The sequence below is a fragment of the Serinus canaria genome, chromosome 8, assembly GCF_022539315.1.
Source record: "Serinus canaria isolate serCan28SL12 chromosome 8, serCan2020, whole genome shotgun sequence".
Taxonomy (NCBI): domain Eukaryota; kingdom Metazoa; phylum Chordata; class Aves; order Passeriformes; family Fringillidae; genus Serinus; species Serinus canaria.
In genome coordinates, this window is record NC_066322.1 from 1 (window position 1) to 284,738 (window position 284,738).

The 284,738-nt window shown below is 43.8% G+C and overlaps 12 protein-coding genes and 1 non-coding gene across 19 annotated transcripts; 3 read left to right on the plus strand and 10 right to left on the minus strand.

Moving 5' to 3' along the window:
- Positions 1-5,409: 5,409 nt before the first annotated feature.
- Positions 5,410-7,913, minus strand: LOC127059849 (translation initiation factor IF-2-like). Of its 2 annotated transcripts, none has more exons than XM_050977427.1 (3): positions 7,318-7,913; positions 6,382-6,576; positions 5,410-5,968 (listed from the first exon to the last, which is right to left on the minus strand). In XM_050977427.1, the coding sequence occupies exons 1-2, from the start codon at positions 7,778-7,780 to the stop codon at positions 6,518-6,520; spliced, it is 522 nt and encodes a 173-aa protein (XP_050833384.1). In that variant the 5' UTR covers positions 7,781-7,913; the 3' UTR covers positions 5,410-5,968; positions 6,382-6,517. The 2 variants fall into 2 exon arrangements, with proteins under 2 accessions (XP_050833384.1, XP_050833383.1); XM_050977426.1 differs by having other exon boundaries at positions 5,457-5,973; positions 7,318-7,912.
- Positions 7,914-10,463: 2,550 nt separating this feature from the next.
- LOC108961820 (CCR4-NOT transcription complex subunit 3-like) lies at positions 10,464-16,956 on the minus strand. The gene is made up of 3 exons (XM_050977237.1): positions 15,796-16,956; positions 11,897-14,958; positions 10,464-11,292 (listed from the first exon to the last, which is right to left on the minus strand). Exons 2-3 carry the CDS (start codon positions 11,907-11,909, stop codon positions 10,607-10,609), a joined length of 699 nt encoding a protein of 232 aa, XP_050833194.1. The 5' UTR covers positions 11,910-14,958; positions 15,796-16,956; the 3' UTR covers positions 10,464-10,606.
- A 148-nt stretch (positions 16,957-17,104) lies between these two features.
- On the minus strand, positions 17,105-21,701 carry NAA20 (N-alpha-acetyltransferase 20, NatB catalytic subunit). Its single transcript, XM_009088811.4, has 6 exons — positions 21,534-21,701; positions 21,370-21,394; positions 21,185-21,275; positions 19,897-20,032; positions 18,810-18,955; positions 17,105-17,431 (listed from the first exon to the last, which is right to left on the minus strand). Exons 1-6 carry the CDS (start codon positions 21,584-21,586, stop codon positions 17,346-17,348), a joined length of 537 nt encoding a protein of 178 aa, XP_009087059.1. The 5' UTR covers positions 21,587-21,701; the 3' UTR covers positions 17,105-17,345.
- A 1,754-nt stretch (positions 21,702-23,455) lies between these two features.
- On the minus strand, positions 23,456-34,218 carry RABGGTB (Rab geranylgeranyltransferase subunit beta). Its single transcript, XM_009088810.4, has 9 exons — positions 33,950-34,218; positions 33,375-33,482; positions 32,185-32,382; positions 29,890-29,995; positions 28,402-28,454; positions 28,164-28,274; positions 27,281-27,406; positions 26,347-26,496; positions 23,456-24,424 (listed from the first exon to the last, which is right to left on the minus strand). Exons 1-9 carry the CDS (start codon positions 33,950-33,952, stop codon positions 24,284-24,286), a joined length of 996 nt encoding a protein of 331 aa, XP_009087058.1. The 5' UTR covers positions 33,953-34,218; the 3' UTR covers positions 23,456-24,283.
- LOC115483935 (small nucleolar RNA SNORD45) lies at positions 33,133-33,215 on the minus strand. The gene has a single exon (XR_003944686.1). It is a non-coding gene; the product is annotated as a small nucleolar RNA SNORD45 (small nucleolar RNA).
- A 1,912-nt stretch (positions 34,219-36,130) lies between the features above and the next one.
- Positions 36,131-49,507, minus strand: ACADM (acyl-CoA dehydrogenase medium chain). 2 transcript variants are annotated; one of them, XM_009088809.4, is made up of 12 exons: positions 49,350-49,507; positions 47,558-47,657; positions 46,659-46,756; positions 46,468-46,537; positions 44,400-44,500; positions 44,232-44,312; positions 43,275-43,405; positions 42,080-42,188; positions 41,109-41,249; positions 40,934-41,029; positions 40,010-40,258; positions 36,131-36,430 (listed from the first exon to the last, which is right to left on the minus strand). In XM_009088809.4, the coding sequence occupies exons 1-12, from the start codon at positions 49,371-49,373 to the stop codon at positions 36,359-36,361; spliced, it is 1,272 nt and encodes a 423-aa protein (XP_009087057.1). In that variant the 5' UTR covers positions 49,374-49,507; the 3' UTR covers positions 36,131-36,358. The 2 variants fall into 2 exon arrangements, with proteins under 2 accessions (XP_009087057.1, XP_030082553.1); XM_030226693.2 differs by lacking the exon at positions 36,131-36,430 and adding an exon at positions 36,513-36,954.
- An 11,220-nt stretch (positions 49,508-60,727) lies between these two features.
- SLC44A5 (solute carrier family 44 member 5) lies at positions 60,728-129,665 on the plus strand. Its single transcript, XM_009088808.4, has 22 exons — positions 60,728-60,913; positions 90,384-90,432; positions 91,880-91,953; positions 93,976-94,060; positions 98,005-98,089; positions 100,473-100,601; positions 101,364-101,424; positions 103,033-103,156; positions 104,037-104,120; positions 106,700-106,812; positions 107,248-107,379; positions 110,132-110,231; positions 113,321-113,413; positions 114,340-114,427; positions 116,056-116,318; positions 117,384-117,478; positions 117,855-117,958; positions 119,198-119,271; positions 121,127-121,197; positions 122,280-122,368; positions 122,999-123,083; positions 124,684-129,665. The coding sequence occupies exons 1-22, from the start codon at positions 60,877-60,879 to the stop codon at positions 124,794-124,796; spliced, it is 2,148 nt and encodes a 715-aa protein (XP_009087056.1). The 5' UTR covers positions 60,728-60,876; the 3' UTR covers positions 124,797-129,665.
- A 5,910-nt stretch (positions 129,666-135,575) lies between these two features.
- LHX8 (LIM homeobox 8) lies at positions 135,576-146,015 on the minus strand. The gene is made up of 8 exons (XM_009088806.3): positions 145,935-146,015; positions 145,580-145,738; positions 142,716-142,837; positions 141,099-141,319; positions 140,403-140,506; positions 137,785-137,880; positions 136,533-136,716; positions 135,576-135,819 (listed from the first exon to the last, which is right to left on the minus strand). Exons 1-8 carry the CDS (start codon positions 146,013-146,015, stop codon positions 135,743-135,745), a joined length of 1,044 nt encoding a protein of 347 aa, XP_009087054.1. The 3' UTR covers positions 135,576-135,742.
- A 52,745-nt stretch (positions 146,016-198,760) lies between these two features.
- TYW3 (tRNA-yW synthesizing protein 3 homolog) lies at positions 198,761-202,003 on the minus strand. Its single transcript, XM_030226740.2, has 6 exons — positions 201,845-202,003; positions 201,220-201,300; positions 200,412-200,510; positions 199,585-199,656; positions 199,193-199,326; positions 198,761-199,005 (listed from the first exon to the last, which is right to left on the minus strand). Exons 1-6 carry the CDS (start codon positions 202,001-202,003, stop codon positions 198,801-198,803), a joined length of 750 nt encoding a protein of 249 aa, XP_030082600.1. The 3' UTR covers positions 198,761-198,800.
- Positions 202,004-202,047: 44 nt separating this feature from the next.
- On the plus strand, positions 202,048-210,133 carry CRYZ (crystallin zeta). Of its 5 annotated transcripts, none has more exons than XM_030226801.2 (9): positions 202,048-202,123; positions 202,720-202,847; positions 203,171-203,323; positions 204,532-204,695; positions 205,315-205,366; positions 206,486-206,635; positions 207,032-207,133; positions 207,284-207,379; positions 207,641-210,133. In XM_030226801.2, the coding sequence occupies exons 2-9, from the start codon at positions 202,737-202,739 to the stop codon at positions 207,800-207,802; spliced, it is 990 nt and encodes a 329-aa protein (XP_030082661.2). In that variant the 5' UTR covers positions 202,048-202,123; positions 202,720-202,736; the 3' UTR covers positions 207,803-210,133. The 5 variants fall into 5 exon arrangements, with proteins under 5 accessions (XP_030082661.2, XP_030082658.2, XP_018768115.2 ...); XM_030226798.2 differs by having other exon boundaries at positions 202,055-202,123; positions 202,723-202,847; XM_018912570.3 differs by lacking the exon at positions 202,048-202,123 and adding an exon at positions 202,217-202,336.
- Positions 210,134-210,879: 746 nt separating this feature from the next.
- Positions 210,880-233,221, plus strand: ERICH3 (glutamate rich 3). The gene is given in 19 exon segments (XM_050977693.1): positions 210,880-210,951; positions 213,979-214,072; positions 214,665-214,790; positions 215,400-215,471; positions 217,195-217,314; positions 217,995-218,072; positions 218,539-218,578; positions 218,581-218,687; positions 220,327-220,539; positions 221,195-221,369; positions 222,123-222,318; positions 224,516-224,955; positions 227,497-227,721; positions 229,037-229,504; positions 229,786-229,932; positions 230,692-230,862; positions 231,216-232,856; positions 232,859-233,171; positions 233,173-233,221. Coding segments are annotated over 19 exon segments (4,695 nt in total). The 5' UTR covers positions 210,880-210,931.
- A 4,546-nt stretch (positions 233,222-237,767) lies between these two features.
- On the minus strand, positions 237,768-265,217 carry TNNI3K (TNNI3 interacting kinase; the record flags this gene model as incomplete). The annotated part of the gene is made up of 24 exons (XM_050977502.1): positions 237,768-238,077; positions 238,190-238,269; positions 239,850-240,019; positions 240,231-240,290; positions 241,819-241,928; positions 242,875-243,007; positions 244,175-244,227; positions 244,386-244,438; positions 248,304-248,408; positions 248,747-248,941; positions 249,055-249,112; positions 249,201-249,293; positions 250,284-250,340; positions 250,728-250,814; positions 251,338-251,487; positions 252,062-252,156; positions 253,670-253,774; positions 253,863-254,007; positions 256,430-256,568; positions 256,870-256,968; positions 261,386-261,496; positions 261,988-262,085; positions 263,624-263,709; positions 265,030-265,217. Coding segments are annotated over 24 exons (2,541 nt in total), but the record flags the coding sequence as incomplete, so codon positions are not given.
- Positions 265,218-270,024: 4,807 nt separating this feature from the next.
- On the minus strand, positions 270,025-274,256 carry FPGT (fucose-1-phosphate guanylyltransferase). The gene is made up of 4 exons (XM_030226546.2): positions 274,080-274,256; positions 273,658-273,825; positions 272,720-272,812; positions 270,025-271,964 (listed from the first exon to the last, which is right to left on the minus strand). The coding sequence occupies exons 1-4, from the start codon at positions 274,147-274,149 to the stop codon at positions 270,502-270,504; spliced, it is 1,794 nt and encodes a 597-aa protein (XP_030082406.2). The 5' UTR covers positions 274,150-274,256; the 3' UTR covers positions 270,025-270,501.
- Positions 274,257-284,738: the final 10,482 nt, after the last annotated feature.

A 284,738-nucleotide genomic window follows, 5' to 3' on the forward strand; every position in this document is an offset into this window, starting at 1 on the left:
CTTTAATGTCTCTCTGAGAGATGTTGAATAAACCCCTCCCCCTGAGTTTGTACACAGTAATAAAATACTGATTTTTGTGACCAAACAAGACAGGCCTGTGTGAGAACGGCTCAGGAGGCTTTCAGGGCTCACGGTGGTGAGGAGGGAGCACAGAAGAATGTTAAAGATGAGTGTCAGTCCCCTCAGTTACTGCCCCTATGTAGCCAATTTTTTTTTGCTAAGAGCCATACCAGTTTTTTCCCTTTGTTTCCGAGTTTCCAAGTCACCCTGCAATTCGTAACCTGCACCAACCTGACATGGGTAAGTGACATATCCGCTCCTGTGCTCCAAGCCACGTGTCCCCGATGTAAATGGAAATCAGGAATACAGAAACAGCTGTGGAAGGAAGGTGAGAGAAACATCAGAACAGATATTTTTCTATTTCTCCACAGTATTACCAAGCCAGGTAATACTCAGGACCTCCAGGACTAGGCTTTAAAAGAGTTCCCTAACTCTTTTCCCAGCTGGAAAAGGTGGAGTGGCTTTGCCCATGCAAAGGCAAAGATCCTGCTCTCAAGAAGGAACAAACCAGTTTCCTGTTCAATAAAGCAGTTTGAAATCTGACCTGTCAGACTCTCTCACTGACCAGCAGTAGGGATCAGCATCCAGGCCCATGTGGACTTGTGTTTTGCAGGCTATTTTCCCTCTTGGAATTACATTTCTTTCACACCTTTTGTTCTGTTTTAGTCCTTGAAGGGGAAGTTTCTTAGAGGGAGTGTTGTAGTGTAAGAAAACCTCCCAGTGTGACCACGCTCCCTCCGTGATGCTCACACTGGCAACGTTCCCAATCCACAACCACGGACAACAACCTGTGGAAGCTGTAGAGAGTGTGCAGTGTTCCAAGCTGGGAGAACAGCCCACCAACTGAAGATGGCCTTTGCTCTGAGGAAATATGTAGTAAATATACTACCCAATAACTTTTCTTTCTTTCTTTCTTTCTTCCTTCCTTCCTTCCTGTCCTCCTTCCTTCCTGTTCTCCTTCCTTCCTGTCCTCCTTCCTTCCTTTCTTTCTTCAATTTTTCCTTTCCTTCTTTTCTTTCCTCCTTCCTTCCTTTCTTCTTTCAGTTCTTCCTTTCCCTCTTTTCTTTCCTCCTTCCTTCAAGTTTTCTTTTCCCTCTTTTCTTTCCTTTTTCAATTCTTTCTTTCCTTCTTTTCTTTCCTCCTTCAACTCTTCCTTTCCTTCTTTTCTTTCCTCCTTCCTTCAATTTTTCCTTTCCTTCTTTTCTTTCCTCCTTCAATTCTACCTTTCCTTCTTTTCTTTCCTCCTTCCTTCCTTCCTTCCTTCCTTTCTTTCTTTCCTTCTTTCTGTCCCTGTAGTTCTAACTTTATTTTCCTTTTTAGCTTTAGAATAAAAAAGCAGCAGTAGAAAATTTCAGGCTACATGGGATTAAAAAACCCCCAAATTATGATGATTTAAAGAAAACTTTTTACTGCCTGGGAGCCTGAAATTTTCTACTGCTGCAGCAGATATAACACTTTTATTCCTTTTAGTATATACTTTATAGGGCCCCAGTTACTGCTCCATCTCTCAGTAATGAATAGCAATATCCATTAACCACAGCACCAGTACTCCCATCTACATTACCAGTCAAATAATGACACACCTAAGAGGTAACTGCATCACGATTATGTAATTGCATAAACCGGCAATCCATCACCACAGCTCTCAGTCACCACCAAGCGCACCCCTCACCAAAACCTCGTGGCCGGCAGTGCGTCCCGCCCCGGACCCGTCTCGTGCGAGCCCGCACAGCGCCCCCTGCCGTTTGCCCCGGCGCACTACAGGCACAGCGCCCCCTGCCGTCTGCCCCGGCGCGCTACAGGCACAGCGCCCCCTGCCGTCCGACTGGGCACACTGCCAAGAAAGCACAGCCCGATGACGTCACCTCGTCGACACGGCGCCCCGCCCCGACCACGCCTCCAGCGCCTTGGGAAGGATTCCAAGGCGTAGCCGAACTGACGGCTGCCTGATCAAAATGCCCACACCAACACCGCGGCCTAGAAACAATTTCCCGCAACGCTGCCCGCGCCAGGCGAACCGGAATGCCATCACCGCCGCCGGCGACCCGCGGAAGGCACGGAAAAGCGCCACAAACCGAAAAAAGACTCGGCCCCGAAAGCCGCCATCTTTGTCCGGTGTCACGTGACGCGGGTGGCCGTCGCCATATTGTACGGAACCCCGTTATGGTCAAGCCACCGCCTATTTGTACGGTACCCCGTAACCACCCGAGCCCCGCCATCTTGTACGGAACAACGTGACGCGATAGGCCGTCGCCATATTGTACGGCGCCGATTGCCGGCCAGGGAGCCGCCATCTTGTGGGGCCCACCCTGATGGCCAATGCGCCACCGACTTGTACGAAACCACATGACGGCCCGTGCGCCGCTGTCTTGTGCGGCACCGAGTGATGGTCAGGGCGCCGCCGTCTTGTACGGTCGTAAGGTTCTTCTGGTCTCGCCGTGGTTCGGCTGAGCTCGTTCGATTCGGCCGAAGGCGGCGTCGTTCGGTTCTGCTCAATTAAACTCAGCTAAATTCGACTTGGTTCGCCTCTTCGTCTAAATTCGTCTTGTTTCGGCTCTTTGGTTAAACTCGTTCATATTCGGCTCTTCGTCTAAACACGGCTAATGTCGTATACACTCGGCTATTATCGGCTCTTCGTCTAAATTCGGCTATTTTCGGCTTGTTTCTGGTCTTCGGCTAAACTCGGATATTTTCGCCTTGTTTCGGCTCTTCGCCTAAACTCGGTTATTTTCGCCTTGTTTCGGTTCTTCGGCTAAAGTCGGCTACTTTCGTAAACACTCGGCTGTTTTCGGCTCCTCGGCTAAACTCGGCTATTTTCGGCTACACTCGGCTATCATCGGGTCTTCGGCTAAACTCGGCTATTTTCGACTATTATCGGAAGTCATCGGCTTTCCGGCTATTTCCGGCTATTCCCGGCTATTAAGTCGGCTCTTTTCGGCTACAGTCGTCTACATTCGGCACTTCGGAAGAATACGTTACGGCTCGGCTCCCCCAGGCGGGAAAGCGAGTGAGAGGACCCCTGCTGAGAGAGGCGTTTACACAGATGCCTGTCAGAAACTCGCCAAAATACGCCCGCTCGCGGCGCCGCACGGCCCACTGCCCGTGTCCGCGGCACTTGAAACGCCACAGAAAATTCCGTCGGAGCCGGGCCGGCGTCGTGGTGCTGCGCAGGCTATCCGGTTAGACAGACCGCGGGCCTTATTTTTCCCGCCCTTTTTGCCGCCACCTTGAGAAGGTCAAGCCGGTCCGCGACATCCGCGACACGCCACTCCTAACATGGCGGCCGCCCGGCTGCCTGCCCGTGCAGGGCTGCAGTACCGCTCTCTGCCCACAAGGTGGCAGCACCGCCGCCCACCCCAGCCGGGGGCAGCCGCGCGCCTCGGGGCCGCGGGCGGGGAAGGCGGCGAAAGAGAACGGGGGCGGCCCCGCCAAAACTCCTCTGAAATAAATGCCAAAAAACAAGCCGGAAGGCCAAAAAAAAAAAAAAACAACCCTGTCTCTAACCCAACAGGATCAAGAAAATTCCCCAGAAATTCATTTAAAATAAACTAAATATTTAAAAAATATTTTTTAAATTTATATTCACATTTTTATTTAGAATGAATATTGATGTATAATGTTTAGTTATACGTTTTTATTTATAAATAAATTTATAGTCTATATTACATCTTTTCCTGCTACTTAGATTTCTTTATATATTTTTATACATATTTTTATGTATTTTCATATATTGATTATATATTTCTGTGTTAGGATTTTTACTTCTGTAACACTTATAGTATTTTAAATAAATCCTCTGCTTCTACCCAAATAAAAGCTAAAAAGAACCCCTTTAATTTCAACTGTATTTGAATTTCTTTTAAATTATATTTTCATATTTATATTTATAATTTATCTTGCTTTATCATCTTATTTATATTCCATATTACATCTCTTCATATTACTTACATATATTTATAGTTATAATTAAATTTATACTCAGTTTTGTAATATATCTTTATATATTTATATATTTAGATTTACATTTCTATAATACATATATTTTTTAAAATAAAAGCCCTACCTCTAACCAAATAAAAACCAAAGACACCTCTTTATTTGAACCATATTTAAAAAAGAAGAAATAATTTTACTTCTCACGATTCTATTCACATTTAAATTTATAATTTTTTTATTATTAGACATTATATATATGAGAGAATATTTTTAATATAATAATATATATTATTTTAATATCAGATATTTCTATCACTAATATTTATTTAAATTAAATATTTATAGGTATCAGTATATATATGATATATTTTTATATTTTAATTTCTATTTTTATATTATTTATATTTATATTATATAAAAAACTCCAACATATAAGCTAATAATAACCAAAAAATCCTCAATTTAATTTAACTATATTTAAATATTTTTATATTTACAATGTATATTTACATCTTTGCATTTAAATAGATTATAATTTCTATACAACAATACACTGTACATATTATAGTTTTGTATATTTATCTATTTGTTTTCTTTATTTATGTGTACCACTTTAATTTAATATTTATTTTTAAATTTATATTTATTCTATTTTTATCAGTATAGTAAAGCATACAAATTCACTTACCTGACACATCAGAACCACAACAATCCTGTGCCTTGGTCAGCACCGGCACGCAGAGCGCGCTCGTCCCGTCGCAGCAGATCCAAACAAAACCTATTTCTATCACCAAAGATCCCACGACCCAAATATAATAGCAAATAAACCTAACTGTAAATAAATTTAGAAATCCCACTATAACTAGCCCAAAACCTCCATACATTCCAATCCTAAACATCCTCCTAAACCAATATCTCCAAAACCAAATAAACTCAATTACACATAGAAAATGAAACTGCTAACAAAAACAAAAACCCATAACAAAAATCAAACCAACTCACTCAACTCAAAACTGCAACTGACCCCAAACACTACTACAAAAAGCCCCCAAAGCTCCACCTTTATGCTAACACACAAATAACCAATAATCTATAAAAGTTATCCTATAATTTAAAAAAAACTACTTAAAAGCATAATATTAAAAAATCAGAACTATTAAAATATTAAAAAATACCACTACTCAAATTTTAAAAAATGTTCCCTATAAAAACCCACCATAAAAATGCCCCTGTCCTCATAGATAAAACTAAAAAAACCCATCGTATCAGAAATGAATCAGAACTTAGGAACACTAAGACCATAACAATCATGAACTACACCATATCCCCTATCGTACACCAACTACAAACAGCATAAAACAATACAATCAATTATTAAAAACCACCTTAAAACCACTTCATTTAAAAGCAATTCAAAAATTAAAAAGTGCATTTTACAAAAGCCATCTAATAAATTAACACCCAAAACACCAGCAGACAAGCTAGCCCTAACAAATCTCTATGTTTATACATACCACAGAAAAAACCAAAATCCCAACAATATGTATCAGATGTCTATTAAAGAAACCTACTGAAATTAATCCTACCTCAAAGATAAACCAACCCATCCATAGAGTTAGCTTCACTCAAAAAACAAATTACACAGAGTTCATAATACCAAGAAATAAACCAACACATCATATAACACTAACAAATATAATATTGAAGGAAATAAAATACACATATTTTTTGCTTTTTTTAAAATTTTCTTTTATTAGCTAGAACAAAAGATTTTGCCAGGACTGTAACAATAATTTTTTCTGCTTCTTCTCCTCCTTCCTCTTCTTCTGAAACATCCCATGTCATTCCCAAACTTCTTACAACCTCTGAGTTTCAATCCAAGCAAAAAGCAAAACTCGTGCACTTGTGTGTTGGGTGCTCCTGCCGCATTCTCCACTGCACCCCACATCTTCTTACACTTTCAGTCTTCACGCTGTCCTGCCGGGATGAGTTTCACAGATTAATTGGCACAAGTTAAGAGAGGATTTCCCTCCCTCCCTCCCTCCCTCCGTATCCAGGTGCTGTGTTTGAGCCAGAGGGGTCAAGGCTGTTCAGAACCATAGGATCCTTTAGGTTGGAAAAGCCTTCTAAGGTCACTGAGCCCAGCTGTTGCCCCAGCACTGCCAAGCCCCTCCCAAATCAGGTCCCTAAACACCACATCTGGACATCCTTTAAATGTCTCCAGGGATGGGGGCTTCCCTGGGCAGCCTGCTCCTAGGCCTGACCACCCTTTCAGTGAAGAAATTTTTCCTCAAATCCAACCTAAGCCTCCCCTGCTGCAACTTGAGGCCATTTCCTTTTGTCATGTCGCTTCTTACTTGGGAGATCTCGGTACTTAAACCTTACCTGCTTGAATCCCTAGGAGGTCTCTGGCTTGGCTGGATGAGAGGAGAAACACTCCCAGCACAGGAAGGGGAGCTCAGGAGGTCCCACACCAAGGCAGGGGGAGCAGCAGTCCTCACAAGAGCTCACACATCAGTTCTCAGTCCTTGGCTCTGCTTTTCCTCCCAGGCAGATCTCTGCAGAGTGCTTCAAAATCGGCTGTTTGGAAGAGGGGGGAAAAAACGGTTAGCCAAGGTTTTTATCCAGCCTTATCAGATGTCTCTGCCTGCTTTGCATCTTCCCGACTTCCTTCTGCCAAGAAAACAGCTTCTTGGGGGAAGCTGGACTTCTAGGGGGAACTTTCATGTAATACTTGAAAAGGAGCTCCAGAAAAGCACCTCATTTTTAAAGACTCGGCCGAGAAGACAGAAAATTGCTGCTTCTCCATCCCCACTGCCTGCAGAGCTGGCAGGCATCAGGCCAGCTCTGCTCCTCCTTCAAGTTGTTCCCAAACCTGCTGGAAGAACTGAAGGCTACTTTGGTGTTCCATTGCTCTCATTTTCCCGAAAAAAGACTTTTCAGTGCTGCCATCCCTCCATGGGAAGGGCCTTTCTGTCTCACACACTCGGTGACATGAGGCTGCACGAAGCTGCAGCAGCCTCTGCTCCAGGTGGGAAGGGCTTTCTTCCTCCTCTGGCACCTGGCTGGCACAGGTTTCTCAGAGATGCTGGGGCTGCCCCGTGCCTGGAAGTGTTCAAGGCCCATTGCTGCTCTGGGATGAGGCTCTGAGCAAGCTGCTCTAGGGAAAAATGTCCCTGCCCATGGCAGCAGGCTTGGAATGAAGTGATCTTTGGAGTCCCTTCCAACCTGAATTATTCTATGATTCTGTGAATTCAAAAAACCTGAGGAGTAAATCTGTAAAAGTCACCAAATACATAAAAGCATTGATCCAATACTCACCAGCCCATCCGGCGGAGGTCAGAGCTCTCTGCCCACCGAGGACAGGGCAAGCAGCAGGGACCTTTCTCCCACTCTCCGGCACGGAGCTGTGAAGGCAGAGAGAAGTTCCCAGAGATGGAGCCGGAGGGACGGGACGGGCGCCTGGCCCGACCTTCCAAAGGCGGCGGCCGAAAGGGCGGGGAGCGCCCGGAGCCCGCTCCGCCTCCTGCGCCGCCTGCACACCGCCCGGCGCTGCCCCGCCGGGATTTTCCGGCACGCCGTCGCTTCCACCGCCTGGAGAGGGGCGCGCCGGGGCTCGGGGGGTGCAGCCCTGTTCCGACTCCGCTCGCCCGGCCCTGCCCACTGCCCCCGGCGCGCTGCGAACGCGCCTCCGCCGCCCGCCGAAACCGGCCCCGTCCCTCCGCGTCGTTTTTCTCAGCCACCGGGTCCCTTCGCGCTCCCGAATCCCTTTCTCCCCTCCCATCAATTTAAGGACAACGCCCCACCCGCCGCTCGCTCCCGCCCCTCGCCCTTCCCTCCCTCAGCAGCCGTCCTTCCCCCGCTCCCCGGCACCCGGCGGCGACGGGCAGGGCAGAGGCTCGGGGGGCTGCAGTACCGCTCTTTGTCCACAAGGTGGCAGACTTACGGGGCACCTCGATTTACCCGCCCTTTATGCCGCCACCTTGAGAAGGTCAAGCGAGTCCGCGACACGGCGCTCCCAACATGGCGACCAAACGAGGCCCTCGCCCCCCCCGACAGACTGAGGCGTTTACACAGATGCCTGAAAATAACTCTCCAAATTACAAGCGCCCCCGCCTTTTCAGAGCCAACAGCGCGTGTCCGCGGTGCTTGAAACGCTACAAAAAATCCCCCCAGGGGCGTGCCAGCGTCGGGGTGCGGTGCAGGCAGTCTGGTTAGACATACCGCGTGGTCTTAATCTTCCCGCCTTTTTTGCCGCCATGTTGAGAAGGTCAGAAAAAGTCCGCGACATTCCCGACTCGCCACTCCCATTATGGCCTCTAAAAAGGACCCCCCCCATGCACGGAGAGGCGTTTACACAGATGCCTGTCAGAAATCCATGAAAATGCGCCTGCCTGAGGCACCGCTGAGCCCACCGCCAGCGTCCAAGGCACTTTAAACGCCACAGAAAATCCCGTAGAAGCAGCATTTGCGTCACAGTGTAGTACAGGCATTTGAGTTAGACGGATCGCAGGGTCCTAATTTTCCCGCCCTTTTTGTTCCGCCATTTTGAGAAGGTCAGCGAGAGTCCGCGACATTCCCGACTCGCCACTCCCAACATGGCCACCAAAGAGGACCCCGGCAGAGAGAGGCGTTTACACAGATGCCTGTCAGAAATCCATGAAAATACGGCCACTTGAGGCGCCGCTGAGTTCACCGCCTGCGTCCGAGGCGCTTGAAACGCCACAGAAATTCCCGTGAAATCCGCGTCGTTTTCAGGTGCGGTGCAGGCAACTCGGTTAGACGGACCTCAGGGGCCTTAATATTCCCGCCCTTTTGTCCGCCGTTTTGAGAAGGTCAGTGAAAGTCCGCGACATTCCCGACTCGCCACTCCCAACATGGCCGCTGAAGTGGACCCCCGACAGAGAGAGTCGTTTACGCAGATGCCTGTCCAAAATCCATTAAATAGGCCCGTCCGAGGCGCCTCTTAGCTCACAACTTTCGTCCGAGGAGCTTGAAACGCCACAGAAAATCCCGGAGGAGCAGTGCCGCCGTCGGGGTGCTATGCAGGCAATCCGGTTAGACAGATCGCGGGGCCCTAATTTCCCGCTTTGTTTTTCGCCATTTTGAGAAGGTCAGAGAAAGTCCGCGACATCCGCGACATGCCACTCCCCACATGGCGCCTGCGGGGATGCCTGCCCTTGCAGGGCTGCAGTACCGCGCTCTGCCCACAAGGCGGCAGCACCGCCGCCCGCCCCAGCCGGGGGCAGCCGCGCGCCTCGGGGCTGCGGGCAGGGAAAGCGGCGAAAGAGAACGGGGGCGGCCCCCGCCAAAACTCCTCTGAAATAAATGCCAAAAATAATGGAAGAAAAAAACCAAAAAAACCCTCGTCTCTAACACCTAAAGAACCAAAATAAACACGCCTTTCTTTTTAACAACATTTAAATATATTTTATATTTTTTTTCAAATTTATGTTTATTTTTATATTTATAATGTATATTGGTGCATAATTTGATTTATAATCTATATGAGATCTAGTCCTATTTCTATATTGATATTTCTATTTGTATACATATCTTTATACATCGGTTATATATTTAATATTTAGATTTATATTTCTATAATGCTTATATTATTTAAAATGAAACCCCTCCTCTACCCAAATAAAAGCCAAAAAAGAACCCCTTTCTTTTAAACAGTATTTAATTTTTTTAATTTATATTTTTCATATTTATATTCACATCTTAAATGTATAGTGATGTATAGTGTAATTTTTATTCCATATTACATCTCTTCCTATTATTTATATTTATTAATATTTTGTAATTTTATATATTGATTTTATATTTCTATATTTATAACGATATAAAAATAACATATATATTCATATTTTTAAAATAAAACCCTTGCCTCTAACCAAATAAAAACCAAAAAAAGCTCTTTCTTTTAAACTATATTTAAATATTTTCATACTTTAATTTTTCATTTTCTTTTATAGTTTGTATCGGTTTATTACAGTAATAACATATATAATACACATCATAACGTAATAATATAATTTATTATTTATATTTTATATCATATGTACTGCTAATACTTACAATATTTTAAAAGTATAGTTTTATATATGTATTTGTGTATTTATGATATATTTCATGCTTAGATATCTACCTTTATTATATTTATACTTTTATAATAAAAGCTCTGCCGGTTGCCATATAAAAACAAAAAATACCTTTATTTTAAACTATATTTTAATATTTTGAGATTTATATTTTTGATATTTAAATTCTTAAGTGGTTGTATACTATATTATAATATATTCACTATTATTTATTACTACATTATATTATAATATATTCAGTGTTATAATATATGTGCCATATTTAGATATGTAATATATATTACTATATATATTACATGATATATATAGTATAATTTGTATTATGTATTGTATCGATTTCTATTATTTTGTATTTATTTATATTTATACTCATCGCATATATTTATATTTATTTATATACAATATTTTTCAACCCTTCCATTTAAATTAGAACGCAGGGATTCCCTGTCACCCCTGTGATACCCCTAACAGTCTGGAAAAGGCAGGTTTTCCTTCAATCGACACCCTTAAAACCACAAGTGAAGGCAGATCCCCCCCAGTTCAAACGCAGACAATAAAAGAAAAGGAGCTGCTTCCCTCTCCTCAATTTCTTTTGTCGTCATAGGCTCCATTTTTATTGCCCTCTGGGCTTTATTCTCCGGCACCCCGAGCCCCGCGGCTGCGGGGGAAAGAAGGAAATGGGGGGCGGGAGGAGAGGAGGGATGGCAGGGAATGGGAAAGGGCAGGGAGGGAGGTCGGGCTGTGGAAGAAAGCGGGAGGGGAAGAGAAAGGCTGGGAGGTAGGGGCAGGCGGGGAATCCTCCCAGAGCGCCGGCTCCGTCCCGAGCCCGCCCCGGCCCCGTCCCGAGCCCGCCCCGGCTCCGTCCCGAGCCCGCCCCGGCTCCGTCCCGAGCCCGCCCCGGCTCCGTCCCGAGCCCGCCCCGGCTCCGTCCCGAGCCCGCCCCGGCCCCCCGCCCTGCCCCGAAATTCTGCGCTCGGCGGAGCTCGGCTATTATCGGCTGCTTTCGGCTGCATTCGACTCTTCAGCGGAGTTCGGCTCGGAGCCGCTCTCTCCGTTCGGCGGAGCTCGGTTGCTTTCGGCTGAACTCGGAGCCGCTCTCTCCGTTCGGCGGAGCTCGGTTCCTTTCGGCTGACCTCGGAGCCGCTCGCTCCGTTCGGCTCAGCTCGGCGCGGCTCCCTATAGAAGCCTAAACCTAAAGAAAAAGTTATGCTTCTGTTTCAACAAAAAACAAAGCACAGGAGATTCCTACTCACTGTGTCAAATTTATTTAAAACACAACAAAAAACCCCACGATGAACAATTCCGCAACTAAAACGAAATATATAAGTAACATTAAAACCACACATCCAAAAACAGTGTTTATTGGTCACCAATCCTAAAAATCCATTTTCTACATACCGTGTTAGCGTACCTCTTAATACCTAACTTTATTCCTCACAAACTTTAAATTGTAAATCAAAACATCCTATACATAACAAACTCTTAAAATACAATTTATGCACTCTTACACAAATTACAGTTAAAACACACAATTAAAATTACTAAAGTCATTACCAAAAAATACTTGTATAATATTTAGTTACAAAATAAACCAAAGACCACAAAACCACAAAGAAATTACTTCAAAGTGTAAAAAATTGTAATTTAAAACAATTAACACAACTAAGACTCAACATAGTAATACATAAAAAAACCCCAAACATAATCACTTGAACACAAATTGCAGCAGAAATTGAGACCTGCGCAATAACAACTGCTTTCATCCAGGGGAATGGATGCTCACCTTGCCCACTTACCTTGGCTCCTCATATCCGGCTTTACTTCCTAGAAATAAAGGCAAAGAGCAATGCTGTAAACACACAGTCACCATTGATGCTTCCCCTGCAAAGGCACATGGTGACTGATCCTTTGAGCACCTCAGCACCGTGTGACTTTACCTGGCCTAAAGGGGCCACCTCTTGCACATCCCCACCACCAAAGCTGCTGCTCAAAAAGCCCTCCCAGCACCTCGCTTTCATCCCCTCTGTGTGTCACAGCCCTCCACTTATCTCTTGGACGTCCGGGGATGAGAATCCACATCTGGAGCCAAGAAAGGCCACCTTGCCCACTGGGAATTTCCCGCAGTCACTGGCCGTGGTCCCTTGGTCAGCTACAATCAGGAACACCAAACATCACTGCACCATCTTAGCTGCACGGCGGCCAAAGCCCAACAAGTCTGCTCCTCACCCTTCTCCTAAACGCCCGGCTCCTTGGGCCGCACGCTACAGCCACGCTCGGAGGCCGACACTTGCAGAGCTGAGCTCTTTGCCCTGGTATTGCCACTGAACCAACTAACCACGGCCTCAGTCAGGGCTGTGAGCATCCCTGGTCGTGGACTATGGGCATTCCTGGGTGGGCTGAGGTGGGAATTCCCTGGTTATCCCTGGGGGGATTACCTGTGGACCCTAACCCTGCACTATTGCACCCTGCTTAACATTGCAGTTACTGCGGGCACCTGTGGGGGGTTCTGGCACTTTCCTGCATTGGAGGTGCTGTTCAGGGTATGGGTTAGGGGTGGGGTGAGGGCTGGCACACCTGTACTCTACCTTATGTCCTAACCTGTATCCCTTATATTCGCTGTGTGCTCTCTATCCCTTTAGATGTTCGCCACTAAAGTCCCTCTCTGTCACTGTCAAGCCCACCTGCCATTGGTTCCTTTGTTCCCAGCCTCTCATTTACTATTTCAGGCCCCTGGTATCTGCCTACCACCCTCGAGCCCCGGCTTTGCTGTTCAAGATGCCCCCCCTGCCTCTCAGCTGCTCAGGTGGTGTTTAAGGTAAGGGCTAGGGGAGGCATGAGGACTAGTGTACCTCTTCTCTACCTGATAGCCCGCCCAACAATCTTGAGACACTGTTAGAGACTGTGCCTCTTTTGGCCTCAATGCCAAGAGCCCCATTCTCAGCATTATAAGTTTTTTTCCATTTTCATTCGGAGTCTCAGCCCCGCAGTCCACTTTCCAGCTGCACAGTGATTTCTGCTCGATCCCTAGAGGTGCCATCACAGACCTTGGCAATCTCCTACCATCAGCGCGGCTTTCTGGCGCAAGGCTGCAGCTCCCTTTTGCGCTTGACACAACCTATTTTATTTTCACCGCAGCAAGGTCCGACAGTGATTTCGGTGGAAGAACGCCAGGGTCCTTGTGCCAGCCCTATGGTTCCAATGGCGTGTTCAGCCCCGATGCCAGATAGGCAATGATGAGTCCAGACCCAGTGATTTCAGCCCTTTCAGCTGTTGACCCACAAGCTTTATTTCACTGCCAGCGCTCTTCTTCCAGCTGCAGATGCAGGATTCTCCAGCTTCAAAGGGCAGCATCTTGGCTTTGGCTCCAGCTCTGCAAGACTTGAGCTCCGGCCCGAGGGTCTCTAAGCCCACCCCGGCATCAATATGCCAGCCCCCCCGTGATTTCAGGTCCCACCCAACAATCTTGAGACACTGTGCCAGGCCCTGCATAAGTTCACCTTGATGGCCACAGCCCCATTCACAGGTCTAGTATCTTTTCTATTTTCAGTCCAAGTCCCAGCCCCAGAATGATTTTGACTCCATCCCAGGAAGTGCCATCACAGGCCCAGGCAATATCCTGGCATCAATGGGGTTTTCAGGTGAGAGGTTGCACCCCCTTTTCCTCTCCACACAACCTATTTCTGCTTTTACTACGTCTTGGGCCCCCAGTGATTTTGGTGCAAGAAGACTATGGTTTCTGTGCCAGCCCTATGGCTCCTACGCTGTGTTCAGCCCCGATCCCAGACACGCCCTGATTTCATCTCTCGCCCAGGAATCCCCAGGCAGTGTTACATACCCTGCCTCTTTTCACCTTAATGCCATGAGCTCCATTGTCAGCCTTATAGGTTCTTTTCCATTTTCATGCAAAGTCACAGCACCGCAGTCCCCTTCCCAGCCCCACAGTGATTTCCGCTAGATCTCTTGAGGCGTAGTAGGGCAGCAGGTAGTATCCTGCCATAGATGGGGTATTTAGGCACAAGGTTGTAGCCCCCTTTTCTGTTCCACACACCCTATTCTATTTTCAGTTACAACACCCAACACCAGCATCGATATAACAGGCATACATTAAGCTTAGCACATAAATCCTACATTCTCCATGTCAGACCTACAATTTCCATCCCCTGCGCAGTCTCAATCTCAACCCCACAGTTCCCCTTTCCCAGACCCAGTGATTTCAGCTGTTGACCCACAAGCTTTATTTCACTGCCAGCTCTCTCCTTCTATCTCCAGCTGCGCCAGGCAACTCTGTTCCGGGTTGAGACAACTGAGTTTTGGATTTGGATGCATTTGTGAGGTTTTACCTCCAGGTCCAGAAACACCATTCTCACCCCATTCTGGCAGACGTTATTGTATTTCCAGCTTTTTCATTTTGCGTCCTAATATATTATTACTCTCCAGATCTACCGCGAGTATCCCTTTGAGCAGTGACTGATGCTGCAGCACTGCAGCCCCCACCCTGACCCCAGCGATTTCAGCTCCAGTCCCACAAGCTTTATTTCACTGCCAGCTCTTCTGTTCTACTTCCTCCTCAACATCTTCCCATCAGTGCCATATAATGCTATTTGTGCTCCTCAGGGCAGGATCTTTGTTTTAGCTCTATCTCTGTACGGTTTGAGCTCAGATCACAGCCCTTACAATAATTTCAGCTCCGACCATGGAGTTCACCTCCCAGCTCCACGTTCCCTATCCCAGCCCCACAGTTTTACCCCAAACCCTACCATATTTCTGTCTCCTCCAGCTCTGCTGCTTCAGCTCCAGCTCCTCCGCTTCCTACTGCCTGCAGCTAAAAGCTGCTTCTGCTTCTCACTTCAGCTTGGGGCTGTTGATAAGGTCACAATCAGTTACTGCCATCATTTCAATGTCTCTAGAAGCTGTCCCACCCAGCCTAATGGGATCCAAACTTTGGGGACACTTGAGGTCTGAAGCCCAACATCTACCCTCCCCCTCACCCCAGGCCTCAGCTTGGACCTGCACAAAGACCCCCTCACCTCCCCCCAAGCAGCTCCAGGGGCTGGGAATAGCCACTGGGCTCCTGCTTCCCCATCCCAAAAGGCACCCTTAGGCTGCTTCTTGGGCCCTCGAACTCTCTGAGCCCCCACACACTCAGCCTGGGGCAGGGTCTGGGAACCCTCAGGCATGTCCTGCAGGCCCTGCGCAGCCCCGTGCCCTTCTCCGGTGGCATTTATCTAGCCCCAGCATTTCAACCGTTCCACATTGTTTTGAGCCTGACTCATGCCAAAGTCCTTATTTCACATCCTGGGGCTTTATGTCCCCACTGATCTCACAACTGGTGTTTCAGCCCCAGTCTCACAACCCTTATTGAGTTAACCAGATATCTAGTAAAGAAAATAAATCAAACAAAAAAATGTAATAAAACGAGCAAAAGAATAAAATAACACAATAAAGACATCATTATTACAAGACGTAAAAACAAAATAAAGTAATAAAAATGCAAAAAGCCAGCTTTATTCCCGGTATTCTGAACATTATTTTAAACCAGAAACTGCGAAACGGCTACTTCCCGGCCCCCAGTAAAAGTAGCCGGTCCCCCCTGCGCCACTCCAGGCCCCACACCAGCCGCCGGCTACTCGAGCCGCGCAGGGCGCGGACACCGCCAGCCCCCAGATGCTGCCGCAGGCGCCGCGTCTGTGCTCACCTGCGCTCCCCGGAACACCTGCCGCAGGGGTCCCGTCCTGGCGCGGCGCAGCGCAGCCACACGGATCGCGCATCCGCTGATCCCTTCACTACCAGCGTCACCACCAAACTGATGCCTGTACCGCCCCCCTCGCACGCTATTTATCCCCCAGGGCCGGGTAGCCAGCCAATCACAACCCGAGGCAGCTCCGGCCCACCAATCCTAGCCCGCCCATTCCCGCCGCGCGCGGCTCCGCAACCCGCCCCGCAGTCCCCCACAAGACCTGCTCGCGCCGCCGCCGTTGCAGGGGCCGAGTCCGCCCGCTCCCCGCCGTCTGCCCGTTTCCCTGGGAGAAATCCCGGCCAGGCCTGAACGGGAAGCTCCTGCCCGCCCTTCTCGGCCCCATCAGCGCCTGCCGAGGCTGTAGCAGCGCGGACACAGCTCCGCCGGCTCCCAAAGCGGCGGCGGCGGGAGAGGCGCCTCAGGCGTACGGGGGAGCACGCCTGAGGCGTACGGGAGGCTGAGGGGCCGGGCCGCAACTGAGCGGGCTGTGATTGGCGGGACCGCGCCCGGATTGAAAGGGCGGCTGTGATTGGACAGGGCGGAGAAAGACGGGCCGGGATTGGCAGGCTTGGGAGCCGTGAGGCTGCGGCCCATAGGAGCGCGGGGTGGAGCCCGGGCTGCACTTTGGTAGCGCAGATTCCATTTTGACAACATTGCATTCTTTTGGGTTTGGGAATCAGGATCACATAAGCGATCTGAAAATTGGTATTTTTCAGTTTGATATTTTGAAATGGGGTCATTTTGATATTTTGGAACTTGATATTCTGGTATTTAAAATGGAATTATTTTGATGTTTTGGAAGTTGGTATTCTAGTGTTTTGAAAGTGATATTTTGATATTTCTGAACTTGCTGTTCTGGTATTCTGAAATTGGGTTACTTTTGTATTTTGGGACTTGGGTTATGTTAAAATTCTGGTATTTTAATTTGTGTGATTTTGAAACCTGGTTTTCTTTGGTATTTTGGAATTTGGTTTGGGTTTTGAACAAAAATACACCTAGGGTTGTATTTTGGAACCTAGTTTTTTGTAGGGGGAGTTTTTGGTATTTTTGTACCTGAGCTTCTAGTATTTTTGTAACCTGGGGTGGGTTTTTTTAGCAACCTGTGATTGGCAGGGGTTTGGGCATCCTAGAAGTGTCCTGGCTTCATTTGCCTTCTTCCACCATAATTAACCTGGCATGGGAACTGTTAAATCACAGACTATACAATGAGATGCTGCCTGAAACAGAAATAAATTTTAGCTGCCACAAGAAAACCAAGAAAAGACCATACAGGGAGTAATTCCATTTTAATAGTCTCCAACTCTCCAACATGTGAAAGGAAAAACTGGGTAAGTGTGGCAGTATACAGGCATTACCAAAAGAAGCAGCCTTAGTCAGCTTCTCAACATTGCTTTTAAGTATTTTATGGGAAAAACATTTGGCCTAAAACTTCCTATGCGTAAGTTGTTGGGCGTTACAGAAGATGGAACCTGACCCTTGGTAAATTGCATGAGAACAACAGCTTAAAGTTACTCAATGTCTTCTGGTCTCACAGGATGAGGTAGAGGTATAACTGATTTCTTCTCTGTATCTCTGGAAAGAGCTTTTCTCATATCTATAGTAACAGGAAAAAATGTTATTATAGTAATGCAGTCCTTGTACAAAGCCATATTAAGTGAATTCTCCATTAAAATAAGATAATTTTTAATCAAGAAAATTTTCCAGAATCATAAGACTACCTCAAGTTTGAAAGGACCCATAAGGGTGCAACTCCCTGCTCTGTTCCACACAGTACTATTAAAATGATACCGTGTGATTAGGAGCATTGTGGAGATATTCCTTGAACTCTGATGGGCTTGGTTTCATGACCCTTTCCCTGGAGAGATCATTGCAGTTACCAACCAAACTCTCAGTGAAGAGCCTTCTAACACCCACTCTGAACATTCCCTGACACAGCTTTGCTCCATCTCCTCATGTCCTGTCACTGGTCACCAGAGGGAGGAGATCAACACCCCTCTCTGAAGTCCTTGGAAGTTATAGACTGTGAAAGGGGCATGCATGAGCTTTCTCTTCTCCAAGTGGCACAAACTCATGGACATCAGCTGTTCTTCCTAAATCTTGCTCTTGAGACCTCTCACCATATTGGTTGCTGTCCTCAGGACACACTGCTGTCCTTAATGTTGCTCCTGTTGTCCTTAAAATTGCAATTTTAAGGACAACAGTGTGTCCTTGACACACTGTTGTCCTTAAAATTGCTAATGGCAATGATATCAACTGATATAAAACACTGCATGAAACTCAGCCAAATAGAAAGGAAATGACAAGCTAAAGAGACAAATATATGACTAAAGTCACATGTGGCAATGGTAAGTGTCTGTCTGAGCCCTTGTATTTCACAGCACTCCTACGTATCAAATAAACAGTGCAAGAACAGAAATGATACACAGCCTCACCATGTAACCCTTTGGGAGGATAATTTTAAAAAGGACCTAGAAAGAGGAAGCACTTGGTAGTTCACTTTTGTTAAAATAATTAAAATTAACATACTTCAATTTTCATGTTCCTTCCCTTTTAAATTGAAAATGTTACCCACTTCTTTGCCATTGCTGAATGCTGACAATTGTTAATTTATACATAGACATCTGAGAAAAACAAAGTTTCAAGTCCCTGTTCCGGGATGAAAAGAACAAAGCACTGACATTCCTTCTCATTTATTCTTGTTCTGTGTTTGATTTTGCCAGAGATGCTACAAAATGTGTAAGTGGCAAGATTAAGTTTTGTAACTGATATAATCTTAATTAGGAAAAGTTACAAAAATACAAAAATCCCATTAATCAGCAACTATCTGAAATTGTTTCATATAATTGTTTCAAATTGTTTCATGGTTTTTTTATAGGTTTCATATAAAAAAATAGAAAGAGTCTTACAAACAATTCCAGCAACTTTCAACATGAGAATAGTTCCGTTCAATTTGAGACCAAACAAGAACTTACCATAAGCATCTTCATCTGGTTCCCCACTGCTAGCTGAGTAGTACTCTAAGACTGTCCGGTACACACTGTAGCCTAGTTGCTTATACATATTTACAGCAACCTGATTTGATACTCTCACAAAGAGATCGACAAAAAATCCACCCTTTCTTTAGCAGGAGAGGAAAAGAAACAAACAAAGCCACATTAAGGAATAGTAGGTAAATGTATTTCTAAATAACACCCCATAAATTGTAATGAAATACAAACAAGTCCAATGTAGTATACTAATTAAACATCTTTCCCAATGTATTAACAAATACACTTGTTTACCAAGGGAAAATTCAATCACAGACAAGGATTTAATTTTATTTTTATCACATGGCAATTTTTCACCAGTCAGTGGGTTCAGAAATTTGATCCGAAAGAACAAGACAAGTTAAATGCCCCCATAGGCCTAAATCCAATTTAAAAAGTATCCACATTTTAGACTGCTTGGATTAGGAGAAGTGGAATCAGTCACAAAATTCAGTTGCCTAACAGGAGATGACAGACCCTTAATTCCACACGGCAAGTTTTTCAAAGCATCATACTACTTTCCAGTCTTACCAACCATAGTGGGGTTGCCCTACTATAATCAGTTAAGGACATTTCTCCATGGGTTCATCTGACACGAAATTAAATTTTCTCAGGTACAAGTAACCAAGCACGGGATGGCAAGTAAACTAATATAATCTCTGCAGTACAAAATTTGTTCAGGATTGTGCCTGAGGGCATTGCACAAAGCCCGCAGTAACTAAACAAGTATGTTGGAGTTCCTACAGGAAACAGTGCTGACTCTGTCAAGGAATGTTCTTTTATACACTATCTCTACTGGAATTCAGGCTATGTCCTCCTCTCCTCTGGCAAGTTAGCTTTCAGAGAAACCCTGAGATTTTAAACTGCTAAGCAACTTTCATAACTCTTTTTCTCCAACTATAAGGAATTTCAGAAAATCAGAACACCACGTAAAGCAAAATTCTGCCACGTAAAACAGGGACAGGTTGCTGTAGAAATACTACTTTTAAATGTTACTTTAAAAGATGAATTTAAAGATAGCCATACTACTCACTTTTCTGAAATTTCTTCCAGGAGCTCCATCAATTTAGCAGCCAAACCCAGACGTCGAAATTCTGGTGCAACAGAGAGAGCAGTAACGTGTCCATGCCATTCTTCTCTAGCCACAGAGCCTTCGGCTTTGCCCATGACTGTGAACATACAAAGCATCAGCGCAGCAGCACCTTTGGAGTAATGCACTGCCTGCAGCCAGACAACTTCACAAGAGGAATAAGCCATGGATAAACACACGATACAATGGTTGTGTCTAAAACAGGGATGTCTACCTTTTCACTCTATGATTCAGCAGCCACTAAAAATGTCATTTTACTCAAATACTACAGCAGTTTCTTGACTAGTGTAAAAAAACACCAAACAAGTTTGCAGATTCCTTCCTTGAGGTGACTTCTAAATGCAAATTTTAAGCAATTCTCACAAGTCTCACTGAACCAAAATTTAAAATCTGACTGAAATAAAGGAGGAACAGAGGACTAGAAACCCGAAACTACCATCCCAGCAACTATCTGAGACTTTTGGAGATTATGAGGGAATATAGCTTGGGAAGCTTTGCCAGTCTGGCAATAGAAAGCTAAGGCCCTGCAAACACAATGTGTTTAAGGAGGAAAAAAAAAAAATGGAGGTGGGGATGGTGTTTTGGGGGGGCTTTTTTCTAGTTTCTCTCCTTTCAATCCAATGTTAGTTTATTAATGAACATTCACACTTCCACCCTGTGCTTTTCACAGATGACACAGGCACTGTTAATAAGCAACAAGTGTGGTGGATACAGAGAAATGTTCTATATAGCACACATACTTTCAGCTTAATATGTCAAATACTTTTAGTTCCTAGGTCCCTGCAAAAACCATTACTCTGCCCCACCCCATCTCCTAGCAGTTCTCTTTGGCATGATTTCTGAAAAACACAAATATTCCACAGCAAATTAGCAAATGACATCCAGGCCCAGAGCTTTCCCTTACAGGGCAATGCAAAACGCAAGCCCCGCACTTTTACTGACGGTGGGTAGGGACTGAATCTTCCAGATTACAGAAATACCCATTCACCAAATACGGGTGGATGTTACCACAGCCAAGGCTCCTCGCTGCGCTAGGAACATCAAACTAGAAGCTATGGTAATGAGTCCTGCATAATACCCTAAGACATTTAAGAAACGAGAAGATGAAACGCAAGGTTCCTCTTCCATGTTGGTTATTTGGTCAACGCGAAGAGTAAGAAAAACTCCCGCGTTATAATCCCCGGAAGAGGCAACGAAGGGAGACGTTACCGCCGGGACACCCGGCACTCACTGTAACCCATCAGCTCCCCGCCGGGAGCCTCGGCGACGATGAAATACTCGGGCCAGTGGGCGAGGTACTGCAAGTAGAAGGGAATCCCGTACTGGGCGCTTGGTTAAGGAGCAACTGCGACGGTCACGGCTGCGCCGCCCGCGGCCGACCCCAAGCCCCTGCCCCTGCCCCTGGGGGAAGGATACGGTCTCGGTCAGCGGATCTAGATTGCTGTGGGGGAAGAGAGTGCGGCGCTCAGCACGGGCCCGGGCCCGGGCCCGCCCGGCCGGCGGGGGGCCGCGAGGACCCCGCGGGGTGGGGAAGAGCGCAGGGGCTCGGGGGCAGGAAGAGGGGACAGCCCGGCGCTCACATGTTGTTGAATCGGAAGAGGTCGTCGCAGGTGAAGGCGCGGAGCGTTGTCATGATGATGGTGATCACGACGCAGACGCCGAGCGTGACGGTGAGGACGCTGCCCCGGAAACGCTCGCGCGCCCAAGGGCCACTTCCGCCACGGAAAGGCGGCAGACGGGGCGGCCCCGCCCCCTGCGCAGCCTTGCCCCGCCCCGCAGAAGCGGCCCGGCCCGGCCCGCACCTGAGACCTGCCGCCGCAGGCCGTGCTGAGAAGGGGCCGGGCTGCGTAGCGGGCGGCCGCGGGATCTCTGACCGAGAGCAGCGGGCGGGCGGCTGGCACGGCTGAACTGGCCCGTAGTGGCGTGGGACACGGTGGGGCGGGGCCCAGCGGGGACGCAGTAGCAGGAGTGCTCTGAGCTTGTGCAGCTCCACCCCGAGCACTCACAGGCTACACGTAACACGGCGACTCCGTATCATACGCAGGAAAAACAACTCTGCTTCTGGAAAGGTACCGCCGGAGGAGGTCGGACACACACTGGAAATGCAATATCGGATGCTGCTGCCATCAGCAGTAAGTGTCTCTTAATGATTTGCAAAAAAACAGGGCTGGAGGTCATGCCAGCCAACACTGACCTCTTCCACAAAAATACTGTCCTCAGTAGTGGACTATACTTCACTCACCTGTTGCACAGCATCTCCTGTGGCACCCAAAAAAACAAAGAAACAAGATGTCCACTACTCCCATAAGCATTCACCTACTCCACATGGCCTGCTGTGCCATTCCTCTCGCTTCCGTTCAAATGCTGAGCTATTTCTGAAGAAAGTTACCATGGCAAGGGACCAAGATCACTAGTTATTCTGAAGAAATATTTGCCCAAAAGTTGGAGGCTATACTGAGGGTTTGATTTTTGTCCTTGAAAATTCTGCATGAGATGCAGTGAATGGAGTTTGGGTACATGTTTTGGGACAATGAAAGAGGCCTTTCTTGACCTCAAATTTGGAATCAGGAAATGCTGACAAGGCTACTCCAGACAGAGCACAGCCTGTCAGACTCGAAATCTGTCAGATTTCTGATAATTTAAGGGTCAGCATTTTGGTAGGAGAAAGTTGATTCAAGGTCTGTAGTTGTGGTGCAGTGGTGATGTGGGATTTCAGTTGCTAGATGCAGGAAGAGAGTACCCTTTTCAGGATGGTGGTGGATGTGTGAGGGGGTATATGAAACCTGGGAGAAGAACAGATGATTTTAAGGCTGGTTCTTGATCCTTTGAATTGTTAGGAAATGTACAGCTTTATAGCCCTCTTCCACTTGAGGCACTCTTTTACTGCAGAACTACAAGAATGATATAATGACACACCCTAAAGAATAGAAAAAGCTCAACCGCTCACCTGACTGCTGTGACTTAAGGCACTCTCTCCAGCCAAATTGGGCTTTGGGCTGCTTTACTGTACTCAAGATAAAGCCTTTGCTTCTGACGTGCTACAAAAGGCACTAAAAAGTGCAAAAAGGCACTTTTGTTAACTGTGTCTGAACTTGGTTCAAAAGCTGGTCATGGCTAGAGTAATCTTTACTGTTAAAGTAGTCTTTACTGTCAAATTAATTCCCAATATTGTAGCCTAAGGCAATATTTTCTACTCAGTGAGTTTGGATTTTTATTTTAAATTACTATACATCAATATACAATTCTGCTAGTATGCAAACTGTGCAGGCCAAATCTTGGGTGGCTATCTCTGCTGAATGAAGTACAGGTGAAACAACTTTAGGCCTTACTTAAATGTAAGTGCAGAGATTATCAAAGATTTCCTCCCCTTCCCAATTACTTTTTACTGAATATTACAAGTGGAATATCATTCAGTCTCAGCTAGGATGTGTGGAATGTAAATTAAGAGGCAATTTTAGCACTTCTATGAAGACAAAGAGGATTTCACCCTTCAGTGAACAAGTATTTTCCACAGCTAATTTTATTTCCAATTGCACCAAAATCAAGTGTTGACAATTAGTGTCTTAAAAGCTACAGAAGCAGGATTTCAACCCAGCAAGAGATTTAGAATCAACTCTATGTTCAATTACAAATCATCATCCAACAGGGACCTTCTCTAGAATGTTTAATGTTAGCAAGGTTCACTCTACATACTCAAGGTGTGCTGTATCTCAAGTATCAGTGGAATTTTGTCTAAGGGACTTATCAATAAATGAAGACTTTTGTATATTTAAAAGAACCATAATTATGGTATTACTGGTATCAATTACTGTGAGAAGAAGCAGCTGTGAACAGGAATAATTAAATATGTAAGTGTGTGGTTTTAAGTGCATGCCTTGGGTAGGATTTTATTGGTTTATTTGGTTTAGGGTTTTTTTTTAAGTGCTTTGCATGATCCACCATCAAAAGAGGCCTGTGCTAGCATGAAGACCACTGCTAGCATGATTGATATTACAGGAATAGAAGAGTTTAGCATTCACACAGTCAAGCTCTGATTTGAATATTATTAAAAAAAACCCAAAAAACCAAGGCCCATACATTTAGATACAGAATTGAAATGTTTCTACACATCTTAGAATACAACCAAATAACATGTTACACTCAGATTATGAGAACCAGCCTGTCCTGAAACAATTTACAAAGTGACAAAGTCCACAGCAAAGCTATTGCTTTGCTTCCATAATGTAAACACATCTGAAAGAAGAATATGCTGACAGTTTCACAGATGAGATTATAAATCAGTAAAAACAAAAAGCAATTGGTCATACAAAGCTTTTGTCTTTCACGAGGCTTAGCTTACAAGCTCAGGCTGTACGTTTATTCTTCGAAGGACATCTTCTGGCATACAAAAGACAGGATTGACGGCCTTAATTTGTTCTTCTCCTAATAAAGATAGTCCAGCAATACCAAATAAGGTGTGAAATGGATCCACCTGGAAGAAAAAAAGAAAGCTTGTGTCTGTTTCCAAGAGTCAACTGGTTTTTCACTTGTATGGAACGAAATTTTTATTTGCCAGCAAGAGAACAAGAAATCTCCATGGCTTCTCTAGGGAAGACAATACAACTGAATAAATTTTCATTTCTGCTAACATGTTGACAGGCAAGAAATTTCCATAGCAGGCATTTACAATACTATGATTTACTCAGGCATGCTTGTCAGTTATCTGCTGCTAAGACGATTTTTAACTCTGAGTTAGACAGAAAGCACTCACATTTGTCTATTAGCATGCAATATCACAGGGTGGTAGAAGCAAAGAAAATTAACATTTTAAAACTAAACCAGACCATCTACAGGTACCACTTCCATAAATTCACCATTTGTTCTTCAGAAACATCACAATGTTCTTTATTGGTTCCAAATGCAGAGCGGAGCTGTAAAACCTTGAGAGGGAAGCAGCAACCTATTTTGCTAGAAAACATCCCAGAACTATAAATATAAACACCCCCCCCCCCCCCCCGCAAAAAAAACCTCTACTCCTAAACCACAGGACCACCACCCCCTCTCTCCCCTACTAAACAAACAAATGAAAAAACAACCCAAACACCAAATACCCCAAAATAACAAGGTCTGTTAGGACTGAGTTTCTGCAGGAATAAAGCAAAAACCTGGGAGTCAACATTTCTACAGGAGTAGAAATTTCTACACTTCAGCAATCGAAGACAGGTAATATTAAATGACTGCTAATGTAACATAGAAAAGCTGTCCCAAAGGTGCTCTCCTTAGTTATAGAGAAAAGGCTCTTCAGAGCTGCTCTTCCAAGAAGATACAAATATTTCATTACTCAAAGACAGAAAAGCATTTAGACTTCAAGTTCTAGGCTTTTCTTCAAGAATTCTGAAAAGGGAAAAGGTCTTCCTGTAAGCTTCTTACAAATACAAAACTCTTCCTATTTTAAGAACACAAGAACACTTTCCAAATGACAGATTGGAGTTAACAGATTTCTCCCCCAACTCGGAATAAAATAAATGCTTGCCAAAAAAAAAAAAAAAAAAAATTACTTTATTTTTTAATGCATTTGTGGAGAAGGGAGCAGACATGGGCAGCTGCAATAAAAACAGCTAATACCTTTCCAGACCATTAACAAATAAGCCAAGTGTTCAAAAGGAATGAAGTCTCACAATACTTTTTATTTTATGTGTCCAGCACTCCTGAAAGATAAAAACTTTATTTGCCATTTCACTGGGACAGTATCAATTACTTCCACTTGATACCAAAGAGAACAGACTGGCTAAATTGTAACTGCTTTCTCAACAATCAAAAATTCCATAGCACCAGCCCCTTGAAGATGTTATCACAAAAACTTCTTCCTCCCTCAGCTATACAAATGTCAGCTATAAGATTTATTCAGTGGCTGGGCTAGCAAAGAATGAAAGTTAGTGTATAGGGATTCTTAATAAAAGCTTTTTATTTAATTTGATCAGACAAAACCACCAAGAGAGCTGAAGACCATTTAACCTACACCAAACTTTAGCTTGCAGATAATTTCACAAAACAAAGTAACAAACCCAAAGAACCCACACATGCATCGGAAAACCCACCACCAATCAGAGGGTTTTTACACAACCGTTCTCCAAATGGTCTTGTGAGAAATGGTTTGTGTTGCATGTGTTATGGGGGACCAAACCAGATTTTGTAAGGAATGGCAACTGACTTCACTGGGGGTTACATGTGTGTTATAAAGAATGTGCTCCCCAAGTACACCTTCAACGGCAATTCTACGCTACTCTTCCTTCAGAGTAAACTACAGGCTCCACAAAACCCACCTAGACCATGAGCTGAGTTACACCCAAACAAAAGTTGATATTTCCAGTTGAAATTTTCATGTGTATTTTATTTAGAAAAAATATCACTTACCATATCTCCTGGTCTGTCAGCAAATCCTCCAGTCTCCTCATCCTGGCACGCCAAAATAAAGCGGCGCAGTTTCTCTCTGTCAATCCACTGTATCCTACCAATCATCTTCAAAGAAGCTAGCACCCACCACGAGTAACATACATCAGGTAACTGGCAACCAGAGAGGCAGATAAAGTATTTGCCTGGGTTTTAAACATAATGTTGTAAATTTTACTGGTAATTCTGCACACTATTAGGTGTGCTATCATAATACTCTTGCGGAGACACAACACTTAAGAATGTCTTTGGAGTAAAAGAATTTCTTGACAGAGTCTCTTTTCAGCAGACTTCTGTTTTCAGGAAAGGAAACTATCTTTTCACACTTCTTCAAGAAACAAGACCACAAGAATGCGATTTTTAAAGACTTCACTTTCTGTGAGAGGCTGAAAAACCACAGCACTTCTTTCAAGAGGAAATACAGAGAAGTTAATATCAACTATTTGTATTTTGGGGGCAAGGTGGGAAGCAAGGGAATCTGTTGGTTATCTATTTGCCAGAGATTATTCTAGGTTACACAAATCTCTAGTGTGATGTGGAACACTATGACACTCAGGATTTACATCCAGCAGAACAGTAATTTTTATACAAATCCTTTAGAAAAGATCATTCCCCAAGTCAGAAAATATTAAAGACCCAGTTTAACAGGATAATGGTTCAAGTGGTCAGCAAGACATCCTTCAGCATGTGTACTTTGCTATACTGAGGACTCAAACGAAGCATAGGTAAGGACTGCATGACAGGTGTTAGTAACAAAATAAAGAATCAGGATGAAGGCCTGACTTCTCTGAAAAGTTTCCTGAATGTTTTATAGAAGTCATGATATTTTGCAGTAGTTCAGCTTCAGAAAAAGCAATCTCTATTGAGGATTGAACAAAGAAAAGAAGCCACACAATACCTTCTCTGGTCGTCCGTTGAGACCTCCAGAAGGTAACTGACGTTCACAAAGCCACCAACCCAGCAAGTCAACATTTACTTGATGCAACTGGTCTGTTATAGCCAGAAATCCTGTGCAACAATAGATCTAAAATTACAGACATAAATTTTTTGTGTATTAAATAACTAAATATAGTTTAGCAGACTAAATGCAGGAAGATCTCAAAGCAACGATATAGTCATATAAACAATGCAAAATAAGCTCACACACATTTCAACTTTTAGTTTCAAAGACTTTTCCTTCAGAAAACCACGTTATTGTTATAGTTCCTTTTGTAAAAAAGAACCAGTAGCACACTCTGTAATATTTCACTAATATAAGACAGTTATGCAAGGTTTGGAACGTAATCCTAGGAGAGCTGAGAGAGACATATAATTTTATTTTCAAAACACAGACTCTCAAGCCAGAGTAGTCAAACTGACTTCTGCAGGCTGGATATGCCCTTTACAAAAATTTTGCATCCAGTCTATTGTTTGTTCCTGTACCTGCCTTTTACCCTAACGCTTGCAAACAGTAAACAAAACACCAAATGAACTCCCTAACAGAAACAGGCTAACTCAGATCATGCTAGCAATTTCAAAATCACTATGCAAAGACTCAAATACAAGTCCTAAAAGCTGTTCCATTACTGTCTTTTTTCCTACCTAAACTCTCAAGTCTTAACTCACCTTCCCAGATTAGGTTATGTATCCATTCATTTATTTTAACTAAGATACTAGAATCAGACATTTGGGTAACAAGAGGTACATCCATTGTCATTGCTGATACATGTTGTAAAGAAACATTTATAGGCAGTATGTGATGCTTGCTAATTTAAAGTATTTCCATATAAAGAGAAACTCACCTGTCCTGCATGTGATTCGGAACCTGGTCTACAACCAAATCCTCCATCAAAGTTCATACAGGACAAAACGAATTCTACTGCTTTTCCCACATCAATAGCATCCAGCTTTCCCTGCAAGTCAGAAAATAACTAATGCACTTTATCTTCTATCAAGCTGATCTTCTGCAGAAACTTCAGCAGTACCAAAGAGCAGTACCAAATGATTCTCTACTTGTGCAAATGATGGTTTAGGACTTACCAAAAGTGCAAGAGTTGCTGCAGCACAGAAAGAGAACCTTGTATCTATTTCTCCTATAATGTGGGGGATAAGGAATGAAATCAAATTATTTTTTCAACAAACATACATTTAAATCACTACTGAAAATACTAAACAAAATGCTAAAATCCTAGCTTCTACATGAAAAAACAAAAATTAGGAAAAAAAAAATCCCCCCATACAATTTAATTTTCCAGCTTACTAATTATTTCCCCACTAATTTAGCAAATATACATTACTGTTTAAGTCATCTGTATGTTTTACTGTGCATAAAAATCAACAACTCATTTAGAGCTGGACAGCTATATATCCAAATCAATTCAGCTAGTAGTAATTTACAAACAATTGTTTAGCTTTAGAGGTTGTCTGTAGTGCTCTACAGACAGTTGCAGCGCAATGGAAATAATGCAAAAATAATCAGACAGCTCTTGCTTTGCCTTAAATCCAGGCGGAAGTAGAAGCCATTTCTTGTTTTAGGGGAAATCTCATTAAAGTTACAGGGCTTCTTTTGCATATTTGTACCTGGAAGAAAAACCTAAGCTCCTCTATACCTATAACAGAATAATTGCTCAAGTCCAATATAACTTTTGTAGCACAAACTCCAGGCAATTAATACTTGAAGTAACAATTTAAAATTTAACTGAGCTGCAAAGATTCTGTTTCTCGGTCGAACTTTTGCCAGACTTCTGTTCTTAAGAAATTCACAAGCTGAAACACATAAACCAAACATCTCCTTCTCCATCCTACATTAGGGACCACACTCCCTCAGCTGTGCCTCTTGGAATACTTCAACAAAAAGGGCGCAGCAAACTATGAACCAATTTAGCACACAGCATATCATTTACCTTTACAGTAGCATACATATACTGCTAAGATCTCAGTTGCTGAATTTTATCTGAACAAGCATGATATGCAATAGATTTTCTTAAAATTTAGGTCTTCCGTAGTCATAAATACCTTGAGAGTGACTAAATATTTATGCCACAGCTTAAATATGCTGTATTTGTTCATAAAGAACTTATATGCAGAAACAAAATCAGAATTAAGAGAAGTTCATGAGTACAAACCCAGTTCTTCTCACTCCTACAAAATGAAAAAATCCTTTCATATTTAACATGGATATAGGTCATTACTAACTACCATCAAATAGCAAGTATAAAATGTTCCTTTATGAAACAGTGTATCTAGTATTTCAAAGTACTATTAAGTTAAAATTGCCCAAAGTTTTCTTTCAAGACCTTTATTCTTTCAAGACACTTTATTCTTAATACAAGAATGGAACTGAAGTTGAGAATATTTATGAAAGGAATGAAACATAATTCTGTCCTTCACAAACTCTTCTTTTTCAGGACTCAGAAAATAAAAGTGTTCATATATAGTACATATACAAAAAGACCATCCAAGGAAACTTAGGTTTACAGACTTACACAAGTCAACCTAGACACTACATTTAAAAGATTTAAAAATTACCCCATTCGTCTCCAGCAAATGATCCATCTTCTTTCTGCAAGCTCTGTATATATTCAACAATTTTATTTACATCAACTACATGGAGACTATCATATAAAATTAGAATCTGGGAGGGGAAAAAAAGGACACAGTAACAATCAAAGAGGAGCAAAAAATTTAAAAATTTATTTCTTAACAAAAAAAAAATCATGGATTTATAAAAGACTTGATCTTGACTTAATTAACTCTGAATACTATTTGGTAAGGTTTATTAAACTATTTTCCCACTTTAGTAGTAAATCTCTGCACTGTAGATTTTCTAAGACCTTTACGACATTCTCAAAGGGAGATACAAACAATTCAAACTGAACTCTTTCGTGCTTTGATACTTTCCAGTGTGGAGGTCTCCTTTTAAAAGCACAACCAGGTTTGTTTATTTTATGTTAGCAATATGTAGAACAGAGATTTGATTATGGTCAATATTGTAATGGGACAATGACACCTTAGATGTACCAATTTGTAGTTTTGCACTGCGACTACCTGGATATGTGAATGTTAAGTTTACTAACTCCACTTACAGTGCAAACTTGTCAACAATTACTCATTTCAAATTATAAGATTTTTATTTACATTAAAATTTTAAATATAACAAATAGAACCAAAATGCAATAATTTAAGTATGAACAATATGATTATACACCAACTGTACAGTGAATATATTCTGGAAGAAAAATAAAGGTTTTAGTAGGGAATACAATTTTCCAAACCACCGCTGATTTAAATCAGCAAATCTATATGACACAATATCATGTGAAAACAACAGTACTGTTCCTTGCAAATCAGTAAAGACAGTAAATAAGCATTTATTATACATCACAAAATGGAAAAAACACTGCTGAAACAAAGCAATATTATAGTAGCAATTTGAAAAACACTGGACACTATGACTTTAAATCTAGTTAGCTGGAATCTTTCAATTGTTACATAAAACTGAAGTCAAATAAAATATAAGTCTTACAGAAAATTACAAAATAAAGAACCTACAACTCCAACAGAAAATACGTAACCACAACATGCACCCTAAATGCAAACCTGAACAAATTACTATTAACTGTGATTACAAGAACATATGATGTGACCCTTAAAACATCCTGTATAGGTAGACAGGACTAAACGGTGTTTGCTCACTAAGACCATGCACACTCATTAAGTTATGCTGTTTGAGTTTACCACAAAAACTTTACATCAGCGTTTGTGAACACTTTTTCAGTTTGGACAGCTACAGCTCAATTCAGTTAACATGAAAATATCTCCTAGTAATATCAAGCACATATTTAAGAATTAACATATCTAATATGTAAGGTAACAACCTCAAATTGTACCTCCTTATACTGAATTGGAATTTGTGAAAGGAGCTGGATTGGACAGTTTGGAAAAGTTCAGACATCACAGCCTGGAAAAACTTTATAGTGTCCTGGTTCTCACAACGTATTCGGAGTAATTCTAGTGCTTAAGTGCTAATAATGATTACCCTTAGAGCATCCTGTCCTACCTAAGGAGTTCAAACCCAATATCTTAAATCCAGCCTAGTTTCTGCCTAGAAAGGAATGCCATACTGGGTTTTTTTGTAATGCCATTAAAATACTTCATCCATAAGACTGAATGAGAGACACACCCTGCAAGCAATCAAGCTAATTGTTCAGAAGTGTTTGAGCCTTTTCAGTACTTTTTCACACAATGGCTTACATCGGCAGAGCAAACCAAAACAAAAACCAGAACAAAATAAAGGCATGAGCAATAGTGAGAAAATAAGTCTATAATGGAGATAGTTGCAGTGAAAAAGTAAGAGTGAGAGTTACTTATGAGGGGGAGCATATGCACCAAATAAATTAAATGTTCAACAGACTAGTACAATTTTTAAATTACACACCCCCAAAAAACTCATATAAAAATAAAAAAAAATTGCTCTTGTTCTGGTCATACTTATCTGTCACCTCAACGTACGCTAAGAAGAATTTATAAAATCAAAAATTATCTATAAAATGTTCCAGTAAAACCTGTAGCTAAGGAGTATTCCAAGATAACTTACAAAACTGGCAACAATGCAGTAACCATTAATTAACCATTAAAGCATTCCTAATATGACAATTTTTATAAAAGTGATACATCTAAATCCTACAGTTTTGTCCATTAGATTATTTTTTTATTAAGATACTGAAATCATTTTTGTCATGGGCCTCCAACAGTAACTGGTTCATAAAATCATCAAAATATTATTCACAAACACTTTTTCTAAAATAACCCTCCTACATTTACCTGGACAGCACTGAGGGTATACAGAAGATGAGGATCATGACCTATGCTGGCACTTATTCCACCACACTCATGTTGACAGGATTTGATGAATGACAGAATTTCTTCTTTGTTCATTCGGTGCAGCTGCCCCATGAGATCCATTGCTGTCAGTCCCCAGTACACACCACTCATCCTCAAATACTCCGACATGCAGTATTCCTAAACAGTGCATTATTTTAGTTCTTGATCAGATAAGCACACCATCAATGGAGGGTAATGAAAACATGTTAGTTAAGTTTCACAAATAGCTTCTAGTTAGCCAACCATTTTTCCAACCATTTAGCAACTACACATCAGCCACTCACAGATATTCTGTACATCGTGCACATGTGTATATACACATACATATGGGAAAATGCACATGTAGATACCAACACGTACTACATTCCCTTCCTTCCTGTATTTTTCTAGTTCAAACCATCAAGCTCAATGTCAAATTAGCCACAGACAAATAGCTGTGCACCAGTTCACTTCAGATCACTTATTATCTTGAGATTCAAAGAAGCCCTCAAACTGCCACCCCAACTAGTCTCAAAAAATAACAAGTCTATTTCCAAGTGCCAAAATTCTCACAATTTAAAGTAGCACTAGGGAGTGAAATTTCATAATGAATTCTCTTATATTGATTACATCACCTGCACTACATAAACATTATTTTTTACATGCACTACAACTGAAAGCAACAGTGCTTGGCATGCTCTTGTGAACAGTAAAGGTAATCGCAACTTTTCTTCACGTATGCAGTTATTGATAACTTTTACCTGCTGGAAGTGGAATCCCATTGTTGCAGACTACATCCAACCACTTATGACTGTAAAATTGATATAAGTGGTCCCATCAAAAGAGTAACATGCAAATGCAACTGTGCTTGTGCATTCTAGTGGATGAAGAAGCTAGTAGCTTGTTTCTCAGGTCTCAGAGTAATTCTAGAGCTAAAATGATAATCTTCAAATTTATAGTCAGATAATACATGCCAAAACTCATCACAGACCTAGAGACATTAGCAAGGGCACCTTTATTTTATACTTTGGACTGCAGGGTAAAAAACAATTAGCTTTTTAACATGCATCTAACCTTAAACTCTGAGCTAATAAATAAAGGTTATTACTGTTAACAAAACCACAGCTGTACCGTAACAAACTGATACCTACATAATCATCTTTCTTCGTTCCATATGAAGCTATATAGTCCGCATGTTTTTCTGAAAGCAATGTGCTTGGGGCATCGGGTTTAATTATAACATCCTTTTGCGGTGTCCCCTGTAAAAAGCACCAATAAGACAGTTGCAATGTCAGGTCAAAACGTTTTAGCAACTTGGTATAAAACAGCCAACACCACTGACTATGGCTCTGGGAAAAAACATCTCTCTAGCTACTTTGAGCTTAGGTCAGGTTGCGCATCTCAAGCCATCACTATTCAGCCTGGCTAAACCCTTACGCAGCAAAGGCTACGAACCGAAATTTGCAATAAAGCTAAGAAATAACACCGACTCGCCAAGAATAACCAGAAGTGCCGGACGCAGGAACCCTCCCGAGCCCGGCCGTGCCGCCCCGCGGCCCCGGCCCAGCCCGCGTGCTCCCGGGGCCGCCGGAGAGGCGAGCGCCACTCCCGCCCCCCGAGCGGACCCAGCGCGACTCGAGTCTCTCCAAGGCCGATACAGCCTTGCGCTAGAAAACAAAGCGTTCCCGCAGGCGAGACGCGCCGCAACACCGACCGCCGCACCCACCATGTTCTCCGCACGCACAGGAAGAGGCAAAGCGGAAGGCGGTGGCCGACCGGGCCTCGTCGTGCCCGCCCGGCCCCGCCCACCGGCGGCTGCGCAGAACCGAGCGGCGCTGGCACCCCGGGTCCGCGGGCCTACGCTGTGCCCTTCAGGGGACCGGCGGCCGCTGAGGTCTTCTCCCTTGCCGCAGATAAAGTCTGCTCTGAAGCAGGTAGTAAATTTAAAGTACACTAACTCCAGCTGTGAACTTTCTTGCGTCACAGCAACTAAGACAGCGTTTAGAAATAACTTCGGTTTCCTTCCACAGCTCTATGAAAGAGCAAATCCAAGAATTTAGTCGCAGGTAAAATGGGTAAAGATAACTGTCCTTTTGCTCAAAACCGCCTTTCTTGCTTCCTAATTAAAACTGCCTTGGGCGATTCTGTTCATGATTACTAACTCTTGATTCCCCCTGAACTATACCAGGCAGGAACATCAAAGAAGTAGTAGTATGTATAATGTTGCATAGGAGACTCAAAAATAAGGTCTTGCATACGTCAAATACTTACCAAAGAGGTTGCTTTATGACTCTTCCTAGAGGAAAGTCAGTAATTTATAGAGACTAAATGCTTGTTTTAAAGAACTGGTTTTCCAGGTAGCTTACCCAAGAAATAAGCTTGTACCTGATGATAGTAGTAGTACCGTCCAGTAAATTCAGATGAAACATGAAAGAGACCAGACACAGACAAGGACATTTTGGAATGAAATTGGAAACTACGTAATAGAATTTTTGAGGTTTGAAGATACCTCTTGAAATCATGGAGCACAACCCACCTACACCAAGCAGGCTTAGCTAGAGCAGGTTATTCAGGACCACTATCTGTTGATTTTGAGTGTCAAATGGAGACTCCACCACCTCTGCCAGCATATGACATCCCTCACAATAAAAAAATAAGTTGTGTTCCAGTGGAATGTCATGTATTTTAATTCATCCCCATTGCCTCTTGTCCTGTTAATGGGTACTATGAGGCTGGCTACCTCCTCTTCATTACATCCCATCAAGTATTATGGCACATAGATAAAATTACCTGAGCTTTCTCTTGTCCAGGCTAAAAAGTTAGCCTCTTCTCACATGACAGATGCTTCAGGTCCTTAATATTTTTGCTAGACTCCCTCCTTTAAGTCCCCATCTTTCTTATACAGGGAAGCCTAGAACTGGATGCAGTACAGCCTCACGTATCCAGTAATTTGTCCAAGAACTCCAGGGAATGTGTATTCTGCCAGCATTGCCAAGAAAGGTCTATCCAAGGTTAAAAAAAAAATCTCCTAATTCCTTCTTCTTGACTGTTCTTGCTGCAAGCATAGTTAAGTATATACATTGATGGAAAGGAATAATAGGTTTATATATACAAGAAAGACATTAAGCTATTAGACAGCATCCAAAGGAAAGCAATGAAGATGGTGAAGGGCCTTGTGGGGAAGCTGTATGAGGAGCAGCAGAGGTCACTTCGTTTGTTCAACTTGAAGAAGAGTCAGAGGGGAGACTAATCACAGTCTACAACTCCTTTGTGAGGGGAAGAGGGGCAGACATTGATCTCATCTCTCTGGTGCTCAGTGAGTGACAGAACCTGAAGGAATGGTTGGAGCTGAGTCAGGAGGTTTAGGTTTGGTATTACGTGAAGGCTTTTTCCCCAGAGGATGGTCAGGCACTGAACAGGCTCGCGAGGGCAGTGGTCACAGCTCCAAGGCTGCCAGAACTCAAGCATCATTTGAACCATGCTCTTGGGCACAGAGTGGGATTTTTGTGCAGGGCCAGGAGTTGGACTTGTGGGCCCCTCTCAACTCTGCATACTTTATGATTCTGTGTTTAAATATACTGGATTTTAAATAAAAAAAATATTGTAAGTCATGGTTAAGGGAAAGCTACACATTCTCACTTGAAGTGATTCATCTTCATTTAATATGTACATGCTTCAGATTGTAAAGGCCAGACTCTGACTAGTATATAAATCCCCAGCACAGACGCACACAGACAATAGCAATGCAGGCCTTCCTGCTACTCAACTGGAATGGCTGTTCAGCTGCTTGGGGCAAGAGCATAGAGAAACTGAAATACAGCTATTAACGTACTTCAGAAATAGTATTTTGGGTTAGTTGTCCAATGAAAGAGATATGACAAGCAAAATTAATACAAAACAACCACACTTCTCTTAAAAATATTTTATTGAAATGCAGCATTGACTGTCAAAAATAACACTCTGATTATCTTATTTTATACTGAAAACAGAATCAGTGCTTAATAATGAATGGAATAAAAATATTTTGAAGGAATTTCTTTTATCTCTTTTTAATTCTCTTGAGAAACACACTAAAATCTTCTTCCATAAGAACACAGAATACTACAGCAGCACCAGACACACTTTATACATTTCTTTAAGCCTTAAATTTGCCAACATGTTCTCGAGCTATGATCATCCTTTGAATTTGAGCAGTTCCCTCATAAATCTGAAAAGAAGAATTGCAATAATGTTACTGGGTGATTTTTAAAAAGGTTTTAACAGGTATACACTTGTAAACCTCCGTGGCACTAATCCAGTGTGGATTAGGATGTGCAGGAAGATAAGAAAACAGAGAAAATTCCAGTGTGCTGGAGTAATTACAGTGGGCTAAATTAAATGCAAATCATACAAGATACTGAGAAAGTCTTGTTTTCTCAGGTGCTATCGAAAGTCAGTAGGGCTCTCATGAAAATAGGTGACAACATTCCTTTTATTTAAGGAAGAAAAAACATTATTTAGATTTTTCAAAGTAGGAGCTAAAATCATGGGTAGAGGGGAAGAGATGACTTGTCCTTAGTGTTTTCTTTAACTAGCCTTTCAAGGTCATACCATATGTTGTCTTTGATCCATTTTTTTCCATTGCTTCTTGTTAATTAGTACTCCCTCTCACACAGTTTTGTTTGTGGTTTCCTTTATTCTTGCATTTTCTTCTAGAAACAGCCTGCATCATCCCTCTCTTCTGTTTGTTTGCTGGCAGCAAAGTCAAAAATAGACAAAAAAGCACCTGTGAAGTTCTAATGCCAAAGGAGGACGTATGCTCCACAGGCATACTGCAGTGTAATGCAAGGGCTGAGGCAACATAATCTAGAGGTTTTAATGTTTCAGCTCCCAGTTCTGCCAGAACTTGGTTTGGCATAATGCTGGAAATCATGCAAATTCACTTCTAGGAATAATCTTTCCAGGAACCTTAAAGAGTATTTTAAAAATAAGAATGCTATAACCTGTGTTCACATTAGTGTTCTGGTTCAGAATGAGCTGTTGATTCCCAAGGTGGATTCTCTGCTGCTGCTTACCCCATGTTGATCCAGTCCACAGAGCAGACTGTGTTTTTTGAGTACTAGGTGGCTTCTGAAACCAACTGAAATGGAAGCTCTGCTTTCTCTCTATACTAAACATTCACCAATCCCTAGAGAAGCCATGACAGTACAGGCCTACACCTGGACCTAACAGTTGGATACCTGTCAGCGACATACATTCCAAGGGACCAAACAGGCTTGCTAAGAACTCAGCCTGCTCAAACTGCTCCTACTGCAGCTGTTCCTGCAGTCTACCAAACTGCTCCTATTGCACTAAATTTGCACTTGCTGATGAACACAGCCATGGAAATCAATCAAAGATATGACAACTCACAATCTCATTAGGTAATTACAGGAAAGGTTTTGGTTTATAAGGTGATGGAAATAGTTTCAAGACTCTCTGACAATTAAAGAAAGGAAGTTTTCCAAATTTAAGAGTTTCCAAGCCTAAGAGTTTCTACCAAAGTAGCCAAGATTTCTAGCTGGACAAAACTAGGGCACAGTACGGACATGTAAAACTGTTATCAGTAAACACAATAAAAGGATTGTGTATACCAAAAAAGATCAAACATATGAAAGATAATTTGAAAAATCAAGTTTTTCTGCATGCAACGTATAGCCAAAAGTATATACCATCTGGAACTGAGCAGTAACACAGCAAAGCGCAGTGAAGTGTAAGATATAATCAAGAGACATGGACAAAATAAATGCAAGACAAAACCCTTTCCTGAATTCTTTTGGGGATGAAATGGAACTGACAGTCATCAAAAATTTAATACTAAATCTGATTAATTACAAAACCAAGCCTACTTAGCCATGCATTTGGATCACTGTAATGAAAAAACTACGTAATAATGGAATTTTGTCAAGTCAATCTCAATCAATCTGAGTTTCAACCCTCACACCATCATTCTCTAAAAAAGCATGCAATCTGACATGAAAAAAAATCCCAGTCATAAATTTCAATTAGTGATTAATTTCCTCACTCACAGAAGTGAATTTAGTTATAGGCACCTTTAGATTCCAACATAGGAGTTATCTTTTCTTAAACTGAGAAAAATTAATTCTTGGCTAGCGGCAATAATAGTTTGCATTTTGAAGTCAGCTGTAAGACAAATATTAACTGCCTAGAATCTTGGATTGACAGCTGTTATAGCTAACAATCATTAGAGGTCATGGTCTATGTGCATTTCTTGATATCATCTACATTGGTGTGTTTTATCTAGTCACGATTAGTGTTAGATGTCAATGAAGATTACTGGTTTTGCTGAATGAAATTAAAATATTCTTGCAGAATGAAGAACTGCAGCATAGTATATGCCAATATACTAATTACAACATGACATGGAATAATTTCTCGACAGTAACACTGCAGTAAAAAACCTGGGGATTGCAGCGAACTATGGGCTAAATATGAGTACATAAGGGTCTCGTTAAAAAAACTGGATAATCACTCTAGGTTGTGTCACACTTCTTTGATAAAACACATGCAAGGTAATCATTTTACATGTCATAGTACCAGCTAGGATAGGGTTAATAGTTTTTCTAGTAGCTGGTCCAGTGCTGTGTTTTGTGAGAAGTGTTGGTAACACATTCATGTTTCAGTTCTTGCTCTATAGTGCTTACTGCAAACCCAGGACTTTCACCTGCCAGTGAGGAGGTGCACAAAAAGCTAGAAGGGAGCATGGCCAGGAGTGCTGACCTGGAATGGCCAAAGCGGCATTTCATGCCATAGAGAGTCACACCCAGTATATAAACTTAGGGGAGTTGACCAGGAGGGTGAGGATTGCTATGGGTGGATGGGGTGGGCATTGGTCACTAGGTGGTGAACAACCGTATTGTGCATCACTTGTTCTTCCTGGGTTCTATTCCTATCTGCCCCTCTCTTTTATTATTAAAAGTTATTTTATTTCAATTATTAAACTTAATAATAATAAATTTATTTAAATTATTCTCAATGCATGAGATTTACCTTTTTTTTTTTCAAATTTTCTCCACCATCCCTCAGGAGCAGGGAGAAGAGAGTGAGCAGCTTCCTTGTGTGGCAACTTAGTTGCCAGCTGGGTTTAAATTACAACACCACTGTACTCAATACTGTTGATACCTCAGCCCCAGGATTCTATGCAGCTTATAATACCAAAGTTTCAAACAGAAAGTTTAATGGAAAAGTAAAACAAAAACCCGAACCAAACAAAATACACCTCTTCCCTCATAAGTCGTTGGGGTAAGAAACTGCTTTAGTGTTCAGACTAAGAAGACAGCTGAACTATAAGCAGACATCAGTCCAGGACACAGATGGTCAAAAGTTTTGCATCTCTGGAGCTTTTCAAGAATGATATAATATGTAAACTACTTCTACTTACAGTATACCAAAGCAAGCATTGGTATTTTGATCTTTTCCCCTAAGAGTTCAAAAATTTCAAAACTGACAATCCAAGAATTGCAAAGAGTTACCACATTAGGAAGAAAAAAAAAATCCCAAAACCCACACAATATAATTTATTTCTCTTACATGGTTTCAGCTTTCATCAAGTGCAATGACTTTAGTATGAAGTAATTGCCTGATTTGAAATAATTGCCTGATTTGAATCTCTGTTTCTTTACATGGAAGGATTACTGCTTTAATTCTAAAATGATTTTTTTAATATGTGTACATCATGATTTGAAGTAAGTAGCCATTACTTTATTCTGTATAAAATCTAGGCATTATCACTTTCTCTTTTACTTACCTGGTAAATTTTAGCATCTCTCATTAGTTTTTCTACAGGATATTCAGTATTAAATCCATTTCCTCCAAAAATCTGTACTGCATCTGTAGCTACTTGGTTTGCAATGTCACCAGCAAATGCCTTTGCAATGGAAGCATAGTAGGTATTCCTGCGACCGGCATCAACTTCCCATGCAGCTCTCTGGTAAGCCATCCTCGCGAGTTCAACTTTCATTGCCATTTCAGCAAGCAAGAAAGACACTGCTTGGTGCTATGATGAAATAAACTAGGTTAATATTGCCTGCTTAAAATTCTATGACATGCAGGAAAGATAAAATCTCCTTAATGAAGTGATTTTTTTCAAAAAACTCAGTAAGTCGTACGAGAGGTTATACAGAACACGCATCATGCTCTCATATATGTATATTGAATATACTCTAAGTTTTCGATTTCCAAATCCATTTAGTCATAGGGATTAAATACTGATGAAACAACAGTTGAAGTTGTTCTTTCCTATTTGTTGGTATTTATCTTGTTGTTATTCATATTTTTTCAGAACCGGTAAGCAGCATGATGGGCAATGTATTCTAATACTATATATCTTGTTCCACATACTTCAGATATTTTCTTCTTTCCTGAAAATCCCTCTCTATTAGTGCTGAAGAACTTAAGTATGCCAAGTTGGTATTTAAGTTCTGAGCTTTGGGGCAGAGTTTTCTTTCTGCTTTTCCTACTATCATTGATAAATTACCAAAACCTCTTGAAGTTACCATGTAGCTAAGTTTACTTACAGTGCAACCTATATACTTGAAAACCACCAAATGCCTGAGGTATAATATAAAAACTAAGGAAATATAAATATCAAGTAATAACCTTGAAAAATCAGTAGCAGTACATCTGGTGTGAAAACATAAGCTTTAATACATTATCTGCCCCCCACACTTACTTCAACAATTGGTTTCCCAAAGGTTTTTCTCTCCAAAGCGTATCTAGTAGCTTCATCAAGGGCTCTTTTTGCTAATCCAACAGCACCAGCTGCTACCTAAATTTAATACAGGCCAGAATAAAATATCAGAAATTCCTGCTATATTTTATAGCCTATTTTTTTTCCTGATACTTACGGGTGGTCTGGTCTTATCAAAAGCTCCCATTGCGATTTTAAAGCCAGCTCCCTCAGCTATCAATACATTTTCTTTTGGGACTCTCACATCTTCAAAGACAATGCCTCTTGTATCTGAGCAGCGTTGACCCATATTCATTTCCTGAAATGGGAAATTTACAGATGTGCTACTAATTTGGATTATTCAAAGGTACATTGTTTTCATTTTTTTGTTGACTCAAAGCATAGTTTTTCTTCCCCAAAACATCTAATCTAAAAATTACCACATGCAAGACAAATACTAGTTTTTTATTTGCAGGCCAGCATGCCCTTAACTTGTCTAAGCTGGGCAGCTTACTTTCTCCTTACATGAAATTAGTTCTGTAATCAGTCTTGTGTTCTTCTAGTTCAACTATCCTTGAAATGCAAGTAGAAAAAGAAAATAATCTAATATGCAGGAAGTAAATAAATAAATGAGCTTTTCAAGTTTTCAGATTTCTTGCATAATGCTCCACATTCAGTTTTACCTACTATTAAAAATAGTAATTTTGTAAAGAGAGAAGTAGCATCAGTATCTCTAAGGCCTCTTCTTTGACCAGCACTAGCTAAAATTAAAACTCACTATGTATGTATTTGCGGTCAAAAATATCCAGCTTGCTTCTTATTTTTTCAAGGCATACTACTTCTCATATGTTGGCAGGTGCCAATATAGTCATTCTCAAAGACTCTTTTCAGATGTTCAAAGTAGTCATCTTACTTTAGACCATTCTGAATAATTCCTTTTCTGAATTAATAGCTTTAAAATTGTGTTTCACGCATAGTTTCTCTATGTTGTGAAAAAGAAAAGATAAGCATACAAGCATACGTAAGTACATAAGCATATGAAACTGTTCAGTTGTGTAACAGTCTTTTTTTACTGGTACATTTGTTTTATTGTTGATTTAGAACTGAACAACAATTCCTGTCTTGTCGAACAAGAAATACGGTCTTCACCTTTCTTCCAATTTGTATCCCTGGGCTATCTGCTTCCACAATGAATCCAGTAAAGGCTTTGCTTGCAGGAGCTTTTGGATCTGGATTTGTACGTGCTAGCAAAAAATACCTAGTGTAAAACAAAGTAGATGGATGCAGTTTATCTTCACAATTAGCAAGATATATTTATCTAGCACTTTAAACATTTTTATGTGCATTTCTACCATATAAGAAATTCTGTCTGTGAGTTAACAGCCTTTCTTTCTTGCCCATCCTGAAAATAAAATGAGAGGGAGCAAGAGAGTAGAAATTTCAAAGATTCAATATTTCATAAAGTTACTCAGATCAACATGCAAATATTCCCTACCTTTTCCATGTATTGTAAGTCTTTATGATATTAACAGCTTCCCAAATAGTACAAAAGAAACCTGTTCATAGCATGTACATAAAAATTAATGCTTAGGACATAATTTCTTGGACGTAAAAGTTATAACCTGATTTCAAAGATCTTGATTTTATTTTTCTAAGTGTAAGTTGTAAATAAGTATTTCTCTTAAAAATTAAACAGCTGCAAATCAATTCTATGGTATTCAGTAAGGTCAAAAGACATCTGATAGATTGTCTTTCGTGGGTCTGCCTTCAACAAGAAAATAACTAGAAAATTCCATTTTTGGGTAAGTGTATAAAGTTTCTTCCACTTGAATTCAGGGAAGTTTCTGTGTTGTGAATCAGCGTGATGTAAGACATGATTTAAGAGGTTTACATTGTAAAAACACACTCCAGACATCACAAGCCATATCTGCAATCTTTGCCTGACAAATGGAAAATGTCTTCTTTTCAGAAAATAAAAAGTAACACTGCAGTCTAAAAGCATTTCTAGCTTCACTAGAAGTCAGAGGTGTTTCTAGTAGAATCACATTAAATTTTGATAGCCAAAAGATTCAAGAGGCTATTATTGAATGTGGAGTCATAATGTCATCACTCATTTTTCCTTTTAAGCTTTGCATAGCACTCAAGATTGAATTTGTATACACTATCCTGATAGCTATCCTCATAAACTGGGCAGAGATTAAAATGTACTCTGCTGAAACACAGAGAACATTCACATTTGTTTCTGAAAGATAGGTTTTTAAAGGATTGGTCTTTAAAGAATTTAACTGAGGTTGGAGAGGTGGAGTAAAGCCACAGCATAGAACTATGACGCCAGTTAACATACCAGTTTGCTTTCCCCCCATTTGTGATCCACATCTTCTGACCGTTAATAACATATTCATCTCCTTTCTTCTCAGCCTTTGTTTTTATACCAGCCACATCAGAGCCTGCTCCAGGCTCTGTTACACAGTAAGCCTAAAAAAATTAAGATACAAAATCTTGCGGAATAAAAGTTCTATCTTTAGTCAACTACAAATTCATGCAGAATATGTGCATCAAACTAGTTGTCGAAGGTTTAAGTGAACTGCATGGTAATATCCAAACACCAAATAAACAAAACTCCCCAGTAAAACCCCAAAACAACCCTACACGTGGGCCCCTCCCCACTGCAAACAGCTGGCTGGGTAAGGGTTAATTTTCTTTATAAATCCATAATAATACATAAAATTGGCTTTTAATCAAACAGAAACATTCTGTAATCCTTAAGTTACTACTTCCAGGATTCAAAAATTCTGATGTGAAAGCTGAGGATCTTTAAAGTCTGAAAATAGGAGCACTGAGTCCTTCAATTTAGGAGGCTTTGTTGCAAATTTACATACATTGCACACAAATCTTTACTTCTTTCTACGTAACAAGTACTGTTTATGTAATATTTGAGATCACAAATAGAGTGTCATTCCCATCCAAGCTGAGGGTCTCTTTACATAAACCTTGTATTTTTCTTAAACATCTACAACCCTCCCTGAAAGGGAAAAAAACCCCCTATTTTTTTGGTAAATGACTTAGAATGGGTCATTTAATAATTTAATAATCTTCTGTTTACTTACTGGATGTATTTCATTAGGTATTTACTACCTTTCAGTAATTGTCACTGTTTACATATAAATCAAACAGGGCTAAGTTGTGAGTACATATACGTGTTCATCAGAAAAAAAATCGCAAAAAAAGGAGTAAAAAACAAAAAGGAGTAATACAATTAATGTGGTTTAGAAACATTCTGCAGTATAGCAGTTATACTTACACACATTATTGGTTCTTCTGTCATTCTTCCTAAGTATTTTTTCTGCTGCTGCTCATTTCCTGCAATGATAACTGGCATTTGCTGAAAAAAAATTATTTAGACTGTTGATGCGGCTCTTTCAAGGGCAGAGATTATAGTTTAAGGGATGTAAAAAAAGACAGAACTTACCCCTAGGGAGTTTGCTTCAATGGCGGTTTGAACCCCTGTACATCCGTAAGCTAACTCCTCTGTAATAAGACACGTTTCAAAACTGCCAAGGCCAAGGCCACCTATGGTTGAAGTATTTATGTTACTCAAGGGGGTTTAAATTATAATGTATTAATATTAATGATTTACACAACATACTTATGAAAGTGTATTATTCCACATACAATTGATTGTGTACTGTGTTTGGTTAGGCATTCTCATGCAAGCTTTTTAAATAAATCTTCATCAGAAGAGTAACACGTGATTTGAAAATGTGTCATGTGTCCAGAGTTATTGTTTGATTAATATGGGACAACTTGCACAAAGTGGCAAGAACGTACCACTCACATTTTATTACTTCTGTACATTCAAGAATTAAGAGTTCCTAGGAAGCAGAGAAAGGGCCCCTAAGCCAAAAGCATTTGGGAACAAAAAAAGTGCCCATATTAGTAGACAACCAACGCAGTAATTTGTTTCTGACAGAAGCCAACACTGTGGGAAACTGGCCAACACCACATACAAGTACAATAACAACCACCTCAAAAATATTTTCCTGAACTTTCAGGTGACTTCCTCAGTCAAAGAAATAATTCTCTTTGGTATCTTTGTTATGCCAACCCCTGACAGACATCTGTTATATGAGTTTATCCAGTGTCTCTTTGAATCTATGTCAAATTTTAGCACCTATATCCTACAGGGGCAGTAAGTTGCAAATTAACTCCACACTGCATGCAAAACCATCTCCTTTCACTTATTTTCAATCTAGCATCTGCTGACATAATTTGATACTTTCTAGTTATATTGAAAGGGACCATGAACCATCAATCCCTTTTCACACTCTCCCATGACACTGACATTTTCCCTATAGAGTTTACATCTCACAAAGAAGATAAAACTTCTATATTCTTTGTCATCCTTTTAGAAACCTTCTCCATTTCCCTAATACTCTCCTGAGATGGAAGGAACTGACTATATATTGAGTTAAAGAGGCAAGTGCAATTTGCATTCAGGAGGCAGCATAATTATGCCTTCTTTTTAATTCATTCCCTTAAGAGTCTCTCTTGACCTTAGATTTTACAGTTTTGACCACTTCTGAGCATTATGCTCATGTTCACAGGATCCAAAGATACCTCTTCTGAGAGGCAGTATCTAGTGCACAGCATACCTTTCCTCTGTGAAGATCAGATTGATTCTTGCCCTTCACATGTGCATCATTTTTTCTTTCTGGAATCACATTGCCATTTTAATTCTCACTCTCTTCTGTGACCTTTTCCTGCAACTCTCTGAACCAGATCATCTTTTCTATGCCAAATAACTTGGTATTATCAGCAAGTTATTTGGCATAGAAATATGCCAAATAACTTGCTGATAATACCAAGTCTATCACCTCTATCACCTTTGCATTTATGCCCTTCTCCATTTATTGACAGACACCCCAAGTAGCACAAGACCTAGCAAGGCTGTGCTGCTAATTTTGCCAGTATGAAACCTGATGATTTTTAAAACTTATTTTGGAGTTCAGGCATTCTCTATCCCCTGCTCACACACTTATTAGCTACTTCAGAGAACTTCAATGATTTTATGAGGCATGAGTTCCTTTCACTAAAACCCTTCTCTAACATATCATGTTTGTCTGTATCACTCATACATCTTATGAGTCAGGACTCTGCTAAATCTAAACTGGAAAACTGTCCTTCTGGGATAAACTCCTAAATTGCTCCAGCCTGTGTCAGAGACTAGAACAAAACATGACCTTCTAATTTCTCTACCTAATCAACTGACACTGCACCAGGGGAACATTAAGCAGCCGTAATCACGGTAGAAAAACTTGGTCATAAATTACTAAACCATAATCTACTTAATTTGTCTCCTGATTACACCCACACCTAGTACCACACTTGTATTTGTCAACCTGCCTACTGATTAAATTTAGATTATTCAAGTATGCAACTATTAATGCGACAGTACAGAATCCATAATTTCACACAGGAATCTCATCTAATGTCTTTTTGTTGTTTCATTTTACAGATTAAAAAGAATGTTTACTTACCACAGCTTTCTGGTATGTGACAGTTCATAAGACCAAGCTCCCAAGCTCGCTTTATAAGTGGAACAGGATACTGAAACAGACATGGTAAAATCCCCTTGTGATTCATCACAATCAAAACTTTAAATTTAATGCAGGTTAAGATAAAAGTCTGTTTTTCCCCAGTTTTTCCCTTACACCATGGTAGAATTTACCTCTCCAGTTTTGTCATATTGTGCAGCAACAGGAATAATTTCTTCCACAGCAAATTTACGAGCAGTAGCTTGAAACTCTTTCTGTTCATCAGAAAGTTCTATTTTAAAAAAGGAAGAGAAAAAGATCATAAATCCTCTGCTGTCTTATTTTGCCAATTGTCAAGACTACGATAAAAAAGAAAACAAGAGCATCCTTCCAGGATAACCCAAGCCACCACTATTTGGGGCTCTCCAGGAAGCAAAAATGTTTAGGTTCCTCTTCCTCCTGGGAGAAAACTTCCATTGTTCTCTGATCAACCCCTACATGAACTTACATCTGGTGAAAGTATCCACAAAATATTGAAAACGAAGCAGAGAGGACTGTGTAACATAAAATGTATTACCAAAAGAAATAAGAAGAATGCTGCGCTAATTGAAAGCATAAAAATAGAGGTTGCCCAAAGATCCTGACTCTTCAATTTCAAACATCTAGCTCTGATCCTCTAACTCTGCCTGTGTGTATATATATATATATTATATGTAATATGCCAAGGTGAAGATAAATTTCTTTTTTTACATTTCTTGATAACCAAGTTCAACTATGACTACATTTAGGTAGTGTAACATTGAAAACAGCAATATGAGGTAAGTATTCAAAGCTAAAACACTCTGGGAATTAAAAAAACCCCTTATCATAGACATGAGCTAAAAAAAGAGAAAGTCTTAAGAACACCACAAACATATCTGCCTTGCCTCAGTTAGGAAAAAGTTACTTTGTTTTTCAAACTATTTTTTTACTAGAAATATATTTAGAACAAACACCTTAATTTTAAAATCATGGTGAACTAGGATATGATTTCTTTTTAACTCTGCAATTTGCCCATTATTGTTACATTTCTTTCAAAAACTGTACTACTTACCAAAGCTAAAGCCAGCTCCAGGTTTGCCTACATGTAAGTTTTGAGCAGGTTTACTACAATAGGACCTCCATCCATGCCCTGTGATGGTTTGAAGCATTTGCTAGAGAGGAAAAGAACATGAGGTGTAAGATCTTTACAGCTCAAGCTGTCGTCTTAAACCACGACACAAGCCTCCTAAAGCTACTAACATATCTGCAGCACAACTTTAGACTCCCTCTCTAGAAACCATGTCACATCAAGTAAAATACAATTACTCCTGTAATAAAAGAAATACTGGCTACATTGTGTTTTCCTCCCTTGGCAAGCAGAACTTACATGAACTGACACCTCTGCCAGGAATCTCAGGCTTTAACAGGACCAAGGACGAGTGAAGTGCTGCATGCACTTTTAAGTATTGTGCAATTGAGTATTTAAAAATTATTAAACATAATTAAAATTTATGTTCACAGAGACACAACAACATATATTTCTTTCATTTATACACACGCGCATCAAACTTCATTTTCTGGCCCTCTAGTGAATATCCTATTACTCAATGCTTACCTACATGCAGATTTAGCAAGATTTTAAAAACAACCTACATGTTAGCCAATTTATCAGAATATTTTATAATGTCCTACACTTATCTCTGCTTTCTTTTAATAAGCTGCTGACACTTGGTGATTATTATTGTCCTCCAACAGGAGAGACAACAGACTATATGAAGTTTATTTTTCCTCCTAATACTTACCACAAATCCATTCTTTTTCATTGTAAATACTTTCCCTGCTTTTTCAAGTTTAGAGCCCCAAATATTGTTGCTACAGGTATTTTCATAATGTCTTAATACTGTGCAAAAACATGTCTGAATTTGTTTTAAGGGGTTGGTTTACTCTCTTCAAGAACTCTGAATCTCTGGAATGTTTGAAAATTAGTGAAAAATATGAAATTGGATAATTTTTTAGGATGACCCAAATCAATATGGCAAAACCAAATTTGCCTGAACACTAAGGAAAGGCTTCTTGATTTTCTTCTGTGAAAATGTAGACTTCTTTTTTTTTTAATTGTGATCAGAGCAGTCACTTACTTCCTAGCATTAAAAAAAAACCCCGAATTATTGATAGTAATGCAAAAAAAAAAATCACAGAAATTTTACTGGGAACTCTAGAAGACAAGGACATTACAGAAAGTTACACAGCTGGGGAGGCAACAAGGTACCTTCAAAAGTTATAGGAGATAAACTGTGCTCTTAGTAATAATACTATATGATAGACAGTTATAACATGGCACAAGAAGCATGATGAATACTGCCAATAATAGGTATCAACACTAAAATACCCTGAACTGTAATTCCGGTGTTTTGAAGCCGTCTCCACCGTTACATGGAGACATTTAACAGACGCACTTGGCACGACGCGGCCTTTGCCACCTGAGGAACCCCAGGGCTGCGCAGTACCTCCACCGAGGAACATTAAATGGCAATACCCATTCCAACCGTGAGGATTACGGCCATAAACTCGGGTGGTACTGCGAGACAGGAAAGCGGCACAGCGGGTGGATTCCAGCCCCGCCGGCTCTCCACACCGGGGCAGCCGCCACGCCCGCAGCTGTCCCGACAGTCACGGCGGGAGGAACGCGGGCTGGCCCTGCCTCTTCCGCCCTTCGCCCTCTGCGATCCCGCGGCCCTTCCCCGCCGCCCGGGCGTCCCCGGCCGCTAGCACCGGCAGCGCCTCGGTTCGGTCCGGTCCGTCCCGTGCCGTGCCTCTCCCTGGGTCTTGCGTCCCCCGAGCGTTCACCCGCCCCGGCCGCTCACCCGCGTTGTCCTCAGCGCAGCCATCTCGGCGGGAGAGGCCGGCAGCCGCAGCAGCTTCGGCGGGGCGGTGCCACGAGGGCCGGCCCTTGGATCGAGGCGCTGGGGAAGCACTGGACTCGACCGCCCCGCCCCGCCCCGCCCCGCCTTGCTCTGCTCTTACGAGGAGAGCCTCCGGCGAGTTCCTATTCCTCCGCTCGCTCGTGGGAGGAGCGCCGCGCCCCCTGACCGGCCCGTCCTGCCTGTTGGCCCGAACACGGACAGTGTCATTGACCCGAGTTGGGCCCTTTCGCTGCCTGTTTGCTGAGTGTCCTAGGCTGGCTCCAATCATTTACATCATTCACCTGTTAGCAGAAAAGCAGTTTTACTGTAATTTGTGCCTCAAGGAATCATAAACTCATGTTTCAGAGGTGTGCCAGGAGCCAGCGAGTGGCTGGGCCTGGTGCACGGGAGTTCTGTCAACTGTGTTGATAGTTACATAAAATGTGTTTCTAAATGCTCTTAATTTCAGTTATATTTTAAAGGAAAAGCAATGCTTTTGGAAATTATCTGATGAATAAAATATATGGTTTTGAATAATACTGTTTCACTGATTCACAGCAGTGTTATTTAGGAGTTTATTAAAACAAGGATTCCAAGAAAAATGGCAGCCATTGATTTCTCTGTGAATTCCTTATTTGGTGTGAAATTTCAACAAAATTAACAAAATTAAGTATTTTTCTGGAAACTGGATTTTTAATAACATTTTATTTTGCATAATAATACAAAATAGTATACAACAAATATTTTTGTGTCATTATTGCCTTTTTATATTTGCTTCTTAGTTGCTTGTTTTGTTTCTGACAGTTGACAGCATTGATTTTGTGGTTAATATCAAAGAAACAGTTTGATAGAAAACTAGCCATATAAAAGTTATTTACAGACATATTTATCAACTGTCTGAAAGGAGATGATTGTAATGTTTTACAGACTTCATATTGTTGTGATTGCAGGTGATTGCCTAAGGGAGGCACGTGGGCAGCTTTGATTCAGTGTTTAGGCTGCTGCTTTTTCACTGTAATAACAGGAGATTTTTTTTTTCCCTGTACTTTAAGGGCAATGGAGTAAAAGACATAAGCATAATTTAAAACTCTGTGTTGTTTAAGTATTTTTGAAGATTCTGCATGTTCCTGTTTCAAGTACACCATGCCTTTGGAATGTAAAGCTGCAGTGGGGCTTTAAAAAGCCATCATGCAAAGTCTGCATTTTGTGTTCCATTTTATATAGGGTTCTCTTCCATAGATCATGGTTCTGAATGTAGTGAGGGAATTTCATTACTGAGCAGTCCATTTTCTGCCTATATATTATTTAGCTATTTGTGTGGTTTGTGTGTACACAATATCTTTGTATTCCTCAGTTTATTTCTCATTGCAACACTATATTGTGATGGTATATAAGGAAATATGCTAATCTCATTTGAAAGCTTTAAAGTTTTAATTTTTGATTTGTGGCATGGATTATACTGTTCATATTCTAAGACGGCACATAACAAAATCTAAAGATGCATAGAGGTGTTCAAATGTATGTATAAAAAGTTGATGTTGTATGTAATACATCCTGTCATATGTAGCAAGCAAGTTCACCTGACTGATCATGGTTAAACACCTGTAAGAATGCTATATACTAAACATAGTTGCTAGCTGCAGGAAGTGGTTCAAATCCTACAGTGATCAGAAATGAAACATTATTTCTAGATGCTTTTGAGATTTAGAGATTTTCGAGATGCTTTAGGATCCATAGACCTTTAGTAGTGAATAAGGTCTTTTTTTGAGGTGAAGAGACAGCTTTGAATGGGGTTGAGGATATCCCTAAGGCAGGGAGATTGCATACGTCAGTACATTGAGGGAACGTTGACATCAGGAAGTAATGCAAAACAATGCTATTTGGTTTATGCAGTGAAATGTTGTATTCAAGACCTCAAGAACATTTTGCAGTGTTTTTAAATCCAAATTGACTGAGTGTTCCCTAGTAGGGGATTGGAACACTTTGGGAGCACTCCTAGACCATGTCTTTGAGTAAATTTCATCCAAAAATCATTCCATATGCTCTGAGATCTCTGTGAATCAAGTAAGACACCGTAAGTAGGGACAATTTGGAAACTCCATTCTAAACTACACTCCTCACCTGAACTGCTCGTGTAGACAGAGACTGAGAAGGTTGTTGTCTGAAACTGTCAAATTGAAGAAATTGAGTGGGAATACACCATAACATTTGATGTTGTCCTGGTTTGCCTTACACTAGAAGCGTCTTTGCATGTGAAATTTGCTACTTGCTTCTTAAGACAGATGTCTACTTCCTGGAAGCAAGCTTCTGTAGTAAAAAGCTCCTAACCATCTGTGATCTTCTTCAGGGTTGTAGACCTTAAAGAACAGAAATTGTTCCAGAAAAAGGAAGGAAAGAGTGCACAGAGTCAAGACAAAGATATTCCAGGACATTTCCACTAAATAACAGAAACAAGTAGGTTAAGGTTCTAAAATCAGTTGCTCACTATGCAGCTTTCACTGATAAAGCAATACCCTTGCTTACCTTCCTTCTCTCCTTCGAATTGTTTTTTTGCTACCTCTTTTCACATCTCCTTGGGTAAACGAATGAGAATTCCTTTGGCAATATGTTGTCAACATAGTTTTTCCAAGGTGAATCTGGAGGAGAAAATTCAAAACCCAGATGGTCCATTTCTACTAAGTGCTTGGGATTAGAGGGGTATGAAGGATGGCAAGGTTATTGTCAAAGCCTGAAATAGTAGAACTTTGAGGTTCAAACTTATTTACATAAGGAATGAGAATAGATAAAAATTTCCATGAGGTGTGGTTAGATTTTTTTGCCTGTCTTTCTGAAGCAGGAAATACAGCATCTGCCTTTCATTTTTCAAACGCTTAATACTGTGTCATATTTCCTAATTAATATTCCTCTGATAACTTTTACTACAGTAAGAATTATATACTGCACAGTATGTTGCTTTATTAACCTAGAATACTCTCTTATATATTAACCAGCAGAATGCTGGTTCAGCCTATTGCTGAAATGCATAACTTAGCATTTCAGTAAGTAAATGTAAACACAGTGTTTACAGTAAACACAGTGAGATTATTACATTACCAACTATTGCTCATTGTCATGGTTTAGGAATGGTATTCCCCAATATATTGCTGATGCTGAGAGTCTCCAAACTATGCTCGCTCATTCCTTCTTCCCCTCCTCCTGTAGCAGGCTGAAGAGAAGAATTCAGCATCTGTTTCGTAGAAGGGTATTCAGGGCAATAAATCCAATGATAAAACATGGAGGGAGACACATTCTTACAGGACCAAGCTAAATGGATTACATGCACAAGATTTGACACTGCTTAGTCATAATCTGAGTTTGTACAGTCAGTTAATTACCTGATCTCTGAATTTCATTTCTGCAAATTACATATTTTTCCATGCTCCTCCACTAAACATATAAAAGTATAAATTGTATTCTGTAATGTTAGATTAGGTTGTTTTGTAACGTTGCAGTTTAGGAATGGTACTCCCTGATTTAGAGCTCCCTCTATGACTCTTCAAATCACTCTCACTCCCACTAGGGCAGGCTGGAGAGGAGAACTGGAGACACAAAAGGTCATGAGTTGAGATAAGACCAATTTACTGGAAACAGCAATGGGATATGAAAAAAATACCAGTAACTGTAACAATAATAATAAAAGTATGCAAAAGAGAGAGAGTGATTCATATGGAAAATGTCATTAATCCTGACTACTCCAACCAGAAGCAGCCCCTTCCTCCCAACCCAATGGTGAGGTGGTAAAGAATAACCTCTGGGTCCTGGCCATGTGCCTCCTGGCCACTGCAAAAATTAACCTGGTCCTGGCCAGAACCAGGATGCTTATCCATTAAAGTTAGCAACTGTATTCTAGGCTGAAGTGTTATTTTTTATAAATTAGTCATTATTACTAACTAGTAATAATGACTAATAATTAAATGTTAGTAATTAGAAATTAGAAATTAGTAATTACTAATTTTAAGTGTTTTACAGGTTTGGAATTTTTTTAATTGTTAACAACAAACAGGATTTTACCATTTGTTAATGAACTTTTGCTTTAGAAATGGAAAGCAAGTGAAATTTCCTGCAGTGATTTATATATTAAGAGTTATTGAAGTTACTACACAAAACAAACATAATAAAATTTAGTGTGTAGGTCCTGAATTCATGATCTCTAAAGTAGAATAATTTTTGATGTAGTGCAATGCAACAAGCATGGCAACTTCTTCTTCATAGAATTATGACCTGTTTTGCTTTTCTTTGATCTCTGATACAAGAGTAACTTAAAACATCTTAAGCCAAGCATTTTTTTTTCTAAATTTCTGTCACAAGCTCTTGTGAATTTTTTAGTTTGTCTTGAGTTGTTTTGGGATTTAGTTGGGGGGCCCAGGGTGTGTGGTTAGGGTTTTTTTCCTAGATTTTTCATGGTTTTTAAAACAATAAATTTATTGGGAAAAAAAAAAAAAAGGAAAGCATCTCTGTAGAAAACTCTGAATTATCTAAAATCAAGATAATGTGGTACTTGAATTGAAGTATTTTCAAGTATATTTTTAGATTGTTTAATTCTGGGTATCAAAAACAGTACTTAATGTCAAATTTTCAATCTCATTTAATCACAAACTCATAGCTGGTCTAAGTCTTGGAAGTTTTTTATTTAGCTACTATTTGTAAACACACCAAATATTTTTCCTTAATGTCATTAAACCACACTGAGTTACACTTATGTGACTATTAAACATGAACTGTAAGGAAAGAGAAGGGACAGATGTACAGAGCTTGAGAAAAAATAAAAAAACAATCAGTGGCATCCTGTAATAATTTTGCTCTCTATTGACTTTTTGAAGAAAAAGAAAGACAGTAGAAGCCTGAGAAGATCATTTTTGAACCATGCCTTAATGTAAAAATCACCTGTCCTAATTTTTTTAAAGTATGGTGAGACTTTTTCAGGACTAACTGCTTTAAGAAACAAGTGCTTAGTTAGCCAAGCATGGCTTTTGCTTGCATGAAATATGAAAACAAGTTGATCATTAAGAAAGAGAGGCAGACCTAGCCATGTGTAAAGGAAGTACCTAGGACATTTTTCCACTAAACATGCTGCACCTGGCACTTTAGTAGCCTAAAAATCTTCAAGATATATTGTATGGTACATTTCTCCTTGTAGAATCAGGTATTAATAAAAGTCCAGTTGTAATGAACATCCCTCTCACAAATGAATTTAACACTTGTAGGTTAGAGCCCAGAACAGTGAAGCTACAACTCTGCCAGCCCAAGCTGACTGAAGTTGAGGTACCACATAAGCACGACTGTGACACTATGGTGGGTGGGATTTTAATAAACATTTATATTGTAAAACTCTATTTGTGGCTCTGCAAGACCATAACAATGCTAACATTTAATAGTATACAAGAACCTAACCATGTAAATGTGTATTGATACAATGTAGACACTAATTTTATAGTAAAACATGCAGACTTATTTTTAGTAAGTGCAGCAAATGACAAAACACCAAGCAAAACATGCCTTAAATCACAAGAGTTCAGTTTCTGTAACAGCTGACAGAACTTATGCCTGCGTAATACAGACAGAATTCAATAATGATTTTAGCTCTTTCTTGTTGAATTGTATAAGGTAGAGTTTAGAAACCCTAGCTGAGATATAGTCCTATTGAGGCACATGCAGTGCAAAACGAAAGAAGGGGAGACATCTTGGGTTGGAGATTCTGGAAGAAGAATACTGGGATTGAGAATATGAGCACAAGAAGGTGGCAATTGAGATTTTCATCTGACATTCATGTGACGAACAATAAGCCCCTTTACAACATGAATAGCTGAAGCTCATTTTTCCATGGAAGTAACAAGACTTGTACTAGGTCAGACCAAAGATCCATTTGGCATAGTATCCAGTTTATGGTAGTGCAACAAAGAATAGTCAGGAAATGGTTACAAGTCATTTACCAAAAACGTAGTGATTTTATAAATTTTTTTTCTAAATTTTTTCTACCCTCCAAAATTTTTTCAATTTGTAAGTTTCCTGAGCTGGAGGTGATGCCTTTGTGTTTAATAATGCTTCATAGATGTCTCTTCCATTACCTTGACTGGTTGCTTTTTGAATATGTTGGGAACCACAGCTTAGTTTCTACAGTATGAAGAACCACTTCAGGTTGCTTCCTTTTAATCAGACATCTGATAATTTAATTTGTGGTCCCCACTACTTGAAATCAAACAGGCACATTCAAACATAACATCTCTGAGGCAGTCATCCTCTTTGGGTCTAAGATTTGATTTTAAAGAAGTGTTGATATCCAAATAGCAATTTCTTTTCCAAGCTGAATAATCATCTTTGAGTACTTTCTGCAATGTCTTAGCTTTGTGTCAAAGAATCAGAATCATAAAGTCGCTCATGTTCTTGGAAAAAGATAAGAGTATAACTTCTGTGGTCTTTTTGAGTGATTTTCGGTTACGCTTTTTAAAAATTCCTCTGAACACCAAAGTGAAAATTTTCATGTATTATCTATGATAACAGGATGTGGGATGTAATGGTCAACTCAAAGCTCATCTTTGCAGGTACTTATTTCTCTGCATTCCCATGACAATGCCATTTTACATTTTATTTGTCCTGAGCTTATCTGAAATCCTTTCAGCCCCATAACTATTGGCATCATTTTTCCTACTTCAGTATTCCTCTCCTTTTTTAAATCTTTGATGAGTATCTGGAACAAGAGTCCCAACATACAAGCCTTTGAGAATCTATGGGTGACCCCACCAATTAAAAAAATTTTTCATAAGGTTATGTGGAGGGAAAATGTGTGCTTCTTTAAGGATATCTGGTCATGAACCTTTCCAGTGCAGAAATGGAGGAAGCCATAAACAAGAACATGAAAGGCCTGACTGACAAATGGAAGGGAGTCCGGGATGCCACACAAATCAGTCGTACTAACTGATGAGGAATGTTTATTTCAGTACGATTATCTGATCGAAGGTCTTGTCAAGTGAGATAACAAGAAAAGGTGGAAAGCCATAAACAAAATATGGAGACATACACTTGACAGTCAAAGATAACAGTGACAAAGACAAGAAACAAACTGTCTCTCAAAAAACTGGGACTTCGCACCTGATAGGATGCAAACGTGAGGATCCGTAATGTTGGAAATGGATCTGTGGAGCTATTCAAACTAATGAATGAATGTGCAGGGGAAGTGCATCTGGAGGAACAGAGGAGAAAATAAAGAATGGACCATTAAATGGACCAGTCAATGTTAAAAAGGGCAGTAGGTACCCTTGTTTGATTGAGCTCAATCTCACTCTCCCATGTGTATATGTGTTGTAAGGATAAAGTGGCAACTACTGAGGGTCCTCCATGAGTGGATTTGGTACCAAGGTTACATTTGGGAATGTAAGATGCCCGCTGGTGCTGCTGGTGTTGGGGAGGTCTCATTATCTGCTACTGGAGTGGTTGGAGGTCTTAGCTGCCAGCTGCTGAGGTGGGTATAGTGAGTGTGTGTCCTGAGAATTTTCTACTGGGAGGGGCTGTTGTGGGTGAGGTGAGTGAGGGGTTCAGCACCAGTAGCTGGAGCGTGACCACATCACAGCTTATGTGTGGTGCTGGATGCTGAGGGTGCCATTATCTTCTCCATAGTGGGTGTGTGTTTCTCATTTCCTGGCAAACTTCAAGCTGGACTTGCCAACGAGTAGGAGATATCAGGTCATCAGACAGGCAGGGATCCATCCTGTCATCCATGGCAACCTATGAGTGTGGAGTGCCTGTGGGATATGTGAGTGCAATATATTTGCAGCAAGCATCAAGCTGAACCAGCCTGGAAATAGGCACTCCTGAGGTAGGTAAGGAGGCTGGGATCTGGCCAGGAGTACGGGGTGAATGTGCTTGAACATCCAGGGATTTTGTGCCTGCACTAGTGACCTTTTGTGTCTGCCAGCCCAGGAGGAGGAGAGGACATGGCTCGAGCTGAGGGTGAGTCCTGCGTGTAGGTGCTGTTGAAGACTGTGCACCACAAACAGGAAGGCAGCAGCAGCAGTTTTTAGATCTTCTCCAGGAAGAACTTCTGCAGCCACGTCACACTGCCTGCCAGGGACCCTGCATGCCCGGGCACCAGCATGGGCTGCAATGGCAGGGCAGGACAGGAAGGGTCCTGGTGCTGCAAGAAATTATAGACCATTCTGACTCCCTTTAACAATTTTCAGCCATAGAAGAACTTTTCCCTCTATGGTAGCTTATTTTATTTAAAACTTTTTTCATGAGGAGCCTTGTGGAATGTTTTCAGAAATCCAAATAACTTGAAAACCAGTTGTATGCCCTCATTTTCATGTCTTCTGGCTCATTGGGAAGCCTTCAGTAGTTCTCTGAGCCTTGACTTCTCTTTACAAAAATTATAGTTTTCCAGTATATCACAAAAATCTGTCTGCATTATATCTGTCTGCACTACTGTAGTTTTCAGTATTTGCAACATTCGGAGGAAAGGTCAGCAGTTTTATGGATTTTCATTGGAAGTATTTTCAAAAAATTTTGAAAATGCTTATCACCTTCAAGTCTATATGTACATAGAAGACTTCAGGAAAATATCCTATAAACTCTACATATTCTTTTCCTCCTCTTGGCCTTTAGACAAAAGATTCTTTTTGCATCCTTTTTTGCAAATTAATGGTCAGACTCTTTTTTGGCCTGCCTTACTGTTCTTTCACACTTACCATGCCAAATTTTTTTATCCTTTATAATTTACTCACTTGAACACAATTGTTCCCTATTTTGATAGGTTATAGAACTACAGGTATATTACACCTTGTTTGTAGCTACTGCCCTTTTCATTCTATCTAGTCCTGGTGATTTCCTTCTGCCATATCTCAGGCCCTTCAAAGAAATGTTCATATACAAAGATGATGTGCTCTGTCTCAAAGTGGTCTCCTTACATAGCCTTCTATCTATCTGAATAGCTGTCTTGTAGTTTTTAGCACTATTCTAACATTTTGTATGCTTTTTAGCTTTTTAGCAAGTTTTCCCTTTTATTTTAGAGAATTTTTAAGTTGTTCCTTGGTTCTGGTAGTCAAAACCAAGTAAAAAGTTACTTCTCCTGGAAAATATAAATACTAAATTATATAAACTGTATAGTATAGACACAATATAGACATTGTATAAGCTCTGTATTATATATGTTTTATATATATATATATATATATATAAAATATGTGATATTTATGTATCTTAAATATTTATAGCCTGTATTACCTACCTATAGCCTGTAGGTAATACAGGCTATACTACCTGTATTACCTATGTTTTTTATTGTTGAGATTCCAATATTCATTCTTGAAGGTAGGCTATTGCTGTGGTTTGACACAGCCCAAGGCCATGCCAAACCAATACAGCTATATATAGATACATTCCCCTGCAGAAGGGGAACAGAAGAACACTGAAGAATAATAACTGAAGCTTCCTCAAGCATGCTACTTAAGCTCTGACTATCAAATCTGGTCATGCCCTGCTACCTTTAGGTTGCCATGCCTTATCAGAATGAGCCAGAAGACATTAATACACTTCCTTCCTTCTTACAAAGCTGTCCTATGCCGCATTTCTCATGTTTGACTCAGTCTTCGATACAAGAAGATCTTTCTTTTGCAGGTGAGATTGTCTGAATAGTTTTCCTAGTCAACATCACTGAGACGAAATAAGAATTTCTTCTTACCAAAGTACATCAACCCTTTTCCACATCAGGTGTTTATTTGAGGTCCATTTCCTGGAACAGACAGGCATCTTAGGTAGTTAGGCTAGGTAAGTGGCCTTAGTGGATAGGGAGACAAGGTTAAGAAGGAGCTCTCATTAAATTCGTAGACCACGAGCAGTGCACAGAATCATAAACCTCTGCCCAGGTTTATGATCATAAATCAGAATCATAAACCTCTGCCCACTCTGATAAGGTGGGATGACTGAAGGAAACAAGTACTCATTTGAAAATATAATACTTAAAAGTATAAATTCTTACAATTCTGTATATGGGGAGGGGGGAGGTGGAGTGATTCCCCCCAGTATTTCCACTACTAGCAGACAAAACTACATACGTGAAATTCACTAATTATTGGAGTGATTGGCCTGAACTGAGACCACTAGGAGGATGGATAAGGTCGTAAATATGCCTGATTTAGTTTTCTTGCATCTAGCCAAGGCAGCTACCTCTACAAGACCTGATGAAGCACAGACCATGTATGTAAGAGGCACGTACCCTCACTAATGCACAGATGATTTGTTTACATCTCCATTGAGCAGAGCAACAACTTCCATGATCTATGAACATTAATTTACTCATCAGTAAATGAGCCATGTGCTTTTGAGGTCTTAAGCCAATTTTTGAAAGGATACCTTTATTTGCAAGCCTTAGAAAGTAACTTTTCCTCCAAAGCTTATGTCTGAAAATACTAGTAAAGGCTGAGAGTTGCACTTATGTAATTTCAAAATGTTTTGTCTTATAAAATACTCTGTGTCTTGGACTTAGTGACAACATATAATAACATCATGACATCTGTGTATAGTGGGCTTTTGCTGTAGTGATGATTTCTGATGTCACAGCTGTAAAAGAATCTCAGCAATCATACTAATTGCTCGTAAGTGGCCTTTGTCCAATTCAGATAAAACGCATGGAGGAGGATGACAACTGAAGGAAAGTTTATGACCAGAAAACGGTATTTCTCAGTATTGAGGGTGTTTTTTGACTGAATCATGACAATGCCCCAAACCAGGACCAACACACTTCCCCCGTCGGGGACAGACGGACGGCTGTCAGTGAGCACGTAAGAACGCTTCGCCCTCCTCCAGCCCCCGGTAGCCCGTGCCGGTTGCTGGGCACGAGACCGCTGCCCGAGGGCGGCCCGGCAGGCCCGGCGCTCAGCACGGGCGGCACGGACAGCTCCGCCAAGGGAGGCGCTTCCCGGCGGGGCCCGGCCGGGCGGCGAGCGGCTCCAGGGCCGGCCGGCCGCTTCCCACCAGCGACAACACCTCCGGGCTCTGCGCAAGGCACGGGCACAGACACCCGGCTGCGGTCAGCGGTGGTTGGTGCGGGAGGATGGAAACCGCCCTGCCAGGTACGGCCCGCCGGGTCCGGCCCCGCTCTTCCCGGATGCCGAAGTTGCCTCCGGGCCCACGCGAAGTTGGCGACGCGCGAACCGTCCCCGCATCCCTGGCCGGCCCTCGGCGCGGCCGCTCCGCCCGCACCCCCCCTCCTCGCGACCCGGGCACCGGCACCGCCCCCGCGGGTCGGCGCAGGCGTCGCCGCGGAGCCGGCGGGACGGGAGGGTGGGCGTGGGGTGCGGGTGGTGCTGCGGGCGGCCGCGGCTGAGCGGAGCCGGAGGCTGCTCGGCCGCCGCCGCCTCTCATGCCTTCACGGCAACAAAGAACGCGCTGAGCGGCGGGGGAAGGCGCCGGGCCCCTGGCTGTGCCCCGGCAGCGCCGGCGCGGAGGGCACCGAGAGACGATGGCGAGGAAGAGCGAAGCCTCCGCACATCTCTACGGTGAGCGCGGGGCACGGCGGGGCGAGCGCCGGTGCTGGGGTGGGGGCGGTCGGCGCCTGTCCTGCCCTCCGGCCTGTTTACAGCGTAGATCCGCCCGGCCGAACAGCGGCGGCCAGAGGCAGACGGAGTTTGTGTCCCTTGGCGAATGTGGGGGCGCGGTGGCCGCAGGGTCCCCCGTGTCGGCGATAGACCCCGGGACGCCGGAGCGCCTGGCTCGGCCTGGAGCAAAGCGGGACGATCGGTTCAGGGAAAGAGCCGGTGGGCGCAGAGATGGGGGCGGGCAGACCTGGAGCTTCCGCCGCCGCCCTCGCCGCGGGAGCAGGTGCGTTGTGGCCGCTTTGTCCGCGTTCTGGGGCAGAGAGAGGGGCCGGGCGGCAGGTGCACACGCCGGGCCGAGCCGAGTGTGCCCGGAGCCGACTCGAGTGTGGGATGCCTGAAGCGTTGTGCGGGGCCGGGGGCCGTGGGGTGCCCGGAGCGGTGTGCGGGGGCGGAGCCCGTTAAGCGGCGGTACCTGTGGGCTGCCGGTGTTCGCGGCGCGTGCAGCGGGAGCTTCCCGCTGGTCCTGCTGACCGGCTCCGCGGGAAGGTCACCGGGGGCACAACTTCTGGGTGTTTGGGTTCTGCTTTAATTGCTCTTTGGAAGGCGATGTATTTGCGATGGGGGACACGGGGATTGCAAAGCTGTTTAGCTGGTTTGAAGGTGCTGCTGCAAAGCTGATTTCCTCTTCGAATGTGCGCGATATTTCCGTGGCAAAACAAACGTGCAGAATGAGCAAGCCCCCTTAGGACTGGTCTGCTGCTCCAGGAGCCCCGAAGGCCTCCAACAATGAGCTGAGTTACGCAAAAGCATAAACGTGGCTTGGTAAAGCAGCCTTTGCCTCGGTACCACAGGCATACTGGTTTACACCTTGGAAAAATCTGTTTTTTAATTTACTGCCATGGTGCGAACCTTGATCTGACTAAACGAAAATCCATGGCTTGGCTTCCTTTGAGAAGGGAAATGGGGGGGGGAAATAGCCTTTAGGGAGGGAAGAGAAGCCACAAAGCTAAGGTGAAATAAAAATTGGTGAGTCTGAAATAATTTAACTTCGGAGAGAACCTTTTTCTACACCTATGGAATTCAAATGGTTTTGCAGATTACTGCAGAGAGAGTGTAGGCCTAGGATCATAGATACTCAGCACTGATGGCAGAAAGAGTGGAAGTATTATTCTAGAAGAAGAGCAAGAACACAGTATTCAGGAAGGGAAAAATAGCTTTCAAACAGAGTTCAATAAGTACTATATTTGCTTTCTCATTTGCTGTTTGTAAGCAAGAACCCTCTAGTAAATTCATGTTGAATGATACCAAGTGTTTTACTGTCATAATACAGTAATCTTTTAAACTTCATATTGGAAGCATGTTACATGGGTAAGAAAGGGTGAATCTTTTTATTCACCATTAGGGAGGAAGGCAACATTCTGAAGAATTGTAGAATTTTTGCTATTTGAGATGTTTCATCAGTGGGTTTACTTCCTTTTAGCTCATTTACATGTATGGGTATTAATAGTGGTAATGTTTATTGTGTTACTACATTTGCAGAAATCCTGAGCAATTACTCTGGTCTTGTGTTGGGAAGCAAGGTTCTTTCCCTTATTAGATCCTATAAACAATTTCCTGTAGCAGTGAACTGCAGTTCAGTTTTACCTTACAAAGGGACACTGAAGGCCAAAGGGATGATGACATCTTTAACAAAAACTTTTATTCCTATTTTAAGAAACATTGAGAAGGCCCAAGTTATTATTTCCAACTCCAATTCATCTAGCTTTTTAATAGCTGTGTTTTTAGATCTTCTCTAGGAAGAACTACTTACCTGTGATTTTTTTGCCATTAATGGATGCAACCAAAACTTGAGTTAATAATTGTGATTTCCTAGTTACTGCTGTGAAGTGATCATGTTAGGTTTCTCCTAAGAAGAATTCTATTTTTTATGTTTCAAAGCTGGGGAAGTTCTGTTTCACTTGGGACAGCTTTTGAGGAACTGTGACACTATCAAGATGTTATTCTGGTCACTTGGCCTGCATTTACCGTTCTTAATTTCCTCCAGTTATGTATGTGTACCACTCAGGAAGGGCATCCTCAAACTGAGGAAAATTGGCTATTTAGCCACAGCAGTGTCATACTGTGTGGAAGCTATTGGCTGTGACACTACTGCAGATAAAGCTTCCCTAGCTACTCCTGGTAAATCCTTGTGCATGTGTATGTAATTCATTTTGCCTTCTGAGGTTCAAATTTCATACCAGTGGGGTAGGTTCATATCAAAAATGAAACTCAATTTAACACGTTATTAATATTTTAATTAATATACTCAGAAGTGTTGGAAGTAGTGAAGTGCAGATTCAGATGGCTTATAATTTTCTTTTCTGACATAAGTTTGGTCCACTTCATCTAGGCTTTGTTGTGCATGTTTTAGGTGGGATAAATCATTTACTCTTTGAGTAGATCTGCTGAACCTAGTTACAGAGTTTCAGACATACCTGATTTTGCCAGCATCCTAGTTTTACATTAAATGATTCACTGTGGAATAAACTTGGGAGGCTGGGCAGAATTTTAAGATTTTAAAAACTTCATAATATGTTCCCTGTTGTCTTTTACTGCAGACAGGTCTTTTTAAGTGAAAACTTTCTTTCTCAGCATGCTTCTTACTTTTTTGTCTGGTTCTGTGGTAATGTCCTCCACACCATCCTTGTCCCAAGAGTTACAGTCACTAGTTCCGTATCCATGTGAGAACCAGTAATGAGTGGTGTTCGTATTGAAACCAGTGCTATTCAGTATGTACCTCAACAAAATAAATGAGGTCAAGTGCACTCTCAGCACAGCTGCAGATGACACCAGGGTGAGTGGTTCAGTTGATACACTAAAAGGAAGGGATGCCATTAGGGGGAGGGGGGGGCATGACAAGCTTGAGGATCTGCAAGCTGCTTGAAGTCAAGCAAGGCCGAGTGCAAGGTCCTATGCCTGGGTCAGGGGATTCCCGTTATCAGCACAAGCTGGGGGATGAATGATTTGAGGGCAATGCTGCAGAAGAAGGACTTAGGATACTTCTGGATGAAAAATTTGCTGTGGACTGGCAATGTGCACTTTCAACCCAGAAAGCCAGTTGTGTCCTGGGATGCATGAAAAGAAGTGGTACACCAGGTTGAGGGAGGTAATTCTGCCCCTCTACTCCGCTCTGGTGAGACACCACCTTCAGACCCTGAAGGTACTTCATCTGTCTCCAGCATTCCAAACACAAGCAAGGCAGGGATCTTGGAGCAGGTCCATAGGAGGCCCACAAAGATGGTTAACAGGCTGGAGCACCTCTCCTATGAGGCAAGGTCAAAAGAGTTGAGATTGTGCAACTTTTTGATATGTATAAAGGGGGTTTGTGAGAAAGATGGAGAAAGATTTTATTATACCTTTTTAAACCCCTCTTTTTTTGGTTGTTTTTTTTTTCCCCTTTTTGTTTCCCCCAAGATTTCTATTGACAGGACAAGGGGCAATGGTTGTTAACTGAAAGAGGATTTTGGTTGGATGTCAGGAAGAAATTTTTTATTCCAACGGTGATTAGATGCTGAAACAGGTTGCCTAGAGAAGCTGTGGCTGCACCATCACTGGAAGTGACCAAGTCCAGGTTGAAAGAGACTCTGAGTAACCTAGTCAAGTGGAAGGTGTCCATTCCCATGACATAAGGTTGAAATGAGATGAGCTTTAAGGTCTCTTCCAACCCAAACCATTTTGTGATTCTGTGAAAACATGAAAAGCACTCCATACCAGAGATGGTTTGGTCAGGAAGTGAATAGGCAATCAAACTGGTAGGATTTAGGTAATACAACTTTTCCTCACCTAGTGGCCTAGCACTTTTTTGTATTTCTTGAGCCAAATTAATTACTGCATTTTTAAGTCCGATTAAGATTCTAGAGTATCTGAAAGTATCCAGGTCCTACATTTGTTATCCTTTAGCACTTGTGTGTTGTACATCTTTTAGCTTATTGACTTAAGCTGAGCCATTCTTGGTAGTAAGGTATTGGCTCAGCCATGAACAAGGATAATACAATCAGAACACCTATAATCAAGGAGATTAATGGAACTGTTATGCATAGTTATACTCTATTGAGTGGGTTATGTATAACAGTCACTGGACATTATCTAGAAAGAGTTTAATAAGCTAGGCTTCTTGTTGACTAATTAAACTTGGTTATATTTTTTAACTAGCAGGATACTAATACATAGTTGAGGGTAAATTCTCTCTACTACCATCCCAGGCTTGTATAGTGTATTATCATCCAATCTTGCATCTCTGCTTCTTAAAGTCTTTCCTGTTCTACTAGGCCTGTATTTCCCTACACTGCGTCCTTATATTAGAGTCATAAATATCTCATTCTGCACAGGTTAATTAGTTGTTACTGTTATGTAATAAGCAAAAATAAAATAAATTTGCCATAATCATCTGGTCAGAAGAAAAAATGCTGTTAAACACACAGAAATGTGGAGATGATTTAGTAAATTTGGTAACTGATCTTCACTTGGATATGAGAATGCTCTGCATTCACTCCTGAAGTGCAAAGGCACGTCACATTCACAGTTGCTTAACTGTGTTTGTTTGAGTTTCCTGTTACTAGTATCTGGCTCAGAGGCAGTCAGATTTACAAAATCTGTTAATGTGGTTCCTTAGCATCTGGATATTATGTCAGGGAGTCTGACATAATAGTATTGTCTAATAGTCTAATAAAATAATACAGAAGCATCTAGGGATAGTGTTAATTATGTTAACTTAGGACTAGTAAAGCACATAAACGTAAGAGCTTTCCTGTGAGGTTAGGAGCAAGGTGTGTTTTATGGAATAATACTCCAATTTGTTTAATACAGGGAAGATAAATACCCAAATTTGTTAACAACCTTACTTTGTTACAGTGAAGGTAAGGAAAATGTGATGGCCGTGCACTGTACAACATAGAAGTGAACCTGGATGTTTAGATTTCCATATGTGAAACTTGTACTGAATAATTTGGGACTTTGAAGAAGGTGTTTCAGTCAGAGGTTGAGGAAACAGTGAAGAAGTACCCAAGAAATCCTAGAAGGAGACTAACAGAAAGCCTTTCAAAGTTCTTTTCAACTTTATTTTCTGTGAGCACTTACTTGGGAGCTGTTGTGATACACAGGACTCAAAGTCCATGAAGATGGTGTGGGAAAGTGGTGACAAGTCTAATAAGTAACTGGGTGGAGGGGGAAGTTTATGATAAACCTGTATTTTATTTTTGCTAGGATGACAGGAAATAAATGCCTGGTGACTGTTAGAGTTAAGTGGATGTCTTTGATATATAAATATTCTTAGGCAACATATCCCAACAGTGACTGAGTATAATTTTGTACAAAAGACTTCTGCAACTTAAACTTTATATGAATGCTTCTGGTTTTTTTTCCCTTTTCATATTGTCAGTCTAAATTTGTTGGTTGGTACCAAGCTTTTATGATACTGGAATTCCAGTCTCTGGAATTCACTTCTCTCCAGGTATAGATATAAATAGCTTCCTACCTGCCATTCCAAATAATAGAGCTGCAATCCATATGAAGCATCAAGAGTTTTTATCACATTAATCTGCTGCGGCACTTTGCAGCAGCTGGGATGCTATAAGCACCCAGAAATAAAAGTAGCAAGAAGGGAATCTCTCTCTTGTGGGATAATCCCACAGAGTCTACTACTGGTGTAGAAATTCGGTGCTGTCCACATGCCAATACAAATTATAGGCAAGTTTTCATGGGCAAGTTTTCATGGGATAGGATACATCTGACTGTTCCTTCTAACTAAGGGATATTTGCTTTTTTCCAGCCTCATTCCACATAAATTAAATCATCCTTTCCCTCCTAGATTGTGCTGAAGAGAGCTGCACAAGTGACTGTACTCTTTGAAGGTACTGTGTTGAGCAGTCACTTTGAAGTCAAAGGTCTTCTGTATTACTAAAACCTGGAATGATGCCTTTGATTGACCTCTGACATCTGCAAGAAAAAGAAGTTTTGCCTAAACTGATCCTCTCCATAAAGAGGACCACTTAAGGTTCCCAAAAGGTGTTTGGTGGGTTACTTCTTCAGCAGGAAGTCCCATGCTTGTACCCCCTTTAAACCAACAGATATCTGTTAAAATAGATTATTTAGTGTGTACTTCTGATGTGGTAAGAGTGGGAACGCATTTGTACTTTAGGAGTATGTTTCACCAGAAAGAGGAGCTCTAACATGACTGGGCTGGGATACCACATAATTACCTCTTCTGTACAGCTGATTGTATATAGAAGAAAGTGATTATCTATTGCATGCAGATCATCTAGACTTGTACAAGCTGATGTGCTTGAAATTTGGTAGCTGAGTAAGTGTCCTTTATAATCAGTGTACTTTGAAATAAATTAATATGTGGAATAATAACTCTGGTATTTTTACATAAGATTTTTTAGTGGATATTACATTAAAATTAACTGGTTTTTTTCATCATTGATATTTTTCTATAAGAATCATAATTTCTTGGATATGATCAGGTTGCTAAAAACTAGCTAAGTGCAGCAAAATACGGTATTTATTTTTAGATTCCCTCTGCCCCCCCCCCCCGCAGAATGATAAATAATTCCTATGCCGTGTTGTTTATTCTATCAGACAAAAGGCAATAAGCTGTATCTGTGAATGCGCCTTTTTGTTGGTTTCAGTACAATGCAATATCTGTGCTAGCATCTAAGCAACTGCTATAAACAGGGAAGTGATCTGCACTGTGACCAATACTCTTGAACTCTTATAATATTTACCCCCATAAGTAATTTAAAGGTTTGTGTAGGATTTGTGAGATAGTACAGTTCTTTCACACATGTATGTGTGTGTGTATTTAAGTAAATATGTATATAATATGTACATATATATTGCTAACAGATTTATTATAACTAGGAATACATAATTTCATTTGGAAAGCAAGCAACATAATGTTACATTGTATTGTATTTGTAGTTATGAAGTTCATGCAGAGCAGATCCTTTCTAATTTATGCTGCTAGGCTTTTCACAAATGACTAAGTGTTGTGGCAAGAGCCATGTAACACCAGTCCACAAACTTGAGGTTAGCCACCATTTTGGTTTGAAGGAAAACAACCATCTTGGCAGCTGTCTGGAAGCTTATTTTGGAATTGTAGAGAGGATAATAAAGAGAGGTCAGCTACTGGGAACTTGGCTTTTTTTTCCAATCCTTTTATAATGAAAGGTTTTCCTTTCAATTGAGGGAATCAAAAATCTGTAGGTTGTGAATGAGTGGTTTGGGATAATGACAAGCAGAATAGGAAGACAAATCAGCAAAAGTTTCTTAACAAAGTGAAAGTAACCCCAAATCAAGTGAATCTTGATTTGGGATTACTTTCCGTAACTCCACTTTCCGTAAGTGGAGACGGAAAACAAATTAACAAGTGCACTAGAATTCTGAGCCAATGACAATCGATGAAGTTGTATAATGCACCTGGAAATGTGGCTCTGCAAGCAGAAAAAAATAAATCCCCCAACTGCCAAGAAATTTTTTCCAAGACTCTTCCCTGTTATGTACACTGTAGCCACTGCCAGAATAAGATATCTGAGAAATCCTACAAATGTTGTTTATTTATGTTTTGTCTCCCTGAAAAGTATAAGAAAAATACAGTAAGAAAGGATGGGATGGTAAAAGAACAGTGTGGGGAAGTGTTTCTTTTTCCCACAAAGTGATTCTTGAAGGATGTGGATGGTCAATTAATGTGTTTTTGGTCACCTGTTTTTTGACTTGTTTTAAGCTGTTGGGTCAGTTCAGTTAGTGGGATCAGTTAATGATAATACTGCATTCATCGTGGGAATTAAAGTTCGTTAGACTTGACTAGTCCTAATGGACATGTGCTAAAATGTGTTGTCTCTAACCATTGTCTGTCATACTTTGAGGCAAAGTACCATAGTTTTATGTCTGTTGCAAAGATTATCTTTAAAAGGCATCCTGCAGTGAATTTGCTTTAAAGTATTGAATTTGCCTGTGTTGATTTTGCCTTTAAAATAATAAGTTGTAGTTGCCCAACCACATGAGGGCAGCTGAATGGCAGTGGTCCTTAATACAGACTGCTCTGCATTTGGAAAGATTCTCTTGTTTTATGGGTAACATTCTGCTTGTAGCCTGCATAATAAATGAAACTGAAAGAGGACGTTGGTTCTGTTGTCACTGTGTGACCCCAAGAGCCTTTCTGGAGCACTTGTGGAAGGGTAGGACTGTAGTCTGTATAGCTGTGCCTTTTTTGACCTTTCAAACAAGCTTGCACTGTCTTGGCCTGTCTGCTCATCCTCTCACCCAGATGTGATGAGCACTTGCAAACCCTTGGGATAGTTGGGCACTATCTTAAAACATGTTTTCCTGATGTTAGAGCATTTTAACTTTGATATCAGTCATGCTTAGTGTAATAAAGGACAAAGCCATATGTGTTTGCTTTCCCTTGCTATGGTCTTGTACATGATTTCCACTTACAGGGAGGTAAGTGGAATAAGTTGGGATTGGTTTACTTTTCACCCATGTCCTTACCTTTACTTTTTCAAAGGCAGATGAAAACTAAATATTTGATTAGAAGATTAAATTATGTACTTATGTTTTTGTGGGCTATGTTTATATTTGATGACAGCTACGTATATTATGTTGTCTTTCTCTGCTGCCTTGGTTGCACTACAGAAGCTGTCATAAGTTATGTTGTGGTTACTCACAGCTTCCTCCTGACCATTTGACACAATCCCTCAACCAAATGCTGCTAATGTTACTAATGCAGATGGTTCTAAATAATTGTGAGGTTGCATCCTTCCAAGGGCAAATAAAGTTTATGCAAATTATTAGTATAGATGTCAAGTTCTTTACTATAGCTGTTGTCATTACAGGCGTCAATGTTGATGGCATCTAGGCATCTGGCGTCTGGAGTATCTGCTTTGTCTTTCATTATTGTCTTTCTCTCTTGTTCTATCAATCTGTCTTCTTGTTACAAAATACAGTTTTAGTTTATTGCATGCTTCTTCATTGTTGTCCTCTGTTTTAAAGGAATTTTATGGTTTTCCTATTCTCACTCTGTTGGTTTCAATGCTACATCAAAATAAATATGAACAAAAAGCAAGGAATCTGAAGCTTTTTTTCTGTGTTATATTTGCAGTGTATTTCACCATTGAAACTTCTTTTTTAAAGGTAATTGCAGATTGCCAAAATATAATCTTATTTAGAACACAAGGTTTCTCTCAGGAGGAGTTTGTACTTGACTTGCAGCTGTGAATCCTCTGTAATGCATGACGGACCCCTGAAGGAAACCTGCCATTTTCTTTGGCAACACCTCAGTAGTGATAAACATTGATCAAGAAGTTGTTGGAGGTGATTTTGTTCATTTGTTTTGCAGCTTTCATAGAACTAGGTAGAAAGTAGTTTGCAGCAGATTTTCTGTACAGCTGAAAGTTGTTTGCAAATCTTTTCCAAATCTTCTGCTGATTTAACATGCTGAATCTGTAATAAAAGAAATATCTTGGCCATAAGAATATCTTCCATGGGAACTATTGAGAAAGAAGAATGTTGCCGTGTACTATCACATTAGAAAAAGATAAGGAAATGTTTATTGGGTAAAGGAAGCCTCTTATTTGCTTGCTTTTAATACTTGTGTGTTGCTCAAGATGGGAGACTTGCAGAATGTGTGAGGAGTTGTTCATGCTTCAGGACCATTTCCCAGTAGTGCTCAACGCAATTGAAAATGTAATTGTATTGATATTGTGACAAAATGTCAGAGTATCCCAGAAATAACAGTTCTTAATGCCTAATGCAAGCTCTGGTTGGCTTGATGTATTTATTCCTCGTGATGCACTGTGCCAAACAACTGAAACACTTCTATTCTGGGAATACCAGTAGGATGGAATGTGCACTGTTGTTTTTGTTTGAATTCTCTTGTGGGTGGGAAGTATTTGAAGAGTGGGGGGCCAATCCATTTCCATATTTTTCTTTTTTCCTTAAGTCTGAATGATGGCTTTTATATGTTCTGTGAAGACACATAGCTGCTTCAGTGTTCCAGCACAAGTTGCTTAACAAAGTAGGGCTTAGCAGGGTAGGTATCCAAATCACAGTGAGGGAAACAAGGACTTATTTTATGTCTTGGCATAAAATAATCAGGAAACACATAGTTAAAAGTGTTTTGCAAGACTATAGAGTCACTGGCAAAGTGATTTAATTTTCACATTTTTAGGACAGTAATCCACAACTCAAGCATTTTCTTACTTCTTTTCCTAGCTTGTAGTGAAACAGGAAGAGAGACTGGGGATAATTATTGGTATGTCAAAAAAAAGCCTGGGATTGAAAAGCGTTGGCTTCTATCCTTAGAATAGAATGAGAATTTGGAACAGCTTCTGGCATGCGAGACTAGAAAGTCAGTCTTCTGTGTCCTAGTATTCCCAACTTGTCCCATTTAATCTATATTAATTCTTTCAGTTTTTATAGAAGCTTTGCTTAGATTTAGTGATTGAGATCTCTTACAAAAGGTACTCCAAGAAAAAAAACTATATGTTAACCTTCATTTTGTCTATTAGTAATAGGAAAATACATGTTTGTGTTTCAGGTAATTTTCTTTTGGTCAAGTTCCTTATTGCATTTCCTAAAACATTCAGGACATATATGTACTGTCATCTCACTCTGCATTTTACCAGTACATGCTCATTATCTTTAGGGTTCTGTCTTTGTTGTTAGCATTCAGGAATAATTTCATTAGTGTATTATCCAGAAATCAAGATCAAGTAATAACTTACTGTAACTATAAAATTCTCATTTATGCAAAGTTTACTACATAGTTTACGGTTATTGTTTGACTTAAATGGATTCAATGGATGGGAGTGTACTGTTAACTAGAAAATTTTTAGGTACATTAAAAGAATTTATTGCTGATGGTTAAGATTCAAGAAACAATGCTTTGTAAGTCATAATATTAATTGTATCTTGAAAACATGCTAGGATTTGAGCTTCTTTCAGTTCACACTTCTTAATTACAAAATTTCTGTGCATTAGATTCAAAATTTTGATTCAGAAATTTATTTTTTGAATAGTTTATTCAATTTTGCAGCTGTCAGGATAACCAAAGTCCCATTTCAACTCAATGCTTTTAGATTGCCTACTAAATACAACTTGTGGTGGACCTGTCTTCAGTGAAGGACATATGGATAATTTGCTGCTGTTCCTGTATACCCGATCAGTCTTATAAACTCTCCTGCACTTATGCTACAGATTGTTCTTCAGTTTACTCTATCATCTTGTTCCTGTTTCCCTTGCTTACCTGATTGTTTCCATTTCCACTTGCTTTCTGTTTTATTTTTTTTCATTACTTCATTTTTTCCCCTCCAGAGGATTTTTTATTCTACTTAATCATTAATCAAGCCCCATTAATCACAGTTTAGATGGATATCTGATATTGTGCCTTTTAAGCTGAAGAACAAATATTGCTGATGCTGCATTGACAGGGAAGGAAGTCTGGGAAGTCAAAAACATTAGCATTCTAAAACATTTGATCAGCCCTGTTTTAATACCCAACCAACCAAAAAGCCAGCGCCAAACAAAAAGCCCCCACAATCCTGCCATCCTGGAAGTAGAACTTATTAAAAAAAAGAAACACTGCTATTGCACATATAGAGCACATATTTTCTTAGCAATAATATGTTTGGTTTTGGTGACTGGGGAGTCTGAATAAGCAAACATTCAGAAGAGCTCTACTGCTGTAAAAATCTCAACAGAGAGGTTCCTGCATGAGGATGCTCTGGCTAAGAGGCCAAGGAAAATCCTGAATAAGTTGGTTTTGATTTTTTTGGTTTTGTTTGTTTGTTTGGGTTTTTGTGTAGTGTTTTGTTTGTTTGCTTTGTTTTGCTTTTTTCTGAGAGCTCTTTAACATAAAATTAGTACTCTGAGACTGGAAACCAGGCTTCTCCCACCAGTCAAGTGTATCTGTCAACCAGACCTGTTTTCCTCTTGGCTTACTGACAGTGATCTTAACTTTTAAATTACCGTCCGTGTGGTTTGCTTATAACATGTCTACTTATTTTCACTTTTTTTATGCCCCTAGTTCAGTTTATAGATCACTCTCTTCACTTTAGACAAGACCAAACTGGGTTACTAGAGTAAAGAAAACCTTCCAGAAAATAGTAAAAGGGCAGTCAAAAAACTTCTGATACTTTGGCATCAATTTCTGTGACATGAGGTCTTCTGCTTAAAGCATGAGAAATTCAAAATTTCTTGCTATTTTTAATGGATATGTTTGCAGCTTTTCTTGGAATTATGTAGTAATTGCCGCACAAATTTAGGTTGGTCTTTGAGAACCCCATCTGTCTTAAAAAAAAAAAAAAAAGAGAAGATACAATTTAGAAGCAGTAGAGAAAGATGGAGTTTCTGAACCATTATTTCAGACTAGTTCAAGTCTTGTTCAACTTACAGGAAAGACTTAACCTGGGCCCTTTCCTGTGGAACCCATACAGATACCTGTCTTTAATTGAGCAAGTTTAAAAAGATTTGCAAGATTTAGAGTCTCAGCTTTCAAATTCATAATGCTGAATTATACACAGGAAAGGAATGTATATTGTGTATTTTTCTTCTTGTAACATAAAGTCTATTTTTTGACGTTTCCTTTTATTAATCTCTCTGTCAACACAGGGTTGTTTCTACAAAACATCTCTCCTTTTTAAAATTAGTTTCTAGTTAGCTTGGAATGTTGATGTCACTCTTCACAGTTATTTTCTGTGACAGGCTTAAAACAGGTTGATTCTTGGCTGGAAGAATGTTTTAGGAGACGTGAAGAGCTGGTTATGTTTTAATGGGTGATGGTGCAGTGTGAATGACATCATTTCAGAGGACACTAGACAAATGCTACTGCTCACTGAGATATTTAATTAGTGCTATGTATTCAGGTATAGAAACCTGATTTAGTATGCAGCAGTCCCTTTATTTGATTGGTCTTTATGTGCCTTCTAACATGGCCTTTTGATTTTGGACCAGCTCTTCACATTAAAAATGTATAAAACATTTTTATCTGTAAGAGTGAACAGAATGGAAATGACACTCAGGAGCAGTCTTTTTTCATATATGGCAGCAGAGTGGTAATAAAAATATGGTAAGGAAGAGAAGGGAGAATAAATTTGGATTCAGGATGGAGAATTACTTAAGAATGTGAACTAGGAAATGAGGGTTGAAGGACATTGACAGAACAGAAGGAAACAGATTACAGGACCTGGAACCTTGGAGGTTACAGATAATGGAAATAGCACTTACGAATCCTTGAACATGTTCTACTTATTTTTTAGCCAGAAGAATTATGAAGGGATTGCTCTCTTAGCAGAACAGTCACTTCTGCTCAACTAGAAAGGATATATGTAGCTTGCTAGCTAAATATAGGTGACAAAAAGTGTTATTATGCAGTAATATGTGGACACATGTTACCTTGGGTTGTTAAAATCTTGCATTTTAGAGTCACAGTGAAAAAAATCCTTCCAATCAAAATTTAAAATCTATGTATGTGTATGCTCACAGACCACACATATAAAATAAACAGTAGGTAAAAAAAAATTGTGGCAAAATTGCTAGTTAATAGTTTGGGGTGTTTTAGCTTCTCCGGCGATTTGGAATATTTAGTGAATGCTGATAATAAATTCACATATTTTCCATTTATACATAATATAGTACAGCTATAATGTCTTTCTCCTCACTTTCCTTCTTTAAAGAGATGGGTGGATTAACAGAACATAGGAAAAAGTAGGGTACAAGCATGCACTGTGAAATCTTCCCTCTACACACTGACACTTTGGTTTTGCAATACCTTTTGTTTCCATCAACCAGAGGTTCATCAGAATGAATACTGTGGTGTGGTATTTCCTTGGAGAAGGCAAATTCAGGCTGCAGACCATAACATTCTGTTGATGTTCAATTCCCTCGAGGTCTCAGGAGATGAGATTGAGTGTCCTTGGTAATGCCTTCTGTAGGCATTATGTACATAAGTTTAAGCACAGTATCTGAAGGCTGTAAAAAGAGTGCTGTGACCTGTGCTGGCTCCAGGTACATGTGTCCTGAGGGCATTTGCTTAGAATACCATTGGGAAAGACAAAGTAGAATTCTTCATGGCATCAAGAGCAGAATTACTAGCCATGGAAACCTTACTGCTATAAATTCCATGTAGCAAAGCATGTTAGCAGCACCTTCATAGCTGAATGTTAAGCTTACCACCTCTTTGGTATCTGTGTACTAGCAACTGGCTTCACATTGTGCAGAAAAGTGTAAGTAACTTGGTTGTTAATGTGTACCACTTCAAAAATTGCAGTTTTAATGGGCACATGTAACAACATCAGCAATAATAACAATGTATTAGTTGTTTATTAGTAGTATACTGTTTCATGACTGCTCTTTTCAGTGCCAGATGACCCTAAGAAAAAAGCCCTGTAGTTGATTCAGCAATAAAACTGTAATGCTAAAAGCTCAAATTTCAAAATTTATTTTGCTTCCAGTTCCCAGGATTTCAGTTTTCACAGGATATGGCAATCTTATCACATATAAGAGCAGAAACTAATTTCCAGTTATTATTTACATGATTATCAATATTTACCAAATATAAGACATCAATTTCTAGGAATGAGTGGGAGATAAACCAGAGATTAACTTCTAGGCATCTGGGCCTAATATTAAGCATTTTTAGCTGAGAAAATAGTACCAGAACTTCCAGCCAGCAAGTTCTAGTATAATTTTGATTTTATTGCTTACTGTTATTCTCAAGATGTTAAGGTACATCTGCAGTGCATAAAGCTGAGTCTAGGACTGTAAAATGCTTGGGTTTTGTAAGACTTTGTGACTTTCTGTAAGGAGGTGAGACTTGTTCTACTTCTGAGACTGGGAAGGAATTTTCTGATCTTTCATCAGAGTAAACCAAATTCTTATTCATATGGCTTCCATCTTCTCATATTTTTTCACAACTCTCTTAAAAACTTTTTTGGTGTTGCTAAGATTAATATGTATTCTGAGAATCCCCCCCAAATCCCCCAAATCTTATTTTGCCTCCTACTTTGGTCTGGTTTTGATTTGTCTGAGATCTTTCTTCTACACAAGTTACTTGTCAGTCTGTTAAATATTCATGTGTTAAACATTCACATTAAATGTTTGTATCTACAGTGGGCTGCGATTCTCTCCTTCCTTCCTTCCTTCCTCTCCCTCCAGCAGCTGGAGTACACTTTTCATGTCGTTTATGTGTAATGAGTGTGTTGTATTCTGGAGCTGCTGCGAAGTCTGTAAGAATATCTCCTCCCTCTTAGAAAACAGTGAGGGTCCAATTCAGCATCTGTATTTAACCAAATGCCCAGTTTTTGGATCATGAACACTTGTTAAGATGCAAGGAAGCCCATGGCCCGTTCCTATATTGAAGCAGATGCTGGGCTGGGTTATCACTGAGTACTCTTTCTTTTGAACAATAAGAAGCGTTTCCAGAAGATTTTATCTTTTGTGGTCATGTCTTTGTTAATTCTACATATAGCTGATACACATCTAATGATTCATATATATGGGCTTTAGTTCTATAATAATTTCAGTCTAGACTGAGCATTCAGGACTGTTTATTTATGCCACTGTGTCTGTGGATTTACATCTAGGATTATACTTTTCAGTTGTTTTGTTCTAAATTGATCCACCAACAGCAATAGAAGACAAGTTCCAAATTAGGTTTAGGTTACCCATCACAAAATGGAAAATCTTCAAACGAGTTATAATAAACCTAATCTTATACAATGAGCATATCGTGTATTTTTCTATTGAAATTGAGGGGGAATCTGAGCCAGTTCTGTGCTTTAGACACTAACTTGACACCTGCTTCTGCAAGAAATGGGTTGTTTCCCAGAAAGACTTTTCTCATAATGCACGGTGCTTGGTGTAGTAGTATCACAAGTCAGTCTGTGTACAGGTTTAGGAGTCACTGTGTATCAGTTTTTACAGATATCTAGCTAATTTGAAATTTTCCAGACTTTGTCCTCTTACTTCCAAAATTATTCAAACAGATTTCAGATCACCATTCAATTAATAATTTCGTTTTTGTAACACCTAATAATGAAATGTATGGAGACATTGTTTTCATTAATGTGTAACAATCTCTCATTAATTGTGTATGTTGGAAATGCCAAGAAGTTCTTTGAGGAATAAAAACCTGTAATTATAGTGGATTATTTATTTGCTAACACTCCTAGGAATTGAACCTGGCTCAAAGGATGCACACCAACTTAGCATAATATGTTGTTCCTTTAGAAGCCTATAGAAACAGAAAACATCAGTAGTCACAGTCCTCTTCTTTTGTCTGAGAACACAGTAGGCTTTGTGTAAAGTCAAGCTTTTGATTCCAGAGTATTTTCTTTTATGAAGACAAAATAGAGAATACAGTAAAAGTCAGTTTTTATTAATAAGTGAAAAAACTTGGAATAAAGGGTGAATTCTGACCCTTTCTAAGCAACTGTATTTGCTCAATATATTATTAAATTGCATCTGCCTGTATTATAATTTAGAGAATATATTCACTGTTACAGACACAGAGCCACTGTTAACACAACTAAGACTACAGAGCACATCCTACAGTAAGTGGCAGAAGTCTCAGAAATGAAGGCAAAATAAATGAAAATGTGCCTGCCTGTTAAAATACTGAATTTAGTTAACATAGCCTTACAAACTCTTAATTGTCACTGCATCTCTAATGGTTCAGGAACAACCAGGGAGAGCTGATGCTTTGTTCATTGTACCAGACTATGCTGTACAGAAAGACAGGCGTTCATAATAATAATGCATTTTATGTACAATGTTAAATAAACATAAATTTTAACCTGTTAAAGAAGCAATAGTCATGACTCACCAAATCCCCATCTGAATGGTTTTATTTCTGTATTCTAATATCATACTAAATACTAGTAACCAAGTGTAAAAGTTGGTCACACATTTGGGCAGTGGGACTTTCAGTGAAATTGTGGTTGCTTGCTTCAAAGAATGCCCTTTGTAAAGGCAAAATAAGACATTTTCAAGCTTTTGAAATGCCTTGAACTATCAACATGTCATATGTTAAATTGTGCAGCTTTATGTAGGGTAATTTATCAGACGCTGCTCTGCAGACATGATCCATTGGTATTCAGTAATGATTGGGTAAAAGAGCCCTTCAGCTGTTGTGGACAATATTCTTTTGAGGGAAAATCTTTTACTAATGTCAAATGTGCTTGGACTTTTGTACATTGTTCTTTAATAAAAATTAATTAGTCACTCTCCATGTAACCATCCTGCTGCCAGATCAAGGTTCGCCTTGGGAGCTGGGCCACCAGCGCCGGGGTTGGGTTGGCAGGCAGGGCCCGTTGTACGGTGCTCCGCGGCGCCAGCAGGTCCCAGCGAGCCCGGGGCTGCTCCAGCCTGCGGCCGGCAGGCAGAGCTGACGCTGGGCCGGTGCTGCGGGCAGAGCAGTCAGAGGCCGCGTGGGCTGAGTAGGGTCAGACGGCTCCGTGGCGTCGGGCCGGAGCGCGAAGCGGCCTGGGCTGTGCATGGCGAGGGCACGGCCGAGCTGCGGCTCGGGGATCAGGCCTGGCTGAGGCCCCCTCCCGGCGCTGCTCCGGAGCTTCTCCAGGACGGCTGACGGAGGGCGTCCCGTGGCCGTGCTGAACTCAGGCCTGGGGCAGAGCAGAGAGCTCACAGGACTTGGCATTCGCGCTTCTCTCGCTCAGATGTGCACCAAAAAGGGATGTCTGAGGCATAGACCTGAACTAGGGCAGAAAGTGTCTTGCTTTGCTTCCGGTTTTTCAGTCTCTCTAAGCAAATTAATAGTTTTACTTCAGATATGGAATGCGAGGACAATGGTGGCGACATCCACAGAAAATGTGTTGCAACAGCTTGTCATACAATAATGGCATCCAGGGACTTGTTAAAGAAACTGATTAAAATTTTAGTAATTCTCCAAGCTATATAGGGATATTTTCTGGGTGGTTTTCTGTCTTCTCTAGTAATCAGCCATCATAGCTGGGTGCGGCTCCCATGCCAGATTCTCATAGGCCACAGGGCGAAGAGTTTCTGAAAGCTGTGCATTTAATCATAGAGACAATTTTCCCAGAGACTTTGTGCTACTTTGTAAGACCATACTTCATAAATTTGTGGCCCCCTTTCCCTCAGAATAAACGACTGTGGGAGTGGATATTTGTATATTCTATTGAAAAACAAAGGGTGAGAGATAGCAGTTTGCCTTGAGTGAATCAGTATGTCTGGCTTATAATTTAAAAAAAAAATAATTTCTTATAGTTATATTTAATAGCAGAAGTTTATGTATATACTTCTTTTACAGAATACTCTCATTTAATTTTTCTAGTTTTGAACTGGCCTATTCTAGAAAGCTCTTATTCTAATGCTTCTACTTCAATAGAAGGAAAAACAAAATTTGTAATGCCACTTCCAGTATTCTATTTGCATATAAAAGAAATTTTAAATTTGCAACGTAGGTTTTAAATGGAAAGTTCTAAATAGGTTGTAATAGTTGTTTTCTGGTAAATACTTCTTGGTATAAAAATCAATAGGAAGTAAAAGACAATTTAAAGTTATTTGGTTTTAGTTCTTAATGGAAAATAGTGACAAATCTATTAATTGTCTGCATTTTGGAGTAATTAATCGTGTAGGACCTAGAATCCATCTTATAGAAAATTATAATAATTATCAAAGGTCCATGAGATGTAAACTTTATGTGGAATTTGATCCTTGTGCTAAAGGTTTAGTAATAAATTTTGTTAGTCCCAAAAATGAATTGTGAAAGGCTATTAATAGTCTGTTTTACCCTTAACAATAAGTCATAACTTGTTCTGGAGCAAAAGGTTATGTTATTTATTTTACACCTTCCATTTGATTTCGGTACCAGACTTATTTAATTTTGTATTAGTAGTGATGGGGATTTTGTTGTTGTTTAATGAAAAACCAGAAGACAAGCTAGAGGACTGAGCAATGACCAACCATATGAATTTTGACAGGGGCAAGTGCCAGTTTCTGCATCTGGAATGGGCAACCCTGGATGTAGAGACAGACTGGGGAATGAGATGCTGGAAAGCAATGCTGTGGAAAGCAGCCTGGGATGCTGGTTGACAGAAAGTTGAAGTATGAGTAGTGGTGCTCTGGAGCCAGGGGGCCCAACTGTGCCTGGGGCACATCAGGCCCAGCATCACCCGCTGAGCAAGGGAAGGGATTGTACCACTCTGCTCTGCACCTGGTTGGCTTCACCTTGAGTATTGTATGTTTTGGTCACCACAATATGAGAAAGAAATGAAGCTCTTAGAGAGCATCCAAAGAAGGGCATCAGAAATGGCGAAGGGCCTTGAGGGGAAGCAGTATGAAGGGCTGCTGAAGTCACTTGGTCTGTTCAGCCTGGAGGAGAGTGAGGGGAGATTTCATTGCAGTCTACAAGTTCCTCGTGCAGGGAGGAGGAGGGGCAGACACTGATCTCTTCTCTCTGCTACCCAGTGACAGGACCTGAAGGAATGACCTGAAGTTGTCTTAGGGGAGATTTAGGGTGGCTATTAGGAAAAGATTCACAGCACCAAGCCTGACAGAGTTCAAGAAACATTTGGACAATACTCTTGGGCACGTGATATGACTCTTGGGGATGGTGCTATGTGGAGCGTTGGACTAGATGATCCTTGAGGGTCCCTTTCAACTCAATACATTCTATAATTGTGTAAAAATTATGTTCAAATTCCTATGTTTACCTGCAGAAATACTGTTCCTCTTAAAATTGGGGTCCCAATTGTAAAAGTGAATTTGCCAGTTTCTGAATGTGCTCAACAGGCACTTCCTTCTGAAGTGGAAGTGTCATATATCCATACTATGTCAGTAACAGGATAGCGCACACCAGGCAGAGAGTCCCCGGGACATGAAGAACCGTAAGGGGAAATAAAACAGAGGTAATTATCTTTAAAATTTGGATGCCTGACAATTCATTGTCTTCAAGAGACAAGCTGCATTTTTAAATGTTTAAAAAGGCTGTGCAGGAAGGAGGGGTGAGAAAGGATAGAACCTTATCTTAGCATTCTGAGAATTGTGTCAGTAATACTGACTGACAAATTTTAGAATTATGGAACAACTTGAGACATGTGATAGCTATGTTAATTTTATTTTGGACATTTCACTAACATTTTGCATTAGGATTTTGATATCTAGCTTTCCAAAAAAAAAGCCAGCTCATTAAACAAATACAGGCAACTGTTGACCATTCTTGGTTTAATACACAGCTATTAGAAAAGGCCTTGGTATACAGAGAAAGACACATCTTCAAAATTATGCATTGTGGTCAAGACTCTGATTACTGCAGTTTCAACGTGGCTTTTGTGAATTAGACACTAGTTTATTCATAAGGTTGTGAGTCTGACCGTTCTCATGCTTCCAAAGTAATTGAATGCATTTGTACAAATAAAATAGTGGCATATAGATGGTGTACGCAAAGTCCAGAATAATCCAGCTCTTGTTTTGTCCACCTGGCATTTTTATATCTAAAAAACCATGTATAGTTGATCTTCTTTTCCCAGTAGCGACAGTGCTGTGTTGTCATTATAAATGGTAGATGCTGAAGTTAACACCCTCCCTCTGAGATTATAAAAGTGCTATTTTAATGATTTATAGAAAAGGTCTTGGTACGGTATCTGTATGCAGCATTTTACTGCATAAGAATAACTAGAAAAGGTTACAATGATATGTCATGGTATAAAGCATTTGGGATTAGAGTCTCTGCTTGGAGAAAATATCATTAACTGTCATCTGTCATTCTAGATCAGCTGGAATAAAGCAGACTAAAACCAGAAAAGTGGCATTTTCTGATCCTTGGTAGAAAGCATCTGATTATTTCAAAAACTCCTTTTTCTGGTTAAAGCTTTGTCAAGGCTGTATTTTAGGTGCTGTTTTTTCTAAAGCATGAGAGTGTGTTCCAAGGTCAAGAGCCCTTTCTAGCTGGATTAATACATCAAAGCATGGGGAAAGGGAAATATTTGACAAAACAGTTGCATCAAACATAACTAACAGACAGAACTTGCTTTGTTCTAGAGTTCACCCAGTCTCCTGGGCTCAGCCTCACTTTGAAAAAAATGTCCTGCAGAATAGTTGAGTTTGCAGAGAAGTACTCTTCCCACACATCATATAATTTCAGAAGTATCTTAGTAGCTGTGTCTTTGCTTGGATATTCCATGAAACTTGTTGCTGCATTTGACGCAGAATAAGATTAAGAAATGGAAGGTGGGAAAAAACCCCCAGACAATTTCAGCTCCAAAGAAGAATTTGGGGGAACAGCTAATAAGCACATTGAAACTGTAATGAAGCACTGTATGTGACCCAAACTGCTGGGAATATTTTGTTTGTTGTTCAGAGAACTGTAAAAGTTCCACTAGCTATTGGTGGTTTTGATTACATGGCAGAATTGCAGTTCATTGATAATTTGCTTGTAATACATTAACTGTATACATTTTCAGTCCCCTTTCTGAGGGTAATTGTTTGACAACTGGTATGCTTCAATACCAGCCTAATGGCCTGTGCTGTCACTAATATTAGGAGAACATTAGATATGGACCTTTGACATGAGATTATATCATGCTGGTGATATTTTTTCTAATGTTAAGTGAACATGGACAGCATGTTAATTGTACAGTCACCATCAGGAAAAAATATTGCACAATCTTTGGACTGATAGTCATATGGGAGTATGATGTGTTGTTGTTCACTTTGTCTTGTGGCTATGACATGGAATACATCATACTTTTTCAGCTATATGGCTAATTAGGAGACTGCAATGATAATAATTTTATTCCTAGAGTTTGATTTAGTGCTTGGTTTTTGAACCACAGTAGAATGACAGTCAGCCTTCTCCACTGAACAGTCACTGACCTCGGGATTCCTGGCCAATTCTCTTTATGCTGTGCACATGCCCTGGACTTCTTGGGAAATGAAGGAATCTGAATGATGGGTAAAACTGAATAGTACATAGTAGTTTGGTCTGCTTGAAACCTTAAACCCTTGCCTTTCACTGTGTTGTGTTTTTTACCCCCTCTTCCTTTATTCGGGTCTTTGATAAGACTCGCAGCAGTGGCACTTGGTTTGTGAGCAGCGCTGAATGCCCTCAGCTTCACTGTAAGTCAGCAACAGTCACTTTTGAAATTTGGACTAAGTGTGGGTGGAAACTGATTTGCAGGTTGAGATCTCTGTCTTTGCAGCTTTGTAAAGAAAAGGACACCTAAGTGATGAGGTCATCATCTACCACTCCTCTTCCCTCTTCACCCTTCCATTTTTTGCAAGTCATGAGTCAGTATCAGTAGCATAATGGCAGTCCAGAAACTTACACTGGGGCATAAAAGATATTTCAAAGGCAGCTGCCATTTAGTATGATTTATTACACAGGAGAGGAATCATAAGTGTGTTTTTATTATAGTTGCAATTTATGTGTCCATGATTGTATGATGCAAAGCGATGCAAAATCCCCAGGCAGGTGCAAAGGTGAGTCTCTTTATTGCAAAAACCAGGCCTTTTTAAGCAGTTAGCCCATTATCAGTTACATAGTTTTCAAACATAACAAACATAATCCAACCAACCAGTAAAAACCATGATGTGAACAGGTAATGGTTATATAACTTGTTTTTCTACCTCCAATTCAGCTGAGTCACTTTCCCGTAGTCCCTTTTTTCTTAGCCAAAGTATCAGGCCTGAGCCATGATTTTACAAAGGTAACAAGGGCCCTTATTTTTTAAAGTATTTCCTATATGCAACACATGATATTATAATAAATGTTATACCTGAATCTTTCAAAGAGGAAAAAAGCCCCAGTATGCTAGTAAACCAGGTACAAGACTTACTGAAAGATTTTATTAATGTCAACCTTTTGACTTATTATACTGCTTCAACACATGTGTGTCTTACAGTAATAATGTGTTATTTTACATTACTAGGATTATTAGGCTGTGTCTGCATAAGGAATATTTCATGTGGCTTAAAATATACCTTAAGTTTGCCTTAAAAAATGTTCTAAGTATAATTAAATTGATTACCACTAAACAGCACTACATTTCAAATATTTATTTGTATTCTTTGCAAAATTAAAACTGTAAACTTTGAAAATTTTAGGCTTTTATGTATGTTCAAGAAGTTTCTACTTCTGAAAGGGATAAATCAGTTTTGCAGGGAAGTTGTGTTGGGATTTTTTAATAATCCTACTGAGAAGAGATCGGCAGAAGCATCAAAATCTTAATGTGTTTTTTTTTTTTAGAGAAACATAACTGGGATGAACCTCTTTCAATCCTACTACACCCCGTGCATTTGTTAGCAGCCTAATTTGTTGTCTTATGCACTTGCATGTTTGAGCATTCAATTAGCAGCTTGAGTACTCAGAGGCCTTAATGTTGCTGAGGCCTTTTCTAGCAATATTTTGTATTACCTGAACTGACTGATGTGCTCCAGTAGAGGGGAGCAGCGCCTAGACATGCAGATCCAACGGCTTGCTAATAAAAACACTATTCTCTTAAAAAGCTGTACCTGTTCTAGTCACTGACACGTGTAATTGTTGACCAAACACCAGAGAAGAAACCTGAAAAAATGAACAGTTATCAAACCAGAAATAGCATTTTATTGGAGTTGAGTAATATATTTCTGATGAAATGCATGTTAGTTAGTGTCCATTTTTGCTTAGCACTGTCTGTTCAGTGCCTTCTGTTCCTTTACTATATTGAGATTTAATGAAGCAGCCTTTCACAGAGGTGCAAACTTGAATGGGAGCACAGTAAAATCTGTCACTTGGCCTTACTGCATTTCTTTTTTTTTTTTTTCCTATATGCCTAAGAATGACAGGAGGTCTTGGGAGGTAGTTAAGTACCAGGGTTCAAGCAACAGTTAATATTTTGCAGGAGATCAGTCTACATCTTCAATGTGTTACTTTCACTTGCCTGATACTACTTTTAGTTGCCTGATACTAGTTATACTAAAGATCTGATTCAGTAAACATTAGAACATTGCTGCTAAGTTCTCTAATAACAAAATGGGCTTTGACTTCATATCGCAGGCATCATTGGTTAAACATCATATGAGATTATTCTTCTTTGTCATTGCGTACTATGCAGTGACAGGGCTGACTTAAAAGTGTTGTTTTTGTCGTTCCAGGATGTAGTTCAGCTGTGTCTTGTACAGTATCATAGGACTGCATATGCTAGTTTACACATTTCTCATTGCAAAATTCTACAATTGGTGTTTTAATCCTAATCCACAGAGAATGGAAATTCCATTCTGGTCAGGATCACCACATATAGATTCTTTTCCTTTGTGGCTTCAAAGGAGAGATTGCCTCAGGCTTTCAGATTCACATATTGAGTATAATGCCTTGTATTTCTCGTTTCACTATAAAAACTATATTATAGTATCAATGTAACAATGCTGAGACCTTCTAGCATTACCTCTTCTGTTCTGCACTTTTGCAGTGCTGTGCAGAAATACAGAAAGTACATTATAGTAAGAAATAATTTAGTAAATGATGACTACTTCTACAGATAGATTTCCACTTGACAAGATTGGAAATGCAGTATACAGCAGACAGTTTACATTTTAGACTTATATGACTTGAACTTTGGGATGCTAGTCACATGTATAGAGGAGGAAAGATGCAGCCATCTGTTGCATGTAAAGACTGTTTACTGTCACTGTAGCACAGGCTACAGAAATGTAGCCAAGAGTGTTTTACCTTATTTTCAGTTATCACATCATCAGGATTTTTTTTCAGTTATATTGACTTCCGTATGCAGGAAGGTGCAGCTGTTTCCCTTTCTGCATGTGCAGTGTAGGTTAATACGAGCTAAGTCATTCCTCTTTGTACAGACTGGCTGGCGTAGGTGGACAAGGCACTGAGTGATAACTTTCTATTCACAGAAAGGCCTGCCTACTTTGTGAATATCTGTTCTAGTTGGAGAAGTCCTTGACAATCAGCTTTATTTTTAAATCTATTTAAATAGTATTTTTGTGTATCTTGGCTTGCTGGGGTAAGTGTGCTAGCTAGCAACACAGAAGTACACAGTTGGTATCTCACACAGACAGCTTACTCAACTGATCCAGGTACAGGAATATGGATAGAGATGAAGAAAACTACTATGGAAAACATGGTAATTCACTTGCTTTCTTAGAACAATTCAAAACACCTCATCTAAATCTCATGTATTTCAACTCTGTTATTTCAGTTGACTTAAATGGGCTTGAATGCAGACTCAAATGGCTTCCTGTAACTTCTTCAATTATTAGCAACAGTCTGATTTTTTTCTGCATGTCATTTGCTAGTTTATTTAAATTGCACACCAAAGGTAAGTTTTACATGTGTATATTGTTGATTTTTACTTTAGGTAAGTAATTTAGAGTTTCTCTTTAAAATTATTACATTGATAAAGTCTAACAATTAACTTCATATACTGTTTGGAGTCAGAATTTGTAAATACCTTGTCAGTTATTTCTGGTAATGGCATTTTACTTCAACATACTTCAAGTTTTGTATTATAAGGCAGCCTGTAAAATAGATCTGTCTCATCTGCAAAGGAAAAATATAATCCCAGTTTTAAATCTTAGCGAAAGGTGTAAGTCCCCCCTCACCACTGCTTTCTTCTTATGCCTACCAAACTCCTAAAGCTTGGAATTTGCTTTCTAAATATATTTGGGCTTTTATAGCTGGGGAAGTGGTTTGCTTTTACCAGGAGCAGTGTAGATAATAGAAACATAAATAATTTCCACCTCACCCCCCCAAAAATCTTCTGAATTTTTAAAGAATAGTAGTAATAAAGTAGAGGATTTGAATTTCATTTAGAATTAAGTTAGAAAAATTAGATTAAACAAATGGCATTTTTCCTTTTTTTCCTGTTGTTTCATGAAACCGATCACAATTGTGATCAGCTCTAAGGAGTGTTCCAGGATCCAGACTACTTCTGACAGTGAATTCTAGTGTATTTTGAACTTAGAATGTTTTTACTGTTTCTTACCAGATTCTCTAATGAATTTTTACCAAGAGCTCAGTGACAGAGGAGGTAGTTTGAGCCATGTTGCCCTACACCATGTCACCATAAGCATACAGACTGCTGGTGTGAGGAACAGTTCTTGGAAGGAGTTTGCAGTACTGCAATAATTTTACACCTGTTAGTGGCTGTTACTTCAATTTCACAGCATCTGTCTTCTGGCTTATTGGAGATGAGAGTCTCCTTTTGAATTGGATCTCCCTTTCTGAAGTGCTTTGTTTTTATCCTCTTATTTATTAGATCCATTTTGCTCTCTGTGTGCTGAGATGTTACATTTTCCTGTTCTCTTCTCAAGTGATATTTGTATAATCCTTTCTTAAAAACTTAGTGTGATGAAAATTTCAGTGTGTGTTTCAGTATATGATTGTGTCCTGAAAGATTTCCTAATGTCTAATCTAAATCATCCTTGCTGCAATTGAGGTTAGCTTATCGAACTGATAGATGAAACAACTACTGTTAGTTTTGTAAATTTTGCATGGTGATTGAAGACTGTTATTTTGTGCTCCTTTGCTTAATTGAAGTTGCATTCATTTACTGCTTTCTGTAAACCTCCTAGTATCTTCTTTCTAATAGATCCCTCTACTCTCTCTAATTTGTTTGTATCTTCTGAAATTCCAGTGACATGTTCTAAAAATAGTTACTCATTTGAGGCCTCACATGTCTCCGAGCACAAGGAACAGTGACTTTTTCAATCATGCTCGTACATCTTGAAAAAGTGGTGCTTTTTTTGCAGACATTGCTTGACTGACTCATTCTCTCTTTGTAGTGTGCTGTGATCTAAAGGATTCTTCTCAACAGTGTTTTTGAAATCAGTTGTTCTGTATGGATTCCTGAATAGAGTTTGTCTTTACAACTTTTGTTACTTTACAAAATTCACTTCAAAGTGTTGCTTATAAAAATACTTTTTGATAAATACCTTTGTCTCCAGAAGTATTTTAACACTTGTCACCTGCACAGTTTCAAAGTGGTCATTCCACTTAATTGTTCTAATTTTTAAGGAGAACATTGAATAGCTTTGGAGATTAGGCTCCTCCAGTAGTGGGATTGAGGTAACTACTATAATTCAAGAGTGAGAACTTGGAGTCTTAATGGGTGACTCAGTAGAAATGTTTGCCCATAAAAGCAAGTAGACTGTTAGAATTGTTAGGAATGGAATGGAGTCAGAGAGAAAGAGTCATTATGGGATTATATAAATCACGTTCAGTGTTTGTGGTGAATATCCTCTGCCGTTCTGGCCCCTCATTTTCTAGTGATCTGTAGTAGCACTGTAAATGGTAAGAAAAAGAATAGAAGCATGACCAAAACTATGAAATTTCTTATGTACAAGAAACATTTGAGCAGACTAGGACATTTGAGTATTATAATTTGTAACATTTTTGTTAGCATAATATGCTCCCATGTTCTACAGTATAGTAATAAACTGATTGATTGCAAGCTTAAAACAGATAAAAGGAGGTAGTACTTCAATGTTTGATTGACTTGTAGTACTCTGTGATGTAGAGCATTGCGGATTGTTAAAGTATATACAAGGTAAATAGAGATTCCTTGAATCTCAATTTTTCAATGAATGAAAATGAAATTCACTCACAGCTATTAAATGCAAAGTCAGTACTTTTAGTTAAGAAAAATGCAGTTGCAAGTCTCTGTAATATCAGTGTTGGGGAAATACTTCAGTGTTTGCCTTGGTGTTGCATTCCTCCTCAGATATGGCCCCCGATAACATTCAGGGTGTGGATTCGATGGATTTTTTTGTGTGATCTGGTGTGGCTATTCTTACGTGCTCAACAGATCTTGTCAGAGCCAAGAACATAAGTTCAGCTTCAGTGTGCCTTAAAGCCAGAACTTGTCTATAGGGCATGATGTTACATATGGTTTTGTTCTGGTGGTAAATTATTTTGTAGTAGAAATATTTGTTTTGTAGGAATTTCTGTTCAAAAGTGTTCATTCAAGATACAGGTGTTGGCTCAACATTAAATATTGTGTACGATACATTTGATTTCCTGACCATGTATCACAGCATAGCTTCTTCCACTCCCCAGCATTGCTGTCATACATCACTTCTGTAAAGTTTTAATTTTTTGGTCTCTATTAAGATATTTTTGTTGCAGGAGCTTGCTAAGGTGGATCTGAGTACCTCAGATGAAGGGCAAATAGGATTTTATTAACTGCTGTGTTTATTTTACTGGTGTGTGTGTGTTTTGATAAGGTTTTTCTGATACAAACCAAGAACAAAGTCTGGCATGTAGTTAATAAGCAAATTCTGCTTTTGAGAAGTTGCTGAATTGTTCTCTAATTGGCAAAAATAAGTATTTTTCTTTGGGGCCCAGGGGAGGAAATTTAGGCTGGTAGCACCATGTAATACCAGGGATATTCGGAGGAGGAGATCCTTAAGAAAGCAGTGAAAAAGCACTCTGAAGCAGTAAATTGTATTGTAGCTTTGACATTTGAATGAAGGAGTAATTTTTCATTGCATAGAGTTTTGTTCAGTAAATCTTCATAATCACTGAACTTTGTAAGGAAAAAGTCCCCTAAAACTGAATAGCTGTCTTGAAAAGGAAAAATCCATATTCTGGTCTGCTGAGTGAAAAGCTGCTTGTTTCTCTTCATACAGTAGCCCAAACTTGAAAATTTTAATTTGACTGTATTTTTTTATTACTCTTTACCAAGTGAGATCATACTTTATTTTCTCTTATTCAGGTCCCCATGGGAAGCATCGGTTGGGGGGTTAGTATTTGGTGGATTTTTAATATAGGGTTTTTTTTATGTGTAGAGTGAATCAGTTGGAACTAACCATGAAAAACAGTTTCACGTGAAAAACAGTTTGCCCATGGAGGCTGTGGGTGCCCCAACCCTTGCAGTGTTCAAGGGCACGTTGGATGGGGCTCTGAACAACCTGGTCTAGGAGGAGGTGTCCCTTCTCGTGGCAGGAGGTGTTGGGACTAGATTATATTTAAGGTCCCTTGTAACCCTTTAATGTTCTATGATTCTGGAGAAAAATCAAAAGCGCATAGTCTGTAACTGCAGAGAGGCAGGTTCATTTACTCGCTCTCAGACACACTTAGCCTGTGACTGGGAGGCGTAATCCTTGTCTCTCAAATACATTGTGAACCTGTGCATAGGCATAGTCATAGGATGTATGTTAAAAGGTAACTTTTTATGTGGTAAATGTGAGGCCCTCAATATTTTTAAGTTAGAAGAAAAAAAGCTTTAATCTCATATACAAAACCTAGGTAATTTTATTGGTGAATTACTGGTATTGCCCATATGAAATAATTTTAACAAAACTAATTAAATATGAATATATGGAAGATGCTCTTCAAAGGCTGGTGTTAACAGTCCCCTCAGGACAGATTTTATTTTAAATACTGACATGCTTTTATATTGTTTTATTTTAAATGCAGGTGAACCAAGGAAATTTGACCCGAAGTTCAGAGGACCTATTCATAACAGGTAAATATCATAACTCGCTTTGTTAAATTCTTTTGGTGAACAGGGGTTAAAATTTTTTGTTAGCAAAACTTGTGAATTTGATTCTGCAAGTCTTCTAAATCCAGACCACCATCTTTACTACCTTTCAGGATGGATGATTACTAGGGAGTATTAAGCTGTGTGCTCTTAAGTCCTTTTAGTTTGAATACCCATTCTGTGTGCCTTGCATTGGTTAGTATCTGCTGTCTAACATGTGTAGTAGTTCTGATACACCTCTTTGTGACAGAGCCACCTAACAGAACAATCTGACTTGACTTCGCTTAGTTTTATGAAATGCAGATGAAAGCATGTTACCACTTAGAAGGTTCATTAGTTTACAAGCAGAGTGAAATTGCTCAGAGCATCTAAAGAAGTCATAGAATCATTAAGGTTGAAAAATACCTCCAAGATCATCAAGTCCGACTTTTAATCATGGGCAATTTTTCAGTGTTTTTCCAGATGTAGTGAGCTAAGTTCTAAGCTAGCATTTACTGTCGTTACTGAGAAGAACAAATTAGAGAACCACAGGTTATTTCAGTTTTACCATTCTCAGGAGAAAATTTATGACAGAGAAGCATACTACTGACTTGTCATACACATTTGAACACAAGCACACTGTCCTTGTATATGCAGGATGTAGTTCTTCCTCTCTGAAAGGTAATAATTTTTGAAATAAATAGGAATACTTGTTTAGGGAGTTAATCCTAGTTTGTGAAGCATCTTTATGGTATTGCCAGTATATCAAGCCAAACTTGAGCGGTGTCAGAACTGCTTCTGAATGGAGGATGGGAAAATGAGAAGCATTGTTTTGGCATTGCTTCTTCAATTTTGAGCGGTTGTCCTATCTTAGGTTACTGTCATATTGACCCTGGATCCTGTACCACCTCAGCCTCACCAGAAGTTTATTTCAGTGAGATGATAAAGCTGTTCCTCTCTAAAGAAGTGTCTACACTTGGAAACACATTTCAAGTTCTCCAGTTGTTTAAAAAACCTGCTCCCTTTATGTCTTATATGTTAAAAATGTTTCTCTGTAAGAGGAAACATAGATTGGAAAACAAAAAGAATGGCAGATGCTAAAAATGAATTCTGAGGCAGATGTCTTGTCGTATGTCTTACCACTTATATCATCACTTGCATGATAAGCGATCTCATGGGTTCAGTGTTGTAAGGCATTACTTGTTTCAACAGTATTTAAATCTGTTCCTCAATATGTTCTGTTGTCTACAGCGAAAAAAGCATATACACTTATTTGCTGGTCTTGCTGCAAAAACAGGACCTTACACCTCAAACGTGAGTTTGTGACTAAAACTTGTGCAAAGTACTGGTGCAGATATCTTATTCAGATGTTAAAATACCAAATGACAATCAGTGGTTTTGAAGGGTCATATTAAAGACCTTATTTTTGAAAAGTGTTTCTTCTTGCCCCCAGGCACTGCACAGACATTATTTGCTGTGTGATCTTCATTGTTGTCATTCTGGGTTATATTGCATTAGGAGTTGTGGGTAAGTAAATAGAGGTATAGTAATGCCTTTTCATATAGAGGGGAAGCAGCTTTGTGAATGTTAGAATTTTTTATTGAAATGTCTGTTTTGCTTATATTAGTGCAAAGCTTTCCAATCAATAAGTAATGCCTTTCATAGAAGCAAATAATGAATTAACATTCAGTATATATTGTAATTCACAGAAACAGACTAGGTGAGGCTGGAAGGGGCTGCAGTGGGTTATCTGGTCTAACATCCTTGCTCAGAAGGGTCATCTCAGAGTATATGGCACAGGATTGTGTCCAAATGGTTCTGGAATATGCCCTGTGAATGAGACTCCACACCCTGTCTGGGCAATCTGTTCACCTGCACAATCACTGCAAAGGGAAGAAGTTCTTCCTCATGTTCAGGTGGAACTTCCTGGGCTCAGTCCCTGCCTGTTGCTCTGGTGCCATTGCTGAGCCCTGGAGCAGAGCCTGGTTCATTCTCTGACCCTTCCTGCACACAGGGTCATCAAGGGCTGAGGCCCCTCTCAGCTGGGGCTCCTCTCCAGGCTGAGCAGCCCCAACTCCCTCAGCCTTTCCTGGGCACGGAGTTGCTCCAGGCCCTTCCTCACCTCCGCAGCCTCCGCTGACCCTGCTCCAGGAGCTCCATGTTTCTCTTGTCCTGATGAGCCCAGAGCCAACACTCCAGAGGTGCCTCATAGGGCAGGATCCCTCCCTGACCTGCTGGAAAGGCTCTTCCTGAAGCACCTCAGGATCCCATCAGCCTCTCGGCCCTGAGGATAAACTGCTGGCTCAGAGAAAGCTTGTTGTCCCCAAGGTCTTTCTCTAAAGAGCTGCTTTTCTGCAGGTAATTAGGGAGAATTTCAAGGCCATGTTTTTACTGATTAAAAAAACCCTCAAAATTAAGTGTGTTCAAAAAAATTACATGGTTTGAAAAGTTTGCAATCATGAAGTAATTGTGATGGAAAATTTCAGGTAGCAGAAGCTAGAGAAAAACAATTTGGGTTGAGCGGAGCCCTGAGGAGAAGGAATTGGCAATGTGGATTGATAAGGTTTGAGCGTGAGCCAGCCATGTACACTTGTAGTCCAGAAAGCCAAATGTATCCTGGGCTGTGTTGAAAGAAGTGTGGTCAGCAGGTCAAAGGAGGGGATTCTGCCACTCTGCTCTGCTCTTGTCTGACCCCATCTGCACTCCTGCATCCAGCTCTGGGGCCCCCAGCACAGGAAGGACATTGACATACTGGAGTGAGTCCAGAGGAGAAGTGCTCTGAGGACTGGAGCACCTCTGCTATGGAGGCAGGCTGACAAGTTGGGGTTGTTCAGTATGGAGAAGGGAAGGCTCCAAGAGACCTTAGAGCTCCTTCCAGTGCCTAAATGGTCTCCAAGAGAGCTGGAGACCATTTCCCTGTGTCCTGCCACAATGGTCTCCAAGAGAGCTGGAGACCATTTCCCTGTGGAGACCATTTCCCTGTGTCCATTTCCCTGTGGAGACCATTTCCCTGTGGAGACCATTTCCCTGTGGAGACCATTTCCCTGTGTCCTGCTCTCAATGGTCTCCAAGAGAGCTGGAGACCATTTCCCTGTGTCCTGCCACTCCTGTCCTTGTGCAAAGTCTCAAGGGAGAGACTTTGCACAAGGACAGGAGTGGCAGGACACAGGGAAATGGCTTCTAAACTAACAGAGGGCAGTGTTAGGTTAGAGATGAGGAAGAAATTTTTCCCTGTGAGGATGGTGAGGCCCTGGCCCTCATTGCCCGGACAAGCTGTGGCTGCCCCATCCCTGGAAGTGTTCAAGGTCAGGCTGGAAAGGACTTGGAGCATTGGATTGCTTTCTTACAGTTTAATCCATATCTTAGTAGAACTTATTGTGCTTTGCATTTTAGTATTTCATTAGGAAATCTACTAATAAGTACTCATCAGTGTTGATCTATAAAGTATAAAATGGTACTTTAGAAGTGATACATTTTCATGCTAGCTAATTTTAATCATTAACTGTGAACACTTGACTAATATCTTAAGAGGTATTGTGTATTTTGCAGCTTGGGTGCACGGGGACCCTAGGAAAGTGATTTATCCAACTGACAGCTATGGGCAGTTCTGTGGGCAGACAGATACCCTCAATGAGTGAGTACTAAATCCATTTACATATCTTTATTGTGAATAAAATGTGAGGTTTCAATCTCTGTCAAAGAGACAGTGACACTCTTACTGAATTTATTCCAAATAAAGCTCAGAAATGTATTAGTTTCCCAGTGCAAATCCAGATCCAAATTATTACTGTAAGGCAGTTGTTTTTGTCATTTAGAGAATATTTTTTGTAAGGTATCAATATAACTTAAAGATTGTGTCAGCAGTTGCATAGAAGGTGAATAGCTGGCACAGCTTCTAGTTGCCAGAGTTTGGATAATTCATAACTGTTGAGTAATTCTTCATCCACCTTGGGATAAGAAAAGTCTTAAGGCATTGTAGCCTTGTCTATAGTTTTTGTCAACATGCACCAAATAACAGAAAAGTCTGTAGTGGAAGGCTCTTGTTTTTTATCCTGTGCCAATAGAGAGGAGACTGAATACTCTGGGAGACAGGCAGCTGTAACTACATCCTCCTTGGATAAACAGGAGGTAAATGGAGCTAAATGGCTCTATTTACTTGTCACTTTTTATCAGTCATTTTAGGTTTTGAATTGTAAGAGTTAAATTACTTAGTTGATACCAACAGAGTGCTTACACACGACAATAGTTGCTCAGGGAAGGAAGATGTTGCATCTGTGTTTTCTTTGAAAATCTAAATGGTTTATGAAACAGAATTTTAAAAAGGTTTGCTTTTCACTCACCATCTTCCTTTAGAAAGATAAGTTTTAGGCATTCTTTATGCCCTTGTCACTGTCAAGAAGCTGGATGCTGTGCTAGTGTTTGATAACAACTCTTTGCTGCTTCTTTCTTTCTCCATTTAGTTTTCTGTGGAAAAAAAATAGGAAGCCACTGTCCAAAGGGCAGTTCAGAAGGGGAGGAGCAGGAAATAGAGACTGGAACAGAAGTAGGGCTAGGGCTATATATCATCTCAAGTTTTTTTTACAGGGGAAACAGGCTAGTGAAAGAAAACCTATTCTACCCTCAGGCTGTTCTTCACAGCAATTTTTGGAGAATCAAACTTCCTGAAGAGGAAAAACAAGGAGGAAAAAGTTGTAGTGGCATGTGTGTTCCCCTCACTGCACCACTTCTCTGTTCCCCACCTCGCTGCCAATTTGTCCTTGTTCCCTCTGTTGCCAGTAGGAAGTAGTGCTCGGATGACTTTGGGAGTCTCAGACACACAGCTTCGATATCCTGTGTGATGTGGAGCCAGGTGTTTCTCTCTGATTCTTACCATTCACTCCCATTCCATGTTTCTGTTTGTTACTTGAGTCTTCCCTTTAGTTATTTCTTACAATGTGATTTTTGTTTTGTATTTACAAATGACCCTCCCTATATAAGATTGCTGGAAAATAATACAGCTACTGAGACTGCATTTTGGCATTTATTTGGTACATTGAGGAGATTCTTATAAAAATAAAAATCAGAAGACACATAATACAACCTACCAGAAAAGCAAGAGTGTTTATGGCAGTAGGCCAGGATACCCCTCTGAAAGAGTCACTCTAGTCCCTGGAATGGGGCTGAGGATGTGCTTGTGAGGCTTTTGTCAATACCATTGTTTTTCAGATTCCCTGAAAGTAAGCAGTGTGGAAGACTAACCTAGAGCTGTGATATTCTAAAGTCCCCAAGGGTTTAGTCTGAGACATTTTTTCTTGGAAAGTAATCACAATCTTTGTGTTTTGAACCTTGTCCTTGTAACAAGTATTTTCAGCAGTCTCACTGAGGAGTAGAAAAGACAAGTTAGAAACAAAGCCAACACTCACAGCGTGTGCAAAAATCCATTTGAACTCCAGTGAATGCAGTGCAGTCAAATAAATTCTTTCTGTATCATCATGAAAGTCTCTGTTAGACCTCTTTATATCTTCTTGTAATCTGTCCACTAGTTGATTTGTAATCTCTGAACTTGTTTTGCATTCTACAGAGCATAATGTACTAATGGAATGCAAGACAGTTTCATTATACAGAATACAGACCTAATTCTCAGTGTGTGTTTTTATGTGTTATGTATATATTTAAACTTTCTTTTCTGTTGTCAATACCAGCAAGTGGGCTAAGAAAAAAAGATAATTCATTAATGGTTTTTTATTTATTGTTATTTATTATTAATGTTTTTTATAGTTATTCATTAATAAATACCATCAAGAAACTATTGAAGAATGATGACATTTCAGTACAAAATTGTATTCTACTAATTTAGAAAGAGCAACTAGTGGTGGTGAATTAGTTTTGCCAGGATGCATCTTTTCTTAAACAGTGCATAGCAGAATATACCTCAGCGAAAACAAGTTAACCTTGTAAAAAATGTCAGGCAGTTGAGTTAATCCCAGTCTTAAATGGAGTTTGAATGTGCAGTGTCTTTGATGGTATGGCCCTATTCAGCAATTGGTGGGAGTCATGTGCTGGTGGGAGAACAGGGGATATGTCCCAGACTGGGGGATACAATGAGATGTAGAAGCAGGACTGATGTTGAAGCAGGAAAGATAGAAGAGGGGCAGCCTTGTTAGCCCAAGCACCCTTCATTGTTAATATTGCCATCCTGCTCACAAGAGAGAGCTCCCACTGTGCTGCAGTGCCATGGTGAAGGTCAGTGGGGGCTCAAGCACTGCTTTGTGGAGTCTCTTGCATATCACAGAAGCATAGAATAGCCTGAGTTGGAAGAGACTTTAAAGCTCATCTCATTCCAACACTCATTTCATGGCCAGGGACACCTTCCACTACACCAGGTTGCCCTGTTCAGCTTGGCCTTGAAGACTTCCAGGGATGGGGCAGCCACAGCTGCTCTGGGCAACCTCTCTCAGGGCCTCACCATCCTCACAGCCAAAAATTTCTTCCCAATATCCTACATGAACCTACTCTCTGTCGGTGGGAAGCATTTCCTTTTGCCCTATCTCTCCAGGCCCTTGTAAGTAGCAACTCCATATTTTTTGTAGGCTCCCTTCAGGTTAAATGTTTTGTAGGCTTCCTTCAGGGAAAGCCATAGTTTGGACACCCCTGAAGCCTTCTCTTCTCCAGGCTGAACAATCCCAATTCTCTCAGCCATTCCTCATGGGAGAAGTGCTCCATCTCTCTGATCAACTTGGTAGCCCTTCATAGTCCATAGGGGGGCATATGTGCCATTTCTTGGGGTGCATATGCAGGGGCACTGCATAACCCTGACTAGCTGGCTTTGAAGTTTTGTTTAAAAAGGGCAGGTCTACTGCCATATTATCTTCACTAGAGCTATCTGTTAATTTTCTGTCATAGAGAAGACTAACATGACATTTTGCTATCTTCTAAAACCCATGTCTTAAAATCAAGAGATCTTGGGGTCCTAAGTTTCCAACAAATCCAGACTTAAGTGACAGCTGCCACAAGGCTCCAAGTTCCAGTAGATGTCAAATATGTGGGACTGACAGACTGACCCTTATTTATATTAAGGGGATCTTGTCAGTGTTATTACTAGATGCTGTTATATTCTGTTTTCTGGACAACTGCTTTTGGTTTCCAGCCATAAAAAGCTTCTGATTGATTTTGGTGCCACCTTCTGATCAAGAAAAATTAGGCAGCTTTTACAGTGAAGCATTTGCTGATGGTGAGTTTGCATGCACTGCATACACAGGATGTTGGTGGCGCAGAGACTGTGATGTTTTGTCAGGGTTATTCTACAAACCTCACCCTCTCAAGGCAGCACTACAGCTACATGGATTGTTTCAGCTTAAAATCATGCTGCGGATAAAAACGTGTCAAAATTACCGTTCTTTAGAGCAAATACTTCTGGCTTCATAGATGTCTTGATGTGAAACATTCAAGGTCTACTTGGGATATTTTTTGTCTTGTATTTGCAATAGTGATGTTCACAGTAATAGACTGGAATATCAATGTATGATATAAATTTTGGAATGGTAGGATGTATACGCACTTGTATTTATGATGATTATTATCTTATATCCCTTTCCATAGGAACAAGACCATTTTGTTTTACTTCAATATTCTGAAATGTGCCAGCCCCGTAGTGTTATTAAACCTACAGTGCCCTACAACACAGGTGAGTGAAAATGTAGAGGTAAAATATTTTCCCTGCATCTTAGTCATGGTGCTTAAAAATAAGACATGTATTTGTTTGGATTTTAAAATTGTTGTTAATTTCCTTTAAAATACAACATGGCTGTTTTATAAATGTAGCAAGCACACTCTCTGTAGTGTGTGACAGTCAGAAAAAAAGAAACGGAAATGCACGAGATTGTATATTTTGGATAAGAGTAGACAAAAAAAGTCCGCTGACTTGAACACAACAATTTTTTATTTATGAATTCATCACAGGCAGCTATCCAGTAGTATTCATTGCATGCAGAAAATATTGATTTATACCTAAGGTTTTCAAAGCTAAACATGTTCAAGAAACTCTGCATATTGCCAGAGACAGGATTATCTGGATATGATTAGAGCCTATGGCTCTTTCAGAAGTGAAGATTTTGAAAGCTTATCCTTGCCTTATGTCACATTCTGTACTCTGTTTGTTGTGCTGTGGCTCCTCATGAAGTTGCAAAATAAACCCAGTCACTGCATTTGTGTGGGTTAAGATTAGCCTCCTGATCTTTCTTGCAAGACAATTTTCCTGATCATAAAACATGGAAATCTCCAACAAGAAAGAGCAAGAACCCTCTTAACACTAGCAAGTTGCTGTCAGAATGAAAACTTGCTCCATCAGCTGGAGATTTGCTTCAGGAATCCCCATCTGTCCACATGCAGACATTGACACTGTTGCCCTGCAGTCTGTAGACTCTTTTACTAGAACAGTTCAGTCTGTTCAGAAATATGAGATCATTATGTGGGATTTGACTGGTGCTGTGGTCAAGTTGGCAATGGACATGAATTAAATAGGGTGAAATACTTGCTGAAGGAGAGTTTTTGGAAGCAGAGTAGTTATTTTGTTCATTTTCAAATATGCAACAATTCCAAAACGAAGAATGATGGTTTTGAATGCTGTTTGTTACTGGAGATGATTAAATGACTCGTCTTTTCAAAAAATGCTGAAGAACTTTTTTTTGATAATTCCTCTTTTGAACTGCAAACAGGGTCCTTCATTCCTGACCTATACATATAAATATCAGTAGAAAGAACCCCCAAGAACTAACATGAGAAGAGCTTCAGTTCTTGAATAAGACTGGATTTGGAAACTGTTATTACAGTCCATTGGATCCATAGCACATTTCACTGCGTGTTTCATAGATAGCAAACAGTTTATAATAACGTGTGTGTTAGTCACCTGTTGTCCCAGCAAGGACAAAACTCTTTTTCTTTGTTCCTTGGCCTGTGGGTAGTCCATAGGACTGAAATACTCATACAGAAAGACCCTCTTGCAGTATCTGCCATGTTCTAAGGATTAGTACAAGAGCTCTTCCCAAAATTCTTTTTGGTGAATTACTTATGATGGAATGCCCTTGACATGAAAGACAGTTTTGATGCATGATTGTCTCTCTGGTACTTGGACAACAGAGCTTTGCAAAGGGTGTTTGGATAGCACAGCCTTGGAAACATACTACCTTCTAGAAAAGGCTGAAACTTGCTGTAAAGATGGAATTCAAACCTCCTCATACTCTTAACGCTGAGGAGTCAGAGGGTCTGTCCTTAGTGTGATTCCAGGGACTAGCAGAACCTTCAGAGTCTGTTCATCGGGGCAGCCACTTCTCAATATCCTAAATCTAAATCACAACTTCTCAATGGATGCATTTAATAAACCCCAGTCCTCACTGGATTTCTCACATAAATCCAGCTTATAACAGCTATACCTTGAGTCATGTGGGCATCATTCTTGACATAGGCAGGCCTCCCCTGGCTTTGTAAGTCCATTCTTAGTCTACTGTTAAAAGTCACTTTTGAGTGATTTACACCTAACCTGACAATATTTGTGTACATGTAATTGACTGAAGAGGTTGTGTAGAAGAATGGAATAACGGTACCCGAGATTTTGGATTTTAATGAGGCTTTCTTTAAATAAAGTTCTCCTTATACATGTAGTAGAAAGAAATTGCATGTATCCTGTGGAAGTAGCTGTCACAACACCTTGCTCATATATACTGCTGATGATAGATATAGAGGAGGACCTGAGATGTTTTTCTTGCTGCCCAAAAAATAATACTCTTTTCAACAGAATGAAAGCTCTTCTTGCCTATCAGAATGTGTGGAACCTAAGAAGATGTAGAGAGGGGCTTGATGTGCCAGGTATGAGGAGAACACACTTTGAAAGTGTTTTCTATCAAAGAATTCTACAAGTATTCATTTAGGGAATCAAAAGGAGAACATATCTTTTCTAAATCCTGCAGTAAACATTAGTGAAGGCATTTTTCTTGCTGTTTCATTACACTGACTTTCCTTACCCTTCTCTACCCAGAGTGTGTCTTTACTTACTTTTTTTTCTTTTCCTGCAGCTTTGTGTCTCAAAGTGCCCAGACAGGTTTGCAACCTACATTGATGTTCAGGCTTCCTACAGATATAGACCAGATCAGTGGAATTACTTCAGACAGTTCTGCAAACCTGGTTTTAACAATCCTCGCAAGGTGTGTATGTATCTGTAGATGATAAAGTACAGTTTTTCTTCAAGCAGTATTTAGTACACACTATTTTACTGAGTTGCATCAAAGATTTGAATTATTCTGATTTCAACATATAAGGAGATGTCCCATTTATATGATCTGACAGTTGTTTAATCCAGGCTGAGGGTCTTGAATGCACACTAAACCTCCACTCTTCAAATGATTGCTGCTAGCTTAAAAGACTGCCTGCAGCTATTCATGCAGTTGCAGTGCTGCAGCAAGCAGTATCCTTTAGTACTTAAGTACCCCACAGCAGCAGAGTATCTCAAACCAATTCTTAAGGCTCCTAAGTCATCTATAGCTACTTGGAAAGTCAGCTAAGCAAATTAATCTATCCTTCATATAACTGATTTTGGACTCAAATGTACTGCGTTACTTTTCCCATCTTTAAAACGTCTTGCAATTCAGCTATATTAATTGGATTAAATTCTTACTTTTCTTTAAGAGAAAAGATGAAGAGTAGGCAAGAAGCAATTGTTTAGTCAGTTCTGGCTTAGATGCTGATCCAAAGGTCTTTTATGTCACTAGAAAAGAAAAGAATAGTCTTTTCCCAAATCACAATGACAGTTTGGATCCTCACTTAAGATATAAATGTATCTTGCAGCTCCACCAGTGAAATTTGGGGAGGAGGCTACAAAGCCCAGTTTGGGGCATTCCTTCAGACTGGGTGAAAAACAAACATACTGTTATACTGTTATTCAGCATTCCTATTTTTCCCCTTTTTAGTCTGTTGCTCAAGTCCTACGTGATGAAGATTGTCCTTCGATGATCATTCCAAGCAGGCCTTGTGAGTGATTCTACTTCTTATACACATCTTAGCAGATTGTGAGCATTCATATTAAAGCACAACTCCAGTCTGAAATGTGTTTTGCGGCAACATCACTAGGAGCTATTTGTTACCTGACATTCACATTCATTCAGTTTTAAAGTGTAAATCAATTCAATTTTAAAATATTTTTTCTAACAGTCATCTCGGAATAGTCAGTGTGTGATCAGGTCAAGCTGAGCTCTTTCTTGCTCTTGAATCATCACTGATAGCAAAAGCTCTTCAACTGAAATTGTGCCTTCCAAAACAACAGCATGTGATGCCTTTGGCATAAAGAAAATGCTACCAGTGTTGGAAGGATCGTATGGCCAGGTGTTGAAGTTCAGACAATACTTCAGCCCAGTTACAATGCAGCTCTCTTTTTAGTGCAGTGCTGGCTATGCAGGACATATGGAGGAATTTAGGAGCAAAAGATGTCACTGTGGTTAGCAAGTGTTTCTGAGTAGATAGCCACTGATCTCAGAGCTCATCTCAGCTGCACAAGAGTAGTATTGACCCAGAATCTTACAGAAGAAAAAATTGCTGTTTATTTTTGCCATATTTTAAAGTAGGGATCATGTAAACCAGGAACACATCATTAAAAGGAGAGGATATGGATTAAATTTTTAAAACATAGTCTGATTTTGTATGAAAACAGAAGTACTGATGCAAAAGACATAAAATAATTTGCAAAGAAGCTCTTATATTCTTTTAGACTACATCAATGGGCAAAGATTACAGCGGGAGGAAAAGATATGTTAAGATATGTTACTTAATCATTTAGTCAGAATAATTGCTGGGAGAGGTACATCAGACTGCATATTGAGCCCTGGCATCAGTCTTTGTTGGAATCTGGTAAGGAAAGCACTGAATGGTTATGTGAAGTACACCTCTGAAGGAGGACTCACCTGCTCTTCTCTTTGGAATGAAACCAAGGATGTTTTGCAGCAAAGAACAGGGCAGAGTAAATGAGTATGCAAACATCTCCTTTTCTTGCTTTTTTATAATGTCCTCTTCCCTCTCTCTAACCAGTTGTTTCTGTCTTTTTTCCATTGCTTCATCTACAAGAATATCTAGTGGTAGTGGCTGGTACTGGAGCTCATCTGGCATATCAGGAAAATGACACTTGCTGTTATAAATTGGTTTGGGGCTAATATGATTCATGATCAGTCAAGTTGAATCTGTCCTTGGGGGCTGGTCTGATTATTACCATAAAATGGCGTATTTGAGAAGCTGCAGTTTTTATTAGCTGCCCAGATACTGACAGAGAGTAAGTTCCACATTTATTACAAATTCTTAAACTCCTACATATAGTACTGTTGTTATTTGGTAGGACCTAGAATCTCCAGTTGAAATATATGATCCCACCCTGCCTAAGCTTAGACAAAAAGCCTCAGAGCATAAAAATCATAATCTTGAATGCAATAGCTCTTCCAAGATTTGTCAAAGTCAACATATTGCTAGATAATCAGTTGAAAAACAATTGACAGTGAATCTGAAATTATTTAAGTATGTTGCAAAACACACATGATAAAAGCAGAGCTTGACATGAGATGTAATATGCAGGCTTTGTTTTGATATTTTGAATAGTTCTGAAGAGATGCTTCCCAGACTTCTCCACGAAGAATGGTGTGTTGACCGTGGCAAATCAGACTACATTCAAAGATGGAAGAGGGAAAACAAGAAATGTAACTGATCTCAGGGAAGCTGCAAAGTAGGTTTTACCCTTCTTCAGTGTTTGTTGGATTCTGAGATTGCACAATAATGTAGTAATTTAAAAAAATCAGAATCTGTTGTAGCAAATGACTGAGGGTACCCAAGCAAGGCTTGGTAGTAAATGGTCTCTCTTTGCCTAAGCACTTCCAAAGTTCCATTAAGGAAATCCAGTACTGTGGTATGCAGAAAGGAGGAAAAAGTGCAAAAAGCTTAAGTCTGATGTTGTCAGTCATTTTTTAAAATAATTTTCCTAGCAAAAATAAGTTTTGTGAGGAAAGTTACATGAAGTTCAGAATGTAATCCTCGTGCTGCAGGACTCAGGCCAGCCAGGAATGGCCTTGGCCATGCTATTCTGTGATGACCTTTCCACTGCCATGGGTTGGCCTAGTACTTTGGGCATCTCACCTCATCCGAGCGCTCCTGCTTCTGGTAAAAAGTAATGTATTGGGCTATTCTTCAGAAAACTATTACATGTGCAAGCATTCTGCAGGATAGAAAAACAGTTCCATGAATTTGCTTCACTGACCTGTTTTCTGGTTCTGTGCTATTAGCAGTTCTAGAGTCACTACTGTTTGTCCCTTGGTACATTGCAGATATTGATAGTATACACTTGCCTTGTGACATAATAAGCAATTCTGACAATTAAGCCTTTTTAATTAATTTTTTTCAGGACTTGTAGAGACATTCGTATGCAGATTTTTTCTTTGCTGTAACTGTGATTGATGTTGGCTTGGCAACAGAACTGGAGCTGAAAAATTGTAGTATACTCTTATCACTACCAAAGATATTTCAAATTCTTTCACTGATCATATTTGTTGTTTAAATAAATTCTCCTTTTCTACCTGAAGCAATCTTTTGTTTGATTTTTCTTTTCTCAGTGGCATCAATAATGTTCTGGATGCAAGATCAGTTGGAATGAAAATTTTTGAAGACTATGCCATTTCTTGGTATTGGATTTTAATGTAAGGGGTTTTTTGGTACTTTTAGTGTTTCCAAACAAATTTTGGAATGTGCAGGAAATAAAAAAATAGATTGTGTATGTATATGGTACATATTCTACTTTAAAACTCAAGGAAAGAGTAATTTCCTTTCATCACAGATGATAATAAGGTTGTTAGGGTTCTGTCAATGAGGTAAGGATAGTACAGCACACATACATAGAGGTCAGTTGATCTGGAATAGTTTTTAATGTCCTGCCAGTCAGAAAATCAGGAGGAGCAGTGTTCTGTTGCAGCACCCATGTGTGTAGCAATTCCAAAACTGAAAAATCTTAATTAAGTAACTTTCAAGCCAGTTGCAGTTGCCAAGTATCACTAGTACAAATATAAAACAGTTTCTAAATTTGTGCACGCAATATTCAGTTAAACACATTATAATCCCTAAGTTCAGTATGAATCCACAAATCCAATGTGGCAGGCAAAGCAACATCAAGAACAAAAGTTATTGAACAGTATTAACTTTATCTTGCAATTAATATTAATTAATCACCAATTAATTAAAATGCAGCACCGAAACAAGAGAAGTAGCTACTTTGCTGAAGCAAATACGTAAGTATTTGTGAACTCCTAGCCCATTAATATTGGTTTTGATGGACCAGTGTATTGATCTATTTAAACAGAAACAGAATTTGTCGCCAGGTGAGAACCTTTAACATGCACATGTTAAGCATACATTAGTTAATCCTGAATGCAAATCCACAGCATTTAATACATACTTTAGATAATAATGTGGAGATTTATTCAGTTCAGAAACACAAGTTGTCAGCTTTTAAAGGTGTTCAGTCATTGGTGTAAAGACAGCTTTCTCATAGTCTGATACTCAGCTCACAATATTTAGTAGCAGGAAACTCAGATATTCAGCAAGCTTGGGTCTCTATCTCTTAGGGAAATCAGGCTTGTGGTACAGATTCTTTCAAAAGAGATACCACTAAACACACTGCATGCACAGAGAACTGACCATTGTTTTGAACAGAAATTCTAGATATTGAAGCAAGTTTCCACATTTCAAAGATGGTATTTTTTGTAAGGAAGTGTTTGCCACTTCAAAGTAGTTGGATAGAATTTTCTTTACACTTTTATGCTACCAAATGATAGCATAGATCAAATGATTTCTGGACAAATGTATTTAAGTGCCAGAGTTTGGATGAAGTTTTTGACAGTGAAGGCTTGACACTGAGGGGAGGCTGGATTAAAATTTAAATATGGAATTGCTGTAGTCTTTTTAGCATACCTCAGAAGAGCTACTGCTTCAAGCCTCAGTTTAAGGGAACTAGTCTGTTGAAGACAGTTGCTACTGTGTACTCAGTTTTGGTGTTACTAGAACTCATGTATAGCTAAAGATAACTTCAGATAAAGGTGATTTACTGCATTCAAGATGGAGCTCTAAAACTACAACTTTTCATGGGGAATACATTCTGAATTTCAGTAAATCACTCAGAAAGGGAAAATACATCAGGCTAGGAAGCCATTAAAGAGGTGGGACTTAAGGCAGACTTAGAAAGGTTTAACTAAATAAGCTGATGACATTTTTTTATGGTCAGGCTGCCCCATTTTTTAGCTTTGGTTATTGGCCAAATAAGCTGGGAACATTCAGAAGAAAAGTTACTGAACACAGGCAAGAAGGGGGATTAAATTTTTTTGAGTCTGTACTAATACAAAATTTGCATGTAACACCTACTAAAAATAATGAGACATGAAATGTTCTTTGAAGCGTCTGAGCTGGATATTTGTTTGATGGGATTAATATTCATATTGTTTTCTTCATAATTGTTTAGAAAGCCATGCAGAGTAAAAAAGCCTTTTGCAATAATTTTTTCCTTTCTGACTTGCTTTCTATTGGTGAAATGAAGACAAATATTACATTACATTACATTACATTACATTACATTACTATCTTGATGAAGAAAAGGCACTGTAGATGTCTTTCCTAGAGACTCCGTAGAAAGGCTCTTAACAGTTTCTTTCTATGCATCGTAGTGCCCTGATAATTTCCTCTTCTGATTAGTAGAGTGATGAGCATAAATTATATCCTCCTAACCTCCTGATAGTTTTTCTCCTAAATTTAATTCTTTTTTTTTTTTTCCTAGGAAGCTTCTAGAATGTTATTTACTAACATTGTTTTTTTGCAAGCAGGGATTTTCTGTGGAGGACATAAGCCAGCAACTTCCCCACACATAGGTATTCCTCCAATTTAACTTTCTGTACTAGAGATTAAACTGTGGCCTGAAAAAGGCAGTGAGTTTTTCAGCTGGTGTAAGTGACAAAAAAGGCATTTTATTAATCCCATCCAACCAGCCTGAGAACCTAGTACACATAAACATTTCAAGCTCTGCCCTGTGAGATCATCATATATAAGCTGTTTGTTTGTAATGGCAGATATCAGCCATGAGAATCTATTTCATAACGAAGATTTTGAAATACTTTTTTACAAATCATGCTGTTATGTGAGATGAAGTGACCCTCATTCGAAGTAACAGGAATGCAAGAAAGTGAATAAATTCTTACACTCATTTTCCCTATTTTTCTGTTTCTTCACTTTCTAGTGGACTGTTCATTGCAATGATGCTGAGTCTGCTGTTCCTTGTGTTATTGAGGTTCACAGCTGGGGTTCTCTTCTGGATTTTCATCTTTGGTGTGATTGGAATTATAGGTTATGGTAGGTGTAATTTTCTAGCCTCTGAGACTATTTTTTCTTACTGCTTAAGTCTGGAAAATCAGTAGTTATTTCAATTAAATGGTACAATTGGGTGAATTAATGCCTAGTTTTAGATGCGATTAAGTGAGAAGGACATAAATGTCAGCAAAATGCAGTAAGAATCCAGCTGTGCTGATACTTAGCAGCAGATGTAGTAACCTGCATTACCTATGCACAGTATGCTTAGTCTGTAATCGCTTGTACTGATATTTCTTTCCCATATATATGATATAATAATTGGCTAATCTCACAGTGATTGGCTAATCTCACATTTTGGGGTTTTGCTTACCTGTCAGGCTTACACAAAAGCAAAACATTTGGCATGTAAGATTTTTTTTTTAATTTGTCTTTGCACTCTTCATACACATTCCTATTTTATTGATTGTGTTTTAAAAGGCATCTGGCATTGTTACTGGGAGTATGATCATCTTAAAGGAATACCTGGATCTGACCTCACTGTTTATGATATTGGATTCCAGACAGACTTCAAAGTGTACCTGCAACTGAGGCAAACATGGTTAGCATTTAGTAAGTACCCTTTTACATTTGGTATCTGTTAATGGATATTCAGGAAAATCAGTCAGTGTCTTAATATACTTTTTGCCTTGTTAAATCTCCCCCTCTACACTCCTATGTTGCTCAGAGGAGAAAGCAGAATTCCCTTTCTCTGTATTGTGTAAAAATATGCGTTTTTAAAGGAGACTAGTATATTTGTAAGGAGAGATGATACAATCACACTAGTGATAAGAATGAAAAAATCTTTTGTTATTAGCATTCTACTTCCTGTGTGCTCAGTCTTCACCATGGGGAAAGCAGAAGGCAATAATTAAGTTCATCATGATGAAGTTGCACAAGGAAGCATACTTTTCTCTCTCAGATTATTTTTTCTTCCTCTTTCAGAGCCCCAGAAATGAGATTAATAAGTCACATTAATAACTACACTTCTTTTGTGTCTTAGAGTTGTAAAATATGCCAAGTTGGAAGGGGCCTATTAGGATGATAAAGTCCAGCTCCTGGCCCCGCACAGGACACTCCAACAATCCCACCCTGTGCCTGAGAGTATTGTACAAATCTTCCTTGAGCTCTGGCAGCCTTGGGGCCATGACCATTCCCTGGGGAGTCTGTTCAGTGCCTGGCTCTTGGGGAAGAACCTTTTCCTGATCGCCCACCTAAATCCCCCGACCCAGCTCCAGCTGTTCCCTTGAGTCCTGTCACTGGTCATGAGAATGAAGAGGTCGGTACCTGCCCTTCTAGTTGCCCTTGTGAGGATGTTGAAGACCACAATGAAGTCTCCTGTCAGTTTATACTTAGGTCACTGTATTTTCTTGGCATCTGATCTAAGACTGTGGTGTGAACCGTTTTAAACAAAATCCTACTGGAACAAGACAATCTGCAGCATACACATTCCCCCCCAAAGAAAGGAGGAGCAGAAGAGGGAAGAAGTAACTTGAATATTACTTGCACTCCTGTTACTGCTCTCTTAGAAGACACTCAGACTTTTAACTGATGATGAACAGATCATAACCAAAAACACTTCCTCTCCCTATTGGTAGCTAAATTAATAGAACAGTAGCTTACTGCTTAAATCTCCTGTCTCTTCTTTATGTCTTTATTTACTTCTGTGTTGGATCATTGAGCTTGTGAGGCATCTTCTGTATATATTGTTGAGGCAAAGCTTTTTAGTGTGCTGTCCCTAGAGAACATTAGGACTTTACTATGCTTTTTTTGTTCCTGTAACTCTTCAGGCTCTTCCCCTGCCTGATTCTTAGCAGCCAGTGTGTAGTTTACCTAGAGTTTAGCATCAGTTTCACAAGAGTAAATTGCGGTACTCAGGAATTAAATTGCTTTTCCAAAATCACCCAGCAAAGTAAATAGTTACATATCCTTGCAGAAAATGTAGGCAGAGTCCTAGTCTAGAACTCATCATGTACTGACATTGCTTGCCTTTTTCACAATGTTTTGGAAAATTATTTTAATCTAACAGAGCCAAATTGGAATGAGAACAACTTTAAAGAAACCTGTTTATATATTCCTTCATGGGGAAATGGCACTGAAATGTATTTAGCAAAAAGTTTGTTCTGAACAAGGTCTATGGCTCTTAGCACCACAGCAGTCACTTGCCACCTGCAGTTCTGTTGCCAGGGGCAATACTTGGGATTGCAATTCAACATCGTCTGTGACTATTTGGTTTGATATTCTGAGACTATGTATAAGATGTGGGACCTAAAGCCAAATCTCATCTTCCTTTGCAAACCTTCATATAAGTTTTTGGATACTTAAGGAGGGTACTGTCCCTTCTGTCTTCCTCTCCCTCCACAGAACTTGGTTTCAGCTGGAAGACACAGGTCCTGCTGCGTACAATAAGCTGCCCCTACTGGGCTGGTTTAAGTGTTGTCTAATGATCTGAAGCACCAAAAATAAATGGATATGTCTCAGAGTTGAGGGATGTGTGCTTCAGGCATTAAAGACTCAGTCTTCTGTAGGTGAACTTCCCAGAATTTTCTTACTTTCTACTGCAGAAGTAGGTTTTGAACCAACACGAATAGAAAGCAGACAGAAGCAGATTGTACTGAAATCAGAGTTATGATTCAAATACTGCTTATAACTAAGAGCTCTCAGCTCTCTTATATCAGAGCATGATTTCAGCAACACAACTGGAGGGTGAAAGTAATTTGACCAGGATGGTCCTATCTTAGTCTCTTTTTTTTTTAAACTCAAATGAGGTGAAAGGAGCTCATGCCAGGTTAATACTCAGACAAAGCTTTTGATTTTAGTACATCTACATTTTAGAACAGTGTAGCTCAGAAAAATGCGCTCTCCATAAAAAACTTGACTCTTCATCTCTTTTTTTTTATCATCTAAATACTACAAATGAGCAACAATATAGCATGAACAAATGCTTGTATTATGAGCAAATTTCTTGTTTATGGAAAGTACAATTTGTAAAGGATGAACTATATCTAAGGCTTGATACTGCAGTCACATTGAAGTTAATTTTTATCTTTTTCTGAGAATTATATGTTCCATTTTTCTCTTAAAAATATAAATATCAGGGTCATATACATTCTGACTAACTTGCTGCATATAGAATTTTTTTTTTAATGGGACTTAAAAACCTATGAAATGGAATTGAAGTTTGGCAGGTGCACTTGGAGAAAGAACTGCTCAGGCAGAGAATTTTACAGAGTCCATGAACAATAGTTCAAATTACAAGGAAAAAATTACAGAAGCAGCATATTGGTTTGGTTCTTGATAAATCTCCTCATTTGCTTGTTTACAGTGATAATACTTTGTGGTGTTGAGGTCATAATCATACTGATGCTGATCTTCCTAAGAAATCGGATTCGGATTGCTATTGCACTGTTGAAGGAAGGTAGTAGGTATGTTTGTCTGATTTTAGTATATGTTGAATTTTATTAAATGTTCTCTAGAATACACTCTTCTTAAACTCCATGTGGCACTACCAAGGACAGAAAATTGGGGTTTAAAATGCAACACTGCATTTATTGAATGAAACAGGTTCAACAAGGATTTCACAGGAGGCTTTCATGGAATATCAGTTACCTTTTAATGAGGTTGTGCTTAGTAGAGCTTTCTCTTTTAAAGTAAGGTATTTCTTATCTTTCCGCTTCTTGCCTTAAGAATATACACACAGTAAATGTTACCACATGCCCTTAGTGCAAAGAAGGTGTCTCAGCAGAAAATCTAAGTGTGGTATACTGTTTATAGGAGCCTGGGACCTGTAAGTGTCAGCTTTTCTCTGTCATTGGGTTGTCCCTTGAGTCTTATACTAGTGGTAGAGGATTGGTGTTGTTTTGGCTGTGGCTTCAATTTAGGAAAGACTAGGAGATTCTACTGGGTCCAATCAAACTTCTGTGTGGACAGAAGTAAATCTGCAGAGAGAAAAAGAGACTTCTGTGACCAGACATTGTAAGAGGATGCATTCTAAGATGTGTCTTTTTAGCTCTGAGTAAAGAAGAAGGCAAATCAGGATATGAGAGTTCAGGGCCTAAGGGACCTCTTCCGTGTTTTCTGAAATCTGAATAGGTTTTGTTCACAGTGGTTCATATTTTACACAGTTTTACACAAAACACTTAGTGGGGTTTTTTTGGTTTTGTTTGGGTTTTTGTTAGATTTTTTTTCCTTTGTTTGGTTTTTTTTTGTTTGTTTTTGCTTTGGTTTGGAGTTTGGATTTTTTTAGTTGGGAGTATTACAAAAGATAAATGGACTTAAAACTGACTGACTTAAAATGTCAGGCCCTTGGTTTCACTGCAATAGGCTATGGTCTCATAGGTCCTGAAAGCAAGCCTGTGTTCTCAGAGCACATAGCATTAGCTCTGAGTTCGTGTAGGAGCACTTGCTTGTGGTTTTCTGCCATCTTTATTGCCTCTGTGGTTCCCAGGAGTCACAGTATGGGATTTTTGTCATGGGATTAAGAAATACTGAAGTTCTGCCTTTAGCGAGGTATCTGTTTCCTGTCTTATATTATTGTGCAATTAGAGCATAGCAATTAATTTAGGCCACACTAAATTATACTCTTTAATTCCCATTCATTAAAATCCAGGAACACTTTTAGCATTCTTCAAAACCTTTGTTCACAACCTTGACAAGTGGAAGGATTTTAGAAAGTTTGTAAACTTCTTGCTGATTACTAATAACATTCTGTAGTTTTCCAGCAGCATGGAAAGGTCACTTGAAGGTGAACTTTTTGCTTTCATGGATGAGGTGAAACACTGTATGTAATTACTGTAAACCTAACAGACCACGTCATGTATTTAGGAAGATAAAAAATAAAGTGCTAATGATTGGAAATCAAATTATGTTTTTTCAATACCTTTTAGCTACATTTTCAAAAATATTATAATGCCAATAATTGACTAGAAACAAGAGTTGTTAATCAGTGTTTTGGAATAATAGGGCATGGTCTTAATGTAACTAAGATGTCGCCCTGTTCTTCTAAGTTCCTCTGACACTTCTGATGTTTACATTTTTGTAATAGAGTTCTCATGCACTTTTATGTAAATAATGATTGTTTTTGCCTTCCTTTCTGGAGGAGGAGAGATTTGATGGACTGTTGATTTGACCAGTGTCATTGGAGAGGGGGTGGTTTGATCCTCCAATCCAAGGTCACTTTTCCAATTATATATATATATATATATATATATATATAAAGGTCAAGAAATAAACTTCCCTTTTTTTACCTTGGAGGTTCCAGTGTGCGTGTTGTTTTATTTCATGTCCTATTGTGACACTAAGAGGCCTATCAATAACTGCTGAACTCAGCTAATTTGTTGTGATTATTTTTCAAACAGCATAAGTCTGTGTCCTCCTGTGTGACTTGTAATAGACTTTTTTGTCTCTGTGCTCAGACAGCAATTGATGTTTGGCTCAAAACCTCTGGATTGCACATGGCAGTTTCCTTGCATTCCCTCCAGCATTTACTACTTTACCTTTAGAAACTGAGTAATTTTTTCTCCTTTTGCTGTCTGGAAACTGCATCCTATAAAACAAATAGCATCAGAGGTGCCCTAAGTTATAGGAGAAATACTGTAGGAAATCACACTAGACAAAAAGGCTTGTGATAAAGAGAGCCAGCCTGTAAGTTTCAGTAAACAAGGCACATGCTTTCTGAATTTACATCCAGTGAGATACCCAGTTGGAGATGTTCACTTCTGGGTTAGCAGCAGGTTTACCAAGAGGGCTGGTATTATCTCCCACTTCCAGGGAATGAGTCCCTTGCAGGTTGGGAACTAGCCCTGCCACTAGTCTCATTCTAGCCACAGGAATTAGCAGTAGAATATCAGTCTACATATGCCTTGATATTAGAAGAAACTCTCTAAGCTGTCAGCAGGAAAATGCAATTATTCATTTTGCCTTCCATTAGCCACAGGTGAGCAATGCTTATCTACAGTACGTGCGGAGAAAGTCACTTAGGTGCTGGAAGGTACAGTCTGTCCTGGCATTGCAAAGACAAGTTGACTTTCTCTGCCCCTACATAGGCACTTAAGGCAGGAAAGTTGCTGGGAACAGAGTTGTCAAATACAATATAGAATAAGGTAGTTTCAGGTCTGTAGGAGTTAAGGAAGAACACAGGATGAGCAGAGTGGGATAAGGATGTAAAGGGTCTGCAGCAGTTTGGCAAGAAGATGTCATGGAAATCAGTTAATGGCCTGGAAAGAGATAAATCTCTGAAGCAATCATGAAGAAGGAGAAAGTAGATGACAGGCTGGAACATGGCAAATGGAAAGAGTTCACTCTAGTACCATTGGTAAAAGTGGAGTGGTAGAAATGACAGAGTCAGGGTTTGAAGGCATAAGAAAAAAATTCCTGCAGTATTCTAAGATCCCAGTACTAGGTTATGCTATGAGTGTCAACAAGGTTCTCAAAGTAAAATTGCTAGAAGAGGACTGATAAAAAGCTAGTGTCTGGAATTGTTACAGCTTATTGATATATTTTGTTTCTTTTATAGGGCAATTGGCTATATAATGTCTACACTGTTCTACCCAATCGTCACCTTCTTACTCATTGCAATTTGTATTTCCTACTGGGCTGTGACAGCTGTGTATCCTTCTGTCTGTGTACCTATCTGGAGCAAGTTTTCTGGTCTGCAGGACTAGATAATTTTCTGCTATTTCATGTTAATTAAACCAATATTAAAAGGGCTATTGTGTCACTTAGCACATCTGATGCAGTCTTCTGCATTGCACATCTACATGTGATACACAAAACAGACAGTGATTTTATTCAAATTAAAAAAAAATTGACTAAAAGTCAGGCCAAGGCAGGGGGATTGTACAAAGCCTTGTGTACTGCATAAAGTTGACTCTTGGGGGTGAAAAGGGCCCTCAGTGAAGAGTGAATTTGGTCTTTTATGTGCTGTGTGCTCCATAGGCCTGATGTTAATGGTTTCTTATTTAACTGGAAGTGGAATGGGTTATGTATATGTTTTGTTCAGAAAAATATGAGAAAGGAGCGAGTGAATATACAGTGCACTATCTCCTCTGAATTGCCTAACAGCAATCACTGTTCCTCAACAGCAAGGGTTTGATAGGGATTAAAAAAGGGGAAAACTGTTGATTAAAAACCAGCTGTTATTTCATATGCAAAGAGGATCAGTTGTTGCTGTTCAGGGCAGTGTTAATTCATCCTTATGCTCTGTATCTACTTCTGCCAAAATACAAGAACTACTGCATAATCTGCCTTGTCAAAGATAGATGTGGAGGAGAGATGGGGATGGTTTTCAGTGTTATGCCCCCTGCCCATTCTGGTCAGGGGTTATTACAGCTCCAGGTATGAGTTTGCAGTAGTTCTTTAAGTAATGAAAGTACTTGGTCTTGTCTGTCAACCCTTCAGCTAGATCTCTGCAGAGAAAGAGCAGTTTTTCTGTTAGCTATATAAGTTCTTTAGAGCTAGTGGTTACCCACTACAGAATCCTAAGTTGCTCAAAAACCACAGTTCTGTGATTCCTCCTTAAAATATTTCATTCAGTTTTCTGGCCACATCAGGAGAACCTGTGTATAAAGTAATGGCTAATCAAACACTGTGCAAGTATGCAAACCTGACTTGTGACCCAGAGGTAAGTGTAACAAATATTTACCTGTAGGGAAAGCTATACTAACTGCATTTCTTAATCACTATTAAATGCACTTCTAGTAAAAAATGTGCATGTTTTAAGTAATGAGTCCCCATGTTAAATCTGAAAATATTACCTGATGTTCAGGTAACACTTTTTTATTTTACAGACATAAACTAGTTTTTCTGCTAAACTCTCTTGTAAATGTTAACATTCTAATTTACAGGATGAGAAAGGAAGAGACAAAAATAAAATTTTATAGGAAAGATGTTCTTGAATTTGTGAGGAGTCTGTTTTTTGGTCTTCCAAAGGCAGTGGTAAACTTTGAAAGCTGCACCGCAAAGTTGCTCTGGGACTAGCCATGATTTGAAGCAGAAGCTTAGCTTCTTCTGGCACAGTAATTACCATTATGAAGCTCTAAAAATATTTGTCTTGTTTTTTTAAAATTTTGCCTTTAGTCAAATTTTTTTACTTGGCTGTGGGTTTGAATTTAAGGATTCTTTAAAAGCTAGAAGTATTTATTAAATGTTGTTCACTAGGGGAAGAATAACCCCATACACCAGCACAGGCTGCAGGTGACCTGCTGGAGGGCAGCTCTGTGGAGAAGGGCCTGGGGATCTTGGTGGGCAGCAAGCTGTACCTGAGCCAGCAGTTTGTCCTGGGAGCCAGGAGGTGCTTCAGGAAGAGCATTTTCAGCAGGTCAGGGGTGATCCTGCCCCTGTGCCCAGCCCTGGAGTCACCTCTGGGTGCTGTGTCCAGCTCTGTCCCTCAGCACAGCAGGAACAGGAGCTCCTGGAGCTGAGCAAGGGCCTGGAGCATCTCGGTGCCCAGGAAAGGCTGAGGGAGCTGGGGCTGCTCAGCCTGGAGAGGAGCCCCAGTGAGAGGAGCCTCAGCCCTTGGTGACCCTGTGTGCAGGAAGGGTCAGAGCATGAACCAGGCTCTGCTCTGGGGATCCAGCAGTGGGATAAGAGAAAATGAGCAGAGACTGATGCATTAAATTTCATTGTATTGCAGTGGTGATGCACACCCTGCTGATATCTAAACACTACAAAATAAAGGAATTAGAATTTATCTGGTTTCATTTCATGTGCAAACCAAGCAAATACATGAAATGAACACTAGAAATAGGGAAAATAATTCAATGTTAAGATTACTCCTTTTTAAAATAGTCTGAGATACGTAAACTAAGTTGTGACCACATCCACAGTTTCTATTAAATTGTATAGCTCCATTATTCGTTTAAATCACGGCAATTTACCTGAACATCCAGTTTGGCCTCTAGTTTTCAAGTAATTCTATTTTTGTTTTAATTGAGCAGATTTTCTTTAATGAAGCATTTATATATCTTACAAGTAGATTCCTGAAATTCAAATTTCATTTATTCAAGTTTCAGGGATGTGGTGAACAGCCCTGTTTGCCAATACCTAGTTTGAAGTTAAGTCTTTGCAGAAGACTGCATAAATCCTTGATATGAATCCTTAAATATGTAAACAGGTTACATAGTGTTGCAGTTTTGAATGACGTAATGGAACATCAAGCAGAGTTACGTTATTTGTATTAGCCCGCTAAACTTCAGAGGCTACGTGTATAGGATTCATTGCTTATGATTCTTTATTTTTCTTTCTATTTAGACTTTTAACACAACCAATGTGACTAAATTGTGCCCAGGTGCTCAGTGTACTTTTGCTTTTTATGGAGGAGAAAGCCTGTACCATAAGTACATCTTCATCTTCCAGTTAGCCAATGCCTTTGTCTTTCTCTGGCTGGTGAACTTTGCGATTGCACTGGGTCAGTGTACCCTTGCTGGTGCCTTTGCCTCTTATTACTGGGCCTATCGAAAACCAGCTGATATTCCGCTGTGGCCACTCTTCTCTTCATTTGGACGAGCAATACGGTAAGACTGTGGAGCTGGAAGTGAGCCTTGTCATGTATCTGACAAATGCTCTTTTTCCATCTAGGGAAGCCAATCTTAAAATATCATAAGAAAATTATTAGTCAGCATTATGGTTTAATCTTGGTGGCAGTCAAGCCCCCCACAGCCGCCCACTTGCTCCCCCACAGTGGGGTGGGGGAAAGAATCTGAAGGGTGAAAATGCAAAAGCACGTGTGTTGAGATGAAGACAGTATTAGGTAAAAGAAAGCTGTGTGCACAAGCAAAGCAAAGCAAGGAATTCATTCCCCATTTCCCACAGGCAGGCACGTCCCCAGTACATCAGGGCTTCTTTATGTGTAGCAGTGTCTTGGAACGACAAACTCCGGAACTTCAAATGCTCCCCTCTTACCCCTCCTTCCACCAGCTGTTACTGCTGAGCACAGCACAGTATGGTGTGAAGTATCCCCGGGGTCATTTGGTGTCAGCTGTCCTGGCCATGTTCCCTCCCAGCTCCTCATATACCTCCAACCTGCTTGTCAGTAGGGCAGGGTGAGGAGCAGAGCAGTTCTTGGTGCTGTGCAAGTGCTGCTCAACAATGGCTAAAATATGGGTGTGTTACCATAATTGTCCTGGTCAGAAATCCAAAGCATAGCATAGCACAAGCTACTATGAAAATAACTAACTCTAGTCCATCCAACCAGCACAATTGGGAAGATGTATTTATTAGGTGAGGGCTGTATCCTCTAGCCCTACAGCACCGAGGCTGCTGCAGCTCCCTGCCCCTAGATCCAGCCAAGTGTAACGCTGAGCAGGTACTCCCAGTAGACGCACACATGAAATGCATGTACCCAACACGTGTACACAGGCTGAGAGACAGACACAGCACTCACAAACACCAACAGCACCAATGGCTTCATCCTGTTCCTCTGTGGTGGATCAGGATGAAGGTCCATTCGTTTTATGTAATTCCCACTAAAGGACCTTCCTTCACTTCTGATTTTATTTGTATATACATATCTAAATGCATACATATATCCATGTACATAGGCACACATGTGACATAACAGTCAAATATTTTGTTTTTAGATACCATACAGGTTCACTGGCATTTGGAGCCTTAATTCTTGCAGTTGTCCAGCTTATTAGAGTAATACTGGAATACCTGGATCACAAACTGAAAGGTGAGATTTATTAATCTGCCCTAAGTTGTTAAGACCTTCCTTGCTAAATTACTTCCTTACTTTCCTAAACTGTTTTTTAACAAGGAAAATAGACTAATTCCATGTTATATATTGTAATTTTTTTTTGAAGTCAGTAAATTTGTGTTCATTTACTCAGGCTGAGTCTATCTTTTTGAGAACCTAATGCAAAGTTCAGATGGGATATGAGTCTGATCTCATTGAAAGCTAGTGAGCTAAATTTGATTGAGAGAGAGAGTCCATACCTAGAAATAAAAAAATAATGTCACCGTTTAATGTCTTCTTCTGAATAGCTTTCTACATTCTGAAGACTATTAATGAGTTCTATGTATGATGTATTCTCTCCTGAATTTTTCAGGTACTCAGAACTCCGTCACTAGATTCCTACTCTGCTGCCTCCAGTGCTGTTTCTGGTGTTTAGAAAAATTCTTAAAATTTATAAACAGAAATGCCTACATCATGGTATGTGCTGTGTCTGCATGTTGTCTCCCCTATCTAGACCATTAAAATATCCTAGACACTACTGGTTACATCAAAAGCCAGCAGTACTTGAATCTGCTGATGATGGGATTTATGGGAGTTTTCAGTACATGCATGTCATTCTACTATGAAAAAGGAAGAAATTTTTTTTCCTTCTAATTTCAACCTCTTTTTTTCCCTGCCTTTGTCCATCACCCTCCCCGCCCCCACCCCACCCCCAAATAAGTGGGAAGGGATGGAATAACTGTTTAACTGCCCTTGTAATTCAATAATTGATATCCTGATTTCAATGGGAATATTAGCTTATTTAATATTGCATGTTGATGACATTTCTGTTTGGAGGTGATAGTTGAATAAGGAGGTCAGATGGCATGTGATGATTTTATTTCCACCTGGGAGTTAAAAGCACAAATTCTACTAGCTGAAGCAGTGCTGTTTCTCTCAAATAAGCCTTCTTATCTTACAGATAAGAGAAGTTTGAAATCTTCACATAAATTAACATATATAGATTTCAGCCTAGGATGTTCTGGCTGGAAGCAGTTTTGGTGATTGAATGGTACAGTCTCAAAGGAGGTGGCTGTAGTGGGTCCATTACAACCTGTGTTGATGCCATTGATGTTTCAAATTTTTGCCATCTTGAAGAGGAAGTGTTTTTGACAATCTTCTTTACAGTTCATAAATTGTCTGAGCTGAGAGCTGTTCTAGTATATCTTAACCTGGTGAACACTATTCCAGGAAGAAGTAGTTTTGTTCCTAAATAACTTTAGCTGCTTTATTTTATGCAGATTTGTTCTTCAGGGAAAGCAGCATCAGGTCCAAGGAGATAACTGCAGGGGTCAGCTCACTTCAGCTCTACAAGCGCCTATTCTTTTCCACTGACTATAAATCTAGTTTAGGTAACTAGCAAAGGGAGAAGAACCCCTTGACAAGTACCTTTTTTGCTCTGCTTAGCAAACTAAGTACTTAGTCTACTACCTGTGAGATCACAAGGAGTGGCATGCTCATCGCCAGGTGATTTGAAGGGGAAAGATGGGTAATATTCTGTCCCAGCCTGATGGGAAACATTGAGAAGTAGCAGGTGACTAAGGAAAGTGGTTTATGTTCATCTGAGTTTCAAGGCCACATATTAGGGAGAACTATGCATTACATGTAGAAAGATCCTGGCATATGAGAAGGTATCCTAATTATTGAAATTACTTAACAGCCACTGTTATTTTACAGATTGCCATATATGGTAAAAACTTCTGCACCTCGGCAAAGGAGGCCTTCTTTTTGCTCATGCGGAATGTAGTGAGGTAAGGTACTATCTCCCAGTCCTTGGAAATGTCAGGAGTTCCTACTCTTGCACTCTGTGGGCACACTTCTTTCCTCTCCTGTATCTTCTCCAAATACTAAGTGCCACTTCTGTCCTCAAACGTAGCCCTCACTTCTTACACTCAGTGTGTAACAGCAGGCCGGTACAGTAACCTATGCAGAGTTGATGCAATCTCATGGTTTTATTGTGATTGGACCATTAACTTCCTAAGTACCCTGTACATTGTAATAATGCCTCCAAGAAACAAGTGGAGCCCCTGAGAGCAGATCTGCAGATAGATGGGAATGGGATGCTCATCATCTGTCATATGTTTGGGTTTTGAGCTTTGGTCCACTTGGTCTGAGAAAGGGAAAGCAGAAAAACCTGTGTTTAGATTCATTCAGAAATCTTATGAGGTGTCAGAGGGGAGGTAAAGAAGACAGAATACTTTCCTTTAAAAAAGATTGTCTTTAACATAACCAGATGTCCTCTGATACTTGGGAATTTCCTGGCCCTTTTTTCCACTACCAAGCGTGTTGCCAATGTTCTCATAAGTACTTTCCTTCATTGCTCCTGGCTCCTCCTTTGTTACTGTAAGATCAAAACGTAATGGGAGAATAACTTGGGAGCAGGCCATATTGGTGCAATACAACACAATCTAATTACCAAGCAAGAGACTCAGTAAAATTGGTTAGGTGGTTTAAAAGCTTTAAGTGAAGGACTGGAGGAGGAGGGAAGTGGAGGCGAAGGCTGAAAGAACAAAGTGGAAATGACACTTAAGAAAGAAGAGGAAAGGACTGGAGTTGGGAGATGGAATATCTTCATTGTGTTATCCTGCACTAGTATCAGGACAGTGATGTCCATACTGAGTAATGCCTGTGCAATAGAAGAGAGAAGCTGCCTTAATTTCCTTAGAGAATATCACCTCTCTGCCCTTTATGATTTTGCTCTTAATCAGTAAGAACAATAGTTAAAAGCTAGACATATAATTCTTTTATTTCTAATAAAGATGTTTTTATCTTGTGTATTTTGCTGAATCTGAATTCTGACAGGTTAATGATGATTTGTCTCTTTAGTAGTTCTTAACGTTTATTTTTCGCAGTAGTCAGTACTGTGTATTGCCACATCCATAATAATAATATGGCCCTCAGTGCTGTCAAGAGGTTGATGATACAAAGTTAATTTTTCATCCCATTATTTATCAGCAGTTTAGGATAAGACAGGCTGTCAGAACATTGAGCAGAAACTCCCTGCTGTGCTTCAATGAGAGCTGCAGATTTATTGTCAGCTTTTCTGTCTGCCTTCATTCATCTGTGATTATCTTCCTTCTTTGAAGTTTCCTGCTTTCCGTGTTGTACCATGTTATCTTAAAATAGTAGATTGGGCATATTATGAGGTCATGAAAGATGGCCAGATAGGACCAAGTGAAAAGGAGGCCTACCAGCAACCTACATAAATACGCCTTTTTGTTTTGATGTGTACTTCTCCTATTCTGGCCTGGCTTATTTGTGCCCCTAAAAGTAAGGCTGAAATAAAAATATTTTGAAGTTTTGGCCCTTTTTTGTTGACTTCTTTTAAACCAACTTGAGGAATAAATAGTCTTCACATCTGTCCTGTAGCAGCATTGCTACATTAAGGCCTTGCCCAACAAAGGCTCGGTGCTTTTTTGCCTACTGAGATTATGCTGCAGCAACACCTGTCTCAGCACTGCCTGTCTGTGGTGCTGTGTTGTCAGCCTGTAAAACCAGCAGAAGACAGCTTCTGGTCATGTTTTGCAATTATCCATAGATTTAAGGAGAAACAATACAAATGTCTGGTTTGTGATGATTAAGTCTCATTTGTCCTTTGCTAAACAGGGTTGCAGTTCTGGACAAAGTTACAGACTTCCTTTTGTTTCTGGGGAAAATCCTTGTGGCTGGTGGAGTAGGTAAGCTGGTTGTTTGTTTTCTAAATGGTATGCTTTATTTTCTGGTACCGACAAGCATGCCTGCCATATTCATATGTGCTTAGTTAGCAGCTGGAGGTTCTCATTGGTCTGACTATTTGGAAATCTGTTTCTGTGTTTCTAGGATTTGCTAGATTGATCTAAAACCGATTTTCCCCCTTTCTCCCCCCTGTCCAGCACTTGGTTTCCTTGACAGTGTCTTTTCCATAATTGCTTTTACAGCTTTTAAATATGTGGCTGGTGCAAGGACTTCTGCAGCCACAGCATCATAGTTGAATCAAACCAAATTCACATACAATAAGTCACACAATCAGTTCTCCTTTTGTAAGAACTGAACAAAATTGCAAATGAGATTCACCTGGTAACAGACAATTGCCTATAAATGTGGTGGTATGGGTGTGCAGGAATGGACCTGAAGCTTTGCTGTATTTGAGCCCCTTATATCTATAAGCTATAGTAAAAGAAATATAGTATTTCTAGCATCCTTGTAGGTTTTTCTTTGTTATCAGTGGATATCTAGTAGATTATTCAGTAGAGTAGTTATCAAGTAGACTATTCATGGTTTTCTGTGACAGATAAGTGGTTTTCTATCTTTTAAATGGAGCACTTTCAGAAATTCGGGTTGTCAGTGTTCTGTTGTGGTTTTTCCAGACTGTCACAGCAGTTTTAAAAACCTATTTTACAAATAGCCATATTTTGCATTCTGTATACTTTCAAAGTTTACTAGTTAGTTATATTTTAATCAAAAGTAAAACTAGTACCAAGAGCTGATATAAAGTATTTTGTCATCACTGTAGAATTACAGTATTTATTAATTTTGCTGTTAAATTCATTAGAATGGTGAAACAAAACCACTCATTAAGGTCTTTCTGGGCCAATTAATATCTTTATGGTAATTGGTTAATTTACATATCTCTTCTTTTAGATGATTAGTATTGAAGAATGTATTGTTTACAAACTTTTATTGAAACCAGCCTTGGATCTGTTGTGTATCTTATCCATTCTTTAGATCCTGGGAAATCAGAGCTAGCATGGGAATTACTAATTGCCTGTGCTTCTTGCAGGTGTTCTTGCATTCTTTTTCTTCACACAGAGAATACCAGTCTTTGCACAGGAAGTGCCAATGCTAAATTACTACTGGGTACCATTGTTGGTAAGGCAACCATTTAATTTCTTGAATGCTTGGGGCAGTTTGAGGTGCTCAGACTACTCAGGGCATGGTCTGGTAACAGCTCCTTTGAGCAGCATCTCAGTGGCATAGTATCCACTCAAATGAGGACTGAACTGCTGCACTCCAGTCCTTGGGATCCCTCAGGCAGAAGTGGCACTGCAGTGACTCTGAATCTTCAGAAAAATTAGGTTTCACATCTCCTCAGACTTCCCAGACAGCAAGACACTGATGACAGGATGGCTTCTAATGGAAGGGACTTGTAGTGCATCTCTCTCTCCTTTTGTAGGCCCCCTCTTAAACTTCAGAACATCTCTAGGCTGAATGGTCCTTGAAGGAGTTCAGAATATGCTTGGCATATGTTCTCCTCAGAGGTTGAAATAATTTCAGTTTGGAGCCATTTCCAGCTGGAAAACTAGAAGCTACTACCTGTTAGGATGCAGTGTCTTGAACCTTTGATCCCTGTCCACAGCAGTAATAACCTTTGGTAGAAATGCAGAGCTGACGTTAAATTCTTCTAAATTTGCATAGCAGACTAGGCTTCTGACTTGTGTTAATACTTCCACAGTGGTGCTGAAAGAAATTTGGGGGTTTATTGTGGTTTGTTTTTTGTAGACAGTCATCATTGGCTCCTACCTAGTAGCGCACGGGTTCTTCAGCGTCTATGCAATGTGTGTCGACACGCTTTTCCTCTGCTTTTGTAAGTACTGCATTTTCTTTCAGAAATACCTGCAAGTCATGGAAAGAGGAATAAAAAATCACCTTATCCATCCTTCCAGACACAGAAGTCTGGTGACATACTAGCTAACTGTATGAAAAATTACCAGCTTCTTCTTTTCATATTGGCTCTGTGATATGGTCTTCCATGCTTTAGTGTTCAAATTTAATTACTTTAAAAAGTGTAAGGTAGCTTTATGGTTTATGGAAATATCTGGCTTTTGTTTTTCAGATGTTCCTTAAATTTCATTAAGTTTGCTTCTAGGTGCTTTGTGAAGAGCCCTGTACAGTATTGATTTGCTTAAACGTCTTGAAAGTGACAAATATATTCTTTGGTATATGGGTGGTACTTTGATTTCAGTTTAATAACCCTGAACAAAGTATTATGCTGAATTACCTCAAAGAGTCTGTTAAATACCACGTGAAGCTAACTGTCCCTTGGACTCCCAATGGCAAACAATCATAGGCCCTGCCAGAGGGACTACTGTTCAGGATGCCCAGTCAGGGAATACTAAAATCGCAAAAGAAATCTCTTGTTCTTGAATTAGGATATGATTATAAGAAGCAGGTGTCCTTAGCATATAGTACCTTCCATGTGCTGTATTTTTCTATAATGAAAGCCACTCTGGTAGGTCCAAGTGTGTTGCCACCTGGCAGGACACAAGTAGAAGTTATTTACATGATAGTGATTGTTCTTGCAATTTGCAAATTATTTGATAATACTAAGGGAAATAGTCATAGGCTTCATCTTTCATAAATATGCACTATGGATTACTGAAGTGAGGTAAACATGGTAATAGATGGTAAACATGGTGATTCTTTAAACACTCACTTAAACCTCACTTCCATAGAAACTAAGGTCAGCAGGGATTCTGAAAAACTGGGTTGCCAAAGAACCACAGGAACAAGATCAGTTAGAAAACTCAAAATTGGTATTTAGTTGAGAGCTACATCCTATTTATCTCATTTTATGGACTTTGGTTCTAAGCAAACATGATCACAGGCAGACATACACTAATAACACTCAACTTCTACTTTTCTGTAGGGAAAAAAGTAATGTCTGCCTTGATGTTTTAAATTCATATTCTGTTCTACTTCCATGCTCCCATTAAGTAATGAACAATAGATGAGGCAGAATATTATTAATTCATGGCACCAGGTTCTCAAATGAACCTCATCTTAGGCAGTGAAAAATGGTCCAGTCTTAGAAAGTGCTTAACTCCATGGCTGTCTTTGACACATTTTCTAGCAAGAGATTTCCAAAATAGCAGAGTTCAGTGAAGGAATGAAAGTTTTGGAAAATTTCTAGCTATACTGCCAAACCAAAGATCTGGAGAATAAAAGACATATATTGCTATCATTAAAAAATGACAAGATGTTTGTGTCTCTGCATCATGTAAAACCTCTTGTGGTCTTAGAAAATAGAAATTTTATATCATTCATCCACTTAATAATAAAGCTAATTTACCTTGATTGAGTTTCTTTCAGTGTTGGGTGTATTGCTCTCTCCTTTCTTCAATTCTTCTTTGTGTGTGGTTGTACCGCTGTTTCCTTTTTTGACTGGTTTTGCTGTGTAAATTCAGGTGAAGACCTGGAAAGAAATGATGGATCTACAGCAAAACCCTACTTCATGTCAGCTAGCCTCCACCGAATTCTAGGGAAGAAGAAACTAAGCCCTAAGAAGGCATCGGGATAATGAGTGCTAAACCTCAGCATCAAAAAGTGTCACTTTTAAGCAAAACGTGTATAAAGTAGGCAAAAGTAAAAACTGTAAATGATGCTTCTGGTTAATGGGTGATTCTTTTTTCCTTTTGCTTATATAAAAAAAAGGAGCAACATTGGTAACATTTAAGTAGTTAAAATGCTTAAACTAACAGCTGTGAAAACAAGGCCACATTTTAGTTTATAGAGTGCCTATGAAAAGGAAAATGTAAATTTGAAACTTTTATAAGTGTGTAATGATGTTTTAATAACTTTTGTAATACAAGTTGCTGCCTTAGATGACAGCAGTTTTGATAATGTTTCTTATAAGTGTATATTTGTTAAAGAAATTCAGGCAGTTTTTTGAAAGCACTAACGTATAACCTAATTAGCCATAAAAAATTATAGTTTGAGACTCCAGTTAACAAGGAGATGGTACTAAATTTGTAAATATGGTGCTATGATTGTATTTTTTTGTACAAGCTGGTTTGCAGCTATTTAAACTGTGATTATACATGCATTAATGATTCCCTACACTGAAAAATGTAGTGATATTTTAATCACATTCACAACTGCATCTTTTAAGACATGATGGTACCCTGCAGATCCCAAAGAAGGTAGTCAGAAAATACTTAAGTTGATACTGCTTAAATTAAAGTTTTCTGGGAGTTGTGCTTAAAAGATTATATAACTGAGAGAAGGTCCCACTGCAGCTGAAGTGATTTGTGGTTTACACAAATGAGGTTTCATCTGGTACAAGATGGTGAATGTATAATTTTTAGCTGATGTCTAAGAGAGATGCACATGTGTTAATATCCCCCTATCCCTGACAAGTCTCTGATTGCATTCTGTGCTAAAGGAAGTTGAGCTTCACTGGAAGAAAAACTAAATGCAGTCCTTTTTTTCATTGAATGAAAGTCTTTGCTCTGTGTGTGCCCAAGGAGTTCCAGTGCATCTGCCTAGCTTTAAAGGGCTCCTGCCAAGCCATGGGAATGACTGTGCAGGTGCAGAGGGCCGGGGCTCGCTTCCTGCACGTCTCCGTGTGGCTCACACAGTAAGGTACTGGGACATTGAACTCAAATCTTCTCATGGTACAGAATGAATTATTCAACAGCTGAGAGATGCTCTGAAAGATTTAGTTTGCTTTTCTATTGTTAAATTTGCCCAGTCATTAGTACGAAGTCATTAATACACCTGTTGGTAGGAAGCACATTACATTTGGTGTGGTTTATGACCCTCCCAGTAGTGGAAATGTCACTGCCATTAAGTGACAGCTCTGCTGATGGAAAAAGTCTTAACACTGGAGAGTTTATCAAGTCTGTTACTGCCAAGATGGAGCTAAAAAGATTTTAATTTATTAGTCTCCTGGGGAGCCAAGGACCCAGCCATACTGAGGCCTGCCTCTAGTTTTCATGGATTCCAGTGCTTTGAAGAAGTTATTTCAGCACTTTCCAGGAGTGCCATATGCCATACATTTGCCAGTTCTGTGGCAGGAGTTTAGCACCTGGAAATACTTTTCTAACCCTAGATGTACATTGGTGTCACAAAAAGAAGTGTAAATTCTTTTCCAGATGATTGGAAGGCAAGTTTCTGGGGAAAGTTTACTGACCATCTCTATCCCAGTGGGATTTTGCTCTCTAACATACACCTCTGATTTGTGATGTCTGTGATCACTGCAATGGCAGTAACACTGTCCTTCATGCCATGGGTCTGGGGTCATGTTGATGCACAAGTGACCACCATCCACACTCTTGCAGTCGTGGGCATGGTAAGATCTTGAAATTCAGTCACCTGAGGTGCAGGTGGGAATATCCTTGTAAGCTTTCTCTTTAGTCCGATGTATGCTGGAGCCCTTTTCCCTGAAGCAGAAATGAGGGGTTCAGTTTAGGACTCCAAGATTGTAAAATAAAGGCATATGGTTTCAAATGTAGCTGCTGATTATAGGCACCTTTAGATTTTGGTAACCCCTCCTGAGATACCCTAGAGGAAACTTGACTTTTAGAAAGGACTGGGAATCCCACCTTTGGGGAAAAAAAAGGACTCTTGAGAGATTAAGTTTTTCATTATCATCATCATCATCATCATCATCATCATCATCATCATCATAATTCCTTTCTCATTATGTGCATGGTATGGATTGCACAACCCCCCCCCCCATGTTTCTAATATTTTTTGAGAATGAAGTCAGTAACTTTTGGGGGGTATGTGTAACCATTCTGTGATTAAAGAAACTGTTGATCTTGTTACAACCCATGTTTTAAAGCTTTTTTTTTTTTTTTAATACTGCTGATTAATTTTCAGCTAAAGAAACTGCATTACTGCATAATCTATATTTCTACTGGACTTGAGTGTCTTACTGAGAGCTCAATTGAAAAAGCATATTTCTGAATATAACTTGCTTTTTATCATATGAATGTAACCACAGAGTTTACTAGGAATAAAACATAATAGGAAATAGTATACAGTTATTTGATTAGAAAACTTTTGTAACAAACCTATGCATTTACTAAAGGAATTTCTAAAAGTGAAAGTTTTGAATTGTATTATTATTTATATATGGTAAAAATTATATATATGTATAAATTTGCTCCTCTCACTATTTTGTGAAATTATTTAGAATGTAATTGATCATCATTTCTGAGAAGAAAATTTAAAAGCCATTTTTTATAGTGTAATTATGAGAACTGTGAAAATACAAAGCAATACCATGTAGATTTTGTAATCAGTAAATTCAATAAGTAGTAATTATTTAATATTGAAATTGGCTTTTTAGAAATAAATTGCTAATAATTAGTCAAAATTCATGCAAATATTTACTTGGGAAAGGTTCGCCTGAGGTGTTTCAAGACTATCTTATTATAATGGTTCCTAATTAATCCTGTGGGCCAGAGTCTGCAGGTGCACACCACAGAGGAGGTACTAAAATTGACATTTTTGGATTTGGACTTTTACTTTGTTGCTTGCTTTAGTATGAAATTAAAAATTCCCTTTTTTACTGTAGAGAGTGGAACACAGTAAAATATGCCATGTGCTTTGCTGCTGAGCCCGCCAGGCTCAGGGCTGGTGACACGGTGCCCACAGTGCTGCCAGGTGCTGCAGGCGTGGGAGACCCCAGAACCCGCAGGCTCCCGAGCTGCCCAGGGCATGCCAGGGTCGGGGGCATGGCTCGGGGTCATGCCAGGCACCTTCTCCCTGGGAGGAGCTGTGGAAAAGCAGGTGGATCTGAAGAAAGACCCTTTTACATGAGTGGAAAAGAAAAAAAAACATTGTCAAGATCACAAACAAGCAAAACGTAGAAACCAAGACAGTAGAAAACACCTGCTATCACATCCATGTGATCACGTTTTTTTAGTTTGGTTTGGATTCATTGTATCTCCCTAAAGCATATTACTGAATGGCTTTCATTTACATGTTTTATACCAAAGTTTGAATGTCAAGCCTTCAAATTTTGTAAGGAAAAAAAAGACCCACAAAAAAAAAACTCAACAAAAAACCACTACACACACACACACAAAACCATCAAAACAAAACAAAAAAACCACCTCATGGAAACAAAACACAGAAACAAGAAGATAGGGTCATTTCTTCTGATGAGGATTTTTTTTCCCAAACAGTATTCAGCAGATGATTCTTGGGTGATCCAAGGATGCTGAATATTCTTTTAAATGTTAGTATTTTATGAAATATTTTACTATTGCATGTTCTGCTGTAGAACAGGAAAAATATTTTTGTGGATGCAATGTCAGGCTGATTCTTCAATTGTCAGTAAGCGTTCTTCCACAAGTGGGCTGTCAGAGAAGTGGTTATGAAGAATAAACTGACTGGTTTTGAGTAACCCAGAATGTCTCCCTTTGACCAGTTGCTCAGCCTGGACAGCTGTATCCTTGCAGAGAAAGTGCCTTACTGGCTGTTACTTTACCTGGCTTACATTTTGAAATTCATTTATACTGTGTAGACTACAAAACAGAAAAGGCTAGAGAGGAAAACCGACATTTTATTTCAAATTGATTGACAAAAAAATCAACTGTAGTAAGGATGTCAGATGTGTTTGCACTGTGTGATGCAGCACACTGTTGCTGTTGAGAGATTGTGAAAATCGATGGTGTAGTCTGGGAGAAAACGTGACAATAGTGTTGCAAATAAATTAAAACAATGCAAGACTGTTCCATTTTTATGCAGTAGATTTTTAAAATAGCTTTAATTTGTGGTATAGTGGACTTCTGAGTAGGGCCTATTCTGCTTTCTGTTTACAATGATCATGTGTATTGTACCTGTGTAACTGTGGGTAGAACTGGGCTCTTGCTACTTACAACAGAAGGAATAAAGCTAAAAATTACGTATATATTACTGTAATACATCTATTTGTGTGTTTATAAGCATAAGGTTCCTTCTCCATTTCAAGATTGATAATTTCTTATTCTGGAACCATTTTATAAAGTGTTCCAAATTTTTAAACTTTTGATACAGGCAATGATTTTTGGGGTAATTTGTAATTTGTACTGCACTGTAAACAACTAGAAAATGAGTGTTTCTTCATGTTCAAGTAACACTAGTGCTATTAGTATTAAAATTGTCTGTTACTCTATGCTACAAAATGTCCACATGCATTTGTCCCAAATAATGAGTTTTAAAGCCATAAAAATGGCTTTTTGAGATTTAAGAAATGAAAGGTAGGTTTCATTAATATGATTCTTGAGACTGTATTGTTTTGTCAAAACCGAATTAACACGAGCATGATGATTTGAGCTCTAAATCCTGTTGCTTCTGCTATGCAGAAATAGAATCCTATTGTTTAAATATCTTTGATAACGGAAGTGCTTAATTCTGTTGTTACTTCACCGTTTCACATTTCTTGGGGATTGTTCTAATAAAGATTTCGATACAAGCCGGAGTGGGTCTGCACCGCGCCGGGCTGTACGCGGGGCTGTGCGGGGCGGGCCGGGGGCTCTGCCGGCCGAGCGGGGACGGGGCCGAGCGGGACGCGGGGCGCGTTCGGTGCCGAGGGCGTGCGGGGCCAGCGCTGCCGCCGAGCAGCAGAGCAGAGGAGGCCCCGGCAGGGCTGCTGCTCCTGGTTGGGGGGGAATTCTGGGGTTTATTTATAGCTGACAGAGGATTGTTTGTTACATTTTTTTCATTTAAATTTAAATTTTTTAAACAATGTAATAATAAACCATACTGGGTTTTGTCTGAATCTGAATTGAGATCTTATATGAAGCAAGGTGTATGGCAGAAATGATACCATAGAACTCAGTAGAAATCTTTTTTTTGAGTTTAGGAGACTCACAGTCTTATTTTCCTGCCTTTTTGAGAAGTGAAAAAATCTTTACGCCATGAGTTGGCTGAGCATCACAGGCAGATGACCTGTGGCAAATGACTCCCAATCTGGCCAGGACCCTGTTGCATATGTTTTTCTGGAGGACAGGAAAGGGAAAAGGCCACCACCAACCCCCATGCAAAAGCTTTTCAGGGATGGATTTCAGCAGATACAGCAGTGGAGCACTTCTTTCGAGTGGGGAAAAAGCAAGAATTTGGACTCAAGGTTAAGGTACGCCTTGTAAGTCATTCCATATGTGGGGAGCCTTGTCTGAAGTTTTTTCTGGCATTCAGCATTCCGTGCAATGAGACCTTGAATTTTTGAGCAAGTTTTTGAGTTAGCAAAGAAAGCTGGTAAGACTGTGTATTTGGGATTCAGTGGCTGAATAGTGAATACATGCAGACATAGACTCAGTGTATGCATGGTTGCAGCATATATCATTTAAGGAAAAATGAGTCTGTATGAGGCTTATACTATATGATGCTATTTTTTGCAAGGGTTAAATGCTATCAGTGTTGGTGGGGAGACTGGTTGATTTGTGCTGTCCAGTCACTGGCCATGAGTAGCAGTTCTTGTTCAGCCCAGGTTCTGTGCCATGAGGGGTGGTAGGCAGCTGCTGGAAAAGGAACTTGTGACAAAGTTGTGGGTTTGATCCCTGTATGGGGTCTTCACCTAAGAGCTGGATTTGATGATCTTTGAAGATTCCTTCCAACTCAGAATATTCTGTGATTCTGTGAAAGCAAATGCTTATTGAGAAGAGATTGACACAGCCTAGGAGGTTTAGATGTGGGCCAGTTCAGTCCAAATTAGACAGTGAAAGGTGAACAAGCACAACTGATCTCTAGAGGAATATTGGTGTTCCCTGAGCCCGATTAGCAGCTAAACTGACCAAGACCATGCCCCATGGGAAGAAGTACATTACAGTTGCTTGGAAGATATAAAAGACACTACTGTTCTATGGTAAATCTCCATGAAAGCGTATTTACTTTTGTTTCCCTTTTATTTGTTTTGTTTGGTTTTTTTCTTTTTTAACATTTAATCTGATGCAAATTTGGCAAACTAAACCTGCATGCATTTTGTTCTGTAAAACATTGCTATAAAGCTCAATTTTTTTTCGTGCCAGAAAGTAACAATAGCAGTAAAGCATTTTGTAGGTTAAAGAATATTGAGTTCAAGTGATCATGTATAGTCTTGAAGAATCTAACACAGTGTCCCCAGACACTGGAAGGTAAATTGTAATATTAAAGGTATTTTAAGGGGATTCTGGAGCATAGAGGACCTTTACTATGTGTCTCATATGTATGTTGTTATTTTGATAAAATCTGGACATTTTTATTTTCATGAACTAACATCAGTATCTCCTGTTAACACATGCAGCCTGTTGGAACTGACTGCAGCTATTACTTTTGTTGTCCTCCTTCAGAAAATGTCAGGTTTACTAACAAAATTGCTTTCTTGCCTCTTTTAAAATTTGTTTTCAGACTGATGCGTTTTTTATCTCACATGGTTTTCTTACTATTCATATTACATTTAAATCTAATGTTGGCTGTATGCCATAGAAACTTTAATTCACACCCAGATTAGTTCAAAGCCTACATGCAGCTTTTTCTCATGCACGAGCAGTCTGCTCTCCAGTCTTTTCTAGGGATGCTACTTTTGCACAGTTTGTTCTTTTTGGTTAGCCAAGAGGAATGTCATAGGGTGCAAGTCTCCCTGGCAGCCCTGGAACGTGGAGCAGGGACCCATTCACCACTGCAGCATGGCTACTCATTTTCAGTCAGTAGGCTTGTGTTGGGAAGCACCTGTGCTCTGAACACCTTGCTCAGGGAGGTGCCCTCTCCAGCACTGGTGCCAGCTGCTCAGGAAGGGGGGAAGAGAGGCTGCCTCGCTCTGCTCTGGCACCACGAGCTGTCATTGTGCTGCAGTTACTCTGGGCCACAGCAACAGTGCAGCAGTGCTGTGGTCTGACTGAAATTTCTGCTAAAGGAGGAAATGGTAACGAAATCGACCTGTTACAGTCAAACAGACCCTGGTGATAAATATGGAATGAAAATATTTCTGGTTTTGTCTCAACCAGCATCTGATGTGTACTGTCTTTGCGGTTTGACTTTGCAGATGAATGTTGCTTTTGGTGCATTTTCTGCAATAACCTGGCATGTTCCTTTACAAATCCACACATCTGCAGATGGCTTAAAGAAGGAAAGGATTGTTTTATTCAGAACTTTGTAATGTAGTTTCTGGTTGCCATCATTTTCAACACATCTGACCAACTCAATTTCCTGTCTTGAATCAACTTTCATTTCATTAAGTCCCAGGTTCTCATTTCTGTTGGTTTGGCTGGGATCTCTGGGCAATCTGTTTTAATTTTAGAGTCTGAAAGAGGCTAAGTTTGGAAAAGGCTCAGTCTTCCCAGAAGAAGGGTCTGTACTTATTTTGCTCCAAATGATAATGTCATAAGGGTTTAGCAGTTTTTATTTTACTTTTTGTTTGTTTTAGTTTACAAAATTCCACCTTTCTTACAGAAATACGGAAAATTTGAACAGTCATGACATTGGTCTGTTTAAATTCACAAGTGGGTTGCTTTTTTGAGAACACTTAACAATGGTCCAAAACAGACAATAAATCAAAATATAACAGTCAGCTGTAGCAGTTCTGGGTCACCAGAGCTTAAAAATTTGTTGTTAAACTCTTTGTGAGTTTTATATTAGTGGATCTTGTATTGTAGTGGCAACTTTCTGAACTGATGCAGTGATAAACCTGCACTGGCATAATTGAATGTATGAGTGGAGCATGTCTGAACATCCCAGCCCACCCAGTCACCTGTACAAATTCCTGCAGACACTGAAGATCAAAGTGCATGTTGAAAGGTAACATTTTTATGCATTTAACTACACATAACATAGATATACACTTCTTTGATCTTAAAATCATATTTTGGCTAAATGCCTGTATCCATAGTACAGAAATGCTAGTATTTCTGCTGATTGTTTCTGAAAATAGTAAAAAAAAGTGGCTGCTAGTAATTCCCATGTTCAGTGTATTGCAGCTTACATAGTATTTAAATTATATTTTTATGATTAATTTACTTGAATGGCCTGCTAACCTATATTAAAGAAAACTCAAACTCTTCTCTGTATGATTTTTTTTTTAATGGAGTAGCTATCTTAAGCATGCAATGGCCTAATTTTAAAATAAGAAAATGTGTATTTAATATATTTCTATACTGTTACTTGTCCTGTTCCCTCTATTTTGGTAATAGCCTTTGGTTGTGGGAGACTTGCAGCAGGAGACATCTTCCTTCCGTGAGATTAACCTAGGAAATAATATTGGTGCCGTTTGTGATGGCAGGTGTTACATCATTCAGAGAGGGGACTGGTTTCTGTTGCAGCACAGCAGAGTTTTAAAAAAACTCTGTCAGCCCAACACCAGCTCTGGCACTGGCAAAGGAAGACTCAAAGCCCAGGTTTTCTGCTGCAGTCTCCCATTTTCAATGCAGTCTGCATTCTCCCAGCCCCACCCACAAACATCTCACACAGCTTTTAACAAACAAATACCTGCTCATGCACTCAACACGAGCAAAAGATCAATGCTCCTGCTTCCCATTTTCATAAGGAAATGGGAAAATTTGCTCCCCCATGTACTTTAATCCTGTTCTGACTTTGGAACTGAACAGAAGGAGGTGTTTCATAAATAAGCTTAAACTTGCTTTTGTTTCAGGCAACCCAAAGCTACTCAGTTCTTCAAATGAGACTGAACAATTACTCTTCCTTAAAGGGGCTCAGTGCAAGTGCCCATGTTGCATTTCAAATTTCCAATCTATGTTAACATCTAAATTAACATTATTTAGCATTTAACTGGTAAAACTTCAGCATAATCAGACAAATTAACAAAAAGTAGTTTGTCTACTGCTACACATGTATTTTAGTAACATGCAGGTATCTGGAGCTAGCTCAGGTACTGAAAATGGCATCTGGAATTCAGTATTCTACCCAGGGCATTTAACTTAGAAGTTATGTATGCTCAAATAAAATGTAAGGTCAGTCAAGTTCCACTACAGCCCCAATCTTGAGTGTTTTGTGAAAAAAAAAGTTTAAAAAAAGGCAGGATAATAAAAGCCTTAAACAGCTGGAGATTGTTTTGGCTACTCAGATTAGCTCAGACGTCTGTGAGCAGCCCTTAAAACAGTGCCAGCGTGTAACTTAGAGAACTTTGTCAATTCAGAGCTTGCCATCAAAGTTCTACTCACAAAAGTCCTCAACAGAGAACACTACCTTTTCCAAACTGAAATGGTTTGACCTGCAAACCATTTCAGGAATTTCACAGAGTAGAGACTAATGCATAGTTGGGAGAGGAAAAAAAAGGATTATGGACACATACACCTTTCCAAAGTATGGTTTCCTTCTGATGCAAATAAAGTTTAAGTGAGCAAGGGGGATCTAACTGTCTTAAGTCATTTAGGGAAACTAGCCTTTGAAGACAAAAACCTGTTGAATTTGTAGTAACCTTTATGCATCAAATTAGTATATCAAAACATGCTCTACTCGTAAGTCTTAGCACATTAACAGCTCTAAGCACCAAGGACTGTAGTACATTTGACTGAATTCCAGTCATTGTTTATATGCAGTTTGATATTGTCAATTAAAATGCCAAACTAGATTTTACTTTTAAAAAGCAGACCATTCAAGTATTGCCTCTTATTTATCACCCTGCTTAACAAAATCACAAGACAAAAACAAGGAAGAAGACAAAAGCTGAAGAAAGAAAGATTCAAAATGTTAAAGCAGATGTGACTTCAGGTTCTCCACTTGCCAAGTCAGTTTAAAATCTGTCCTGCATGTCCCCAGTTTTCCTCCCCCTCCAGGTGTGCATCCCCAGAAGCAGCACTGCTTTGCATGTACCCATTGTATAGCACATATTTGGGGTGTTTCAAGATCCACAGAAGTCCATTAAATGATTTTTACTATCAACGGAAATAGATACGAGCCCTCCTGAAAGACTTCAGTGTAATGTTCCTCAGTATACCAGGGACCTTCTCTTAAAATTGAAGATTCAATTTAAGCACTTGACAAATGATCACGGTTCAGCCACAGACACAGCAACATTTTTGCTTGGCATGCTACAGCAGAAACTTTATTCAGTTCTTTTTGAAAAATACTCGCAACCAAAATTAATTTTTGTAAACTCACAGAAATAAGCTTTAACATATAGGCTGTACACAACTCAAATACAGGTAATAATTTTAGCAATAACTTACAAATACAAACCTAATGATAAACTACAATTTCACAAAGAATTGTAAACATTTTGCACAATTGTCAGTCCTTTCTTTTAGGCAAAGTGCTCTTTTGATGACAAATAAATTAACACACACATAGCTAGAGCAGACTACTTCCAGACAATACAAAAAGGTGTTTAATAAGGCTTGTAAACAATGTAATAGTTACTTATGCAGAATCCATAAAAGTGTCTTGCAGGCTAAATAGACGTACATACCTGGGCAAAAATTTTCTTGAAAATGCTCTGGGCGTTAAATAAAAAGTTGACATTAATATGTTTCCAATGATATTTTCAATACACTGTGACTTAAGGTTACATCTTGAATAGTTTAGATCCCTGATGAAAAGGAATTAGGTGTGACTTAGTGGCAGTTGTGTCATTGAATGGGGTAGCAAAGGCTGAAGTCCAAGAGCTGTAGGTGAATGAGCTACAAAAACAGAAACATTTACCAGTCAACTTCATTGTAAATAGTAAAAGACTAAAAGTCAGTAAACCCACTGGTAATCACTGTCCCAACCCTGCAGCATGTTGTGTTTTTCCTAACCCAGCATCTGCATTCCTCCACTTATTGGCCACCCTTAACCCCACTGCTCTGGAGGAAAACAAGCTCAAGCCACAAATACAGCTCAGCCTGGTCCTCCCAAAACCTTCACAATCCTCCTAATCACAAATAGGAGCCAAAGTTGTTGACTTGCTGGGTCATAAGACAAAGATTGAAGCCCTTTTGACCACCAGCCTCTCCCACTCCCTCCCATTGTGTGTTACTGAGAGGAAAGCTGAAACTCTCAGGGAATTTGCTGGATTGAGCACACTCACAGTCCATGGGACAAAAGCCAGGGAGCAGGGGGCAAACAGTTTTCATTAAAATTAAGTATTATTAAAATATATGAAGTAGATGCTTAAATAAGTATTTAATTTCTTATTCTTGTTTTAATAGACTAGAATAAGCACAAATAGTGATCTTCATACTCAGATCTTCAGCCATGCTGTTGCAGTGAAGAGCTACTTTCTTAATGAGGTGTAGATAATAAGTACAGTATTGGTAAATCCATTAGGTTTCTTTAATCAGAAAGGTAAACTGGTCTTGCTACAGCTGATAATGGTTTTTGAGGAGAAAAATAGCAAAGCTGTTATACTTACCATCCATGTAGCTGTGCAGAGCAGTGAGCATAGTCCCATCCTGGGGCACATATGCAGAGTATGCCATTTCTTCTAACATGGGTGGAGACAACCTGGAGGGCTGAACTGCTGTGACAGGAGCAGTGGATGAATGATTAGGACTAACATGTTTCTTATGGCGTGCTCTGCAATTCTGAAACCACACCTGAAAAAGAGGGAGACATACATTGCATTGACAGACCACATTCAATTCTACAACAACGACCTTGGAGCTTATCTTAAATTGAGTTTGCATAGTTCATTTGGCCTTTGATACAACGCTGACAGTGCAAATAGAGAAATACCCATTCTAAACATACGAGTGTGGTCAAGTCAGGAATGTGTCTTCAGTACCCAGCATCCCACCAAGGACAGGGACAGGCACAGCGAGGGGCTGCGCATCTCCCAGGACCGGTGTCCCCCAGGCCAAGCAAGGTCACCTGCAGCCCTGCTCTGCCTGGACCACACCACCCAGCAGGTCCCAGACACAGTGTCCTCCCTGCCAGGAACAGCTGACAGCAGAGCATCTTTCACATACAATACCCACTTGGCCTTTTCACATGGCAAAGGCTTCCTTTTTTTTTTTTTAAGGATTGATTGCCGCAGCCAGATACCTCATTTCTATAGAAACACTCTGTCAATCTTCCAGGCTAGAATGAGCCAAGGAAGCTCAAAATTTATTTTTATTTATATTAACGTATAAATATATAATTTGTATTATTTTTTAAAATCACATTTATGTATGTGATTTTTAAAAAATGCATCCATATTTTTGCTGAGAGACATCTTCAAGCAAGGATTCCAAGTTTGTGTTTCAGTTTTGGTTGGCATGGGTATATATTTTAACTCTGCTCTCTAGAACAAATGACTAGATATTCACTTGCTCCTAATGTCACACCACAGGTGCTTTCAAAAAGAGTGCAGGTCTTAGGAACAGACTGCTACAGTCAAATATATATTTGGAATAAATTAATACCAATTTCTATACTGTTTAGGCTGAAAAGTTTCTTCCTAGAAGACTTAATCCCTTCACACAAAGTACAAGATGAATACAGCAAGTTTTCCAAATTACAATGCTTGTTTTCTAGACCTATTCCTGACTAAGGATGTTGTCCAAAGTTAAAAGGGATTAGGATCTTTCTCCATGTTAGAATAACCTCAGAAAAAAATTTGTGGTTGAGCATTTCCAATGGATGAGTACCAGACTGTGAGTCAAGTAACTCCACACTGTTACCTGTATAACACGCCTGCTCAAGCCTGTTCTTTCTGCCAGTTTCTGAAGTGTTTGTGCATCTGGATTGTTGTCCTGAGCAAACTGTGCTTGCATAACCTGAAAAGGCAAGATATGAGATTGTAGGAGCATTTGTGTTGAAAGCCACATTAGACAGTATTTTCAGACCGTGGTACTACTCCTTGCCCGTCTTCAGGAAGCTAGATCACTATTCTTTAGAGAGTATCCAATACATTAAAAAAAAAAAAACAAACCAAAAAAAGCCCCCAAACAACTCCCAAAGCCAAAGTACAAGTCCTTGAGTCCTTGCTATGCTTGAGTGAGCTGTGACATTTACCAGAAATTAGAGAAATCCATTCTGCTTGGCAGTAGTAAAAACTGGAAGAAGTCCTCTGTAAGACTGCATTAAAAGAACTATAGGAGAAAATTTACTGCAAATCAACTCAAATGTGCTCAATAAACACCTATGGCAGCAGACCACAGCATAAGAAAGGCATGAGCCATGATCCACCTCTCTGAACTTGTGAATCACTATCTGCATCCTATGTTGTATGGAGTAATTGATCTTTTTGTCTCCATGGAGGATGCAGGAATGCTCTGTGTTTCCTCTGTCTTTCACCAGCCCAAGAAACAGGCCCAGTTGTGGCTGACCTGACCTTTCTGACAGTTTGGTTACTCATCTTTTGACAGAAAATTGAAGTCAGCACTTGTCTTAAGAATATAAATTACACCTTTTTTTCTGAGGAAGTAAATGTCAATTTGGCCTTTATCCTGAAGACTTTCACAGGCTTTAAGGATTTGGCCTGTTTATGGAAGTAGGGCTTCATGGATTTCTGCCAGGTATCTTCAGCATTTTCAAAGTATTATTTTGTTTTTTGGATTTTTGACCCATCAAACTTCACCTGGCTTCATCTTTGAAGATTCAGACTATTACTTTCCACATTCAGAAACTATTTACTTTTGTAATTTTTCATAGAATCACAGACTTGTTTGGATTGGAAGGTACCTTAAAAGCTCACCTTGTTCCAATCCTATGCCACGGCAGGGACACCTTCCCCTGTCCCAGGTGCTCCCAGCCCCAGTGTCCAGCCTGGCCTTGGGCACTGCCAGGGATCCAGGGGCAGCCCCAGCTGCTCTGGGCACCTGTGCCAGGGCCTGCCCACCCTGCCAGGAACAATTCCTGCCCAATATCCCATCCATCCCTGCCCTCTGGCAGTGGAAGTCATTCCCCCTTCTCCCGACACTCCAGGCTCTTGTCCAAACTGCCTCTCCAGCTCTCTTGGAGTCTTTTTATGTCCTGGGAGGTGCTAAAGACCAAAACCATCAAAAAAGTGTGGACATTCTTTGTACAAGTACTTTGTGAGGGAATTACATGCTGTCACTCTGACAGAACGCTTATCCCAGAGTTTCTCGTTTTAGAAGTAAAGTCTTACAGCAGCGTGGAGGATAGGTACAGAGGGGCAGAAAGCAGATAGAAAGTATCATTAAATAACAAGATGCCATTACACCTCGAACACCTGCTAAAGTGTGTTACAATCTACTTTAAAATGTTACAATCTACTTTAAACAGGAAAAGAAGGGAACGCAGAAGTTTCAAGGACAGCAGCTGGGAAGAACCCCTGAATACAGTTCCCATCCTAATGGCTGGTCTTGTCTGCCTTTCAGCTTCTGCTGGGCAAAAAGGTTTCCTTTTGCTGAAGTTGGTGCTCAGTGTGCAGAGCCCTCGCCCTGTGCACCAGCTGGATCACTGCTTACACGCTTGGCTTGTGTAACACCAGCTCCTGTCTCCAGTCACGGCTGTAATAGGAACCCGAGCTTTGAACAACTCCTTGCCCTTTTTTATAGCACTACTTAAACACCTCACATGTTATTGCACCTCAAGATGAGTTTCTCAACTGCTTTCAGTATTAGAGGACAGGCCAACAAAATAACTCACACTGTGACCAGAAATTCAAAGACTTGTTAAACTAAATGCAAGGATGTACAGCCAGGATTATGTAGAAGTTACAGCTTTCTTCTCACTACAGGTTAAAACCTCTAGATCTTGTCTTGCCATCCCCTCTTTCATTAGAAGCTGGCCCTATCTTAGAGTTTTCCCCTAGAAAGCTAATTTAAGTGGTTATCTAGAGTTTGAGGTAGCTCTGGACTGTCTCAATAGAAGTTAACTCTTGTCAAGGCAACAAAAAGTCAAGAAACCTGGAAAGTGCAGGAGCTACAGGCACCACAACAATTCCAACTTCCATCCTATTAATGTCTTGAAGTCACATACAGTATCCATTTTCAGTACAACTTTTTGCATTACATAATCTAAAAAATATTTTGTTTATATTATGCTTAGTGATGTAAATGGCTGATTAAATAGATGTCATCGAGCAATCAAATAGAACCACCTTTTTTGTTTCCACTCTTCAGAATTACAACCTTCCCCCAGGGAAATAAAAGAGCTTGAAGAGTACTATTTCATGTTAAACTTCCAGAAACATGCTGTGTCTTGATAGTTTATGAAATAGTTTAAAGCATTCAAGCTTTTCTTTCCCCCTGTATGCATAAAAGTTTCTCTTGGTTCAGCACCCATGTCCTGCATTAACCTGAGCTACACAAGTTTTTAGCACTGTCTCTACCTGGAGCTGATCTGCTGTGAAGCTGGTCCGAGCTCTTTTTGCTGGTTTTGGATGATTAACATCTTGTTCTGTTAGTAATGCTCCTTCCACACTAATCCCATTACCTGAAACATTAAAAAGAAAACAACACTGCCTTCTAAACAGTCACAATGTTGTTGTAATTCAGACTGTTCTCCAACAATAACCAACAGGAGCTGATCAGCTGAATTTCAGCTTAAAAAAACCATAATCTATTCAAAATTCAATTGATCTAGCATCATAACACATTATGCCCTAAACAACTCCCTTGCAAGTGAGGGAAGAAATAAATCTAACATGATATTTTATCAACAGGATATGCTGATACTTTTTTTTCCTTAGGATACAAAACAAGTTCTGCAGACTTGAAAAAAAAAAAAAAAAAACCACAAACAAAAAACCAAAAGCACTAAAACAAAACAAAACAAACAGCCCCCCAAACCCAAAGAAACTACAACCAAAAAAATCAACAAAAAAACCAACCCAATCCAAAACAGCCAAACCAAAAAAAAAAAACCCAAATAAAATCTCCTGAATGTGAAGTAGTTTACCATTACTTTGATTCGAGTACCTGTGCTTCCAGTCTTAGTAAAACCAGTCAGTTATCTCCCAGTATGGAAAATGGAGCAAACCCCAACAATTTAATTAAATCTGAACCACAAACAAGCAGTATGTTACCATTTTCAACTTCTCTTTTCAAGTTGTCCAACATGCAGTCGTAATGTACTCTGCAAAGGACTTTCTCCTCGACCAGAGCGAACTCCTCTCCGGTGGAGAGCTGTCTCTTGCAGGAGAAGCAGGCGAAGCACGCCAGGTGGTACACGTTCCCCTTGGCCCGCCGCACCCAGTCGGTGGAGTGGATGTGCCGCCCGCAGCGGGAGCAGCGAGTGCCGTAGCGCCTGCAAGGAGAACGGCGGCGGGGGAAGCTCAGAGCCCGGCCCGGGGACTGCCAGGCTCCGGCAGGACTCGAGGGGAGCGGGTCCTGGCAGCGCAGCTGAAGCCCACTGCGTGACTGCGCTGGCATTGCAAAAAGAAAAGAAACTCGGCAAGTTTCTACAGGATAGCTCAAGGCAAGGCACTACTGAAATAGAGGTTAGTATGTTCAGAAGGCAAAGAGAAAAACGAAAGCATTTTAACTGCTACATGACTCCTCATCCTTCCTTTTATAAAGATAATTACTCTTAAAAGCTGAAAGATGGAAACAGCAGACTCTTCAAAATTCTTCCAATTTTTCAAATGTATTTCATACTACTCTAGTGGTAGTCTGAACTAATATATTTAGCTAGATTACCCCTTTACTAAGCTTTAGCATCTTCAGCAGATGGGGGAAAACCTGCATCTTCATGGTTATTTCCTCAATTCACATCATATTATGATTTTTAAATAAACTAAAAAATCTGCATTATTACACTAGAAAATTTCTCTTTGAAGAGGAAAGCATGTTGATTATTTAGATAAGAATTTGTCCCGAAGATCTTTGCAGACCCATATTTTTTTCAAGTGCCACAAAATTTAGTTTTTTCAGAAGTATACAGCACCCAGCTTGCCCCCTCCCACTATGTCTCAAACTTGACTAGCTGGATTCAATCTATTCACTGCACAGCTGAGAATCCCAGAAATAGTTTGGTCTAGCAATCAAACTAGAGAAGTACTAGCAATCACATCAAAATTAACAGCAGCAATTTTTGCTGTTTTCTGGATCAAAGTCTTTGCATCCTCAATACTACATTGCCAACACAAATAATATTCTTCCTTGCAAGATTAGCCTGTAATTTTGAAAGAATCACATTCTAAATCAAACTGATCACAAAGGTACAACTGCTAAAAACTTCTTTTAAATATAATGGGGTTTATTCTGGGTTGATTTTACAGCTCCTTGTGATACCTTAAACCCTACACCAGTGAAGCACTGCTCCAAACAGATCATCTCAATTTTACATTGCATTCTCAGCCAGCATTGTCCAAGGATGATTCTTTGCACACACAATGGCTTTACAACCATATTGTGGCAGGGACTCTGACATTTTTCCCCCCGGTGCATACACGAGTAAGTGATGGTGTAAATACAGCAGCTATGTGCAACAGGGGAAGGCCAGAGTAGAGACTTAGCAGGAGGTCACATTACACAGACTTAGGGTTCCCCAAGTCCCTCCTCGAGAAAAGTCAAAGTTTAAACTGCTGAAAATAAACCTAGCAAAAGAAAAAGTGTCAAGTGAATTCCAGTTGTGGCTGAAGTGAAAAGCAACAAGCAAGTATAACAAGTTATCTGATAAATTATATTCCTGCATGATATACCTGAAATAATCAAGTTTGCAGAAGATATCTTTATCTTTGATGTAGCAGCTGGTGTGCCTTCCCAGGGACGTTCTGCAAACGCTGCATGAGAGGCAGCGCACATGCCAGCAGAGGTCATTCACCTGCAAAAACCCAACAAAAAAACATCCCTCAATACCTGTACTACCAATATTGCATTTTATATTTACCAACCCTGGGTTTTTTTCTGGAAATGATCAAAAGTTGTATGCACCATGATTCACAGAAAAAATATGTTGAATGCAAAATGCTTTCCCTATAGAACTGCATGTATATTGAAGGTAAACTAATTTGATCCAAGTCTTCAGAATAAGCTTTCATGGGTTTGTAATTAAAAGCAGTAGAAGAGAAAGCAAGAGATGCGAGTTCCATGCAGGTGTTTTGTGCCCAGTTCTGTTCTCATAGCATTAGAGTAAGAGAGCAAGTTTTGGCCTTATGTGATCTTGGAAAGGCAATTAACATCCACACTTCTATTTCCTAGCCTGCATAAAGTCCTGCCTAACAAAAAACTAACATTGCAAAGTTATTTAAAATTTTAAAACATGAGTATTAAAGGGGAAAAAGGTCTGTCAAATAGAAATACACCATGAACCACTCCTCCCTTTGCCATGTTTCTGTTAAAGCAAAATTGGTGAATGGCATCTGAGTTTCAAAACAGCAGCAGGTGTTTTAATAACAAGTACGATATTTCTTTATTACATCCATAGCAAAATTAACATAGTCATGGAATGCAGTAGAGATCAGCATTTTTGGAAACTTACATATAACTTTGGGGCATATAAAATAAATAAAACTAGAGCAATTATTTGAATTTCTACTTTCCTATAAAAGGAACTCTTAATTGCGCAGACATTGCACATCACCTAAATAAATCATTTGACAACCCAAGACTCCCAGTGACCACAAAAATTAAGTAATAACTCTCTGAATAATCCCATACTGTATAGGAGGAATTCTGAAAACCAAAGAATGATTACGTTTCAATTTCTTTTTCCCCACTGTGTCAATTTCTTATCTCATACCAAACAGCCCATATATTCCCTATGGAAAAGCAGATTTGAGGTAATCAGGAATGTGCCTTTTGCCAGAGCACGGCCAGACAAACCTCAGAGAAGGCAAGGCATGCACTCCAGCACCCATGCTGGGATCACCCATTTCAGTCATTCTTCAGGCTGTAATATTGCAGTTTGCCCAGTGCTTTCCTAACCCTTATCCTTGTTGGCAGCCACCTTCCCATATGCTGACAAGTTTACACCACAATAGCTGAAACCGTTGATAGCAGTTGCTAGCTGTCACCAAACTCACCCTCCTAACCATCTCTCAGAAAGGCCCCAGAGTGGAGGGGCAGTGCTGAGCCCGACTGAGCCGGCTCTGCAGCCAGTCCTGCTGGGCCAGGGCTCCCTGGACCTCCCTAGGTCTGCACCGAGCCCCGGCAGGCAGCTCTGCACAACGCGAGCTGACATCCCAGCCTCTCAAGGCCAGCTACCTCTTCTTCAGAGATCAACGCTCTTCCAAAGAGAGGGGCACCAGCAGCTTCCGTGGCTGTTGCATTTAATGTCGTTTGTCTGTGTTCCTATTCGTCAGCTGACAGGGATGAAGTTGAAAGCTGTGCTGCTGCTGGGCAGCAGCATACCAGCATCGATTCCTCTCTGCCTACACAAGAAGCAGTAACAGTTCATTTAAACTCAAGGCTAAATAATTTAGAGGTCTTTTGCTCCAAGTCCCATTATCCCGGTTGTTCAGATAGGACACAGCAGTGATCAGTAAACTATAAATGAGCTGCCAAAACGTCAAGGGAGTTAACAGAACTGAAACTGAGTTCAAGTCAATTTTGTTCCTTGTCCACCCGCCTGTTCTTCACCAGCCCAAGCTACTGCAAGGGATTTGGGGTCAGCCGAACCAGGGATGCATGGCAGCTCCTGCACCAGCCCCATTTTAAGTGAACACTAGCCCTCGCAGGCATTTTCCTTAGACCTCCCCACCTCAACCGAGACCTAACTGGACGATTTAACAACACCACAGATGCGCTTCCAGGGGTGTCACCCAGTATTACTTTGCAATAATACAACAACTTTGTTTAAGATTGATGAAATCATCCGACTTCTACCATAATCGTAACTCTTAATTTTGAGAGGAAAGACGGCAAAACTCTGACCCAGAATAATTTTAACGGCTATAATATGAAAAGCAAATTAACTTCCCCCTCACACCTCTCCCCTCAGTAAAACTTTATATTTAGACTCTTGGTTTTGTTTATTTGTTTTTAAATTATCTTTCTCAATTCTGATTGCTAAGACAAGAGAACTGCCCTGCCCGCACGCAGCTCGTTTCCTTCAAATATGTTAGTTAGCCACCTTTTGCAGGAATAAGTTAATCCATTTCTCAAGAGGCATTTCTGGGCTTTGAGACCCACGACGTTCCCCCCAGTCCTATGCCAGTAAAATGCAGGTCGCGCCGCCGCCATCTGACCGAGAGAGAGCGGGAATTGCCGCGGTCGGGACGCCCCGTTCCCATTCGCTTCCCTGCTTCTCCCGGTGCGTCAGGAACGCTCAGCCCAGAGCAAGTAGCGTCACCAGAAACACCGACAGCAGCTAGGGTCCCTTCTCTGTCCCGAGCACCGCGAACAAACGCGCTGGGCCGCAACTCCGCGTAGTCCGGGAGGGGAGGGCTGAGCCGTAGCGATAGGGCGACCCGGAGGGCTGTACCCCCGGGTCCCACCGGGCCCTGTTCCCCCAGGCTCTCCGGGCACTACCGGCCATCGAGGTAGGCTCTACCTAAGCGGGCCGCCCTCCGGCTTCAGCGGTGGAGTCGCCAGACTGAGAGGGGTCCGGGTCGGGCACCCTTACCTTGAGCAGGTACTTGTCCACAATCTCCAGGCCGCAGCTGCTGCACACGCACTTGCCAGGGGCGCAGCCTGAGCCTGAGGCCATGGACCGCGGCGATGAGGAGGGCGACAGGGCAGCGGAGGAAGAGCAGGAGTCCTCGTCAGCTGCTGCGGGGCTGGCCTGCGGGAATGCGGGGAGACCACGGTCAGCGCCCCGCCACGCCCAGGAGCTCCGCGCCGGCCCGGGCTGGCCCACCGACGCCTGTGGGTCCCGCCAGGACCCTGGTGGCGGCGGCACCCGGCAGGAGCGCCACGGCCGAGGCCACAGACCCGCCTGCACCAGGCGCCCGAGCCGCGCCGCCCCCCCTCCCGCGCACCTTCTCCGCCGGGCCCCCGAGCGCGGGCAAGTCCTTGTCCTCCAGCCTGCAGACGAACATCGGGTCACTCTTCCAATACATGGCCCTACCCTACCACATACCAGCCCCCGGCGGGGCGGCGAGCCGGCTCCGGGGACCCCGCGCCGGTCTCTGCTCTCAGCGCCTGCAGGAAAAAAGTTTTGTTTTCAAGTGGGTGGACCTGCCCCGCTGGCCTCACCTCCTGCACAGAACCCGCCTTCCAGCGCGGCGGGGCCGTTATCTCCACTAGCGAGCCCGTGCGGATTTAGTGAGGGGAGGAGGCGCGGAACCCCCCCCCGCCACATAAACAACAACAAAAAACAACCTCCCTGAGAACCCCCTCACTTGTCTTAATCTTTTGCCACGACTTTCCCCGATCACCCCAGTCTAACCACCCCTTCCAGTTACATCTCCTTATTAGCGAATAAAACAGACACGGAGGAAAGCGAGAGCCAGTGTGAGCGATTTTTCCACACTCATAAATCCCAAAGTCCAAGCTAATCCTATAGCTCAAACTCACAGCTCCTCCATCTGGCTCACTACCTCCCCTCTTGCTTGCACCTCCCATAATAAAACCTTTCTCATTTAGCTAAAATAGAAGGACCTGAGCTGTGGAAGCGCTCCTCCGGCTCTAAGCTCCCACAGGTGCTGCTGGTTAACACCGGTGTCCCGGTGGCACCGGGAATAGAGGGTGCGGAGGCCGATTGTCCCTCACTACCTGCAAAACCAGCCAGGGTCTCTCCGTGGAGAGGCTGTGGGTTACGGGCAGTCTTTCTCCACGATCACAAATCTTTTCCGCAGAGTTCCCTCACATCAAGCACCACCGGTGTGCTCTCGGAAAATTAGAGGAGAATAAAGCAGTAGCTTGTCCTTCGCAGGTGAGATAAACAACGGAGTATCTACTTCTAGGCACGTGTTTAACTAGCCAGCTGCTTTTAATTAAACTTGTCGTTTAGTTTCTATCTTTCCCCTCACCTCTGTGCTTCAGCCTCTCCTTACCACAGATGCAGGATGTGCTGTTGAGCCTCAGTAAAGTGACCTGAGACAATTGCCCCTACGTTTATAAACATGATACATTTGATAAAAGGGAGTTCTGCGTTTGAGGAGCTGTGTTGAAGGACAAGCCTCGTACTGCTCTCCCTCTAAAAAAGATGATCGTTGTTTCAAATCCCGAGACCCGATTATGTGGAACCGTAACTCGGCTGTGCCGAATTCCGGTAGAGCCAGGACGTCCCGTCAATTACTCGTTTGTCCAGCGGTTTTAACCGATCTAACCGTGGGCAGAATCTCGCTGACATCCAGTTTCGGTGTCCTTAACACCGCTGCCTCAGTGAGGCAAGCAGGGCTTTGGGTTTTGCGGCGGCCATAACGCGGCTCTGCGCGGCCCGACGGACGGGCACGGGCAACGCTGGCCCCTGGGAGTACTGACCCAGCCCTGACCAACACCTGTGCTGGCCCGGAGCTGGCTTTCTGGCGTCTCCCCCAAAGGCCCGGGGTGTGCTCGCTCAAACTCTGACACAAATGCGGGCCCCGATCCGGCCCGAGCACCCGCCCCGCAGGCGACGGGCTGAGGCCCCGTAGAGCGTCCGGTAACCGCACCTCGCCGCCGCGCTTTAAGGCCCCCCAGCAGCAGGGTTCCCCCCTGGGCTCTGCTCCCTGTCCGCGGCAGTGCAGGTCGGGGCGCCAGCGGCTGAGTGCTCAGAGCAGGACCCACGCGTATCTCCCCATCCCTGACTGACAGAGGCATGACAGCACTACTGTCGCCTGTCGCAGGTAGCACGACAGAAAATGAGCACCTGGCGGGGGGCTCCGAGGGATGCGTTGCGGCGGGGCCGGGCCACCGTGATGAGAGCCCGTGGTGAGCCCGGTCGCGGCGGATCGGGCAAGGCCGGGAGCAGTGTCAGGGCTGTCGATCGTCTTTGCTTTTCCTGCGCCTTCAACGAGATAATTAATGAGGTTGGTGCGCGCTCCGAGAAGGGCTGCGGGTTAGATTTCTGTAAAACAACCCTCTTCCTGTGCGCCTTTTCGCTCTGAAAATACGGAGGTAGGAAGCAACAAAGTCAATCTGCACGTTGTTTCCCGCGGCGATCGTGAGATTACGAGCAGCGGTAATTCATACTGCGGTGCTGGAGGAAAACCAGCGCGCGGGAGCTCTCCCTGTTTCGTACCGCGTCCGGAGCCGGCTCCGCCAGGTGACGAGCGGGTGCGGCTGCACTGGCCGCCCGAACTCTCCACCCGCCCCGAGGCTTCGGAGCAGCCCCGCGCAGTGAGAGGGTCTCAGCGGAGGCGGGGCAGGGGACGCGCTGCGGGGGTGCGGGGCTTGGCGGGGCTCAGCCAGGGCCTCTCCGATGGCTGCGCGGAGTCGCAGGCTGGGTCGGCCGCCCCGGGGTGCGGGAGGTTCGGGGAGTCAGGAGGAAAACGAGCCCAGAGAACAGTCCGTCAGCAGATCCGCGTTATTGTTGTGGCCGAAGGGGCTTCGCAAGAGGTGAGCGGTTTTGCCGAGCTAATTGGAGAACGGCGTTATTTCTGAGAAGCGGTTAGAAACGCGATAACGTGTACAGGGTGGACGTGGGAAGTACATGGGCTTGGTTATCCGGCATACACTTTGGGCCGTCCACCTCTATCACCCATCTCTCCGAAGCCCAGTCTAAACTCCATCGCTTAAATTACACGCCCTCGATATTTTAGTGAATATTTCCTGCATCGTTTTCTGAAGAGATGGAAAAGGGGAGACACGCAGGCTCTAGAGAATTCCAGACTCTTGCGCACCCTGCTCTCCCACTGCTGTCTCTGTGCACATCGGAAGGATGTGTCCCCTTTTGGGGTGCCGGGTAGGACCCCTCGGCGGGTCGTCGCGGTCTCGGCAGAGACGGGAGGGAAGGGGAACCTGTCGGCGGCGGGCAGGGTGGCCCTGGCCTGATCCTGCTGAGGCTGAGAGCGGAGAAGAGCTGGTGACTACAGCGGGACCCTCCGACGGGGTCTGTATCTGGTTCTGCTTCCCCTCTCTCAAGAGTTATACCAGGATGTTTGTAGGTGGGAGCACTGAACAGTTGCACATAGAAAAGATCTCTTAAATATTTGACGATACGATACAGCACGAAGAAAATACTGAACGCGGAGAATTAGGGCTGTTTTAACGAAAGGGTGTTGGCACACGGACTCCTTCATCAGAGACTGCACCGTGCTGCAAGTGCATGCAGCTGGGTGCTTCTCTCTGGAGTCTTCTTCAGCGACACCGGTTCTCCCGTTAAAACAAGTCCTTAAGAAATTATTACCGCCACTGTGGTCCGCTTACGAAAAACGGGCACCGACACGAGAGCCACGGTAAAGGGGGTGCCCACGCCCCGCCGGTCCCGCTGGGCATGGCGCTGTCGGTGCCAGAGCCGCGCATCCCAGCGCCCGCCCGGAGGGTCCCTCTGCGCTGCCGGCGGGACGGGCGCGTCGCAGGGCTGGGGGGACAGCCGGGACGCACCGTCCCCTCAGCGGAGCGCCACCCTATGTCCCCCCAGCAGCTGCTGGCAGGAGAGCTCGGAGAGGCGGGACGGCTCAGAGAGGGAAGCCCGACACTCTCGGGACAAGGTTCACTTCCCCGGAAGCTCCCCTCTCTTGTCTCAACCATCTCTTTGCACTACTAGGGTGTTTGTACACCTGCAAGTGACCAGAGGTTTTTCATCTGCAGATCGTCATGTCTTGGGCTGCGGAGCCTCTGTGAGCTGTGGAAGAAAGAACCGAGCCAGCGCCCTCAGGCTTGCTCTCTGTGAGTTTGCACCCCTACTGATGCCAGGCAGTGCTAAAAGATGCAGGGTTTGGACTAGCCCTGAATAATTGACTCTGGGCTGATTTAACGGGAAGGAAATGGACCCAGTCTCTTGCCAGTGACTCGTTTTCCAAATCAGTGCCGTGCACTTTCCTTGGGTCGGGCTGTCTGTCTCCGATTTGCGGGTCTAGGATCTTCAGGGCTGCAGACATGTAGCTTTTGTTCACGGCTCGTCTAGCGAAGAGCTCTGTGTTGCTTAGTTGTGAGTGGCAAGACCAAAGGGAAAGATTCCCATTTCCTATCAGGATTCCTGAGTCTTTCGTTCCCCTACCAAGACCAAGAATTTGATGCACTTTCCATTTTTTTTTTAAGCATTTTTTTTCCTTCCCTTCAACAGGGAGCTGGGGCGGGGAGGCAGATGGCAAGAAAGGAATCAGCAAGATGCAGTCCTGCATATTTTTAGAGTGCTGGCCCTTGCACTGCTACCAGAAGTGCAGGGAGTAATTTCGACATACCAGTGTGGAACTTCTTCATTTATTTCATCTCTTGGTCCCTGCACTCTGAACATACTATCTGGATGAAAGCCGTGCCTGTTCAAGTGTTGCATCTCTGCGTTCCTGAAATCGCGGTGAACACTTGATGTAGAAGTTGACTTTTTAAGCATCTATGCTAATTGTGTCAAGCTGTCACTCAGTTAGGGAAAGTGCTGGGGACAGAGGGAATTAGAGCAGAGATCAGGTTATGTAAAATTGCATTTTGCCCCTAAAGTAATGGAAGGCAAAGACAAACTGGAAACCATGGTGGGTTGTTGACACATACACAGGCACAACATTATAAGGATGTCCTGGTCTCGGTAAGGACGGTAACTCCTCGCTGGAGGGCCCGAAAGATATGGGGTCTGCTGCCTTATTCCTCTCGCTTCTGTTCATGAGATGCATAATCCCTCTCTGGAGGAGACCCGGGCCCTCGGGCGGCATAGCTTGTGAGGGGGAGGCCGGGGCCCGGGGGCCGCAGTAGGCTCGGAAGGTTTTCGGCTGCTTCGGCCGTCGTCCGCACGGACAGGGCACAGCGGGAAGCCCCTCCCTGGACGGCCTTTGAGAAACACCCGAGGGGTGCGGCACTAGGAGAGCTTCCCTAGGAGTTATCTCTGCCCCCCGCAGGCTGTCCAGCTGCTCCAAAGCCTCCTCCACCGGAGCCTCGCCCGGCTGGGGTCAGTGCGCACCGGCCGTGCGCACCCATCTGCTCGTCCTGCAGCTTGCTCGGCAGGACACGCGCGGCCCGGGGAAGAGGGGAGGCTGCGCCGGCACCCGCGCAGGAATTGTGGAAACCCTGTACTGTCCCAGCTGCCCCGCGGAGCCCTTTCCCGGTGGGTCCGGGGTGGCGCCTGGCGGCGGAGCGGTCAGCGTGTCCAGCTGAGCGCGTTCTCCGCGGCATGCGGTCTGCCCGGCTCCGTGAGCCGCCCGCGCCGCTACGGACCCACAGGACCCCCGTCCCGCACCGCCCACGCCCCGGGCCTCGTACAAGCCCTCTCCGGCCCGTGGGCTGCGATCGCTGTCCGGGCTGCGGCGGTGGAAGGACGGAGACAACGGGGAAGGACTTGTGAAGAGGCGAGAGTCAGCGACCGGCAACGGAGAACGCCCGGCGGGCAGTGCCGGGCGGGGTGGGCCCGGGACCCGCCGCGGCTGCGGGAGCCGCTCGATGGACACCTGGGCTGTGCCGGGCAGAGCGAGAGGGCAGCCGCGGGGCCCGGGAGGTCGAACCTGGCCGCAGCCTGATCCTGGCCCCACTGGCGATTGTCCCCGAGAGGAGGGACTCGAGCCGGTCCGGGATTTGCCAAAGACGAGCTGCAGCCAGGCAGCGCCGCCGGCTGCAAGTCCCCTCGGAGGAGGCTGGCTTGGGCTCCGGGGCACCCTGGTGGGTGTCAGCCCCCGCCGAGGGGGCACAGGCAGCCACCGCTGTGAGGAACGACAGCTCCCTTCCCCACAGAACAGCAAATGCTTTTCAGAGAACAAACAGTTTCAGGGCAGATTCATCTTTCAAATTCTTCACCAGCCAATTTGTGACTGTGTGTTTATACAGAGTTAAATGTTTGTATTAAAGTGAAAATATCTGTTAAAAATCGAGCACATTTGGGACTAGCGAGCTAAGCTGTTTTCTTTAGTAAGTGAGCAAACTGGGAAGGGAGCTAATGAAAGAAATGTGATTCATTTACACCAGGTCTAAAAAACACAGAGAGCCTCCAGAAAAGAGGTTCTGGTTTGCTGGCCACAGGTTACAATTGACGAAACGTTTGCTTATGTCTACAAGTAAATCAAGATTTACAGTTATGTAACTGGTGTTTACAAAGTGCTGCTGTAGTACTCTGACATAAAATACATTTATTTGGAAAGTGCAGAGGCTGCAGGTTTTAAGTAGCAAGAAGTGCAGTGCTCTAAGAAGAAATGAGAAATCTTATTATTCTTGGTGCTTATAATTTTTAAACTGGTATGACAGCATTAACTCTTGACTGACACAGAACTGAGTGGGGAAATTTTAGCTGGTGCCAGAGGGATGTTGATCTGGAGGAGAATGAAGTGCCTGAACAGTGTATGTTTTTGCTCAGATATCTTTTATTGAGTTTAGTGCTTGAAAGCATTCCAGTGCTTTTGGGCAGGCGACAAAATGGGGAAAATGTCGTGTTAAGGTTAACACAACTACATCTGTCAACCTGCTTGGTTTGAGCTGTTTTCTGAGTTTAACTAACCTGTTCACAAAGGAAAAGTCACTGGTCAGTGTTTAAAATACATCTTTCATCTATGAGCACATGGTAGCTGTAGAAAAAAAACTGTTTTGTGGTACCTTGGTTATAATTATGGAAATCTGGATCCAGCCCTGTTCCTGCTGCAGTTCAGCAGCACCCAAGCTGTCGGGTCTTTGCTTTTGAAGGACATTAAGGATAAGTTTCACTGAGCATATGTTAAAAAAAAAAGTGTAACTGAAGTGATTACTTAAGTAGCATGTTAGCAGCACAGTCTTGTTTACCCCACCCCTGCTCTACACAAAACCACTCATCACATTTTTGGGGCCCAGGAGATGCTGTGCTCTCATTATGCACTCTAATCTTTATACTCCACAACAAAAGCCGACAGAAAATGAGCTTTTTTACTGGTCATCTAAGATAAGCTTTTACTTGTTGCTTAACTTGAGATTGCAGAAGGACAAGAGGGTGACAGAAGAAACCAGTAATTTTAAAAACAACTGTTTGTTTGACTATATACAAGGAACACTTGTTGAGATGAGTCATCTCTGGCTGATTACCTGAAAAAAGGTTTACATAAAACAGCACTTCATTGTTTAATGTTTTGCTGTTCCGTGGTACCAATCTGAATGCTGGTGTTTGAGCAGGAGAAAAATTATTTCATTGACTCTAAGGGAAAGAAATTTTGATGGATGAAAGAAAACTTAGAATTCAGTGAAACATTGACTTGCCACCAGGGCTATACAGACCATAACATAGAGTCAACTGCTCTATTATAAATAGACACTTACAATCCCCTTCAATCAGCTCTTGGTGACACTGAGTGGCAGATTTACAAAACAAAGTATGCAATGGGTCCATGCTCAGCGTTTTGTGTCACTTCCACAAAAGTGAAGCCCTTACATTGCCATGCTCCTGCCCACTGAAAGTCTCCCAGTGTGTGGAGCCCAGTTGGGCTGGAGCCCAGGGTTTTGGCAGGTGGAGCACACACACAACTCTGTGAATGCCTGCTGGCTTTGTGCTTGACACAGCAGCGGCTGGGAGGTCTTCAGGATCTGTCGGGTTTTGCCTCCTAGGTGGCTGCAAGCAGAGTGGGAGACACGGTCCCTCTCTGCCTTGTTTACTGGTTATATTCTGCAATGTTTTTTTGCTTTATTTCTACTTTTACTATGGAAAACTGCACTTTCTGGTGAGACAAAATCATAGAGAGCTCAGAAATGGAAATTACATTTATCCTCTCTTCATTGTAGTTCATATCAGTGTTTTGGGGGGTTCTCATACTGATGTTTGATTGTTTCCCCACATTCTCATGATGCTGCTTTATGTCTGAATGTTGGTCTAAAATGGGATATGAATGATCCCATAGGAAGTATTTCAGACTGCTAAATCTCTGCAGGGGTACAAGAGGAGAACATATGGATTCTATTCTGTGCTAGAGGCTATGAATGTGCTATTCAGCTATGATATGTGTGACTAGATGATACATACAAGAAAAATGGAGTCCGACCAGACAGCAATTACATCTAAAGACCAAAGAAGGTGTTGGTATAGTGAAGGACTCCTTCCCATATTGAATGAATAGTGAATGTAGGTTAAAATTGTTGATTGGTACAGTAGAGAAATGAAAATGTCAAATGTGCAGTGCCTGTCTAACCACAAATACATCTACTGGAGCAGACAGAGGCACTAGTTAGGACTCATCCCTGCAGTAAGAGGGTGATTGGTCTGGTCCATGATGACACTTCTTGAGGGGACACAGTTCACTGATAGGTGTGCCAAACTGACAGATGAGGTACCTTCCTCTTTGCCTGATGCCCGGGGAATAGTTAAGAGCTCTCTCTGCAATGTTTAATTTATGCTGGTTTTTGCCATGTGGAGAATTTGTGGTTAGCTTTGGTTGTATCTTTGGTGCATTCCAAGGGAACAACACTTTCTCTCTGCTGCTCAGGCTGCCTGAAAATCAACAGCTATGTTGATTCCCTTTCTTGACCTTCTCATTTGTGCTGCTCACAGTTGCAAGATCTGTCTCTCATCAAGCTTTTGGAGCAGCCCAACAGTGCAGGTTCACATTTGCCATCTTCAGGGGAGAGGTTTGTCCACCCAGGCAGGGGAGAAATCTGAGCACCACTTGGAGAAAAATAAGATGAGATGGGGGACCCACAAACTGCATCAAAGTGATGGGAGAGCAGCTGGACCATCCAACAAAGAATCTGCTTCATGTTATATTTCTTTTCTGATTTGTGCCAGGGTTACCAACTTCTGTGCCAAGACTTACCCCATGAGTGTCAATGGGCAGTGGTGGGACACGGGTACATCTGTGGGCAGGTAGTTAGTGTCTCTGGGTGTGCTCAGGTGGGCTAATTTAGAACACCCAAACCAGCCCAATAACTCTTGGACCTCTACTAGTCATATGCACATGATATGGTACATGGGATGGGAAGAAATGTGAGGCTCTGTCCTCCAGTGCAGTCACACTGCCAGGGGTGTCCCCACTGCTCTCAGACACGCACAGCTTTTGTGTTTCTGCTGGTGCTGCAGCCCTGTGGCAGAGCCCGTGCCAGAGCAGCCAGCAGCCCTTGCTCTGGCAGTGCTGGGCACCGTGCCAGCCCCTCTGCACAGCCTCTGCTCCTGTCAGTGCTCACATCTGTCTGTGCCTGCTGTCAGCTGAGGGAGGGCTTTGACCCTCAAACAGGGCCTGTGGGCCACGTGTCTGAACTTTACCTGGGTGTGTGCAATGCCTTAGTTAGAGACATAAGTCTGGGTTCTATCTGCGTGCTTTAAAAAGAACAAAGCAGGCTGGCTGGGGGTGAGGTGCATGCAGAGTTGTCAGTACACAACATGAGGGAAATATCAGTGCAAGTCTACAAACCATTCCTCTCTTTATTTTAGCAAGTGCCAGACCTTCTCCATCCTCAGGCTAATGTCTGTCTGTATATTGTACACTGTAGTTAAAGCTTTCTTGCACTAATTATTCCAAGTAGTAGATTCTGTGTAATCATCTTTGCACAGTCCTGAAATTGTTGAGCAACTTTTTAGCCAGATATACTAAGAAGCAGTGGGAATATTTATCTTGGAGTCAGTGGGGACTGTGCACTTTACACGCTTCTCAGTTCATAACAAAGGAAAATCTTTGTTTCGGTTTGGCTTTATCTAGATGTGGCAATTTCTGATTAGGATTTAAAGAGAAGACTTAAAATTACTTAATTGTGTTTTGTGTACCTCTTATTTAACACTGTAAGCAAAATAAACCAGAATGGGATTAATTCATTTTAATTTGTTGTTGTTACTAATTATATAATTAAGACCTCAAATACAGAAACAATTTTATTTGAGTAGAAAAAACCCCCATGTTTTAAAATAGGTATGTAAGGGAAAGAGAATTTATTTTCAGGGTCAATTTTAATAAATCATATTAAGTCTGTTCCTGGGTCCTCCTTTCTCTGAAGTTCATATCACTAAAGAGCTCTGCTTAGTGTGGCCGAAGCATTCCTTCATTCTAGCTCTGCTGTCTTTCAGGTTTGTAGAAACTCTGGTGTTACTGTAAGAGAAGATTAAGAACCAAGTATGTTTTCACCAGTTTCCTTTGGCAAATGAGCTTTTACTCACTCTGTTTTGATACCAAGGGTAGTTAAGACAGGGCAGCCTGTTCTCCAAGTGCGTCTTTGTGGTTTCCATGGCCACATCTCTCATTTTCTCACGGGATGAGGCAAGATATTCTTCCTTCCTCACTTTCAAAGAACAGTTAAACACCTTCTGCCAACAAAAAGTTCATAATTTTGAACTCAGTTGAGGTCATCTGCTCCCACAAAATGCATTCTTCAGGGTTTATGTCAGTCTTTAGACAGGTGCACCTCATGGTGTGCCAGGAGGCTCCTTCCAGCTTGGTCCTGCAGAGAGAACAGCTCTCACCTCCTTCAGGGTCATGTGAAGGACTGTCCTTCGATGCTGAGTGCCCATGGGTCACATTGGTGCAGGATTTGTCTGCTTACAACCCTCTTTCTCTCATTTTAGGTGAGAGGTAATATCTGGGCAAAAGCGCAAGCTCATGGATCTGATGCAAATGGCTTTAAAGTCCATCATCAGGAATGAAGAAGGAAACAGAATTAGACCAGGTTAGTGCATAGAAGTGATGATTCAAATATATTCTGTGCTACATATGCACGCCTCCTGCCATTTAAGTTCCCAAATAAAAACAATTGTTTTAGGAGAGCATTGGAAGAATCATGGATGCTGTTAGTGGTGCAGTATCTTCCTCTGCAAATAGGATACTGGAGGAAGCTTAACATTCTGCAAAAGTTACATATTGTTTCCCTAAATTGTTTCACTTGTGGCAAGCTGATTTTTAAAGTACTTGTCCATCAGAAACTTTCTGACTGGTGCTGGTGAAAGTCACAATTGTTTTGTTGTGTTGAGATGAACTGGTTAGAGTTCTCTAACCAGTTAACTGAATTTTGTCTGTGTCAAGTCCCATGTTCCCCAAGAGGTGTGGAAACCCCACACCTGTGGGAAACATGGGCTGTGCTGTGGAGGGAGGGGTGGGATGGCCGTGCTGATGCAGGAGAGGGCTGCGAGCAGGACACTGACCCCAGGCATCGCTGCCTGGGCAGATGGCCAGGTCAGAGCTGCGTGTCAGCCGGGCTGAGACACACTGAACAAATTTTATCAGATAATTTCAAGGTAATTGCTTCTGGAGGGATTATCAGATTAAGTGCCAGTCATCCTAGCTTTAGCTCATTTCATCTGTTACACAGCCAAAATATTTTCCTGCAAACGATCAGGGATCAGGCTGCCTTGCTTCTGAAATCAAGGGCATTTTTCTCTTGAGCTGAGTAGATAAGTTGTCCCACTGTGCTTCTCAAAAGAGGAGGAAATTCACATTTTCTCAAATCTGTTGCCAGTGTGCAGGTCAATACCTCAAGGTCAGAGACCAGGTGTGGGGCAGAGTGTGGAACACCCGGTGTGTGCTCTCTGTTGGGGTCAGAACAGCTGGTGGTTGTGGGGCTGGCAGGGCTGCCCGTACCATGGGTGCCCTGTGGGCACTGGCTGCTCAGCCCGTGGACAGCCCTGTGTCGTGGTGCCCCCTCCTGCCTGTGCCTCAAGGGCCTCACTCCAGACCTGAGGAAGCACAAAGGAGGGGAGAGCAAGGTGCTAAATCCTGTGTGTACCTCAGGAGCCTTGCAGAGATAATAGTGCTTGTTTTGGGCAGGTGATGCTGCCCTTCAGCAGCTCAAGGCATTATCAGTCTTGATTCAAAGCCTTAAGGCTCTGGAACAAGCACTTGCAGTGATGCAGTGTCTTATTTATTTGCTTGCTTGATATAAGAGTGCAAATGAATGACAGTTGCTCAAATGCCTCTAAATTACTGGCTCTTGAGACCAACCTACCATCTCCCTTTTGGTATTTCTGTTTTCCCTTGGGGGGCTGCATTTTGGAAGGAAGGATGCATTTTGACTTTGAAGTGAAAACTTGGACTTTAGGGCTGACATATGCCAAAGGAGGGTATCTGAAATCCCCGAGAGCTTTCCAACCACAAGCCACAAGAGATGCTCTCCCACTCAGACAAACCCAGCCTACAGTCCTTCTTCCTGCAGAAAGAGCCCCTCACAGTGCTCCCCTCAGACTTTAATGAGTTTAGTCTGCAGGATTTCCTCTTCCAGTGACATTATCAGGAGAAATTACCCTATACCATTACCTGTGGCCAATGAAGGCTGACAGGCCTCTCTCAGGCTGTGGCTGATGCCCCCAGGACAGGAAAGTATTGCCTGGAGTTAACCCTTTGAGGCTGCTCTCACCTCCACCTTCCAGCACGGGGCAGTGGCAGCGCTGGGGTTCCCTGGCCTGGGGTCCCATGGGTGTTCCTGGGTCCATGGGTGTTCCTGGGGTCCATGGGTGTTCCTGGGGGCCATGGGTGTTCCTGGGGACCCATGGGTGTTCCTGGGGAACCATGGGTGTTCCTGAGGAACCATGGGTGTTCCTGGGGTCCATGGGTGTTCCTGAGGAACCATGGGTGTTCCTGGGGCCATGGGTGTTCCTGGGGTCCCATGGGTGTTCCTGGGGGCCATGGGTGTTCCTGCGGAACCATGGGTGTTCCTGGGGGCCATGGGTGTTCCTGGGGGCCATGGGTGTTCCTGCGGAACCATGGGTGTTCCTGCGGAACCATGGGTGTTCCTGGGGAACCATGGGTGTTCCTGGGGGCCATGGGTGTTCCTGGGAACCATGGGTGTTCCTGGGGAACCATGGGTGTTCCTGGGGGCCATGGGTGTTCCTGGGGACCATGGGTGTTCCTGCGGAACCATGGGTGTTCCTGGGGGCCATGGGTGTTCCTGGGGAACCATGGGTGTTCCTGAGGAACCATGGGTGTTCCTGGGAACCCATGGGTGTTCCTGGGAGCCATGGGTGTTCCTGGGGTCCATGGGTGTTCCTGAGGAACCATGGGTGTTCCTGGGGTCCATGGGTGTTCCTGGGAACCCATGGGTGTTCCTGGGGGCCATGGGTGTTCCTGGGAAACCATGGGTGTTCCTGCGGAACCATGGGTGTTCCTGGGGATCCATGGGTGTTCCTGGGGACCCATGGGTGTTCCTGGAGGCCCATGGGTGTTCCTGGGGGCCATGGGTGTTCCTGGGGACCCATGGGTGTTCCTGGGAACCCATGGGTGTTCCTGGGGTCCATGGGTGTTCCTGGGGGCTATGGGTGCTGCCATTGCTTTTACACTTGGGTGCAGTGGGTGCCTGTGGGGTGCCTTCTCCATGGCAGCCAGGGGAGAGGCTGCAGGGAATTTGTGTTGTCGTGTGACGTCCAGGTACACAGGATTATAGCCAAACACCCCTTTTTTATTGAGTCCTTTCCTTCCCCTCTGATGCTGCTTTGCAACATTCCTTGCATGGATATATCATCCATTCTGACAGTGTGGGAGAGGTGCACCCCAGGAGTGTTCTGGACTCTGGTGGTTCACTTTGCATCTTTTGGCTCTGTCCGCAGCCAGATTCCATCCAGACTCAGAACACTGTTGGTTTGCATCCACTGTGTCGTTCCATATCTACTACAAAATTATTACTCACAGAAATGCAGGCCTCTCTGTCTGTACTACTAGAGTAAGCAACGATCCTCTCTACACAACCTGGAAGGGTCCTGTGAGTGCCAAACCCTTGATTAGAAACACCAACCTAGCAAGAGACAGGGAAGCATTTTTGCAAGGTGGCTTTCCTCAGCTCTTGTCTGATAATTTTGGGTAACAAAAGGTGATGTCCTGAGGTGTCAGCCTGGGAAGGATGAAACAAGGCTCAGGAAATCATTCACATTCTGTGCCTTGGGTTCACAAGACTGCAGGGAGGACTCCTAGGAAAAAGGCAGAGTGGGTCTGGTTGGAGGGTAGCCAGGAGAAACATCCTTTTTCCCAATCCTAACTTCAGCCCACTTTGGGGGCTGACCCTGTGAGGGGATACAGGCTGCAGGGAAGGATTTGTCAGAGGTTTTAGCAGCAGGAATTCTGTCTGGTGTCACTTTCCTCTCTGGCCCAAGTGCTGGAGTGCTGGGGAGCTCTCTGTGCCCATGCTGGCTCAGTGCTGAGTGGCTCTGCAGGGAGGCAGCCTGGCACAGAGCTGCAGCTGGGACATGGGGGATGGGAGGGGGATTAGTGCTTCTTGAGGATCATTTTGGTTTGTGACTCCCTTCTTTCTTGAGGAACAGAGGGTCTTTCCTGCTCCTACGAGGCAGCAAGTGTTAAACTCTGCCTGGGGGCCCTGCTGAGGATTTGCATTTCTATCTCTGCTTCTGATTCTTCAGCTTTTCAGGGGCTTCATTAGCCCAATCACTATTTCACTGCTTGGAGAATTAATCTGGTTTTTTGTTAAAGGCAGACCTTCATGTAAAAGCCTTGAACTTGGCTTCTCAGTCAGTTTGGTAATTTTTATTGGGCCTCAGAAGTATTCCATGGCTGGAGCACGCTCTGTGTAAAACTCACAGCTTCATCTGGTAGTGATTTGTCATTTACCAGGCTTTGGGCTTGCTGCCAGCTCAGCTGTTGCCAAAAAAATGAAAACAGGAGAATAAAATGATTATCAGAAAAGGGCTTAGAAATGTTGCAAATGAAATAAACTAAGAATAGCTTAAAACTAAGATAAGGATATATATAATCAAACACAAAAATCATGGGGACAGGCAGCAAAGGAGTTCAGGTTTCCCTAGACTAGAGTCCTCTTCACACTGAAAATATTTCAGTATTATCCCTCAATATATGGGATTTAGTGGACCACCAAGACAAAATTTCCTGTGAGCCTGGAAAAATGGACTTGTCTCTGTTTTGTGTCCTTTGCCTACAGGACAGATGGAAATCCATTTTCAAATGGACTGCCTAAATCCATAGAAACTTGGCAAAAATTTCGGTTTATGAAATTTTTGGGTTGAAGGACAGTGCACAACAGGTGAAAAATTTTGTGTAACATGCATCAACTTCAAATGATCATATTTAATTTGTATAAGGCTTTGTTGTTCCTTTACTCTGCCACTAATGGGTTTTTGTTTAATATGCACATTTAGGCAGAAGTTGTAACTTGATGTTACAAACTATTACAAAAGATAATGCTCATTCAACAAATAATTTATTCAGATAGCAGGCACTAATAGGACTTGTATATTGTTTAGGATACAGTTCCATGGCTCTGGCAGCAGACAGCAGTGAAGGGAATTCTCCACAACTTTTAATATGCTAATTTAATAATTTTTCTTCTCAGCTGCGTAAGGGAAGTCAGTAAAATTTAATGGAGGCAGAAACAGAGGTGTAGGGAGATTAACGACTTGCCTGGGGTCCTAGAGGACTGGGGTCTGCTAGCACGGTGCCACCCCAGCAGCACGTGGTGCTGTGGAGACACGAGTGGTGAGAGCCTGCTCTCCTTAGCTGGGCACCACCATGCAGAATTCTGCCTAGGCAAGAAAGAGGGGGCCCTGGGTGGAAGAGGTTGTGCCAAACACAGGTGAGAAGGGTAGATGGACAGCTGGGAGACAGCATCATCTGGGCTGGATTTGGGGACAAACATGCTGGGCCAGAGCAGCCCCTGTTTATTCACCCCAGCAAGGCATTCACAGCTGAGTGATGAAGTCAGAACTCAGTGAGAGCCACAGCTCTGCAAGCCTGCTGCAGGATACCTGACATGCAGGTATTGGCTTCTTAAAGGCTTTTTACCTTCTGGTAGAAAGCAGCTGAACAAAGAAACAGCTGTTCTTGTAAACTTGCACTTGTCTAGGCTCCAGCCCTAGCTGCCTCCCAGTTTTCTCAGTCCAGGTATCCTATGCACTAAAAAACTGCAAGGACTAAATTTCCTCCGCTTTACACACTGCCTACCATGGTTATCCTTCCCACAATTAGTGCTGCTGCTCTCATCCCTTACTCGCCTTTCCAAAGCCAGTCTTCCTCTTCCTGCCTTAAATTTTTCTTCTGCTTTGAGATGCATATTGCCTGAGCTACTTTTCTCCTGCTGTGCTAAATTGGCCCTTGAGGAAGGCAATGCCTTCCATCATCACATATCATTGCTGATTTTCCCTTACAGAGAGGAATGACTGCTGTCGAGGGTGTCCTGGCCTTGATGATAGGTGGCTTGATGTCTGTTATGGTTGTAGTCTTCAAATACATGAGCAGCAAAAATTTCCTTCTCTTATGGCCTTTTTATTCTTTCTTGAATGTGCACCGAGAATAAGGAACTTAAAATGAGCTGGCAGTGGCTGAATAGCAGCACAGGAGTACATTGCTGTCAGATTCAGAGGAGGCAGAATGCTGCTGCTCTTGGTATGAGATGCACTCCTACCTCCCGTGTGCCCCCACCCAGAGCCTCCACTGATGTTCAGGACTTGTATGATTTTAATGGAGGTGAAAAAATGAGTGTCTCTCTCCTTGATATAGTTAACTAAGCCATTAAATAGTGAGCTGAATGGAAAACTAATATCAAAGAAATGTTGTTTTATTTCAGCCTTTAAGACTGATTACCTTGGTAGTGCTGTAAGCTGTGCTATGTACAAACCTAACTGCAGAAGTGTTAATGTTAACTGATACCTGTAGGGACAGCACACTCAAGCAAGTGTCTGTTTATTGTGCCTGAACCATTGCTTAGTGAAAGACAGAATCCATTCAGAAAAGAAGATGGGTAAAGGAAGACAGCTGAGATGCTAAATAGACATAGGAAGGCAGTGATAATTTAGAAATTGTTTTATATTATGGATCTGCAGAACAGTGGCATAGGTACTTTTTGATGTTTGGGAAATGTCACTTTCTTTCCCATGCTGTGTTCTAATAAAAGCATGGATCTAGTTTTCCTCGCAATGAAGATATAGATGATGACCACACAGAAAACTCCTCTTATCCTGTTATCCTATTTCCAATTATTTGGGGCCATTTGAATTAAGCAAAGTAAATGTGATAGTCTTATGGCAACTGTTTGGGCAATTTGGAAGATAGGTTGATTCTGAACTCTGAAAAGATTTTTGGTATGTCTTGATGCATTGTTTGAGGGTATGTAAGAAGTAAAAAGGTGGCATGGCTCATCCTGGTTTGTTCTACACTGGGGTCCAGCATGATTGCTGTGGTTTGATCTTGGTAGCAGCCAAGCCCCCCAGAGCCACTTGCTGAGAGGCTGAGGTGTCCTCAGTGAGCCTCACTGCTTCCCTCCCACGGGGCTGGCTGGTCACCATCCATCCCAGCAGCTTATGCCAGCTGTTAGTGAGTGTGAGTGTTCACCTCTTGTTTGGTTTGTTGGTGATGTTTCATGTAGCTGTGGGTGGCTGGGGTTCACACAGATGCTTTGTTGGAAAGATTGAGCAGTGCAGATAAATAATGTGGTGGCTGCTGCCATCTTTGGAGACGTTCAAACCTGATGTGCTTTCAAAGAGTCCCTGCATTGAGTAAGGTCCCGAGATCATCTTTTAAGGTTCCTTTCAATCAAAATTATTTAATGACTTGTGATATGAGGAATTTACAAAAAAATCTGACTCACTCATTTATCATGTCTAGGTATTTCTTCAGCATATCCTTGTTTCCTACTGCACTTCTCTGAGAATACCCCATTTTGATTAACTCTCTAGACATATTTTTTGATCGTTTAATGACTTGTTTATTACTTATTCATGCTTCTCCCAGATTAGAGAGTCAAAATCCAGGCTAGGTGGCTGGCTATGAGTTATACACCCAATCTGAGAATGGATATTAATTAATTTTCTTAATCTGAACCATGAGATCTATCTAATACTTTTGTCCTCTCAAAACATATGACAATTAATGTTTTCACAGTCTCTCTGGGCAGCCTACCCCAATGCCAAATACTCAACAAACTTTCTCCCCTAAGATGACTTCCAACTTTACCTCGGAAGCGCTGACCTCATTAAAACTGGGTTTGTGAGACCCAGGAGGTTTTGGAGGGCCCAGTGTGTCCAGCTGGCCACGTTCACTGCCAGCAGCTCCTGGTGACCTGAGCTCTGGACTGCAGAGCAGAGGGTGAGGGCTCTGGCACAGCCCTGGCAGGGCTGAGTGGCTGCAGGGATCTCCACTTTGGGGGTGTTTCTGCACAGACCTCCGTGCCAGCCTCCCTCCTGGGCTGGTTTCTCCTCTGCTGCCAGCCAGCAGAATTGCCCAGTTCAACTCTCTTGGACATGTTTAGGACACAGGAGGTTTAAAACCTCAGATTCCTAAGTTTTACCTGAAAGTTTGACAATCAGAGGGAAGCTGATCCAGACTGCAGCTGAGGATATGATCCAGCTGGTTTTGCAGTGTAGTGAGCTGGGAGGAGAGTGAGCTGAGATGAATCAGCACATGGAGTGTCTGTGGGCAGATTGGTGATCCTTTTATGGATAAAACCAGTTGTGAATTAAAACTGATCAGAAGAAATAGAGAGCCACAAAATGAGAGTCTGATGACAGGATCAGCTTCTATTAAGCTATCCACAGCTTAGAGTTCACCGACTTAAGATGCAAAAAGCAACTTTGATTTAAAACAAACAAATAAATCTCCATTTTTTTCTGGTTTTCCCATGCTGTTATTCCCACTGTGTAATGTGACCATAAAGGAAAGACTGCTGCTGAACTTTTTGAAGCCTTCATTTATCATCTGTATGAAGAACATTAAAAGAAATAATACAAACAAGTTGAATTATACAAGTTGGTATATAAGGAGTCTTAGAAGATTGTATCAGAGATAAGGAAAACGCTTAGAATTTTCTTTTTTATGTGTAATGCCTTTGCAACCTACTCACAGCATTGTTCCCTGCACGAGGGCCCCCTAATTATTTCATCATGCAGCAGGAAATTCTGGTAGGTTATATATAAACAGCCCGAGGCAGAGACCTCTTCATCAGATAGAGCGTGACATCTGACATCTGTGCAGCCTGCTGCTCCGAGACACGACCATCCGGGCAGCCGAGCGCCGAGGAACGCGGGAGCCATCGGGAGCGCGGGGCTGACGAGGTGGCAAAGGGCTCCTCTCATCCAAAGCTAAAGCTTCATCCCTTCCCTGTCTGGCAGCCACGTCCCACCCCTGCAGCAGGCAACAGTGGTGCAATGGCAGCTGGAGCAAGGCTGGGCTCCCCTGCTGTCCCCAGAGCATGGGGGGACGCAGCTGCCCCCTGTCCCACCTGGCCCTCAGTGGCAGGGCCACCAACAGGCTGCAGGTCCCAGCTTCAGCTCAGAGCACCTCCTGGCATGGGTGGCATTCTCAGAGCCCCTCCTGGCACCGCACACCCTGCAGGAAGGCACCAGCTCCCCATGCTGCCTGTGGGAGCCCGAGATGCCGCAGTGAGGAGTGGCGGCAGGTTTGGGGACAGCCAAACCCCAAGTGATGGTGATGGATTAGGGCTTTGTGTCAGACATGACGTGTGACTGCCCCATTTTTTCTCATTGCACTTGTTTTTATGGTTCCCAACAACAAGGCAGATGATTTTCCCCGCGATGGATAAGAGGTGTTTCTGCTGGGTCGGTAGTGCTCCCTTGCTGCAGAAAATGGCTTCTCAGGGAAGCTGTTGGAAGTGGCAGGCTGGCAGGAGTTTGAAAGCAGGTGCCAGCAGCCCCCACTTCTGCCCTCCAGGATTTCCAGCCTGAAGTTCCATGCACTCCCACACTCCCTTCCTGAGAGGGATTGCCCAGGCCATGCTGTGGGGCTGCTTGCTCTGACACTCTGGGAGCCTGTCTCTTTCCTGCATGAAGGAAACAGACTGCCTGAAAAGCGAGGGAAATTCTCTGAATGAGTGTTTCAGGGAAGCAGCAGCTCCCTGTTGTGACATGTATTTTTCCTTCTAGTGTATATTTTCACTGTCTTCAAATATACAACTCTGTTTCATTAATAATGTTGTTGTTTGGGCTACTGCTTTCTGCTCTCACGTGTCATGGCTGTTTTGAATTAAACAAGGAAGTTTTTTCATACATTTTTTGACTTTGGCTTTAACCTTAAGCCCAGTCTCAGAAAAACCTGTGTTCGGCAGTTTTCTGAACTCTGCCCAAATATGTTTACACGGGAAAATATTCTTTCCATTGCTACATCTAAGGCCACAATAAAATCCACGAGTTTTAGGAAACTGAGGATAGTAACAGTATTTGGAGGCAGACTTGTGATCTTAATTCCAGACTACTGAGGCTTGAACTTTGCTGAATCTCCCACCACAACATCTTCTTCAAGTGTTCCATTATCAGTCCTTTGTCAAATTTCAGTGAATTAGTAATGCTAAGGATTTCCTGAAAAGACAATTTTTTTTCCCCCTTTGGTAAGTAACTGAATCAGGTTGAGTTTGTTTGCTGAAATCAGCTGTTTTTAAATCAAAATGTGTCACAGACTGGAATTGTTTTCTATTTTCTTTTGATGTACTCTTTACATTAGTTACATTTGTAATCAGATAATTCCTTATTAACCTTTTCTCTAATCTACAATTCCTTTATTGCATCCTGATAAACATCAGTATGCACCCATTCACTTTAAATTTGAAGACCAATATACAACATTTTTTTTTCTTAGTAGAAGTTTAAAATTTAGTCTCTGAAGGGGTCTGTCTCCAAGCTCCATCTGCATTTTTAAGATTCTAAAATGATCCTGACTTTGTGTACTTATGTTTATTCTTGACTTGGGTGGTACTTCTTATCATCCCTTTGTTTCAGGGTGAATAAAATGAAATGTCTGTCCTTCAAGGTAAACTAAGGCTTTTAGTATTTCTGACAAATGTATGTCGTGTTTAAAACTGTCCTTGTCCTTACAGAGGATTTGAATTTCCCAGATGTTTAGCCCGATTTGTTAAAAACAGAGCTGAAATCTGGGTCCATTTTTTCCTGACTAACTTTACAGAGAGAACACTTTCCATTTCCTGTGTGGGTGAAATTCAGGAGATGGCCAATGCTAAAAACATTTTTTATTTGCCTACTGTTTCAGATTCTACCAGGTGCCTTTTGAAAAACACACATTGGGTCATACATTTGTACCTGCTTGATACCTGAGACACGTTCCCACAAAATGGAACAGGCTTTTGGGGATCTTGAGGAAGATCTTCTTCAAGATCAGGGCTCTGGCTATACTAAGAAAAACCATGCAACTTCAGGTGAGGGAAATGCAGACCCAGCAGATGTGAACACAGCAGACTTTTTTCCAGAATTACCAGGGCTGTTGCTGATGTTCGGTGTCACCCTTTCTGATTCCAGCCTGGAAAGCCTCTATGGAAAGGTTACCAAGGTGCATGCCTGGCAACACTGAGCTCCTTGAATCCAAGGGCCCTGTAAATCTTGGCCCAAGTGCTGCTGGAGTTCACAGCACACTGCAGGGATTTCAGGGCTGGCAGTTTGGCCACACGTTTTATACATGGGTATTTATTAGGACATGCTCTACTCTCAGCTTCTGCCTACTCTAGGCTCAGAGGACTTTTCTTCTCCACAAGGCAGCATGAAATTTTAATTAAATATTTCTAGCTCTTTAAAGTATATAGGCAATTAGCTGTGTCTGAGGCCAAATTCTGAGTAAACTGTCCTGTGTTTCTGGGGAAAAAAAAGGTATTCCCCTGGGATATTTGGCTAGCAGGTCTTGCTACAGATTGGTGACTCTCACAGTCAGCAGTTGAGTGATCTTTTCTAAAACAGAACCTTTTGTACAGTTTATCATCAACTTTTACATCCCTTGATCAGCTCGGTGTGTGAAATCTGCTGTCTGAGTCTCTTGTACCAATGTCCAGCACAGGTCAGGATGTCAGGCTCAGGTGGCTTGGTCTCCTTGACTCTCTCCTAGTAGCACGTGGTTCTGTTTGTGAAAGAAGAGAGAAACACATGGCTTAAAAGAAGCCTTGGCTGATGTAGCTGGCATAGATGGTAGGTTTTCTGGCAAGCACATGATGGAGTAAAGGGATGATTGTTGATCACTCTGGTCTCTAGGAACCTCTGAAATCCAGCAGCCTGTGAAATCTATGACACCCAGTGTGAGGACAGTGGAGTGGTTGGAAGTGAAATTTGGTGTCATGGCATCTGGGCAGTCCTGGTGAAGATTTCACTCTGGGCTTGATGCTGCTAACCTGTGCCTTTTAAGATCCTTCACTAATAAATACTAAAATTTAATCACTAGTAATTATGTCATCAGCTCCATCTATTGGAAATAGCTGAGACTTAAGATGCTGAAAATTTTTAAGTAATTTTGACCTTCTGCACCAGAAAGTATGTGCAATTAATACCTCTGGTTGTCTTAATAATCTTTATTTTCTCTTAATATTTCTTCTTCATCTCCGCGACGAATTCTATAGTTACTTCTACAGAGGAATGAGAATTCTCTGCTCTTTAACAGACATTACAAAGACATTACATGAAAGAGAATGGTAGAGGAAGAGAATGTATTCCTGTTTAAAAGGTCTGAAGATGCCTAAGTTGGAAGTAAATCCTAAAATAAGAGACTTTGATATGGATGGAAATTTCATGAATGAATTTCTTTTCCTTTTTTCCTCTGCTTAATGAAGAACACAAGCAAAATTGCAGATTCAAACACTTGAGTCCTGAGGCAGGCAGGGGGTTGATTAGAGTTCTCTAATTATAACTAATGACAGAAATAACATGGGCTCCTGTTTTGCCTGGATGGCATAGGAATGGAGCTGCTCATACAAATACAGCAGGGCTCCCCTGATTTTCTCCATGGCAGATGGTACAAAACTGACTCAGTAAACCAAACTGCTGTTTGAGGCTGTCAAGACCAGGACCCTCAGTCAGCTCCCAGCTCTGCTCACCAGGTTCCCGGTGGAGGTGGAATGGCACTGATGGGAAAGGAGCAGCCGGCACTGGGGATCAGAGCAGGTCTGCTGTACCTGCCCTCGTTTGGGCTGCAGCCAGTTATGGCCCGAGACTGACATCTTCTTAGGGCTCCAGTGGCTCTGACTTGGGCACTGTGCTTCTGCCATGTATTGTACTGTTAGCAGTGAAATTCCTCTGGCTGGATTGGGAAGGGTGCTGCTCTGGTGCTGTGCTGAGAATCCCAGTGTGCATTTCAATATTTACTCATACTCCAGTCTGTGTGGAATCTCCTAGGAGGGACAGGACAGGCAAAATGGTTTTTTGCTTAAAAATAGTCAGAATAAGATATTTAGGAATGCATTTTTAGCCCTGCATCTGCCCCGGTAAGCTCCCACCAAGCTCCATCCACTCGGCAGAGTTGTCAGCTCCTCTGTGCAGCGCTGCCCAGAGCAGGGAGCCGGGCACCGCCTGCTCCCCCACGGCAAGGACTGGGCTCTGTTTAAGGACTCCTCGGGCCTCAGTTCAGGGGGACAGTTTCTAAATCAGGGTGCATATCACTGATCCTGTTTAAAAAACAGATCTTCTAATCCTCTTTGTTTTGTCTACTAATGAGCGGATTCACTGAAACAGGCACCTCATGTCCTGAAGCAAAATTTTAGTGCTGAGTGAAACAGAAATGATAAATATTTTTGTTATGTATATTCCTTTGTCAATATTTATACAACCTGATTCCCCGGGTAGCTGTGGGTAAAATTACAGAGGGGAAAAAAGAATCCTCGAGCTTCTCCCCGACTCCAAGGGACCCGGCCGGTGCCCGTGTATCCAAGGGAGGCGGGCGAGGAGCGCCGGGGGCGCGCAGGGCCGGGGGGCTCTGTCTGGGCAGCGGCTCCTGCGCTGTGCCAAGCCCTGTCTGGAGTGCGGGGGCTGCTGGGGCAGAGCCCACCCTGGCTCTCAGCCCTGGCCCAGCACCCTGGGAGCGGAGCCCGGGCAGGGCCAGCGGCAGGGCTGGGGCGCCTGCTCCTCTGTGCGCCCTCGGCGGTGCCCGGCGTGGGGCAGCCCATGGGCAGCGCCTGGGGCTCCGCTGTCCCTGCCAGGCAGCACCTGGTGTTCTCCCAGGTGATCCTGCCGCTGCTGCCCCTGTGGGAGCTGCTGGAGCCAGCGGGAGGGCTGGCATTCCGCTGCAGAGAGGCGCACGAGAGCTGCCCATTTATTCCATTTATTCCAGTAAACACAGTGGGAACAGAGAGCAACAGGGCAGAAGCACAGAAACAATCTGGCATGCAGACCACAATGACACCTCTCTGTTGAAAATTTTTTATTTCTCCAAGGAATCACATATTTATTAAAGTGGTAAAATTTATTGTCTCACACTTCCTTTAGGCTAATCCCAGAATTTGCTAGAAAAATCCCTTCTTGTGGAGCATACATTGTAAATCTGTTTTGTTTAAACAGGGTTCACAGTAGAACTTTGTGAATGTCAACATTTAAGCTTAGCATTTTTGGGTCTGTATGAATAACGTGGTTTTGCTCAAAGTGAGAGTACACACACACATGCTGTGTGCTTCCTTAAAGCTCAGGAGAAAATGAGTATGTGCAATGTATGTGGTTAAGTGTGACTGTGGAAGTGTGGCCTGATGGCTGGGTAAAGTGACATCCTCTAATAAACTGCAGTTACCTGAGTGATCTCCTTCCCTGTGATTACAGAGCAGATTTAAAACATTAAAGCAAACAGTGAGGCAGTGCAGGTAGAGGAGATACTGACAAGGGAAAGAGCTACTCATATTTAGCAGAGTCTGATTCTTGCAAGAAGCTTAGAACATGAAATGTACCTTTAATTTAATTCTTCAGTCTCTTTCACATTAAGAAAATACAGAATCAGCTCACTCATTATGGTCAAAGTGTTTGAGCTCCATACCCTTCCTGGGTCCCTCGCTTATGCTGTAAATCCATATGATTTAGATAATAAGAGCTATGAAATGGCTCTGGTATTCAGTGAAATAGTTGGTTTTTTTAAAGGTTCCTGATTAGACTATCAAGATGGGATAAATTACTTACTACTTCAGTGGTCAGAGGAATTTCAGAGGCACGCATCTTCATTAAAAATTATGTATTTATCACCTTTCTATCAAAGAGATATATTTATTTACAATTTATATTTATAATTTGTATTTATTTTTATTATCTTTATAACTTTTTTTATAATAGACTAGTCTATCAAATAAACTAGTGTTCTTTTGGGTCTTCCTGGAGCATGAAATATCACATCACTGACTCTGAGGCTGTGACACATTTCACTGCTGCAATCCCCACAATTTAAATAAATGATGCATCTGGTCCAAAATATTTCAGTTTGCTGCCAATGAAACAATGCATATCTCCAGTGCTTTCACCCACAGCATCTTCTTCCATTTCCATATTATGATTTCAGGGCTCCTGTCTGCAACAAACCAAAGTATTTTCATAATAGGGGAACTTTGTCAGTAGAGAAAAGACAGGCAGATAACCTCTGCTAGACGCTGGAGAGATCCCAGCCCTGTTCACAGGTCCATAAACAGGGACCTGGAGTGTTTTGCACAGGTGTGATTTGGGCAGCACTGAGTTTCAGTGCCAGCTGCTGGGCAGTATCACCTCGGGCAGGGGCTCCCTCCTGTTCATCCACTCCTTTATTCTCCCCTGGAGTCTGGTCTTGAAGTCAGCAGTTTCCAGTGGTCAGAGGAGCAGAAGACGACTCCCAGCAGAAGGTGGGAGCAGCATGCAGGGGCTGTGGATGATGTGTGGCAGGTTCCTTCCCTGGGAGTGAGTGTGCATGCCTTTAAGGGGGCACAGGGGGCACACAAGGGGCCTGGCACAACGGCTCCTGTGTGCAGAGCTACTCTGAGCTGAAATAATTTTGAGAAAGGATGGTGCAAGGGGCTTAAATGGGGTGGTGGCAAGTATCTACTGTAGTCACCCAGGGATGGATTTGCAAGTGAAGACAGATCAAAATTATTTTGGGAGGGAAATTTCTTTCTTCCATTTTTTTCTCAGTTGAAGTGCAAGTTTGCACAGGGACAGTCACCTTACAATAAGTTCTGGGGAGGTTACCACTGAGTGTAAAATGATTTCTCAAACGATTGAAAGCTGCAATGCCTTCTCTTTGCAAATCTCACAGAGAACCACAAAACTATTGAAGAAAAATGCTCAAAAACAATTAAAATATTGTCACTTTTGTTATTTCCCCCTACCCAGGATTGCAAACGTCATCTGGGCAGCTATGGGTCCCTGCTCTGGTACAAAACTGCCAGGTCTTCCCAGGAGCATAGCCTTGAGCAGCACAGTTACAGAATTGTCCAGAACCAGATGGTGACATTGGAGCTGAAATTGCTCACAACTGAAATACTTTAGCCCTAAATTCCTCCCTGATGTTGCTCCATCAAAGCCAATTACTTTGGCCTCCTCAGCCAGCATCCTTCTGAACTTTGACAAATCTTTTTGGCTTGTTCCTGTTGCTTGCAAATGGTTTTAGAGCAAGTCCTCTCTCCATCCCAAAGTCAGAGAGCATGGTCAGTGGGCAAAGTCATGTTAGAAGGAAAAGATCTGTCCCTGCCTACAGATTTGCACTTGACCTGAAGAGATTATTTATGATGTATTAACAGTGGGTCTGATAAAGCTGGAAGGCTTTTAGAATTTGTTATTTATTGCTTGCATCAAATTCTGCCAGCTGTTATAGATGCTCTCTTCTCCAGAGAATGTAGAGCCTTACAAAGTAAAACTAATAATCTCACTCATTGGAGTCCACAAACCCTTGGCAGCTGAGCTGCTGCTCAGCTTAAGGAGCACTGGGTTGGCTCAACAGACAAAATCTTGGCAAGGTCCCTTCTTTCCTGGTCACTAGTTCAGATCCAGAGGAGGTTGATAACCTCCCTGCTCTCCCTAGGGGATGTGATGGAGCCAAGGCTGCTGGAGAATGAGTAGTCCTTCCTCCTTCAGCCTCCCCTGCTGCTGGAATGGTCTTCAGCCACAAAGGTGAGGTGGTGGGCTGGAAAGCAAGTGGACTGAGAAAAATGTGGGGAGGGCAAGACATACCAGGGTAGGGCTGGAAACTCTCCCTCCCAGTGTCACAATCTGGGTTTTTTATTTCCTTGTAGGTGCTTTGGTGTGTGCCAGTTTCCCATGGCCAGTGTGATGTGCAGTGCTGTCTTACAGGCAGAGGCAGGAACACAGAAACTGTTTTCCCCCCTTTCTTGTTTCCCACCCAGATGTAACTAGAGTGAATTTCCTGGAATTACTCCAGTTAAAAAATGGAGAAATGGGGGAGTGTTTGCTTGACACAGTTCTTCAGAAATGATGTTTCCTGCGGCTTATGTCATCCCACAGTGCCACATGTATCATGGCACAATGCTGTGGTTCTGTGTTGGCTGGGAATGTTTCCAGCACTGCAGTGCTAGTCATGGTGAAGGGGAAGAGAACACAAATCTCTGGACTCTCAGTTTGTCTTTGGCCAGGCAGGTGTGCAATGGGAGTGTTTGAGCTGAATGCTTCTTTCTACAGGCTTCAGTATGACTGTATTTATGATTTAAGGGGCTGCAGTTCCCTGCCAGCATTTCGGGTGCTTTTCCCTGTGTTCCAGGAAGGAATACAAACCCAGAGCGTTGGTGATGAAATAAAGGGTGGGCCAAAAGGTTTTGTCAAGGAGTCATCCTTCCACTGGGAGAGCCAGGGCTCATGGTGGGGGGTCAGGTCTCTGCTGGCCATGGTGCTCCTCATGCTGATCTGTAATGCAATGCTGCATTTTCCTTGTGGAGGGGGAAATACAGCTACATCTGGTAATGATGTTATTCTTATTGCATTCGTGTGTTGCACTGCTGGACAGACCTTGGAAACATACAGCCAGCCATCTGATCCAGCTTTTTCTTGACTCCACACATTCACTTACTCATCAGCTCTGAGGCATATTGACTTAATTCCCTCTGTTTTCTAATGCTGTGTGTGGTTTAATCACATCCCCAGGAAGAGGTGTAATTATTAAACCACAGGAAAGTTAATGACTGGTATTTGCTTTTCAGCATAACCCATTTTGGTGTCTGGGGTTTGGCATGTCATCCAATGGGAAAACCAGCTCCAAGACATAATCCTCAAAGCACACATGATTTTCCAGTGATTTATTCATCTTTTTTTTCATATCCCAGTTTTAACAATAGGTTTGCTGGTTGTTTCAGAAAACTGTGTTTTCTTGATCAAGCTTACTGTGCTGAAAATTCTTCCTTGAAATTATACCATGTTTTATTTGGGGGATGGGTATTACACATATGCAAATAATATTTTACATAAAATTTGCATACTTGTGAAATTGTTGCCTACAATACTTGTCCTTACACAAATGCATAATTCAGGGGTTTTTGTTAAATCAAGAGCTCGTAATGTACTTTGCTTATTATGTATAAAATCCCTAGGAAACTGGCCAACAAATGCTCAACATTTTCTTCACTGAAGGGAGTTCCTGGTAGTCTCTCCATAGCAGTTGTATATAAGTACCTCTTTGTATGTCTCATAAATTCTGTTTGACTGATGATCCACAAAGCTATAGCAAACTTTATTTTGGTCAGAAGGAAGGGAAACAGCATTTCTGCATTTGGTTGGTACTTTATTTAGGAAATTATGATCTGAAATCAAATTTCTGCTTTTTTGTCTATGAGATTATTAAAAAGATGATAAAAAATAATAAAGGCTTAGGAACAAGGCTACTTTAATCATCTTTGTTAGTCTCCAGACAAAGTTTGCAAACCAAACAAGTAATTTGTCAGCCACGGGCAGTTTTGCAATCCCCATTCTCATAGGAATTTAAAAGCCACGTGGAGTGGCATTTGGGGACATGGATTAGTGGCCTTGGCAGTACCTGGGAACACTTGGACTCAGTAGTCTTGGTGAGCTTTTCCAACCCAAAGGATTCTGTGACTGCCTGCAGAGGTGCTGCATGCATCCCTTGCTGTTTGCACACGCCTGCCCTGCCTTTGCTTTTACCCAGGCATCCCTAAATCAGACACCAGAGAGACTTCATCATGGTCATCATCAGGAAATAGCTAGTTTGGTCTGGGGGTGAAGGAGACTGGTGCAGGGATTGTGCTTTGTTTGTTGTGTTTGAAGTCCTAAGGTGGAGCAGAATGCCAGTGATAGATAGTTCAGAAAGAATTGTGTGATATCAGGGAAAACACCCACGGAACAGGGTTCTGCTTTGTGTGAGCAAAGGCATCAGAACTGCAATGAGTAAACTTGAAATTACCATGTCTGTTTAAATCAACTGGTTACTAGCTCTGGAAATTGAGGGTTAGCAATATTTTCTGGAGTGGAGACGACAATGGTTTGCTTTGAGATGAATAAATCAGAATTGAATATTACTCAATTGCACTTTGATAGTTTTTCTCCCTAAACATTTGTGACAACCACACTTCTAGTCTTACCATGCAGGAAATCAGATTTCTCCCCTTTTCAGATGTTTAGTCTGAGCTTTTTTTGAGGCTAGTCTAAAAACAACAAAAACCATAAAGAGTTGGTTCTAGTTTTATGCTTAAACTCAACACCAGTGTTGTTTCACTACATTCACTTTAAAGACTGTTTCTGATTTTATATATTTCAGTTCAAGAATGTCAGGATTCCTAATTTAAACTGGCCTTGAGGTAAAAAACAGACTTTAAGCTTTTGTTTAGGAATTTACACATCAAACTGGATATAAAGTCCTCCCAGAGCACTGCAGCCCACTCCACCTGGGTCTAAGGATTATTCGTTGTCTGGACCTGGAGAATCAAACTTTGGGATAGAAATTCATCATCCCTCATCTGAAATGCCTTGGCTAGCTCCTCAACCTGGCAGCTTAGTGAAGAGAGGAAAAGTATCCTCATGACAAACAGGATTTCCCCACTCTGTGGGTACAGGCGAGCTGCAGCAGTGACCCTCAGAGAAGGTCCTTCCTGCACGTCCCCTTTGGCACTGGAGGCTGAGGGGGTGGCACACAGGGGAGCTGGCTGCCTGCTGCCAGTGCTGTGTGGCTATGCAGAATCTCAACTGGAGAAAATCAGATGATTTCTCAATGAAAATGTCCGTGGCATAGGAATTGTTTTCATGTCTCAAGAAAGATGAAATCTAGGAAAGTGCTTTTGTTTCTGTGCTAGTGCAGGTCAAAAAGAAGAATGTCACTAGGGAGAAGGGAGGCAGTTGTTCACTTAGAAAGTTTGAAACTTGTTTTTGAAGCAAGAGAACATATTGCTATTTTTTTCCCCTACTCTATAAATAACTCTTGGCAGGCAGAAACAACCTTGATTGCATGAGATGAAGTAGAGCAACCAGCAGGCTCTACAGCAGAATAAATGGCACAGTGCCAAGAGCTTCATCAAATGAATAATAGCTTCCACTTGACAATCAGTAAAGTGCCTCTTCTCCTGTGGATTTAGTTTTTAATGATGATTAGAGAGGATGGGCCCCTAAAATTTCTCTGGTAGGAATGACCTCCTATTAATTTCTGTTACTTGAAATGCTGAATTCAAAGCTATTTTACAGCTGCAAAACCAAAGGCACTGACATAAAGGAACTATTATCTTTGTAATTGTAGCAACAAGTACTAAATTTGTCATTGATTAAGAGAGACTTTTAAACTTTATGATTCTTCTGTTGTCGATGTCCCTTACGTAATGTTCTGGGCTACCCAGATTGCTGTCCTTTGGAAGTAAAATGTTTGCTAAAATGTGAAAGCTTATCTTGTGTATTAGGGACCCTTTCCATGGTACCACCTTTGTTTAATTTAATTCCTTCACGTGTTTTTTTCCTGACATTTGGTACCGGTGGCTGTGGGAAGCCAAGGGCATGTTTCCCTGCCTGGAGCGTGGGAGAGCCCTTTCCAGGTGCGTGGTCAGGGTGGGAGGAGGGCTTTGGCAGTGGGGTACTTCACAGTGAGAACAAATAAGTAAATCCCAGTTGTCACTTTCCACATGAACAGAGAGATTTTCTCTGCTCTGCTGAGTAAAAAACCTGGGGATTTTAAAGCAGAAGGATTTAATTGCCTTGAAAACCGAGACCTGCAACACATATCCCATGCAACTTTCATCTTTTGTTTTGTTTTGTTTAAAATAAAATTGTAGAAAGAAACTTTGGGGAATGCTGTTAGACCCTCCATGGTGTTGTTTTAATTGGGACTTTCAGGAAAGGCTGATTAGGAGTTAATTTTTGATTAAAATGTAGAAGCAAATCGCAGTCTAGTCCAGGCTTCTGTCCGTGGGCGGCTGCTGCTGCTGCTGGCTCAGGGTTCAATAACCCGGTGTGATTTTACAGAGCTATAAATGACTTTGTGTGAGCAGCTCTGAAGGTCCCAGAGGTGCCCGTGTCCCTGGCAGCGAGCCCCGAAGGGCAGCAAGGAGCTGTGCTGGTGGGGAGGCTCACAGGGGCTGGCTGCCCTCCGCCCTCACCCCGGCACCACCGCGGTGGCAAGGAGCCTCCTCCAGCCCTGCCGCCGCTCTCCGCGGCCACTGCAGGGCCACCCGGGACAGAGAGGCTCCCTGGCAGCTGGCCGGCCCTCCCCTCTCCCTGCAGAGAGGAGAGAAATGGCAGCGGAAAGCAAGAGAGGGGACAGTATTCCTTATCACCGTGGGCATGTGGCTGTGTCTAAATGGACAAAATGAGTACTTGGGGTAAGTAAAATAGGCTCCTAAAGGAATTTTAGAGCCAAAGGTGGTTTCAGAGGGCTGCCCCAGCATGCCCGCTGTGATGGAGCATTAGCAGAGGGTGAGTGAGGAATGCTGTAATGAGAAATGTTTGTCAGAGCGGGGCCTCAGACTCGGTACTCGTGGGGCTGCGGCTGCCACAGCGTGTTGGACTTGACTCCCTGCAAAGTGAGCCCTCTGCATCAGCCTGAATCATGCTGGTAGGAACCTCTGGCAACTATGGATAGTACTTAGAGGGATGCCGAAGGGAAAAAAAATGAGAAAACACTTAAGACCACTATTCATATTTCTGTCTGTACCACTAAGATGTGAGGAAGAACTGATAATACAAAAATTAAGGGGGTCAATTGTAACTGCTTGCTTAGAATATTTTAAACTATTATATTCTCAATTTCATTTTTTGTTTCATATTATATTTTTAAAATTTGTGAAGAAATGATTAGTTTTTCCTAGTAAAAGAGTGACTTCGAATAAAAACTTGGAACTGTTAATTTGGACTTCTGAAATTGGATTTTGGATTGGATATTGAAACTGTCAGTTTCTCATAACTGACCTTTTTCCCTACATACAAAGTTACTGTTGATGAATCAGCACATTTTTTTACATAAACGTTTCTCTAAAACCACTTGGCAGGCAATGTAAGCACAGACAGCATGTGCGCAGAGATAGAAATTTATTTCTGGGCTTGGTATGTGTATTGTGGGAGTTGGGATTTTCTTCAGTTCTGCCATGAGTGAAAATTATCCTGCGAATCTTTTCTGTAGATGCATCCTTTGGCTTCCTTAGTGTGCTGCGTTGTTGCCACCTCACCAAAGCCTGAGATGGGCATTTTGGAGTGAGACTGAGTGAGTGCAGGGTCAGTGCTGGGGCTGTGCCCGGCTCAGGGCTGGCACAGGAGTGCTGTGTGTGTGCAGGGTCAGTGCTGGGGCTGTGCCCAGCCCAGCCCTGGCACAGGAGTGCTGTGTGTGTGCAGGGTCAGTGCTGGGGCTGTGCCCGGCTCAGGGCTGGCACAGGAGTGCTGTGTGTGTGCAGGGTCAGTGCTGGGGCTGTGCCCAGCCCAGCCCTGGCACAGGAGTGCTGTGTGTGTGCAGGGTCAGTGCTGGGGCTGTGCCCAGCCCAGCCCTGGCACAGGAGTGCTGTGTGTGCTGCCTGCTGCCGTGGGGTTGCACAGCATCCGTGGCAGGCTGGCTGGAGAGCAGAGCTGGAGGAGCCCGAGGAGCTGCTGCCCTACAAGGGGAGTCTGTGGGGGATTCTGGCCCTTTCAGCTACTGGGATCTGCACTAACCAATTTCACAGTCATACTTTATGGCAATTGGCAGAAGTTGGCTTTCGTTTAGCAAGGAGTCACCTATCACTTGGAATTCTCACAGATGATGTGTGATCAGTTAACAGCGTTTAAACCACACTTCTCTGCCATCAGATGTGAACTTCAGGGAATTTTCACTGAAACTGTTGGAGCTCTTTTCAAGATTTGGAGAATACAATAGAATATCCAATGCTGACAGCAATTAATTGCTTTTGTGAGATGTCACAACACTTCAAAAATCATCATCTGCTTTAAATTCATGGGACTGAGGGACTGTTTTGGACACTGCTGCTAGTGAGCACTTCTGTGACACTGACCTGTGTGTGACCAACCGAGCCAGGAATGCAATCCTGGCTTGTGGTTTAGGGACTGGAGAGGCAGAAGGGCCTCCAGAACATCAGGTTACACTGAGAGGATTGATTTTCTCCCCTGGCAGAGGCTGTGCACCATACCCTGTAGACCTTCAAAGTTCATACTCAAACTACGTGGTGGTGAGAAAGGTGCTTTTGCAAAGTCCCTCCTACTGACAAATGGCCTTTGCACAGTCACACACCTTCACGAAAATCCAGCATCTTACTTAGTAATGGATGACCCATTTGTCCTTTCTTTTTGCACCTTCCTTCATCACAGAAGAACATCCCAATGTTTACTCAGGGTTTTCAGTGTAAATGCTGGCACTATGGGCACCCTTTGTAAGGCTGTGGCAGCCTAGTGTTTGTGTTTTAATGTAAATTTACACATATCTGTACTGTCTCAGAGGCACCAGCATCATCTATGGAGCTCTAAGTAGTTGCACATCTGTGAAAGCAAAATCAGGTTCTGTGTAACACCTCCCCAGGAATACTGCCAGGACACTGAGTCAAACTCAGCTCACAGGGGTTAACAGTTTGAGTGTATTGTTTCAAGTTCATGAGTATAGCTTTAACTCAAGACAAAAGCAAAAGCTCAAACCAGGTGAATATGGCTTTGAACCACACAAGAATTTCCCTCGTGGTTTTTTTTTTTTTTTTTTTTAATCTTTAAGTTCAATTGAATAATGCAATCAAAATGTTTCATAAGAATGGTAAGCTTTAAAGTGTTTTTTTCAGTAGTGTGGCTTGGTAATTTTGTGGCAGCCTGTAACTCAGAATGTGGTAAAAATAATTTATTACAGGTATTAAGAATAAAAATTAGTTTAGAATAAAAATGTTTTAGAAACCAGCCCCTTGAGAAATCCCTGTGATTTCATCCTGTAGAAACTAATTGGACTCCTTTGGAAAGCTTTGTCACAGAGGTGTATTTTGTAGGGAATCAAGTTTTAGAGAGAATTCTAATTAGAGATTAGAATTTTCCATATGAAATATAACTCTTCTATATATATTCATATTTTTATAATAATTAAGAACATCTATAATTGGGTTTTTTTTCCTGAAAGATTCTTCCCCATTTCAGTCTCCATTTTCTAATTACATGATAGAAAAAAAAACAATTGGCCAAGTGTTTCAAGGACTTGTGAAACCCTGAAACCTTCTGAAATCTAAGCAGGCAAGACAAAGGAAGCAAGGCTGAAGCTTCCCACAGCAATCCTCAGACAGCTGCCTCAGCTGGGAGCAGAGATGTTCACAAGTCTTGTTCTGCTGTAAGCTGGCAGCTGTTACCTGTGCTGCAAAACAGAATAATGGTCCTGAGGGTCATTCTTGTCGGAGCTACAGCTGATTTTCCCACCATGGAGTTGATTCTTCTCACACAGATGGTCATGCTCCTCTTTTATCAGCTGGAGATCAGACCACAGAGATTTCCGAAAATCTGGATGGAAGTGGAATCAAAACTACTGCTTTATGATTTTGGGTTTAGTGTATTTTGTGCAGATTTTATAGGTCTGAGCTATATTTAGCCACCAAAGGAAGAGTCTTTCTTCTCAGGGAATGCAACACTTGTTAACAGATCACAAGAAAATGCTTCAGCACAACCTCTAAGGCTCGGAAAGTCTACTTGATAATTTCTGATGCCTAACACTTTTATTATTCTTAACAGGCAGATTTTTACCCTTGCAATAGGCACAAGACCTTGACATTAACAGAAATTCCACCAAGTCAAAACTGACTTTTGGGCAGCTCTTGAGGGGAAGGGGGTGAACTCAAGTGGGTCTACAGTCATGCTCCCAGTTTTTGCCTGGGAATTAGCCAGCAGTTGTAACAGAAAAGAAAGCCAAGTAATTTATGCACCATCTTTGGCATAACACCTCTACATCCCTGTGGCAGAATCATTTCTGATGTGAACTAGAACCCTGGAGCTCTGCCTTTGTGTGTGAGGAGGATGTGCCCTAAATCAGTGTCTGATCCCCCTGAGTGGCCAGAGGCAAGTCCTGCCCCCACCACTGCACAGGTGATGAAGATTTGGCTCCATTGGCCAAATGGCAGCAAAGTCTTGGGTCACTTCCAAAGGCTTTTACTGCTGATGCAAAATCCTTTGCAAGACTGACTATGAATCTTGGCTTCTCCAAAGTGGTGTTCCTGAGAAAGTGCCTAAAAAACCACTTAGACCCCATTGAAGATGGCGTTTAATCCTTTCTGTTCCCAAGTGATTACTTCTTGCTAGAGGAAAATTGGCTGAAATATTCTAATAGTTTCCTGAAGTCAGTATGAATTTGGCTTGAGCTGGTAAACTGCAGAGCTGTAGTATCTAGGAACTGGGATGGAACAATAGCTGTTCCAATATTCCCAAGAGCATGGGTAAAAAATGAACATGTTCAGGGCTCTGCTTTGTTGATATGGGAGTAGTAATAGATGTGCATTGTGAAATTTCAGATCAGAACTTGTTGCCCTTGCTCTTGCTGTGGTAATCAAAATTATTATATTTTCCCAATATCATCATGCTGATCATCCAAAATGCAAAGGCAGAACATGATGCAGTTCAGTGACTCACACCAAAGAAAACAATGCTTAATTATCTTTAATAAAAGCTGCATTTTTCAAGAAACTGAAGTCCCAGAACAGCTACGTTGAGGCAATCTGGTATTTATCAGTGAACACAGCCGCTTCGTGGGATATGTAAGTGTTTGCCACAACATATGGGGGAGAACTGATGGACCCCTGAGCATCCACAGCAGTGTGGGGGTTTGTCTCTGGAGGGTGCTCAGCCCTGGCCCACCCCAGTGCTGTAGGTCCCTGGCTTATTCCCTTTCCTCGCCCATGTTTCACTATGCACGTCAGTGAGAGGACAGGAACGAGCTGTTAGAAACTCTCATTCACCCCAAAAAGCTGCAGCCACTCAAAGACCAAATTTAGACTAATTATTTGATAAGCAATTCGATGGGATAGGTACATTTCAGGAAAAAAATGTGTATCCAGAACCATCAGGGCTGTAATGAGCTGAATCCTGCTGGTTGTGTCTGTGATGTGCAAGCACCTCCGTGAGAAGCTGGCTGTTACTGCAGCCCGTCCTGTGGCTGCCCAGACCTCTCTGAGAACCTGCTGCCCAGTCACACCTGTGGTTTTTTGGTGGCACCAATACTTTACCTCTTTCTTACAGATGAAGCTGATTGTCTCCTTCTCACCAGGCACAGCCAGCCCTCTTGCTCCTGGAGCTGCCTTTTGCCCCTCCCTGTGTGACACCATCATGACAGTCTGTAAGGAGCTGCCTGAGTGAAAAATATAGTAAAAACATGGTTTTTCCAAATAACAGACAAGAAACTCCAACCACAGAATTATAGAATTGTTAAGGCTGGAAAAAACCTCTAAGATCATCAAGTCCAGCTATCAACCTGATGGTCACCATCAAACCGTGTCCTTGAGTAATACAGCCACATGCTTTATGGACATTTGCAGGAATGGTGACTCCACCATTGCCCTGGGCAGCTGTGCTAGGGCTTTACAACCCTTTCCATGAAGACTTTTTCCTGATATCTAATCTAAACCTCCCGTGGTGAAACTTGGGATCACCTCCTCTCATCCTGTCAATGGTTCTTGCAAGTTAGAGTCACTGGGAATAATCTGGCCCCAACCTCCGAGCAGTGTGTGGTCCTTACCCTCGAGCAGTTCTGAGCATCACTCAAGGCTTCCTGGGCAGATGTAGTTTGTGAGAAAAGCACAGTGAAGCACTGAAGTGACACCTCTGGAGCTGCTTGTGAAGGATTGTGAGCTGGGTTTTGGTGCCACCTTCTTCTGGCAGCAGCACGTAGCCTTGCTAGCCCAGGGGGTGGCCAGGTGGTGGGATGAGAACAGACAGCTCGGAGCAAGGCAGGGAAGAGCAAAACCACAAGTTTGTTTCCCAAACCACTGAAATAATTCTCCTTGCTTTGGCACTGATTCCTAAGCTTCTCTCTTTGCTTCCATGGGACTTCAGTGTGTTTTTAAGCACATGTTTGATTCCTCTCCTGGATTAGGAACCATTGAAAACGGATAAAGTGTCTTGTTTAAGGCTGTGCAAGCCAAAAGAATGGTTGGCACAGCAACAGCTGAAAGATCTCCCAGTGCAAGAAGCCAGAGTACCCTGAGCAGAAGAAGGCTTGTCCCCCCTTGTCTGTCCATCTGATGACTGCCAGGAAGCCCAGACAGGATCTGGATCCTCCCAGCCACTCAAAGGTGGTCAGCCCTTGCTCAGAGCTGGGTGACTGGGCAGACACAGCTTATTTTTTGGTAACTTTGCTCATTACTACTTTGTATTTATGAAATCTCCAAGCGGACTAAATTTAGCCTTCACAGAGGAATTTTTTGTGTAATTGTTCCTGCCTCTTAATTTAAATCTGTGTGTTTGATCATGGCTTTTTCTCCAGCCACAGACATATCCAGTGCAGCCCACACAGGCTCTCAAGAAGACCTCTGTAAACTGACACATTTACATGACTTTTGAACACATTATCACTGGTACTTTGGTCTTGGCCCAACAACGTGCATAGAATTATGGAACAGCCTGAGCTGAACCGGCCCCTGAGAACCCTTGAGTCCAACTCCTGACTCCACACAGAGCGAGTGGAAAGTTAAACCTCCTATCAGAGAGCTTTCTCCAAAGAGTTGTGAAGCACTGTCAGGCTTGGGGCTAACTATAAATTGTTATTGTTTGGTACTGTAAGTAGCAAGCATGCAATGTCTCATGTTGGTACGTGGGCAGCTCTATAACAGGTAAGGTTCCAGCACTCAGGAGTGTATTTCCTAATTCCTGGGTTTGAGAACCTTTAGAAATAATTAGTTGTGGTGAAGATGACTCTTTTGTTCAGCTGTTAACTTTAAACACTGAAGAGCAAGTAGGGTCTTAACTGCCAAAAATGCTGAATAAGTTGAATTTTACAGGAGATGCCATGATGAACAATGCTACTGTGACCTTGCTGTTTATTAGGCTGGGTTTGTAATACCACAGTGTTTTGAAAAAATCATTTCCATATGAGCACTGGTGCGAGATTTTCCTTTCTGAGCATACCTTCCTCAGCTTGTCATGGTTTTCACTGCCATGGAGCTGTGAGCAGGAACCTATCTGTTTTCAATTGGTTGCCAGAACACTCACATATTTAGACTGTGCAGTTAAAACTGATTTATATGGTGGATATGAAGTTGAAGTTACAAACTTTTATTGAATAATCATCATTGGTAAAGAAAAAGCTGAGACATGCTGCAGAGAGATGAAATACCTCTGAACCCATGGGTTTTCATCTGAGTGGTGAAGTACAGAGCCATCTGCTATCATCCTGCGGGCTGAGAAGGGCCTGGAATGTTCCATCATCAGTCTGCTAGGAGATCTCAATTGGATACTGAGTGTTATGGTGTATGTGGTAATGGATGTTGGAAGGAAAATCCCGAAAAAGGTCAAACCTCCCTCTGCTTTTCTTGCCATAGTCCTGCTTCAGAGGGGGTTCTGCTCACCAGCCATGGTACCATGCTGGGCAAGAGGGCAGTCCGTGCTGAACCATGTGTGTTTACAGCTAGAAGGTGACTTTTAACACCCAGGCCTCTGCTATTCTGCTGGTTCTTGCTGGATGGGTGCCTTTGGGCACAGATTGGGTGTGGAGAGCGCATTGTGCTTGGCAAAGGAGCCAAAGACTCTGGACATTAAAGGTCAGTCCCCTGCTGTGGCATGGGCTGTGTGCCCTTGGGCAAATCACTCATCCCTTGGTATGCCTCCACTCATTTCCTGCAAAATGGCTCCCAACTGCATTTCTTAGGGGTTTTACAGAGGAAAACGTACCAGAGATGGGGAGCTGTGCAGTTTCTACCTGAGCTTCCAACCACACCAGTCCTCCCTGGGGTCCTTGAGTGTTTCACTCCTGCCAGTCGTGGTGGGAGTCCGTGGTCCCCCAGCGCAGAGGAAAGGTTTAGATGAACAACTGTGTATTCCTTATACTCACATTCACCTGTCAGCTTTGCTCAGGCTCCCAGCATGATTAAGTCATCCAGGAACGAGTTGAAAGGGTTGTATTTGTAATTAGAACAGGAACACATGGCTTAGTTTCCTTTTACCTGTTGCAGAATGTGGAGCGTGGGGCATGTGAGATATGAAGCTGGATGCAGACTTCCAAGAGGAACTGAGTAATCATCGTGGCCATACTGCCCGGGGCTCACTGGCTGCTTTTGATGCAGCTATAGGGTTACCAGAGCATTGCTCACATCTCTGTGACTGTTGGAATCCTGGGATTTTGATGACATTTCCTTTCACTGTCTGTATCTCTTCTATTCATTTGTAAGAGGGCATAAGTTTCTGATTAGTTTAAAGGTGTCCTAGCCATGTTGTTGCCACAGATTCTTTCTCAAGGAATGAAAACTGAAAAGAACAGAGTCTTGACAGAATTTTGGCTCTGGTCTTTGGCTGGTATTGAATCAAAATGTGGTGTGAAAAGTGTAGGCTTACGCTGTTTCCATCTGCAGTGAGTAATAAGTGTTGCAGTGAGTAATAATGGATTGCAGTGTTTGGTTTGAGTATCAGCTGCCTTTGCAGCTCAAACCCAGCATTTGTGTGTCTGTCTGGGGGTGTCTCTGGGGCTGGCTCTGCACACAGGTGCTCAGGGGTGTTTCCAGGGCACAGCTGGCACCCACAGGGCTCCATCACACCGCTGGCACCAGGGACCCACAGCACAGGCTGAGCCACCCTCAAACAACAGCTCAGCCTGCCTCAAGACCCCCTGGACAAATTTCCGTGGCTGATGCTTGCACAGAGCTGCCTGAGGCTCTGCTCTGGATGTGCCTTCAGAGAGAGCTGGGCAGTGCAAGAGAAAGGAGTGAGGCAAAGATGTTCAGTGCTGTGAGCTGTCAGCAGGGTCTTTACCTGGTGCTCTGGGCGTGCTGCAGTCTGAGGCCAAACCTCATGTTAAAAGGGAAACTGTTATTTGCTTATGGAAAAACAGGTAAAGTGGGGCATATATTTAAGTCACACAGAGAATCTACTGGAAAGCAAAAGACAGAGATCAATTCTCTCAAGCTGGGGGCCTCAACTACAATTACAAACCTGTTTTACCCTATTTTACTTGCACTTTCATCAGGAGCTTGTTTTGTTAAATTCCCAGAGGTGTCAGTGCTCCCCATGGCAGGAATGAGGCAGCACAGTGGTTCATTGCCTGCCCTTGCCATGATAAAGGTGCTCGTGCTGGCATGGATGTTTATTTATACACCCAGGAAACTCTTCTTGCAGTTTGCTTTTGCTTGGTCCAAATGTACATTCTCCATCAAATTACTAAACCTTGGTATCCCACTGGAAACCACCCTCTCTCCTCAATTTGCTCAAAGTCTGACCTTAGCAGGAGTGTTTTGACATCAGTTCCAGACTGATTCATTGGAAGCATATCTCACTCCAGATTTAAGACTGTAGCTTGGTACCTGGGGCAGGTGTGTCATGTTTGTGTGTTGATTGTTTGTGGCACATGTATTTAAGCTGCTAATGCAGCAGAAGAATTCAGAACCGTCCTTGTTACTGTCAGACAAAAGATCACTAAGGTTTGGAACTGAAAGAAATATTTGTTTGTGGAATTTCCTCCTTTGGTTTTACCCTTAATATTTTTTCTGACCTAGGTCCAGGGTTGGTACCAGCTGGTGCCAGGAGATCCTGGCCCCAGGCCCCCTCACAAGCTGTGCTGCAGAGGTGGGTTCTCTGGCTGTGCTGCAGCTGGGGAAGGATGTCACACTCCCTGGGACACCCTGGGCCCTCGCTGGGTGACACCATTGTCACCTTGTCTGCGGCTGACAGTGAGGTAGCAGGAAGGGAACAGAGGGGCTTGTGTCCTGAAACAGATAGAACTGAAATTATTTGGCTGAGCACTTTTCACCCAGTTCTAATTTTAATATTTTAAGGTTGTATTAAAATGTATACTGATGAACAATCTTCTGGAGTGCTTCATCCATAGCTGTGGAGATCCACATCTTAGTGTTGATGTGCCTGTCATTTTAGATTTGAATTCTGGTCTTTAAAATGCATTTTTTCCATTTGATTTGTGTGCTACTTTAATTTTCTATTCTCTGCATACATAACAGTAATGATAATTCCAAACAATTATTATGATAATAGTATGAAGAACTGATGGGCACTATGAGCAGTAGGAAGAATCTGAGGCATGTCTGAAATGAAACTCACTGAAAATAACACGGCTTTATCTGATAACCAAATAAAATATGTTGTGAAATCCCTTTTGGGTGACAAGAGCGAGAACAAGAAGCAGATTCTGTGTTTGCAGGAGGCATACATCATGTTTCACTGGTGAAAACAAACAGAGCAGGCAGTGCATTGGAGTGGGGCTGCACTTGTATACAATGAACTCATCCGGGTCCAGGTGCAGCCATCAAGGAAACATTTGGCACTGTGAAGTTCCTTAAACTTCAAATGCTGGTATTTCTAGAAAGTGAGTTATTTAATCTAAGTGTAAATACCAGGCAAGAAAGGGAGCTGCTTTTCATAGTCTGGGAAGTCATGTGCATGCTCAATATAAATACAATTAACCATTTCATACCTCTGCACACCAGGAAAAGGTTTGATGATGTAGGAACTGTGACATTAGCTCTCTGTACTCTGTTGGTACTTGAAGCTGTGACAGCATTGCCTGCAGTTTTCCCAAAACTAGATGTGAGCTGTCTTCTGCCTGCAAAGCAGCCCTCACACCTCCTGCCCCAGGCTGGGGGCTGTTCCCAGCTGCTCTCTGCGGACTCAGCTCGGGGATTTTCCTGTCTTCAACTCCTGGGCTCTCCCCCAGAGCCAGCCTGGGAGGGTGTCCAGACCACAGCGTGTCAGAGGGGAGCTGTGGCTGCCATCCTGCCCAGGGGCTGTGCCTGGGCTGGGAGCAGCAGATTCCCACCAGCTGCTGGGTGTGCACCCAGTGCAGGAAAAGCCTGATGGTTTCTGTTCACGGATGTGTTGAGAACTGGACTTGGGTAAGGAAATTGCTTTAGGCTAAGCAAAACATTAATTTAATATTAGTAAGGAAAACAGCCTCCAACTGCATTCCATTTTTTTTTTCCTACATTGGACAGGGGGAATTAGCATTTTTTTAATTCTTTCCCTCCTTTTAAAAGTGATTTTTAAGCAGTCTATCAAGCTGGTAAAGAAAAAAGACAGTAAATGGTCTCTTTGTAATGTTGTTAAGTGGGGAGACATCAATGTAATTTAACACATTAGGGAGGGAATGAAATAAAAGTTGGTTAGCAAAACTCTAGGCCAAGCTCTACTGTCTGCAGATGTTTATTCTCCTAAATACAGATAAATCTCTTCGGATTCTAAAGGCTGCTTTACACTTCTTTCTCATTTTCTAGAGAAAACTCCTCACAAATATTGTTTAAAATTCTGACGTTTTGGCCTTCACTGGCATATTTAGATCCTGAATGTACTGGTCATACCTTTGTGCAGGACTAGAAATAAATTACCCCGGGTCAAGTTCTGTTTATACAGTGGACTGCTCTTGCAGAATTACCTCCTTGACTTAATAACTTCCTTTTGGATGACATTTCTGCCAGAAAGAAGACAAATTGGCTAAGGTCAGCGCGCGGATCAGCTCAGCGTGTAGGAGGAAATTGAGGCGGATCAGCCAAATTGCCGTGGCCCTGGCTGGTGGCACGGGCTGGGCCCTGCTGAGCCCCCAGCCCAGCTCTCTGCAGCAGGGTCGCTGCAGCGAGGCCACTTCCAGCCCTTGTGGAGCTGACAGAACTCAGCTGGAGCACTGGCTGTGAATTAGATCAGCACGGGGATCCTTTTGGACCCACCCTGAGTGTGCAGCCGCCTTGCAGACCGCTGGGGTTAAACCCAGCGTCACCCAAAGTGCCCGGGGGTCTCTGCAGATGTCACACTGTGACACTTCCCTGCATGCTCCTCTCACCCGTTCCTGCAACCTTCTTTGAAATCGTTGTCTTACAAGTAGCTGGGAGCTGAAAGCTTGCAGCTGAGCGTGCTCTCATCATCCACAACGGCAGGGGGGAGGATGCTGAATTTGCTTCCTGATGAGTAACATTGAGGCACAGGACTGAAGGATTGGATCCCATAATCCCACTCTTGATGAGTACCTCGGTGCTGCTCTTTGTAGACCTGTATGTTATAATAGACCACATTATGTTAAATACAACATGTTATGTTATACAGAACATATTATGTATTTGTTATATATTTAACATTATTTATTTTACTTATACATGTGAAGCCAAACAAATTGAATTGTGAGGAACAGTTCTGCTGAAGTCAGTGGCTTTATATCGTATGGAATTGGTTGTAAGAGAGCAGTGGAAGCTGCAGGTATTGGCCAGAGTGGAGCCAAGACCTCTGCAGAGCCTTTGCAGAAAATGCTTGAGAAGTTGAGCTGGCCCTCGGCCTCCTGCCTGCCCATCTCACAACCTGCCCTGGCAACGTTCCCGGGGGCAGGGGCAGTGTGAGCCACTCTTGCAAGGGCTGTTACTGCGCCCCAGCCCCCTCCCACGTGCACTCCATAGCCCAAGCACAGAGGGGAAAAGCCAACAGCCAAACTGCAAAACATTTAAAATGGTAGTGTTACATTTTCCCTTTGCAAATTCTTCTATTTCTTCTGTGTTCTACAACAAAAGAAACGCAAAGGCCTCCTTTTAATTAAGCTCTTTATCCTTTGAAGTTATTTTGGACTTTTTTTTTCACATTGGTGATGTAATTTATGTAAATAATCATCTATCTATGAAAGGAGTGTGTCTGTCAAAAGCTGAAATAAAAAACATCCGTCATTTTGAAGTGATTAACATTCTCCAGATGTTTAAATCATCGGATTTCAGGAGTTTCCCTTTGTTGTGATAATGATATAGTATCCAGAACAAGAATGTTTACTTTTTTGTAGGGGTCAAACATAGATTTTTCACAATCCTATTAAAGCAAGCAGTTTATTGTAATTGTATGTGCAGATGAAAGCATATGCAGTTATTATTATTTCCCTTAATTGTAAACTGCTGCTGGTAATTTTACTGTAAAGCTGAAACAAAAGGAACATACTTGAAAGGACCACCACTGCCCACTTATGTAATCAATTTATAGATGTCAAGTTTGTACCAAGATGGTTATCCCTCTCCCTCGGAGCCCCGGTGACAGCTACCACCCTGCAGCGCAGTCTCTGCTTTGGGGGCTGCCGGGGAGCACAGAGATGTAGCTGATAATGATTAGTGACAGCTCTGAACCACTGCACTCCCAACGTGCTCAGCTTCAGGCTGCAGGGAGGAAGTGAGGCACACATTCCTTCCTGGTGCTGGACCCCTGGCTGACCAGGAGGATTCTGCCTGTCCCGCTCCGGCCAGCCCACTGTGGTGAGTGCAACAGCAGCAGCTTGATGTAAGGAGAAGGAGGGCTGTAATCTTGGGAAAGGGGTACGTGTGAAAATGGACCATTTTCTTTTGCTCCCATAGTCCTTGCAGAGCAACACCCTTCAATTCATAAAACTGGCCAACACACAAGACGTGTGGATCTGACAAGTCACCCCACTGGCAAACTCCTCACAGCTGGCAAAATACAACTGGAGAGATCTCTGAGTGGGCTGATGGGTAACAGCAGCTGGCCAATCTCCTTCAATGTTTCTTCTTAACAGAACCTCTCCTGAAATATAAATTTAGGAAAAAAAAAATCCCTGGAAAAATACTAGATAGTTGTTCCACACAAATAACCACAGAGGCAAGCTGGCCCTGTGGCTACTGCTGCTCTCTGCCCCCAGTTTCCCCTCAGGGATGGTTTTGGCACCCATCCCCTCTCTGGCTCCCAATGGGCTGTCCTTAGAAGGAGACACAACCTATTGGAGCATTTTCTTCTGTGTCCCACCCAGATGAGCTGGAGCCTGGTGGCTGATGTTCGTGATGTACTAGATCCTCCAAGCTGATGTTTTGAAAAACATGTCTGAGGAATAGGTGAGTTACAGACATGCACGAAATACTTCTTTGTCATTATAGAGCACAACACATTACAAAATACATGACTCCATCAAAAGGGTGCAAGAGAGAGATTTATTACAGCAATGTTACTTTTATTTATTACAGCAATGTTACTTTTACACTTACACCCATCCAACATACCCATTCAGCACCCATTGGTCATAAGAGAGAAACAAAGTTCCCAGTAGGTGACCAGGGAGCCACGTCACTCCGTGAGCCAGCCAGAGTCCATAGCTCTTAACTTTCTCTCCTTCATCCTGTCTCCTTGGTAACAACCTTGGTCTTCCTTCAGGAGAGATATGGGTTTTCTCCTCATCTTCAGGAGGCCCTTGCTAGCTCACGAGGACAGCACAGAATGTCTTCCCTACACTTCTGCTGCATTTGCAGTTTCCAGCACCTGGAAACATTAGTTCTGTTATTTTTCCACTGCCTGTTTTTGCACACAGTCAACAGGACTATCCTTCTAATGCAGCATCACATCACATCATCACATCACATCACATAACATCGCATCACACGGTAAATGCTACATCAATTTACATGGCACTACCTGGGACAGCCTGGCCCCTCTGTTCCCAGGGCCTATCACACCACTGTAGGTGGGGATTCGGTGCATTTCCATCCACCATGGTTGTAGGGATGTGCCAGTGGCCCATGGAAGTGTGTTTTACTGGGTTAGCTGACATAATTCCTGCCTGCAAATGGACTATGGGGCAAAACAGCTATTTCAGAGCAGCAGCAATTAAAGGAAAGAGGTCTCTGCCTGTGGCTTCCTGCAGATGTGCTGATGTGCTCCTGAGTCCACAGTGCTGGTAGGCTCTGTGGTGGACTGGAGCAGGGTGGCCCACCAGGGCCTTTCCTGCACAGGCTTCACCTGCTGCCACCAGGCTGGGAGACCAGGGTGAACCCTGGGGTCTGCCAGGCACCAGCCCTCTCAGCTGTGCTTCACACCTCCAGAGACAGCTTGGGAGGAGCTCTAAAATACAGTCTGCTAGCACAACAGAAAACTTCTGGAAGTAAATGGTATAAATACAAATTCTTGGCTAAACTCTGAGTTTCAGGCAAAATAAACTCAACTCCAGCACCCAAACACCCATTAGTGCTTCTGGCTTACTTCAGTCCTTGAGCAAATTACTTCAACTCTATTTTTCATGTAACTGCACATCTGATATGTACATGGAGCCAGATGACAACCAGCTAGCTTCATCTGCCTTCTTTCAACTTCATGCTTGTAACTAAAGTTCACACAATATTTTCAGAGACATCCTTCCCCCCCCTCCCCCCTCAAAAAAAAAAAAAAAAACAAAAAAAAAAGAAAAAAAAAGAAAAAAAAAAGAAAAAGCATGAGGAAGGCAATGGGAGGATAAAAGACAAACACAAAATGCAGTTCACTTAAAAATATCTCTGCTTGATGGAGGCTAAAAGGTGGCAGCTGTGCCAAAGTAGTGGACCCTAAATCGCTGAGCAAAAAAGAGCAGGGAAGACTCTGATTGCTCCCAGTACTGTGGTGAATGTGTGCTCTCAGCCACAAATCAAGCAAGCTTAAAAAAAAAAAAAAACAACCCGGAAAAAAAAGACTCAATCAAGGCAATAATGGCCTCCACTTCACAATCAGACAAGTGCTTCTACTTCAGAAATCCTACCATTTATGGCTGATTGCTAACCCTGGCCTCATTTCTAATCTAAAGGGTGAGTAATAATTTGGAAAAGGAATTATAACAACTTCCCAACCATTTGGTAAATCGTCATTACTTTAAAGGGGTGTTGGGGAGCTGTTGCTGTTTGTCAGATATTTTTTTCCTGCTATGGCTCTCCTACTTCCACCACTCCTTTTCTCCTTTATCTCATACTGGAAGGGAAGCAATGTACAGTGGAAATACGTAAGAAAGAAAAGTCTGGAGGGATTCTCTGACTGTGGGACTCTGACATGTAGAAGTTGACATGAAGCACAGAAAGGTGCAATGGCTCTTCCCTTTGTACGGTGCCCAGAGATTCATGCAGGGATCAGTGGGGCACTGAGCATTGTTCCCAGCCCAGGGGCTCCTGCATGAGCTCCCTAGAGTGGGAAACCTTCTGCATTAGGAACTTTCCAAAGGAAAGGATGAGGACCACCCATGCAGGTGGTTGGGTGATGCTGGGGTGCTGGTGCAGCAAGAGCCTGCTGCCCACCTGACTCCTCAATGGAGCCACCCTGGCCTTTGGCCTCCCCTGGTCAGGGCCACCCAGTTGGATGGAGCTGGTGCTTTGCTGTCCCAATCCTGCCTGGACTGTCTGGAATAGGCAAAGAGACATTAACCATTTGACCCATAGGTTATCCTGATGGGAAGTACCAAGTCTGGAACCCTGAGCTGCATTTATTGCATTTATTTCCTGGTTCAAACAGGGAGAACTGCAGCTGCAAATATTTCAGTATTTATGTGAATATTTTTTTCCATCTTCTGCAAGTCTATTGTGATTTTCACATGCACATCAGAGTTGATCGTAGAGGTTATTCCAACCAAAGCAATTCTGTGATTCTAGGGTTTCCTAGGGAGAAAATATCAAAATAGAGGACTTGGGCAATGATCCTTCTGGCCATCACCTGTGAGGGCCACAGCTGCCCCGGGCAGAACTAAGGACTTTGCCTGGTGCTGCTGTTCTCAATGACAGAGTGTTAAAAAACAGATAAAACTTGAGGCAGAAAAAAAGAATCGGGGGGGGCCTGTGCTGGGGGAGACCTGTGCACAGCTTCACCTGGGTTATCTATTCTAATCCTGTGGAAATCATGATGATGTTTTGATAATAGCAGACATTTGTGATCAAAATACCTCTTATTTCAATGATTCAAGGACAAAATGGGATGCTATTGTCTCCCTGGATGAATGTGAGATGTTTTATGAAAGGTACGATCAGTGTGTTTGGAGAATGACAAAATTTCCTTCCTATCTTGGGAGGTAACTGCAGCACTGGCTGTGCAGCACTGAGTCCCTTACTCCTGCTTTGTGCTGTGAAGGGATCTGTGTCACAGTTATTTATGCCTGTATTTTAAATATGATTTGAAAAGAGACTGATTCAAAAATTTTCAATGATCCAGTGAAATCTGAACTACTTAGAGCAAGACAAGAAGTATAATGCTTCAATCAAAATAGCAACTTGGAATGTGTTTTATTAAACAGAGTTAATTTAATACTACCCCAGAGTGCTGTGGATGTGAAACCACATTCTTGAATTGGAACTTTCATATCTGGGTAATAGGAATGAAGGGAAAATGGTCATTTTTAATATTGTACATTTTGGGACGAATTCTGGTCTCATATAGATCTACCCACAGCATTCCTGAGTATTTTCCAAAACTGGTGTGTCCTTGGATCCTGTAGGTCATGACGAGGTGAATATGTTACAGGAAAAACAAGAAGACCCTGCACAGAGCTCTAAGTGAAATCCTGGCAGATTTAGCTTTCCTATCATTCTCTCTGCAGTATTTTCAAGGTGTTTCAAATGAGAGAAAACAAAACAAGTGTCAGGCTAAGTGAGATTAAAGAAAACTCTGAAATAAGGCATCAAGGGATGCAAAATAACAGAAAAAAAAAGTGGATTATTTGTATAAACTCTGGATGCATTTCCCTGGTAAATATTTCTTGATTTTTGCCAGCAATATTATGCAAAAAATATTTAAATGAGCAGCTTATAAAGTAGTAGCGCTGCCTGTGTATCATGGATGCCAAATCTATCGGGGACGAGCAGTTAGGAACTGATGGGACCACGTATATCTCCATTAGTGGAGAACTGCTGCTCATCCCAAGGAAAACACGTTTTTCCTTGCCAGCTGTTCGGTATTTCGGGAGTTTAAATCACTTCTGCTATCAGCCGGAGCGTGAGCGGGGAGAGGCACAAGCGCTGATTTTTCCCGGACGCCTGGCGAGCTCAGCGGGCCCGAGCCCACCGGCGCGGGGAGCGGGACCGGCGGCTGCGGGGGCTCAGCGCTCGTTCGGTGCCCACGCTGGGCCTCGATCCCCCTCGGTCCCGCCGCCGCCAGGCACCCACCGGGACACGAAGCCAAGGCGGGACTGGCGGACCAGGGCAGGCGCGGAGATGTACGCTCCCTGTGCAGCGTTAAAATACGACAAAAAAAGAACTCACTAGGTCCTTTTTTATAGAAACGAAAAATCCTGTTCCGTTCCCACGGAGGAACTCCAGTGCCAGTACGAATGAAGCCTCACCCGCCGGCAGTGCTGGCGGCGCCGGCACCTTCCACCTCTGCCCGAATCCCCGAGGCAGAGGGAGGGTGTCAGCTGAGCACCAAGGGGACGCGCCGAGCATCGGGTTCTGCCCCCGCGGCATCGCATTCACCGCCCGGTGCGGGCTGGAGTGGAGCCGGGCGGTGCGGGATGGAGCGGAGCCGAGCGGTGCGGGCTGGGGCAGAGCCGGACGGTGCGGAATGAAGCGGAGCCGGGCGGTTCGGGATGGAGCGGAGCCGAGCGGTGCGGGCTGGGGCAGAGCCGGACGGTGCGGGATGAAGCGGAGCCGGGCGGTCTGAGCCGGGGCAGAGCCGGGCGGTCCGAGCCGGGGCAGAGCCGGGCGGTTCGGGATGGACCGGAGCCGAGCGGTGCGGGCTGGGGCAGAGCCGGACGGTTCGGGATGGAGCGGAGCCGGGCGGTCCGAGCCGGGGCAGAGCCGGGCGGTTCGGGATGGAGCGGAGCCGGGTGGTCCGAGCCGGGCGGTTCGGGATGGAGCGGAGCCGGGCGGTCCGAGCCGGGGCAGAGCCGGGCGGTTCGGGATGGAGCGGAGCCGGGCGGTCCGAGCCGGGCGGTTCGGGATGGAGCGGAGCCGGGCGGTCGGAGACGGGGCAGAGCCGGGCGGTTCGGGATGGAGCGGAGCCGGGCGGTCCGAGCCGGGCGGTTCGGGATGGAGCGGAGCCGGGCGGTCCGAGCCGGGGCAGAGCCGGGCGGTTCGGGATGGAGCGGAGCCGGGCGGTCCGAGCCGGGGCAGAGCCGGGCGGTTCGGGATGGAGCGGAGCCGGGCACTTCGAGCGGGGGCAGAGCGGGTGTCCTCTGCCAGGTGGGCCAAGCACCCAACAATCAGGCTCTTAGCTGTCAGAACTACTCTACAAAAATCACAATTACAACTATAAAACCTGATTTGGAGAAAAATATTCCTCTTTTCTAGGGGTTCCTGCAAAAAATTAAAACAAGCTTTTTGCCTCCAGCATAAAATTGACCAAAATAGCATATCTGCTCAGGTACCATAAACAAACTGCATCCAGGAAGCAGAACAAGATCTTTCATGTAATCTCTGTATGGAATTTGGGTGTCATTCTCTGATTTAAGAAAAAAAAAAGCTGAAAATTCTCTGACCTTTATCCCAGGTAGCTGCCTGCTGTCACACCGCTGCCAGCACAGCATGTTTGACAGCAATTCTTGCCAGCTTTATTTTCTCCTGGTGTGAAGAACTGAAGTAAGCAGCTCAGGAAATTTAGGTATTTATATAATTTTTATAGACACAAATTTTTTAAAGACACACCTTTCAAAAAAAATCACCCACCATCTTCCCCTGGGGTACTTTCAACTATGGGTAGATCAGAAGTTAAACAATATCCCACTATATAAAATCAAATTCATGAGATATATACAAAGTAATTGTGTATTTTCTGTAACCAAAAGTACTGAAGAGCTGCTAAGCCTCCAGTGCATGATACATACAATATGACAAATTCAAAAAATTGAGACTGATTAAATTAAATTGAGACTTGGTTAAATTCAGGTGAAGGCCTGGCAGGAGTGGAAGCTGAGAGGTGCAAAGCCACCCTGGTCTGGAGATGTTTAACCCCATGTGAAAACACTGATTTCACTGCACTCTGCAGCTGTTACTGCCATGCTCTTGTAAACCATTTTAAGTATCAGAATTTCAGAGGAAGCTGTTTCAAGCGAACACTTGTGCTCCTGACATCTGTGATTTGCATGTACAGAATTATCCCAGCGAATGGGTGAAGTGACTTTGTGCCCAAGTGCATGGATGTGCTGGGGAGCACAACTGGCTCAGAACCTGTGGCACAGCCACAGGGAATGCTGCGGTGCTGATTTGAGTAGTTTCCTGGTGTGGATGTGAAATGCTATGGGGTGAGAAATGACAATCAGCTCCTGGAGTGAATGAATCCATCTGCCTCCCCTGAAAAAACTGAGTGCATAGGGAGTGAAATTGTAATTTAAAAAATTTAACACAGTGAGAACAAGTATAAAAATACATTTTAGATTAATTAAGTGGCTAAGCACACTTACAAATGATAAAGATTTGACAGTTTTAGGAGTCTTGTTGCTTATTGGTGAATTTCCCTGCAGCCATAACCCCCAGCATCCCCTTCTCAAGGGTGTTGCCTCCAGCTGCCTCTGGATGCTCTTCCCAATTGCTGCCTGTACCCTGCACATTGACAGCCCAACAGAATCTCATACAGCAGCTGGAAATAAAACACAGCTTGACAAAATTAACCTCCAAATGAGCTGGTGGAACTTGGGGGAGCATGGGGCAAGGTGAAAGGGCAGCAGTGCACAGAGGGTGTTGCTGGTCTCATAACTGTGTCAGGGTGGTGAAACCTCCTCAACATCACCCTCTGCAACCTTGGATGGATGTAAACAGTTAGGGTAACATTTTTGTGTTAAGATGCCAAAAAGTCATCCTGAATTTTTTATCATTTTTCAGAGGAATGTGGGATCAGTTTCTGACAAACTGTGTATCTCAGAATGTAAATACTGTAGTGCTGTTACACAGGGTGAGGGTTTGGGCTGTTACAGGGTCTGGGGCACTGCTTGTGGTTGATGCTGGTGTTGTCAGTCCCTTGAGCCACGTCAAACAGACCAGTGTCAGACATTTTAAGAAATGTCACATGCACAGGAGGGTTCAGACTATTCTGAACAAACTCCCTGAAATCCACAAGCAACAGCTACCACCTCTGTGCGCAAGACATGCCCCCCAGGTGGTGAAGAGGGATCTTACAGGAACAGTGGGACTCCCAGCAGTGGGGATGGCAACAGGGGCTCCCCAGGGCTTTGCTAAGGCAGCAGCTTGGGAAGGACCCTCTGCATGGAGGCAGATGCTGCATTTTGTCGATGGAAGCCCTGGAGTTTCAGTTCAGCCCAGACAGGCAGTTGACCCTCAGAGTGGAGAGGAAGGTCTGTGGAAAATGGTCACTGCAAAGGTCTGACACAAGCCTGCATCCCAACAATGCTGCAGTAACACCTGTGGCAGACGCCATGTCCCCACACCTGAGGAGCTGCTGTGCTTTGCCCCGCTGTGGGCTGCTCCCACCACCTGCCTGCTGCCCCATGGGCTGTGGGACTCCAGTTTTGTTCACACAGCTCCTGGCCAGCAGCTCTGCACTGTTAGAAATTATGCCCCTGGGTTGAGTCGTACTTTAACCAGTCCGCCCAAACGCACGTGAGGTCTGAGACCGGTGCACACACATGGCACTACTTGGGAAGGTTTCTGTGAAATTCCCACTGCATGGATTGGATGGTCTTCAGTCTTCAATGCTTGTCTTCCCCTTCCTAAAGGAGAAACCTGCAGAGCCAGCTGGCTCTGCAAAACCCAGAAGCTGGAAGTGAAATGCTGCAGCAAACCAGTTATTTCTGGGATAACTGATGGAGTACCACTTTGTTAATTTAACAGTACACTTTAAAAACTCCCAAAACATTCTATGGCTTTGTTCTTTGTGTCCTGTAGCTACACCTGTTCACTCTGCTGTTAATTACCTTTTTTCTGGTCAATGTCCATGAGACTATTAATACCTGGAGCACAGGAGTATATAAATCTCTTAAAAAGAGCATTACAATAACTTTTTCAGTTTGCCATTTGCTTTCAAATGTCTTGGTCTATATCATGATTTCAGCAAACAGACCAAGACTGCTTTCAGTATCATCCTCGGGTTCCAGCTCTCTGCTGGGATCAGCCTGTTCCTGAGCAGCCCGTCTCTTTCTTCTACGCACGTACACAGAGTGGCTCTTTTCTGGCCCCTCGGGAAACAAGGTGTCTGCAGGAACAGCAGCTTCCAGAGCCAGCTCCAAGCCTTTGTGGAATCTAGACAGAAACAATTCTGTAGTTACTGCTTTTATACATTTGCTCAGGATCTGAAAATTACTCTGAGAAACTAATGCTTTTAGAATGTAATCAAAACATGCAAGGGGAGAAAAGCGGTTACTAACATTTTACTTAATACTGAAGAAAAATTAGATGTCACGAACAGAACTGGTGTTATCTTACAAACCTGTCAATCCTCCTTATGTTTTCTTCCATTTTCTGATTGGCTACATCTACCAGAAATTCAATATATTCTTCAGAGACCATCAATCTCCCTTTATGGCTCAATGGAACTTCTAAGCAGTGAGTGCTCCGCACAGCCTGAAAACACACACATGATTTACCTGGAATAAAGTCTTTTAGTTTATGAAGGTTATATAAATAATGTAGGGAGTAAAAAACCTGCTTATCCATACCATTATTTGGGTTGCTATCACCTAAAGCAGCAAGCTATTTCTTTGCTATAGCAAGCCCTGTGACAGCTCCTTAGCACCAGTCAGGTCTTGGCTCGTACAAAAAAATCAAGGTTAATGTAACAACACAACTTCATTACATCCCTTACAGTAGCAGCGTCCTTACCATTGTAATTTTTCCTCCTCTGCCAACTGTAATACCAGAGTTCCTGAACCCAGAGTCAATAGCCACCGAATGCTGCAGAAAAAATAAAATACTTGAACAGGTCTTGTAGACTTTCACAGCAAAAAATATTTATGGTTGTGTTGCAATGGACTGTGTTTGCAAAAAACACACTCAAATCGTCTACCCAGACTTATTCAAAAGTAGTTACATTAAAATACTTTTTAAGATCAAACCCACCGAAAGGTGGGTGGTGTTCAGAGGCCCACGGTGGATCCTGGTTGAATCCATCAGTGCAGAAAGGATGTAAGGTCTCTCTGGGCACTGAACTGTTTTACCCCGATGAGCTGGAACTTCAGAGCCAGTCGTGCCACACGCTGACAAGGACGAGTGCAGCTGCACTCCACGGGAGCCCCTCAGCTCTTCTGCACTAACACAAAGCAAGCCCAGCACGGCACACATTGCTCTCCGCAGTCACACAGGAAAGGCAGAAGGCAAATGGAGCCAAACGGCCTGGCTGGTAGCAACGTCCCATCTAAAATTCAGCCAGGGAGAGCAGCCCAGGCCCCTCGGGTAGCGCTGCACGCAGCAGTCTGCTTCAGCTCGAAGGCTGAATTGCAGCTGAGCCTCTTCTTTTCAAGTACAGTAAAACCCTCAGCAAGTTTAAAGCTGTGTTTCTTCATCAGCTTACTTTACTACTCTAATTATTAAACACACAGCACACCTGGGACTGTTTCTAAGTGCAACTGCTTACCCAGTAGCCAATACTTTTATTTTTGCAGGCCAGAATGTAACAGAACAATGCCACATTGTACTTGACGTGGCTTTACCAGCAGCTGCGCATCCTGCAGATCCCGACACAGCACATGAAGAACAAATGGTTCAAACTTGAACACAACATCACCAGTGGCTTTCTTGAGTGCTGTCATCTGGAAAATATACCAAAATATTTATATAAAAATCAGAGTACTTCCTCTCGTAAGAGTTAAAACCACCCTACTGCACACTCCTTGGCCTGAAACTTTAGCAAGCTTTGCTCTGCTGGAACAGATACTAATGAAAACAAATATTCTGCAGGACACTTTGTGCAAGTGTGAGAATGTATATGTATGGTAAAGTGAACTACGGATTGAGTGAGAAAATGCTGATCTTGCAACTGCCTCTTTTGTGGGACAAAGCAATATATGCAAAGAGTAGATTATTTTGAAAGCATACTAAAAATGAAAAACCCCACACTATAGATGTTTTTAATTTCAGGGTATTTAATGATACTAAATTAACAATGCAATATAAGACATTCCCTGTTACACCACTTTCAGGTGTCTGTCTGCTAGCACAGCAAGCTGGGCTCAAGAGATTTTTCAATTCAAGAGTTTTATATATGACTCCAGACAGCAAGAAATTCTATAAGTTCCTGGAATATCAGCTGCCTTTCTAACTATGCAGAGCATTTGATAATGAGTTTAAAAGCATTCTTTTAAAATAGGTCTGAAGAATTTATTAAGCAACACATCTAAGGAAAAGTTAGTTTTGAGAGTATCGATTCATCTCAGTAGCAGGAATAAAAACCCTTTGACACGATGTGTTTTCTATGACACCTGGATAAATAACAAAGGCTGTATCTCACTGTGTCCGTACCACATCGCCTTTGACACACGGCTCATGCGTGACCAGGAGCCACGTGCAGTTCTTCTTCTGGATCCCCGTGCCATCTGTGTCCTAGTGATGGACAGAAACCATTAAAATGGCTCGGCACCTCGGTGAGGTTTAATCTCACGCTGCTACAAAAACACTCCTTGGACATAAAGAAGCAACCTCTTGACCCACGACCAGACCCACCGTCACCATCACCCTGCCGGTACCGTCCCTCACCCACCGTCACCGTCACCCTGCCGGTGCCGTCCCTCACCCACCGCCACCATCACCCTGCCGCTCCCTCACCCACCGTCACGGTCACCCTGCCTGTGCCGTCCCTCACCCACCGTCACGGTCACCCTGCCGCTCCCTCACCCACCGTCACCATCACCCTGCCTGTGCCGTCCCTCACCCACCGTCACCGTCACCCTGCCTGTGCCGTCCCTCACCCACCGTCACCATCACCCTGCCGGTGCCGTCCCTCACCCACCGTCACGGTCACCCTGCCGCTCCCTCACCCACCGTCACGGTCACCCTGCCGCTCCCTCACCCACCGTCACGGTCACCCTGCCTGTGCCGTCCCTCACCCACCGTCACGGTCACCCTGCCTGTGCCGTCCCTCACCCACCGTCACGGTCACCCTGCCGTCGCACGAGCTCGTGGTGCAGAAGCGCTCGCGCGCGTTCAGGAGCCGGGCGAGCTCCGCGGCTCGCGCGTCCAGCGCGCGCTTCCTGCTGCAGTCGGGCCGCGCGAGCCGCTGCGCCTTGCGCCGCGCGAACGCCGCCATCGCGGGGGGACGGCGTCCCACGACGGACAAACCTCGACGCGCGGCCCAGCGGCGGGGCGGGAGCGGTGCTGGTACGGCCCCGCCCTCCGCGCTCCGCCGCGCGGCAGCGGCGCTCCACAGGTAGGCGGTGGACGCGGGGGCTCTCCGGTGCTCGTCCGGGGGGACGGGACGAAAAAACAGTGACTCGACGCTAGCCGTGCCAGACTCCACAGCCACGGGGACACAGCCGGGCTTACGGGGGCGACGGCTGTACGGGGCGGCTCGAAGGGGCGGGGCCTGATTGCAAGGAACGCTTCCGGGGCACGGCTCCAGGGGCGGGGCCTGGCGGTGCAGGTGTGTTTGTGGGCGGGGCCCGGCGGTGAGAGCGTGTCCCGGGGCGAGTCCGATCGCGGCCGTGCCGGGCCCGGCCCTGAACCCTCTCACCCGCTAGCGGCAGCCCCGCTGCCCCCGGGGCCCAGGCTGTGCTTGCCGTTCCCTCGTGTCCCGGGTCCCGGGAGGTGTTCCCAGCAGGGAGGCCCAGAGCAGGCCGGGGCCTTCCCTTGCCCCGCTCCCTCCCTCCCCTCCCCTCCCTCCGGTTCGGTTGGTTATCACAAAATCGATCGCCCTTGGGCCCCGCGGTGCGTGCCGAGTTCCCGGCGGTGTCCGCACGGCACCTCCCGGTGGCTCAGGCTGCCCGTGACCCGAGCAGGTACCAGGGGTCTCATTGTGTCTCTCAGCAGATCCTCTGGTCGCCATGGCAGCCACCAGGAGTGTGATGAGGGCGGTCCGAGTGTTTGAATTTGGTGGCCCTGAAGTGCTTAAACTCCAGTCAGATGTGTTAGTTCCTGTTCCAAAAGAAAACCAGGTATATGTGAGCTCTGTGAAGGAAAATAGTGATAATGAATGTTAACAAGTGCCTGCAAGACAGAATGAGAGATACAACCCAGAACATTTACCTAGAGTACATGAGTTTTGGGCAGTACTTGAGCTATGCTTAACAAATGTGGGCTCTTTACTCTGCTGTAGACTATATATTCCACATCAAGATTTCCCTGAAATCAGCTTCACTTTGACACTGGGTTGTTACAGAGGCTGTTTGAGAATTCAGTAAAAATGCTACAACACCATGCTGTGAATTCAAAGGCTAAATCTTTTTAGTTATTGCTTAAGAAGTGTCTTTTCTTTTAGGTATTGATTAAAGTCCATGCCTGTGGGGTCAATCCTGTTGAGACCTATATTCGTTCTGGGACTTATGCCAGGAAACCAGCTTTGCCCTACACTCCTGGCTCGGATGTGGCTGGGGTGGTGGAAAGTGTTGGGGAGCACGTGACTGCATTCAAGGTATTTACACAGTGGGCTATAATTCACCACTGTTCCGTGGGTCCTCTTTGGCTGCTCGCTGTGCTCCTGCACCTGGCTTTGTTCCTCACAATCACGTAATCTTTTCAAGGCAGGAAACCCCTCCAGGGACTGGGACAAGCACTCAGTCTGCTGTGGGACTGAGGAATGCTGTGCCCTCCTGAAGCTCAGAGCTCTCACAAGACACGCTGCAGTCTGTCTGCTTAAAGCAGTGATATCTGGTGTACAAAGTTGGGGTTTGGAGCTATTTTTCTGGCATTGCAGAAAAAGTTGAGAGAGATCGGAAGCTTCTTGCTGGGGATAGTAATTTCAGGCAGAAATAAAAATTATTCTGTAAAGTATTTGAGAAATGGAAATAGCTTAATTATAAAGCTCCATAAACTCTGTTATTTGTTACTAAAATTGTTCAAATACTGTATTCCTTCTGTCTAGTAATTTTATTTGGATTTCTCAGTGGGAAAGTCTTGGGACAGGAGAAGGCAAATATCAATTTGCTAAGAAAGATATCTATGACATCAATTTAGTTTTTAAATTGGTTCTCCCATTTAAGTCATTAGACATTTGATCCCAAACCAACATAAAAATTGTAGGTAAAATTGGGCTGGAATTTCCTGATTTGGAATTTATGTAACAATTTTGGGAGATCTGAGAGATAGGGTTATCAAGAGAGAAGAATCATCTTTGTTCATATTTTCTTACTAACAGTTTGCCATATCTGCTATGTGTGACTTTTTGCTTGCTCTGACAATTGTGATGCTCTTGGCTTGAATGAGAGAGAGATGTCTTTGAGAATATTAAAGGGATACATATTTCCACATTTAAATCATTTAGAAATGTTTCTTTTGTGTCTGTAAAAGCTTTTGAGGCTTTGCATTTGGAATCTGTGGATGGAATTCTGGACTTCAGTCAAAGTTCATTAAGGTTCATATTAATGAGGCAGTAGGTTTGTGTGTTGCACTGCAGGGTGGGGTTATAATTATGATACTTAGATTTAGGAAATTATACAGTTTATGTTGCATTGATGGTATGTATCAGAATTTATAAAAATTTCTTTGACAAATGGAACTGGTTATTTTTGATAGGAGAGCTCTTAGAAATAGCCTAAACCTCTGTAAATTTCATCTTAATGTTTATGAAGGAAAAAGTAGGGGAAATTATTGATTTCTCTGTGTTCTGTCCCTCCATTCTAGAAAGGTGACCGAGTTTTCACCCTTGAAACGCTTTCTGGAGGATATGCAGAGTATGCAGTTGCTGCAGCCAACAGAGTCTTTCCTTTGCCAGACAAGCTGGACTTCAGGCAGGGAGCAGCGATCGGAGTGCCCTACTTCACTGCCTACCGGGCCCTTTTCCAGAAGTAAGGCACCAAATCCATGGTTGTGCACTTTAATCTTTGGTATTTACAGTGCTGAAGTTCGTAGTTTCACTGTCCTTTCAAAGGGGGAGGTTGGTGACTGGGAAATGTTCAGAAATGTTACACTGATGGGATTGTCAGATAATTGTGATCTAGAAGCTTGTGACTGTGTTTTCCTGTTAAGTCTTTTTTCTTGAGAGAACCTACCTGGAAAGGCTTCATGGATAAAATATGTGACTCCCTTTCAGTACTCACTGGTGTTTTGGCTGGGGAAGAAAAGGAGCAGTAGTTCTCATTTCCTCAGTCAGCAGACAGGTGCTACAGAGCAGAACCACTCCTTTGCTGTGGCAGGCCAAAGTCCTGAACTGAGGCTCAGTACCAGGCTCTCACTGGCTGCTGGCTGCTTGTTGCATCCAGTCATCAGTCACAGGATTTATTTTGCCTCCTTGTTCTCCCAAAAAGGCTTGTGATATCTGTTTAGCCATAAATTGGAATATAATTGGAACATAAACTGGAAGCATGCTGTGTGAACAATGAGATTTGATGTCAGTATCTGCAACCCCATGCTCTGTCAGTACGTGCTGCAGTCACAGTGCCAACATTTCTTGTGTTCTGCTCTTAGAGGCTGTGCCAAAGCAGGGGAAAGCGTGCTGGTTCATGGTGCTAGTGGGGGGGTAAGTATTCCAAGGAGGCAAGTGGTAGAGAACGCTGCTCTCTGTCCTTGCATCTGCTTCTTCCTGGGATTTTGTATCAATAGTTTAGCAGATTAGCTTTTTGTTTCAGATACACTTCCTTAGAAAAACCCTGTTATCCCCACTAATTGTGAGACTGCACCAGTGCTGGTGTGAGTTCCCCAGCCAGAGGGTCACACACTGAACAGGTGTTTGCTGCAGGTGGTAGTTGGTCTGGACGTTTTATTGCTGATAGCAGAAAGCTCTAATTTTCCAATATGTACAAATTGTTCTCAGTCCTCTGAGAATAAGCCACTGGTGCACGGTTACTGTGCATTTCTGTTTCCATTCTCATGTTTTTACCCATGAGCCAACAGCTGGCTGCACAAGGAAAGGTACTGGAGTCTAAACCTGAGAATGAATACTGCATGAAATTGCACTTCTAGTTTTCTTTGGGTTTGCATGACAAATTTACTTTAGATCTTTATGACTCAACATTTTAGTTTATCTCCCACACTCTGCACTTGCTCCCTTTCTGGTGATGCACCAAACAGCTACTGTGAACAGGCCAAGTTTCCTTAATTATTTGTTAGACAACAAAAAGATGAATTCATATCTTATTCTGAGATACTAGAATGGCATTTAGCATCGTAAGACTTTTTTAAAATTTTCATAAACTAGATGTAATGCTTCTGTTTTGACTGGAGTGCAAAACTGGTAGGAGACACTGAGAACTCACTTTCTAAAGAAGTAATGTTAATAAAATTTGTGCCTGAAGATTTTCTTTGCAATGTATAATGCTGGTATTAATAGCAGGTGATTCTGTGAAGAGAAAAATATACTTGAATTTGTATCAAAAATATAGGGCCCAGGTCATTCTACATCAGTGTGTGTCAAATGCTGATAGCTATAAAAAAACCTCAAAAATTTACCATACAGTGGTAAATGTGTTTTCTTTTTTAAAAGGTATTTGGCAGTCTTTAAGATCCAAATTATTGGCTAAAAAACAATTTACCAGACTAGCTTTTTAAATGGGGAAGTTCCAAGTTGCTGGTAGACTATATAAAATTCTAAGAAAGAGGTAAAATAATTTTCTCTTTTGTTTTTTTTTTTCCCCCTCAGGTGGGACTAGCAGCATGTCAGATTGCCAGAGCCTGTGGTTTGAAGGTTTTGGGTACAGCAGGAACTGAGGAGGGCATGAATGTGATCCTGAGAAATGGTGCTCACCAAGCCTTTAATCACAGAGACCCGAGTTACACGGAGAGAATTAAGGTGGGCCTGTGTCTGCACTCAGCAATGCAGGTGGTGTTGTTCTTAACAAAGTGTGAACAGTTGTTGGCTGAAGACTTTAAAGTAGGTTTATGTAGGATCAATAGTGTACTGCTTTTTTCATTTCTACACAAGGAAAAACTTTCTTGGGCTTGAAGAGCTGAGCTTTCCTCACAGGCAGTGGCATTTAGAACTTTTACATTCAGCAAATTCTAGTGTGGGATCACGTCACAAGTTAGCACAGCAAAATGTGCTACAAATCAGCTCATTTGCTGTCAGCTGCAGTACAAAGGCTGTATTGAAAATTTAAACAGTGAGCTGCAAAGTGGATACTTTCTGTAGTGCTTAAAATCAATGGTGGTACCCAAGCACTAAAATAACATCCTGTGTCCTGTACAGGCATGCACAGGGCCGGGAGGAGTGGATATCATCATAGAAATGCTCTCTAATGTCAACCTGGATGCTGACCTGCAGCTGCTGTCCCGCTCAGGGAGGGTGATGGTGAGTGTTTGTGTCCTGGGCCAGGAGGGTGGCAGTGAGTGTTTGTATCCCTGAGCAGGGAGGTGATGATGGGTGCTTGTGTCACTGATTCTGTGCATTCAGCATCACACTGAACTGCTCTGACTCCATGCCTTGGGCTCCCTTGGGCAGGTTGTGGGCTGCAGGGGACGCATTGAGATAAACCCAAGAGACACAATGAGCAAGGAGTCCAGCATAATTGGAGTGGCTCTGTTTCTTGCAACTGAGGTGAGAAGCATTTCTATTTTTAAATATGCTTTATTGGCTTGTTCCAGCACCCTTCTATTTACAGTTAAAATTATTTGAAGGAATAAAAGAATAATTTCACTGTAACAAACTTGTTAGTTCATTCCTTTATGTTTTGGTTCAATCTCAGAACATCATAAAATGTTTTCAGGTTATGGAATTTGCTTTAATTCTTGCATAAATTGCCAATACTATTCTGAAATGCAAAGACCTTGTCATGAACACTCCGTTTGTTACATGCAGGAGGAAAGGCGTGAATGTGCCACAGCAGTCCTTGATGGCATAGAAGCTGGCTGGCTGAAACCAGTTGTGGGCTTGGAATATCCCCTGGAGAAAGTAGCCAAGGCTCATGAAGAGATTATTTGTAGCAGTGGTGCCCGAGGGAAGATGGTGCTCCTTCTATAAAGGAGCAGCCTTTTCCATTTATTTTGTAGCTGTTCTAACTGCACCTTTGCCTACATGGTTCACTGGATGTATGCTATAAACATACCTTTGATCATGTTTGACTCTAGCAGAAAATGCTCACTTAGATGAATTAGTTGACATTTTCTTTTTGTAATGAGCAGAGTTGCATTTACTGTAAAGTAATTTTGGTAGCTTTTTTGATTGATGTGACAATAATAAATTTTCCCTGCTGGCATGCTTTGTGCTGCAGGGAATGGTAGGGCTTGGTATCATGGTCCATGTGAAGGCAGAGCGAGGCCACTGTAGGTAACACAGAAGGGAGATGCTTTTTACAGATCCACAAAAATAAATAACTCACTATGTGTGTTAACTAGAACTGTAAATTCTTTCAGCCACGAAATTTGTGCTCAAATTTTGTACTCAAATTATGTCACGTAATTTACTTGAAATAAAAGCTTTTACTGACAGAATAGTTTCCTTTCCAGCTCAAAAGATGGGCAGAATCTCTCAAGCATGAACTGTTTGGAGCCGAGGCAGTTCTACTTGTCTGTGCCTCTAAGGCTGAGGTGACAGTATCCTGGCTCATCCAGAGGCACTGCCACTCTGCAGCTGCATGCTGGGATTTGCCTCTTTGGAAATGATGATCATGACCAAAGCAGCTGACTCCTGGATGCTGAATGGCTGATTGTGAAGATTGCAGTTCTTCCTATGAGCTTTATTAAAGTCTCCTGGATCCCTGGCTGCACAGAGAGGGGAGGCTGCATGGCTTTGTGGCGTGGAGAGTTCCTGTGAAATTCCTGAAATTCCATCTGCTGAAGTGGGCAGGGCACAGCCTCAGCACTGGGGCTTGTGTGCAGGTGTCAATGTGGGGTCACTTTGCCATGACACCGGGGTCATTTCTTTGTGTCTCTCATAAACCTTAAAGCCATTGCACAACAGAGGTGTTGCCAGGAAAGGTGGTGACATGTTTCTAGAGTTAGTGATTTCAATTTAGTGCTTCAGTGAGTGGTTTCAGAAAGCTGCTTGGGAGAGAAGGACGAGGCCAGCTCAGCTGTGGGACTGTGCTGAGGTGCAGTGGGGTCCTTCCTCCCTCCAGGCTCCCCCAGGGAATGAAACTGCTTTCCTTGTTTGTAGCACTTGCCACAGGAGTAGGGAGCTGTGTTTTTTATGTGCAGATGTAAGTGACTCACCTGGTGTAAGTGATGTGTGTAGCTAGTGTCTCAGCTGATTATCCAGGTGAAAGGTGCTGTCTGTTCCTGTTGTCTCAAGGAAAATGTGGCCTGAGCAGTGGTGTCAGTTAGGAACCCCCTGTTCCTCTTGACAACTGTTAGAGAAAGTAAAACACCTCTTAATATCAAAGCACTAAACAGAGGTTAAAAGTAATGGTTAAGGACAGATAAGATTGTGGAGATGATGTGCATATAAAAGTATATACCTTTCCTCTATATTCTGTGTTCAAATATTAAATTATTTTAAATTCAGTCTTAATTTAGTAGGGGTCTATGACATGAATGAGAGGCTGATTGTTTGCAGTGGCTCCTTTCTTGCTTAGTGCTGCCACTGCATCGTGATGATGTTTAGAGGAGAAATTCATAGCAAGTCTCAGGTCTGTCCTCATCGTTGTTGTCCCCGGGGCCGTGGTTGTAGTGGAGTTTGTGGCCAGAAGGTGTCAGAGCAGTTCTGTGTTACCGCACTGTCGCTGCTCCCTGCCAGGTGACCTGGGGCTGACTTGTTGGGAATATCATATAACGTTTATTATTCTGTCAATTTCCAATGTATTGTGTAAATGGAAGGGTTTTAATTTTAGAACAAGTAGTGTGGATAGAACTAATGAGATAGGGCTTATGTATGTCTGATTTGTGCAAGCCACCCATCTAGAAGATGTCATCCTGGAGAGTCCTTGGTTTTGCTCTCTTTTTGGGACATTCTGCCCCTTGGCAGTGCAAAAAAGGATGAGGAAGAGAGTGGGGCCCACAGACCATTGAATCTGGCAGAATAATTCTCTCAGTTTGTGGAGAATCTCCTCCTGATTTGACTGGATGGGATTTTGGAGGCAGTGGTTCCCAGTTGCAGCCTGCTTGGTGCTGTCACGGGTGGTTGGAAGGGTTGAACAGGCTCTTGTATTTGTGCCCACTTTGGCATCTGCAGGAGAGGTCTGGGGCTCAAAGTGAGGAGTTGTGTACAAAGCAAGGCTCTGCAAACTGCTGTTCTACGTGTTTCTAAAACAGAAAATAGTGGAATTGTTCTGAAAAGCAGCTGCTCTTGGTTAACCTTATTGTGCCCCAAATAAATGCTGCTTACATTTTCTAGTCATTAAAAGTCTAATGTAATTGTCCTGTGTCTCTTCCTGACTTCTTCCTGTGCTGCAGGATGATACAACAAGTTAGTTTGAGACTTTTTAATTATAGACTTGGGAAGATAAAACATCAAGAGAATATTGATGTCAATAATTGCTTCCTTTATAGAAGTCAGATCAATATTGAGTTTGGGTGGATCATGTCACAGAAAACTTGAGGATGGTAAAGCCTTAAAATTTTGGAACTGATGCATCAGGAAGAATGGCTGTCCCTGCTATTCCTCACTGCAGGGATCTCCACTCACATCAGTCACGCTGGTCCCTCGAGACATTAATCTGTAAATTTGTACTTCAACTGGGACTCGCAAGAACTGCAGGAAGAAGGGAAAAACAAACATTGAAGGGTGGTTGTGTCTCCTTTATTTCAGTTAATCGGGTGTCTGTTGCCTATGCACATTTCAGTGGGCACAGGAAGAACTCTCCATGGAGGGTGGCAGAGCTCTGAAAGAGCTGCCTGGGGAGGGTGTGGAGCTTCCCTCTCTGGAGACACTCCGAACCCACCTGTAGGCGTTCCTGTGTCACCTGCTCCAGGTGACCCTGCCTTGGCAGGGGATTGGGCTTGGACTCTCCAGAGGTCCCTTCCACCCTCAGCAATTCTGGGGTTCTCTGATTCTGGGGCGGCGGGCGGAGCACCGGCCCCCTCCCGTTTCTCCCTCCCTTTCTCCCATCTCTCCCTTCCTCCCGTCCGTCCGTCCATCCCTCCCTCCGTCCCTCCCTCCGTCTCCTGGCGACTCCCGGGACGCGGCGGCAGCGCTGGCTCCGCGGCCGCTGCCATGAGCGCCCCGCAGCCCCGGTGAGTGGGCCGGGGGCCGGGGCCGGGGGCCGGGGCCGGGGCCGGGGGCCGGGGCTGGGGGCCGGGGCCGGGGCCGGGGCTGGGGCCGGTCCGTGCCGGCCTTTCGGCGCTGCGGGGATGGTGAGGGGCTCGGGGCCCCCGGCGGCGCCTCCCTGCAGCCCGCTGGGGGAGAGAGGGGGCTGGGGGTGCCCGACCTGCCTGGAGAGACCCGGGGAAGCTGCCCGGCAGCCCGGGGGTCCCGTTCGCTAAGGCTTCCTCTGCGCCTTAGGGGGGATGGAGCCGTGCGGAAGGGGCTGCTGGCTGCAGGTGAGTCCCTGGTTACCTGCCTTCGGACCTGCAGGTGTTGAGTTCAGAGGATCCGGACTTCCCCGAGCTGATGTCACAGACAAACAGCGAGCAACAGAGAATCTCTGCAGGTCTCTGTGACAGAATTTGGCACATCCTGGTGTAGTGGGCGATGATCTGAGTAAGGCAGCAGCGGTAGGACGTGCTCCTGGGCCACACAAGAAATCCCGAGCAGAACACTCCTTTGGCTCCCAGCTCCGTGTGTGGCTGTGAGGCTTTAGTCTTCCTCTGGGGGGGAATGGCAGACGGGTGCCAGGCAGAGCACAGGCACCATGATCCCCTGTGACTCTGCCAATTAATCACTGAAGCTTTGGGGCTCTCTCACATCATTTACTTGGTGATCGCTGATTTAATTGCACTGTGAAATATCAACTGTGAAGGTTTGCTTTACAAAACACAAAGGATGCCTGCTGTGGCTTTCTCTTGATATCCTTCCAAATGAGTGAGAGTGGTCTTAAAATTTACCATGGTACACAGCTCTGGCTCTGAGTGTAGGGCTTTGGGTAAGCTGTCAGCTAGAACAAATATACTGTTTATAAATAATAGTGTTGATGATCATAGCATCATAGAATTCTAAATAACCTCAAATATAACATTACTGACCTAAGAGTGACATGTTGTCACTGGCTGTGATGCCAGAGAAACAAACATGACACTCATCTTGGGAAGAGCTTTAGACATACTCCAGGAATCTACAGATCAGTCAGTTTAGGTTCTGTGCCAGGAAAATTGTCTGCTATTCTAATAAACCCCCAGCGTTTTTAGAGAGAAGAATGGACAGGATAAATGGGCAGAGATAAAGGAGTCCCAGGAATACCCAGGAAAGGGATGTGATTGCTGTGACACACGGGCTGTACAGAGCTGTCTGAGGCTGGTGCTTTCCCTTTGCTGTGTTTTTTCCTAACATGGATTTTGTCAGTTCTGCACTTCTGCCTGTTGCAGAGGGTTTAATGGTGACGTTTTTCTTCAATACTGGAACCTTGAAGAAGACAGCTCAGACAAGAGCTTCCCTTATCCTTTTGTTGATACCAGGAGCAGGCTAACAGGAGCAGTGGTTGCTTTGCTGGGGTGTTCCTGGCCATCCTGAGTGTTCCATGCCAGCCTTCATGGCCACAGGGGGTTCCAGGGCTGGAACTCGCAGCACAGCCAGACCCCACTGGGCCTGCTTGCATTCTTTCCAATGATTTCATGGGTGTTTGTTCAGGCCCAACACATTTCCTTATTTCCTCTAATACCCTTTTGAACTCTGAATTTAACTTAATATTTTTGAGGGCCAGCCTGTTCATAATTTAAATGAGAAAATACATGTTCTGAGACTTTGGTGAAACAGAAATTGCCACATCACTGTGTTCATATGGGAGCTGCATTTTAACAAGCTATGTGGTCCAGGATATCTTAGGTGGAAGGAAGTAAATTAAAAAGAGTTGGATTGAGTTTCTCCTCTGCCTCAAAATGCAGTTGCCAGGTGATACCATAAATGAATACTTAGCAGAATTGGTAGAATCTGGTGGTTTCAAATGCAAACTCTAGATTAAAAAGGTACCATAGAACAGTTGCTATCATACCAGTGTTTAACCAACAGGCCTAATAGGGTAACCTACATTGTTTAAAGTTTAATTTAATTGTTGGCAGCTACCTTTGAGGTTATTGTGAAACTCCATGTAAAATTCCTGTAAATCCATGATCTCTTTGCTTCAAAACATTTCTCCTTTCTTTCCTTGAATATGCTTTTGTGTGTGGCAGATCAGCCTAGCAATAGACATATAACTGGGTTATCCAGCTGAAAGGGATGTAATAGAGGCACAGTGCATTTAAATTACAGCCAAGGAAAACAAAAGAGTTCAGTCTCTGGTGCAACTTGAGCCCAGAGAGCCCAGAGATCGGGCTGAACGTGTTGTGTGACACGAACCTGAGTGTGCAAACTGCACAAATGTGAAAGGATTGAGTATTACCAACTGCATCCCAGTGTCACTGACTTCTCTATTTGTCCTGTTTTCCAGAGGGTGAAGTAAGATACCATTGTGCTAAGAATAGTTGAAAAATATAACTGCTAATTATGAATGCTTCAGTTAATTATGAATGCTTCAGTTAATTATGAATGCTTCGGTTTCAGTGTTCAGCTTTCACATCTGAGGTTGTTTTTTGGTAACTGTGATGCTGGTAGCGAGGCCCTGGCACAGGCTGCCCAGAGAAGCTGTGGCTGCCCCATCCCTGGAAGTGCTCAGGTCAGGCTGGATGGCTTGGAGCAGCCTGGGCTGGTGGAAGGTGTCCCTGCCACCACAGGGTCCCTGGCAGAGTGGCTGGGGAGCTGTGTCTGTGCAGCTGGACCCCTGCTCCAGGCACTCCACTGCCCTGCCCATGGCCAGGGCTTCTCCCCAGGAGCTGCTGCTGCTGCAGGGGCTGTCAGGGCTGGCCTGGTGGCCCCATGCTGCACTGGTGGCAGGGCTGTTCCACACTCAGCTCTTGGCCTGAGCTACAAGTCACGTGTTTCTGATATGAATTTCCAGGAGGCCACAAGAAACTGCTTTTACATAATCTGATGGGCATTTACCTGACCAAATCCAGGAGGATTTACTAAGGCAGCATTTTGTGTCGCAAACTGTTGGGTAGCTCTGTTTAATGTAGACTGTAATAATTCGTCAGTCAAGGGGATTAGAAACATCTCCCTTTTTTTTATTGCAGTATTCTTGAAACCTACAACAGTCTAACAGACAAACACCTGGTTGGATATTTCAGCAATGCCAGGATAAGACGACATCTTCAGAAATCAGGACTGGTGAGACTGAAAAGTTTTCCTCAATTCTACATTCAATTCAAAATGTTTTTATGCTTTCCCACACCCCCGTATTTCCTTTTGCTCATTTGAGTTTCCCTCTGCAAAGTGTTTCAGTTTGCAGATATGCAGCATCATATTGGTTCACTCATGGTTTTTACACTGTGAAATGGAAGCATCTTTGACTTGTTTTAATAGCTTCAGTGTTATTTTTCAGAAGTGTTTGATGGAAAACTGAAGGATTTGGTAAAGGGGAATATGCTGAACATTTTGTTAAAAAAACCCGGTGCCCTCCTAGGTGTGACTCTTTTGCACAGCAGGTGCAGTAGGGCAGCAAGGGTTTAATCCTTTCCACCCCTTTGGGCAGTGGCCTGTGAAGGGTCAGGCTGAGCCCTAAGCTCAGAAATGTGCTGCTGCTCCTTCCATTTGGCTGGTGGAGTTCATGGGGGTCAAAGGTAAAACAGTGCTGGCAGGTGAGTTCCAGAGGTGGAAACAAACCAGGAGGAGGAAGTGGTCTTCTGGGAAATTGTGCAGTTTCAAAACCTACTGTATTTCATCTCGTCCTTGTCAGTAACATTGCCTTTGTGTGTGGCAGATCTCGAGGAGTGGAAGAATAATACCTGAGAAGGAATATCGCCTCAATGCCATAAGGAGGGACCACCAGAGACACGTCCAGGAGTGCTTGGCTGATGCCATTTACCATAAGGTCCTTGACATTGAGGTGTGCCCCTGCTGAGGGTGTGTGAGCTCTCTCAGGTGGTTCCTCACTGACAGCCAGGGGCTGCTGACTTGCACTGCACTGTTTTCCATGTGTGCCCTCATGCTGCCCTGCAAGGCTCTTTCCTGCTGGGAAAAAGGACAGGCTTTGTGCTTGAAACCTCCATGGGCTTCTCATTGCCAAACCATGCTGCTGTGAGAGCAAGCACTGTCCTGGCTTCCTTGTTGCTTTTTGACAGCTCTCAGATTATGAGATGATATTCACAGGGCAAGTGTGCTTACAGAAATTCTGACAAAAACAAACCAGATTGAACATATTTATGTAGATGTTGTCTGAGTACAAAATCTGGGCATGTTCCTGTGGGATATCAGGAAAGGAGTTGGTTCCTACAACTTAACCAACTTTACCAGTGCTCAGTTGTTCCCTTGGCTGTGTGAATATATGCAGGTGAAATGCAAATAGATTCAATCCCCAGTAGGTTTATCACAGGCTCAATGAGGGTAGTGGCCAGGGAGAAGGCATGAGACAAGCAGGACAGAAGCAAGAGTTCTTGCACACACTGATACCTCAGGATGGCCAGTAATGGGATTTCTCTTCCTCTTTTGTTGATAGCATCATCGTCAGCTGGGGGTGAACAGGAGACTTGATTGTTCTGCAGGGAAAGGGAAGGTGCAGCCAGTCAAGGTAAGGCTTCAGCACTGCTGATGGGACTTGGCAGTTTTGGCTGTGTTGGGTGGTAACCATGAGCCTGACCAGTGATTCATTGAGACAAGTGCTCTGTCTGACGTGGGAAATACAAGAAACAGGCAAGTAGAGGATGATCCTGCCCCAGTTACATCTCCTTCTCCTTTGTCCAGAAGTTCAGGAGCTTCCATTTATGCATTTAATTCCTTCTGAATCTAGTTATTCTACTTCTGCAGTGTTCTTGGTTGGGTGATTTAATCTTGGATTGCATGAAATGGTGCCTCCTTGCATTTCTGCATAGCAATGAATGTATCTGCTGTCTGATATGTCTGTTCAATGCTCCATTGTTCTCGGTATGACAAAAGTTATTAAATGTTCTCTTTTTCCAAGGCATCTGTGGTTTTACATACATTCTGCACATTCCTTCTCAGTTTTCCAAGCTGAAGGCCCTCAGTCTGAATTTTTCTTATGTGAACCATTCCAGGCTTCTCATTACCATTGCTATTTCCTTACCTTTTCTCATTCTACTGTTTCTGTTTTGAAATGGGGAACCATAACAGAATGAATAATTCAAGATACGTTCTCCTCCCAGTAATTCTAGACCTCTCTGCTTTTGCCTGCTGCTGAGCACTGAGCTCATGTGTTTGGTTGCTTGCCTCTCCACAGGATTTGGGCAGAACTGGCATGTGAGAAATCAGAGGTTATAGGAGTCTCATTTAGGTGTCATGTAGGTTGAACATGATTCTCTAGTTATAGTCATGGAAATCCCATAGAAGTCGATGGTTCTTCTCCCCATGCAATCACCTGAATTCAGATGGGAAGTCATCCTCATTTTGGCAGAAACATGCTCAGAATTTTATTTCTGTATTAGGAACCTGAATGCTTTGAGAAGAGTGCCTTGAGAAGGTGGCTGCTTCATTGAGCAGCTGCTAAACAATGTCAGGTCTGTTAAACTGTAAACAATACATCCACAAGCCAGTCATGGGGTAAAGAGAGGAGGGGATTTTCCTGGTCACTATGGAAATGGCAAAGGTGTCATTTGCTGATGGAACTCCTGTGGCAGGGAGTCACCCCACGGAAGCAGCGATTCTGGCACCCTGTCAAGGTATCCTTGGATAATTTTGGAACGTAAACCAGAACTGCTTCCTTCAGAAAGACACCTGCAGATACCTGACCTGTGTGTGCTGTGCTGCCATGCTGGGAGGCAGGAGCCTGGCTGGAGCCAGCGGTGTAATTTAATTCTCACCTCATCTGTTCTGTGGATTCATCTGAGTCGCTCATCTGAAAGGAAAGGAGAAAGGCAGATGGCTGAGCAAGGGAGGGTGAGAGACAGAGCTGTCTCTGTTCTGGTGGGGCAGCCATCCCAGCATTGGGCTGGGGAGATGAGAAGGTGGGCAGAGGCTGCAGTCACAGCAGGAAAGTGGCAGGTGCACTCAAATTTAAAAACAAACCAAGAATTGTGTGATACACAGAAACAGACACGAATTGAATCTAGTGGGTCAGCAGCTGGAGAGAGCTCCAGGAAAATGAATCAGAAGTGGGGACAAGTCTTTTTGCTTGTCCCTCACATTCTCCCATGATTTCCTTTCTTTCCTTAACCAGCTGTTCCATCGGGTCCAGGCCAGCTGATTGTCACAGCTGTGCAGTGAAAGGAAGGCGTGATGAGACAGACATCACTGGTTTTGGATGCAGTGCCTCAGAGACATAAATTCCTTTCTTTCAGATGGAAGGATTAATGGGAGAAGTGTCCTACATATACTCCCCCCACCCCCCGGTGGCCCCCAGGAACCACCACACGCTCTGTCCCTTGGTGTCAGGAGAACGAACCGGTCGCTCGCAACGGGTGAGTCTCACCAGCTTCTCCATGGGCTACCAGGGAAGCACAGACAGCTGGAAGGGTGCCCATGGCCCTTAGTACAGGGCATTCACGGCCTGGATCAGTCTGGAATAGGGCCTCATCCTGGAATAGGGCCTCATCCTGGAATAGGGCCTCGTCCTTCATCACTTGAGGCTCATTTCCTGTTTGCTGGGCTGTGTTAAAGAGGAATCTCTAGAAGCTAGTGTTGCAGGAATGGCACATCAGAACCTAGAAAAAACCCCAAAAACCTTTGCTGTCTGATAAATCTGCTTCAGTCTTTCGCTTTAGCTGCCTCCTGACCTCAGGCAGGCCAGTGTCAGTGTGTTGGGCATTGTCAGTGGACGCAGGGGCTACGGACAAGGTTACACATGTTGTAAAGCCCTGAAAATGGTGGGGGTCTTTTAGACAACAGAATTGAAGGAATGAAATCAGACTGGAGCTCATTTCAGAAGGCTGTGCCTAGGAGCTCTGACTTTTGCTCTTTGTTAACAGCAAAGAAGGAATGTTAATATAATGAAAATATACTTGAAATACAATGGTACTAAAGCCTGAAGTTAAAGGTCAAATATCTAGGTCAGTTTCAACTGGTTCTCTATATCAATAATGATAATTGATGCAGATTGAAGAGAAACTTTTGAGTCCTGAATGACCTTCTTTTCATGTAGAGGGGACCCAGACTGAGACTGGATTATGGTGATGGGCGTTATTATTACCGATCCAAGGAGCCTGCCATCTCGAAGGTGGTGAGTTAACCTCAGTTAAACAGTGCTGTTGGATGTTTCCATTTCAACTTGGTATTCTGGAGGCTATACAAGGAAAACAGGAAATAAAACAGTCAGCAAAAGCTGAATATTGAACAAAAATAGGTACGTTTTTGCTGTGCATTCTCCCTGGGTCCGTGTGCTGAAGTCCATAGCACGCTGCTACAGTTTCTGTGAGTTCATTGTGTTTGCTACAAAACTGCGTGGCGATGGGAGAGTAGCAAACCTTGTATTCATGGCCAAGAGTTGTTTTGAATGGTCAGTTAGAGGTGCCTGAAGGGGTCTGGCTCTTTGCAGGCAGACTCACAATGTCATGTCCTGTGGGTACCTGAAATCACTCACCACTTCCAGATATCTTCATCAGTGCTATTGTTTTTCTTTGTGGCGCTGCTCTGCCCTGGAAGCTATACACTGAGATTTTGTCATTGTTTTCTTTCTCCTTTTGTAGAGTTCCTTGTGACCAAATGCAGCTCCAGGAAATGCACAGCAGCCCCTCGCCTCCAGCCCCTTCTTGGCGGGGCTGCAGCAGGGTCTGTATCAAAGGCTGCCAAACAGAAGTGCCATGCACTGGAACATTATCAGCAATTTGCCTGTGGGGTGAGGCTGCACTTCATTCTGAAAATAAACTGTCCACCTTTAGGGACAGTTTTATAATATTGTTTAAGTACTGTGGTTCCCAGAATTGTACATGACAGGGAACATCCCTTTCAAACAGCATCAACTTTTATTTAAAATGTCCTTTTTCACTTCCCCTCAATTTTCAAGACACTGTCTTACTGGTCTAATGCCCAGTTCTTGATCACAGTGAGGAAAAATGTGGTGACTTACCTTTTATAGTATAAAATCTTTCTGCATACAACATTTTCTCCCTTTATGTAGATTTTCTCTTATGTAGAGAGAGAGGCAGCACCTGGTTGACTCCAGGAAATTTGGAATATTTTCAGTTGCAAGTCCTACGAGTTTTCATCATCATCTATAAAGGACCTGCAAAGTAGCAAAAAATTCCTTTGTTTGATCATTTCTTCTACTAAATCCCACTAGTGGGCTTAGAGAATGAGAGTCAAACATGGTCTTGATATATTTGCAGTTACTTTCAAGTGATATTTAGGGTTGTCTTCTGTTCTAGAAAAACATAATGTAATTGGTTTTGTGATATGCATTCCATGGGGTGAGAGGGCTTTGGAGTGGGGCTGTGATCTGCCACCACTGGCTGTCAGACGTTGTGTAAATAGCTCCCTTCTGATCTGTGTTTGCTGTGTATCAGGATGGTTGTGATTCTTCCTCCAAGAATTTGCTGCTTCGTCCTGTTTATGTCTACTCAAATTATGGGTGATTTAATGGTTTCTTTAGAGCTCACAACTGACAAAAGAGCTAGATCAGATATAAGTTCTGAGCACACGATGCAGAACTCAGAGCCACAGCATGCAGCATTCACAGAACTTGTTCTCTGGTAATGTCCTACTCGTATGGGCTGTGGTCCATTCCATTCTGCAAGAGGACTAAATCTCTGTTCAGATGAGGAAGCACATCTTGTATAACTGGTGCCAAGTGATGTTTCTGTTGGACGACTGGTGCTCTGGGGATGTGCTTTCAGCTGCAAGGGAGCAGCCGTGCTGCAGGGCTGGGCAGGGCTCTGTCTGAGATGAGATCTCGGTGGTGCTGGAGCCAGGGCTTGGTGTGCAGTGCTGTCTGTATATCTGAAGGTGACATTTTCAAGCAATATGGATGTTGCCTTGCAAATTAAAAGAAAGGGGTTTAGCACAGAAATATTTTCATGAGCAAAATGTAGGCCCCGAGTTAAGGAGCTGTTTCAGAAGGATGCCTGTTCCGGGTTAAGGAGGTGTTTCAGAAGGATGCCTGTTCTGGGTTAAGGAGCTGTTTCAGAAGGATGCCTGTTCTGGGTTAAGGAGCTGTTTCAGAAGGATGCCTGTTCTGGGTTAAGGAGCTGTTTCAGAAGGATGCCTGTTCTGGGTTAAGGAGCTGTTTCAGAAGGATGCCTGTTCTGGGTTAAGGAGCTGTTTCAGAAGGATGCCTGTTCCAGGTTAAGGAGGTGTTTCAGAAGGATGCCTGTTCTGGGTTAAGGAGCTGTTTCAGAAGGATGCCTGTTCTGGGTTAAGGAGCTGTTTCAGAAGGATGCCTGTTGCTCAGGGTGCCAAGAATCAGACCGTGGCCAGTTCCACATGCTGGGGAGCTGGTTTTGCAGAAGCTGTGTCACTTCACTGAACTGTTTTTCCAGGGGCAGAGCAGTGAGCCAAGGTTTAGGCCTCCAGTGCAGAACATGGCTTGTTTGTCACCGTACCAGCCCACCAAGCGTCGTCGCCGTGTGGCGCCGGTGCCACCGCCCCGCCCGCACGTGGGGGACAGGTGCATCCCTGGGATCAGACGTGGGCTGCCCGTGGAGAGGTGGTTCCATCCCACCACTGCATTCAATGAACAGTTTTTGATCAATGTGAGTAGTCTCTGCCCACAGACAGGTGCATTACATTCCTCACCGGTGTCTTTGCTTAGTGCTGAAAGATGTGCATATCCAGTTTGCATAAAGAAAATGCATAGCTATATATTAAATTATATATTAATATATATATTATAATTAATATATATATTAATTATACATTAAATAGATAATTGCTCTGCATGTCCCTGTAAACTAAAACATTTGGTGTTTTTCATCAGCTGGGGAGAAATAAAGTGCTGAACAACAACCTAGATCAACAGTTATTCAAAGCCTGCTGCTTCAGTCAGTCTGATCCTGTCTCTGGCAGTGGAATCTCAGGGATTTGTGACATGCCTTGAGTCTATGAACCCTGCATCAGTTACACTGTCTCCAGCCAGTTCTAACTCCTGTAAATGAAGCTGTAGGAACCCCGCACTGGGTGGGACAACGTGGGTCATTAAACCTGGTCCTTGAAATTTGGGGCTATCCAATGCTTTGGGTTTTCCGTTGGAAATGCATCCCACACCCTCTGCGTGTTACAAACACTTCCCCATTTAATCAGCTCAGCACGTGAGAAAAAAGCCTGGAAGTCTCAAGTGTGGGCTGCACAGATGAGAGCTTTGTTTTGGAGCTGGGAGCTGAAGGCATTTCTGTGCATTTTCTGCTGCAGAATACCAATGGGTTCCCCAAGTCCCCATTATGCAGCAACGCCTTGGTCACCATGATCTACCTAGGGAAGAGTAAGCATGTGTCCCTCCGTGACCACAAGGATGAAATCAAAGTCTATCAGCAATACTGTGGAACAGAAAACATCTGTGTCTATAAAGGCGACCTGTTGGAAGGAGGTAAGGATGGAGCCAGAGTTCATATTGATTGTGGCAACATCGTTTTTTTGCTAAAACTTTGCCCTGACATCAGAATGATTACAGCTCAGCTTGGTCAAGATACATGCATCCAGGGTGTTTATACCATCTGCCTCCACATTAAACCTGGATCTACTGTCCCATGATTGAAAGTCAGATTACAATTACTTTTGCAATGATGGTAGAAGAATTTAGAGAATTGATTTAACAAAATACTTGTGGCTTATGCTAATTTTCTCAAGAGATATATGGTTAATAGAGCAGTTGTAGTAACAAGCTGTCCTTAAAAGGGGGTTATCTGAGTTGCTAATCTGCATCACTGAATGTTGCTTCTTATTCTAGAAGGAAAAGTACATAGTGGGAGCCTGGTTCCCATCTCTTTTTGTGTGAGTGCAATTTCATCACAGCAGTAAAAGATGAATTGTGTTCTGGGAAACTGGGGACAGGAAATGGCTGGGAGGCTCTGGCCTTTGTCCTGCTGTAGCAGTGAGTGGCCAAACTGGCAGTGTGACACTGGTCCTAGCTGTCCCACCTTAGGATTCTGGGGCTGGCAAGAGCCAGGGCTGTGTGTGTGGAGGGGCAGAGTTTAACCAGCTGCTGACCAGACCTGAGAACCCCAGTGCCTGTCCACAGAGGGCTGGCTGCTGTGCTGCTGCAGTTCAGACACAGCAGTTGCTGCAGGCTGACAGTGAAGCACAATGGTTTTCTCCGAACCCTTGCTTTCTGTAATTGCAGATACCTTCCAGTTCATCTCTAAGAGGTACCTGGGTTACCCGTTCAGCCTCACCTTTTATCTCAACGGGCTCCAAGTTGACAGGCTGAGCTGTTGCTGTGAGTACAGAGGCTTCCAGAGTAAGAGGCCGTCCCGGCTGCGACGCAAAAACACCTACTTCAGGGTGCTCCATGTGGCAGGAGCACCTCCTTGCTACAGGTATGGATAAAGTGCACTTTGCCCACAAGGACTTAGAGAGCTTCTTGCTTGTTTCTCTGCTTTCATCTCCCTGGCTCCAGGCAGCTCTGTGGAGCCTGCTCTGTTTCTCAGTGCCCCGTGGAAGGTGCAGGGTGGAGGTTCCTGTCAGGGTCTCCCATCCAGGGCACAGCAGAGCTGGTTCCTGTGTTTGCTCAGGTTCCCTGTCAGGGTCTCCCATCCAGGGCACAGCCAGTTCCTGTGGCTGCTCAGGTTCTCTGTCAGGGTCTCATATCCAAGGCACAGCCAGTTCCTGTGTTTGCTCAGGTTCCCTGTCAGGCTCTCCCATCCAAGGCACAGCCAGTTCCCGTGGCTGTTTAGGTTCCCTGTCAGGCTCTCCCATCCAAGGCACAGCCAGTTCCCATGTTTGCTCAGGTTCCCTGTCAGGCTCTCCCATCCAGGGCAGAGCAGAGCTGGTTCCCATGTTTGCTCAGGTCCCCGTGGTGTGTGCACAGAGTGGGGACACTGCTTGTGCTGGAGCACGGGGCAGTGGCTCTGGGGTGGGCTTCATGTGCCACCCTTGTGGCTGTGGCACAGTGGCAGTGGAATAAATACCAAGCGTGCTGCTCAATTAGCTGTGCTTTCCAGAGGCTTTTTTGGTGATAATTGATTTTTAAACAGCTCTGCCTCTCAAGTGAGATTCTGTTGTAATCGTCCTAGCTTCAGAATAAGGCAGCACTCAATATTTGCCATGGTTCAGAAACCAAATCTGTGCAGAAAGGTCTTGGGCAAATGTCAGTGCTGTGACCAACATCTGGGGTTCTGCCAAGAGACTTTAATTTTCATAAAATCTTCCTTTTCTGTAATTGTTAATTCAGGCCATACATAAACTTTCGGACATGAGGATAATTTAATATCTTTTGTGTTATTTTAATAAATAATTTTTAAAAGCGCATCTAGCAGTTGGAACAAGAGACTCTTCACAGAGGTGTACTCTCTTCCTTCAGATAAGGACTGAATTCTAAGAAAAAAATTCTATTTTATTGTACCATAATTTCTGCTTCAGTCTAATAATGAACATGATTTATGTTCATTGCATGTTCATTGCATGTTCAAAGGAGGGAGAAGCATCTGAATTCAGAATGGCTATAGTGGCAATAGATTTTAGGAAATGCCCCAATCTCAGCTTTTTGTGATTTCTACAAAAATTTGAAGTGAATTTTCAGAATTTACTATAGTATCCAAAAACTGGATTAATTAAATCCTAAGTTACTTCTCCTTTCTGTCCCCTTTTCCCTCTTAGTGATATCTCTCTTTTCCTGCCTCTTATCAATCTAGCCAACCTTCTATGATGACTAAAAATCATCTCCATTAACCTGATTTTCCCCATAAATGACAACTGTTTCCCACCCCTTCAGGCCAAGTGCACTTGGTTTGTTTTCTGCTCTGTGCCATACATTGAATGCCCACTCTGGTTCCCAGTAGAAGTCCCTGGTGGGTCAAGGCTTTGGCTCACGACGAGGTGATGCTGCAGTGATTTCTGTACCATGCTGCAAGCCTCGGTCTGAGAGCTTTCTGCAGGCCAAGGTCCAGGAATTCTGCACAGCTCCTGACTGTAAGAGAGAGAGAGGGAGCAAATCACTCCATTTTATACAAGAGGGGCAGTCTCACAAACAACTCATTCAAAATGCTTTGTTTTCCGTCTGTTTGGGTTTCTTTTAAGTAGGTAATGGAACAGAAACAGAAAACTACTAACTTTCAACCTTCTTCTTCCCCCACAGTTCTTAGACCCAGCAGGTAAGTACAGAAACCCCAGTCTTATCCACAAACCCTCAGTTATCACAGTTCTGGGAGTCACAGCAGGATCTGGATCCAGAACACGTCAGAGCTTGCCTGCCTTTCCCAGTGGTTCTGTCTTCACGGCCAGTGCTGGGTGCAGCTTCAAATTAATGGGCACTTGTAATAACTTTGGTTCTGTTTGTGTGCCAGTTGTCACCCGTAAGTGTAGGCAGCATTACTGTCCTTCAAGAAAGAACTGCACCTGTGTTGGGGGAGCTCTCGGGGGTTTCAGGGTGCTTCTCCTTGTGAGCCGTGGTGGCGGTGCAGAGGCAGATGGGTGCAGGTTTCCCTGCCGATAACCAGCTGAACTCACTGTGTCTGCCGCCCTCTGTTGCTCAAAGGGAGAAAACCGCGACACTTCCCGATTTGTGTCATTGCACAGGTGCTTCCTTGCCATGGGTCTGGACAAAAAGCTGTACCCCCCCAAGAGGAAGATGAAGGTGCCCACGCGGTCGCACATGTGCTCCTGCTCTCCCTACTGCGCGCACAGCCTGCCCTGCGACAGCAGCAGCGCGCTGCAGAAATCCATCCAGGGCTCCGTGTCCCTCACCATGCCCAGCCAGGAGGAAAGCGTGGACACCATCGACGTAACGCTGGACTCTGAAGAGGAGTGCTGCGAAGAAGAGGAGTGCTGCGAAGAAGAGGAGTACTGCGAAGAAGAGGAATTTGAAGAAGAAGAAGTAGAAGAAGAAGGAGTAGAAGAAGAAGGAGTAGAAGAAGAAGTTGAAGAAGGAGGAGTAGAAGAAGAAGCAGAAGTAGAAACAATAGACCAATCTCTTGTGGAGACCGAAGGCACCACTCAGGGAACCACCAGTGAAAGTGGTATGGTATTCCCAAACATGAGCAGGGGATGAGAAATGGGAGGGGATGGTTCTGGAGAAGTCAGGGATTGTGGACCGCCAGCTTTGACTGGGGCATGAGAAATGTGGTGATGCCTGTATCTGGGGCACAGAATTAGAGGGGCTCCCTTCAGCCGTGCAACAGGATGAGGTGGTTTGCAAGAGCCAAGAAAGGGAGCAAGGAAGGGTGGTGAGGCAATGACACAGGTTCTCCAGAGCAGCTGTGCCTGGCCCATCCATGGAATCATTCAAGTCCAAGTCAGATGGGGCTTGGAGCAGCCTGGGATACTGGAAGGTGTACTCAGCTATGGAAGCTCAGTCTCTGCCTTTACTTCCTCCTTATCATAATCCTCTTTGGAGGCGATCACACTCACAGAGAGATTTTAATTCCTACTTCCTATTCCTATTTTTGCTTTCACAGCTCTGCAGGGTTGCTACTCATCTGAGAGTCGTTAGTCCCTCCGGATGTGTGTTTGGGATTAATGAAGCCTTTATCCTTCAGGAACTCCTTCTGACAGAGACCTCACTGCTAACACTGCAGTTGGAATCTCAATTGATTTTTAATACAGAAAAATAAATCTCCTTATTCCCTTAGTTCTCATTGTCTTGGTAATTGTTTGTTTGCCTAACTGATTCTGCATCAGGAACTCTTCATTTCTGTCCTCGGTGTTCTGTCACTTCTGTACATTAAAAGCCCTGATGGAAGGAAAGGAGGGCAGCAATAAAATCTGACAAGTGAGGATGGTGGGCACAAGAGACACTGCTGCCACGCCAGCTGCACAAGAGCAGTGCAGCTGGCGTGGCAGCAGTGCAGCTGGTGTGGCAGCAGTGCAGCTGGCGAGGCAGCAGTGCAGCTGGTGAGGCAGCAGTGCAGCCGGTGTGGCAGCAGTGCAGCCAGTGTGGCAGCAGTGCATCTGGCGAGGCAGCAGTGCAGCCGGTGTGGCAGCAGTGCAGCCGGTGTGGCAGCAGTGCAGCCGGCAAGGCAGCAGTGCAGCTGGCGTGGCAGCAGTGCAGCTGGCGAGGCAGCAGTGCAGCCGGTGTGGCAGCAGTGCAGCCGTTGTGGCAGCAGTGCAGCCGGTGAGGCAGCAGTGCAGCCGGCGAGGCAGCAGTGCAGCTGGTGTGGCAGCAGTGCAGCCGGTGTGGCAGCAGTGCAGCTGGCGAGGCAGCAGTGCAGCTGGTGTGGCAGCAGTGCAGCTGGTGTGGCAGCAGTGCAGCTGTTGTGGCAGCAGTGCAGCTGGTATGGCAGCAGTGCAGCTGGCGAGGCAGCAGTGCAGCCGGTGTGGCAGCAGTGCAGCTGGCGAGGCAGCAGTGCAGCTGGTATGGCAGCAGTGCAGCTGGCGAGGCAGCAGTGCAGCCGATGTGGCAGCAGTGCAGCTGGCGTGGCAGCAGTGCAGCTGGCGAGGCAGCAGTGCAGCTGGCCTGCGTGGTGCAGGTGTGTTCCCTGCGTGTGCAGGGAGCCGGTGGCAGCAGGGCAGGTCTGGATTCTGGGTGGGAATCTCCGATGTCCCTGTGCTGTGCCTGGGATGTCACAGCACAGCTTTGGGGAGGGGGAGCTTCCCTGATGCATCTGCAGGAAGGGGGTCTGCACCTCCAGAGCCAAGCCAGGTGAAGGGCCGGGAGCTGGGCTCGAGGATCCGTGGGGATCCCTTCCAGCTCAGCTCACTCCGTGATCTCTCAGCTGTGATCCCTTCCAGCTCAGCTCACTCTGTGATCTCTCAGCTGTGATCCCTTCCAGCTCAGCTCACTCTGTGATCTCTCAGCTGTGATCCCTTCCAGCTCAGCTCACTCTGTGATCTCTCAGCTGTGATCCCTTCCAGCTCAGCTCACTCTGTGACCTCTCAGATGTCAAGCCTGTCAGGCTAGTGCCTGCCTGAATTCCAGAGCCTGGATATGAGAGTGGTAATTCTGTGCAGGCTTTGTTTGTGCTGGGTTTTCCCTGGGCCCTGGAGGAGCACCTTGGAGCACTGTGATAACAGAGTGCCTCTGCAGTGCCCTTTGGCTGGAGTTCATTAAATTCACTGAGCTTAGAAGACACTTTGCTATTTAATGTCAATATACATTTATTGTACTTTGCACTGTAATGTATTACCTTTCTCCAGCTTTCTCAATTTCTTGTAATTTTTTTTAATCACAACCAGTTTTTCTCCAGTTATAAGAGATTCTTAAATTTAATTTCTGAGCTTTCCCTGCTCTAAACTTTTCTAGTACTTTCCATAGTTGGTAATTTTGTTTATTTTTGTTTTAATGTGTTACCCACACCTGTAGTTTTGCTACACTTTTGCTACTCTGTGAAGAACACAATGTTTTTTTATGATGATATGCTCTTACAATTCCTGTCTGTGGTCTTAGATTCTCTCATGGCTTTAAAAAGACTTTACAAATTCAAGGGCAAAAGGAGATTAATGATGTTAATTAATATCAACTCAGAATGTTAACACTGGCTCAGTGTTTCTGTCTGCCTAAAAAGAACGTTTTTAGTTGTGAATTCTGTTTCCTGTCTCACAGTACAATTCTTCTATTTTAGAATATGATGAAGATTTTGAAGCAGATGAAGAAGTTAATGAAGAGGGACAGACTGGTGATCAAATGAATGGAATGTCAAAGTCATCCTCAGATGATAAAAACCATAATTTAGACTATGGAAAGGAGAGTGAAACCTCATCTCAGAAGGCACTGCAGGCCTCTGACAGTGAGAAAGATAAAAGTGGCAGATATTCTGATGACAGGGACTCTGAAGATGATCTACCAGGTTGGTTTTGTTCATAACGAGGCTTGGAGGAGCTGACCTGATGCATGTTTTACAGCTGGCATGTGTCCAGTATGTGTGTTGAGTCTGCACAGGAAAACCTATGCCCTTCCTACTGGAATGCCCAAGACAGCAGTTTTATCTGCAGTTAATTGTGCCCCTGAAGTCAGGCAGCCCTGGCAGTGGGAGATGGGCCTTTGCTGGGCTGTGCCGAGATGGAGATGGAGCAGGCAGGCTCCCAGGACCGTGGCAGGACAGCCCTCCATGCCAGCAGGCACTCACACGTGGGGACCTGTGACCCCTTTCACCTTCTGGGGGGCCCAGGAGACCTGACAGCCCACCCTGGGCTGTGAAACTGCTGTCTTTAGGGCCCTGAACATGGCCCTAATTTATCTGGCTGTGCCAGAGATCTGGAAGTAGATTGTCTGCAGGGAAAGGTGATGGTGCTGTGCAGGGCTGGGTGTTGGACTTGGTGATCCCCGTGGGCCCCTCCAGCTCAGCTGATTCTGTGATTGATTCTGTCTGCAGAGGGACCCGCTCGGTTTTCCCGTGATGGAGGGATAGAACTCTGAGTGGGAATCTTTAAAAGGGGCTGTAAGGTCTCTTGGTGCAACATGGCTTTCAGAACATGCCCTTCTGCATGGATTATAGCTCTGACACTTTTATTTTCTTGGCCTGAGCAGATTTTTCGGTCTTGAGTTAGACCAATCTCTTCTTGAACCCCTGCAGATTGTGGAGAGCAGCAAGGCTGAGCAGCAGACAGCTCTGCTGTTAGCTCACTCTTAGATGAAGGATTACTGGTTTTTTTTTCCCCTCAGATTTTCCATTTATGGATTTAATATGATGATGCCTGTATGTTTTTTTTAGAGGAGACAGTGAATTTCATCTCCAGTTCAACCAGAAGGGTTTACACATGGTTTTGGAGATCTTTCTAATGTTCAATGAGATAACAGAAGGGAACTGAGGGATTGTTGCTGTGGTTGAAGTCCTTTATCAAATGAAGCTCGAGTCTGTGCTAAACCCTGTCTGAGCCATATTTAGAGGTGCACTTAGAGGTGTATTTCTGTGTGATTGATAGAACTACTCTTTGATTTATTTCTATTATCAGAAAAAAACCCTCCACCTTAAATGGCTTTAATTTTAATACTTCATACCTCTGGGCAATGTTCTTCTGTTCACACTTACTGGAATTTTGTCACAATATCCTCAGATGGTAAAATTCAGAGAATGCTATTGGATGGGACTGTGTCCCTTTGTCAGTGCCCAGGGGATGCAGAGGTTTAGTGACAAATACTAAATTAAAATTTGCTGTTTTCAGAGAGAAGGCCTGCAGACTCTCTCTCATCCATGAGCACTCAGTGCAGCACTGAGACTGACTCTCAGGCTGAAATGAAGGCAGACCACGTGAATTGCAAAGAGGACTGCAATATCAAAAGTACATCTGATAATGCAGCACATGCACACTATGGAAATGAGAATGGGGAGAAGAGACTGCTCAGAGTGGAGGGAAATCAGGAGAATTCTGCACTGGAAACGAAAGGAATAGATGAAGCAAAAAAGACAAAACCAGAAGATCTAACAGCAAGGGAAGATACTAGAATTTTTTATGAAAACATAATGGCAATTCAGCATCAAAATCCTGAGGTTAATGGGGAATTCAAACAGACTGGGTCAGGAGGAAGTGAGATGAATGAGGAGGAGGAATGTCCTCCAATGCCTTGGGAAAGCAGGGTGTTGAGCATGGAGGATGGCAACCAGGAGTGTCCTTGGAGTGGGGAAGGAGGTGGTGAGTACAGTCCCTCTGCACAGCCCTGCATGCCCGTGCTGCTCTGTTTGCCTTGCACTCGTTTGTGGGGCAGCAAGGGGAGCTGCAGGAGCTGCTGTGAGCTCAGCATCCACTCAGAGCATTAACACCGGCTCAGTGTTTCTCTGCTAGTGTTTCAAGTGCAAGGATTTGTCCAAAAATGAATTTCAAACCATTTTAAAGCTGAGATGGCTGAATGGCTTCTACTCTCCTTTTGCTCTTTAATGGTTTCTCTTTCTTGCTTCCTGTTTTCTTTGTGCTAGTTTCTGAAGACTGCAAACCAGTCCAGGAGGAAATAGCAAAAGCAACCAGAAAGGATCATCCTGTGAGTTCTGACCCTGAGTCTGGTGATTTATGTGCCAACGAGGAAGAAAAGAACACAGCAAATACAGAGTGTGGTGCCAGAGGAGGTAAGACTGGCCGTCAGTCAGAGACAAGGATTACCTGAAGTCTTTGATGGAAGTGTTTGCCCTTTCCCTTTCCTTTGGCTATCAAAACCTCCTGATGCTTTTTTTCTTTCCTAACTTGTAAAAAGTCAGGTGATGACTAGCTGGCATCTGTAGTCATGGATAATTAATGCTTCTTTGGCCGTTAAATGGTTCTAGGAGAAGAATCCAGGCCATGAAAACTGGATTGAGTTGGGAAATAGCTGTGGAAAGCAGGAATGTAGTGAGGTACCATGTGCTTCCTGGTGGTGTGCAGCCTCCTTGGGAAATGCCTTGGTTCCCAGGGGCAGGAATTAACCCTGTATTATTCCCTGGTGTAATTACAGAATCCACAGGAAGCTGAATGTTCTTTGTCTTTTCTGTGCAAATTTCACATGAGCAATTTGTCAGCTGTTTCTGACTTTCTGAGTGTCACTCTCAGGCTTACAGGTGTTGCACACATGAGCTCCCTGCAGGTAGGGAGGGAGGCAGAGCAGGCAGGACAAGCATGACTGGCCTTGCATCAACATTTTTAGATAAATTCTTTATGCCAGATGCCAGAAGAGCAGTCCTAAATCATGGTCAGAGTGCAGGTGATGAGAAGCAGCACAGCAAGTTCTGTTTGGGTGCCCAGGCCGATGTCCCTCCTGTCTGGGCAGAAATGGCACCTTTAGCAGTAACCCTGTGGAGCATGTCACACTGACAGGGTGCTGAGCAAGCCAATGTCTGATTATCTCCTTACAGCACCGGATGGAAGGTTCCCGGCAGGAGGGAGGAGACGCCTGGATGTGCAGGAGGCAGCAGGACAGGCGGTGCGAGCAGGGGAGGTGACAGAGCCGGGACAAGCCCTGGAGCAGGACGGGGCTGCTGAGGGAGAAGCTGGCAGCGGAAAGGCTGCAGGAAAAGCTGCTAAGGGAGATGCTGGCAGCGGTGGGGCCGCAAGAAAAGCTGCAGGGGCGGGGGCTGCAGTGTCCCAGGCAGGCACGGGGGATGCTCTGTCCCAGGCAGGCACGGGGGATGCTCTGTCCCAGGCAGGCACGGGGGATGCTCTGGCCCAGGCAGGCACGGGGGATGCTCTGTCCCAGGCAGGCACGGGGAGCCTGCCCAGGCAGCCGGGGATGCTCTGCCCAGAGCACGGGGATGCTCTGGCCCAGGCAGGCACGGGGGATGCTCTGTCCCAGGCAGGCACGGGGGATGCTCTGTCCCAGGCAGGCACGGGGGATGCTCTGTCCCAGGCAGGCACGGGGGATGCTCTGTCCCAGGAGGCACGGGGGATGCTCTGTCCCAGGGAGGCACGGGGGATGCGCTGGAGGAATCCGCACCTGAGGAGGGCACTGTGGCATGGGAACAGCCCAAAGAAAAGGGGACAGGGGAGGCAGAGGAGCTGGGCACAGAGGGGTCACCTGGGGAGCAGGAGGTGCTGGTGGAGGGGATGGACAGAGAGGTGGCACTGCGAAAGGCAGCAGCTGGGGCACTGCCAGGATGGGAGGCAGACAGAGCCGTGCCCCAGGGGCAGGACGGGGCTGGGGGCACCAGTGAGGAGGAGGCTGCAGAAGAAGGCCTCGAAGGAGCAGTAGGGCTGGCAGCAGAGGAGGAGGTGGGTGAGCCAGGGTCAGAGGCAGGGGAGTCTCTGGGGCAGGGAGGGTCTGCAGGGAAGGACACGGTGGTGGGTGCTGTGTCAGAGGGAGAGGAGCCTGTGGAGGATGCTGATGCGGCAGCAGATGGGAATGCCAGAGCCGCGGGCCCTGAAGGAAAAAAGGCTGTTAAAGAAGACTTTTCTGAAGGGGAGGAGGCTATGAGGAAGCCTGGGGTTCTCTGGGAAGCACTAGGGGATATGGAAACAGGAGAAGCAATGCCTGGAGGAGAAGGGTTTGTGAAGCCAAGTCAGTTTTCCCAGCTGAAAGTGTCAGAGGAAGAGTGGATGGAGATGGGGAAAGCTGTCCCAGGAGCTGCAGCAGCACTTGAGAGTGCTCAGGCTCTCCAGAGAGTGGAAGACATGATGGAAGAGTCTGTGGAGCCTGACAAGGGTCCTGTACTGGAAGTGGCACCTGGGTTAGGGGCACTGGGGGCTGCTCGGGGGGATCCTGTCACTGAAGGATCATCACAGGTGGAGGAGACTCTGGCAGTGCAGGAGGAGGAGGAGGGTGCAGCAGAAGCACTTTGGAGTGGAAACCCATCTGAGGGCAGCAAAGCAGAGACAGAGAGAGCAGTGGAAGGAAAACCCGAAGGAGAGGCGGTGGGAGGGTCTGCAGGGGCGGCCGGAGCGGGCTCGGGGGAGGAAGAGGAGACCACAGCTGGAGCAGCAGGTTCAAAGGAGCCGGCAGCTGGGACAGAGGGGTGGCTGAGGTGTGGGCAAGTGAGAGGGAAGGGGGTGGTGGGCGAGGCGGCGGGGCTGTGCGGGACCCGGGCAGGGGAGCCCGGGCTGGTGGCCATCGCTGTGCTGGGCGGCCAGGCCGGGCCAGGAGCCCTGCCCGGGGGGCCGGCAGTGCCCGGGGCGGGCGGGGTGGGCACAGGGGCGATGGCACAGGAGGGGGTGACAGGAGCAGCGCTGGGGGCACGGAGCGGGGCAGGGGCAGAGCTGGTGTCAGCCACGGCAGGGGCGGCGGGCGGGGAGCCTGGGGGGGCCGGGGAAGGGCTGGCCGGGGCACCTGCGGCTGCTGGGCGAGCGGGGCAGCGGGGGGCGGCAGGAGGGGGCGAGGCACGGGGAGCGGGGCCGGCCGGAGCCCAGGGCCCGGAGCAGGAGCCGGGCGCAGAGGAGCCGCTCGGGCCCCCAGGGCACCGAGAGGGGCTCGGAGCAGGGGCACCGGGGGCACAGCCCGCTGCAGAGAGCGCCCCGAGCACCCTGGGCCCCGGGCACGGGGGAGTGGCACCGAGGGGGAGAGGAGGGTCCGCGGGAGGCGAGGGGCCGTGCCCGGCACCCAGCCACAGCCGGCGGCTCCAGGGACAGGCAGGGAGCGGGGCGAGCACGGGCGGCAGGAGGAGGGCATGGAGCAGGCGGGAGGGGAAGGGGGCGAGCAGCCGAGTGCCCGTGAGAACCCGAGAGAGGGCGAGGTGGCCGATGTCGCGGCGAGTGCCGGGGAGCAGAGGAAGCACAGTGCCGTCGGAGGGAGCCCAGGGGTCCCGGCAGCCGCTGACGTGGGCGGGAGCCGCAGCCCCCGTCAGGTGAGTCCTGCCAGGGGCAGCCACTGCCCCCGGCAGTGCCCGGCTGATTCCTGTCAGAGACGGGATCCACCCCCTCGTCCCATTCCTTATCCTTTCCTTAAATGCCTGCTGACGGTAGCTGGGTCAGGGGGTGGTAAATCCTTTTGGGTGGCCGCTTCTGCAAAATCCCGTGCAAATAAATCCCTTTGCTATGGCACTAATTCTCACAGCCCCTCCGGGAGCATGTGGCAGTTCTGGTGGCATCGGGTGAGCCCTGGGAGCACTCGGCTACCCTGTTACTCTGGCCTCTCCTTTAGGAGGTGTCACAGCAGTACCTCAGCAGCTCCGTGTTCAGCAGGTTTTCTGTGATGTTCGGTTGTTGTTTTGTAGGATGGTGCAAACCCAGACCCGCTCACCGTGTGCTCAGAAGAGGATGGGGAAGAAACTCTGCTCTGAGGTTTTCCTGCAGCCCCTCAGCGTTGTGTCCTGCCAGGTGCACTCAGCTGGCCGTGGGTTTGTGCCGGTCGGGATGTCACTCCTCTCTTCACCCTGTCAGTAGCACAGCCACCTGTCACGTTTCACTGGAGCAGCTCCTCAGCGTGCCGCAGACAACTGAACCAAGCTCGTGTTTGCCAGCCCAGGAAGCAGCACTCCTTTGGGAGGACGAGGACAGTAATCACAAGGATTGTTCCACAGCTGGCTGCCTTGTTTTTCTTGAAAACCAGAGAAATGCTGGGCTGACTGAACTTCCCCTCCTCCCCTAGGCAGCGCTTTCTCCTGCAGGCAGGCAGGGCTTTTATCCTGGGGTCTTCCCCACCCGTGCCAGGGGAGGGGAGCCCTCCTGCATGCACAGTGCCCCCTGTGCCAGGAGTGTGTGCCAGGGGGGCTTCCCTTCCCTTGGGCATCCAGGCTTGCTGCTGGCCACATTTCAGGGCATTCTCAGCACGGGGAAATGTTGTTGAAAGTTTTTAAATCAGAACAATTCTAACAAGTATTTGTAAATGCATAAAGCTGGCCTTCTGCTTTTGCTGGAGTCACTCAGGAGTGGTCTGTGGATCCTCAGCTGAGGCTGCCAGGAGGGTGGTCAGTTTGGAGTTGTCTCAGCCTGGTTGCCCTTCTCTGCTGCACCTCTGGAAACACTGGGCCCCAGGAGCCTTTTGGGCCGGGCTCCTGGGGCTGGGTGTGCAGCAGCCTCTGGGCACTCGAGCTTGGTGGGTGCAGCAGACTCAGCCCCACAGAGCGGGCGGCTGAAACTGTGTTTTCAAGTAGGGAAAAGACACCGAAGTGAGCAGGATTTTGAGTGGATTGGTGCTGTGAGTCACTCCAGATCAATATACATGGAAACTCAGACGTGATCAAGTGGTTGCTGTGTGTTTGCTCCTAGAGACGTTCCTGTACTAGAGCTGGCTGCATTTGTGTGCTCACTCTGCACATGTCTCAGAGTGCTGTGTCTTCTCTGTCCATACCCGTGCCTGTGTGTTCACTCAGGCCCATTAAAGACCTGTACCAGTCTGTGGAGCTCCTGCAGTTTGTGCCAGGGGTTTAACTGTAGGAAAAGCCCTGCCAGTGCAGCAGGGCCTGAGCTGCAGTGTCTGTCTCTGCTTGCCAGTGGGCTGACTGAGGTTGGGGTGAGTGTTTGTGCCACTAAAGCTGCCTTGTGCAGGTACCCCTCTAAAGCTCACGCCCTGGGCTGCGGGCGTGGCCACACCTGGGCGTTTGGACACAGGGCTGGCAATTCCTGGGGGCCAGGTGAGCAGAGACAGAGAGGGATGCAGGGATTTGCCTTGGCAGAGATTCCTGGGAGCCCCTCTGGGGCTGCAGGAGACCCAGGGCATCAGAGAAGGCCTTGATGAACACAGCAGTGCAGCTGTGAGGGACTGGAATGCTGACAGATCATTATTTAGCAGTCTTGAAATATTTATAAATGACAGTTATGTGTATGGTTGTAACAGCTGGGGGGAAGGATCCTGTGGTTAGGAACACGTATGTGGATTCCCAGACAGTGTCTCTGTCATTTGAGCAGGCAGAAGTTTGGTAATAAGCAAAACCATGGAAATGGATAATTGTATAGGTTTGGAAAAGCTTCCCATGGTCCTTTCTGCTTTCCTATATGGTGCTAATTAGTAATTAACTTCAAAGTGAAAAGTAGGTTGCACTTAGGGAAAAACAAGATGTGCAGCAAAAAGAAAAAAAAGAGTAATCATTAAAGTGAGCATATGTGAGCAAAGCAAACTATCCACAGTGTTGCCACTGGCAAAACTCATTCTTGGCTCATCAGGAAGGCTTTTTTAACTCCCTGAAGTGTCAGGTATTTTCAGTTGCCTGTCATTGGCTTCTGATGGTTGTGCCTCAGATGTGCCTCAAACAGCTGGACCCCGGTGACATTCCACAGCTGAAGAGATGCATTTAATCAGTTCAAAACCATGCCAGCTGTGCACTGCGGACACGGGATGGGATGAGTCTAAAGTCAGGCTCCTGGAATGGGCACCAGCCCTGGCATTGCTGGCAGATGTGTGGAACAGTGACTCAGACACCACCAAGGGTGCTGGGGGTGGACAGCATGGGCAGCTCACCCATCTGTCTGAAACGAGGGCTGCAAGGTGGCAATTCCTGCCTGGGAATTGTCTGAGTGGTTTTGGGGCTCAGCTGCACAAACCAGACAGGACCGACCCCTCTGCCTGCCCTCTGGGGCTGAGCCTCTGAGACAGCCCTTCTGTGCTGTGCCGTGCTGTGCTGTGCCAGCTGTGCTGTGCCAGCTGTGCTGGCTGTGCTGTCCTGGCTGTCCTGGCTGTGCAGTCCTGGCTGTGCTGTCCTGGCTGTGCTGTCCTGGCTGTGCTGTGCTGTCCTGGCTGTGCCGTGCTGTCCTGGCTGTGCTGTCCTGGCTGTGCTGTGCCAGCTGTGCTGTCCTGGCTGTGCTGTCCTGGCTGTCCTGTGCTGTCTGTGCTGTCCTGTGCCGTGCTGGGGAATGTTGGGACCTGCTGCAGGAGTGCTGGGCTCACTTATGGCTGCTGTCCAAGCTCTTGTCTGGTTGGACGCCAGATTGTTTTAATCTAGATCACCTATTGCTGATATGCTAAACAATTTAAAATATCACTACAGCTGCCAGACACTGGCCGGTCTCCAAAACAGGGTAAGAATCCTCTTAGCATCTCATTCTTGGTAAATATTTTGGTGTGCTGGGGCTTCTCTGGGAACAGCATGGGCTACTTGCACTCTCACAAACTGCTTTGGAACATGTTCTACTCATTTACATATTTCAGAGTTTTTGTTTGTTTCACTAAGTGATCGCTCCTATGAAACACGTTTTCCCCTGAGCCTGATTTTCTGCTATAGAGAGCAATTAACTAAGACATTGGATCCTTCAAGGAACCAGTAATTTTAATTAGTATTAAAATTAGTTGCAAGCACTTGTCTTTGTGAAGAGCTTTTAAACTAAAAAAGCTTTGCATTGTGATATTTTTGTTGTTGTTGTTTCCCTGCATTCCCCTCTGACACGTTCTGAGAAGGTGCTCAGGGATGACAGCAGCAGCTCAGGTATCAGTGAGCACACAGAGGTATTAATGCACATGAAGTCTGCTTCCTTGCTCCCCTTTTGCTTTTCTAATCCAGTTTAGTTTCTGGTTTTCAGGCCCAGTCACTGAATGCAGAGTCACTGCATGGTTACTTTAAGCAAGGGAAAAAGACAGAATGCAGAGATATTTATAAGATACCTGTTGAAAAAGAATCAGTGCTGGAACTGATTTTTCAGCCATGACATTGGATCCTTTCTCACCAATGGTATTTCTGGCCAATGCAAAGACCAAGGAATGAGATCTCATCTCTGTCCACCCTCTTTCATCAGCCTATTCCCTGCCTGTGCTTCTGTAGCTCGGCCATGTGGAGCAGATCATCACCTGGCTAATCAGTCAGGTAGGCAATTTTCATCAGCATCCAGATGCAGCTTCTCCCTTCTGCTCTGCCCCTCTTCCCTCACAGCATGCAAACTGCCAACCTTGCTTGTACTCCTAGAAAAAATACAACAGATTTCCTCCAGCTGTAGACAAATCTGGATGTTGTTTTGTTGTGGTTTGCTGGAGCTTTATAGTTCCTCTTGTTCAGCCCCTTCCGTGGAAATCTCGTGACTTCTTGGAGATTGCAGACAGGTTCTGGCAGGGTCCTGGCGAGCCCCTTCCCAGGCTTTCCTGTGTATTTATTCTGACATTCCTACTGTCCCAGCAGCTGCTGGTGTAAATGGAACAACACCTGAGCCATGAGCCCAGTGGAGCAGTGGTAAGCACTGACTGGTACCAGGGGCAGTGCTGGGAGAGCTGTGACAGCTTCCTGCCATTCAACTTTTCAGCAAGTGAAACAGAGCAAATGGAAAACGACCTCTAAGCTTTACTTAGTGAAGTCTTCCCCATTTTTATTGCTTCAGCACTATTAAGTAATGGCAGGTGTGCTGGAAGCATTGTCAGAGCCCACCATGCAGCCACAGCTCCTGTCTGTCACACTGCTTGAGGCCTCTGTGCAGACCTGTTCAGGGATCACGGCTGCAGAGAAACAACATCCTCAGTACCATCACAGAACCCCCCATCAGTGGGAAATACTGATTCCTGCTCAGCCAGGAAGGCAGCTCTGCCTTGGCCACACAGACAGTATTACAGATAACTTTTGTCACTTTGAAAAAGGACCCCAGAAAATAACAGCGTGACTAACTCTGTAATTGCTTCTAGAGGAAGAGTTCAACTTCTGCTGCCCTGCCTCTCTTCTCTTTTTTAATGCCCCATGGCCAGGCTTGCTGTTGCAGGGCACGGGGTGGTTAGCTGAGGCAGATGCTAAAGCAGAGAGCAGGATGGGGACATTTGTCATCCAGGGATGTCAGTGTGACACTCAGGGCTCCGTGGTGATGGCTGGGCTGGGCAGCTGGATGCTCCATCCCTCAGCTGCTGTCCTCCAGGCTGCTGCTGCAGGAGTGGAACCTCATGGTGCTCAAGGGGTCCGACACGTAGCCTGCAGGAGCAGAGAGGGTCCCTGCAGCTGGCACAGAGTGCTCCCTGGCCCTGCCCCAGCACGGCAGCCTGTCCCGTGCTCGGGAGTGGGGCAGCACTCTGCAGCAGCTCACCGTTTTTGTCCACGGGTGGGCACTGGAAGCTCCTCCTCAGCTCATCCAGAGACAGGCCCTGAGAAGGGGGCTGCCCGGTGCTGCAATTTAAACAGGAGGTGTCAGTTTGTGACTGGTGATGGCACATCTCCAGACCATGAGAACTTTTTTCCCAGAGTGGAAGGAAAGAACAGTACCATGAGACATCAGCCTGGGGCCCAGCCACAGCAGTGCAGTAAACAAAAAGCAAGAACAAGACATGAAGTGAGACTGTGACCCCCAGGCATGCTGGCACTCAGTCACCCTTCTCAGAGTAACTGCCCTCAAATACCCCATTTGGGGCTTCACAACTGTCCCTGGATTGCCATCTTGGAAACAACTCCAGGCATCAATCCAGCATCATTGGCATGTTTTTACATGTCACTGCTAAAGGTTCTTGCAAGTACATTTCTCAGGCAAGGACGATGGTGGGATTACCTTCCAGTCATGGACCAAACCCACTGTCTTGCTAACATGTGGTTCATCCCTGATCCTAGAGATGGCAGTTGCTGTGTTTGCCCTTGAAACCAGTTCTCCAAGTGGTAGGTATAATACCTCAGGTATTTACTTACTGGTACAGTAATACAGAACCCATGTGTGTGCCTTTAAAAATACCAGGAGTTCTTACTGTTCTGCAGTCATGAAATGAGTGATACCCAGCTTTTAGGATGTACCGTGGTAGGACCAGTCCCAGCAATGCTGACTCCCACAAACCTCTGTCAGGCTCTTCCTTACATAGCTGTGTCCCACCTCTGTACCTGCTGGAAGGCTCTGGATTCTGTCTGTCTGTCCATCTGTCCCTTCCCTTCTCACCAAGGACACTTTCACCTTCCCCCGCTGCCCCCCCAGTGGCAGCCTGCTCCCTGTGATGCACAAGCTGATGGCACAGGTCCAGTGGCACAGGTCCAGTGCTCTCTCCTGGTCCTGCCACGCCACCTGCCAGCAGCACAGCCTGCTTCTGTCCTTCAGTCAGGTCAGAGGAGCCCGCAGAGCCTGTGCCCAGGCAGCCTGGGTGTTCGGTACCCACCCCTGTGCCCAGGCAGGGTGTTGGGTACCCTCCCCATGCCCAGGAGGTGCTGTGGGTACCCACCCCTGCGCCCAGGCAGCCTGGGTGTTTGTTGGGTACCCACCCCTGTGCCCAGGAGGTGTTTGTTGGTACCCTCCCCATGCCCAGGAGGTGCTGTGGGTACCCACCCCTGTGCCCAGGCAGCCTGGGTGTTTGTGGGTACCCACCCCATGCCCAGGCAGCCTGGGTGTTGTTGGTACCCACCCCTGTGCCCAGGCAGCCTGGGTGTTGTTGGTACCCACCCCTGTGCCCAGGCAGCCTGGGTGTTTGTGGGTACCCACCCCATGCCCAGGAGGTGCTGTGGGTACCCACCCCATGCCCAGGCGGTGTTGTTGGTACCCACCCCTGTGCCCAGGCAGCCTGGGTGTTGTTGGTACCCACCCCATGCCCAGGAGGTGCTGTGGGTACCCACCCCATGCCCAGGCGGTGTTGTTGGTACCCACCCCATGCCCAGGAGGTGCTGTGGGTACCCACCCCTGTGCCCAGGAGGTGCTGTGGGTACCCACCCCTGTGCCCAGGCAGCCTGGGTGTTGTTGGTACCCACCCCTGTGCCCAGGAGGTGCTGTGGGTACCCACCCCTGTGCCCAGGCAGCGCAGGCGCGCGCGTTCACGGCGTACTCCAGCTCGAAGCGCGAGCGCAGCGCGGCCACGTGGCTGCGGCCAGGGCCCCCCCGGGCCACCAGGCAGTCCGAGGAGGACGAGGGGGACAGGGACCCGCTGCTGTTGCTGGAGGCTGGAGACATTAACTGGATTAAGAAAGAAAAGCAAAGGTACCATTATGGCAGATTCCCAAGTCCTTTCTCATCTCTCTCTCATAACTCGTATCCCACTCGTCCCTGGACTTTTCCAGCAGCTCCAAAGCCACCCTGTCCTCGGCCACTGCCACTGTCCCTGTCCCCACTTGCACTCCCATCTGCTTGCACACACACACACAGACCTCCCCTGCTGGGTCCTTACCTCAATATTGCACAGACACTCCTCCAACTTTGTGACAACTTCTGAAAACTCTGGTCTCCCCTGTGAACACACCAGGCAAACCAGAGCTGGGTTAAACATGGAAGGGGGCAGATCTGGTGGGATTGGGCTGACACACAGGGAAGGGATGAGCCATCATTTCCCCTCTCTGAATTTCATGGCATAGCTGTCAGTCTGTCTGGGAATCTGATGAAATTTGCTAGTTTGGTGCTGAGCTACAACATGAAGATGTGTGTGCACATGAACTTTAACTGCAATTCATCTTTTTCTGTAACAATCAGATTTGAGCTAGTGATGACTAGGTCACGAAAAAACCTATCAATAAATTATTGGCTCTGCTCTTTAGGCTGACTTTCTCTTTGCCCATGAGCAGGACTTCAGACACAGCAGCAGCAGCAGGGGTGAGCAGTGGACAAGCTCCTGGCCAGCCTGCCTGTATGGCCATCCTCCTCCCTCCCTTGTCCATGAGAGCTGCACTTAATAAAACTAAATGTTTACTTCTTCACAGAGCTCAGCCCCAGGCCTTATGGCAAATTCTCTGGCTCTAATTAAAGCTCACAAATCCAATTAGCCAATGAAAAAGACTTCTCAGGAGATGCTGCTAAGCTTCTAATCACCAGTTTGCCTTTGGAAACAGCTGCTGTCAAAAGTTTCTGGGAAACAGATGTTCAAGTACCTGATAAATAGAAACAGAGACGTGGCACATGGGAACTAGTTTTCAGCTGGGATGAGCCTTGAATGAAATGAAAGATAAATAAAAGGATATATTTTCTAACTTGGAGGCATTTCATGGCCATCCAGCAAAACCCCCACTCCCTTTTTTTTCCTTTACACTGAGCAGACCTTGTGGAGAATTTTGACCTGTGAACACTTGTTGAGCCCCAAAAATCACCATTTTTCCATAACAAATGGTAGCAAAACACTTTCAGTAAAGCAAAATAGAGCCTAATAAAGAACAGTAGCAAAAAAACCTTAATAAAGATAATTTTGACAAGTTTTTCCTCACATCTTGTGCAAAGTTCTGGCCATCCATGGGCTGATTGAGCCATCAATTGTTTTATAGTTCTGTCCTGAAGCTCTTAAACACTGGCAAGACAAAGTGAAATTGGAGTCCCAAATGGGTAACAAGCTGCACTGGGACTCTGAAAAGATGGTTTCTCCTTATAGGGGCTGGGTGGTGGTGGGAATGCTGACAAGACTCAGGGAGTGCACCCATCTCAGTGCCTGCTTCAGTCAGCACTGTAATATGACACCTTATTAATGAATTTAATATGAATATGTGTTACATGCTGTCATTAACCATTGCTTACAAAAATCTGAGAGCAGCAAGGAATTTTCTACTCATTCTGTAACAGCTCAAGTCATAATCAGCATTATGTGATTAATTAAGTTTTGCTGAAAGGATAAATGTTAATTTACTTCCCTCCTCAATTCACCAACTCTCCTGTGTTTCCTGACCCACCCCATTGCCTGCCCGGGGGCTTTCTGCAGTGACCCTTCCCACAGAAACCGTGATTTGGGGGCATCAGCCAGAGCAAAGTGCCCATTTTCCCTCTGCTGGGTCACTCACCTCAGGACAGGCGTTCCAGCCCCTCATCAGCAAGGCAGAGATGGGCTTGGGGATGGAGTAGCCGATGGGGGGGCGGATATGGTGATAAGCCATGTCTGCTGCTGCTGCTGCTGCATGGGACAGCCAGAGACACCCGTCAGCACCCGGGGTCACCCCAGCCCCAGGAACACCCCTGAGACACACCTGTCAGCACCTGGGGTCACCCCAGCCCCAGGAACACCCCTGAGACACCCGTCAGCACCTGGGGTCACCCCGGCCCCAGGAACACCCCTGCCCACCAGTGAGACACCTGTCAGCACCCGGGGTCACCCCGGCCCCAGGAACACCCCTGCCCACCAGCCCACTCCTGAGACACCTGTCAGCACCTGGGGTCACCCCAGCCCCAGGAACACCCCTGCCCATCCCTGGGACACCTGTCAGCACCTGGGGTCACCCCAGCCCCAGGAACACCCCTGCCCACTGCTGAGACACTGCTGAGCCATCCAACCAACGAATAAAGGCTGGATGGAGGCTGGAGGTTCAAGGAGGCTTTTGCCCTCAGACCCAGAGCAGACTGAGATGCCCATGCCATGGCCACAGGCCCACCTCTGGTCATGGGTCAGACAGCAGTGAGGGTCTCACTGGCACAGGGGCTGAACTCTCCCTCCTCAGCCACGCTGGCTCTGACCACGTCCTGCAGCACTCATGGCCCCCAGCAGCTCTTGTCAGACAGCCAGGGCTCAGAATCTCAGCAGTGCCAAGTGCAGCCCTGGAAATGCTGCTCTGCTCTTGTACATCCCCCTTCCCCCAGGTGTGTGGGTGCTGTCCTGAGGCACACCAGGGAGATGTACCAAGGAATGGCTTTGCAATCCCAACAGTCGTGTGAGAAACAGACACCTTGCACTCAGAGTGTCTTGTTCACAGTTCTGGACCTACATAGGATAGTTCTGTGCTCTTCACCAAATGCCAGATCTCAGCATTAATAACACCCTTCTGTGTGATATGGGTTAAAATTACACAGTGTAGGTACTTCTCGACTTCAGAGAAATGTAAGACATGGTTCCTTGAGCATGTTACCTGGTTTCAGGTGAGCAAAGGGAATTTCCCCCGTCAGCAGCTCCCAGAGGCACAGGGCGTAGCTGAAGACGTCGGCTTTGATGGTGTACCTTGTGCACTGGGTGAACACCTCAGGGGCCATCCAGCGCAGGTTCTGCCCTCCAGGAAACAGCAATCACACGTTAGCCGAGTTTGCCTCCTCACACAAGCACCTATTCCTCTACCTGTATGCTTGTTTTCCTTTGTTTCCTTATTTCCTGCCTCCATCACGCCATAAAATAATTGGTAATCTGCCAATTAAGGAGAAACTTCCACCTGGCTTGCAGGACCCAGCCAGTGTGTCACAGTGTATGTGCCTGCATTAGCTTGGTGCTCAGGTCCATGGGGCCAGGCTGAGCTGGCTTAAAACATCACAGCAGGGTGAGAATAAAACCAGAACACCAGGCCCAAGGTCTGGAGAGCACATCCCGTGGTCTGAGAGGTACAGGCATGTATGCCACACAATGGGAATGCACCACTGCTCCAGCTGGCAGAGGTAAAAGCTGGCAATAGCTGCACTGGCCTGGGGTCTGCTCTCCTGGGGTCTTGCTGCTCCCTGCAGACCCCCAGTTCTGAGGCTGCTTCACAAGCAGCTCCTCTCTCCCTGGGTAATGGGTTCAGGGTGGATTTTTAGAGTCCTTGTGCTCCCCGCCCTCCACCCAGACAGTGAGTGCCACTACTGAGTGTTAAAGAGCTGCTTGCCAAGGCCTGGGCAGCACCACCCCCCTCTGGCACTGCCCCTCCATCCCCTCCCATCCTCTCCCATCACCCAGCCCAGCCCACATTAACAGCTGGGATGAGCATTCCTGGCCATGGAGGGACACACAGGACACATCTGGAGCCAACCCAGGAAGACAGCAAATCTGTCTAAAGCTGTAAATCTGACTGTGAGCAGCAGGCTGTTGTGAAGAAAAGAACTGTGAAACAAGGGAACCAGGGCTGAGTAGCTGCTAGAAAAAGGAGCCACCTGCCAACAGCACGTGAGTAGGGAAGAGTGGATTAAAAACAACTCTTTATTAAGGAATTGGAGCAATAGAGCTCCAAAGGCAGCCTTGTAAAGCATTGTTTTCTGCTGCTGATGTTATATATTCCCTCATCTCTGTTATTGAAGACAGAGGAAAAAAATAAAACCAAGACAGAGGAAAACTGAGAGAGATTTAATACTACACCTGTCCATCTATTCCAACAAATGTATTTCCAATGTCTTCTTCTCCTAAACTGTGTTTGCCTGTATGTTTGATATTAATTATGTGGAACAAAACAAGAAACAGAAGAAACAAACCCCAGGTTGTTTTGTCATGTTGTCTTCATCCAGGGATTGCAGAAATCGAGATTCTGAAGCAAAGCAAGAAGAAGAATTACTCTCAGGCCAATACACTTCTTACACAGGAGTCCTACCTTAAGTGCAGTTCCACAGGGCCCTCTCAGTGAGCACATGTTTAGTTTTAGAGAATTAGGGGTTAATTTATAAGTGTTTCATAAAAACTCCTTACCTCCAAAATCAGCAACTACTGCATGCCCATCCTCATACAGGAGAATATTGTGACTGGGGAAAAAAAAAACCTATAGGTAATTGTTTGATAGCTTGTTAAAGATGGTGAAAATGCTATAGTTTTGGGTCATAGCTAAGCATGTGAGCTCAAATCCCCTCCTTGGAGAGCTAAGTGTCTACAGGTATGCCTGTAGTGCACATTGCCCCTGAGAGGGCAAGCCAACCTTTGACTGACGTGCACACAACAAATCCAGAGGGACTTTTAGAAATCAGCAACAAAACCACAGGGTTTCAAACAAAATGGAAACTTGGAGGAAAACCCACATGCTGCTTTAGCTAGGTCACAAGTTCCTCTGGAGGTGAAGATTTCCCTGCCCCACTCACTGCACCTTCATGGCCCAGGGCTGTGGGAGGCTGAGCAATCACAACATAAGCAATGTGGACACGACAGTGCTCTCAGGATATTTATCAAATGCTGACCGAGCCAAGAAAGTTCAGAAGAGTGAAAAGAGTATGAAAAACAGAAATGAAAAAGTTGGCAAGAGTTTACATGAGGAGGGAAAATGGAAGTAATATTGATGGTCTCAACAAAAAGCACAACTTGCTCACATTAGAGCTGCAGATACAAACAAGAACAGTCAAGTGAGGAACACAAATTTTACCAGATAACAGTCTTAGGCCAGAAAAAAATTTAAGCTCTCTCAAGCAGGACTCCTACAAATCACTGCCTTCAAGATTTCCACCTTCACCTAAACCCAACCCTTGGGATGATAAATTTAATCATAAAAATGTAACCATGACTCTTTTGATTTATATTTGATCTGATTTTAGCTCTCATATGCACTTTCCATCAAAACATTGACACGATTTCAGTAAGACACGTGGAATTGTTCTGAGACCCACAGCATATGCCAAATGAAAATATGAATGAAACACGAGGCTGAACTAGAGAGACTCTTGAAGGCTGTGCCCCAGGGTGGGTGTAGGTACACAAGCCATACAAAACTACAGACTTTGCTGTGGTCCTTGCTCAAATTTGGTCTCTGTCAGCAGGGACAGAAATTATCACCGTGTCTCAATGTGAATAAACTGCACTGAGCCCCAGCTTCAACTTCAGCCTGTCCCAGGATTGTGCAGACTTGAATAAATCCAACCTGACAAGTCAAGACATGATGAAGACCTAGGCTGGCAGTTTTTGTGGAGAAGCAGAGAAATCATCTGAAATTCCCTTTCTCCTCATGGCATGCATCAGCCTTTCACAGAATCACAGAACCTTCCAGTCTGGAAGGGAAGTGTCCAAGACCTCCAGGATCACAGAGTCCAACCTGTGACCAATCCCCACCTTGTCCCCAGCCCAGAGCACTGAGGGCCATGCCCAGGTGTTCCTTGGACACCTCCAGGGATGGGAAATCTGCCGCTGCCCTGGGCAGCCTCTTCCAATGCCCAACCACCCTTCAGTAAAGAAATTCTCCCTGATGCCCAACTCGAACCTCCCCTGGCCCAGGATCTGACCACCAGTGCTGAAATGCTCATCTTGGTGCTGAGGGCACTGAGGGGCATATCTGAGAGCAGGGAGCAGGCTCTGGGAGGGGTTTGTCAGTCTGGTACCCCCACGGAGCACTACAGTTACTGATTTTTCTTTTTTTAAGTAAAAAATCCACCCCACAGAAATGAGGCTTGGAAGGTACATCTTAAAAATGCTGTTATTGCCTCAGTGACACTTGAAAATTTGAAAACCTCAGATGAAACAGGTTAAACATTGTTGTTGAAAGGCTAAATGTTAATTTACTTTCCTCCTCAATCCACCATTTTTAAGATTGTGTTTTAAGAAACACAGCAAGAAAAATCCAAGCTGAACTGAGCTGGCAGAAGACTGACACTGAGTTCAGCAGAATCAGAAATTAATTGTCTTCTGTTAAGGTCACAGGGATTGCAGTGGTGAGAGCAGGCATTGTTCTCCTCATGAAGCCATGGAAGGAAGAAAAGGAGATAAGAAGGAGGAGTGTGCAATCATCCTGGCTTTGAGAAAGGACATGGTGCTGGATCTGCCAGGCACGGGGGCTGCTCTCTCCCATGGCAAGTGACAGGCTCAGCACGTCCCTTTCACAGGGATTTGGGCCATTAAAAGATCCTTCTGCCTTTAACATGCTGTGGGTGTAATGAAAAGCAAGGGATATTTTAAGATTTCACAAGGGATATTTCAACAAAGAGGAGTCGCAGACTCCATCCTCATTACCACCAGGCTGCCATCCTCTCTTTCATCTCCCTCACCAAGCAGCTCTCAGAAGTGCTCACAGACAGTTAGAGCCATCAAAAGCAGGTCAGTGGCTCAAAGGCTTCCTCCAGCCATGTTCAGCTGCTATGGCTTGAATTAAATGGGTAATAAAATGGTCTCTCTTTTATTAAAGTGCTATAATCATCGTGGCTGCCATCCCTCACCATGGTGTAAGTGGTAATGGGTTGATGCATGTCACCATTCCTGATGGCTGTCAGAACTGAAAAGCAAAATAAAACTCCCAATTATTCTTCAAATGGAAGGATAACCCGTTTTCCAGGGCAGAGGCACGAAAGATTACTTTTCTCCTCTATTCTGTCAAGCCATATTGCAGGTTTATTTAATGCATTATATGCAGGGCATTAGATTTCAGAATTCACAAAGGTGGTGATGAGTTATGCGAAAATTTAAGGTAAAAATGTGAGGCTCCTGTGAAGCCCCTGGCAAAACTTAACATAGAATTTCACTCTTAGTCTTTCTCTTAAACTGCTGCAAAGATTTTCATCTGGTAATTGTGCCTGTGGGTTGGCTGGGACTCATGCTGCAAACATGACTCCTGCTCTTGCACTAAACTTTCAGAAGCTGAGCTCTCTCAGCAGCACACATCAATGGCACCAACAGCCTAGAGCACATTATCTTCTGACCCTCACAAATATGATCTCTATGGCTGCTGTGGGGCTTTCTGGCTCTCTGTGAAAATACTGGTTTGGGTTTTCTTTTGAGGACATAGCTATTTAAAATCCTTCAGTGCAGAATTGTTCTCCTCAGAGCCACCAAGGCACGGAGCTGCTCTGTGAGGTCTGAGCCTTGGCTGCCCTGGAGCAGCTCCACAGGCTGCATGCAGAGTCAGGCACGGGGCTCTTGGCTGGTGCCACTGCCTCAGGAGCAGGGCTGTCCCTTGGAACAGCATGGATCTGGGGCCTGGAAGCACTGGGCAGGGATGCAGGCAGGTGAGGGAGGCTCAAAGCTCAGTGCAGATGCCATTCCAGCCTGCCTGCTGCTCTCAAGGGCTGACACAGCTAAGGACCACGTTTTGTCACTTTCACCTCCAATCTTGCAATCAGTGCAGCTCAGGTATTTCACCCCCCGTTGCTGCAACATGCACCAGCCTGTTTCCATAGCTAGAACACAAAGAACAGGCTTTTCCCTGCAGATACAGAGCCCCCAGTGCTCCCACTGGGACTCCACCAAGGAGATGGATGAGTGCCCAGTCCCGTGCAAGCTCCCAGCTCCCAGGGGGAGCAGTCAGAGCTGCTGTTAGCTGTAACAAACGAGCCCAGCAAACAGAAACACACCAACTCAGTGACTGGGGGAAGTATTTACAGTAAAAGAGACAAAGCAAAGGGATGGAGAGGAAGTGAGAAGGGAATGTGACCAAGTGCCCTTTGACAGATGGGAAAATTCAGCAGTGGAGAACAGAGAATCAGGAAAACAAACAGATGCAGGAAAACAATGTCAGGGACTGCAGCCTTCCAGTACAACCACAGTTCAGCTGTTGTGGCTTGTACAGGTTTGTATAAAACCCCTGAGACTATTTTCAACTGAGTGCTGAGGAGACACTGGGGTTGCAGGGGACTGCACAGTGTCCCTGTGGCTCTGAGCCTTCACGTTGTGCAAATCCTTAGGTTAGAGACAGAAACTGACCTGTTGAGATCCCGATGTATGATGGGCTGTGTGAGGTTGTGGAGGTACTCCATGCCTTTGGCCACATCTACAGCAATGATTAGTTTAGACTGCAGATCAAGAATTCTGTATTTTGTAAAAAAAATATAAAAGATTACTTGAAGTTAATAGACAATTGAAAATTATTCTGATCTGTAAATCATGCAACATTTAAAACTGCTTTACAGACAAAATAATGTTACATAACTATGTAAGTAAATCTATATACTGTAAAATAATGACAATAACAAGTTTGGGAAGACTCATCAGTTTACCTTGCACACCCAATAAACTGAACCAAAGCTCAACATTTTCTAGGGTGTTCCTTTCTCTGTTGTCCTATGCTGAAATGAATATTTACATCAGCTCAGATTCCCCGCTCCTCCAAATGCTGTAAGCAGGCCCGGGGTGGATGAGGGCAATACCTCTTCTGCTCGTGGAGCAGGGAGAAGAGGGATCCCCCAGAGATGTACTGGGTGACAATGGCAAACTGGCTGGGGTCATCCAGGCAGGCTCCCACGAACTGGATGACGCAGGGGTGGTTCAGGCGGCAGAGGATGGAGACCTCGCGGCAGAACATGTCCACGTCAGACTTGGAGCAGTAGGTGTTGGCTCGGTACCTTAGGGTGGCATGAGAGGGAGCAGAAGGCAAAGGTGTCATAAAATATGGGCTTGTGAAATGCTTCAAACTAGGGCATTGCCCAAGCAGGATGGAAAAGCCTGACAAACTTACCGTTTGATGGCAACAATCTTATTTCTACATCGTCCCTTATAGACTTTTCCAAAAGACCCTAAAATAGTTTAAAATAAATAAGCTCAAATATGTTTGTTATGTTTGTTATCAAGCGTTTAAAGTGAATGCACTTTCCCTTCTGGTACCTGAGCCGATGATCTCGTGGAACTCTATCTCAGAGAGCTGCAGGTGGAAGTGTGATGGCAAGCCAGCACGGAGGAGGAGGACATCAGCCTTTTCTGCAAGAGAAACACCCACCCTGTTTGTAAAACCTGGCCAGGGGAGGACAGGCATGAAAGCACTTCAGAACTCCTGCACTGGGAAAGCTGATTGTTCCCTGTAAATGGGCTGCTCCTCCTGCTCCAGCAAAGCCCAGGGACAGACCCATCCCTGCAGCCTTGCAGGCTGCCTTGGGCTCTCCTGGCTTTAGCACCTGCCAGCCACCAGCACTGCCCCACACTCCCAAACCCTGCCTGCACCAGGGGGTGGCAGGGCAGAATTCCTCACATGGAGAATTCATCCCTTCCTTCTGTGCAGCCAGTGCTCATTGTGCTGCTGGGGATGCTATTCCAGAGCCAGCTGGCTCTTGGTGACATGTGGAATCAAAACTTTGCAACTGAATTTAGTTGTCAAATGTCTCTTTCTTGTTGATCTTTTTAGTTCATTATTATAAAGTTTATCAGAATATTTCTAAACAGAGCATTTTGATGATATAAGGATTTGATTATATTCAGAGTGAACATTTAAAGTGGAAAATTGAAAATACCACAAAAAAAAAAAAAAAGGAAAATATCTTAAAATACCCTAAAATATTTATCTGAATGTTTCAGCTGTATTTGTTTCAGAGCAATAAAAATTATTTTTGGACAGAAATTTTCTTATAAGGATGATCCAGGCATTCTATGGGGTGATTTAAATGATACTTTGCATTCCTGGCGAAATGGGTATTTCATTAGTGCTATTTCACACCACAGCCTTTCCTCAAAGAAATAAAAAGAAATATATATATATATTTAAAGTGAATGAAAACAAGGCAAATACAGGAATTGTCATTATACTGAGTAGCAAAGTTAAGTACATTGTTTCCTAAAATTATCCCAGGGAAATGGAACAATGTACCATAAAAAGTCCAGGAATAATGAATCCTGTGTAGGATGTTCAGGCTGACAAACACCTTGGGTCAAAGGACCACAAAAGTTCCCATTTTCCCAATTTGCCATTGCAAATACCTTTTGTCATGCTTTTAATCTTCCCCAGGGGGGAGGGCACTGACACGTAGGACCCGTCTGAAATGAAGAACAGAGTGAAATTATGGAGTTCAGAGACAACATAAGTGATGGTGCTGATAAATTAATGAGTCACTGATGCCAGAAATAATTAATAATAAGGGGTGAGGGTTCAGATGAACACACCCACACATCTGATGGGAGCTGGTTGGGCAGGGATACAGCTCATTTTCCTCACTGCACCAGGCACAGCAGGCTGGGCTGTTGTGTGGCTGCAGCCTCGAAAGGAATCTGAGCATGGCCAGAAGATGCTGAGTCCCATGACTGTGATTCTAGTTGTGCTGGACAGGACTGACCCAAAGCTCTCTGACATGGGAGGAGCACTTCCAGAGATTTCAGCAGTCTTTGGATCAGGCCCTTTGAATGAAACGACTGCCCAGCCCATACCTCCTCCAGGCTGGGAGTATTCATTGCAGGGGGATTCATCCTGAGGTCTCTTGTAATGCTTCAGGAGGGTCACAATTGCATCGTGACCTGGGAAGGAAAGAGAAATACAAGGGTTTGCAGGTAACTCAAAAGACTTTAAAAAAAATATTAATTTATACTAAATATGGGGATTTTTTAAAAAATGTAAAACATGACTACAAGATATGCAGACACGGTGATGCTAATCTAAACCTACTGCGATTCTTAACTGTAGAAATGTGGGAAATTTCTGCCAGTAAAAACAATATGTTGTTTTCTTGAGTCCACCTACTCCTAAAATGCAAGATATGGCAGAGGAAAGCCCTGCTGCAGAAATCCTGCAATGGAAATTGACAATAGTCTTCAGTGAACTCTTCTTGAGTTTGTGCTGGATTAAACTAATGTTTACAGAGATCTGAGAGGACAAATTGAAGGGCTGGTGTTCATACCCTTTGTGCCTGGGGAGCAGGTGGTGGGAGCTGTCTGCAGGAGTTGCCAGGTTACTTTGCAGCGTTATCTCCTTCCCCTGCTGCCCTCCCCTTCCTGCACAGCTTCGGTGGGTTTTGTAGCAGAAACCAGAAAACTGAAATACCTTTCTCGTAAGCCCACATCAAACAGGTCTGCTCATCCTTTTCTCCACTGGACCTGCTGGGATCACAAGCTACAAGATTCATATCAGCTCCGTTATCCAGCAGGAACTGCACGAGGCGGATGTGGCCGTGGTAGCAAGCACAGTGCAACCCTGCAACACCAGAGAAGGGTGGGCAGCACAGCTCTCAGAGCACTGCAGTGGCACTGCAGCAACAACTCTGAAGTGCAAATTGTTCTCCTTGATAAATAAATATGTGGTCGAAAAATCCCTGAGGCAAGAGGTGAAAATTAAACATGAAGGCTGCAGGAACCAATCTATTGCCTCTGCACCATGTGCCACCTGCAAACCACATTTAATGACTCTGTATGGGAGGAAAAGCAAGTGGAAACAAAGGCAGCTCTGTGTAGTGGGGACAGGAAGGTGTGCAGCCCTTCAGACACTACATTCCAGAAGCCTATCTCTTTGCAGAATAACTTCTAACACTGCTTAGAAGCCTTAATATGGGAGGAACAGTTTACACCAGGTTTTGTTACTCATATACACCCTTATGAGCCTGATACATCCTCACTGAAGTTATCACTTCTATGCCTCCAGTAACAATATTCCAAGAAAGCTGTGCTCTGTCTGAAAGGTGCTGGGGTGCTGGAAATCCTGGTGGTGTGTGGCTTCCCAGTATTTTGGTGCTGGTATCCACCCTCATACACAGTAAATATGGAGATGTTACCTGTGTGCCCATCTCTGCCCTGATGATTGATGCTTACAACATTCTGGTCAAGAAGAAACTTGACAAGGTCTATGCTCTTTCCATAGGTGCAAGCACTGCAAAAGAAAAGGGAGTGGTGAGTGCTACAGTCCATAAAAGAAGTACTTTGGTTAGCCAAAAAAGAATTACAAAGAGATAAAAATGCAGTAATAAGGGATCATTTGGAATGGGCAAATGCATGATCAATTCACCAGAGAATATTCATTTTTACTGGTTCAGAAACATTCTAATTATTGCCAAATCACCTAATTTTGCACAGTTGTGCAAACAGTCTGTGCTGCAAAGTGTCTCCTAAACAGCCCTTCCCAAAATTCCAGCATCCCAACCAATCCGTGTTCTGCCACCTGGTTTCTCCTTCAGGGTACCTGGCTCAGCAGACACCCAGGAGGAACAAGCTCTGATCCCAGCTCCCAAACTGGAGAAGGAGAGGGACCACTGTCCAACCAGGGCTGGGGAACCTGATTTTCACTGCCTGGTTCTGCCTCTTGCTTCATGCCCTGTCCTGTATCTCATGACACAAACTGACCCTGCCTGTGCAGCTCCCTGCTCGCTCTGCCCCTCACCTGGCTCTGGGTGAGACACCTGTAATGCTGGGTGTTGTGACACATTTGTAATTCTGGGTGTTGTGAGACACTTGTAATGCTGGGTGTTGTGAGACACTTGCAATTCTGGGTGTTGTGAGACACATTTGTAATGCTGGGTGTTGTGAGACACATTTATAATTCTGGGTGTTGTGAGACACCTGTAATGCTGGGTGTTGTGACACATTTGTAATTCTGGGTGTTGTGACACATTTTTAATTCTGGGTGTTGTGAGACATTTGTAATGCTGGGTGTTGTGAGACATTTGCAATTCTGGGTGTTATGAGACACATTTGTAATTCTGGGTGTTGTGAGACACCTGTAATGCTGGGTGTTGTGAGATATTTGTAATTCTGGGTGTTGTGAGACACTTGTAATTCTGGGTGTTGTGAGACATTTGCAATTCTGGGTGTTGTGAGATATTTGCAATTCTGGGTGTTGTGACACATTTGCAATTCTGGGTGTTGTGAGACACTTGTAATTTTGGGTGTTGTGACGTTTGTAATTCTGGGTGTTGTGAGACATTTGTAATGCTGGGTGTTGTGACACATTTGTAATTCTGGGTGTTGTGACACATTTGTAATTCTGGGTGTTGTGAGACATTTGTAATGCTGGGTGTTGTGAGGCACTTGTAATTTTGGGTGTTGTGACGTTTGTAATTCTGGGTGTTGTGACACATTTGTAATTCTGGGTGTTGTGAGACATTTGTAATTCTGGGTGTTGTGAGACACTTGTAATTCTGGGTGTTGTGAGACATTTGTAATTCTGGGTGTTGTGAGGCACTTGTAATTCCGGGTGTTGTGACACATTTGTAATTCTGGGTGTTGTGACACGTTTGTAATGCTGGGTGTTGTGAGACATTTATAATTCTGGGTGTTGTGAGACACATTTGAAATTCCGGGTGTTGTGACACATTTGTAATTCTGGGTGTCGTGCTGCATGCGTGTGTCAGTGGAGCTCTACTGACAATGGCATTTGAACACCTCACCTGTGGAAAGCTGTTTCACTGAATATATTTTCTTTAGTGAGACTTTCTGTTCCTGAGAGCTGAATTATTTCCTTGACAACTTCAAACTTCCCATTGTAGCAGGCCCTGCAAAGGAAGCCAGTACAGAGGGGTTAGCAACACCAGCCTTCCCCAGCGCCCCAGACCTGTCCAGCAGCTGCTCCAGGGCACTCACAGGTGTAGAGGGGTGTCTCCATAGATGTTCACCACGTGGGGCTGCACCTCGAAGCTGCTCTGCAGTAAGAACTTGACAATGTCATGGTGCCCAAACCGAGAGCAGAAGTGCAGAGGCACATGATCTTCGTTGTCCTGAGCATTCACTGCCGGTTCGCCCAGGAAAAGACCACAGAAAGGATTTTATCCTTAACACAGTGTGCCTGGGATTGCTTTGGATATTTAGTAGAATTTCATGTGTCGTGTCTATGCATTTTGAAACCTCCTGGAAAAATATTTGCGGACGTATTAGTTTAAAATTGAAATTTCTGTGATCTTTTGGATATCAAACCCACGTTGCTCTGTGCCACCTGCAGTGCACTGTCAAGGTGATTTTCTGAACTTGGGGCATGACTTCTTTCTTCCAGCTGCAAACTTATTGAGTCTTTTGACAAAGCTTTCCATGAAGGGATCATGAGTCATAAATGACATTTAGAAAGAGCAATTTTGAAGCAAAAGTAAGATAACAACAACATCAACAGAACCGGGAACGTCCAGGCAGCACAGAACTGCTGGCACCTACCAGCAGTAGCAAAATATTCCAAGGGCAGTTGCACAGAGTGTCCCTGGGGAATCCTAGATCTGCAGATGGGATTGCTGGAGCCTGCCAGCTGTCCTGGAGCTGCCCTTGCCAGGAGCTCTGCCTGCTTAGGGGACGGGCGATCGCTGCGGGCTCTCTAGCGAGTCACAGTGTGTTAAAAGAAACAGCTCAAGTTTGTGACCCCAATTACTGGTCTGCACTGAACAGTGCCAAATTTATTCAGGTTCTTTCCCCAGTTCCTTTCATTCCTGGGCACCAAAGACTTTTCCTCTGCTGCTGCACTTACAGCAAGTTTCAAAGTGTGCTACTTTAAGAGCAAAAGGCTTCCCGCTTCCAGTCCCCCTTTTCTCTTTTTTCTGTGCTGAAGATTTTGAGTTTAAAGAGAAAAGAACCTGAAATGGTGCCCCAGATCCTTTCCTTTTGGAATAAGCTCTCTAACAGAGGGCAAACCTCCCACTGCCTTGTCATGAGGAGAGAACATCTCTTTTTCCCCCCTTTATTATAATTATATCAGCCCAGTGCATACCCATCGAGGCTGGAACACCTTGAGCTCACTTCTGGAAACAGCACTCACAGACCTGGCTGTGCTGCTTCCCTCCACGCTTTTTTATTGCAGGAGGAGGATGTGTGATTGCAGGCAGGACTCACAGAGAACATGGCAAATTGATGTTTTAACGAGCAGTGTGTTTCCAAGCAATGTACTGTTACTTCCCAGAAAACATTTCTGTCTCTTACTCTGAGGATAAGAAATTAATTTTTCAATAATTGGGAATTTGCTCAGTATTTCACAGAATGATAGAATGAGCTGGGTTAGAAGGGACTCCCCTGTGGGCAGGGACACCTCCCCCTGTCCCAGGTGCTCCAGCCCTGGGTCCAGCCTGGCCTTGGGCACTGCCAGGGATCCAGGGGCACGCACAGCTGCTCTGGGCACCTGTGCCAGGGCCTGCCCACCCTCCCAGGGAAGAATTTTTTCCTGGTGCTTAATCTACCCCTGCCCTCTGTCAGTGTGAAGCCATTCCCCTTGTCCTGGCTCCCCAGGCCCTTGTAAATTGTCTCTCTCCACCTTTCTTTAAGGCTCCCTTCAGGTGCAGGTAAGAATCTCTGCACTGATAATCACAAGATGTATAAAATGTGACCTGTGAGTTGTAGCATTTGTGTGCCACTGTGGGGTGTGTCAGCAGTATGCAGGGGCACACCTGTGACACAGGTGTCACTGCAATGAGGAGAAAGGCTGGAGAGTGGCACATTTGGTGCCTTCAGAGTCACTGAAGCAGCAAAAGGGGAGGGGACGGAGCAAGAACAAGAACCCAGCAGAACCACCAGCTGCACACTGACATCAGCCACAGGAGAAAATATTTTATACATTGCATTCATGCAGAAGATAAGCAATGAAGTGCAATGTCCCAGCCTGAGTGACATCACTGTGAGGCCACCTGGACTAAGAACTCATACAATGCCCAAAGTGTGCTGAGAGACTTCTGTGCAGCCCATCAAGTCTTCACACAGGCACGTTCTCAGGCAGAAAATGGCCCACAGTGAAGAGTGGGAAACTTGTGGAGCATAATAAATTATGTGATAAAAAATCCCCTTTTCTGTGGAATTTCGATTTCCATACGAATTATTTTAAATTACTTGCTGTACCTCGCTCACTAGTTCTCTGCATTTGAGTTACTTTGACTACAGATCCCCACCACAGGGCCACATGTTCCCTGCCTGGATCAATGTCTAAATAATGAGCCACCTCTGTATAATAATTGTAATTTTGTCTTCTGCCCCTGTTTTTCCCCTCCAACTTATTACAGAAAAAAGAGTAAACGTGGGGTGACAAACCAGCATGCTTAACCAAGGAAAGATTTCCAGCTGCTCTTTTCTTGTTTCAGTTGTCCAAAGATGATACACAGACCACATAGAAAGAGTATCTCTTAGGAAGCTAAGACTCTGTTTACAAAACACAGTGTTAAAGAGGATTTTTAAATATCTTTTCTTACCATCAGCTTTGCTTCCCTCTTCCATCAAAAGCTTTGTGATGTTGAGAAAGCCTTTGGCAGCAGCCAGGTGAAGAGGTCTGTCCCCAACTTCACCACTCGCATTCACATCAGCTCCAAACTTCAGTAACAGGTGGGTTACCTAAATATTTAATTAGGGTTGACTAAAAAAACCATGAAAATAAAACTTTGAGAAAACCAGGTACAATAGTGCATTGGGCAATACTATATGTGAGCATCTCTGCAAAGTTAAAACAGGGAGAAGGGATTCAATAGGAAACTCATTTTCAACTTACACGTCTATAAAAACATTAAAATTCTCAAAAGCAAGCACACATTAACTCTGAAAAACATTCTCTGTGGTGAATGGACAGCAGGCCAGCCAGCCAGAGAGAGGGACAGCCTGAGAGTGCCCCAGGGCAGGGCTGTGAGTGCCCCAGTACCTGCTCGTGGCCGTAGTAGGCAGCGATGTGCAGCGGCGTGAAGAACACGGCGTCCTGCACGTTCACGTAGGCCCCGTGCTGCAGGAGGATGTCCACAGCCTGCAAGAGAGCAGCAGCAGTGCCAGCAGCAGCCCTGGGGGTGTGTGCTGTGTGCCCTGTGCAATACTGTGTGTGTGTGTGTGCTATGTACAATACTGTACAATACTCTGTGTGTGTGTGTGCTATGTGCCCTGTACAATACGGTGTGTGTGTGTGTGTGTGTGTGTGTGTGCTGTGTGCCCTGTACAATACTGTGTGTGTGTGTGTGCTATGTACAATACTGTACAATACTCTGTGTGTGTGTGTGTGCTATGTGCCCTGTACAATACTGTGTGTGTGTGTGTGTGTGTGTGTGTGTGTGCTCTGTGCCCTGTACAATACTGTGTGTGTGTGTGTGTGTGTGTGTGTGCCCTGTGCAATACTGTGTGTGTGTGTGTGTGTGTGTGTGTGTGTGTGTGTGTGCTATGTGCCCTGTACAATATTGTGTGTGTGTGTGTGTGTGTGTGTGCTGTGTGCTCTGTACAATACTGTGTGTGTGTGTGTGTGTGTGTGTGCCCTGTACAATACTGTGTGTGTGTGTGTGTGTGTGTGCTCTGTGCCCTGTACAATACTGTGTGTGTGTGTGTGTGTGTGTGTGTGCTGTGTGCCCTGTGCAATACTGTGTGTGTGTGCGTGCTATGTACAATACTGTACAATATTGTGTGTGTGTGTGCTCTGTGCCCTGTACAATACTGTGTGTGTGTGTGTGTGTGTGTGTGTGTGTGTGTGCCCTGTGCAATACTGTGTGTGTGTGTGTGTGTGTGTGTGTGTGCTATGTACAATACTGTACAATATTGTGTGTGTGTGTGTGCTCTGTGCCCTGTACAATACTGTGTGTGTGTGTGTGTGTGTGTGTGTGTGTGCTGTGTGCCCTGTACAATACTGTGTGTGTGTGCATGTGTGCTCTGTGCCCTGTACAATACTCTGTGTGTGTGTGTGTGTGTGCTGTGTGCCCTGTGCAATACTGTGTGTGTTTGTGTGTGTGTGTGTGTGTGTGTGTGCTGTGTGCCCTGTACAATACTGTGTGTGTGCATGACATGTGCTCAGCTGGTGTAACAGGACTGTGAGACCTCACGCCCCCAGTTTAGAAAATGTCAAACAGCCCCAAACAAACGGGTTATAAAGGTGCAGAGCATGTACAAGTGATCAGCTTACAGTACTTGAACTGAACACTGAATGTCACTGATGCTTTATAAATGAGACTGAAAATTGGTGTGCCACTAAAACACCTGATTTACTCAGTAAGAGGCACAGAAATGGCTGTCTGGATATTCTCAGAACAACCTTTAATTTTCTTCTAGCCATTATGAACAAAGAGCTGTAAACAGATCAGAGTTTTTAGAAGTGAAAAAGTCACACAAAATGAAAGATCCTTTTAAATTTAAATGTGTGAAGGTAAATCCTCAAACATGGAAGGATTTCTTTGTATTTTAGAACATAAGAGCTCTTTGGCTTCAATAAATAACCCTAAGTGCTTTCTTTCAAAGTTCTACATTTTTTGGTCCTTCAGGAGGCCCATGTTTTTTTGAAAGCCATGAACTCTCAAGAAATGCCTTGCTGCCTTGCTGCCAAAATAGAAGCCTGAATGAAACCATTGGGTTCTACACTGAACCTGAGGGGGGTCTTCTGAAGCACGAGGGGGTCCTTGGGCACAGAGGGCTTGGGCTGGGGATTGCTTCAGAAGTTCTGCATATCAGTTGGGTGGGTGCAACGTTTTGAGTGCCATGATGATGAAAGACACTGGAGCATGAGTCACGACAGAGTGAAGAGCTGGGGCTGAAGGGCTACCAAGGACGGGCAGTGGCCAGTCCTGCACTGTGCTGCTCCCACCAGTGCCTGCCCACGGAGAGCCCCTGCAGGAGGGCAGCCACTGCCAGCTGTCACCATGCACCCCTGTCACCTGCTGGCCCGGCTGAGACCCCAAATCCTGTCAAACGTGCAACAACAGGGACAGTCAGCCCAACCCAGCAACCCTCGAGTGCTCAGAGAACACAAACTCTTCCCCAGCAGCATCAGTTACAGGGATTGCTTCTTTACACAATTTCAATTATTCTTTTTTCATGAGAAGGCCTGAAGATATTTTCTGCATAAAGTCTGTGCCCTGACATATGTAAATGCATCCATTTCCCATTAGTTTTACCCATTTTCCATGGCATCAGCTGTGATTTCCCCTGGAGGCAGCACTGCAGGGCCAGGTCTGATTATTGCCACTCGTGGGGTTCTGCACCCTCCTGGAATGCCCTCAGATCCCTCTCGTTGTGATCCCCTCGCCCCCTTCACATACAGCCAGAACTTCCCTTGCCAAATGTCACGTGTGCTGACATCCTTTTGCTGCTGATCTCAAAAAAGCATTTGACTGCATAACAGAAACCTGAAGAAAGATCCCCTGAGCTCTTTCTGCTGGCTGTTCTACCAGCTCAGCAACAGGCACTCAGGGGATGGGTGGGAACATGCTCAGGTGCTAAATAAAGAACACACTCCATTATTTAGCTAACACAGCTGGTTCCCTCCACTGTGTCTGGCCAATTTTCAATATCTTGGTGAGCCAGAGGTGGGAACACAGAGCCAGCCAGCCAGGGATTTAATGGTTTGGTGGCTTTCAAATGATTAGTCTAAGACATTTTCCAGCAAACTGCCATGATAAAACTGAAGTGTAGCTGTTGTCTCTGAAAAGAGATGTTTGGGCCTGTAGCTTTTACACAAACATGACTGAAACATCTTTGGACCAGCCTGATTTTAATTTAGCCATGAACTGTGAGGCTGTAACACATTCAGGGATGTGAATAACTCCAGTTAATAACTCCATATTCTCCCCAAACTCGTTGGGAGCTGGAATTCAAAATTTAGGTTCGTCTAGAAGCTCTCAAGGTGGATCTTCAAGGTGAAAAAACTGTGTGGAGTGATGTGGATCCATCCCTGCTGATGAACATAAAACTGGATGGGTTTTGACACATTTTCCAGGCTGTAGCAATGGCAGCCGTGCCTGCTGCTTTGTGATCCCCTGATAAATAGAATTTTGTGCGCTGTACTAAGCAAACTCCACTCAAGTGTAAATGATGAGAGGGGTACAGAGACAGGCTGGATAGTCTCTCCGACAAGATATCTTTCTAGGAAAGAAAAAAGGAGTCTTAGAAAGCACTGAAAGCTGTCACAGGCATCACAAGTAGGAGGCTATGCTGGAGGGATGTGCAAGAAATACTTCAGAAACTAAGTAGGAAAAAAAAAATATTTTTATCCTCAGGAGACTGACAGTGAGTGAAGGTGAAGCTTGTAACCCAGGGGACGTTCCCAAGCTGCAGAGAAAGCAGCTGGGTGGGCTGGTCTAAGGCAGCCAGCAGCATCCCAGTGGGTTCAAACTAACGCTTCCCTCTCCTTGTACAAACAAATGTTATTTCAAAACACTACTTCAAACAACTTGTACAGCAGTCTTACTTTGCAATTTTTCTTAAAATTCTCTTACAAAAGGTTTATTCAGAAGTTTTTTGAACACTCAAGTCAGTGATCTTCACTTCAAAGACAATTAATTAAGCCACTCTGAAGGTTAGAAGGAGCCAACAAAAACCCCATGAGACAGACATAAGGACTTTGTCTTTTGGAAAAGGGCAAGGGATAAAAACTCATCCTTATAAGGGGGTTTGAAAAAATGATTCCACGTTTCCATGAATATTAATGAAATTGTGGACCAAACAAGTTACTTTATCTGGCAGAGGAACTTCTAAGCTGATTGAAAATTTCACAGCTATGTAAAGAAGGAAAGCAAGAACTTGGACCATAAATCCTTGGTTCCCTGTGCAGCAGATGAACCAAATGAGTTTATATATATATGGAGTCCCACTCCATTTATGGAGATGCTTCTGATACAGAGCTGATCATTCCAAAGGAAGAAATAAGAAACTTTTCAATACTACTAACAGTTTCTTATTGAGTTAATATTGTTGGGTTGTGAGCATCCTAAACTTGCCCATAAACTCAGCAGGAGCTCAGGATGTGGGAGCAACAGCAGGTCTGTCTTTGGCATTTACAGCAGAAGGCCCAGATGTTTTAAAAATTGCTTGAAACCCCAGAGTGCTCAGAGAAGACCTCTTTGTAGTGTCCACAGGGGAGACATTAAACACCTGTGAATGAGACCATCCCAGAGTCAGGGCTCAGGTTAACAGCTCCACCACCATTCTGCACAGGACTGTTAGAATCAAAGAATCATCAAGGTAGGAAAAGACCTCCAAGACCCATCAAGCCCAACCTCTGGCCTGCGTCCTTTTGTGCATGTTTGTTCAGTGTAAAAATACCTGCGCAGATACAATTTTCCCAAAATGCAGAAAAAATCAAGCAAGACCCAGCTGTACTTGGCCAGTTCTGAGATTTGTTTCAAAAGGCAGTAAAGCAGAATGCCTGCCAGCAGGAGCACTGAGCAGAGTCCTGCCCAGCCCGAGGGACGTACCTGGGGGTGCCCGGCGATGGTGGCCACGTGCAGGGCGGTCAGCGCTCCGTACCCGACCTGCTGGATGTCAGCCCCGCCGTGCAGCAGCGCCGTCAGCAGCTCTGCCTTGTCCTGCAGGCCAGAGCGAGCCCACATCAGTCCTGGCACAGGCTCTCCCAGCTGCAGGGAGCAGCCCAGCCCTGGCCTCCCCAGCTGTGGCACAGCTGGCTGTGGCAGACAGGGCCCAGCCGTGGTCCAGGGGCTCGGAGTGCCACGAGAGGCTGGGGGAGCTCTGCCCAGCCCCAGGACTCTCTCTGCTGCCAGACTGAGGCCTGGCTGTTAAAAAAGCCTCTGTCCTGATTTTATGGTGGCACTGGACAACTGCTCTGTCTCGAGTTGCACTGATGCCTCCATCAGCCATTCCAAAGCAATATCCCACCCCATGGATGACTGCAAAAGCCCATGCTGATTCCTGGGCATGGGCTCTTTATGGGGAATTTCCCTATGCACCACAGATGTGATTTTTACCAGAAATAATGACTAGAAAGCTCATCTAGACAGTTCAGACAAATCAGTTGCTCAGTTCTGATTTCCTGTCATCCATTCTATTTAAAATAATTTACCTTATAAGCTGCCAAGTGCAGAGCTGTAAATCCATTTCTCGTTAGTCTGGACGGGCGCAGCCCTTTCAGCATGAGAGTTCTGATGTGGGATTTGTTGCCTTTGGAGAGAAAAGCAGAAAAAAAAGACAGTTACAGAAAGAACATGCAGATGAGGCAAGAAGTTCCTACATGAGTTTGAAAGCAGAGAAATAGATATCTCGACTGCTGACCTGAGGCAAATAATAAAATATATATTTTGAAACTTCAGTCTGATGAGGCTGATGGAAATATCTCATTGGCCAGGACAGTTGTGGGTCTGGCCACACACCAGCTCACTGTTTGTTCACACTTTAATGAGGATTTGGTAAGGGTAGCTGAGCTTCTAGAGAAGCAAGCTCCTCCTTTAGCATCCAGAGCATGCTGCAGAGAGCTCCATGAAACAGAAGGTGCTTCTGGAACCTCTGGTTCCTCAGTCACTGAGCTCCTCTGCCATCTCAGAGCTGGAGCACTGCTCTCCCTGCACAGGACATCCTCACAAGGACAGTCATTTTGGGCAGGGCTAATGTGGCTCCATTAATGTGGGCCAGGCCGGGAGCTTTGCTCTGACCTTTCTGACACACAGTGAATAAATACATAAATTCAATAAATTCATCTGCCTTTTCAATACTTGTGACAGTAGCCAAGGACAATGTCAGATCTAGCAGCTCTTTGCCCTTCTCTGAGTGTTCCCAGGACTAATGATTAATGTGTGTTTCCCTAAAGTTCCTCTCAGCTACCCCAACTGCGCTGATGTTCCCGGGTATGGATGCCATCTGTGGATAGGATCTCCCACTCAAAAATGACAAGTAAAGATCCACTCATTTCTCAGCAGTGAGGGACCAGGTTGTTCCTCATGGTGAACATCTAACTAAGATTGATAAAATCATTTATGCATGTCATTAGTCAGTACTTTGCAGAGCTGAAACCTCAGGGTAAAAGTCTCTGCCTCTCTCAGCCGATTTCTGCTGAAAATTGTTTAACAAGAGCAAAGCAAGTGCATGAACTAATGACTTTTTTGTGGATAACAGAGCAGCTGTGTGGATCCAAGTGGAAAATCCCACCATTAGTATGTTTGTATGAGCATCCCAGAACACATCTTGTCCTCTCCCCTTGTGTATTCTGATGTGCTGTCTGGAAAAGCCCTATCAGCTGAAGTTTGTCACTAGAGCATTTCAGTTATTCTTCTTTTAATCAACGTGAAATAAAATACAGATTTTTTCATTACGGTAGGAAAGTTGGTGGTGAAAGTACAGCAAAGTGCTGCTACAACAAGGTCCCTGTCCTGGAGCCTGGGCCAGGACAGAATCCAGAAAAGTGGAGGCAGAAATGCTCTGTGATGGGTGCTGAGAGCTGCTGGTCAGGCTGAGGAGCTCAGGGCAGCTCAGACCAGGCTGAGAGCTGCTGGCCAGGCTGAGGAGCTCAGGACAGCTCAGACCAGGCTGAGAGCTGCTGCTGGCCAGGCTGAGGAGCTCAGGGCAGCTCAGACCAGGCTGAGGAGCTCAGGGCAGCTCAGACCAGGCTGAGGAGCTGCTGCTGGCCAGACTGAGGATCTCCCCGAGAGCACAGCCCCGTGCCAGCCAGGGCAGGGCCAGCTGGGCAGGGCCCTGCCCACACCTACCCCCACAGATGCAGCACAGGTGCAGCAGCGAGAGCCCGCTCTCCGTGCGGTAATTCAGGTTGACTTTGCAGAAGGCTTCATCAGAGCTGAAAAAGGGATTTTACAGATGATTACTTCTCTCATCTTTCAGCACAGCTTCTTGCATGTGGGAAACATTTAAAAGAGAAATCTCAATGTAATTTCTTTGAGACACGAGGCTGAGTTTATACCCAGTTTACAGTCTGTAAACCTAGAAATACTTTACTACTATCAGGTTGAGTGGTCCAGATTCATTGTTTCCTGAGAAATCCAGCTATGCAAGCAAAATATATACATTCTAAATTTATCTAAATTAGGGGAAATAAGAGGAAAGGCTCTTAAAAAATATAAACAATGCATATAAACTCAGTGTCTACATTAATGCAATAATAACTATGACATATTTTTAAAATACCTGTATTGATTTAAAAATGGTGAGTAGGACATGCATAGAGCAGGGGCCATCTTGCTAAATGGAAAGACTAGCCAGGAAAAGCCTATCAAAAAGTGAGTTTATACTCCCCAGACGAAATCACAGGGACAGTGATCACTGTTCTTGCTTACAGGTTGTTAAATGAGAGTACTTGGACATTTTAGCTTTTGTCATTGAGCCCTGTGGGTTTCCTTCAGCACAGACTGATTTGCTAGTAATCCATCAGACACTGTAAATAATTACATTTGTTGAAAACTAAATACACCTACAGTTAATACTGCTTTGGAGAATCCCAATTTTGGCCTGCCCAGAGAAGTTTCCATGCAGTATCAGCACACTCATGACCCTGGGTTTATAGTTACACTTGGATTTGTGTAACTACAAACCCACCCTGAGGGAGGAACATCCATTACACACATTTAACAAGGTTACAATTTAAAAAAACCCAAAAACTTTCAATACTTTTCCCAACTCATTCCTAGTCTGTGAGCGGGGAGTTTGCTGCACTGGAGCTTGGCAGGTAATGAACAATCTGTGTTACTCAGCTGGGTGAGCCTGCTGTCCTGAGAAAACCAGCACCACCCTAACTTTGAACCCACAGCTTTTGTGTTTGCTCACAGTGGTACACCCCAGCAATGTTCCTGGCTGCAGAAACACACCAGCAAAACTGAAAAGTGCACAGCAAAATCAGACATTGTGCTGGAGCTAATTATTTTACAAAGGTATATAGGTGTTTGTTGTAAAATATTGGCATTAATAATCAGCAGCCACTAATTTTGGTACCCTGCTGTGGGGCTCTGCCCAGCACTGTGATGACATATTCCCAAAAATAGACATAAGGAACATGCATTCCACACAGGAGAAACTCTGTCCATATAAAACACCTGAACTGGAAATGCTGTTTGATACCAAACAGCCATTTGAAAGAAACCAACAGAGTGACAGAATATTTTACCTGAAAACATGCTTTAACTCTGCCAGCTCCTTTTCCTTGACTTGCAGGTCGTCCTCCAGGCGCTCCGTGACTGTGGCATAGGATTCACTGACTTTCTTCTTCCATTCATCTACAACACAAACTCCAAACTGATTAAACACTTCAAAGCACAGAAATAATAATGTCGCAGTAACCAGAACACTGGATTTTCAAACATCCAATTGTACAGTTTCACATACATCTCCATTAAAGTTTAAAATATTACAGCTATTAAACTGTTCCTGCTGCAGCCAATACAGAAAATATACAAGGATTTCAGAGACAGTGCATATGTATTTCAATATTTAATAACATTCAAGAGAAAACTTATCAGGTTGCATTTGTTAGCTCTTTTTTCCTCATCAGACACACAGCAGAAAAAGGTTAGAGATTTAAAGGTTTTTCTCATGAAGTATGAGTTAAAGCAACATAGTATACAAGTTATTATGATCTTATACAGTTGCCCAAATAAATTTAGTTTAGTAGGTTTTTTTGGCTTTTTTGTCTTCTTTCACAGCCTGTATCGGTCAAGAACAATACCTGAGCCTTGAACTCAAGAGTAAACCAGGAATGAGTTATCTCCTGAAATACCATTTGCTCCTTGCTGATGGATGGATGGCACACTGCCTGTAAGAAAGTGACATTAGTTACCCGTGCAAGTCTGGGTTGGTCTAGATTTATAATTTCCCATTTATCCAATTTATCTTCTTTGTTTCAGCAAAGTTCTTGCAGTAATATGATTCCCTGTTCAGTGGCAGTGACAGTCCTGCTGAAAAATACTTGTGATAGTCTCTGGCTAAAAATAAACATTGTGCCAAGAGGAATGTCATGCAACAATAGCATGGAGCGAAACAGCCTGTGCTGTCCACTGGGCAAAGCCACAGAAACACCCACTCAGCTTGCTTAAAAATCCCCAGCTCATTCCCACACAAACACTTGCCTTCATCTGTTGAACACTTACAGCTAGTGGGAAGTGTAATTTGGCAGCTTGCTACTGACTTTGTAGAGAAAAGGGAGTTTGAGCACCTGAACCCCAGGGGTCCTGTGAGGATCCCCAAGGAGGGCAGGGGGTCCCCAGCTGAGAGAGGCCAGGGATGATTGCCACTCACAACCCCCTGGCACTGAGGGTGGCATTGGGAGCATTTGGGTATGGCACTTAGGAAGGGCGATATATAACTCAAAGTGAAATGCAAATATACACACATAAATATTTATATTTATGCATTTATATATTTATGTATTTAAAGCGTGGTGATTGCCCTTGGCAGCTGTTCTGTGTGTGAGTTCCCATCTCAGTGAAGGATTTCAGGCAAGCAGAGAAGTTAATAGAACACACATCTCTAAAACCTCCCACACGCTGCAGCCCACTCTAACAACCTCGCTGGCACTGCCAGCCTGTCCCTGTGCTTGCACAAACTGACACACCAATCCAAGGACCTATTTCTGAAGAGTGTGAACTCCTGGCACTGCCAGCCTGTCCCTGTGCTTGCACAAACTGACACACCAATCCTATTTCTGAAGAGTCTGAACCGCTGTCTCAATGTATCCTGTGATATTTGACCAATGATCAGCAGAAAGGCACCAGCCTGGCAACTGATTCCCACATCCAGTCACCAAACAACAGGGAGAGCTGAGGTTTTAATGTCCTTCACAGGGAGGGGTTACAGGAGTAAGTATTTTGAAGCTATTTTTATTTCAAATCAATCAGAACATATCCACAAATAACATATATCCACATCAATCATTTCCTTGAGGAAGCTGTAAGGTGCTCCCATAAACTTCATTGCCATTCTGGAGACATTCAGATATGTCCCAGGAAATGAAAAGGGTGCTAAAAGAAAGGAAGTGTTTTCAAGAAGAAAGCAGAGGAACCCTGGCCCCTGTAAGGGAGCAGGTGTCAGCAGTGGCTCCCCATGGCAGCAGATGAACAAGTGTACAGCAGCACTGCGCTGTTATTTTTGCTCTCACAACATTAGAGAGGCCTTTGCATGGGGGCTCACGTGCAGAGAGCAAAAAACAAAGCTCTTACATCAGAGGTCAGGGAACGAGAAGAGGCTGGAACGTCTGAGCTCAAGCAAAAACACCCTGACAAGGCACGAACATTGCCCTGCAGATCCAACTGATCCTTGGAGCTTACTTCCTCTCGTCAGCTCCCCACATTCTTCTGGCACAGATTCTTCTCAGCTGCTCATTTTTATTTCAGCTGCCTTCCCTTGTGCTCTTTGTTAAGAGCCCAGTTTCTCAGATGTCAGTTTCCTGCACCAAAGGTCACTGAAACACTCCTCTCAGGTTTCAGGATAACACAGACAGCAGGGCTAAACCTCAGCTGATCACGGCGTGTGCTCAAGGCATTCAGGGAAATCATTGCAATCATGTTCATGATGAGCCCTATTATTGCACTACACAGCAAAACTAATTAAATAAAGAAAGCTGACATGAAAAAAATCATTAAAAGCTCATCTTGAGTTTGTCTGAGATTGTACCAGCCTGAATTGCATTTCAGGATAGAAGGAGCCAGGCAATGATCTAGAGGATATATGAACATTGCACCCATCTGGGAAACTGTGAGGATCAGCCAAAACCAAACTCTAGGTTTCAGTAGATGACTCCCATCCACAGAGGTCCTGCGTGCCTGGCACTCTCATGACTGCATCCTTCATCCCTCAGACTGCAGGAACACCATGGGCCAGGATGCTGTGATGGTCTTGTTTTAAGAGCCTGGTACTGGAAACCAGCAACCCCCGAATTACTGACCTTGCTCTGAAGTTTTACTGGGTGGCCTTGCACAAGTTTCTCAGTTTCCTTGGGACACACTTCTCCCAGCTGGCTGCATGAGAAAACTGTTGTCATCTACATTAAGAGCAGACTGTGGAATACAAAGATTACGTGGAGCTGCAAATGCAATATGGATAAAATGCATGCACGGATTGAATACCTCAGCCTTGGATTATTATTGTCAGGGAGGGTCTGCTCTGCAGGCTCTCTGATTTTAATAAGATGTACTCACACTGTAGCATGACCCTTGCTGTAAGGACTGCAATTTGCTGTAGCTAAAAATGTACACACTTCATAAATAGCTGCAATACAGAGAATTGTAGGATCAAAGAAACATTTGGACTGAAAAAGCCCACCCAGACCATCAAGTCCAACCATTCCCCTGGCACTGCCGAGGCCACCACCAACCTCTGTCTCCAAGTGTCACATCCACGTGGCTTTTGAATACCTCCATTTGGGAAAATAATTAATATAACTCTATAAATAAAATATATATTGTAATGTTCTTTATAACATTTTACATTAAACTTGATTGCAGTTTAAAAATGAAGAACGGTAAACCACCAGATATTTCTATACCTGTAAATACATTAAACCTGCTGGTGTTATCCAGGGCTAATACTGATCAAAATCTGCCTTCTCAATTTGAGACAAAAATGTTCAGAGTAAGAGGCAAGCGGTGGGTGACACACAGAATTAAAGCAGTGCAATGTTTCTTACCTGGTAAATCCATGCTTATTCCATTACAAGAGATTTTCTTTTTTCATTAAAACCTTTGCCTCAAGATCCGAGCTGGGGGCTAGCTGTGCTAGTCCATGGCTACCACCAGGATGCCACTCCTTTTTTTTGCCTTGGAATTCACACTGCTCCCTAAAGTACAGCAGCTGCTGCTGGCCTGACCTACCACAACTTTCTCCACAAGTTGGGCTGTCACTGTTTTTCCTCACTCTCCCAATACTTATGTGTCAGAAACAAATCCCCTTCCTATTTTTATCCAGTTTGCTTCCAGTGATGAAATCAATAGCTGGTACTCAGGGAATTCAGAACAAATGCAATTGTAACAGTTAAAGCGGATAACCATGTTAAAAGGATGCATTTCCCTGCTACCAACCACTCAGAGAACTCAGCTGGCAGCACAGCAACCCTCAGGGCAGTCTGTACCAGACGAAGTTTGGTCTCCAACTCAAGATGCAGAGTCTGCATCAAACGTGTTTCTCCTAAAATCTTTTGTGCAACAATAGCTGAATAAATCATGCAAACAGGACGATATACAAACGACAACTCCATGCTCTATGACTACTTTCACTTTGTGACTTAAAGGGTTTATCTTGGACTTAAGTGTTCCCAAACCTACTGCTTCCATTGTTTAACTAATATTTCAAACTGACTTTTAGACTCTTTATTTGCTCAGAAATTCTTATTCCTTTGAAGCCAACTCCAGCAATTCCCAACCTCCAAGTTTAACTTCTTTGTATTTCTTCTTGGAAGGTTTATTACTGAGGAAGAAACCTAGTGTAGGTTAAAGAAGGGTGGGTAATGCCCAGGAGACATTACTCTGCTGCCTCGTAGGTGGCATAAGAAAGGTGTCATTTGGGATTTCAGTCAGCAGGGAGATAAACACTGTCATCATGAGACATTACATAAAACATGAAAACCCACAGAGACATTCAAGAGAAAAAGATGCATCACATTTACAGCCAAATCACATTGGCACACTGCACAGCATACTCCTAAAAATCTCACATTTATCTGTTTGGAGCTGGATCTTGGGCATCTAAAGTAGAAACAGGAGGACTTTCATATTAAACTTATATAACTTAAACTTTAATATTAAACTTATATTTGCAGAAGGGGAGAAGGGGAAGAGGGTTTCTCTGAAGATATGCACTGTGGGGCCACTCACAACAAACCTCTCTGGCTTTTGCTCTGCCCCACCAAGGACAGCAAAGACTGCAACAGCTCAGTTTAGAGAAGCACAAGGTGCTGCTTTTGGCACGGCACGCATCAGTCAATCTGTGGGCAACAAAGAGCTGGCAGCTTCTCCATCACACTGCCAGCTTCCAACAACCACTAGAAAAAAAAAGAAATCATTATAATGTCTTGATGACTGGCGTTGACCCCAGTACTACGAGTCACAAGGGGAAGAATAATCACTCATGCCAATTTTTTTTCTTCTGGGAAAAACCAGGAAAGACTAAAAAGTTACAAAACAAAAGAGACAAGTTTATTAATGCCCATGACAAGATGTCTTGAAATAAAAGCACTTTTAATCATTTTACCTCTACCTAACAACTGCTTGAAACTGTATTGCAAAATGGCAGCATAAAAAGATAGAAACATAAGTTGTGCTATTCCACATTGCTAATATTCTACCCTTCAAAAGCTTTTAAAGCCATTTTCAGCCAAATCTACAATTTTTTCTGTATCGTATTCTGACAAAAAGCTACAAGACATAACATCCAGCCCACAAAAGGTCACCAAATAGTGTTTTTAGATCTGAAATAGTTCCCTGTTTTAATCAAAAGAACACTTTATTTGCATTTGCTGCTTTATTAATGTTATGCAATTTCTTCATTTCTACTCCAATGAGATCAGAGAAGAGATCTGTGTACTATTCTCTTAGGATTCTTACAAGCAGGGAAGTAATCAACCGTCCACAAATGAAAACAGGAGGTTTGATCAAGTACCATTCATTCTATAATCAGACTTCTCTTTTTGTCTTTGTAGGCAGATTTCATCATAAATCTGCTTCCTAAACTGCAGCATGTCTTCCACATCTTTGTAGGTGAGCATTTCTTCAACAGACAAAAGCTGAAAGCCACTCACTTTGAAAGCTGACTTGTGCTGCACAGAATTCAGCATGTTCAGTGACATCCTAACTGACTCACTCAGAGTAGAACAAACAGGGAAAATCCTTGCAGTCCACAGCCCCAAACGTGTGTCCTCACTGGAGAAGAGCTGGTCTGAAGCCTCTAAGCTCCAGAGGTCAAGGCATTCTGGCAAGCTGGCTCCAAAAAACCGGAGGGAGTGTATATCTGACAGCGATTTCACACTCTTTTTCAAGTCGTCGCCTACACCGAACACCATGGTGACATACTCCACTCCATCAGCCATTTTCACACTTACTGAGCTCAGGAAGCACTCTGAGGGTATGTCTACACTGAAATTTATGTAGGACCCACTAACAATGCTGCCTTTCCCTACTGAGACTTCAGGCCCAATTCTGGAGTACTCAATGACAGAGCCAGGCCCTATCACACACCCGGGCTCAAGGATGCTCTGGATGATGCTCAACTGATCCAAGGTCCTGGCTGAGTCAGGGCAGATGCTAAAAGCCACAGGTTGCAAGCCAAGCTCAAATCTCAGTTTGCTCTCAGCAGTAAAATGAAACAAATACTCCTGAGTAGTCCCGATGTGGTAGAACTGGGAGTTGTTGAGGACTATGACATTTAGGGCGGTGCCTTGCAGGAGGGAGTACAGCTGCTGCCGCACTGCCACCAACCCTGAGTCCTCCTTGGAGACATTCCTTGTGTTTTTGGTGTAATCTGGAGTGGCTCCAGGCCCCAGGGCCTGGAGAAAGTCACCATATGCATCTATTTCACAGCCAAGAGTGCCCATCTGCTTATAGAAGTGCAGTAGCTGCTGGGCAGTGCTGTGGTCCATGTAGAACACACTGTCTGTGTACACACACTCCGAGGCCACGGCCGAGTCTCCGCAGCTCCCAGGAGAGCTGAGCTGAGGGCGATCCCGCCTCACACACACTGCACCACTCTGATGCATGGTCTCCACGTCAGGCTTGTGCAGGAAACGATAGCATGATCCATACTCCAGTCCTCCCTTTCCTGAAAAACTGGACGGATCTAGCACAAACACCCCGTGCGTGGTCCCGACGGCCAGGTCTGAGGGGTGAGCCAAGGCAGTAAACCCAGGTTTGTCAAAGGTGATGGCTTCTGTGACTCCAGTGCTGTACAGCTCTATGTCATCCGAGCACGTGACGAGGACTCCTGGTTTCATGTGACGGGGGAAGTCGATGTACATGGACAGTTTCAGCTCCAGCATCTGGTACAGGGGCTCGCCCAACGGCAGGGCTGTGAAGATCTTGCCCAGGGCACTGGCATTTGGCAAACGCTGGCTGTAACCACCTGGAAAAAGACTCTTTTAGTGCCACAGAGACACTGAAAGTGAGCAAAACACTAAACCTAGGCAGCTATTTCACAGGTACACAAAAGCATTCACAACCTCTCAGCTCGGTCATACACCAAGTCTCAAAGCACATCTGACCTTGTCCAAAACCCAGCCTGCCTTATTCAGCTCATATTAAAACTGTGATTGACTTGGTTACCTTTTTGTTTCAGAGCTATCTGCTGCTGAGGTGACAAAGCAAACATTACCCGCTTTTTGCTTGGAGGAGAATCACCACATTCCTGATGGGAATTTTAAGCCAGTGATGAGTCAAAAAGGCAAAGGTTTGGTCACAACACCTGTTATCACTTGGTTTCTTTCTCCTCTGCAGCACTGATGTTCTTCCACATCTGGAAGTGGTCTGACTCAGTGGATAAGAAGGCAAGTATTCAGCCTGGCCAGAGGCACGAGGAGCCCAAGGTCCCCCAAGAGAGGTTTGTGGTCCTTAAATGGATGTTTCAAGGCAGAAATTTAAATCACTCCTGTGAATCACATCTTTCTCACTGGCTGAGCAACTTTAGTGCTGAGAAGAAATGCTGAAGTGACAGTAACATCTGGCAAGCACCAACCTAATTTCAAATGATCAGACACATGGGTTACTTTTCTCAGGAAACTATATATTTTGGAACTGCAGCTCCTCTCCCATTTTATTATTTAAAGGAAGAACAAAATAAAAGGTATCACTTTAGAGCAAAATACACAAAACTGAATTTACCAGAATGGATTAGCAGCACAGTGAAGGAAGTCCACTGATCACCATACTGCTCTTCCAAGCACCGAAGAGCATGAAGAGTGGATCCACCATTTCCTAAAGAAAAAGCATTTCAGCATTTGTGAGAAGAGCTCCAGTAGCACCTGTTCTGACAGGTGAGGTGTACTGGTGCCCAGCCAAAGAGATGGGATAGTCTTTCTACCATTTCATGGTTGATAAGATCACACACAGAAGCTGGTGGACAGTCCCTCTGGAAGTCTGCGCTCTCTGAGGGGATGGCATCCCGAGCAGACAGCTCCAGGGGAATCTCTGTGATTTCCCCTCCCAGCCACCTCTGCACAGCCCCACCATTTGAAGCATTTAATCAATCAAATAGGCCATAACTCAGCCACAAAAAACAGCTCCTGTAAGAAACGAGTCACATAAAAGCCTACTAACAGATTCAAGGCAGTGTTCAGAAGTACTCCTGATATTTCCAGTATGGAAATAAGAAACGTTTGGGATCTGAGGGAATGGTTTGGGATATTTTATGAGCTTCTGCAACTTAAAACCGCCAGATTCCTGAGAATTAACCTCTGCATATTACTCTACACCGCAGATAATACTGAGATTACTTAATTTGTACATCAAAGTGAACAGGAATTAAGACTTACAAGATGGTATTATGAGCAGTGAGACCAGTTTTACATCACCACTGGGTAGTGCACTAAAACATAATCAGACTGTTTAAGTAACCAGGTCGAGGTAAGTATGAATGGGCAACACACGAGTTAGTGCTACCCCATGCCCACAGGACACGCTCCGAGGAGCGGCACAGCTCGTTCCCCAGCACCACCACGGCTCCACGTGGGCTCCCGCCGCCCGCGATGCCCGCTGTCCCCGCACCGAGCCCCGGCCCCCGGCCGGCCCGTGCCGGAGCCCCCCGAAGCCCTTGCACGCACCGATCCTGGGCCCCGGCGGGTCGGCGCACACGAGGTACCGGACGGCCCTGGGCAGCTGCTCCCGCCGCAGCTTCTCCGCCAGCTGCTCCCGGAACGCGCCCGCCTGCGCCGCGTCCGCCGCCGTCAGCACCACCGCGTCCCACAGCTCTCCGGGCCGGGCGGCCGAGCCTGCGGGAACGGGAACGGCCCCGCTCAGCCTCCGCCGGCACGGCCCGGCCCGGCCCGGCCCCGCTCGGCCTCCGCCGGCACGGCCCGGCCCGGCCCCGCTCAGCCTCCGCCGGCACGGCCCGGCCCGGCCCGGCCCCGCTCAGCCTCCGCCGGCACGGCCCGGCCCGGCCCCGCTCAGCCTCTGCCGGCACGGCCCGGCTCGGAGCCGCTCGGCCTCCGCCGGCCCGGCCGGGCCGCCCCCAGCCCCGCCGCACCTCGCAGCGCCGCGAACCGCGCCAGCCGCCGGGCCGTGTCCTCCCGCCGCGCCGCGCTGCACCGCCCCATGCCCGGCCGAGCGCCGGGATCCGGCCCCGAGAGCGGCCCGGAAGCGCCGGCGGGCCGGGGGCGGGCGGAACCCTCGGGACCGCCCGGTCGGGCGGGGCCGGGGCGGCTCTGCGGGGCCGGGCTCGGCTCGGCTCGGCTCTGCCCTGCCCTGCCCTGCCCTGCCGGACTCCGGGGCCGCTCCCTGCACCCACGGCCGGTGGAGGCGGGTGCCTGGTTTGTAAGTCCGGGGAAGAGCAGAGTCCGAACGGCACCTGACCTCGCCCTTAGACGTCTGCCCGCCCTTCCCGCCCGCTGGGGCCTCTCCCGGCCGCGCCTGCCGCGCTCGGGGCGCGCCGGGCGGCGGAGCAGCGCTGGGAGCTGCCCGGCTGATAGCGCCTGCTTTCGCTGATAGCGACTGGCAGGAGTCACACAGCTCAGGGCTTCTCCAGCTGAAGGTTTTTCGCTCTGCGGTTCCTTGCCTCGGATATTGTGGGTTTTGATCTGCGGGTTCCGTTTGTATTCAGAGTCTGTTAAGATTACAGATACCAAATGCAGTCAGAGGGGAATGAAAGAAGGCTTTGCTGTGATAAGATCTCATTATACACAAATCTTACAATAAAAAGTAGCTGTAAAAGCGCGATAGGAGCTACTGAGGAAAAAAAAAAAAGAATTTATGAAGTTAAAAAAATGTACGATAAATCCATAGTTTTTCGTGATTGTAAACCGCTGTCAGAGAAGATTAAAGAAAAAAAGATAAATGCTTCACTGTGCTTCCTCAGTGTGAGGCTGTGATGCAGGTGATAACAGTCCTAATCAGAGCAATGCACACCACAGAGATCCGTTTGATCCTTCCTTGTGCTCTCGACCCACTCCAGTAAGGACGATGGTCTCTTCTGCTGGAGCTTCACCTCTGCTCTTTTGTACGGGGTTTTCATTGCTGACAGCAATGCTGCCCAGCAGCCCCGGCTTTCCCGGGAGTCCTTTTTCTGCTCAGAGCCCAGGTTCTCCAGGCCCCGCACACCTGTGGCCCCTCGCCGGGCTGTGCAGTGTCTCTGGATGCTGGCCCCAGCATCCCCAGCATGTCCCCACTCCAGGTGCTGGCAGTGCACCTCCCAGCACAGCCCCCGCAGTGCTGGCACCTCGCTTGTGTTGTGATTACAGGACATAACCCAAGATAAATTTATCACTGAACAGGTATCCCTTCACTTGCTGCTGTGCTAGAGTAATGCAGTAAAAAAACAAGCACGGGCATTAGTTTCTGAGCACACTTATTCCACCAAATTCCATCCAGCTGTGTGAGGAAGAGGTTTCCCACGCCTGTGGTGTGAGCTGTGCTGCCAGTGGAAGAGCCCGAGTCCCTCCAACACCTCAGATGGAAATGCTCAAGCCCTGAATATTTATGGAAGGGCTGAGATTTGATGTCATTTTTGTAAATCTAAGCTCTTGCAGAGGCTCAGTTAGAAGCTACTTGTTCTCAGCATTGATGGACCTGTAACACCAGACCCGCTGCTCAGCTTTGCCTGGCTTAAATGGCAACAAAAAATAACTACTAAAGTAAACTCTCTGATTTAGCTCAGATTTCCTATAATCCCACCCAGAATAGTACATATCTGGTATTTCAAGGTGAATTAAATGTGTTGATAAGTGCTGTGAGTCTGTGCTCTTACTGGTTCTTTTCCTTAGAACTATATTTTAAATGCTGCATAAAAATGGGAGAAAATGCCTACATGGTTCAGGGGGCAAAAATAAACAGGTGTGGTGTGGCTTGTGCCATGCAGGAAGAATTTCTTCACTGAAAGGGGGGTCAGGCCTTGGCAGGGGCTGCCCAGGGAGGTTTGGAGTGCCCATCCCTGGAGGTGGCACTCGGGGCTCTGGGCTGGGCACAGGGGGTGTTTTCCAGCCTCAGGGATCCTGTGACTCCGTGCCCAGGATCTGCAGAGCGTGGCCCTGCTCTGTTCCCACGGATGAGCTCTCCCCTCCCCTCAATCCCCACGCCTGGCACAGCCCTTGGTCCTGCCTGCCAGCGCTCATTAGTGCTGTCTCTACTTGATTAGTTTCCCAGTTCTCACACATGCAGCTACTTATGGTTTGGGTTTATTTTGCATAAATTATCTGTGTTTCTGTGTCCCAGTCGAAATGTCCCCACTGCACGCTGGTGGCCAGGTCAGCTCATGGAAAAATAACTTACATGTGTTGTTATTTGTATACTACTGTATATTACTATAAATATTGTTACACTGGTGGTATTAGGAAAAAACAGGGATACGATTCAGACCATTTGCCCATAAATAAGCTTTCCTTCCTTAAAATCTATATGGGTAGAAGAAATTATTTTTTTAGCAATACATTATTTGGTAAAAAAACTTCCACAAAAATAGAGGTGAAGCATTTTATAAACATTTTATTAAAGTTGTATGTAAGAAAAATGTTAAATATTTTCTAGGCACATCAGCTGTGACTATGCTGGGCTTAGATTCCTGTCAAAGGTAGTATCTGCAATTTATTGGAGACAAAGCAATTGAAATGCTTAGCAGAAGATAAATGATCTTTTTAGCTGGAGTATAGAGTCCATAATTACAGTGGGAAACAGATTAGGAAAAATAGCATTCCATCATTTCTCCCGTTTGACATTTGCAGAAGTTCAGGGTATTTATTTAATATTTAAACAGCCCATCTCAGGAATGTTTTCAATGTTTGATTTGGTTGAGCACTTCCCTGACACCCTTCATCATTCACCCAGATTATTTTTGTAGGCATACACACAATATTTTAAGATTCTGTCTTTTTATCTGCAGTGTGTTTGTACCTGGACAGTTTGTTAAACTGCTAATGAGTCCCACGGGGCAGTATGTTAGAATTAAACAGACATTGATACCTGCTAGAAATAAATTTTAAAAGCCCAGAAAAAAAGTCTCTCTCTCCCTATACAGCAACAGTCTGAAGCTAAGCTGTCACATTATGGGCTGGCTGTTGGGTTGCCTTCTCCCTTCTTTGGAGCGGGCAAGCTGGCACCTTCCTGGCACTGCAGGGCTGCTGGAGCACCGTGCCCAGCTGTGGGATCCCCAGCTCAGGCAGGACCTGGAGCTGCTGGAGAGTCCAGGGGAGGCCATGGAGCTGCTGCAGGGCTGGAGCCCCTCTGGAGCCAGGCTGGGACACCTGGGGGTGCTCACCTGGAGAGGAGAAGGATCCAGGGAGAGCTCAGAGCCCCTGGCAGGTCTCTAAAGGAACTTAGGAAAAGGGGGAGAGTGACTTTTTACATTGCAGATAGTGATAGGACAAGGGGGAATAGTTTTAAACTAAAGAGTGATTTAGATTGGAGATTAGGGACAAATTCCTGCCTGGCAGGGTGGGCAGGCCCTGGCACAGGTGCCCAGAGCAGCTGTGGCTGCCCCTGGATCCCTGGCAGTGCCCAAGGCCAGGCTGGACACTGGGACACCCTGGGACAGTGGGAGGTGTCCCTGCCATGGCAGGGGTGGGGAGTGGATGAACTTTAAGGTCCTTCCCAAGCCAAACCTGTCTGTGGTTCTGTAGAGAAGTAAAATCAATTGCCTCTCAAGGTTTTTTGAGAAAAGCACTTAACTGTGGGTCGATTAGGTTATACTGTCCAGGAGATGGCACCATACCTTCAGTCTTTTTTTAAAAACCAACCCAACCCCAACCACAGTAAAATCTTCAGAAAGTATAAAGAAAATGCTTGCAGAAGTCCAATGTATTATCATTACAATGTTGTGTACAAGTTTCTATTTTTGATATAATCACCAAATATTTGATAACTATTACTCCTAGTGTAAATGACTCTTTGAGAAATGTCTGGTGAGAAGCAGAGTGGAGGAGTTCAGTAGAAAGACTCCAGTGGAATGTTCAGTGAGTGGGAGAAGGTGTCTGCTTCTGACTGTAGTGTGATTTTTGGGCCTGAGACACGAAAGAGCAAGACAGGGGGATGGGGTTTGTTTGTTCTGACAGAAACAGGAGGTCCTTTAACCCAGGCTTTACACTAAAATTGATGATACTTTTAGTAGGATGATAGGATTGGATCCAAGTTCCCCAATAGCAAATGTACCTGAGAAATGTTTTGTTTTTTGGTTTTGGTGGGTTTTTTTTCCTTGTTTGTTTGATTTTAAATGTTTGGGCTTGTTCTTTGCTATTTAAGCCACCAGAGGATCTCCCCTTGGGTTGCCCTGGCGAGGGTGGTGGCCTCATGCTCAGCTCATCTGGGCACTGGCCCAGCCCCAGGAGCCACCTTGGCCCCAGCCTGGGGGGACCCTGAGCAGGGCTGACTCCTGGCACCCACCGAGGTCTGACCTTGTAGCTTTGTAGCTGTATGGAAATGAGGGGTTTGCAGCAAAAACTGGCTTTGCATTCTCCAGGTGTGCTCCCTGAACAGTGATGCTGATGCAGGAAGACAGCAATGATTATTTTGTACTGCTCCTGGCAGCAGTATCAATATTCTTATTTTCTGTTCATTCCCAGCACTTTCCCTTTTCAATACTGTACTTTTTCCTTTAATACATCGCTTTTGTTTCTGTTGCACTTATTTGTTATAAATATATTATTGTCTATTGGTTGCACAAATGTTTTTTGGGAATTTTTTCTTCAAAGGCAGGGAAGGAAACAGAGAAAGAAGAAAGGTTTTCTTCTGCTTTTGGGACTGGCCAGTGCTGCTGGTCAACCAGGGAGACAACTCCACAGGAGCCTGTGTGCCATGTCCAGTGTGGGACAGATAAGACCAGGGCTGGCTGAGCTCTTCTGGAGCAATTTCTTTAATGCATTAAGCACAAACTGTCTTTCTTGCTTTCAAAGTCAGGCATGTGTCTCATCCTAATTATGTTCTTTCCCCTCTAACCCATTTTTGTTCAAGTTCTTGCCATGGGCAATTGTGTCAGTGTTCTCCTTCCATTGCTACTATATAGAGGGGGTCTGCTATAATTATTGCTTGAACTGAGGTTTTTGTAATTGAAAATGTTAGAACATATATTAACCAAATGTGCCTTCTGTCTCCTGGTCATCCTGCTGTTGGGGTGTGCAGGGCAGGCTCCAGGGGTGCAGGCAGGAGGGCAGGCACAAGGCAAAGTGCTGTTCATTTCAAACTTTTCGCTGTATTTCCTGTTTATTTGAAAAACAATTTATCTCCACTCTTGCATGACCGACAGAGGAGATGGGTCAGGTCTGTGTCAGTGGGCAGACTTGTGGGAACACTTCCACTTTCCCCTTTAAAACTAGAAAAAAGTAGAGAGAATTACAAATAATTCACTCTTTTTCCATCCCTGTCTTTAATGAAAGTCTAACAAAGCTGTGTTGAAATGAATAAGTAACTGTTAGATGTATAATTAAACCTCCCTGTGTAATCTGGGGCACTGCAAAATCGAATGAACCATGAGTTTCCCTTCTGGATATACGACCTCACTGAAAGCTCTCAATATTTTTCACCAAGAAAGACTGAAAGATGTGGGTTTTTGAAAAATGGGGAAGTTATAGACTACAAAGCTGCCTAATATTGGCTCTGAAAGGAAAAAAACAAAGTCTACAAAGAGCTATTGTTGGTTGTATGGACATCCAGGAGCCAGTGGTGCTGGGAGCTGATGGGTATGGAACAACTTCAGTGTTGTGTTGCTGTTCTGAAACCCGTGTTTACAAGTTCATCACCAAGATTTAACAGTTTCTGGTTAGTAAAAAGATGAAGAATGTTACCAATTACATTTTAGATGCAAAAAATGGGCGCTTGATTTTTCTTGTCTTTATCACATCCTTAAAGGAAGAAGAAAAAGACATGAGGAGCCTTTGGCAGCCAGGGAAGGAAGTGAGGCTCCCGGAAGGCTTTTTAATGCGGCTCTAAAGAGATTCCAGACACTGCAAAAGAGCAAAGCACTTTCTAAACTGCAGAGAAAAATAAATATTTTTAAAGGATTTCAGCATATTTAACGTAAAACTTGTTGATTTATAAGAGTCTAATTATTACAGTCATTGAAAGACCATGATTATCATTAAAAGGCTATTATCAGAAATGAAATGCTAAAAACAAATGATATATATTGAATAGGATCATACATATTTCATAGAACATATTATACTGCAAAATAAGTTGTCATGTAGCCATGGCAATGACTTTTAAGTTACCCTTTTTGATGCCTTAATGCACTGCTCTGCATGTTTTAGTGTCAAGCCTCTGAACATGCCCAGCACTCAAAAGCTCCAGCTGAGAGTGAATATAAAGTGGTAATTACGTAGCTAACTGGTCACATGGAGGGATAAATGGTGTTTGTGGGCACGGGCCATGGCCCTGGGAGCCCGAGCTGTTGGAGGGGAGCTGGAGGTGCTGGGACAAGAGCTGGAGGTGCTGGACGGGAGCTGGAGGTGCTGGACAGGAGCTGGAGGTGCTGGACAGGAGCTGGAGGTGTTGGATGGGAGCTGGAGGTGCTGGGACAAGAGCTGGAGGTGTTGGACAGGAGCTGGAGGTGTTGGATCGGAGCTGGAAGTGCTGGGACAAGAGCTGGAGCTGTTGGGAGGAGCTGGAGGTGTTGGATGGGAGCTGGAGGTGTTGGGACAGGAGCTGGAGGTGTTGGACAGGAGCTGGAGGTGTTGGACAGGAGCTGGAGGTGCTGGACAGGAGCTGGAGGTGCTGGACAGGAGCTGGAGGTGTTGGATGGGAGCTGGAGGTGCTGGACAGGACCTGGAGGTGTTGGGACAAGAGCTGGAGGTGTTGGACAAGAGCTGGAGGTGCTGGACAGGAGCTGGAGGCGCTGGACAGGAGCTGGAGGTGTTGGGAGGAGCTGGAGGCGCTGGACAGGAGCTGGAGGTGCTGGGACAAGAGCTGGAGGTGCTGGACAGGAGCTGGAGGTGCTGGACAGGAGCTGGAGGCGCTGGACAGGAGCTGGAGGTGCTGGGACAAGAGCTGGAGGTGTTGGACAAGAGCTGGAGGTGTTGGATCGGAGCTGGAGGCGCTGGACAGGAGCTGGAGGTGCTGGGAGGAGCTGGAGCTGTTGGGAGGAGCTGGAGGTGCTGGACAGGAGCTGGCGGTGTTGGACAGGAGCTGGAGGTGTTGGATGGGAGCTGGAGGTGCTGGGACAAGAGCTGGAGGTGTTGGACAGGAGCTGGAGTTGATGCACGTGCCCAGATCTCATAAACCAGAGGGAAATGGATTTATAAGACAGAGATTGTCTGCACTTCTAAGTGCCCATATCCATTCTACACATCCTTAATTAAGAAACTTTTCAGAGTATAATTAAACACCAAGGCCAATATTAACTCCATAATTAAATTCAAGGCCAGGGGAGGTATGAATGGGTATGTTGTAGACCATGGGGCTCCTCCTGATGATCTTTGTTATGAACAGGGCATCTGTCTGTAACAACTTTTTATGTGAGAAAAAAAAAAAAAAGGGATTCTGGACTATATTTGTGCATTCAAAGTTCATATTATTTTATTGATAACCCCTTCCTCTGTCATATTATGTCTGTCTACTTTTATTTCGAGTGTTTTCTTTGATTTCTGTGTCAAAGAACTGATGGGTACATCACATCTGATAAGATCCAGCTGAGATTAAAATGACTCCAGGTTTGTGGTAGAGAACAGTTTCTACATATCAGACCCCATAAAAGCAGAAGGTATGGATGCATGGTGGGTGCTGAACTCTCATTTACCCTCTCATTAGATCACGTGGGACAGGAGCTGGTCTTGGTCCAGATGCTGCAAAGGCCATTGAAATCTTTTATTGTAGCCTTTTATTGTAGCTGCTTCACTGAGGAGTCAGAGATGCAATCATCCATGTGAAGTCCTTGCTGACAGTGTGGAGTTCCTTGTGAAGGGCCCCTCCTTGCCACAATCAGGGGTTTGTTCCTGTCTGGGCTTTCCCCATTTGCACTGGCAGGGGCTGGTGTTGGGCTCCTGTGGCTGCAGCTGGTGGGGAGACCTGCAGGTGTGAGGAGATGGGGCTCCCCAGAGGTGGCTGTCACCCAAATCCACCTTGGGAGAAATCCAGGTGTCTGGCCTGGGGGAGAGCCCAGAAAGCACAAGTTGCCCAGAGCAGCTGTGGGTGCCCCTGGATCCCTGGCAGTGCCCAAGGCCAGGCTGGACACTGGGGCTGGAGCAGCCTGGGACAGTGGGAGGTGTCCCTGCCATGGCAGGAGGTGAAACTGGGTGGGCTTTGAGGCCCCTTTCAACCCAAGCCAGTGATTCTATAATTCTATGTGTCTTTCACATTTAAATAGGGAGTGTAGAAGAATATCTCAGGTTTTGTCCTCATTCTTCAGAGGGACATTAATCAACATCTTTGAGGCCAGAATTTATGTCCTCATCCTTGGCTGCAGGCTTTGTGCTGTGGTAGGTGAGACAGTTTTCCACCCCTGCAGTGCTCATGGTGCCTGCTCACACCTGAAGAGCCCACCCTGCATGGGGCAGCCCTGCAAGCGTGTCATCAGGGTGCCTTACAGAACCTCCAAGGTGACATTGCAGTCACTCAGAAATTACACAGATGTGGTAGAGGGTGACATTCTTGTCATCTTGACACAGAGGTGACATTAGCATCTAATTATCTTGTAGTCAATTTAATGGCACCAGTCACATCCTGCAGATCACATATTGTACCACCTTGATGAACTGAATCTCCTGGGGACATTAAGTGAGTTTGGATCACCAACAATTCAGGTGATCAAGGAAGCATTCAATGGATTCAATAAGTGTGGCAGTGCTCAGTTGTCTCTGCAATGGTGGTTTGCTGCTGTGAGGCCTGGGTATACAGGGATGCCGTGGTAAAAATGAACGGAAAGGAAGAGCTTGGGCTGGAAAACCATCCAGGAATAGTGTTACATCAGGACCCGGTGCCTGTGGGATGTGGCAGCAGCTCTGAGAGCCCCCAGGCACATGAGGCAGCACGACAGAACCCAGCTTTGCTGGGAGGACAAGCCTGGTCATTCCCACAGCACAATTACAGCTGAGCTGAGTTGAACTGGATCAGCTTCTTCCTATCGTTAGGGCCTCCCTAATTTCTCATTAGCCCTGGCTTCAGTCAGGGCTGTCACAGTTTTGTGCAGGCGGTGAAGCACAGCCTGGTGAAGCAGGGGACAGGGTGATCATTGCTGCCATTGCTGGAGCCTGATATTTCATCCAGACACCTGAGACTGCACTGAGGCTGGCCACATAACCGGAGACAGCAGCGAGTGAGCATTCCACAGACATTCCAGCTGAGGAGAGAAACCATCTGTGTTAGAGGCTCTGGTTGGTGATCAGCCCTGAGGTCTCCAAATTCTGCTCCTCTGAGAGGCGCTCGTTGTCCCCCAAGGGTGAGCAAAGCTCCTGAGTCCCTGAGCTCCTCTGCAGGCTCACACGCTGCTCCAGCCCACCCCGGCTCCTTGGCTAATGAGCACTTCTGAACAACAACTGCCAGGCTGCCTTCTGGGAGTCCAGCCACCAGGATGTTTTCCTCTATTTAATTAGATAACAGTCAACATATTTCACAAATAATGTCTCTCTCTCAAGAACCATTTGTTGTAGGTGTCTAGTTTTCTGTTTCTCAATTACCCCTTTTTCAGAAAGCATTTCTGGTTTTGATTGATCCTCAGTTGTTATTAATGCGTTCCTGGCTGTATTATCCAGAAATGAGAACTATAAATTCATATCTCTGGATGTAATCACACCTCTATTACCGTCCATCACAGAACACACAACCAAAAATTAATGCAGCTTTACATCTCAGTATTAATCAAAGGAGTTCTGATTTTTCTTATTTTAATGGCTGACCTGGTTTGGGGATAGTTTTATGCATGTTTATTGTAATCACACCTAAATATTACCTTCTTCCTTAGCATTTGAGATCACTTAAGGTAATTGGAAAATTAAGTTTTAATGACATGCATGAATTACACTGGCCACCCAGAGCAGTTGTCCTCATGTTATCAGTCACTGCTTAGATATTCACAAGGGAAATCTTATCATCTTGCACAGAAACAGAGAAACAAACATTATATTTAATTGTATGACCAAGCACCACAGTAATAATATTTATATGACAGTTAATGGTTTCATTACTTATCAATTCACTTATTATGTTACTCTTTGAAAAGTGAAGTGTTGAACAAACAAGTAGTTCTTTCTCTTCTACCTATGTAAAGACAGAGTGTGATTGAGTAAGCCTACTGAAAATTTTGATTTTATATGAATTATTCTACTAAATCATGATGGCATCTCTGTGTCTTGTTAAATGGATATCTCTTTCAAATCTAGGAAAAAGTTTTCAGGTATTTAATGTATTTTGTGAAGTCTAAAAGAGAATCAAGGAACAGCATGAAAGTCACAGAGTCAGATTGAAAGTTTGGTGCTACTTTGATGAGTTTCCTAAAGTGTTCACATACATTTGTTGTATGTTTTGTGACCAAGCTGTAGTGGCCATTCCAAAGCAGTGTGGTCAAAGAGCTGCTGAAGTGGGATGTGTTTAATTGCTACACCTGCTAACGAAGCCAGCCCGGGGCTGACCTGTCTGTGTGCAGCGCCAGCAGCAGCAGGCAAGGGTGCCTGGTGAGCCCGGTGCCCAGAGGTGTTTGTCAGCCCTGCTGGGGCACCAGGTGCCTCAATGCAGCCTTGCTTCTTGCTGAGGGCATGGCACAGTGCCTGAATGAAAG

Coding starts and splice junctions, on each gene's coding strand:
- LOC127059849 (XM_050977427.1), bottom strand. CDS start 7,780: ATGGGAGGGGAGAAAGGGATTCGGGAGCGCGAAGGGACCCGGTGGCTG. Junction 6,577..7,317: donor GACCTCCGCCGGATGGGCTG/GTGAGTATTGGA, acceptor TCTTCCAAACAG/CCGATTTTGAAGCACTCTGC.
- NAA20 (XM_009088811.4), bottom strand. CDS start 21,586: ATGACAACGCTCCGCGCCTTCACCTGCGACGACCTCTTCCGATTCAAC. Junction 18,956..19,896: donor CTGGAAGAAATTTCAGAAAA/GTGAGTAGTATG, acceptor CTCCTGCTAAAG/AAAGGGTGGATTTTTTGTCG. Junction 17,432..18,809: donor ACCAGATGAAGATGCTTATG/GTAAGTTCTTGT, acceptor CTGTTACTATAG/ATATGAGAAAAGCTCTTTCC.
- RABGGTB (XM_009088810.4), bottom strand. Junction 28,455..29,889: donor ATTTGCTGGAGACGAATGGG/GTAATTTTTAAA, acceptor CCCACATTATAG/GAGAAATAGATACAAGGTTC. Junction 24,425..26,346: donor CTGACAGACCAGGAGATATG/GTAAGTGATATT, acceptor TTTTTCTTCCAG/GTGGATCCATTTCACACCTT.
- ACADM (XM_009088809.4), bottom strand. CDS start 49,373: ATGGCTGCGCTGAGGACAACGCGG. Junction 47,658..49,349: donor CTGCGCTGAGGACAACGCGG/GTGAGCGGCCGG, acceptor TTTCCTCTCTAG/CAAATGCTTCAAACCATCAC. Junction 44,313..44,399: donor TTGAAGCAAACTCCCTAGGG/GTAAGTTCTGTC, acceptor ATTTTTTTTCAG/CAAATGCCAGTTATCATTGC.
- SLC44A5 (XM_009088808.4), top strand. CDS start 60,877: ATGGCGAGGAAGAGCGAAGCCTCCGCACATCTCTACG. Junction 101,425..103,032: donor GATCATTCCAAGCAGGCCTT/GTGAGTGATTCT, acceptor TATTTTGAATAG/TTCTGAAGAGATGCTTCCCA. Junction 117,959..119,197: donor ACAGAAATGCCTACATCATG/GTATGTGCTGTG, acceptor GTTATTTTACAG/ATTGCCATATATGGTAAAAA.
- LHX8 (XM_009088806.3), bottom strand. CDS start 146,015: ATGTATTGGAAGAGTGACCCGATGTTCGTCTGCAGGCTGGAGGACAAG. Junction 137,881..140,402: donor TCACAGCAGATCAGCTCCAG/GTAGAGACAGTG, acceptor TTGCCTTTTCAG/GTTATGCAAGCACAGTTTGC. Junction 136,717..137,784: donor TGAGCAGGCGTGTTATACAG/GTAACAGTGTGG, acceptor CCTCTTTTTCAG/GTGTGGTTTCAGAATTGCAG.
- TYW3 (XM_030226740.2), bottom strand. CDS start 202,003: ATGGCGGCGTTCGCGCGGCGCAAGGCGCAGCGGCTCGCGCGGCCCGAC. Junction 200,511..201,219: donor CGTGTGTCAAAGGCGATGTG/GTACGGACACAG, acceptor TATATTTTCCAG/ATGACAGCACTCAAGAAAGC. Junction 199,006..199,192: donor AACATAAGGAGGATTGACAG/GTTTGTAAGATA, acceptor GTTTCTGTCTAG/ATTCCACAAAGGCTTGGAGC.
- CRYZ (XM_030226801.2), top strand. CDS start 202,737: ATGGCAGCCACCAGGAGTGTGATGAGGGCGGTCCGAGTGTTTGAATTT. Junction 202,848..203,170: donor CTGTTCCAAAAGAAAACCAG/GTATATGTGAGC, acceptor CTTTTCTTTTAG/GTATTGATTAAAGTCCATGC. Junction 203,324..204,531: donor AGCACGTGACTGCATTCAAG/GTATTTACACAG, acceptor CCTCCATTCTAG/AAAGGTGACCGAGTTTTCAC.
- FPGT (XM_030226546.2), bottom strand. CDS start 274,149: ATGGGGCGGTGCAGCGCGGCGCGGCGGGAGGACACGGCCCGGCGGCTG. Junction 273,826..274,079: donor GCGGTTCGCGGCGCTGCGAG/GTGCGGCGGGGC, acceptor CCGTTCCCGCAG/GCTCGGCCGCCCGGCCCGGA. Junction 272,813..273,657: donor CCCGCCGGGGCCCAGGATCG/GTGCGTGCAAGG, acceptor CTTTTTCTTTAG/GAAATGGTGGATCCACTCTT.